This window comes from Pristis pectinata, chromosome 33 (assembly GCF_009764475.1).
Source record: "Pristis pectinata isolate sPriPec2 chromosome 33, sPriPec2.1.pri, whole genome shotgun sequence".
NCBI classification, from domain to species: domain Eukaryota; kingdom Metazoa; phylum Chordata; class Chondrichthyes; order Rhinopristiformes; family Pristidae; genus Pristis; species Pristis pectinata.
Genome location: NC_067437.1, coordinates 2,793,703 through 3,082,060, shown reverse-complemented (window position 1 = coordinate 3,082,060; position 288,358 = coordinate 2,793,703). Strand labels below are relative to the sequence as shown.

At 46.0% G+C, this 288,358-nt stretch overlaps 4 protein-coding genes across 6 annotated transcripts; all 4 read left to right on the top strand.

Moving 5' to 3' along the window:
* Nucleotides 1-1,097: 1,097 nt before the first annotated feature.
* LOC127585557 (transcription factor Spi-B-like) lies at nt 1,098-27,936 on the top strand. Its single transcript, XM_052043117.1, has 6 exons — nt 1,098-1,187; nt 13,662-13,686; nt 17,740-17,833; nt 19,619-19,815; nt 21,298-21,460; nt 25,440-27,936. The coding sequence occupies exons 1-6, from the start codon at nt 1,165-1,167 to the stop codon at nt 25,757-25,759; spliced, it is 822 nt and encodes a 273-aa protein (XP_051899077.1). The 5' UTR covers nt 1,098-1,164; the 3' UTR covers nt 25,760-27,936.
* Nucleotides 27,937-57,998: 30,062 nt separating this feature from the next.
* mybpc2a (myosin binding protein Ca) lies at nt 57,999-134,742 on the top strand. Its single transcript, XM_052042949.1, has 30 exons — nt 57,999-58,256; nt 58,344-58,370; nt 60,140-60,175; nt 70,478-70,555; nt 73,029-73,177; nt 75,708-75,825; nt 77,702-77,744; nt 78,969-79,025; nt 81,540-81,709; nt 83,133-83,265; nt 87,703-87,827; nt 93,554-93,659; nt 95,944-96,110; nt 97,673-97,838; nt 99,038-99,144; nt 100,374-100,403; nt 102,462-102,604; nt 105,589-105,748; nt 106,289-106,393; nt 107,651-107,839; nt 109,257-109,391; nt 111,861-112,028; nt 113,562-113,650; nt 115,718-115,913; nt 126,119-126,258; nt 127,051-127,210; nt 128,287-128,423; nt 131,655-131,841; nt 132,532-132,570; nt 134,555-134,742. The coding sequence occupies exons 1-29, from the start codon at nt 58,202-58,204 to the stop codon at nt 132,540-132,542; spliced, it is 3,387 nt and encodes a 1,128-aa protein (XP_051898909.1). The 5' UTR covers nt 57,999-58,201; the 3' UTR covers nt 132,543-132,570; nt 134,555-134,742.
* Nucleotides 134,743-142,424: 7,682 nt separating this feature from the next.
* Nucleotides 142,425-186,981, top strand: emc10 (ER membrane protein complex subunit 10). 3 transcript variants are annotated; one of them, XR_007958523.1, is made up of 8 exons: nt 142,425-142,559; nt 155,201-155,267; nt 155,891-156,003; nt 157,044-157,142; nt 167,789-167,970; nt 169,545-169,638; nt 175,611-175,756; nt 186,694-186,981. XR_007958523.1 is itself a non-coding variant. In XM_052043109.1 (8 exons), exons 1-7 carry the CDS (start codon nt 142,485-142,487, stop codon nt 175,692-175,694), a joined length of 714 nt encoding a protein of 237 aa, XP_051899069.1. In that variant the 5' UTR covers nt 142,425-142,484; the 3' UTR covers nt 175,695-175,704; nt 186,694-186,981. The 3 variants fall into 3 exon arrangements, 2 of the variants coding, with proteins under 2 accessions (XP_051899069.1, XP_051899067.1); XM_052043109.1 differs by having other exon boundaries at nt 175,611-175,704; XM_052043107.1 differs by lacking the exon at nt 175,611-175,756.
* Nucleotides 186,982-229,097: 42,116 nt separating this feature from the next.
* Nucleotides 229,098-257,017, top strand: LOC127585611 (E3 SUMO-protein ligase ZBED1-like). Its single transcript, XM_052043213.1, has 6 exons — nt 229,098-229,191; nt 243,266-243,340; nt 246,067-246,329; nt 247,296-247,360; nt 250,600-250,757; nt 253,743-257,017. The coding sequence occupies exons 2-6, from the start codon at nt 243,292-243,294 to the stop codon at nt 255,785-255,787; spliced, it is 2,580 nt and encodes an 859-aa protein (XP_051899173.1). The 5' UTR covers nt 229,098-229,191; nt 243,266-243,291; the 3' UTR covers nt 255,788-257,017.
* Nucleotides 257,018-288,358: the final 31,341 nt, after the last annotated feature.

The window sequence follows — 288,358 nt, the reverse complement described above, 5'->3', positions numbered from 1 at the left end:
AGTGACCATCGGATTGGAAGTTGAGTTGGGGTGTCACTGGATTGGAGAAAGTCTTGGATTAGAGATTGGTTGGAATTGCTTCCACTGGATTGGAAATTGGATGAAGGGACCTCTTTGGAATAGTTCCCATTGATTTGGGTTTGGGTTTGGGTTTGGGGGTGTAATTCATATGGGAGTGGGCTTGGATTAGAGGTACGTTGAATTAGTGGATCATTGCAACACCGGCTGTTAGATTAAGGGGTTCATTAGATTAATAGTGCACTAAAATAATTCCCATTGCATGAGTGTAATCGTCAGACCGGTGGCTTTGAATTGGGGGAGATCATTGAGTGACGATCAGTGAGACCCGCTTTGGTCGATGCCTTTATTTATCCACTAGAATATGCAGAGCAGCTGACACCGGACACGATATCCCATCAACTATAGCTCGCAGCAGATCCAAGAGTCCTTTCTTGGCAATGGCCTGGGACCAAATGTAGTGAGAGTGAGTGTGTTGGCCCTGGGCAATGTTATTGTACTGCGGGCCCAGTAGGAACTGTCCTAGAATGATAACCCAGAGCTAAAATGGAGGGTCCACGTTTAGTCTATTTCAGAGGGAGCTCCTGCAAATACGCGATTTGCAACGGGTCTGTAGGTTCGGGGTTGGCGTGGGGTCCCCAGTGGTCTAGTATTAGCAGCGGACGGAAGCAGAGGTTCAGAGTTGCAGAGGGTTGCCCGTGATACATTGGTGGGATCAGGAAACAGTAACTTATTGTCTCTCTGCTGGGATCGGAGGCGAAATCTCTCCGCTGATTTTCATATTGTTCCCTTATTGGACGCTCAGGTTGGATTACAAATATGTCTCCTCAAAAACTTTGCTTTAAATGCTTGTGGCGCTTTTTAAACTATCCTGTACAAGGGAAGTGTTATTGACGCATTTTCGGTGAAATAAAATGTTTTTGCTCTGTGCTCTACCACCAAACTCGCGCAGCCAAAAAATATTCGCATACAAGATCTAAACAACTCCCAGAAATGTTGATTGTGCAATATAAGGGGGTTTTTGCAGTCAGATCATCAGGCTCCTCCCACTTCGTAATTCAGATTTTTAAAAGCTTGCACCGACACGAGTCAGTTCTTAAAAGAGACAGGACCGGAGTCTGGGTTCACACCTCTTCTGAATTCATCATGCATACTCTGGAAACACCGCAGTAAGTCATCACAAAAGTAGCTCCTGAGATATTACTAGTGCGCTCGCTGCCAGCACAGCGGGGGATAAAAAGTGTATACTTTAAGAAAAGTCCTTAAAGACTTGACTGATTATGTAACGTGACAATGAAACCCCCTTTGGGTTTGTTTGAGTCGCCCTTTCCCCTTTCACCCAAGATACTTGATAGTTTGTAAACTCTTTTTGGTACAAACACTTCTATTTTGGGGATTAGATGAGGCTGACATTTAATTTTGATGGTGTGAATAAAAGGATAGTTTTGTTGTAAAGGAAACGAATCGATTTAAGCTATGACAATCTGGATTGTTTTAAAGCAATTGACGTTAAGCACAAACGTTTTGAAAAACTTTTGACAGACTGTGCAATGAAGTTGCTTCTTCTTGTGAATGTGTGTGTGATATTGGCTTCTTGGCTGTCGTGTTTGGAGTTTAAAAGTCATCCCAAATCAGGATTCTAATGTGTAAAATGTGTCAGTGTCATGGATATTCTTTGAGCTACCGTTTTGTGACATTTTGAATTGTACTGAAAAGCTGATTTAAAAAAACACAGTAGTTAATCTGAAATATTGTTTATTTAAAACACAAACATTCACAAAAGTTAATAATTGGGACAAGCGACCACATTTGTAACAAGGTTAGAATAGGGGTTGTAGTAAAGGCTGCCTGGAAACTAAAAAAAATGCTTTTGTTCATGTGCACTGCAATGCTGGTAACACATGTAATAATGTAAAACTTCCAATAACCTCAGGAGTTGCTTCAGAGAAGGGGAAAGTTGTTGGCATCTGATACCAGCAACTTTCCACTGTAACAGCAACGAGAATGACCAGTTATTCAGCTTCTGGCTGATGTGTGTCGAACTGGAAATGTTGGCTGCTGCACTGGAGCAGATTTCTGCTCTCTAAAAATGTTATTTATTATTGATGCCTGCTAATATAAATAGACAGCTTATTTGCATATTCTTTTGTCTTTTGTGGCAACGGCTGTTTTACAACACTTCTCATTCACAAATGAAGTTGTGCTGTTTTTCCCTCTGTCTGACAGAAGACAGCTCCATTATTTGTTTGCTTTCCTCGATGTTTTAGAAAATATTGTCTAAACTTTCTGCTTAAAATGAGTGTCGTTCCTCCGATAATTAAATGGAGGAGCATACCACCTAGTGTGGCTCTGATGCTTGGAGATCACTCTGTGTCTGGTTTAATGCCTTTGAATTGATCCCAGTGGCCCAGAGAGCTCCGATGCTCTCCAAAACGTTGACCAATGGAAAGTGCTTATGAACTGATGGAAGGAATGCAGCTTTGCTCCATTGAGACTCAAGACCAAGAGTGTGGAGCAAAATTTGGTTGGAGTAGTTTCTGATGCGATGTTACGTGAGTGGGTGTCTACAAACAGGGAGGGGGGGGGGAGATCTTGTGAGGTGGGGAATCAAAACGCTGCAGATGTTGGGACTCTGAAATAAAAACGCAGGAAACACTTAGCAGGTCAGGCAGCATCTGTGGAGAGAGAAACAGGTCAGACCTCAGGTCTAGGGCTCTTGACCAGAAGGGTTCCAGACCTGAAACATTAATTGATGGTATTGGGGGAACTGTTTAACAGGGCGGCTGAGGTTTCATTTTTAAGCTACCTGTTCCGGTCCTTAATTAAGACTCCAAAATGCATTGGCAGAAATGTAACCCAAAAATAAGAGTTGTTTACAAAGCAGCAGCCTCCATTTATAGAGTGTCCCTTTATAATCTCAAGACATCTTAATGCACTTCACAGCCAAAAATATAGTCCAGTTGTAAGAAACACAGCAGTTAACTTGTGCCCAACAAACTTCTACAACCAGCTGTATAACAACAGCATCTGTTTTTTTTTAACTGTTGATGCAGTGCAGTTGGACTCGTACAGATGCTACCGTTTCTTCCCAATGGTTTGTGAATACCAGACTGGTAATTCCTCCTAACGAAAGTTGGAATATTTCAGTAACAGAAATAACACTTGTGGTTAGATCTGTTGTATACCCTTCAAAGGTCCAGTACAAATTATTTTGTCCTCTGCATACTGAGGTTATTCAAATTTTATTTTTCATGTCTTATCTTCAACAAATCATTGGCCTCTCCCTGTCTCTGAAACAATATGCAACTCTTTCAATGTTCAGCCAGCTCTGGTTTCCTGTGTAGGCTCACCTTCCTTTGCCCCACCATTGACGGCAGTGCCCTCAACCATGGAACTGCCTCCCTAATCCTTTCCATTTCTCTACCTATTCTCTTCTATAATGTTCTCCCAAACCTACTTCTTATCCAATTTTCCAATCGTTGGCTCTAACCTCTCCTTGTGGCTAATAGAACAGTACAGCACTGGACAGGCCATTCGGCCCACAAAGTTGTGCCGATCTTGATGCCAGTTTATACTAAATATCCTCCTCCTGTGTATCATCCACATCCCTCCATTCCCTTCATATTCATGTGTCTGTCTAAACTCCATCAAGCTGTCTGCATCCCCTGCTACCCCTGGTAACCCCTGTCTGCTTCCCCTGCTACCCCTGGTAACCCCTGTCTGCTTCCCCTACTACCCCATTCCAGGCACCTACCACTCTCTGCATCATTTTGTTAGTGACGCTCCTATGAAAATGTTGGGACATTGATATTACAAATGGTATACAAATGCAGGTTGTTGTTGTAGTATATCCCATTGACTTTCAATACTACCAGCGATATGTTTGTTCCCAGTCCTTGAATGGGAGAGAACAACGGATGTCTCCAAATGCAGTCCACGATCAGCTGTGTTAAAAGACCAATAGCACAACCGAATCAGCTTTATTTCATATAACTCCAGGGGTTACTGTTATGAAGGAGAATTTGGGACAAGCCTAGGGACTTCCTTAATTGATCCTCCTTTGTTTAATTCCCCTTCTTCACCTCACCTCACCTAACCTCAAAATGTACGCTGGCCAGAAGAATCAGCAACTTCCCCCCACACGTCTGACAATAATAACTCCGACTGGCCACAAGGAGCCATCCGAGAGCAGAGTAGCTCCTCTCAGGAAGGCTCTTGGCCTTTCTCAATGTCTTGGAGCAATTCGGGCAAAGTCTTCCTTCCCTAAGTTCCTTAGCAATGCATATTGGAGTTCCAAGGTACCAGCTGAAGCCTTCCTTTGAAGACTGCCTCTCAGAGGTATGCATTGGCATTGGCTCATTTGGTAGAATCTGTTCCACATTGACATTTACCATACATCGTGGGATTATCCCCTACTGTGGGATTATACCGTACCTTGGCAGGCAGCAGAAGGAAGATGCTCATCAAGTGGAAAGTGAAAACAGACAATTGATGAAACTTCTCCTATTTTGGCTTCTGCAGTGCAGTGTCACACAGTGCACATTGCGCGTGTTGCCATCCCAATGCAATGTCACTTCTCTAAATAAACCACCCTTGAAAGTCAGAATTAGTCAACATTGCAAGCAATGTGAAACTGAGTCCCAGAAAACAACTGCCATTTGTCTGATCTGTGTTCCAGTCTCCTCCTGCAGTGGTATTTTCCAGCACTATTGCATCTTAGACTGTAGTCCCTCACAATGAAAGGCCTCATTGTGGGATTTGCCATCAAACCCAGGCAAGAGGAAGACGACCTTCTTGGGAGATCTAGGGCTGGACAATTGACCCTGCCAACCCTCTTAGGGCAAGTACTAGTGAAGAACTGGGGCCAATCAAGTGAGTGGGATGTTGACTTGTATTTTTAAAATCAACACATTCTACCACGTGGCTTTTTAAAAATAATTTGTGGTGTGACAAGGCAAATGTGTGGAGGAGAGGGCTCTAGGTAACAGGGAGATGAAATCTGACCAATAACTGGAGTTAACCAAGTGAAGAGGGTGAGACAGAAATGGTATTGGGTGGGGCTGATGATCACACTGAGCCTTAAGTGAAACTGAGATGCAGGAACTGTCTTGGAGGCAAATAAGAATGCAGTGGATGCTTAGAGCTGCCACTGTAAGGAGGAATGTTAGTTTAAGTACCTTGTTTTCATCCATTGCTATCATAAAACGACCAGCTAACTATCTTCGATCAACAGCATATCAGTTGAAGTTTTCAGTCAGAGACTAGCACCTCCAACGCTGCACTGAACTGTCAGCTAAGATTGTGTGGTTAAACATCGAGCTTTCTGATATGGAGTCACGAGCAAGGCGCTTGAAAGAGTGATGCACACCTCTGTGGTAACGCGCTGAGCACAGATAGGAGGTTCAATAGTGGCCGGTCGATGAAAACTAAAGCAACTGAGGTGCTGGAAAATTCAAGTAGTTTCTCTTTTCACAGATGCCACCTGAGCTGCTGAGTTTTCCCAGCACTTTGTCTCAGTAGTGGTCAGATTATGGCAGATCCTCACATTCTGATGTTCCTTTTGGTCTGTCCTTCGGATTGGAACATTTTATCATTAATTAACTGAGTGCTGAGGTAGAGTTGATCACATGAATAGGCTTAGGTTTAGATTTAAATTCAGAGCAGGTTAGGATGTCAGATCTCCTTCCCTGAAGGACAGTAGTGAACCAGATGTTTTGTTTTTACAACAATCCAGTGGTTTTAGTTGCCATTATTTCAGTTTAAATTCCCCAACTGCTGTGGTGGGATTTGAACCCACGTCTCTGGAGTCAGCTCCAGGTTTCCAGGTCAGTTCAGTAACTTATCCACTAAGCTACTGCAGTTTATTGTAGCAGGAGGGATGCTACCATTGGCTCTTGCAGTGACAGCCCATGTTCAAACAGCATCTTTACTGCAGCAAAAATATCCTCGGGCTCTTGACCAGACACAATATCAAATAAGTTGTGGCAGGGAGATGGTCGGGGAGATGACTGAGAACTAAAGGAAGGAGAAATTGTGGATTTACTGGAATAAAACAACCCTGGATGCTGGAAATGTAACACAAAAACAGGGAATGCTGCAAGCACTCAGTGGGGACAGACCCAAAACGTTACAATTCATGGAGTTATACAGCATGGAAACAGGTCCTTCGGCCCAACTCGTCCATGCTGACCAAGATGTCTACCTGAGCTAGTCCCATTTGCCTGTGTTTGCACCATTTCCCTCTGAAACCTTTCCTATCGATGTACCTGTGCAAATACCTTTTAAACGTTGTAATTGTACCCACCCCTACCAGTTCCTCTGGCAGCTCGTTCTGTATACTGACCACCCTCTGTGGAAAAAGTTACTGCTCAGGTCCCTTTTAAATCTTTCCCCTCTCACCCTCCAGTCTTAGACTCCCCTCCCCTGGGACAAAGACTGTGATCACCCACCTTATCTACGCGCCCCCCCCCCCCCCATGATGTTATACACCTCTATAAGGTCACCCCTCAGTCTTCTTCGCTCCAGGGAAAACAGTCCCAGCCTGTCCAGCCTCTCCTTATAACTCAAGCCCTCCAGTCCCAGTAACATCCTCAGGAACGTTTCTCTCTGCTGCTGCTTGATCTGCCTCCAGTATGCATCGCTGCTCAGAACATCATTCCTCTTGCTAGGAATCCCTGTAGGTGTGAGAGAGCACCTGGGACATGAGACTCCCCTCCAGTCCCACTGGAAACAACCACTTGCTCCTGTCTGTGTCGGTGGACGTTAGCTGCTGAGGTGCTCCAGTGAACCAGATGTTTTGTTCTTACAACAATCCAATGGTTTTATAGTCGCCATTAAATTCCCCAGCTGCTGTGGTGGGATTTGAACCCACAGCTCTGGAGTGACATTGCATCTGTAATGACCTTCACCTGCCTGTGGAGCCATTACAGCTTGATTCAAGCGGGAGAGGAATAATCCTTTTATATTGTCCAGCTGATGTGACAGAGGTGCCAGTGATGTTCACGACTCTATAGGTCTTCTCGGGGCTATGACCAGAGATCTACAGGGCAGATGTTGTTCGTTTGACCCCTTGTTCCCAGGCTAGTTTCTTCCCAGCTCTTGTTCCTTAACTGCCTGGTTACAGCATGTAAAGCACTCACCACAGGTACTTGGGAGTGGGATTCAGCTTTCTACCTCCAGCATCCCCTGGGGCTTTGGTTCAGCTTCGTCTGCCACCCTTTGTGTGAAGTATCTCCTCGATTCTCCAACCCACTAACAATTGACATAAACCTACTCCTCCTCGTTGACTCTCTGCTTGACAAAGAGACTTTTTTTGAAGGAGAGTTGAAGGCCTGTTTGTGTTCCACACAGAACAGTACAACACAGGAACAGGCCCTTCGGCCCACAATGTCTGTGCCGTACATGATGCCAAATTAAACTAAATCTCTTCTGCCTGCACGTGATCCATATCCCTCCATCCCTGGTTCATGTGTCTACCTCGCACTCTCTTAAACACCTCTATCGTATCTGCTTCCACCACCACCCCTGGCAGCCTGTTCCAAGTACTCACCACTCTGTGTAATTACTTTCCCCGCACATCTCTTTTAAACTACCCCCCCCCACCCCCTCCGCACCTTAAATGCATGTCCTCTTGTGCTTAACGTTTCTACCCTGGGGAAAAGATTCTGACTGTTTATCTATGCGCCTCATAATTTTATAAACCTCAGTCAGGTCTCCCCTCAGCCTTCGCCGCTCCTGAGAAAACAACAACAACAAGCTAGTGGTTATACTCCTTACAGCTCATACCCTCTAATCCAGGCAGCATCCTGGTGAACATCTTCTGCACCCTTTGCACAGTCTCCACATCCTTCCTGTAATGGGGTGACCAAACCTGTGCACAATTTTTCTTCCAGATTTTGCTATTTTTCAACCCTTGGGGCTATACACAGGGTTAACTCCCCCTGCCCTATCTCACCCCGTGGTGTTAGATTCCCTATGTTGCTAGTCTCAGTGGCAAGCAGACCATGTTTCTCCCAACTAGAGTATCATCTTTCCCATTGAGATTGGTGGTGCCAGGATTGCAGTGTCAACGTTTGTCATGTCCAGTGTGAAACTTGTTCCTTGCCCCACACTGGGATCCTGCAACCATTTTGAGAGGGAGGGACCAGTTTATCATGGATGGGTGCTGAGCTAACAAACACTGAGGCCCCACCACCAGAGGGTTGTGGGGATCAGCCAAAATCCTTTCAAACATGATCCCGAGTCCATGGCTTCACAACAGGCAGAAGCTGACTTCTCAAGGCAATCTCTTTGTTCTGATGACCTGTGCTTATTTTTGTGGCTTGGTGACTTGCACAAGTGGAGATGTTCTGTAATGTGATCCTGAGTCACTCAAGTGTCTTGCAACTATTGGTCAAGAACCCTTCCTGTTGTGGGAAGGATACACGGTGGTAAGTGGGGATGGCCAACACTTTGACTTTTGTCTCCACCCTGTTTTTTTTTGCTTCTCCAGTACCTTAATATAGGATAAGCCTAAACTGTCTAACTAATATAAAGCAGCGTAGTCAGTGTAGTGAGTTCTACTTTCCACCATGCTCTGGGTAAAGAAATTTAAATTCAATTTTCTGTTGGATTTATTTGTGAGATAACATTTCTATAATACTGGTTGCAGTGCCTGAGCAAAGAAAGAGGCCATTCAGCCCAATATATCCATGATAGTGTTTGATCCACTCCTTATCACTTAACCCTTTCAAACACCACCTTCCTTTATATGTATCTAACTTCCCCTTGATGTTAACCTCAACCAGTTTCATTTGCAATTTTCATATCCTTGAATCTTCTGCCGGATTTTCTTTATTTGTTGCCCCTTGTTTAAGTCTCTCTCCTAAGCGGGCACATCTTAACTACACTTGTTCTGTGGATCGACTATTATCTCCTTTGCCAGCTTTATCTAGAATCGGGGGATGCTGCCTGTCAAATGTATACCATCCTTGTAAATGGAGGGACATGGTACCAGGGTTGATGGAGATATGATGCAAACCATCCTTGTTCATAGCCCAGGACTGCAAGAAACTGCAGAGAGTTGTAGACACAGCCCAGAGCATCACTGACACCAGCCTCCCCTCCTTGGACTTTGTCTTTACCTCTCATTGTCTTGGTGAAGCAGCCAGCATAATCAAAGACCCCACCCACCCAGGACATTCTCTCTTCTCTCCTCTTCCATTGGGTAGAAGATGCAGGAGCCTGAGGGCACGTACCACCAGACTTAAGGAGAACTTCTACCCCACTGTGATAAGACTATTGAACGGTTCCCTTATACGATGAGATGGACTCTGACCTCACGATCTACCTTGTGACCTTGCACCTTATTGCACTGCACTTTCTCTGTAGCTGTGACACTTTACTCTGTACTGTTATTGTTTTTACCTGTACTACATCAATGCACTCTGTCTTAACTCAGTGTAACTGCACTATGTAATGAATTGACCTGTACAATCGGTATGCAAAGTTTTTCACTGTACCTCGGTACAAGTGACAATAATAAACCAATTCCAATACCAGCCATGGGAACAGGCTTGAGGGATTGAATGAGCTCCCATGCCATGTACCTACAAGGATAGAGATGGTTGTCTTTAAATGAATCAGGTGTCATTTGAGGTTGTGTAGCTTGATCCTATTCATTTTCTTGCACGTTCTCATATTTTAAATGTCATTATGACTTGGAAGGAGGCCACTCAGCCCATCGAGTCTTTGAGGTAAGATGCAGTTTCAAAAGTACAATGAGTGAGAGGAGGAATTATTGGAATGTTTGCTACATGCAAATGTGCTCCCTCAAATATTTCCTGTTCCCAGCTTCCTTGATTCAGGAGGGTAGTGACAGAAGTGGTTTAGCTTCCTTTGCTGTCTATGCTGGAGGTATAAACCGTAGCCCAGACTTGCAAAGTGATCAGCTTTGCACTGGTGGGAGAGAAGGCGGGGGGTGTGGAGAGACCAGAGCAGCTAAGGTTGTTCTCCTCAGCACAGAGAAGGCTATGAGGAGATTGGATGCAGCTGTATAAAAGGGTATTGGTTGGGTAATTAATGAGAATCTGTTCCCTTTGGGAGGAAGTCCCAAATACGCAGACTTCTGACGAATGGTAAAAGAATCTGATGGGAGATGATGAACATCTTTATTTGCCCTGTTTCTATTGTCAGCAATGAGTTGGATTGGGGGTGGGGCGTACGTCATGTAATCAAATACACAATGGCCACCATCATCAATTAATCAGGAACCAGGGCAATAAGCAGATCGATCTAAGCACAACAGAAATTACACCAACTCCTCCCGATCTAAGCAGGTACCTCTGCCAGAAGTGCAGCAGGTTGAGGACAGTTGCACACACATTTCAAGATTCAGTTTCATCTGCCACTGGCTGCGTCTCTGACATGAGGTGTGATTAACAGCAAAATAAACCAATCACGGCCGCTCTGCCTGGAGGGAGCATTTTTCACTGGTATGCAGCTGTTTTTCAGCCCGAGAGTGTGTGAAGAGTAACATCCAAAAGGAAATTGAAAGCTTGAAAGGCAGGGGCAATATGGAAGCTGTCAGGCTAAATGGGGGTAATTGAGTTGCTCTTTCAAAGGACAACATGGATTGAATAAGCTCCTATTCTGCTGGTGGATTTGATTCTATGAATCTGGATTAATAAGTAATCAATCTTCTCATCCTCCACTTCACTCTGCTGAAGGGGTTCATGAGTAGGTGCACGGCCATGGATACTAACTTCCAGCTTTTACAGGTCCTCCCCCAGGTTACGGACCCCTCGTATGTACAAACGAGTCCCTGTAAATATTATTACATTCAAATGAGATCCAGCCTTGGCAACAAAAACCTGTTTACGTCTAACCTCACCACAGTAATCAGACGCCACTGTCACTTAAGAACGCAGACTGCCAGTTTCACCACAGGAGGCCACTTAAGAGAGTTGCTTTGGAAACTGACAAGCAATTGCTTCTATTGATACTTGTGCAACGATACTCTTAAGCACTGTAGTCCACTGATGCTTCCAGTCCATTGAAACTAGCCATTGAGTGTGGGACATCCTGATCCTGTGCCATTGTAGCTAGACAGGGGCAACAATACATAAATATTCATGTGAATTGGCTTTCGTTAACACCATTCGTTGCAATACTGTGGAGGTATGGTTACTGTAGTGAGTGATTTTGTGTATTTTCCGATTTATGGACACAATTGGCTTATGGATGTTTGTAAAAATGTAACCCAGGGACGGCTTGTAGTTGTGAACTTGCACAGGGAAACTGTAACACACCGGATTCCTCGAAGACATCACATGGCCTGGCCAGAGTTAGCGAACTACTTGTTCTCTGGGCATTGATTCTGGAAAGGGATTCTTAGGTAGCAGAGTTGAAATTCAAGAAGGGTTTTGGTGGAGTGGGCAGGGTGAATGGAGTTCCTCTGTGCTTGTAGAATCAGAGGGGAAACAACACGTGTTGTGATAACTGCACTGCAGAGGTTGGTACTGGAGTTCTCTCAAGGTCATGTACTAGTAAAGGCTTCATCTGCAAGTTCACTCTGTGGAAGAGGGATATGCAACTACATTAGACAAGCAGGGACATAGTGCTGTACGGTTCTATCGTTCCATCTGGGTGACTTGGTATCACGTTGACCATTTGGGACTTATCCTGAATGTGATTGGCCTGTAGTGAGCAAATCAGAACAGAGTGTTAGGAATTTTGATTCCTGATGAAGAAATGATGGCCGCTTTGGTGCAGGAGGAACCTGGTATCGGTGCTGCCTCCTGTACTGGACCCTTCCCTGTGACACCCCTTGACAGTGTAAAGTTGTTCAGTACTATTGTAAGGTGTGCAGCAGGTACTGCCGGTGCCTCTCAACTCCAGGGGAATCCCAGGTTCGATCCTGACCTCTGGTGCTGTCTGTGTGGAGTTTGCATGTTCTCCCTGTGACTATGGGTTTCCCTTGGGTGCTCTGGTTTCCTCCCACATCCCAGAGATGTAAATTACCCCTAGGGTAGGAAAGTAGCAAAAGAACCCAGGGGGAGTTAGAGGGCATCTGAGGGCAATGGGAAGTAGATGAGGAGGAGTGAGACTGCTCCCCCTAATTCCCTCTCACTGCAATCCCTCAGACAGGGATTGCTCTGCTGGGAGCTGGCATGGCCTTGATGGGCTGAATGGCTTTGTGTGCTTCCCCCTTTAATGCTGCAATAGGATTTGCTTCAAAAGCTATTTGTGGCAAAGTGGTCCAGAAGTAAAATACTGCAGAAGCCGAAAGTCTGAAATAAAATGGAAAATTCTAGAAGTACTCGGGGGGGCCGTGTGTGAAGGGAGAGGGACACTGGATTAATGAATCGGGTCAGCGAGTTTTCACCAGTCCTGGTGTGGGGATGTTGACCTGAAACAATGACCCTGTTACTCTCCCCTCTGTTGCTGCTTGACCTGCTGAGCATTTCATGTGTGTGTGTGATTTGGATCTGTCATTAAGCCAAGTCCCTCACTGCCCTCCCATGCTTGTCCACTGCCATCTACTCTGTCATGGAGTGATAGGGTGCAGAAACAGGCCCTCCGGCCCTCCTAGCCCGTGCCAAGCTCCCACATTCCCATCAACTCTTTCCCCCCCACTGACCCTACCACTCACCTACACCAGCAGTCACTTGCACCGGCCAATTAACCCACCAACCAACCTCGCCTCTCCTGCAATCTACCCCATCACAGAAACACCCTCTCGTTCTTCCCACCCTGCCCCCTTCCCGTCGTAAAACTTTTGTCTCTGACTGCCCCCCCAGGTTGAGTAGAATTGAAGCATTAACTCTGATTAATTTCACAAAACTAATGCTTGACCTGTTGATGAATTCCAGCAACTTCTGTTTTATGATAATTTTGGAATTTCAGCACCACTTGTTTTGGCTGCTGTTTGTGGAGCTTGCTGTGGCACAACATGGCTGCTAGGTTTCCTCCATTACGGCAGAGAATGGACTTCAGCAGAAGTATTTAATTGGCTGTAACGTATTTTGGGGATGTCCTGCAGGTGGGTGGACTATTTAAAACGCAGAAAATGCTGGAAACACTGCGGCTCAGCTCCTGTGAAAAGAGAGAAAACAGTGTTTTCAGTATTTTTGTTTATGTTTCAGTTGCAGAGTCCCTGTGTTTTTTAAATTTTTCTACTTAAATGCAGAGGGCATTTTAGACAGACACACGAACAGGCAGGGAATGAGAGAAATGGGCCATGTGTAGGCTATGTGCAGTTTAATTGCATCATGGTCAGCACAGACAGTGTGGCTGAAGGGCCTGTTCCTGTGGTGTTCTGTGTTCTACTTGCTTCTTGCATTCGAGCTGGATGAGTGGGAAACCTGAATCTTTGTATTCCTGTCAAAAGTGTAAACCAATATTGGAATGTGTTGTTATGAATGTGCTCAGTCAATGAGGGAATGCACTGTGGAGCCCCTCTCACTGACACCTCCCATCTCCCCCTCAGGGGAGTTGAACTGGTCTTGGAACAGGGTGCTTCCAGAACTGAACTGTTCCACACTTACTGACGTCTCCGTCCCTAAGGATAGTGTCGTCATTGGAGGAGGTTCAGGGGCTGGAATCTCATTCTTTTCTGCTGCTGTTAACGTTCTAATATTCTTTTATTTTTTGTTTGCCTGTAGGATTGAACCGTCACAGATTTCTCTAGTAAGTATGAAACGCTTTATAAAACTTTACTATATATTTTTTGCAAGTGAATGTGTATTTTTGCCCCAAACTGGTTTGATCGACTTCACTGAACCCAGACAGCAATGAATTCTGTGCCACTGGTATACTGTATATGTGAGTGGTACCTCCTGTCGCTCTCTGTGAAATCCTTTGCTTCCTTCATTCCCTCTTTTTGCCCTACGTTCCTTGATCTTTAAAACAGTTACTTGTGGCTGTTAAAAGTGTGTGGTTAAAGGGTGCTGTCATTCTTTTGACCCCAGTCCTACACTATGACCCTTCGTCTATAACCACAACGTATAGGATTTTCCTTCTTGCATCTCTAGGCCTCTATGCGCATTGCCCCAGCATCATTCTTTTTATATATTGGGGGATAGCCTGCAAAATAACCAACAACATACCTGATGAGTAAAAGAATTTGCAGAGAGCCAGGACAGCATTTCATACTTCACAGAAGTGGGCAAACCTGGTAGTTTTTGCACTAAATATCACAGCATCTGTGATGGAGTCAGAGTTTGTGCTGAGCTGATGGAGATTGTTTGCAATGAGTGTCTCTCTGTATTGGCCACTGCAGACAGTGAATGGACTTGGGGCCTGATATACCCATCAATTGATGGTGCGTGTGCAGCTGTTCCAGATGTTTGAACTTCTGCCCATAGGAGTTTACTGTAGACTAAGTGGAATGCAATATGTTTGTGCTGTGGGACATATTCATGGCCTGGTGGCTGTCAGACACAGACAGGAGCCCGCCATTGTTTGAAGGAAGCCAATTCACCTACAGTAAACTGTACTGAAAGTTATTAAAGGAAACCAGGAAATGGCCCAGGCCATCTCATTGGTACATTATTCATCTTACAACATTGTTTTTCAGAGTTCTTTTGCTTTGAGTATTTGTCCGATTTCCTTTAGAGAGTTAACATTGGGGAAGTGAATATTGGATTTCTGGTGTCCCGGAGGTCACTGCCCACCTGCCCCTGGTCTGCTCCAGCGTGGACCCCCAACCCCTGGCCTGGCGCAGAGTGGGGCTCCCCTCGTCGTGCAGGTTGGTTCAAGAACCTGCTGGTTGTAGGAAAGTAGCTGCTCCTGAACTGTGCATGAATACTGTGAAACAGAATTTTTTTTTTATTTATAATGTTGAAAAACACACCTACATGTTAAAATCATTGTAACCAACAAATAATTAACAAAACACATGGAACTCCTGTTCACTGAAGGGTTGGCGGTGCCTGTGCCTGGTTTAACTCCGTGTGGGATGAGCGCTGGGAATCCTTTGCTGTTCGGTCAGACTCCAGGCTGAATCCACTGGAGCAGTGCAAGTGTTGGGCAGAAGCTCCCACTGCCGATTTAGATCTTTGCCAGCACTGGAAACACAGACTCCCGTCTGTCCTGGTGTCATTGTTGGTGTGAGGACATTGGGTGATGTATGAATTGATGAGGCACTGAGTTAATGGTGTCCTAATGCACACACTCCCCTGTGTGTGGGGTTAACTCTTGGGGTGTTGGATGAGGTGCCAGTCAAGTGGACTGCTTTGTCCTAGAGGCGTCGCGTAGCTTGGAAACAGGCCATTCGGCTTACTGAATTGATGCTGACCATGTGAATACATTTAAACTAATCTTACACTGATCCCAATTTATTCTCCCCTCATTCCCATCAACTGCCCCCAGACTCTGCCACTCACCTACACACCAGGGACGATTTACAGCGGCCAATTAATCCATCAACCCGCACGTCTTTGGGATGTGGGGGGAAACCAGAGCACCCAGGGGAAACCCACACGGTCACAGGGAGAACATGCAAACTCCACACAGACAGCGCCCGAGGTCGGGATCGAACCCGGGTCTCTGGAGCTGTGAGGCAGTGGCTTTACCCACTGCGCTGCTGTGCAAATCAATCAAGCTGCTTTGTCCTATTTGCTGTCGAGCTTCTTGAGTTGTCGGAGCAGCACTCACCCAGGCCAAGTGGGGAGTTTTGCTCCATGTGTCAGACTGCAGGACTTCCAGCCTCTGACCTCCCCTGCATCCACGTTATAGTCACAGAGCCATAGAGTCATACAGCATGGAAACAGGCCCTTCGGCCCAACTCGTCCATGCCAACCCAGGTGCCCATCTAAGCCAGTCCCATTTGCCCCCATTTGGCCCTTATCCCACTAAGCCTTTCCTATTCAAAAAAAAAATGAGTCCATGATCTCAAAACTGAAAGAAAAAGTCTCTCATTTCCCCTTCTGGCTCTTTCTCAATGATCTTGTTGATCACTTTTCCTGTGGGCAGCAGACCATGTGATTTTCCGTCAGGAGCGATGATTCAGGCTGAAATCCATTGCTCAATCCACTGCCTTCAAAGGATGGGGGGCAGCGGATTCAGTCGGCGCTGAAAGGCAGTCCCACAGACCTGTGGCGAAAGAGCAGGGGTGTGGGATTAGGGAGAACTTTTGTGACGGGCCTCTCTACGATTGTATCGCTGTATGGGGTCTGTTTGTGAGCTCTTCAGCCAATGTCAACCTGGGCACCAGGTAGTCTCTTAGCCTGGGCTAAATACTTCAGGACCAAGGTAGACAGGAGCCAAACTGCTTGGTTGAATAGGCCGTGAGCTAACGCTCGACACCACAAAGAAGGAGTAAGGTAGGTCACAGCCAGGGAGGGCAGGGCCGACCGTCTATTCAAATTATTTGCACACTTCATTAGGCAATCTCGCCCAACTTCTGTCCCCACTGAGGACACTGGCACCACAGATAAGAGCCAGAAGAGTGTCACGGAGACGCGTAGAGGAAACAGATGGGAGCGTGGGTTTAACCAGCTTCATCACTGTCCACCTGAGCTCGAGTGAGCAGTTGCTGCAGGAGTCGGCAGCCGAGATGTCTGCGTGCTCGAACTCAGAGTGAAACAGTACACCAAAGTCTGTTGGGGAAACATTCAAATCCAATGGCTTTGTGCCAACCTTGTACACAGGAGCTTGAAGCTGAGCAGTGGCTTCGCAAAGGATGCTTGACTTCTTTGTAGTGTTCTTGCCTTACTGCTTGGCGAACCCTCACAGTGCAGTACGCACTGAGTGCTCTACTTCTGAAGGTACTGTCCTTTAGGGGAGGTATTAAACAGAGTCACCCCTGCTGTTGGCACAAAAGTTAAATCCCCTTCTTGCCGTCCCAGCCCGATAGTTTAATGTCAGTCAACAACAGGAAAGCAAATTCTCCAAGCAATTCTTTTACACAGCACACTGGGAGCAGCTTGGCTTCCTATGTAACAGTGGCTGTGATTCAAAAAAAAACTGCTACCATCAGGCAGGAGGTACAGAAGCCTGAAGTCCCACACCACCAGGTTCAGGAACAGCTACTTCCCTTCAACCATCAGGTTCTTGAACCGACCTGCACAACCCTAACCCCACCTCAGCAACGGAACACTACAGACCACCTCTTGCACTGCCGTGGACGTCTCCCGTTGTCTTTTTGTTTTGCACTGTCTTCTTTTTGCAGTCTTTTTTCTCTCTTCACTGTCTTGTATAATGTACGTAGAATTTATGTTCTGTGTGTTGTCTGTATCTACGTGTCTGTGATGCTGCTGCAAGCAAGTTTTCACTGTACCTGTACCTCACCGTACTTGTGCGTATGGCAATAAACTCGACTTGACTGTACTGTGGGATGCACTCATACTGCTGGATAAATGTGTTTGTCGATGCTTCTAGTAAGGAGAATGAAAGGGCACTCTCTAACACATTGAGGGCATTCTAAGAGGGAATATTTAAAGGGGATGTGCGGGGCGAGTTTTTCACACAGTGGTGGGTGCCTGGAACGGGCTGCTGGGGGTGGGGGTGGAAGCAGATACCATAGAGGTGTTCAAGAGCCTTTTAGTTAGACACGTGAACATGCAGGGAATGGAGGGATACGGATTGTGTGCAGGCAGAAGGGATTTAGTTTAATTTGGCATCGTGCTCAGCACAGACATCGTGGGCCGAAGGGCCTGTTCCTGTGCTGTTTCATGTTCTACGTTCACCTGACAATGAAGAGCAAGTCAGTAAACTAACAATTTTGCCTCTTCTCCACAGTACCCCGACACAGTGTCATATGAAACGGATGCATACTGCAAGCACCCACCTGCACTATACTCGTATTATGTGGCTGAACCAGAACAACCCACAGGTGGGTGACTCTTGTCTTGGTTCTGCCTGTACGGGACCCCCATCTGTCCCCATGTTATCTGTCCCTGATCCATGCAGCGTTTACTCTTTCCCCACTTCAGTGAGAAGAACATTTCTGCTTGTTGCTAACGAAATGCTGCAAAATGGGTCGCGCTTGACTGCACCATTGTGTTCTTGCTGTTCCCCCCTGTTTTCAGTCATTCTCCCAAACTTGTTGCTCAATCCGCGATCTTTGTCATAAGGCGGGCAGTGGGATACTGCAGTCTGGATGGGAACAGTCGTCCCACAGCGTTGCTGGAGGGCCAGAGTGACAAAATGGGGCAACGTGTGAATTAAAGGACAATGCACCCACTGTCCTTGTATTTCCTAGATGCCAGATGCTACGGTTATTGAGGAACTCTCCAGCCAGTTTATCCTGTAGGTAGTCCACAATGCAGCCACTGGTGATGGAGGGGTTAATGATTGTGGTGATGGCTGAAGTGCCAATCAAGTGAGCTGGTTTGTCCTGGGGGCTGTTGTTGCTGCACCTGTCCAAGCAAGTGGAGGGTACTCCATCACACTCCTGATTTGTAGGGAATGGGAAGATGAAGGTGGCTGTACAGGTTGATAGGGTGGTGAAGAAGGCGTGTGGCATGCTTGCCTTTATTAGTTGAGGCATTGAGTTCAAGAGTCTGGAAGTTATGTTGCCGCTTTATTAAACTCTGGTTAGGCTGCATCTGGAGTATTGCATTCAGTTCTGGTCACCCCATTACAGGAAGGGTGTGGAGGCTTTGGAGAGGGTGCAGAAGAGGTTCACCAGGATGCTGCCTGGATTAGAGGGCATGTGCTATAAGGAGAGGTTGGACAAACTTGGGTTGTTTTCTCTGGAGCGGTGGAGGCTGAGGGGAAACCTGATAGAAGTTTATAAAATTATGAGAGGCAGAGATAGATAGACAGCAGTTATCTTTTTCCCAGGGTTGAAATGTCTAATACTAGAGGGCGTGCATTTAAGGTGAGAGAGGGAAAGTTCAAAGGAGATGTGCAGGGGCCGGTTTTTTACACAGTGAGTGGTGGGTGCTTGGAATGCGTTGACAGGGGTGGGGGTGGAGGCAGATACGATAATGGTGTTTAAGAGGCTTTTAAAGAGGCACATGAATGTGCAGAGAATGGAGGGATACAGACGTTGTGCAGGCAGAAGGGATTAGTTTATTTAGGTGCCTTTTGCTTAATTAGTTTGACACAACATTGTGGCTGAAGGGCCTATTCCTGTGCTGTAATGTTCTATGTTCCATGAGTCACTTCCTGCAGAAATCTTTGCCTCTGACCTGCCCTGGAGGTCACGGGATGTATTGATAAATTGGTTTATTATTGTCACTTGTACTGAGCTACAGTGGAAAAACTTGTCTTGCAAACTGTTCATACAGATCAATTCATTACACAGTGCATTGAGGTAGTACAGAGTAAAAACAGTAACAGAATGCAGAGTAAAGTGTCACAGGTACAGGGAAGTGCAGTGCAGGCAGTCAATAAGGTGCAAGGTCATAACAAGGTAGATTGTGAGGTTGAGTCCATCTCATCGTTCAAGTCTTACCACCGTGGGGTAGAAGCTGTCCTTAAGTCTGGTGGTACGTGGCCTCAGGCTCCTGTACCCTCTGCCTGATGGGAGAGGAGAGAATGACCCAAGTGGGTGGGGTCTTTGATTATGCCGGCTGCTTCACCCTGCCTGTGAAAGATAATCCACAGATGTAGTAAATCTCCAGAGGTATTGATTGCGACCATCTCTAACGAGCGGCCTCTCTGCATGCAGATCATTACTGGACTGGTTCCGAACACCACACTGTTGGCTACGACCACTTTGACGGAGGGCAGTTCACACAGCTTCAGAATGTGGCGGTCTCTCACCTGCAGAGCCTGTACCCTCAGTTCCCTCTGGAGGTGGTGAGCAACCCTGACCCCCCACTGCCGAACCACAACGCTTGCCCCTTGGAGGAGGAGTACAACCAGGTATGTTGGATTGAGTAGACAAACTTCTGGGATTGCCCTGGTCTCCCACAAGTCGGGGTTAATCTCCAGGACGTTGAGAGGTCCACACAGCTGAAGAAACAATATCAAAGGGCAATCGAATCATTTTCTGTTTTCTACGTGTAAATAATAAGATTTTATGAAGTGGAGGATGGGCCAATGAGAATATGTCTAATGGGGATGGGTGTGTTGTGTGACCAATGTCTGACAGGTAGGGGCGGAGCAGTGAAAGGCCAAAGGTCATGTGGTGATATCTCCAGAGAGACAATAAAGACGGCTGTGGAGGTCAAGTCATTGGGTGTATTTAAGGCAGAGATCGATAGGTTCTTGATTGGTGAGGGGGTTACGGGGAAAAGGCAGGAGAATGAGGTTGAAAAAATTAGCCACAATTGAATGGTGGAGCAGACTCGATGGGCTGAATGGCCTAATTCTGCTCCTATATCTTGTGGTCTAAAGGAGCGATAAAGAGACAGCTTCGTGGAAAATACAGAGAATCGGCTCGGGTAGATTTGAGGGGAAGGTGGGTGTGAGCTGTGTTGGTTTTTTTTCCCTGTTCCCCAGCAGCTCTGGTGCCCTCTTCTCCTGGGACACCAGCCTGTTCTCATCGATGATCTGAGCCTTGTGTAGAATGGAATACAGCAGCATCTAATGGGGAAAGGGGAAATTGCAGGTTTAGGGCATGAGGAAGATGTTCTGGATCTCAGTACCTTCTACAGAACTCTACAGAGTGTCCCATCCTTGATCCTGCCTGCACCCTCTCCCTTGCACCATCCCTGTAACTCTCTCCCTTTCCTTCAAACCCCACTTTCATTCCATTCATCCTTTCTCTCTCCCCTTCTCTTGCCTCTATCTCCCTCTTGTCCCCTCTTTCTCAACCCTTACTTTTGGAATTGGTTTATTATTGTCACTTGTACTGAGGTGCGGTGAAAAACTTATCTTGCATACCGATTGTACAGGTCAGTTCATTACACAGTGCAGTTACATTGAGTTAGTACAGAGTGCATTGAGGTAGTACAGGGTAAAAACAATAACAGTACAGAGTAAAGTGTCACAGCTACAGAGAAAGTGCAGTGCAATAAGGTGCAAGGTCACAACAAGGTAGATGGTGAGGTCAGAGTCTATCTCATTGTATGAGGGAGCCGTTCAATAGTCTTATCACAGTGGGGTAGAAGCTGTCCTTGAGTCTGGTGGGACGTGCCCTCAGGCTCCTGTATCTTCTACCCGATGGAAGAGGAGAGAAGAGAGAATGTCCCAGGTGGGTGGGTCTTTGATTATGCCGGCTGCTTCGCCAAGACACTCCCGCTCACCTCCCACTTTCATTCCATTCTCCCTCACATCCAGTTTCTCTCCCCTCTTTCCCCTATTAAACTTATCCCCTCCATACCACACACCAACATCCCGATAACTTGGAACACTCTCACCATTGAGATTTTACCTTTCCATTTCTTTTCCTCTCCCCTCCAGGTTTTCCCGATACTGTACCCTCCGTACCAGACATCCACTGAAATCTCCAGTCCGTCAGTATCCGAGGACGATGATTACAACCTGGGCAGTCCCGTGCTGGAGGTTTCCGACAGTGAATTTGATGAGAACATCCCTCCCAGGGAATCCTCGACGCACGATGGAGGTCAGTGTCAACCAGTGGAACCGAAACCTTGTGTAAAACTCTGCCAATTCCAACCTCCCATTCTGCATTGCTGGAATGGATTGTGATGTGGTTGGAGCTGTGGGTCCAATTCTGGGAAAGCCCGTCAGTATCTTGGAATGGATGGGGTTTCCTTGGATCGTGTGCGGGATGGGGGAGTTGTTATGTGGAGAGTGGAAAAGCTGGGTGACTTCTCCTTGAACGATGAGAGGAAATCGGTGGTCATGGAGGAACATCGAGGTCACTTCCCTGCAGTACTGTGAGACTTTCAGTGCTACTGAGGGGAGGGAGGTGGGAAGGAAATGTTCACCATCCATGACAGTGGTGTACTTGACAATGAAGATGGTTCTCAGGATTTACAGAGGGATCTCGATCAGCTGGGTAAGTGGGCGTTGAATTGGGATAATTGCGAGGTGTTGTATTTTGGGAAGACAAATCAGGGTAGGACTTTCACAGTGAACGGTAGAGCCCTGGGGAGTGTCGTAGAACAGAGGGACCTAGGAGTACAAGTACATGATTCCCTGATAGTAGCGTCACAGGTAGACAGGGTGGTGAAGAAGGTGTTTGGCATGCTGGCCTTCATCAGTCGGGGCATTGAGTAGAGAAGTCGGGATGTTGTGTTGCAGTTGTAGAACGTGCTGGTGAGGCCGCACTGTGTTCAGTTTTGGTCACCCTGCTATAGGAAAGATGCCATTAAGCTGGAGGGAGTGCAGAGGAGATTTGCGAGATTGTTGCCAGGACTTGAGGGACTGAGTTATGGAGAGAGGTTGAGCAGATTGGGACTTTTTTCATTGGAGCATAGGAGACTGAGGGGTGACCTTATAGAGGTGTATAAAATCATGAGGTGCATAGATAGGGTAAATGCACGCAGTCTTTTTCCCAGGGTTGGGGAATCGAGAACTAGAGGTCATAGGTTTAAGGTGAGAGGGGAGAGATTTAATAGGAACCTGAGGGGCAACTTTTTCACCCAGAGGGTGGTCCGTATATGGAACGAGCTGCCAGAGGAAGTGGTTGAGGCAGGTTCAGTAACAACATTTAAGAGACATTTGTACAGACACATGGATAGGAAAGATTGAGGGAAATGGGCCAAATGCAGGCAAATGGGACTAGCTTAGATGGGCAATCTGGTCGGCATGGACCAGTTGGGCTGAAGGGCCTGTTTCTGTGCTGTATCACTCTATGACAACCATCAAGTGACTGTAGTTAGGTGGGCAGGGTTGAGTTATGGACCCTGATGATCATCTTCCTCCTGGGTTAGTTCCCAGTGAGCACAGGCAAGGAGGAGGAACTGGACAGGACTATTCCTTTGGTTTGAGTATGTGGGTGATGTCAGACCTATTACAGACCCTATTGCCATGCGGTGTCAGGTGTACGATCGGACTCCTTATTTGGCATCATGAGGATGCTAATTGTAAACACAATTTGATATTTTTTCCCCCTCCTTTTCTAGTGACTCAAACTGGCAGCAGTTTCCACCACACACAAGCTCCCTGGGGCTTTGTGTGTGAGTGCGAGTGTGTCAGACCCTCCAGGGGTGTTATTAAAAGAACCCAAACCTTGCGTTCGCCCATAACACGTGCGTAGTTTATGGTCCCACATGGCTGCTTCATCCAACTCGATATCACATTCTCCAACTTTGGGTAACTCGCTTTTTCTGTCTAATTGCATCAGAACTGGCCATTTCTGCCTGTCACAATTTTGTCTTAGTTTTTCCTTTTTTTTGTATACTCTCACCTACTGGGTATGTCTCACAGCCCTGCAGTCACCTTCTCTCTCCCTATCAGAGATATTTCCTTTGTTCTACTGCTCCATCACTGTAGCTGCTGTTACGAGACTCCGAACAGATTTTTTGTCTGATAAAGATGAACTCTTGGTCTTTCAGTCTACCTCGTTGTGTTCCTTGCACTTTATTTGTCTGTCTGCACTGCACTTTCTCTGTAACTGTAACTCTATATTCTGCATTTTGTTTTCCTTTTGTACTACCTCGATGTACTTGTGTATGGAATGATCTGTGTGGATGGCTCGCAAACAGAAGCTTTTCACTGTATCTAGTTTACGTGTGACAATAATAAACCAATTGCCTTCTCTGCAATCTAAAACTACCTTGGTTTCTTTCTTTCCCAGTTCTGATGAAGGGTCCCTGACCTCAAACGTTAGCTGTTTCTCCCTCCATAGACGCTGTCTGACCTGCTGAGTGTTTCCGGCATTTTCAGTTTTCCAGCATCTGCAGTTTTCCGATTTTCCTCCAACCTCGCTGTTGAATGTCCCCGTGGGTGCCAATGACTCTGACCCACATTCTCAGTGTGACTGTGCTGCTTCACATCCTCCACCCACTCGCATGTGGACAGCTCACAGTCAGCAAGGAGTTGCTCTGCCCTGCCACGGCTGGGTTGCCGACCTTTCTAACTTCCGGCACTCTCCGCTGTGGACAGACACGGGCCACTGTGTTCCAGGACTGCCAGTGTGACGTGGTGTCTGAAGAGAGTCATGTCACAGGGTGCAGGTGCTAGCAAAGTTTGTCATTCTGGGTCAGAGTGAAACTACTCTCAATTTTCTTTTTCAAAATGTACACCAAACATTTATATGTCAGTGATTACAGAGTCATTGTGCCTTTTTGAATTCTGTTCAAATCTTTTTCACTTTGTCTTGGGGGTTGGTGTTGGAGTCTCAGACAGAGTACGGAAACATGTTTCCACCTGCTGTCTGCACTGACCACTGATCCCCACTTTTTGCATTAATCCTACCCTAACCCATTTTATTCTCCCCATAATCCGTGACCCCCCTCCAGATTCTACCCCTCACCCACACACTAGGGGCAATAAACATTGGCCAGCTAACTTACCAACACGCACATCTTTGGGATGTGGGAGGAAACCGGAGCACCCGGGGGCAGCCCACGCGGTCACAGGGAGAACGTGCAAACTCCACGCAGACAGTGCCGGAGGTCGGGATCGAACTACGGTTGTAGGAGCTGTGAAGCAGTGGCACTAACCACTGCACCACCAGGCTCCATCTTTGAGTATCGTTGGCCTATTCACCCGTGGAGAACAGATCTCGGCCTGATATACCTGCTCAGCCCCACCGTGAGGTCCTCACTTGCTGTTCCAGAGCACCTCTCCCATTCTACTCTGTTCCTCCTACATCCACCCCAGCTCCTCACCCACCCTGTTTCTCTCCAGTCCTCCACCCACCTATCTCCCCATCACCCACACACACTTCCCACCGGTTCCTCTCTTTCCCCCCCCCCCCCCCCCCACCAACTGTTCCCATCTGCCTCCCCACATTCGCTCCACTTCTTTACACTGCCTACTTCCCCTCTACCTTTCAGTCCAGGTGAAGGGTCTTGACCTGAAACATTGACTGTCCGTTTCTCTCCACAAATGTTGCCTGCCCCAAAGTCGAGTTTATTGTCAAATGCACATGCAATGAAAAACTTACTTGCAGCAGCATCACAGGCACAGAGCATCAGATTATACACAATGTCCACAAGCAAAACATAAATTGTGCAAAAGGATACAAGCAAACAATTGGGAAAAACAAAGTCCATTGTGGTGCAAAGTGGTTCCAGTGTTGCTGCACTGAGGTGGTGATTAGGGTTGTGTCGGTTGGTTCAAGAACAGAATGGTTGAAGGGAAGTAGCTGTTCTTGAACCTGGTGGTGTGGGACTTCAGGCTTCTGTACCTCCTGCCCAATGGCAGCTGCGAGAAGATGGCACGGCCCGGATGGTGGGGATCTTTGATGGATGTTGCCTTCTTGAGGCAGCGCCTCCTGTAGATACTCCCAGTGGTGGGAAGGGATGTGCCCGTGGTGATGACCCACTGAGTTCCTCCAGCATCTCCTGTGTTGCTCCGGATTCCAGCGTCGGCCGTCTCTCGTGTCTCTCCCACCTCTTTATTTCTTGGACTCTGGTTGACATTGAGCCGTCTGTCACCTCTCCCCTCTGTCTCTCCCTCCTGTACAGGTGCCCGGAAGAAGGTACGTCTCTACCAGTTCCTTCTGGAGCTGCTGAAGAGCGGGGACATGAGGGATTGTGTGTGGTGGGTGGACCGGGAGAAGGGCACCTTCCAGTTCTCCTCCAAACACAAAGAGATGCTGGCGCATCGCTGGGGCATGCAGAAGGGCAATCGCAAGAAGATGACCTACCAGAAGATGGCTCGAGCTCTGAGGAACTACGGCAAGACCGGCGAGATTCGCAAGATCAAGAAAAAGCTGACCTACCAGTTCGACGGCACGCTGCTTGGTCAGAAGAAGTCGGAATGTAAAACCAGCTACATGCCCTAAAGCCCCTGGAGGTAGCTGGCTCCCTCGTGAACAGATTCTAAATTTTATTAAGACAGGAAAGCTGGTTTTAACAATGCACTTACTTCCTTGTTTTCTTTTGCGATGTGTTGTTTTGTCTTATGAGAGCGCTGTTGAAATTGTTGGCGTCTCTTTCCCAGCCTCATGTACCAACGTTAACGGGTAGTATTCTGAGTAAAGCTGTGTAGTCACTATGTTCCTCCACATTGTTCAAAAGGTTAAAGATGGTTGATTAGCAAGTTACGAAGCTCCTCTTCTCCCCCAGGGATAGGTGGAGATGTCTTTTGGGGGTGTCCCTGTCTTTAAAGGAACTTGAGATGCAAGTTGCAATGAGAAGTCATCAACCTGAGATATTAATTCTTTCTCTCCAGAGGCCGCCTAGCCCGTTATTTGCAGCATCTTCTGTTTTTATTAGTATAGGAGGGGTTAAGTGGGTTGGGGGGGGCAATGATTATGACCTCAGTGGTAGAGGAAAAACTGGGGAAAATTTGGGGCAAGCTCATCAACCAATGAGAGAAGTTTGGAAGCACTTCCTCCAGAAAAGGATGGTAAAACTGTGACACCCTCCCCACACCGCGCACGCCAAAAGTAGCGGCTGTTAGCTCAATTGACAACTCCCAGTCTGAGATTGAATTGCTGCTTGCCAAAGCTTGTAGGGAATTGAACCTGGGCAGGTGTTTGAAGCTGGCATCCCAATCAGCTGTTTTTTCACTGCAGGGAAGACCAGTTCATCAGAGCAGTCTGGCCCTTTCCTGTTCCGATCTTCTCTCTGATCCTTGCTCAATCTGAATCGCTCCAGGACTAGAGGTTTGTCAGTCTCCTACTGGTAGATAGACAACTTGAACTCCCACCATCGCACCGATGGAGGACACTGCCTGGACAGAAGGCTCAAATCCCTTGTAACTCATCAAAGTGCTGGCTGCTGCTTTAAATAAGCAGATTTTATTTTGAAAGCCATTTATTTGGATTTCATAAAGCCAGTCCACACAGAGTACCTTGGCCCTCTCTCTGACTGATTCCATTGGTCCCATCCCCTGCCCGTCCACCACATGAAACAGGCCTCCAAACTCCCTTTGGTCACAGCCCTATCGAACAACGTCCCATCTGTCCAATTGGGTATCTTGGATCATTGAAGTGAGTGGAGCTTAGCCATGCTGATGCTTGTCAGTGTGACTCATGGGAAACCATTTGAGGGCAAGCCATGTGTTTGGAATGGCTGAGCTACTTGTGAGAACTGGCAGCACTAAACCCATGGCGATGGTGGACTCGCTCGCTATATAGGGCAGACTTAACAGGCTAGTGATATCCTGGGGGCAGTGGTGGGGGTCAAAGAGTGCCCAGGTGTCTGAGACACAAACCCTCAGCCCTTGGAAGGGAGTCGATTGAAGCTGAGCAAGAGTCTCCCAGAATTCTGTTTACACTTTAAAGTTGGCATTGTGTTGTAAGTTAATTGTTAGAGAGAGTCAGTCCGTTCTGAGCCCACATGGTGAGGAATGAGCCAACAGATCTTCTTCCTGGGGGCTCCTGCAGAAAGCATTAAATGGTCAAAAGGACCCGGAGGGTCAGGGTGGAAGTGAAGGAGCAAATCCGTTAAATATCTTTACTGGGAAGCTTGATGTAGCTGTATATATTCATGAAGTGAAGTTGAGGGGAGGTGTGGGTGGGTTTGAAAATGGGTTCTGAGGCATTGAAATTTTGTAAAGAATCTAAGCGGGGGCTGGGTGGGGGGGGGGGTGGGGTCAGCTTTTGATTTTATTTTTGAGCCTTGATTAGCTCTTGCTGTATTGTACAGAAAGTGCTCTGCTTTGAATGGCCAAACTAGTGCCTGACTCTGTAAGAGATCAGTGTGTCCGGCATAGACAGCGGCAGGACATGCTGATTGCCTGATGCTACGTGATGCTTGATGGATGCCCACATACTGAGGTCTGAGGGGCCGCGCTCCTGCTGTAAACAGCCTTGAAGTGGAGGGGGAAGGGACTTGCAGGACCTCAGACAAGGTAGCGGTCGTTATCTCATCCATTCTGTGCTCTGGGCACCACTGCCTGTTGTAAATAAATGTAAATACCACAGGTTTTAGTCCTTTCCTACTAACCGTTCAGTCACATAAGGACTTTGATATATTTGTATGTTTAACAAGATTAAACAGAAAATCTCTCTAATTTTTACAGCTGGGGTCAGTCTCTGTCATTTATTACAGTGGTCAGGACAGAAACAGGCTCTTCTGCTCACTGAGTCTGGCCTGACCGTCAAGCACCCATTCACACCAATCCCATTTCATTCTCCCCACATTTTCATCAATTCCCCCCAGATTCTACCCCTCACCGACACACTGGGGGCAATTTGCAGCAGCCAATTAACCCACCACGTCTTTGGGATGTGGGAGGAAACCGGAGCACCCGGGGGGAGAAACACACGGTCACAGGGAGAACGTGCAAACTCCACACAGACAGTGCCGGAGGTCAGGATCGAACCTGGGTCTCTGGAGCTGTGAGGCAGCAGCTCCTCTAGCGGCAACGCACAGAAAGCTGGAGAAACTCAGCAGGTCTGGCACACGATGTTCATTGTACCTTCAATTCAATACTTATTCTTACAACGTGTCAATGCCGTTCATCATTCCTCCTCAAAGCATGACACAGGGCCCAGCCTCGAGACTGTGCTCGCTCCCCACAGAGCGTTGCATTGTCTGCACTGAGCTTCAGTGCATCCCTCGGCACGTACCCGGGAGTGTGCCAGTTGGCAGGGTTGACTTATGGACGTCTCCTCCCACTGGGAGACCAACAAGTTTCGGGCAGAACAAAGGGTGTCTTTTGCCGAGTTGATGATCTTGCAGCAGCACTTGCTGTCTGTCCCAGTGTGTGTCCCTGGGAACAGCCCGCAGGTCAGAGAGTCCTCTCTTACGCAGCCGCTTGGAGTGAACTCGACAAGGACTTGTACCCTGGTCCAGGCCACCTTGAGACTGCACAGTTCATGAGGAGATGGGTGCTGCAAAGCTACCTTGAGAGCAGCGTGTGGTGGGATCGAGGCTCTGGCTGTGCAAGGGACGGCACTTCCTAACCACTAACTAATCGAAGTCGGTGCTTGTTTAATGCAGTTAAATACATTGGAATGTCCTCCTCTGGGCTGCATGTTGGTGACACTTCTATTTAGATCAAAGACCATAAGATGTAGGAACAAAATTAGGCCATTCGGCCCATCTGTTCTGCCATTTGATCATGGGTGATTTGTTTGCCCCTCTCAACCCTTCTCCCTGTAGCCTTTGACACCCTTACTAATCAGGAACTGATCAACCTCTGCTTTAAATATCCCCAATGACTTGGCCTCCACAGCCCTCTGTGGCAATGAATTCCACAGATTCACCGACCTCTGGCTAAAGAAATTGCTCCTTGTCTCTGTTCGAAAGGGATGTTCTTTTATTCTGAGGCTGTGCCCTCTGGTCCTAGACTCTCCCACTATTTCCTGGCAGCATGGGTGGTTCCCCTGTTAAGCAAGCATGGAGTAACACTCGCCCCTGGAAATGTGAAAGCAAAGGTGATGGAACACTCACTGCCCTGAACCCACTGCCTCTACTCTTCCAGAGAGGAAAAAAATCCAGCATTGTCTGATTTTTATTTCAGATTCTCAGCCTCTGTAGTTTTCTGCCTGACTCGCTGGGATTTTCTGATTTTTGTCCCAGGACAGGGATCACCATAGGGGTCCCTTTCCCACTCCTCTTGTCAACCTGTCCACAAAATGTGGGTCTTGCTGGTAGTGCCTGGCCCATCCCTCAGTACCATTGAACTAAGGTTTGTTGGGCCTTGGTCTTGCATGGAACACAGAACCGTACAGCAGAGGAACAGGCCCTTTGGCCCTCGATGTTGTGCTGGACTAATTAAACTAATGATGCCGAATTAAACTGATCCCTTTTGTCTGCACATGGTCCATATCCCTCCAGTCTCTGCACATTCATGTGCCTATCTAAGAGCCTCTTAAACACCTTTATTGTATCTGCCTCTGCCTCCACCTCCACCCCCACCCCTGGCAGCACATTCCAGGCACCCACCACTCTCTGTGTAAATAAAAAAAACCTGCCCACACATCTCCTTTAAACTTTCCCTGCTCACCTTAAATACATGCCCTCTGGTATTGGACATCTCAACCCTGGGAGGAAGTTACTAGCTGTCTCCTCTATCTACGCCTCTCCTAATGGCTGTCGGCAGCTGAGTGTTGTGACTGGCTCTGTGTCAAACACTTTACGGACGGTTTGGTGTCTCATGCAGAGCAGGGTATTTCCTTGAGAAACTCTGGGATTACAATGGTCCAGTTGTTTCAGGGTCACCACACTATCGGAAGGATACGATGGAGCTGGAGAGCGTGCAGGGGAGATTCCCCAGGCCCTTGCCTGGGATGGACCATTCAGTGATGAGGAGAGACTAGCAAGGCTGGGCCTGTTCTCCCTGGAGCGGAGGAGGTTAAGATGGGTCATGATTGAGGTATATTAAATTATGAGGGGCATAGATAGACTGCAGGAAACCATTCTCCATATCAGAGGTAGATAAAACTAGAGGATGTCAATTTAGGGGAAGAGGGAAGAGATTTAGAGGGGATCTGAGGGGGGGGGGGGGGGGGAATTCTTCGGCCAGAGAATGGTGAGTAGCTGGAACAGACTGCAGAGAGAGTGGTGGAAGCAGAGTCGCTGAGGGTATGTAAGAAGTGTCGAGCCAAGCACTGGAATTGCCCAGGTATGGAAGGCTGTGGGTTCAGTGCTGGAAGATGGAATTAATGCAGATGGGTTGCGACTGGTCAGCATAGATATGGTGGGCCAAATGGCCTGTTTCCATGTTGTATGACTCTGCCTTTACTGACGTTACAGATTTTATTTCATTAATGAACTTGAATGTGACCACAGTGGGTTCAAACTTGCATCTCCCAGTCAGTCCAGTGACTCTTTCACCAGCCCAACACTCCTGGCCTCACTGTTCCACCCAGGGCTCTGCCCTCAGATGTGGACACCGTCCCCAGGGCCTGAACTGCAGACACCATCAGCGACGCAGCTTCCCGTTCACGTTAATGCAGGTGGTAACCCACAGAGGTATGCAGGCGACTTTCTTACTGTATAATTGTCACAGATAAGAGTATTGATCAAACTATTGATTCCAGACAAACCTTGCAGTTTCTTCTGTCTGAGGTTATCAGCACTGACCTCTGTTGGCAGCTGAATGAGGGGCACTTCAGCTCTGGAACGTCACTGAGCAAAATCTTCAGCATGACGCAGGGAACGGATCATTCTTCAAAACGCACTCGACAGTGGCATCTGAACTGGATTACTTAACAGGTAAAGTGTTGACAATGTGCAGGGGAATCTTGATGAATATTGCAAAGTTCACAGGGAACTACCCACATACATTCTTCTGAGGACCTCCTGTAAGTACTGACACGCTCCCTGGGACCCCCTGTAAATACTGACACAATCCCCGGATCCCCCTGTAAACACTGATACACTCCCTGGGACCCCCTGTAAATACTGACACAATCCCCGGGACCCCCTGTAAACACTGACACACTCCCCGGGACCCCTGTAAATACTGACACACTCCCCAGGACCCCCTGTAAACACTGACACACTCCCCGGGACCACCTGTAAACACTGACACACTCCCCAGGACCCCACGTTAATACTGACACACTCTCCAGACCCTCTGTAAATACTGACACACTCCCTGGGACCCCCTGTAAATACTAACATACTCCCCGGATTACCCTGTAAATACTGACACACTCCCCAGGGACCCCTGTAAACACTGACACCCTCCCCGGGACCCCCTGTAAATACAGACACCCTCCCCAGGACCCCCTGTAAATATTGACACACTCCCCGGGGCACCCTGTAAATACCCCAATGGGGAAGCATCCTTTCAGCATCCATCCTGTCAATTCCTGTTAGAAACATATGTTTCAATGTGATCTAAACTCTTATTCTAAACTGCAGTGAGTGAGTCCTGAAGAACCATCTGCTTTTCTCCACGGATGCTGCCTGACCTGCTGAGTTCCTCCAGCATCATCGTGTTTTACATCTAGATTCCAGCATCTGCAGTCCTTTACTTCTCGAGTGTCAGCTTAACCTGTCTTCCCTTGTCAACACCTCCATTCCAGGAATCAACCTTGTGAACCTTGTCTGTACTGTCTCCTATTCTAATACATCCTTCCTAAAATATGAAGAAAATATTATACTAATGGTAGAAGTTGTTTAAAGTTCATCCTTACCTGTAGCCCGTTGATTACCTATAACCATTGGGATACTTTGGTGCCAAAATCATTATTTAGAATCTCCGTCTCGCTTAATTTCCCATTCCCAGCCCCGTCCTCTAAGGGATCAACAATTGCTTCAGCTACTCTTTTTTTATACCCTTAGAATATTTTTCAATCAGTTTTTATATTATTTGCTGGTATATTCTTATGCTCCAACATCTCCCTCTTGAGAATTTTTAATGGTCCTTTGCTGATTTCCAAAATTTCCCAATCCTTTGGTCTACCACCAACCTTGTGTGCTTTTCCTTTCAGTTTGAGGCATGGTTTCTGTGGATGGTGCATCCTTGAGGTAGGGACTTTCGTCGCTGGAATGTGCCTTTGTTGAGATTCTTTAACGATGTGCCACTGCTTTAAAGAGTGCAAAGCAGATTTAGGAGAATGTTGCCAAGACTCGAGGGCCTGAGTTTTAGGGAGAGGCTGGACAGGCTAGGACTTTATTCCTTGGACCGTAGGAGACTGAGGGGTGTATAAAATCATGAGCAGTATAGATAGGGTGAATGGACACAGACTTTTTTTCCCAGGGAAAGGGAACCAAAAGCTAGAGGGCAGAGGTTTAAGGTGAGAAGAGAGAGATTTAAAAAGGACTTGAGGGGCAACTTCACACAGAGAGTAGTGCGTTTATGGAATGAATAGTTGAGGTGGGTACAATAACGGCATTTAAAAGGCACTTAGACAGGTACATGGATAGGAAAGGCTTAGAGGGACATGGGCCAAATGCAGGCAAATTGGCCTAGCTTAGGTGGGCACTATAGTCGGCATGAATGAGTTGGGCTGAAGGGCCTGTTTCCGGCCTGCATGATTCTATGACTTCCTGGTTACCCCTTCAATGGATTTTCCCTGTCGATTTTCACCAACTCTTGTCTTTGTACCCAGGCCAAGGTTTTCCTACAAGACGAACCATCCTCTCCAAAGTCACTCTATCGAGACCCCTCAGGATCTTCTATGATTCAATTAAGTTTCCTTCCCAGTTAATTAATGGTGGATATTAGAAGATATTACAAATGTTGGCACTCTCAGAGGGAGCCCCAGAAGATACTGCAATGTTCCCAGAGATCCACTGTGAATGGCACCGTTCCTGCGCGTGTTGCATCTGGGGGTCTGGAAAGGACGCAGAGGAAGATTTCTCCTGATGGTTAGTGGTGGTTGAATCCGTGCCTACATCATCCATGCCCTTCTGTCTCTTCACTTCCTTCCACCAGAAGATATAGGAGCAGAATTAGGCCATTCGGCCCATTGCATCTGCTCCGCCATTTGATCGTGGCTGATTTATTTTTCAACCCCATTCTCCTGCCTTCTCCCCGTAACCCTTGACCCCCTCACCAATCAAGAACCTATCAATCTCTGCCTTAAATACACCCAATGACTTGTCCTCCACAGCCGTCTGTGGCAACAAATTCCACAGATTCACTGTCCTCTGGCTGAAGAAATTCCTCCTCATCTCAGTTTTAAAGCGATGTCCCTTCATTCTGAGGCTGTGCCCTCGGATCCCAGACTTTCCCACTGATGGAAACATCCTCTCCACATCCGCACTGTCCAGGCCTTTCAGTATCCGGTAGGATTCAATGAGATCCCCCCCCCTCATCCTTCTGGACATCGAGTACAGGCCCAGAGACATCAAACACTCCTCATAGGTTAAGCCTTTCAGCAGCACCCATCCTCTAAATGCCTCACCAACCTTCTCCCTGTCTCCCTTGCCTTCTCCGTGTCTTCCCTACCCTTGCTGTTTTCCCCACCACCCTCTCTCTCTCTCTCTCTCTCTCCCCTCTCTCTCTCTCACCCTTCCTTGTCTCCCCGCCACCTCACCATCTCTACTACCCTCTCTCTATCTACTCTCCCCTGTCCCTCACCCTTCCCTACCTTCCCTTATCACTTAACCATCTCGTCCACCCTCTTCCTCTCTCCTCCTGTCCCCCTCCACCCACCCTCTTCCTTTTCCCCTTTGGAATCCCACTTTTGGAATGCTGGAAAACAGGCATGTGAGGTACAGAAGGAGCCGGAGCCACGGGGAGCGAGGCATGGGAATGAGAAGGGAAGTCAATGGAAATTTTCCTCTCCAATGGAAGACGAGGCAAAGGCTGGGAGCTGTCCATAACGGAGACAGTGGGATCATCTGACGAGCCCAGAGGGAATGCAGAGTGGATGGGCGGCATGGGTGGGTGATATAGCGGGAATGGTGGGGAATATGGTGAATTTGGTGGGGGGTATGGTAGGTTTAGTCAGGGACTGGTGGGGGATAAGGGCAATTGATTGATATTGAATTGCATGCGGAAAGTGTTTCAGTTACACAGGGCAGTGGTGATCGCACATCTAGCGTGCTGTGTACAGTTGTAGTCATAGAGTCATACAGCATGGAAACAGGCCCTTCGGCCTAACTGGTCCATGCTGACCAAGATGCCTCATCCAAACTAATCCCATTTACCAGTGTTTGGCCCATAACCTTCTAAACCTTTCTTATCCATGGACCTGTCCAAATGTCTTTTAAAAGTTGTTACTGAACCTGCCTCAACCACTTCCTCTGGCTGCTCGTTCCACATGGATACCACCCTTTGTGTAAAAAAAGTTGCCCCTCAAGTTTCTTGTAAATCTTCCACCTCTCATCTTAAACCTGTGCCCTCTAGTTCTTGATTCCCCAACCCTGGGAAAAAGTCTGAGTGCATTCACCCTGTCTATGCCCCACAAATAAGGAGGAAGGATGTAAACGAATTGGAGGCAATTCAGAGAAGATTTACCAGGTTAGTACCTGGAATGGTTTAGTCATCTTATAAAGAAAGGCTTGTATCGATCGGAGTTTAGAAAGACTGAGGGCGTCTCGATGGGGAGAATGCGGAGAGGATGTTTCCAATTGTGGAAGAGTCTAGAACCAGGGGTCGCTCTTCAGAAATGAGGGGATGACCTTTTAAGATAAAAATGAGGTGATTTTTTCTCCTCTTACTCCTCCATAAGGAAGGGAGCTCCAAAGATTCACGAGCCCCTGACAGTTACTTTCACTAACTTTTACCTACAGTGAAGGCAGGTCTGTTGCAATGAATTCAGCAGGGGGCAATATTGCACAGGGTTTGGTACTGGATAGTAATTGGTAACGCGTCAATGGGATTTCATGAGTAAATCAGGAGATAGTCAAAACCCTTCATCTGGTACCTCCAACCCAGATGAAGGGTCTCGACCTGAAACGTCGACCGTCCATTTCCCTCCAAAGATGCTGCCCGACCCGCTGAGTTCCTCCAGCGTTTGTGTGTTGCTCTAGATTGCAGCAGTCTCCTGTGTCTCCATTAAAGTTTCAGTGACCTGACATCTCTGAATTATGGCAAATATAAGACAATGAAGGAAGCCATTCTGGCAGGTAAAGATCTCCTCAGCCTAGCCTACCTTCCTGCACTGGGTCCACATCAAGCACCGTTTACATTTGACGAGGCTTTAACCTCTCTCACCCCTTCAATGTGTGTCGTTGGAACTGAACCAGGCAAACTGTGGGAATTCTACCTTCCCCCTGTCCTGTGCCTTGTAGGTGATGCAAAGGCTTTGGGGGTCAGGAGATGAGACTCTGACCTGTTCTAATGAATTGTTGTGAAGCGGCATGTGTTCTTGGATTCTCAGACAAGTTGTACTCAGAAAGGTTCCACAAATGACAACATCCCCAAGTTAATCTATTCTTGGAGCTGTTAGTTGAGGGAGGAATGTTGGCCAGGACATCAGGAAAATCTATAGCGTGGATCATAGTTTTCCGCCTAATCCGGGGTAGACAAGATAAGCTGTGGAGTCATGAGGCTGCAACTTTCTGAGTCGGAGCAGCTGCCTGACTGAAGCAGGTTAAAGCAAATGATCAGCAAGAAGATTTTCCCTTTCAGCTTCCTCTGCTCACGTCTCACGAGTAATTCCCATCGGCAGATGCTCCAGTCAGTGGTGCCAGACTGTTTGGCTGCAGAAGACATCACACCTCCGAGAACTAGGACTCAACACTTCCCTCTGTAACTGGATCCTTGACTTTCTAACAAACAGATCGCAATCAGTGAGGATAGGCAGCAATACCTCCGGCACGATTATTGTCAACACAGGTGCACCTCAAGGCTGTGTCCTCAGCCCTCTATTCTACTCCCTATACACTCATGACTGTGTGGCCAGATTCTACTCTAACTCCATCTACAAGTTTGCAGATGATACCACCATTGTAGGCCGTATCTCAAACAGCGATGAATTGGAGTACAGGAAGGAGATAGAGAGCTTAGTGGAATGGTGTCATGACAACAACCTTTCCCGCAATGTCAACAAAGCTAAAGAGCTGGTCATGGACTTCAGGAAAGGGGGCGGCGTACATACATCTGTCTACATCAATGGTGCTGAGGTCGAGAGGGTTGACAGCTTCAAGTTCCTGGGAGTGAACATCACCAACAACTTGTCCTGGACAAACCACGTGGATGCCATGGCCAAGAAAGCTCACCAGCACCTCTACTTCCTCAGGACGCTAAAGAAATTTGGTTTGTCCCCTTTGACTCTCACCAACTTTTACTGTTGCACCATAGAAAGCATCCTATCTGGATGTATCATGGCTTGGCACGGCAACTGCTCTGCCCAGGATTGCAAGAAGTTGCAGAGAGTTGTGGACACAGCCCAATGCATTACGGACACCATTCTCCTCTCCTTGGACTCTGTCTTTACCTCTCGTTGTCTTGGTGTAGCAGCCAGCATAATCAAAGACCCCACCCACCTGGGACATTCCCTCTTCTCTCCTCTTCCATTGGGTAGAAGATACAGGAGCCTGAGGGCACGTACCACCAGACTCAAGGACAGCTTCTACCCCACTGTGATAAGACTATTGAACAGTTCCCTTATACAATGAGATGGACTATGACCTATGACCTCATTAAGGGATTGGACAAGATAGAGACAGGAAATATGTTCCAGATGTTGGGGAAGTCCAGGACCAGGGGGCATGATTTAAGAATAAGGGCTAGGCCATTTAGGACAGAGGTGAGGAAAAACTTCTTCTCCCAGAGGGTTGTGAATTTGTGGAATGCACTGCCTCAGAGGGCAGTGGAGGCCAATTCTCTGGGCACTTTCAAGAAGGAGCTAGATAGGTTTCTTATAGATAGGGGAATCAAGGGATATGGGGACAAGGCAGGAACAGGATATTGATTGTTGAGGATCAGCCATGATCTCAAAATGGCGGTGCAGACTCGAAGGGTCGAATGGTCTACTTCTGCTCCTATTGTCTATTGACCTCACGATCTACCTTGTTGTGACCTTGCACCTTATTGCACTGCACTTTCTCTGTAGCTGTGACACTTTACTCTGTACTGTTATTATTTTTACCTGTACTACATCAATGCACTCTGTACTAACTTGATGTAACTGCACTGTGTAATGAATTGACCTGTAAGATCGGTTTGTAAGACAAGTTTTTCACTGTACCTCGGTACAAGTGACAATAATAAACCAATACCAATACCCAACTCTCAATCCCAATTTAACACAAGCTCATACATGGCCCTACACATATACACATGTGCTCACCATAGTACAGGAGTACATGCACACACTCATTCACATGTATGCACAACAGGCTTGTGTGCTGACATAAACACACAAACTTCTCCAGGACACACACACATTGTCTTGCATGTACATGGACTTATTTACAAACACTGACTTCCACATACACCCAAAAATAAGCAGGCTCCTCAACTCACACACACACACACACACACACACACACACACACACACACACACACACACACACACACACACACACACACACACACACACACACACACACACACACACAATACACTCTGCACGAGGAAGGCATGTCAGCTTTTCTACTTTCTTTGGAGGTTAAGGAGGTTCAGCTTGTCACCGAACGCTCTGACAAACTTCTACACCTGTACTGTTGAAAATATCCTGACTGGTTGCATCATGGTTTGGGACGGCAATTCAAATGCACAGGAACGTAAGAAGCTGCAGAGAGAAGTGGACTCAGCCCAACACATCACGGGCACATCCCTCCCCACCACCGGTGGTATCTACAGGAGGTGCTGCCTCAAGAAGGCAAGGTCAAAGTCGAGTTTATTGTCAGATGCACAAGTCCATGTGTGCACAGGTGCAGTGAAAAACTTACTTGCAGCAGCATCACAGGCACAGAGCATCATATAAGCAGCATTCACAAGAAAAACATAAATTATACACAATGTTTACAAGAAAGAACACAATTACAAGAACACAATTAGAACAAAAAAAAACAAAGTCCACTTTAGGGCAAAGTGTCAAAGTGGTCCCAGTGTTGCTGTACTGAGGTAGTGATTAGGGTTGTGCCAGTTGATTCAAGAACTGAATGGTTGAAGGGAAGTAGCTCTTCCTGGACCTAGTGGTGTGGGACTTTCAGGCTTCTGTACCTACTGCCCGATGGGAGCTGCAAGATGATGGCATGGCCCGGATGGTGGAGATCTTTGATGATGGATGTTGCCTTTTTAAGGCAGCGCCTCCTGTAGATACTCCTGGTGGTGGGGAGGGATGTGTCTGTGATGTGGACAGCTACTTCCCTTCAACCATTTGGTTGAACCATTTGGACCCTAATCACTACCTCAGTAATAGCAACACCAGGACCACTTTGACCACTTGGCACAATGATGGACTTTGTCTTTTGTTCTAATTATGTCCTTTCTTGTGTAATTTTGTATAATTTATGTTTAATTCATGTGTTTCTTGTGAATGTTGTGTCTCTAATGCTATGTGCCTGTGATGCTGATGCAAGTAAGTTTTTCATTGCACCTGTGCACACATGTACCTGTGAATCTGACAATAAACTTGACTTGATACTCACGCTGCACAAACACACGTGCATGTGCGTGCGCGCGCGCGCGCACACACACACACACACACACACACACACACACACACACACACACACACACACACACACACACACACACACACACACACACACACACTTCCCTAATGGGAGCTGCTCTGCTGAGTAATTTTCCTTCCCTTTCTCTTCTCCTCAGCCACCTGTTAACCATGTGAACATGCTCCTGTTTACATCAACGGCACTGACGTCGAGAGGGTTGAGACCTTCAAGTTCCTGGAGTAAGCATCACCAATAGTCTGTCCTGGTCCAACCATGTAGACGCCACGGCCAAGAAAGCTCACCAGCACCTCTACTTCCTCAGGAAGCTAAAGAAATTCGGCATGTCCCCTTTGACCCTCACCAATTTTTATCAATGCACCATAGAAAGCATCCTCTCTGGATGCATCATGACTTGGTACAGCAACTGCTCTGTCTGAGGCTGCAAGAAACTGCGGAGAGTTGTGGACACAGCTCAGCACATCACAGAAACCAGCCTCCCCTCCATGGACTCTGTCTATACTTCTTGCTGCCTCAGTAAAGCAGCCAACATAATCAAAGACCCCTCCCACTCTGGACATTCTCTCTTCTCCCCCCTCCCACCAGGCAGAAGATACAAAAGCCTGAAAGCACGTACCACCAGGCTCAAGGACAGCTTCTGTCTCACATAACAGTGAGGGGACCGTCCCAATTAGGGGACCGTTCAATAGTCTTATAACAATTGAACGGTCCCCTAATATGATAAGAAGAACTCTTGACCTCACTATCTACCTCATTATGTCCTTGCACCTTATTGTCTGCCTGCGCTGCACTTTCTCTGTACCTGTAACACTTTATTCTGCATTCTGTTATTGCTTTTCCCTTGTACTACCTCAATGTACTGATGTGATGAAATGGTCTGTGAGGACAGTTTGCAAAACAAAGTCATTCACTGTACCTCGGTACATGTGACAATAATAAACCAATTTACTTTACCAAATTAACACAGCACAGGTTGGGAGTGAACAGTTGCCACTATGGGCAGTTACTCATTAGGCCAAAGAGTGGCACTGTCGCTCTCTGCTCCACACTGGGGACGGTCTGTGCGATTGCCTGAGATCAGCAGCCTGCCGGTTGCACAGGGTTGAAGGAAGACTTTCTCTCAGCACAGACAGAACTGCGCGTCCAAATCCTCAACATGTGTTCCCAGCAGGCACTCTGCATTACCGAGCATGCATCGCTGTCGGAAGCAATATAAACAAAAAGCGGCTGCAAGGAAACGTTATGTTAAGCAGGAGTTGTGTTTCCAGAGGTTTTTCAGTACTGTACCTGGAAGGGCAGTGCTCAGCTAAACATACCCTGGCTGTCAATCACACTGTGGTGTTATAGTGAACTATAACAGGCTCAGTCAGAAATCTCGGGAAGGCTACAGCCTCCTTCCTCGATTCTTAAAAGGGAATTTTTTTCTGGAAAATATTCCATTGAACAAAGTTTTGTAAATTTGGGTGAAATTTGTTGCAGTCACATGTGTAGAGTGGGGAGTTACTGCAAAAATGTGTAAATCAGAGGCACGTATCACAGACGGTGTTATAACGAAAGTTCATAAATTGAACATTCGGAAATCAAGGAATTACTGAATTGGTCTTGGGCTGGACAGATGTCCATCAGAATGACACTGGAGCTAAAAGCAGTAAGTTATGAGGACAGATTGCATAATGTAAGCCAGTGTCCCCTGAGTGTAGAAGGTTAAGGGATGATCTCATTATGGGGTTTGATATGATTAAAGGATTTAATAGGACGGATATAGAGAAATGATATCCTTAATACTGGAGAACTTCAAACAGGATGTTCTGGGATAACGCCAGGAGACAGCACTACCACAGCTGTGCAGATCTTTCCCAGTGGGATGGAAGCGTTGGAATCAATTGAAAATGTCAGCACTCTGGTGTATAGATAAGTGATAGGTAGGGCATTAGGCATTGCTGTATTATTGTCACATGTACCAAGATACAGTGAAAGAGTTTTTATTTACGTGCCAGCCAGGCAGTAAAAAGAAAACAGAATGTAATATATAGTTAGGATTCAAAGACAGTGAAATGGGTTAAATCCAGTTAAATCCTCATTTAAGTCCCTCTCTGGATATTGGATTTTAGTTTATTATTGTCACAGGTACCGAGATACAGTGAAAAAGTCTGCGTGCCATCCAGACAGATCATTCCATACGTAGGTACACCGATGTAGTAAAAAGAAAACAGAATGCAGAATTCAGTGTTACAGTTACAGAGAAAGTGCAGTGCAGGTAGACAAATAAAGTGCAAGAGCCATGATGAGGTAGATCGGGAGTTCAAGAGCCCACCTTTTAGCATGTGAGAGGTCTGTTCAAGTGTCTGATAATAGCTGTCCTTGAGCCTGGTGGTGCATGTTCTCAGGCTTTTGTATCTTCTGCCCAATGGGAGAGGGGAGAAGAGAGAATGACTGGGGTGGGAGGGGTCCTGGATTACGTTGGCTGCTTTCCCGAGGCAGTGAGTCCATGGAGGGGAGGCTGATTTATGTGATGGACGGGGCTGCATCCACAACTCTCTGCAGTTTCTTGTGCTCTTGGGCAGAGCAGTTGCTGTACCAAGCCGTGATGCATCTGGATAGGATGCTTTCTATGATGCATCTGAAAAAAATTAGTGAGGGAACATGGAACAATTAAAAATAGGTAAGAGTCGTCTGTGGAACTATTGCATGTGTCAGCAGTTAGGTGATGGTGGTTAAATTGCCTGTGAGTAACAGGATGGCTGAGCTGTTGATTGTGGACTTGGGGTCACTTCCATTGTTGGCACTGGGGGATTTAAATTCAAATGATTGTAAAGCACCAGGGGTGTCATTTTGTTGTAAAAGATACTTATGAGTTTTTGGGAAGGAAATTGTTCCCACCCAGTCTGGCCTTGTGACTCCAGACCCACCAACACGGTCGATTCTCAACTGCCCACTGTGGTGGCTCTGCAAGTTCAAGGGAACTAGGGATGGACCATAAATTGCTGTCAGTGCCCAGGGAATCATAAACCATGATCTAATTGAAGGCTGGGACGGGCTGCCCTACACGGGATTCGTTTTCCTATTCTTGGTCATTCTCATTCTAAGTCATTTACAACAACTTGTGTTTATATAGCACCTTTAATGACTCAAGACGTGAGAGGAGATAAATAGAAGCAGAGACATGAGGAGATGCGAGGATGGATTGCCAAGGACAGAGGCTTTGAATAACACATTAGAGGGGGAAGATAGACAGCAACATATTTATGCATTGTGATGTTTTGTTCTCTTTCCTGAAATACGGTTCTCATTGAAGCCCAGGAAAACACCGCTCAGATAGTTTGGGTAAAATAATTCCTTTCAGACGTGGACTCAAGGGAAAACGTTCTTCCCACTCCATCCTCATTACCCCCTCCCTGTTTCTGGCCCTATCTCCCTTGGTAAGTATCAGTCTCCAAGCTGTGGGTTTAGCTCCCATTACTGAGTCAAAGTTAGGTTATTGTCATGCACAGGTGCAATGAAAAATTTGCAGCAGCATCACAGGCACGTAGCATCAGAGGCACACCATTCACAAGATAAACATAAATTAAACATAAATTATACAAGAAAGAACACAATTAGAACAAAAAAATGTCCATTGTAGTGCAAAGTGATCAAAGGGGTCATCTGTCGCTGAACTGTAGTGATTAGGGTTGTGCCGGTTGGTTCAAGAACCGAATGGTTGAAGGGAAGTAGCTGTTCCTGAACCTGGTGGTGTGGGAGCTCAGGCTTCTGTACCTCCTGCCTGATGGGAGCCGTGAGGAGACAGCACGGCCCGGATGGTGGGGATCTTTGGTGACGGATGTTGCCTTCTTGAGGCAGCTCTCCTGTAGATACTCCCGACGGTGGGGAGGGATGTGTCCATGATGTATTGGGCTGAGTCCTGAGCACCAAAGGTTGACACTGAATGCAGTACAGTGGGAGCTCTGCATTGTTGGTAGTGCTGTCTTTCAGATGAGATGTAAAATTAAGATCGTATCCACTCTTTCTGGTGGACACAAGGATCACAAGGCCTTCTCCTGAAGAATAACAGACTACCTCTGCAATCCTGGACAATATTATTAGAAAATAACTTTACCTGGAGAGCAACACAACTGTTGTTTGTGTGCCTGCAAAATGCGGCAGTGTTTCCTACATTCCGTTAGTGACGATACTTTGGAACACAAGGAACAGAAGGTAGGCCATTCGGCCCCTCCTGCCTGTTCTGCCATTCAATAAGATGTTTTACCTCTGTCACAGTAGCTCCATATTCCTTATTTCCCTTAACACCTGAAAATCTATTGATTGGAAAAACTCAGTGACCAAGTCTCCATAGCCCTCTTGGGCAAAAAACTTCAAAGGTTCAGTCAGAACACAGAACAGTACAGCACAGGAACAGGCCCTTCAGCCCACCATGTCTGTGCCGACCATGAGGCCAATTTAAACTAATCCCATTTGCCTGCACATGGTCTGTATCCCTCCATTCCCTGCACATCCATGTGCCTATCCAAAAGTCTCTTAAACAACTCTATTGTATCTGCCTCCACCACCACCCCTGGCAGCCCATTCCAGGCTTCTGTCGTGCTCTGTGTAAAAAAAAACTTACCTCAAATCTCCTTTAAACATTTCTCCTCTCACCTTAAACCTACGCCCTCTAGTATTTGACATGTCCACCCTGGGAAAAAGACTCTCTCTACCCTATCTGGGCCTCTCATAATTTTATAAACTTCTATCAGGTCTCCCCTCAGCCTCCGACGCTCCAGAGAAAACAACCCAAGTTTGTCCAACCTCTCCTTGTAGCTAATACTCTCTAATCCAGGCAGCATCCTGATGAACCTCCTCTGCACCCTCTCCAAAGCCTCCATTTCCTTCCCGTAATGGGGCAACCAGAACTGCACACAATACTCCAAATCAGTGCCAGCAACCCGGGTTCAATTCCAGCCGCTGTCTGTAAGGAGTTTGTACATTCTCCATGTCTGTGTGGGTTTCCTTCGGGTGCTCCAGTTTCCTCCCACATTCCAAAGACGTACGGGTTAGGAAGTTGCGGGCATGCTATGTTGGCGCCGGAAGCGTGGCGACACTTGCGGGCTGCCCCCAGAACACTACGCAAAAGATGCATTTCACTGTGTGTTTTGATGTACATGTGACTAATAAAGGTATCTAAAAAAAAGTGGCCTAACCAAAGATTTTTACAGCTGCAACATAACTTCCCGACTTTTATACTTAACAGTCCAACCGCTGAAGTCAAGTATACAGCACGCCTTCTTACCACCCTATCTACCGTTGATACTTTCAGGGAGCTGTGGACTTGCACCCCGAGATCCCTCTGGACATCAGTGCTTGCAAGAATCCCGGCATTTACTGTATACTTACATTTGACCTTCCAAAGTGCAACACCTCACACTTGTCTGACTAAACTCCATCTGCCATTTCTCTGCCCATATTTCTAATTGATCTCTATCCTGCTGGGTCCTTTGACGACCTTCCTCACAGTCCTTAGCTCTGCCATTTTTTGTGTCATCTGCAAACTCACTAATCAGCTCACTGACACTTTCATCCAGATCATTTGTATGCATCACAAATAACAGAGGTCCCAGCACTGATCCCTGCACAACGCCAGTGGTCACAGACCTCCAGCCAGAATAACACCGCTTCATCACCACCCGATGTGAAGAAATTGCTTCTCATCCTGAACAGCCAACCCATTTTGAGACGTGACCCCAAGTTCTACACACCCCAGACAGGGGAAACATCAACTCCAAATCTACAACGTAAAGCCCTTTAAGAATTTTGTACCTTCCAACGAGATCACCATTCTAAACTCAGTCTGTTTAATGTCTCCTCACAGGACAAATTCACCAACCCAGGAATCAATCTGGTGAACCCTTCTCTCTGCTGTACGTACGTCAGCCCAAGGTAGGGAGACCAGAGCTGAACACCATATTCCAAATGCAGTCTCATCGCGGGCCTACGTAACTGGAGCAAGTCATTCCTACCCTTGTAATTGGTCATTGGTTTATTATTGTCACGTGTACCGAGGTACAGTGAAAAACTTTGTTTTGCATGCCGTCCATACAGATCATTTCATCACATCAGTGCACTGAGGCAGCACAAGGGAAAACAATAACAGAATGCAGAGTAAAGTGTTATTCTCTGTATCTCCCTCCGTCCATCTATCACTCCCTTTTTCATTAACTCTTCCTTCCCTTGGGGCCCATTCACCACCTCCCTCCACCACTGTTCCCCATTATCATTTATCTGCCCCTCCCCACCTCTCTCTCCCTGTCCCTCCTTCCCACTCTTCCCACCTTTCCCCTCACCTTCCCTCCCCCTCACCTTCCCTCCTATCCCTCCCCCTCACACCCATCTTCCCTCCATCCCTCTCCTCCCTTCTCCCCCTCTCCCCTTCCCCTTCTCCCCCTCCCATCCTCTCCCTCCCCTCCTTCCCCCTCCTCCCTCCCCTCTCCCCTTCCCTCTCCCCTCCCCCTCCCTCCCCCTCCCCCTCCCTCTCCCTCCTCCTCCCCCTCCCTCTCCCTCTCCCCCTCCCCTCCCTCTCCCTCCCTCTCCCCTCCCCCTCCCCCCTCTCCCTCCCCTCCCCCTCCCCCCTCTCCCCTCCCCCCCCTCTCCCCTCCCCCTCCCCCCTCTCCCCTCCCCCCCCTCTCCCCTCCCCCTCCCTCCCCTCTCCCTCCCCCTCCCCCCCTCCCCCCCTCTCCCCTCCCCCCCTCTCCCCTCCCCCTCCCCCCCTCTCCCCTCCCCCCCCTCCCCTCCCCCCCTCTCCCCTCCCCCTCCCTCCCCCCCTCTCCCCTCCCCCCCTCCCCCTCCCTCCCTCTCCCCCTCCCCCTCCCCTCCCTCTCCCCCTCCCCCTCCCCTCCTCTCCCCTCCCCTCCCTCCCTCTCCCCCTCCCCTCCCCTCCCTCTCCCCCTCCCCCTCCCCTCCGCCTCAGCCTCCCCCTCCCCTCCCCTCCCTCTCAACCTCTCCGCCTCAGCCTCCCCCTCCCCTCCCCTCCCTCTCCACCCCTCCGCCTCAGCCTCCCTCTCCCCTCCCTCTCCCCTCCCTCTCCCCTCCCAGTCCCAGTCCCAGTCCCAGTCCCAGTCCCCTTGGCGCTGATCCCGGACCCTGGCACCGTTCCCGGGAGACTGCCCTGTGCCCGCACCCCGGGGTGGGATCAGGTAGCCGGAGCCTCTCTCTGGGCTGCAGCCGCCTTATGTGCCGGCGCCTCAGTCCGAGCCGATCGCGCAGTGGGAGCGGGAGCCTCGGGAGGGAGCGATGCCGGAGCCCAAGAAACCAGGTAGGATCCGCTCTTCCCGGGGACAACAGCCGCCCGCAATATTAAACCCCTGGTGTTAACGATGCAGCTTAAAGGAAACCCGGAGGTTATTTTGAGCCGTTTGGGCTACTTTACTCACCCCAGGAATTCTGATTTACACCGAGCATAAATTAAACATTTGGGGCAATGTAAATTCGTTTTACTTTGTCCAGGGAATAAAATTATTTTTAGGAAATTTTGCATTTTATCAGTTTCAAGCATAATTATGGCGTTAACATTGACAGCTGTAGGTGGGGAACCCGGGCGGGCGTGTAGTTTGCATTTGGCCCGAAGGGGTGGAGGGGAATATTGGGCGCAGTTTGCGCCGCTGATTCGGCTGGGAGTAGGGTCGTTGGTAACTTGTTGAAAGGGTGAACAGTGGAGGGTGGGAAGCGGTGATCTGCAGCGCAGCGCCGGGCGAGGGGCAGTTTCTGCGCCATCTGGGCGGGTGGCTCCCCTGAAAATGCTGGAAACACCCGGCTGGTCAGTCAGTGCCTGTGGAGGGAGACCCGCTTCTCATTTCTGTTCCTGGTCAGAACTGGAGCAGAGAGAAACAAACCAGTTTTCTCTCTCTCTCGTTCTCAGCCCTGTTTCTCTCTCCATAGACGCTGCCCGACCAGCTGAGTGTTGTCTGGTTTTATTTCAGATTTCCAGCGGCTACGCTTATTTTGATTTTCAAGTCGTTCTCTTCTGCACTGTCTCATTGGATGGACCTGGCTGCAGAGTATTTCTATGCCGCTGGCCAGTCCTTTAAAAACAACAATTTGTGGACAATTGCTAAGCAAGAGCATAATTTAAGGCCCCCTTGTGTTGATGGAGGCGGTAGTTGAGAACTCCATGGGGAGTGTGTGAGGATTGGTTGGGATTTTGGATTTTGAAGAGTTAGCTTTTCTTTTTTAAAATTACTCGTCGTGTTGCGGAGCCCGTGTTTATCTCGGTCCCCGTTGCCCGTGGACTGCTGGTGAAGTGGACAGGTGTTTAACGTCGATCTTGGTCATTAACTGACTTCCCTTGAATAAGTCTTTGGGGGGTGCAGGTACTCCCCCAGAGCTGCAGCGCAACCTGTTGGATAAGACGCTCAGTGTTGGCCCCAGAGGTTCTTAAAGAGGAAAATAGCTCGTCAACACATTGAGGAGTGGAGCCCCGGCATGTTAGGGGTGTCAACAACCTCAGCACCAAAGAACTTTGCCATCAGTGGAATACTTTCTGATGTGTGGTCTGGTGTGATAAATAAGGATACAGTCGCCCCTCAGGGCTTCCTTCCTGATTCCCTCTCCCATCTACCCACCAGCTGAATGAGAAGGTTCCCTAATTTGACCTCCTCTCTCACTTCTGGGGCACGTTTCTACTGGCCGTGCTAATAATACAACAGAAATCATTTTGCAAGCTCAGTAGGACCCTTGTGTCAGTGGGGACATGGATCGGGAGAGTCTGGGGCTGAGGGGGAGGATCTGGACAGGACTCTGCCTGACCTGCTGAGTTCCTCCAGCACCTTATGTGTGTTGCTCCAGATTCCAGCATCTGCAGAATTTGTGTGTGTCTCAGATGTGGATCAGCACTGTCCCGCAAACGTCAAGGTGTGACCTGCTTTCCATCTTCTCTTGGACTCTGTTGACACCATCCCCACTCCGGCCCTGAAGTTGCCCCTCCCTGTGGAACAGCAGGGTGTAGAAGCAAATTCTTGGTCACATACATGCACCATATAGTTTCAGCAGACGCGGATGGTCCAACATATCACACATCAGCAACTGGCCGTCAAACAACAGGTTTCACCTTCGCACTTTGTGTCAGCTGTTGAACTTTTGCCTTTTATGGTGTGACCTTTCAGATTTCCCGACAGCTCCCCCAGTCCCACATACTGACCCTGTGTAGGTGAACAGAGTAACTAACCCTGGGGGCCTTGCCAATGGCTATTACTGGCCCAGTATGTGGTCATTATTCACTGTGCTTTCTGAGTTGCAATAGTTGGGCGCAGTTCTGGTCGCCCCAATATGGAAAGGGCGTGGAGGCTTTGGAGAGGGTGCAGAAGAGGTTCACCAGAACGCTGCCTGGATTAGAGGGTGTGAGCTTGTAAGGAGAGGTTGGACAAACTTGGGTTGTTTTCTCTGGAGTGTCAGAGGCTGAGGGGAGACCAGATAGAAGTTTATAAAATTATGAGGGGCATAGATAGGGTAGACAGTCAGAACCTTTTTCCCCAGGGTAGAAATGTCAAATACTAGAGGACATGCATTTAAGGTGAGAGGAGGAAAGTTTAAAGGAGATGTACAGGGCAGGTTTTTTTTTACAGAGGGTGGTGGGTGCCTGGAACGGGCTGCCAGGGGTGGTGGTGGAGGCAGATACGATAGTGGCGTTTAACAGGCTATTAGACAGACACATGAATGTGCAGGGAGTGGAGGGATGTGGATCATGTGCAGGCAGAAGAGATCTAGTTTAATTCGGCATCGTGTCTAGCACAGACATGGTGGGCTGAAGAGCCTGTTCCTGCGCTGTGCTGTTCTGTGTTCTGATGTAGCAGTGATGACAGATGGCTGTGAGGTACCCTGCGAGGTGAAAGGCGCTATGTAAGTGCAAGGATTTCTTGCACACAGCTCAGCAGTTTCCCTTTTATTTAAGCCCGTGCACTGAGTATCTGACAGAAAACGGAGGTGTTACTGCAGCACGTCAGCCGCACATTGGATCCCCTTCTGAAGGAAACACCTTGGTTCACCCCTTTAGTCTGGGGAACCTGAACTACTCCCCCTTCTTCCCCCAGCCTCCCCACGGAGGGTCTGCAAGGGGTTAACGTGGGCAGCAAGCTATCAGGACGAGTGGGCTGAAAATAACGCCTGGTGTGGAAGGTGTCTTCAAACTGCTTTCTGGCTATTTTGAAACCCTTGTAGCAGCGTGTTGGGTTTCCAGACCGAGGGGTGTTTGCAGACTTCTGCAGGGTCTAGTTTCATTTTATTGAGTGCTTCTGAACCCAACAGAGGGGAGGGGAGGGGCGGGAGGGGAGGGCAAGCAGTCTTTGCCTTTCTGTTAAAGGACCGACCAGAGAGAGCGTTCCCGCTGCACTCAACACAGCAGCTCAGTGGTGACCACTGTTGCTGGAAAATAAACTAACTCACAAGACTCAAGTTAAAACCCATCAATGCACACGGCTCATGAAACATCTAAATGCTCATCTGTTTTGCCTTTCTCCATTTCATTGAAAATTCTTTTTGGACAGTTCTAATGCAGCACTTTACACCCGCCCTGCCCTCTCTCTGCCTTCTGCTCATTCTCTTTGCCTGTCCTTGTCACTCTGTCTGACGGTCTCAGGAATGCCTTTTCCCATCTCTACCTGTGTGTAAACTTCCTGTTTACTGCTGTTTGAGTCTCTGTTTCTCTCTGTTCGTCTTTCTGCCGACCCCCTTTACTCTCTGTTTCTATGCCCTCTCTGCTGCTTACTCTATTCCCTTCTGTCTTTATGTGATGCTTCCTGCCTCTGTCTGCCTCTCTCCCTCTCTCCCTCTGTCTGCCTCTACATCTGTCTGTGTGTCTCTCCCCCTCTGTCTGCCTCTCTCTCTCCCCCCTCTCTCTCCCCCTGTCTGCCCATCTCTCTCTCTCCCCCCCACCTATTTGTTTGTCTTTCTTTGTCTGTCTGCCCTTTTTGTCTGTGCCTCTCCCTCTCTGTCTGACTGTATCTCTCTGAATGTCTCTGTCTGTACCTCTCTCCCTATCTCCCCCTCTGCCTCTCACTGTGCCTCTTTCTACCATTCACCAGTCTCTATCTCTGTTTTGCTTTGCCATTCTGGTTCTCATTTTAATCTTAATTTACAGATTGTTATTTTTCCATTGGGAGGAGTTGTCAATAAAAGAAAACCTTTCGTCTACACGGGTCCTTCTGATGTCTGCAAGGGTTGCCAAAATGTTTTACAGCCAGTGAAGTAAATGTGAAGTGTAGGGATGGAGGAACGTAATGAATTTACAAAATCCCACAAACAGCAATGTCCTGACGACCAGCTAATCTGTTTTCAGCCAGATAATGCAGGTTGCTGGGTTAATTGCCCCTTATGTAGGTTCTGGTGGTAGAATTGATGGAATGTGGGTGGTAGATTTTAGGGAAAATTAGTGGAGGAATGTGATTGCTTTGTGAGCTGGCATAGACCGAATGGGCAGAATTGCCTCATTCTATGTTGTAAAGAACTATGGAATATTGGGCAGGCCTCCCCAACTCTTTCTCGGATAGTGCCAAAGATTTTTCTATATATTTCGAGGAGAGAGACAGGTGCAGTTTCTATTGATGCTGCACTCCCTCAGTAGAATATGACTCGATAGAGGTGTACAAGATGATAAGAGGCATAGATCGAGTGGACAGTCAGAGACTTTTTCCCAGGGTGACAATGGCTAACATGAGGGGGCATGATTTTAAGGTGATTGGAGGAAGGTATAAGGGGGATGTTAGGGGTAAGTTTTTTACACAGAGAGTGGTGGGTGTGTGGAACGCACTGCTGGCAGAAGTTGTGGGGGCAGATACATTAGGGGCACTTAAGAGACTCTTAGATAGCCACATGAATGATAGAGAAAGAGGGGGCTATGTGGGAGGGAAGGGTTAGATAGATCTTAGAGTAGGATAAAATGTCAACCCAACATTGTGGGCCGAAGGGCCTGTACTGTGCTGTAGTGTTCTATGTTCTAATACCAGCCTCGGACACTGGCTCCGTCCTCTGCTGGGACTTGAGCCCACACTTTGTCCCACAGTGAGATTGCCACTGTTAAGAGTTGATGTAGGTGGGAACATTCCTGTTTTCCTCTGCAGCATTGGAAGCTGAGGGGAGACCTGATAGAAGTTTATATGATTACGAGAGGCATGGATGGAGCAGACAGCCGGTATCTTTTCCCACGGTTGAAATGGCTTAACACTAGAGGGTATGCATTTAAGGTGAGAGGGGTAAGTTTTAAAGGAGATGTGTGGGGTGAGATGAGTAAAAAAAAAATGCTGGTCTGAACCTGAAAAATGAGATAAAAAGAAAAGACGGAAGCTCAGCCAAAAGACTTCGTAGCATCTTTCGTGTCTTCCTTGATAGCTCTCACCAAACTATGGCTGGAGGTTATGCTACAGATTTGGAAGCCTCTCACTTGGCGAGGATACATTGACTCTGGACAGAGTCGAGCGCAGTTTTTCCAGAATGATAATTTGATCCCAAGGTGTAAACTGCAAGAAATTTCACAAACCAGGATTTCATTCCCTGAGTTTGGAGGATAAGGAATGATTTGTCATAAACCTATACAGCGTGGAAACAGGCCCTTCAGCCCAACTCGTCCATGCCGACCAAGGTGCCTACCTGATTTGGGTTATATCCCTCTAAACCTTTCCTGGCCATGAAATTTGTTTGAAACACTCCGGATATTTAGTGGGACTGATAAGGTAGAAACTATTCCCACTGGGCAGTGTTTCTGGACTAGGGGCAGAGTCTAATCACCAGAACTGGGTCCTTCAGGAGTGCGGACGGGAGCCATGTGTGCACACACGAGGTGCTTGAAGTTTGGAACTCTTTCCCACAAATGGGAATTGGTGTTCGATCAACAGTCAAAGGAGATACTGAGGGATAGAGGTCCGCTTGAGAATAAAATTAAATCCTGGCTAGAAGTACGGCCCAATCTTGACAGTGACCAATCTGTAACCAACCGAACCACGGTCAATCCCAACCTGATCTGACCCAACCATGGCCAATCACAACCCAACCCAACGCTGAATTACAGCCAATCCCAATCCAACCATGGCCAATCCCAGCCCAACCCAACCCTGAATTACAGCCAATCCCAACCCAACCATGGCCAATCCCAGCCCAGCCCAACCCAACCCTGAACTACAGCCAATCCCAACCCAACCATGGCCAATCACAACCCAACCCAACGCTGAATTACAGCCAATTCCAACCCAACCATGGCCAATCTCAGCCCAACCCAACCCTGAATTACAGCCAATCCCAACCCAACCATGGCCAATTCAAACCCAACCCAACCCTGGTTACAGCCAATCCCATCCTAACCGAACCATGGCCAATCCCAAACCGACCTCACCCAACCATGGCCAATCCTAGCAGACCTGAGCCTGACTTGCCCAAACCAACATGCCCTTTGCTATAAACATAACAATTTCAAACATGCTTTTGAACTGTTTGGTGTTGAAGAGAGGACACAAAGCAAATCTTCCTCACCTCAATAAAGTACTGAGCATGGGGACATCTCAATGGACACCCAATCCTGATGGTTTAGAGGGATATAATCCAATCCTGATGTAAAATAGTTGGGTGTCTCATGCTGGGCTATGTTAAGGCATGTGCAGGAAAGATGGGGAGAGGATTTAGTTCATAAATCAACCAATTTCTTATTCAAGTGTAGTGCAGGTTAAAGGGGCTGGATGGCCTTTTTCAGTGTGCCACATGAGCTATAACCCAAGTGACAGGTTCAAATGGGCTTGCAGGGATTGGGGAGAAGCAGGTGTCTGCTGATATCCTTTCTTGGTGAGGTTTTGGGACCCTGTAATATTTCAAAAACCTGTAGGAAAATGTCTTTTCTTTTGCAAGCTCCCCCTTGATTTTAAGATCTTTGTGTTCCCCAATTAAGAGTCCCTAATTATGGAATATGTGAAAGGTTCGCTACAATTCAAACTCACTTGTTCTATAATTAACACTCATTGCTATCACTGGCTGCAATCACATTGCCATCTGGTTGGGACTGATCAGAAGTTTCCAGAAATGTTAACCGGACACCGGGAGATGCCTTGTTCCAAACAGCCTCTCACTTCTATACTTCCTTTCCTTGTTTTAACCAATCAGCTGTTGAGGGGTTTTAATAACTCTTTGCAGAACATGAGGCAGACTGCAGGGCCTGGAGATGTGCTGGGAGAGAGAGAGAGGCAGGGAGTATCTGGAGTGCACTGCCTGAGGGGGAGGTGGAATATGTGGCGCAGCGGAAAGAGCAACTGCCTCACAGCTCCAGCGACCCGGGTTCAATCCCAACCTCCAGCCCTGTCTGTGTGGAGTTTGCACGCTCTCCCTGTGACCGCGTCGGCTTCCCTGGGTGCACCCATTTCCTTCCACGTCCCAAAGGCGTGAGGGCTGGTGGGTTAATTGGCTGCTTTAAGTTGCCCCTAGTGTGTGGGTGAGGGGTAGGCTCTGGGGGAGAGTTGATGGGAGTGTGGGGAGAATAAAAGGGGATTAGTGCAAATGAGTGTCTGATGGTGGGCACAGACTCAGGGAGCCGAAGGACCTGTTTTTGTGCTGTATGACTCTATGCCTCCCAGAACCTTTCATTGGACGTAGACTTGTTCAGGCTGGGACTGTTTTCTTTGGAGTGTAGGAGGCCGTGGGATGACCTTATAATAAAATAATGAGGGGTACAGATAGGGTGAATGTGCACAGTCTTTGTCCAAGGGTAGGGAAATCTAAAACTAGAGGGCGGAGGTTTAAGGTGAGAGAGGAAAGGTTTAAAAGAGACCTGAGGGGCAACTTTTTCACACAAGAGAGTGGGGTGTATGTGGAACGAGCTGCCAGAGGAAGTCGTAGAGGGGGGTATAATTAGAACATTTAAACAACATTTGAACATGTACATGGATTTGGAGAGGTCTAGAGGGATATGGGCCAAGCACAAGAAAATGGGACTAGCTCAGGTTGGCAACTTGGTCGGCATGGATGAGTTGGGCCGAAGGGCCTGTTTCCATGCTGTATATGACGAGGTGAAGTGTCACTCACAAAGCCGTTGGTGGGTAAGTGGGGGGGCTGCCGAAAAGCCAGGGGCGAGGACTAAATTAGACAGCTCGCTCGAAAGGCTAGCACAGACAGAATGGGCCAAGTGGCCACCTTCTGTGTATGATGATTTAATGATTCTAATTTGGGCTTGGATCAGGTACACATGGAATTTCAGACCATCTTGTGCTTGGGGCTTAAATCCCTCTCCAATGGAGGTGCGTTAGTGCTGATGTTCGGGGTCAGGCTGAGAACCCCGAAACCGCCGGTGTGTTACTGGTGCTGTCCTGCGCTCTGAGTTACAAGAGAGAAAAATTACCACATACCCAAATTGCTGCCATCTGTTCTTCCCTTGGCTTGCCTTTTGATTGGTGTGGATCGTGACTTAAATAAGGATGTACTTTGCAGATAGAGTTTGAAGGAGAACATAAATCACAGGAACTGTGCTCCTTGGTAGCCTGCAGTCGGCAGCCAAACTCTGCTTCTGCTCCGTGTCTAGGTCAGTGCAATAAAGCCTCAGTTACGTCTGAAACCTGAGCTGGGCATGTGGTGACAGGAGAGAGAGAGAGTGGGGGAGAGGGAGGGAGGGGATGGGGGAGAGAGAGAAATGGCTGGGCAGACTGACCTCAGCTTTACCCAGTACAAGTCCAGAGGGCCAAGCAGTCAATGGTCTCTGATGCCACACGTGCACCAGTGCAGTGAATGCAAAGGGAGATCCCACACACATCAATAACTTGTTAATGAGCTTGTAGTTTGGTTGACTGAGCACTGGCCAGGTGAATCCCTTGCTCTTCTTCAGATTCAGTTTAGTTTATTGACTTATACACCAGGAGTGCAATGGAATTCCTTGCTGGCGTGAAGCTCACAGAATAAACAGTGTAGATGGTAATAATAAATACAACAATAAATACGGCAACGTTCACAAAAACAACACCGATGGAGCAAAGGTAGTAGTGCAAACTGAAGTAGTGCAGACGGAAATGTATTGGTTTATTATTGTCACTTGTACCGAGGTACAGTGAAAAACTTGTCTTGCATACCGATGGTACAGATCAATTCATTACACAGTGCATTGAGGTAGTACAGGGTAAAGACAATAACAGAACAAACTGTCACAGCTACAGAGGAAGTGCAGTGCAGGTAGACAATAAGGTGCAAGGTCACAACAAGGTAGATTGTGAGGTCAAGAGTCCATGAAAGTGACAATACCACAGGTGAGTTTATATGAAGGACCTCAGTCCTTGATTTGAATCTAAGGTGGTTGCTCTAACAGTTCAGAGGCAGGGGACTTGGTAGGGAATGACTCACCTCCCGACACCCTAAAGACTTCCCATCATCTACAACTAACACGTGATGGGACATACTTTACTTACCCGCAAACGACTTAAAAAGCTCGACGTCATACAGGACGAATCAGTCCACTTGACTGGCTCCCTGTTCACCATCCTAAACATGTCCCTCATCTGCTGGACATGTACAGTTCCTCTCCCAGCTCACTCCTACCACACCTCCCAGACCCACGATTGCTCCCACCGTGAAGGACAAGGCAGCAGGGACGTGGAACTCCACCACCCGCAGGCTCCCCTCCAAGTCGCGCACCACCCTGACTTGGAAATATACGGCCACAGTCTGTCATTGTTGCTGGGTCTAATGCCTGGAACTCCCTCCCCAGCAGCACCTTCACCAAAAGTGGCTCACCCTCCCCTTCTTGAGGGTGGTTAGGGATGAATAATAAATGCTGGCCTTGCCAGTGACACCCAACACCTGAAAGATTAATAAAAAAATCTGGACGTTGGACAATCGATAGCAAATGTATTAGTTAACCTGGGGCTCGCTCTAATATTGGCCAAGGGTCTTCCTCATTGCTGACCAATAATCGGGCAGGGGTGTCCCTCAGCTCTACCTGATGTCAGTAGGGGCACTCCCTCAGTGGTGCCAGGGAAAGGGAGCCAAAAACTAGAAGGTATAAGTTTAAGGTGAGAGGTGAAAGATTTAAAAGAGACCTGAGGAGCAATGTCTTCACCCAGAGGGTGGTGAGTATATGGAACGAGCTGCCAGAGGAAGTGGTTGAGGCAGGTACATTAACAACATTTAAAGTACACTTGGACAGGTACATGGATAGGAAAGGTTTAGAGGGATATGGGCCAAACGTGGGCAAACTGGACTAGTTCATCTGGGCATCTTGGTCAGCATGGACGAATTGGACCGAAGGGCCTGTTTCCGTGCTGTATGACTCTATGATTCTGATGCCTGAGGCCAGAATTCAACCAATAACACTACAAACTCATCAACCAGTTATCAACGTCATTGATGTGTATGGGATCTCCCTTTGTACTCACTGCAATGGTGCACATGTGGCATTAGACTCAGTTCTGCTGTGGTATCAGCCTTGGGGGCTCCCTCATTGCTGTCTGGATGTCTGCGCCAGGTGCTCTCTCGGTGTTGTCCTAATGCTCCCTCAGCACTGCCCTAACGCTCCCTCAGCACTGCCCTGACGTCCTGGCACTCCCACAACTTTGCCAGTTAGTTATGCATTGTTAAAGTTGATACATCTTTCAGGATCTGGGCCTCGCTGGAGATGGCATTTTTTTTGTCCATCCCAAATTTCCCTCAAGAAGTCTGTGGTGACAATGTGTCCCACCAGACTGTCTCAGAGTCAAGTAGGCTGGGTCTGGACTCCCACCAAGGCCAGACCAGGTAAGGACAGAACATGTATTGGTTTATTATTGTCACTTGTACCGAGGTACAGTGAAAAACTTATTTTGCATACCAATCGTACAGGTCAATTCATTACACAGTGCAGTTACATTGGGTTAGTACAGAGTGCATTGTAGTACAGGTAAAAACAATAACAGTACAGAGTAAAGTGTCACAGCTACAGAGAAAGTGCAGTGCAATGAGGTGCAAGGTCACAACAAGGTAGATCAGGAGGTCGTAGTCCATCTCATTGTTTAAGGGAACCGTTCAATAGTCTTATCACAGTGAGGTAGAAGCTGTCCTTAAGCCTGGTGGTACGTGCTCTCAGGCTCCTGTATCTGCCACCTGACGGAAAAGGAGAGAAGAGAGAATGATCCGGGTGGGTGGGGTCTTTGATTATGCTGGCCGCTTCACCAAAGCAGCGAGAGGTATAGACAGAGTCCAAGGAGGGGAGGCTGGTGTCCGTGACGCGCTGGGCTGTGTTCACAACTCTCTGCAGTTTCTTGCGATCTCGGGCAGAGCAGTTGCCGTCCCAAGTCGTGATGCATCCAGATAGAATGCTTTCTATGGTGCATCGGGAGAAGTTGGCGAGTGATGTCTCCTGAAGACTGCAGTGAACCAGATGGATTTTAATCACAAGGCGATAGTTTTTGTGGTCTTCATTGCTAATGATTGGAAGCAACGCACAGTAAGCTGGAGGAACTCAGCGGGTCAGGCAGCATTGATGGAGGGAAATGGACAGTCGACATTTTGGGGCAAGACCCTTCATCTGGACGGGAAAGAAAGAGGGAAGATTATAGTCAGTATAAAAAGGTGGGAAGGGTTGGGGCAAGAGCTGGCAGGTGATCGGTGGATCCAGGTGAGAGGGTGACGGGTAGATGGGAGGGGGAGGGCGGGAGATGTAAGAAGCTGGGAGGTGACGGGTGGAAGAGGCAAAGGGCTGAAGAAGATGGAATCTGGTAGGAGAGGACAGTCGACCATGGGATAAAGGGAAGGAGCTGGGAAACCAGAGGGAGGAGGTGTGGGTGATGGGCAGGTCGTGCGAGTGGGGGAGGAGATAGAGAAGAGGTGATGGGGCAGGTAGGATATGGGAAAACAAAGTGGGGGGAACAGAGGGAAAGGCTTATCAGAAGTTAGGGAAATCAGAGCAATGCAGAATATCATGTTACAGTAACAGAGAAGGTGCAGTGCAGGCAGACAAATGAAGTGCAAGGGCCACGACGAGGTACATCGGGAGATGAAGAGTTCGTCTTTACTGTATGATGCTCCTCTCCCACTTTCGTCTTATCCTGCCCGCCCCGTCTCTCCGTCTCTCCTCCCACTGACGAGTTCCCCGACCTTTCCTTCTCCCTTCAACCAGCCAGCTTCACCAAGACGCCCCAGAGCCAGACGGGAGCGCCGGGAGGGAAGGCGGAGTTTGTGGTGGAGGTGGACAAGCCCAACGTGAAGGTGAAATGGCAGAAAGGTGGGAAGGACCTTGTCGCCGGCCCCAAGTACACTATCAAGGCAGAGGGCAAGAAGCACACGCTGGTCATTAATGACCTGAACAAGCAGGACGACTCGGTGTACATGGCAGTGGTGGGTGCTGCCAAGGAGAAGTTTGAGCTCCAAGTGAAGGAACCCGGTTTGTAAAAGTTCTGATGCAAATCTCTGCCCCGGGTTCACCAGAGCTGAGTATTGCCTATTCATTAATCATGTTTTTCCATTGCAGAGAAGACAGAGGCTAAAGCAGCCCCTGGTAAGAACTTTGTTTTTCTTGTCTGTTTTGTTTTATTGAAACAAAGCACTTTATTGCTGGTCATTCTCTAGGTAGAGGTTTTGAGATTGCTTTGGATACGAGGGGGACATTGATTTATCTGCTTTGGGAATGGTCAGAAAAGATCTGAAATTGGAATTGTTTTATTATTGTCACATGTACAGTGAAGAGCTTTTGTTTGCGTGCCATCCAGAGAGATTATTCCACACATAAGTACATCGAGGTAATAAAAGGGAAAACAGAATGTAGAATATAGTGTTGCAGTTACAGAGAAAGTGCAGTGCAGGTAGACTAAGAAGTAAATTGGGAGATCAGGAGTTCATCTTTTACTATATGAGAAGTTCGTTCAAGAATCTGATATCAGTGGGATAGAAGCTGTCTTTGAGCTTGGTGGCACACGTTCTCAAGCTTTTGTTTCTTCTGCCTGATAGAAGGGGGCGAAAGGGAGAATGTCCAAAGTGGGAGGGGTCCTCGATTATGTTGGCTGCTTTCCCGAGGCAGCGGGAAGTGTAGACAGAAATGTTTATGCAGATGATGCTAAATCTTTGGAATTCTGCACCTTGAATTGCTGAGCTGTTGTGCACTTCCAAGGTTGATGTGGCCATAATTTTGGGATGATGGAATGTTTTGGTCAATGGGGAGAATAGATGAGGCACAGGAATAGCCAAGATCTCAGTTCTGACAGAGAAGGCTCCTACGTTAGCATACGAACGTAGGTATCCTCAAAGATGATACCTACGTTCTTATGCTAACTCACTGAAAAATATTAACATACTGACAGAGATCCCTCACACTTCCCAAGGTCCCCATCTCACCAGTGTGGAGTTGGAGTGGGTCTGTTGAAGCAGGAATGCTTTGAGCATGTTCAACAACAGGGTTATTGGTTATTAGATCAGCAAATTAAAGAACCACCTGGAATATTGAGGAAAACTGACCCAAGTACATCCTGGGATTTATTGAGACCAGTGTAACCTTAATATGGATTTTTTAAAGAATGGGAAAATAATGGGGAAGATAGACCAGTGATAATTTTAAGGATGTTTAAAAGACAGGATTTTCCAGAGCTCTCTAGAATTAGGAAACATGCCTTTAGCAATAGTTCTCCATTCTAACACTTCATGATTTCTGAAGAATAACCACGGGCTTGTCAATTAAACATATGTTTCACCTCAAGGCACAGGGTAACCGAACACTTGGGACAAATGTCTGTTATCTAGGAAATTGGCATGGATTTTTTCCCCCAAGGTGGCCGCTTACTGCCTAGGGCAGTGTCTACAGATTCTTCCTTCAAGGAGTTCCTGTGGGCATTTGTTACAGTTCTGGCATGGTCACCGTGTGAATACTTTCCAGCCTTCTGACCAATCGCTGGTGTGTATGGGGGAGAGGTGGGGGGCGGGCGCGGGCGGCAATGAATGAAGGCCGCAATAACCAAGACTCTGCCGCCTTTCAAGGTTGAAAGTCCAGCTGCAGTTACACTCCTGGCTTTTGGATAATGGTTTCTTGGGAAGATTCTGGTGTGTGACTGGTAGCCGGGGAATACCAGGTCCCCTCGGAGAAGGGAGAAAATTGATGAACTGGTTAGAACAAAGACACTTATAATTCAATTAATTTTCCTCTTCTACTTTCAACAAATGAAATCAACCCCTCACTTTCCCCCTCAGGATGGATGATGAAGTTGTTTAGTACCTGTGATATTTCTTGAACTTTTATTAATTTCTTGATTGTTATTAATGTTTTCCTTTGTTTTAAAGCTGCAGTGGAGCAATCTGCTGAACTCCCTGAAGACGGTAAGAATTTGGATTCATTTTGCCTTTCGAGTACAAGAGCAGAGAATCATGCAGCAAAGAGGCAGGCCAATCTGCCCATCATGTCCATGTTGGTCCTTTGAAGCATCTAACCAATTCATCTCCACTCGGTCACACTTTCCTCTGCAGCCAATCCACTTTCAAATATGTATCCATTTGACCTTTGCAAGTACCTGCTGACTTGTACCTTGAAGCAGCTATCCGTTGTGCAAATGGTCCGCATCTCTGCCGTGTGATTCTCTGATGACACCCCAACATTGAGGGAACGGGCGGGAAGAGCTATAGAATTGATGACATAGCTACATCTGCAAGGTTCCCTTGTTGGATTTTTACACTGAGTGCAATTGGAAAGTCTTCTGAGCTCCCGTGTACAACTGCGTAAGTACGAGTACTGGTCACTATTGTTCTGTTGCTGGAGGTTGGGTTTTCTTGTGACTGATGTGCCAGAGATGAGTCCAAGTGGCGGGTGATGTGCTAGCATGTGTTTGGTGTTGGCACAAAGGAGGATGTAGAACATAGAACAGTGCAGGAACAGGACCTTCAGCCCACAATACGGTGCTGAACCTATTAAATTAATGACCCCCAATTACACTAATCCCTTCTGTTTACACAATGTCCGTATCCCTCCATTCTCTGTACATTCATGTGCCTGTAAACAGCCTCTTAATCGCCTCTGAAATGTCTGCCTCCACCACCACCCCTGGCAATGCAATCCAGGCACCCACCACTCTCTGCGTTTAAAAAGAAACTTAACCCGTGCATTTCCTTTGAACTCTCCCCCTCTCACCTCAAATGCATGTCCTCTGGTGTTAGACATTTCGACCCTGGAAAATTCTACTCAACTCGATGCCTCTCATAATTTTAAAAACTTCTAACCTTTCTCCCCTCAGCCTCTGCCGCTCCAGAGAAAACAACCCAAGTTTGTCCAACCTCTCCTTATAGCTCGTACCCTCTAATCCAGGCAGCCTCCCGATGAACCTCTTCTGCACCCTTTTCACAGCCGCCACGTCCTTCCTGTGATGGATTTCTCCCCCAACGTTGACTTCGTATTTCAGGTTGTCTGTTGGGAGAGATGAGTGATAGTTGGCTTATCCAACACCCTCACCCCCAAAGTCAAAATTAGCCCCACAGGGTCCTGTTGTTGAGTCTGTACCTTTTAGTGAAGTGACATACAGTGTGCAGAGAATATGGGAGAGCTCTGAAAGATGTGAACATTTCATTGAGGTCCTTTAAGACTACACACACGTGTGCAGTGATACACACGTGATTTGCACCAATGTCGTACCTATTAGCATGTACTGCACTACTTTCACCTTTAAATGATAAAAGAGTGAAACTAGCTTAACTAGTGTACCCTGTAGTGGAATGAGACTTCGATCTATGGCTCAGACAAAAATCAGAACTTTGTTGTGAGATTTGATCTGGTGTCCATGACCTCTCTCATTGATTTACTGATTTCTTAACTTCTCTGTATGAGACCAGATGACAAGGAGATGTGAAGCTACACTTGATCCCATTTCATTCACAAATTAAGTTGAAATGGCTGAAATTGCAGACTAATTTCTGATGTATTCTCCAAAGGATCTGAGGTCTTCTGTAGTGCGCTTGGTGGTGATGTGTGACCCCACACATTTTACCTCTGTCCTCTTTGAAAGGTGGTCGACCAACGTGGACTCCCTGGAATGTGCTGGTGGGACAATTCTATACACAACGATGCCCTCAGTGGTTGTGATCTCCAGTCTGGGCGGACTGTCTACCTGCTGGCTAACCCTTTGAAATCCTTGTCTATTCCAGGACGATAGACCAAGGCATGAGCTATTGCTTTCAAACAAACAATCCTCAGATAATCTGACTGATATTCCTCCATTATTCTGCTTCATAGTTCTTTGGGTTTAAGCACTGATTTAAAGACAACCTGTAACATCCATTATGAGAAGACGTTTTAGTCTCATCCAATCATATGTCAAGAAGAGTTCTGCTGCTCAAAATAGAGTCATTTGGCATGGAAACAGGCCCTTCAGCCCGGAAACAGGCCCTTCAGCCCAACTGGTCCATGCTGACCAAGATGCCCATCCAAGTTAGTCCTATATCCTTCAAAACCTTTCCAAGTGTCTTTTTAAAGTACACTTGTGTTAATACTTGATCTTGCTGATCAACTTCACTGTCTCTGGAACCACCACAGTGAAATCAACCCCTCCTCACTGTAGGGTGTATACTGTATTCTTTGTGTATCTGTAGCAACACTTAGTACTGCAGTGTCCATTGTGTATCCACTGTGCTCTTCTGTTTGGATGCTTGACATTCAACATTGCGATTCTATTGGAACAGGATGGGGCTATCACTGCTGCCTTAGCTGTAAGAATAGCTAACAAGGGTTTATATTTGGAGACCAAAGTGAATGGTCTGCTTAACAATAAATGATGGAACCTTGTGACCCTGATTACAACTGCCAATTCTGACAATGGGTCTTCAACCTGAAACGTTCGCTGTTCCTCCCTTCACAGATGCTGCCTGACCTGCTGTGTGTTTCTGGCACTGTCTGATTTTATTTCAGATTTCCAGTGTTTTATTTTCATGCTGGTTAATGCCTCCTTTTCTAAATGAGGGTAGGTCATGTTGCTCTTTATTAATGTGTGTGATGGAAAGGCCATGGGCTTTCTTGGCTGTTATCCAGAACAAGTCTTGGTGTGTATGGGGGCTGCAGTGTGCCAGGAGGGACTCCCTACTGAGACTTCTCTTGCACAGGTTGACCTCCTGCTGTTCCTCTCCCTACCCCAATGGTTCTCTGCCAGTTACTGCTGTGCACCCGAACGAAACAGGACTTCATCTTGGACGGTGACTGGGAAAGTTTGAAGTTCACTAGCACTTGCAGGATTTCTAACCTTGACAGCAGCCTCAACCTTCTCCCTGACAGTCATAGATGGTTTGTGTCCACCCCCAGGCTCAAAGCAACCACTTCTTTCTGTACAAAGGCACATTCACTGGCTGGAGCACAATGTTCTGCTCACAACACCTCCTTCAGGAATCGTCCTTCTACACCTCCTTCAGGGATTGTCCTTCTACACAACTGTTGTGATTCAAACACATCTTGGTTGCCCAGAACATGTTGGACTTCCTGTCGCATTTTATCCTTGGTGGACTGAAATATATTGTATGATGACCTTACACCATAATACAGCGTGGTGCATGAATGAAACTCCTTGTGGTGCTTATTGTTAGATAAGTTGGGCTTTCTTAATCCATGGACATGTGCATACTAGTCCAGCAAGTAAGCAGTCTGACCAGAACTTGGTGAAGACCTTGGTTGCTGCCAGTTCAGCAGACAGATTCTGTGACAAGTTGATCATCTGTAGCTCATTTCCTTATAACCACCACACAGTCAGCTGGTCCTGTCTGGTTTGAGCACCATAATTGGGGTGTCACCCGATCACCCGCAGTTTGGACCAACATACATGTTACTGGAGTATATTCAGCTCCTCCTCTACGTGGGTCTTGCTATGGATCGACTGGTTGTCTGGCCTAAGGCTCTGTGTCCTTTGACGCTGGGTTATGAATCTCTGAACACGTCTGCGAATCAGGATTATCCAGACATGGCTTCAAGGTGCTCACACTAAGTACCTTTTTCCAATCCACCTTGAATCCCTGGGGCTGCTCATTTCCGAGCAGTGTGGTTTCTTTTCGAGCACTGCGGTTTCCCGAGCGGGCTGTTTGTGTACTGGAACTGGAAGCTTCACTTCGTGGCCATTCTGAGAAACTTCAGGTTGTACCTGAGCTGTGGTTTCCAGTAGACCACCAGAATATGCCTTCAGATTCACTGTTTAGTGTACACACCACTGCTCACAGTCAAGCAGTTAGCAGCTGCCCTGATGTTCTTGTTGCTACACCAACCATTAACTTTCACTCTAATTCTAAAATTGCTGCATTCCCATGGATGCTGCTGGTGACAGGTACACTGGTCATCACTGTCAATGTTACACCAGCCTCCTCGGTGGCTCCTGTTCCCAGTGTTTTCCTTGCACTGACTTTATTCTTGCCTTGCACACAGAGACAATGTGTACTTCCGTTCTTCAATGAAAGAATTTCGTTACCCTAAATGGCGATGAGTGACCGCCACTGGACTGGTAACAGCTCTTCCAATGTTCTCACTTCTTGTGTTGAATTTGTTTCAATGGCCTGGACTTGGTCTCAGGGCTCCCGTCTTTGTTTCTGCCTTTTTAGAACATAGAATATAGAACAGTACAGCATGGAAACAGGCCCTTCGGCCCAACTGGTCCATGCTGACCAAGATGCCCATCTAATCTGGTCCCAATTGCCTGCATTTGGCCCATATCCCTCTCAACCTTTCCTATCCAAGTACCTGTCCAAATGAGCTCTTGAGCTCTTAATATCGACTGATGCCAAATTAAACTAATTCCTTCTGCCTGCACATGATCCACACCCTTCCATTTTCTGCAAATTCATGTGTCTAACAACCTCTTAAACACCTCTATTGTATCTGTTTCCACCACTCCCCCACCCCCGCAGCCCGTTCCGGAGACATCGACACCGTTATAACACTGCTCATAACTTTGTGGCATTAGCACTGAGATTATGCACCAGTCGAAATCCTTTGGCATTTTAAAAACCATCTCCACTGACCTTACACGTGCTGAAATGTTAAATCTTGAATATTCAACAATTTAGGTTGTATTTGCTTATCTGTTAAACCACACATGGTCCTGTCCTCGAATGGGCAGTGTGGCGGTGTGGAGACAGATCCTTCAACAAGTGTGTAATCACTAATGATCCTACTTGGCTTCCCTTCCTGAATTTCTGCCACTTCCAAGGGTTCTGAATCTAAAGTGATTTTGCAGTCTCTCCATCACCTCATTAAATGAAATCTCTTACCTCCCAGAGATCTTCTACATGACATATGTATTCGAGTCAGTCTCCATTAGTCAGATTGTTACCCTCACTACTGGCTTCATTATGAACAGGCATTATTTAAGATAAGGTCTTTATTAGTCACATGTACATCGAAACACAGTGAAATGCATCTTTTGTGTAGAGTGTTCTGTGGGCAGCCCGCAAGTGTCGCCACGCTTCCGGCACCAACATAGCATGCCCACAACTTCCTAACCCATATGTCTTTGGAATGTGGGAGGAAACCGGAGCACCCGGAGGAAACCCACGCAGACACGGGGAGAACGTACAAACTCCTTACAGACAGTGGCGGGAATTGAACCCGGGTCGCTGGCTCTGTAATAGCGTTACGCTAATCGCTACACTACCGTGCCTGCCCACACACTACCGTGCCTGTCCTCCGTCCTCAATTTTAACGACGCTGTCTGCCACGAGAAACATCTCTGGCTGCTCGACATTAAATCTGAAAGGGTGCCGCACTTTATCATAGACACCAAGGCTCCTGGAGAGAGACTCGGTGTCTATGATAAGGGGGTCTGTGTCGCTTTGATGGTTACAACTTGACTATCCTACACCCTATTTTTTAATTCGCCTTTGCTTGAGTCTACATTCAAGTTCCATCACTTGCTGTCCGTACGTTGAAGTTAGTCTGGGTCACCCCAGCATCATACAGCTGTTTGGCGTCTTCATTAGCTCGGGTTACTTCTGCAGTCCTTCCTCGTCGCTAGTGTGGTGAATGTATCCTGGGTAAAGTCACATGCAAAGTGTGCAGAGTAATTCAGGTGATGCCTGGGGTGGTCACAAAAGCATCACACAAGGTGCTAGGAGGAACTCTGGGTCGGGCAGCATCCGTGGAGGGAAATGGACAGTGAACGTTTCAGGTCGAGACCCTTCACCTGGACTGAAAGATGAAGAGGAGATGGTCAGTCTAAGGAGGTGGAGGGAAGGGGTGGATCCAGGTGAGGGGGGGGGGGGTGGTAACAGGCAGGTGGGGAGGGGAGAGTGAGAATAGCGACAGACGCGGGGAGGTGATAGGTGGAGGTGACAGAGAGTCTGATGGGGGAGGAAGGTGGAGCCTGGAATCAGGGGAGGGAGGTGGGGAGGGCAGATGGGAACAGTGGGGGGGGGGGGGAGGGGGACCAGTGGGAGGGGTGTGTGGTGTGCTGGGCAGGACGGAGTGGTTGGAGGAGGGAGAAGAAACGGTGACGGGGGGGGCTGGGGGTGGGTGCGGGAGGAACTGGGGAGATCAGGAGAGAGAAAAGGGACGGGGGGGGAGCAGTTCACTGGAAGTCGGAGAATTCAATGTTCATGCCGTCGGGTTGAAGACTACCCAGGGACAACATGAGGTGCTGTTCCTCTAGTTTGAGTCTAGCCTCTCCCTGGCAGTGGAGGAGGCTGAGGACAGATACGTTGGTGTGGGAATTAAAATGGCTGGCGACTGGGAGCTCCAGAATAAGATGATGGGTCTTCTTGACCCGAAACGCGGACTGTCCATTTCCCTCCATAGATGCTGCCTGATCTGCTGAGTTCCTCCAGCATTTTGTGTGTTGCTCCAGAATAAAGCATGCCTGCTCTATTCTAGAGGCTGCGCACAGTGACACATACATGATCAAATACTTCATGCAGTGACACCACACTTGCTTGTATATACCTGACAAATTTGGCATGCTTACTTTGGTTCCCAGCGCTGTGTGGGATGTGCTGGACCGGGAAAGGTTTTTCCAGTCAGTACCTACCGAGGCAGGGTGAGCTTTCTGTGCCCAGAACAAGCACTTAGTTATTTAACAGCACGCAGTCAATTTACTCGGAAAACAGAGACTGCTTAAAGAATTTGGGGAACAGCCATGACAAAATCTGCAGCAGCTTCTCCCAATACTAGCATGTACTTTCGAGAGGACGTGGAGGATATCTACATACAGTTGATGCGCATAAAATCAATCTCAGTCGCTGGCATTTGATTTGAGGATTTTTGCTTTTTCAAAAATAAGGTGGTACTTTTTAAGTTCAAGTTTATTGTCATGGACATACATGGGTATAAATGCCATGAAAATTAACTTTGTGGAGTAGCAGCTTAGTACATTACACACATCACAAACATAAGTTACATAAATTTAAATCAACCTACGTAGCCTACTCGACGAAATAAGCCTAATGACATTAGCACAAGATTGAGAGAGATAAAAAGAAATATAGTCTGAAGTAGTTGGAGGGTTTTCAGGTTGGTTCAAGAACCTGATCCAACCTGCAAAACCCTAATGGGTTTTAAACAAATTTTAAAATGAAGTGGGTGAGAACTGGCAGATTTTTTGGCTTCCAAAGATGTAACGTTTTACTTTCCCCTGTTTTCCCCCAATGCCACAGCAACGTTACACTGAAGGCATTTACCTTTGAAAGGCCAAGTCAATGCAATCTCCTGGCAGTCTAGTGAATAGATTTTGCTGTGAATTAAGGTGTAGGGAGAGGTATTTAAAATCTGACCCAAGTGTTCAGGTCTCTCATACAATTACAATTACTCTGTTATCGGTCTCCTTCCAAGCATAATAAAGAATCTCTGAGTAGATTTGAGCATAAGACTGGTTACACTTCAGATTCACCACATAATAGGAGGGAATTCATATCAGGACAGTAACATTGCTGCTGCTCATTCTCAGTTCATACTGGAGGGAAGGTATTTGCATAATCTTTCATTTACATTTAAATAGACTTCATCAGCTGTGTAATAACTGGACCAATGTGAAGCTTGCTGGAAGTGTAAAATGGGTAGGAGAGGGCTGGAATACTCTGCACTTCTCTGCTTCAGTCCGGGTCGTGGAATCATACAGCATGGAAGTAGTCCGACTGGTCCACGCCGACCAAGACGTCCATCCCAGCTCATCCCATTTGCCCGCATTTGGCCCATATCCCTCTGAGCCTTCCCCATCCATGGACCTGTTCAAGTGTCTTTTAAATGTTGTTATTGTACCTGCCTCAACCTCTGGCGTCTTGTTCCAGATCCAGACCACCCTCTGGGTGAAGAAGTTGCCCCTCAGGTCCCTTTTAAATTTCTCCCCTCTCACTTTTAAGCTTCTGCCCTCTAGGTTTTGATTCCTGTTCCCTGGGAGAAAGACTGTCTGCATTCAGCCTATCTATGCCCTCATGATTGTATACACCTCTATAAGATCACCCCTCAGTCTCCTGTGCTCCAAGGAATAAAGTCCCAGCCTGTCCAACCTCTCCCTATAATTCAGGCCCTCGAGTCCTGGCAACATCCTCGTAAATCTTCTCTGCGCTCTTTCCAGCTTACTGATATCATTCCTATTACAGGATGACCAAACTGTGCACAATACTTCAGGTGCGACCTCACCAATGTCTTCTACAGCTGCAACATAATGTCCCAACTCCTAAACTCAGTGCCCTGACTGATGAAGTCTAGTATGCCAAACATCTTCCTCATCATCCTACCAACTGTACCTGTAACCTTCAGGGAACCGTGTACTTGTACTCCAAGGTCCCTCTATTCCACGACACTCCCCAGGGCCCTACCGTTCACTGTGAAAGTCCTACCCTGGTTTGAGAAGCTTGATACAATCCAGGACAAAGCTGTGGACATGCTCCAGACATTCACACCCTGTGACTACCAGTGCACCGTGACTGCAGTGTGTGCCGTCTGCAACATGCACTGCAGTTACTGATGGAGGTCCCTCTGACAGTCAAACCTTTGGTCTCCACCATCAAGAAAGACGAGGGCAGCAGGCACTTGGGAACATCACCACGTGAAGGTTCCCCTCCAAGTTCTAAGATCGCAGGCACGGTAGTGTAGCGGTTAGCGTAACGCTATTACAGCGCCAGCGACCCGGGTTCAATTCCAGCCACTGACTGTAAGGAGTTTGTACGTTCTCCCTGTGTCTGTGTGGGTTTCCTCCGGGTGCTCCGGTTTCCTCCCACATTCCAAAGATGTACGGGTTAGGAAGTTGTGGGCGTGCTATGTTGGCGCCGGAAGCGTGGCGACACTTGCGGGCTGCCCCCAGAACACTCTACGCAAAAGATGCATTTCACTATGTGTTTCGACCTACGTGTGACTAATGAAGATATCGTTTCTTAAACCCTGGAAACTGCTCACCCATAGCACTGTGGGAGCACCTTTACCACAGGGACTGTAGGGGGTCAAGGAGGTGGCACGTCAACACCTTCTCGAGAAGGATTCAGGATGAGGAGTAAACGCTGGCTTCATGAGTGACACCTTCAATCTCTAAATCTGTAAATAAGATCCTGCGAGTTTGATCCAGGCGAGCTTGAGCTGGGCAGTAGGATCAGCATCTTGAACCTTGAGATCTGATGGGAGAATTCTTTGGCTTGGATTGTGCAGGGGAATGTGGGCAGGACCCTGTGTTTTTGGGAATTCTGTGTCACAGCAGAAGTTGCTGGCAGCAGTTTGTGGCACTTTTCAGGAATGCACTCCTCATGGAGCCCAGAGGCAGAGCTGAGAATGGTGGAGAATTCCCAGCATGTCGTGTCCTCCTGAGGGCTGGCAATGATGGGCTTCACCCACTGCACAAATCAAAGTTTTGTGAACATTCTCCAGCATCCAGGAATATTTAAAGCTATTAGAAATTGGCATATTAACAAAAAAATAATTTCTTTTACCGACACACCTAAAAACTTCAAAAAATATTTAAATAAGCGAAAACAGTTTAAAAAATTGTAACCTAACCTGGTATTCCCCAAGTCATGCATTCATTTCTTACAGAACCAGTCCCTTCAGCCCCCAAAGTTCCTGATGACTATTTGCACCAATCCCACACTAATCCCATTTTATTCTCCCCACATTCCCATTAACTCCCCCACACACCAGGGGTAATTTACAGCAGCCAATGAACGCAACAACCAGCATGACTTTGGGATGTGGGCGGAAACTGGAGCACCCGGGGGAAACCCACACGGTCACAGGGAGAACGTGCAAACTCCACACAGACAGCGCCAGAGGTCAGGATCGAACCTGGGTGTCTGGCGCTGTGAGGCAGCAGCTCTACCAGCTGTGTCATTCAGTATTTGACATTTAACTCAATTAACATTTTTTTGTCCACTAATCGGTGAACAGATTGTTGACCACAAAAACGCAGAAGCTGTATCTTGTTCTGTTATCTAAACCTATGATACCTTCCCAACATTACCTCAGATGGCTTTACCCCCTATCTTTGATCTTCCTGTTCTGTGGCTTAACCCAGGAGAGAACAAACAGCTCCACAGTTTTGCTGCCATTACTTATCGACATTGATCTGTATTTTATTTTAAACAATGTGTTGTGACTTTCTGAGTGTTCGTTCAGTGGGCTGGGTACATAGATACTGATGTGTGACTCCCAAAATTAATTCTGAAGCGCTTGAAATATTTTGTTCTTCACAGATACGGCCCCTGACCAGTCCCACCAACAGCTTACCGGCCTCTTCATTGTAAAACCTGAAACAAAAAATGTGTATGCTGGTGAGTCTGCCTAGAAAGTTGAACGACTCGTGGGGTTAGAGGTGAGCCTATGCAGGTAGCTCAAAGGATAGAGTGGGGGTGCGTTACTTACCTCTGGTGAATGGGGAATCCGTGGTGACATACACAGCACCTTAAACTTACAGTCAAGGTCACTCAGGAAAGTCGAGAAGAACTTTCTCACTCAAAATAATGGTGATCACTTCCTCTGAAAACTGCATGATATGGGTCAAGGTTTGATTGATATATATTTTTAATAGTTGAGAGTTCAAGGTGGGAAAAGTTGGATTAGCATCCAGTAACTCGACCATTGATTCAGAGATACGAGTACAAATCCTACTAAAACAGTTAGGAAATTAAATACATTGGGATTTTGTTAATGAAAAAACTACATTGATTGTTATATGCAAAACCATCTGGGCCCCCTTGATGAAAGGAAGTCATTGGTCCTTACTTGGACTCACTTGTGTGTGGCTCCCGAACTACCAACCTGATTGGCTTTAAATACCTCCTGAGTTCAGGGGCATTGAGGGATGAATAATAAATGTTTGTATTGCCAGTGACATTCATATCTTGGGAATGAATATTAAAAAGAATGGAGATGAGGTGAAAATTAGCCATGATCTCGTTGAACAGTGGGGCAGTGTTGACATTTGGACTGGCCCGGTCATATTCCATTTCAGTCCAGTGAAGATTAGTAAAGAAGAGAGATTGGAACATGGCCTTTTTGTAATTAGTTTGGATTGGAGGAGATTCCAGGCACAGGCAAGAGTGGGAACATAGAGGGATTAGAAGACTGGACAGGACTGAGTGAATGTCAGGAAGTAAGAGAGCATAGGTCAGTGAGACTGATCCTTGGTGAGGTGGAGTGTAGAACTGAGGCACCGCTGTCAATTGGTGAATGATTTACGTCTCAGCTTTGGAGACACAAGAGAGACGGCAGATACTGGAATCTGGAGCAACACACCAGATGCTGGAGGAACTCAGCGGGTCAGGCAGCATCTGTGGAGGGAAATGGACAGTCAATGTTTTGGGTTGAAACTCTTCATCTGGACTCACGTCTCCGATGAGGGCCTCATCGGTCCAGGTGAAGGGTGTCAACCCAAAACGTTGTCTGCCATTCCCCTCCACGGATGCCGCCTGACCCACTGAGTTCCCTCCAGTGTTTTGTGTGTTTCTACGTCTTAGCTTTGTTTGAAATTTTAATGGTAGAGACAAAGTACAATCACTCACAGCTTGCACAGCGTACTACTTGTTAAGACATTGGATGGCCAGGCTGGTGGTAGTCAGCGTTCTCGGAGTCCTAGACTTAGGGCAGCTCCTCACCGGTGTTGGGCCTGAGTTCTTGTGTTGTCCTAGGTTTCAGTAGAGGGTTAAATCTTGTCTCCAGGACCCATCTCCCTCCTTTTTTTTCCGTTCTGTGGTCGGTCTTTTCCACATCAACAGTCTAGTTGAGGTCTGGCCATCTTTGTCCCACTCCTGCTGGACTATTGGTTGCTACAACAAAGGTTTCTGTTTACCTTTTCACCAGTGAGGGGCACTGAGCCATTCAGGTTTAGATGATCGATGGCTCCTGACATCACCAAGCCTGGACGATGAGCTCATACATAGACCTCATTCTCCTTGTGAGTCTGGTGGTGTCATGACCAAACCTCATCACTTTTATCTCTATCTTGGCCAAAACCTCTGGTTATCTCTGTTACCATGGAAAAAGCCCAACGAACTAATGAGGCCTCGAGTACTACCAGAGATGTCTGCAGAGCAGGCATGGAATCTGTTATCTTTTCACAGTTCCATTATCAGCTTGTACTCCCTCAACATTCACAGACCATGAACCAACTCCTGTGTGTGGAGCCACATCCAGATGTCCACTGGGGCTGAACATACCGTCCACTCTACTCTTCCGTGTTGGCTGTCTGAACCCCGTGACCTCTGTAGGAAGATAAATGAATGTTGGAACAGGGAAGTCTGGACATGACAGAGGCATAGATGAGAACATTGGCTTGGAGCTGGGATGGGGGCAGGGGGAGGGTGTAGGCAATATAATGGAGCTGGAACGGAGCAGGATTTGATGAAGAGTTTTGATGATGAGGTCACTTAAGAAGCTGAGGTTGAGACAGTAAAACTCTGAATCCCTAAAAAGGCCCTCAAACCCCACACACTTACTAATTGGCAAGTTCTCGAGGGTACAGAATGTGAGAGGAGTTATTGAGTCGCCCAGCATGGAAATAGGCCATTCGGCCCACCATGTCCATGCCAACCCTTGGGCACTCACTTGCATTAATCCCATCTTCTTAACTGTCATCAGTGACTCTGCTTCCACCACTCTCTCAGGCAGTGTGTTCCAGGTACTCTCCGCTCTCTGGGTGAAAGAGGTCCCCCTCAGATCTCTAAATCTCTTTCCCCCTTCCCCTAAATGCCAAGCGGTGCTGACAGGAGCAGTGTAGACTGAGGCACTCTTGTCTTCGATCGACAGGTGAAGCCATCACTTTCTTGGCCAAGGTTGACGCGTCCAAACTTGAGAAGAAGCCGGCCATCAAGTGGTTTAAGGGCAAGTGGTTGGACCTGAAGAGCAAAGCTGGAACGGTCTACCAGTTCAGGGAGGAATTTGACAGCAAGTCAAAGGTGAGACTGTGTCTCTGCACGGAATGAACTGGCTCAAGGCCACCTGCTGATGGTTGAAATTTGCAGCGTAAGAAAAAGTGCTTTGTCCTTTAGTGTCTGTGTCGCTCTCTTCCGACATATGGGGTTGGTCTTTCTGGAGATTAACATTGGCCCACTGAGGATGGAAGAATAAGGACTAATCTCATTGAAGGATGTAATTCTGGGAAGGATTGACTGAGTCGATGCCGAGACACTGTCTCTTTGCGTGGGAGAAGTTGGAACCAGAGGGAACAGTCTCAGAAGGAAGGGTCAGCCCTTTGGGACTGAGATGAGGAGAAACTTCTTCACGCAAAGGATTGTAGTTCCTGTCTCAGAGGGCTGTGGGTGCTCAGTTGTTGAGTATCTTCAGGGCTGGGATGGGTTGTCTTTGAACACTTGGGGAAGTGAGGGACATAAGGACTAGTCAAGAAAGTGGACGAGGTCCAGGGCTAGCCATGGGCAGGATCAATGGGCTGAATGGTCTACTCTTGCTTTTGTTTCTCATGTTCCTCCTAGATCGAGGCAAATTGAGAAGTTTTTGGAAAACTGGAAATTTTGATCCAAACATCTTGCTCAGTTGGAACTTGTGAATCAAAGAGAAGGGCACTCTTTTGTATAGCACATTTTCTTTTACCTCTTATTAATATCTCAGAGCTATTTTCAACCGATGAGATACTTTGAGGTTTAGCTAATGTGAAGCACAGCTAAGTTGTGCATGCAAGATCCCTCAGACAGCAATAAGTGATTAATTGGTTTTCAAGTGATGGGCTGTGTTGTTGGTGGAGCTCCCCAGTGCTTTTGTTATATTGGTACCATGGAACTCTTACACCCACGTGAGAGGGCAATCAGGCCTTGGTTTACCAGTTTATCGGGCAGATCACAGCTCCTCCAGTGTGGCATTAATCTGGTAAAGTACCAGCCTGCACTTCGTGCTGGCGTCCCTGTCTCAGCGTTCTCACCCACTGATCTATTTTTGAGGCAGTAGTGTCTCATGGGAGTCAGTGTACACGTCCTTACATCATTGGGTACACCACTGTAGCTGGGGATGTTGGTTAAGGAGTGTGGCTTGAGAAAGTATGTGGCTACGGTTTCCAACTCTCACAAGACCAGGCTTGGCTGTGCAATGGACCCATCGTTCTGTCCAATGTTGGCCTGTCAATCATCCCAGAACATAATTTCTGCAGTCTTCAGCAGCCGTGCTCTGGAATCCTCTCCCTAAACCTCTCTCCTTCCTTAATTCAAGGTCAAAGTCAAAGTCGAGTTTATTGTCATATGCACAAGTACATGTACTTGTTTTTGTAAACCAGGGGTCGCGAGTACATGAATGATAGAGAACTCAGGAGCTATGTGGGAGGGAAGGGTTAGATAGATCTTAGAGCAGGATAAGATGTCGGCACAACATCATGGGCCGAAGGGCCTGTACTGTGCTGTAGCTCTGTACTGTGCTATGTTCCATGTATGCACAGGTATAACGAAAAACTTATTTGCAGCAGCATCACAGGCACAGGGCATCAGAGAAGCAGCATTCACAAGAAAAACATAAATTAAACGTAAATTATACCAATTTTTACAAGAAAGAACACAATTAGAACAAAAAAAAACAAAGTCCATTTTAGTGCAAAGTGATGAAAGTTGTCATCGTGTTGCCGAACTGCAGTGATTAGGGTTGTGTCAGTTGGTTCAAGAACCGAATGGTTGAAGGGAAGTAGCTGTTCCTGAACCTGGTGGTGTGGGACTTCAGGCTTCTGTACCTCCTGCCCGATGGTAGCCGCGAGAAGATGGCATGGCCCAGATGGTGGGGATCTTTGATGATGGATGTTGCCTTACTGAGACAGTGCCTCCTGTAGCTACTCCCGGTGGTGGGGAGGGATGTGCCTGTGATGTATTGGGCTGAGTCCACTACTCTCTGCAGCTTCTTACGTTCCTGTACATTCGAATTGCCGTCCCAGACCGTGATACAACCGTCCAGACACTTTCAACAATACACCTGTCAAAGTTTGTTAGAGTGTTCGGTAAAAGCCAATTTTCCTTAACCTCCCAAGAAAGTAAAGATGCCGACATGCCTTTCTTGTGATTGCATCTAAGTGCTAGGCCCAGGACAGGTCATCCAATATGTTAAAGCCTAGGAATTTAAAGCTGCTGACCGTCTCCGCTGCTGATCCAACGTAGACTGGCACACGTTCACCCTCCTTCCCCTTCCTGAAGTCACCAATCAGCTCTTCGTTGGCCAGGCTTTTGACCACCTGACCTACTGTCCCATTTGCCGCCCGGTGTTAAATTTACTCTGATCAATACTTTATTTCTGGTCGAGGGATCTGCTCTGCCTCTTGACTGGTCCCAGTGGGATGTTTTGCCACATTAATGTAAGCCCACAGAAATAAGTTGTCCTTCCTCGTGAGGTTCTGGGCGCCGGGTGGTGATGGGAGGGTTGGCAGGAGACCCCAGCACGAGGGCCACTCAGGAGGAGGATGTGTCGCTTGGTAAGGTACAGGTTATAATTCCGTCTCTACAGGTGTACACCTATGAGATGAAGATAGCTAAAGCTGACAAGATCGCTGCAGGTGCTTACAGGTGTGAGGTGACCTCAAAAGACCAGTTCGATAGTGCAGCCTTTGAGCTGAACGTTGAAGGTAAGAAACAATTTTCGGGAGATGATCCTGATGTTTCCCTTGGTCTGTGGTGGGGAGGGGTGTCAGCTGGTGGAAGATACCTGGGCCTTTTCCAGGACCCCAGCACTGGTGGTGGTGGTCATCCCTCAATCTGACCCAACCATTGTCTCTATGTGAGCATCCCACACCCCGTGTCTGTCTGTCTGTCTGTCTCCCCCCCCTCATATTCTCTCTGTCTGTCTGTCTCTCTCATATTCTCATTCTCTCTCCCCCCTCACATATTCTGTTTATCTCTCTTTTCCACTCTTGTTTTAGTTCCCCCTGTGTGTGTGTCTCTCCCTCTCTCTCTCCGTCTTTCTTGCCCTGTGTCTGCCTGTCTTGTGTCTTTTTCTCCTTCTGTCTGTCTCTCTCTTTCTCCCTCTCTGTCGCTCTCTCTCCCCCCTACCACCCTCACTCTTTCTGTGTCTCTTTACCTTATTCCCTGCCTATACCTCAGGACCTGATCTGACCCTGAATTTGAAAACCTCCTGCCCCACTCCACCTGACCCAGCCCAGACCCGACACATATTGTTGGCTCCTGTTGGGTTTGGGTCAGAGAGCGTCCAGTGTGACCCAGCTGGTGCCAACCTGTGTCACCTTGTGCTTATCTCCTGATAGGTCGGTGGTGGTTTGAATTTCAACACGTTTGAAGTGATGGTAACACATCAGTCAGCAGTGAGAGATCTCCCAGTCGCCAGCCATTTTAATTCCCCTCCCCATTCCCACAACGACCTGTCTGTCCCTGGCCTCTCCCACTGCCAGGATGAGGCCAAACGCAAATCAGAGGAACAGCGCCTTGTGTTCCCCCCGGGGAGTCTACAACCCGATGCATGAACACTGAGTCCTCCAGCTTCCGGTAACCTGCTCCCCCCCCCCCCCCCCCCCCCAAGTCCCTTTTCTGACACCCACCCCAGCTCCCAGCACCCTGTCTCTTTCCCCTCCCCCACCCACTCTATCTGCCCGCCACCCACACACCCCTCCCACTGGGTCCCCTCCCCCACAGCTCCCATCTGCCCTACCGTCACCTCCACCTATCACCTCCCGGCCTCTGTCACTGTTCCCACTCTCCCCTCCTCCATCTGCCTATCACCCCCCCTCACCTGGATCCACCATCACCTGTCAGCTCTAGCCCCACCCCTTCCCTTCACCTCTTCATACTAGCTACCTCCCCTCTACTCCTTGTCCAGGTGAAGGGTCTCGACCCGAAACGTCGACTGTCCATTTCCCTCCACAGATGCTGCCCGACCTGCTGAGTTCCTCCAGCAGATTATTTGTTGCTCCAGATTCCAGCATCTGCTGTCTCTTGCGTCTCCAGCAGTGAGAGTTCGTGCTTAGTCAGCGCTTCTCCCTGGTCGATGAGACGTCGTGATCTCCCCTTCTTTAGGTTTATAGAGATGATGAAGAAACCATTCAATGATCCTGCCCTTTGAATCCACCCCCAGCCCTTACTGAAACTTTCCCAAACACTCTTCTCCATCCATCTCTTGGGGAATCCATTTCTGACCAGCCTTTGCACAAAGGAAGTCTCATAACAAATCTAAAATTAGCTTTCGGTCACTTAGACACCGACCTAATCCGACAGTTTAAGTTAAAGCAGCATTTGGATTTGGCTGTTATCTTTTCAACTTGTGTTCAATCTCCAGACTAAAATCTGCTGCTTCCCCCATGACTTGGATCTCTAAAACATTTTATTACCAGTGACGTCATTTTGAGCTTCTTCTAAACCCATATATAGCCACTGCCCTCTGTGATTTCTTCCAAGATACAATTAATTTCAAACCCGCCCTTTATAAATCCATGTTGCCTGCCCCTGGCTCGTCAGTGCTGTCTCTCTAAGCTGTCACTGATCTCTTCACAGTTGCAGAGACTGCCGGTAATCTCCTGACAGCATTCAAGCGGACGTGAGTAATCTTTCTGCTCTCCACTTTTTATCCAACCCTCGTCGGTTTACGGTAAGATGGGTGGCTCCTTTCTCAAAAGGACACGAGTTAGGTGGCCATGACAATCTCACAGCCTTGTGCCTCTTGTACCTGATACCAGCTGGTTAGATCTGAATTAGGAGTAGGACACTCAACTCCCTTAACCTGCTCCACCATTTATTAAGATCATGGAAGATCTGATTTAAGTCAAGTCAAGTTTCTTGTCCTGTGCACAAGTATGGTGAGGTACAGGTACAATGAAAAACTCGCTTGCAGCAGCATCACAGGCACGTAGGTACAGACAACACACAGAACATAAATTATACAAGACAGTGGAAAAAAAGTGTGTAAAATATTAGTGCAAAAACACAATCAGTGACAAGTCCCTGGTAGTGCAAGAGGTGGTCAGTAGTGTTACGTTGCTGAGGTAGGGTTAGGGTTGTGCAGGTCGGTTCAGGAGCCTGATATTTGAAGGGAAGTAGCTGTTCCTGAACGTGGTGGTGTGGGACTTCAGGCTTCTGTACCTCCAGCCCGATGGTAGCAGCGAGAAGATGGCATGACCTGGATGGTGGGGATCCCTGATGATAGATGCCGCCTTCTTGAGGCAACACCTCCTGTAGATGCTGTCAGTGGTGGGGAGGGCTGTGCCCGTGATGGACCAGGCGGTGCCCACTCCTCTCTGCCCCCAGCAAGCTTCTCTCCCTGTGCTTATCAGCCACCTGTTCACCTCTGCCCTGAGAATGTTCAAAGACTCTTGCTTCCCCCGCTCTTTGAGGACGGGAGTCACAGAAAGATGCAGCACAGAAACAGGCCCATTGGCCCACCGAGTCCCTGCTGACCATTAACTTCTCCTCTGCACTCATCCTACATTCACCCCATTTTTTATTCTCCCCACATTCTCTGTAAGTCTTTAAACTCTCTCCCCTAGAGGGCTGCAGATGTTTAGTCACTGAGCATATACAAGGCTGGCATCGATCTTTGGAGTCACGGGGAATGTGATCAGGTGGGCCCGGGGTCCTACAGAGTGTAGCAGCAGGTCTGTGGGGCCGAATGGCCAGCAGCTGTTTCCGTTGTTTTATGCTCCAGTTTAAGAAGGAATCGGCACCTTTGGAAGAGGATGGGGAACATTGGAGAGACAGCAGAACTGGTGGGGCGACCAAGGAAGGTGTTGACTGTTGATTAAACCTTTGCTCCTTTTACTTGCAGAGGGGAGGCCAGAGAGGACGCAGGTGAGCTGGACTTCAGTGGACTTCTAAAGAAAAGGTAGGTGGAAGAACTGAGTGACGCGCAGACACTTTTAGTACACTCACCACGTCTCAATGTCACCCCTCTCGTCCTTCCCAAAGGAGCTGATCATAGATCGAAGCGGACAGTTTGATAGAGCACTGCAGAGCCAGTGGTACCCTCTTTGTGGGTGCATGCACACTTATCAGGACAGATAAGGAGGACACTTGGACCATCATGCCAGCTCCCAACAGAGCCATCTGTCCATTTCCCCTCTCAGTCATAGAGTCACACAGCACAGAACAGGCTCTTTGGTCCAACTCGTCCATGCGGACCAGGATGCCCATCTGAGCTAGTCCCATTTGCCTGTGTCTGACCCACATCCCTCAAACAGAAAACACAGAACAGTACAACAGAGGAACAGGCGCTTTGGCCCTCGATGTTCTGCTTATTAAACTGATCCCTTCTGCCTGCACATGATCCATATCCCTCTATTCTCTGCACATTCATGTGTCTAAGAGCCTCCTAAACGCCTCGATCGTATCTGCCTCCACCACCACCCCTGGCAGCCCATTCTAGGCACCCACTGCTCCCTGTGTAGAAAAACCTTTCCCTTCACATCTCCTTTGAACTTTCCCCCTTTCACCTTAAATACATGCCCTCTAGTATTAGACATTTCGACCCTTGGAAAAAGATACTGGCTGTCTACTCTATCTATGCCTCTCAGAAACTTATAAACTTCTGTCAGGTCTCCCCTCAGCCTCTGTCTGTCCTGTCTTTGGTACTTGTCAATATGCCTTTTAAATATTGTTAAACTACCTGCCTCAACCACTTCCCCTGGCAGGTCATTCTGACCACCCCCAGTGTGAAAAAGTTGTCCCTCAGGTTCCTAAATCTCTCCCCGTCACAAACCTGTGCCCTCTAGTTCTTGATTCCCCAACCCTGGGAAAAGCGTGAAGTGAAAAGAATCCTTGCAGCTCTGCAGCCCATTCTCCCTCACGTGCCTGCCAAGTCCTTCCAATTTCACAGAAGAACCTGGCGTTGTGTTCAGCACAGACACTGTGGGCCGAAGGGCCTGTTCCTGTGCTGTTCAATATTCTAATTATCAAACGCAATTTAACACTGAGCCAAATAAAGAGACGTTAGCCCAGATGACCAAAAACTTGTCTGGGTGAAGAGGGGTTTGTGGAGAAAGAACATGCAGCCTCCACACGGACAGCACCGGAGGTCAGGACTGAACTGGAGATGTAGGACAGCTGCACTACCCGCTGTGCCACTGTTAAGCTCAGTCCCCACCTCTTGTGAAAGACTCCAGAGACATTAGTCGCCCTGCCCCTGCAAGGGTGGATGTGCTGGTTGGTTTTCTGGGATCTTGCTGGGCACAGGTTGGTGGCTCTTTTGGCTTCTACATTTCTGCACTTGAAAAGTGGTTGAGTTGGGTCGAATCTTCTATCAAAGCTCCCAGCTGTAAGACTGAACATTAGATAGGATAGGTAAGATATCTTTATTAGTCACATGTACATCGAAACACACAGTGAAATACATCTTTTGCGTAGAGTGTTCTGGGGGCAGCCCGCAAGTGTCGCCACGCTTCCAGCGCCAACATAGCATGCCCGCAACTTCCTAACCCGTACGTCTTCGGAATGTGGGAGGAAACCGGAGCACCCGGAGGAAACCCACGCAGACACGGGGAGAACGTACAAACTCCTTACAGACAGTGGCGGGAATTGAACCCGGATCACTGGCGCTGTAATAGCATTACGCTAACTGCTACACTACTGTGTCTGCCCGTTATTCTGATTGCTTTCAGTTTTATGTTCAACATGTCATTCTGGACAGGTGTCCAGGGACACAGTAGTAGGACCAAGTTATGGCCATTGGCCCTTTGACAATATAAAATAAAACCATTTGACCAAATCACTCTGACAATGCAAATAATATAATTGTGAGATAATTTAATTACCTGAATTTAAATACTATTTTCCCTTGTCCTACTTCATTGCACTGATGTGATGATATGATCTGTATGCAAAACAAATTTTTCACTGTACCTCGGTACATGTGACCAATAATAAACCAAATTACCAATTTATTGTGTTAAATTGGGTTTGATAATGCTTCTGTAAAGCACTTTGACATATGCTACCTTTTTTTTGAAAGGTGCTATATAAAGGCAACACGTTGTTGTGTATATTGTGCAATTTCTCTTTGTGTGTATGTGTGTGTGTGTGTGTGTGAGAGAGGGGAAACAGGATGCTGGAGGAGCTCAGTGGGTTGCGCAGCATCTGTGGAGGGAATTGGACAGTCGACGTTTCGGGTCAAGACCCTTCACCTGGAGTGACTGAAACATCAACTGTCCAATTCCCTCCACAGATGCTGCGCGACCCACTGAGCTCCTCCGGTGTTTTGCTTTATGCTCCAGATTCCAGTGTCTGCGGCCTCTTCTGGTTACAGAGAGGGGGAGAGGGGGGGAGGGAGACGGGGAGACAGGGAGACGGGGAGAGAGGGAGAGGGATTGATTTACTTCACCAGCTTTTGTTACTTTTAAACCAGAGAGGTCAAAGTTGAGGCACCTCCAGCAGAAGAAGTGGATGTTTGGGAAATCCTGAAAAATGCCAAGCCCTGTGACTATGAGAAAATCGCCTTCCAGTACGGTATCACTGACCTCCGGGGCATGTTGAAGAGGCTGAAGAAGAAGAAGAAGGTGGAGAAGAAGAGTGACTGTGAGTGAATCGTCACCTGGGACAGGGCAGGTGGGAGCTTATCGTCAGGGGCACACACACTGACACACACACACACACACACACACACACACACAGATACACACACACACACACACACTGATACACACACTGACACACACACACACACACTGATACACACACACACACATTCTACACACACATACACACTATCTATACACACAGACTAATACACACACATTCAACACACACACACATTCTACACACTAATACACACACACACTGTACACACACATTCTACACACATTCTACACACACACACTCTACACACACACTAATACACAATCCATACACACACACTAATACATACACACATTCTACACACATGCACTATATAGATATATATATAAAATATATATACACACACTACACACAGACATTCTACACACTCTATACACACATACTCTAATATGTACACACTAATACACGCACATTCTATACACAAACACACACACTCTACACACACTCTACACACACACTACACACAAACCTTCGAATGCAGATACTTTAATTCACAAATTCTAATATATGCAGATACTCTAACACATAAGCACACACTAATATCTACACAGACTCTAATATATGTATACAGATGTATACGATCTAACACACACACGCACATGCTCGCGCGCGCACACACACACGCATACAACCCTGCACGTCATGTTCCAATATACACAAACACACTTTACAATGAAAGCTGGGTGTGGTGATACCATTAATCCCGGACAGAATGGAGATGATTGATGAATTTCCTCCTGGAAATACATCTGCAAATTGTTCTGCTATAAATGACTGGGTTGAAAAGTCAAGACTGATCTCTCAGACCCCCTGTGGGCGTGGATCTGATGCTTCCTCTTATCTCCAGTGTAAAGGATGCCTCTCAGGGTATCACACCCAGTAACTGTGTGATATCCACGGGCAAATGTGATCTGGTTCTCCCTCCGAACCAGAGGATGCTGTTTTGTGTCCATACTGTCCACACACACACTTGCATTTTCCCAGGGAAGGGGAACTAAAAACTAGGGGGCACAGGTTTAAGGTGAGAGGGGTAAGATTTAAAAGGGACCTGAGGGGCAACTTTTTCGAGCAGAGAGTGGTGAGTATATGGAACGAGCTGCCAGAGGAAGTGGTCGAGGCAGGTTACAATTACAGCATTTAAACAACATTTAGATAAGTACATGAATAGGAAAGGTTTAGAGGGATATGGGCCAAATGTGGGCAAGTGGGACTAGCTTGATGGGCACCTTGGTCAGCATGGACAAGTTGGGCTGAAGGGCCTGTTTCCAGCTGTATGGCTCTTTGACACTGCACAGACCAAAATAATGATTTTCCACTTAAGGGTGTGTTTATGTTCTTTTCCTCTTTCATTGACATTGCTCAGCTTTTGCTAAAAGGCTGGAGAGTGCTTACCAGGTGGACAAAGGTGGCAAGATCCGAATGATGGTGGAAATGGCAGGACCCAACATGGAGGCGAAGTGGTTGAAGAATGGGAAGGAAATTAGGCCAAGTGGCAGGTGTGTTGGCACGGTAACGTTCTTTGACATGGTTACCTGAGGTGATAAACCAAATCCCAGTTAGTGGCTTGGACGTCTTATCCGAATTCTAACTCTATTTCTGATGGAGCATCTGCTGGAGGAACTCGGCAGGTCAGGCAGCATCGGTGGAGGGAAATAAACAGTTGACATTTGGGGATGGGACCCTACGTCTGGGCGTTTCATCCTGAAACGTCGACTGTCCAGTTCTCTTCACAGATGCTGCCTGACCTGCTGAGTTCCTCCAGCATCTTGTTGGTTTCTTCAGATTCCAACATCTGCAGTCTCTTGTGTCTCCTGATTTGTGGCCATTTTTGTTTTTTACACTTGGGATTTGTGATTTTTTAGATTCATCAGGAAACTGTTTCACCTTCATTGTGAAGGGCAGTCGAGTGATTGCAGTTTCAGAGCCCAGTCAGCAGCCTAACCCTTCCTACACCTGGGAAACAGGAGACTGGAGATGTTGGAATCTGGAGCAACACACAATCTGCTGGAGGAACTCAGCAGGTCAAGCAGCATCTGTGGGGGGGAAAACGAAATGTCGACTGATGCAGGGTTTTGACCTGAAACGTATTGTCTAGTGTGCCTTCACTCATGAGTTAGAGTACTGTATCCAGTTCTGGTGGCCTCATTATAGGAAGGATGTGGAAGCCTTGGAAAGGGTGCAGAGGAGATTTACCAGGATGCTGCCTGGTTTAGAGAGTATGCATTATGAGGAAGGATTAAGGGAGCTGGGGCTTTACACTTTGGAAAGAAGGATGAGAGGAGACACGATAGAGGTGTACAAAATATTAAGAGGAATAGGTAGAGTGGACAGCCAGCGCCTCTTTCCCAGGGCACCAATGCTCAATACAAGAGGGCATGGCTTTAAAGTAATGGGTGGGAAGTTCAAGGGAGATATCAGGGAGGTTTTTTACCCAGCGGGTGGTTGGGGCATGGAATGTGCTGCCCTGGGCGGTGGTGGAGGCAGGTACATTGGTCAAATTCAAGACATTACTAGATAAGCATATGGAGGAATTTAAAATAGAGGGATTTGTGGGAGGAAAGTGTTAGATAGTCTTAGGCGAGGTTTATAGGTCGGCACAACATTGTGGGCCGAAGGGCCTGTATTCTGCTGTGCTGTTCTGTGAGTTGTCAGGGTACCTGCACTTGATGTAAGTTCATGCTCACTAATTTCACATCAAGTCATTCACTCCAGACTCCTGATGCTCTGGGAGTCAGCTGGTGTGGAAACGCATCTCGGAATTTGGCACAAATGTGTTCAAGAGCCTGATGATATTCCGAGTTATAGAGCATGGAGGCAGCCCCCTTGGCCCAACTCATCCATGTCGACCAGGGTATCCATCCAAGCTACTCCCACTTGCCTGAATTTGGCCCATATCCCTTTATACCTTTGCCAAGCACACACCTGTCCCACCTCTACAGCTCCCTCTGGCAGCTCGTTCCACATCCCTACCACCCTCTGTGTGGAAAAAGTTGCCCCTCAGGTCCCTTCTAAATCTGTGTCCTCTAGTTTTAGACTCCCCTATCCTGGGGAAAAGCCTGTGTGCATTCGTCTGTCTATGCCCCTCATGATTTGATACACCTCAACTGCCTACACTCCAGGGAAAACAGTCTCAGCCTATCCAGCCTCTTATAACGCAAGCCCTCCGGACCCAGTAACATCCTCGTGAATCTGTTCTGCACCCTTTCCAGTGATGACATCCTTCCCGTAGCTGGTCAACCAGAACCGCGCACGATACTCCGAGTGCAGTCTCACCAACGTCTTGTACAGTTGTAACGTGATGTCCCAACTCGTGTACTCCGTGCTCCGTCTGATGAAGGCCAGCGTGCCAGCCACCATATTCACCCCCCTGTCCACCCGTGTCACCACTTCCAGGGATAGGGAACTATGTACCTATACCTCTAGGTCTGCCTGTTCTCCGCTCTCCAGGGCCCTACCATTTACTGTGTAAGGCTCTCCCTCCACTGTTCCCATCTGCCCACCCACCCCCCTTCCATGCTTCACCCTCCTCTCCTATGACATTACAACATCCGTAGCCCTTTGTTACCTCCACATCACCTCCCAACCTCTGTTGCCATTCCCACTCTCCCCTCTACCATCTGCCTATCACCCCCCCCTCACCTGGATCCACCTATCGCCTGCCAGTTCTTACCCCCCCCCCCTTCCCCCCACCTCTTTACACCGGCTATCTCCTCTCTATCTTTCAAGCCAGATGAATGGTCTCGAGCCGAGACGTCGACTGTCCATTCCCCCCCCACGGATGCTGCCTGACCCGCTGAGCAGCACCTGCCGTCTCTTCTGTCTCCAGCCGTTTGCTGCTCCAACTTCAGCTCCACTGCAATTGGATATTGAGCTGGGTGGGAGGTACCACACCACCCATTTTGTGCGGACCACCAAGGCTGAATACCATGCAGCCTGTGACTACGCCATTGGTGGTGGATGGATGGATGCTTCTGCTGGGGGCTTTGTCGATGGAGGCTCAGCCATGGTCCTCCGGTGCCCCCGGTGATGGTTTTCCTGAACGCGGATCCGTTGGCTGCGATCGTCACGATTTGGTTACGTTTCTTCCCTGGTTGACTTTGCTCATCTCCTCCTGTAGCTCGAGATGTGTGGGCGCCCATTGCTGGCACTCGTGTTGAGCAGTGAGCGAAGGAGCTTTGAGCTGATGAGGGTCTTCTTGTTGAGCCCACTCGTTTGGCGTAAGGTGGGAGAAGTGGAAGCCACAGTGGGTCCCGCTGCCCAGTGAGACAGCTCTGCCAGTCAGTAGGACCTCTACTCATTCTGTGCCTCATCCCACAGTCCTGTTCTATCCCCTTAGTGCCCAAACATCTACCCGTCCCTGGCAGAATGGCCACTGCTGCTTGAGTTATAGAAATCTGAAGATTTCTAAACTCTGACTAAAGCAACGTCCCATCTCACACCTAAGTGGCTGATCCCTTTCCCCCTTGTCCTGGGACATTACCCTGGTTCTAGTCTCTCCAAGCAGGGAAGCATCTCCCAGCTCCAACCCTATCAATCCCTATCAAGACCTTGCTGGTCTTAATATGATCACCTCCTTCTCCTGAACTCACAATAATTGTAGACCAATCTTCTGGTTATTAACACAATCCACTTTCTACATAGGGTCTTGCATATTATTAATCTTGTGTATCTGTGACCCCACTGAACCACAACCCTTCTAGTTCTCCACCATATCCCAGTCCATGTCCCTGTCCAAGTGTCTTTTCAATGTTGTTAATGTACCTGTCTCAACCACTTCCTCTGGCAGCTTGTCCCATATACTCACCACACTGCCCCTCAGGTCCCCCATATGTCCTGTAGTTCTCCACCACCCGAGGTCTTTAATCGCTCCACCACTGGGTACAGTATTTCCAGCTATCAAGGTCCTATGCTTCAGAATTTCCTCCATCTCTGCTCCTTCACCCTGCCAAGCTTCAGGTTACCTGCTATCAAGGCTCCCATGGTGATGCATTGTCAGCTTTTGTTTGGCCGTGTTGCTGTGAAGCACCTTGTGGGGTTTTACTGCTTTAAAGGTGCTACGTAAATGCAGCTTTCTTTTTGTTGAAGAGCATTATTTCTTATTGCAATTCTCACCTCTGACCTGGAACAGCCCCATGAGTGGACCTGCCTCCTTAGTATAATTATTCCATTGTCAGCAGTCAGAGAGTCACACAGCACAGAAACAGGCCCTTCGGCCCAACTGGTCCTTGCCGACCAAGATGCCCATCTAAGTTAGTCCCATTTGGCCCATATCCCTCTAAACTTTTCCTATCCGTGTACCTGTCCAAATGCCTTTTAAATGTTGTTAATGTACCTGCCTCAACCACTTCCACTGGCAGCTCGTTCCACATACTCACCACCCTCTGGGTGAGGAAGTTCCCCCTCAGATCCCCTTTAAATCTCTCCCCTCTCACCCTAAACCTGTGCCCTCTAGTTCTTGATTCCTCAACCCCAGGATATAGACTGTGCATTCAGTTTAGTGATCCTTCTCTCTCACTTCTCACCTTTGAGATGAAGGGAGGCCATTCACCCATCGAGTCTGTGGCTTCTCAAAGCAATCCCATCAGTCCCATTCCCCCCATTATTTCCATGTAATCCATTCCCTCTCACAACTCCACCCAGATTCTACCCCTCACCCACACATTAGGGGCAATTTACAGCCAATTAACCCACCAACCCGCACATCGTTGAGATGTGGGAGGAAACCGGAGCATCCAGGGGGGGAAACCCATGTGGTCACAGGGAGAACGTGCAAACTCCACGCGGACAGTGCCGGTGATCGGGATCGAACCTGAGTCGTTCTGAGGCAGTGGCTCTACCTGTTGTGTCACTGAGCCATCCAGTCCAGGCATGGTCTTTTTTTCTCCCATTCAGTTTATACTCTTCCTCACTGGCTCTTTTCCCTTCGTCGACAGGTACATCTTTGAGGTTATCGGGCTGAAGAGGGTTCTGACCATCAAGAACTGCACCTTGGCTGACGACGCAGAGTATGAGTGTATCATCGGAGAGGACAAATGTACTGCTGACCTCTTCGTAAGGGGTTAGTCTGCCTCATCATAACCTCTAGTAGCAGGGTGTCGGGGACACGGGAGCAGTGAGCAAGTGGAACTGGTACCTTTACACTGCAACAATTCCCCCTATTTCCACACAACAATCGGAGAGCTGAGGACACCAGCAATAGCACCGGGAGTCTCCCATCCCACCCAGGCTTTAGAGGGGTTGGGCTGGTGGGTTCTGGGGAGGTAATTGGTTTATTATTGTCCCATGTACTGAGATACAGTGAAAAGCTTTGTTTGCATTCTGCCTATACAGATCATTCCGTACATGAGTACATTGAGGTAGTACAAAAGGAAGAGCAATAACAGAATGCAGATGATAAACACGATGATGCTGGAGGAGCTCAGCAGGCCAGGCAGCATCCGTGGAGAAAAGCAGGCGGTCAACGTTTCGGGTCAGGACCCTTCTTCAGGACTGAAGATAGGAAAAGGGGAAGCCCAATATATAGGAGGGGAAAGCAGAGCAGCGATAGGTGGACAAAAGAGGGGAGGCGGGGTGGGCACAGGGTGGTGACGGGCAGATGCAGGTAAGAGATGGTGATGGGCAGGTGCGGAGGAGGAGGGGAGAGCAGATCCACTGGGGGATGGATCAAAGGTAAGGAGGACGAAAGGGGGGTAGAAAAAAGAGAGAGAGGCTGGGAAAGGGAGGAAAAGAAGAGACATGGTTGGGGGTGGGTGTGGGGAGGGAATGTGGGGATTAATTAAAGTGGAGAATTCAATGTTCCTGCCGTCAGGCTGCAAGGTTCCAAGATGGAAAATGAGATGCTGTTCCTCCAGTTTGCAATTTCCTCCAACCTTTCCTTATAGCAGTGCAGGGGGGCAAATAAAGTGCAAGGGCCACAATGAGGTAGATTGGGAGATCAAGAGTTCATCCTTTAGCGTTTGAGAGGTCTGTTCAAGAGTCTGATAACAGGCAGGTTAGAAGTTGCCCTTGAACTTGGTGGAATGTGTTCACAAGCATTGGTATCTTCTTCCCAATGGGAGGGGGGAGAAGAGAGAATGACCAGGGTGGGAGGGGTCCTTGATTATGTCGGCTGCTTCCCCAAGGCAGCGGGAAGTGTAGATGGACTCTGTGGAGGGGAGGCTGGTTTTTGTGTTGGAGATTGGTCACTCCAAGTGGTCAGAAGATCGCCAGACCTGTAAGCAGACTTAAGGGAACATTGTTGGTAACTCTTGCAGTTGTAGAATTGAGATTTAAAAGAGTAGAATGGTTATAATAAATGCAATCTGCTGAGAGCCACCACACTCTGCCATCTTTGTGGGGAACTTAAGGAGAAAGGACAAACCGATAGAGACACGGGCAATGAGTGTGTCAGGAAGGGACAGAGCACACAGTGAGTAAATGTGCCCCCAATTAGTGACAGAGCAGGAAATAATTAGTAAAGGAACAAAACTGAAAGCTCCTTATGAGGATGCATTTGTATTGAGGTCATGGTGGGTGCACTAATGGCACAAATAGAAATTGATGGATTTGATCAAATGAATGCTACAGAGACGTGGTTGCAAAGCGACCAGGATTGGCAATTAAATATTAGAAGAGAAGGGCAAAATGGGAATGGAAGCGGGGTAGCCCCGAGGCTAAGGAATGGGATGGAGGCAGTGGACCTCAGCTGAGGAAACCAAAAAATAGATGTAATGGTGAAGGGACCGAGGGTGATGGGGAGCAGGTGGTAAATTGGATGGTCGGACGTGATTGTATTGAATGGTGGAGCAGGTTCGAAGGGCCGAATGGCCCAATGTGCTCCTGTTTTAGATCTTTTGAGAATGAGTTTGGTGGGGCTGAGAAAGGGTAAAGTGCAGAAACCACCAGCAGGAGTTGTCTGTCGGTTTCTGCCGGTGGTGGTGATGTAAGGCATTGTATAAATCTGGGAAATTAGAGGTGAATATATCCAGGGTACCTTAATAATTGTGGCAGTCATTAATTTACATACAGACTGAGTAAAGTGAGTGATAGCATGGAGTGTGTAAGGAATAGTTTTCTGCATCGGTGTCTTGAGGAGCCAGTCAGGGAACATGCTATTTTGGACCTAATATTGTGTAATTGATAATCTTGAAGTTGAGGTGCCTTTAGAGAGTTAGTGGTCATAATGCAATAGAATTTTATATGAAAGCTGGAAGTGTTTCAGTTCAAACTGAGACTAGAGAATTAATCTGATCAAAGTAAACCACTGAGGCATAAAGTGTGAGTTGACAGGGATGGGGAGGGAACCTATATCGAGATGTGTGGCAGTTAGCTACACACATGAAATGCTGCAGGAACTCAGCAGGTCAGGTAGATTCTACGGAGGGAATTCATCTCCCTCCATACACGCTGACTGACCCGCTGAGTTCCTCCAGCACTTTGTGTGTGTTGCTCCAGATTTCCAGCATCTGCAGTCTCTCTTGTGTCTCCGTTGTGGCGGTTAGCAAGCAGTGGGTATATACATAGAACAATACAGCACAGAGCAGGCCCTTCGGCCCACAATGTTGTGCCGACATAGCTATTCCCTCCTACCTACAGAATGCTCATATCCATTTTCCTCTCATTCATGTGCCCATCCAACCCCCTTTTAAAAGCCCCCAATGAATTTGCCTCCACCACCCTATCAGGCAACGCATTCTAGACATCCACCACTCTCAGTAAAAAAACATACCTCTCACATCTCCTCTGAACCTACCCCCTCTCAGCTTAAATGCACGCCCTCTGGTATTGGATCGCTCAATAATGGAAAAAAGATATTGCTTGTCCACTGTATCTATGCCCCTCATAATTTTATCTACTTCCAACAGATCACCCCTCAGCCTCCGCCTCTCCAGAGAAAAGGGCCCAAGTTTGTCCAACCTCTCCTGATAGCACACGCCCTCTAATCCAGGCAGCATCCTAGTAAACCTCCTCTGCACCCTCTCTAAAGCCTCGACATCCTTCCTATACTGAGGTGACCAGAACTGCACGCAGTATTCTAAATGCAGCCTAACCAGAGTTTTATAGAGATGCGTCATAACTTCTTGACTCCTATACTCAATACCCCGATTAATGAAGCAGCATTCCATAAGCCTTCTTAACCACCTTATCTACCTGTGTAGCCACTTTCAGTGAGCCATGCATTTGCACCCCAAGGTCTCTGTTCTTCAACACTGTTAAGGGTCTTGCCCTTAAGAGTGTACCGCCTCTTGACATTAGTCCCACCAAGGTGCAACACCTCACATTTATCCAGGTTAAACTCCATCTGCCGTCTCTCTGCCCACATCTGCAGCTGATCTATATCACGCTGTATCCGTCGCCAGTCTTTTACTCTATTCACTACTCTGCCAATCTTGGTATCATCTGCAAACTTACTAACCCACCCATCAACATACTCATCGAGGTCTTTTATGTACATCACAAACAGCAGAGGTCCCAGCACAGATCACTGCGGAACACCACTACTCACAGCCTCCAGCCTGAATAAGTCCCTTCAACCACCACCCTTTGTCTTCTATGGTACATTCTATTTAAAGAACTAATGCATAAATAACCCAACTGGATAAAAATAAATCAACAGAAGTTGTCCAGTTGTAACTATCAAGAAAAGTTAAACACATTTGTGGATTATGAAGTTGACAATAAGAGCAGGAGGTCTGAGGTCTGGGAGTTTGAGGTCTCTCAGTGCGGCACAGTAGCACCACTAGAGGAGCCGCTGCCTCACAGCTCCAGAGACCCAGGTTCAATCCTGACCTCCGGTGCTGATCTTTTGAGTTTGCATGTTCCCATTGTGGGTTTCCACTCAAAGGCGTGTGGGTTGGTGGGTTAATTGGCCGCTGTGAATTGTCTCTACGTGTGGGTGAGGGGTAGAATCTGGGGGGAGTTGATGGGAATGTGGGGAGAAGTTATACAGGGGAATAAAGAAATGGCAAAGAAATTAAATAAATATCTTTTGTCTGTCTTCGTAGAAGAAGGCACAGAAAGGTTGCAGCAGATAGACGAAGACAACAGGTTTCGCCCTTGATTAAGATCATAGTTGATTTGATCCTTGGCCACGCCCCTCCCTGTTCTCCCATAACCCTTGACACCACCCCCCAACCACCCAAAAATCTGCCGATCTTTTCCCTGGATATATCCAATGACTCTGTCTGTCCAGGGGAGAGGTTCCAAAGACTCGCCACACTCGGAGAGATTATCTTCCCCCGCTTTCTCTGACAAATGGACCCCTCATTCTAAAACTATGCCCCCTAATTCTACATCCCCCCCCCAACCAGGGGAAACATTCTCAACACTCAGTCAACACCCCTCAGTTCTTGAATTCAAATCTCATGTGCATTTTGACCGTCATCCTTGGCAGTCTTGTGTATTTACTCTACACTTCCCTCCCTAAGTATCCCCATCTCTCTCTCAACCTCTAAGGTGCTCCTTATAACCTGCCTGACTCATTGTACTCACTCCTTGAGCAGCACAGTGTCATATTTTGATAATCAGACCTGATTGCAAGTCCCTTGTGATGTTTAACTACCTTAAAAGGGCTGTATAAGTGAAGTTGCAGCGGTTTTAAACTGGATTCTAAACGAGGCATGTTGCCAGAAGTGGGATTTGAATTCACTTCCACCTGACACCAATGAGGATGCTAATTTCGTCCTGGTCTTTTATCATCTCAAAAATCTGCTTTATTTGTGACATATACAATAAACACAATCAGTGTGCACCTTTTCCAACATTCATTATATCATCAGTTCAATATAATCTCCTACAATCTGTCAACACCACTCCTTAAGGTGGTAAATTGGTTTATTATTGTCACATGTACCGAGGTACAGTGAAAAACTTTGTTTTGCATACTGTCGATACAGATCATTTCATCACATCAGTACATTGAGGCAGTACAGGGGAAAAGCAATAACAGAATGCAGAATAAAGTGTTATAGTTACAGAGAAAGTGCAGTGCAGGCAGACAGTAAAGTTCTTGTTTGGTAAGGGGGTTAGGGATTACGGGTAAAGGGCAGGAGAATGGGGTTGAAAAAATATCAGCCATGATTGAATGGCGGAGTAGACTCGATGGGCCAAATGGCCTAATTCTGCTCCTATGTCTTATGGTCTTATTCACTGGGTCACACATGAACCAGACAGCAGACTTCATGCAATGTAATGTGTTGGGTTTTATCACATTCATATGGTGAGTGATATAAATTTCTGTTTCAGATTTATTGAATTAACTGAATCAAGTTTCTCAGGCTGGGGTTGGGGGGTTTTATTGAAATGTAACAAAAACTCTTATGGGGCTCAACCAATAAATGTGAGGTGGATGTTGTCCCTGGCTGGGGTGTCTAGAGCCAGGATCACCATCTGAAAATAAGGGATTAGCTTTTCAGGACAGAGATGGGAAGAAATCTCTTCACTCAGAAGATGGTGAATGTTTGCCTGTGCTTAGGCTCCACATTAACTCCCTCAGGGAGGAGAACATCACCCACTGAATCTTTATTCTGATTCCTAAGATTGGGATTGGCTACAGAAGGTTCAATGCAATTCTTATTTAAAACTGCCCCTTGTCCACCTTGAGCTACAAAGATTTCAGCCTCCATAGCCTCTTGTGTCTCCAGTGTCCACCTTGGGGTTCTGGGCACTGATCTAAGAGGTTGTTGATATGCTTTCTAAAAGAAAGAAAGTTTCCCTTGCTGCTTAGTTTGGTTCTTCAGCTCCCAGTATCAGAAGCTGAGATCTCAGCCTCCTCTGTAAAGGTTGATCTACCTGTCTCTCTCTCAGAACCTCCTGTTGTCATCACTGTGCCCCTGGATGACCAGCACGTATTTGTTGATGACCGGGTTGAGTTTGACTGTGAGGTCTCGGAGGAGGGAGCGGTGGTTGTCTGGTAAGGAAGTTTTCCATCTGTCTACTTGTCATCCTGGTGGGACGGTGGGTTGGTGGGAGGAGAGGTGTGGGAGGGGTCACTGTGTCAGGGTATGCAGCATCCTCTGTGAATTCTGTCCCATGTGGAGACACTAGAAGGGCTGGGACTGCACAGGGAAAGTCATGGGGCGATTGAGCAGAAGTGTTTCAAGGAAGGGGAAGTTTTCATGACCAGAAGGGACAGTAACCACAGGGACACAGATTAAGTGCATAGAATTACTATAGCCACTGGAAATTGTACCTGATAATGACACACAAGGAGATTGTTCAGCCTGATGTTCAGTACAGAAGCTCCCTGGGTCAGGAATGACCTGACAAGGAAATCTGTCTTTATTGAAATTCTCCCATACATTTTCAAAGCATTTTTCAAACCGGTAATAATAATAAAATGTTTCATGGTATTCATTCATGACCAGATATAGTACGTACTGCATTAGTCAAAGTCCAGTTTATTGTCATATGCACAGGTGCAATGAAAAACTTACCTACAGCAGCATCACAGGCACAGATCATCAGAGATACAACATTCGCAAGAAAAACATAAACTAAGCATAAATTATACAAAATTATTAATGACAAAGTTAATAACATAATATAGTTTAATTATGGGTAGTGTTAGGGTGATTATTTTTCAATGAAATGAAGAATTATAGCAAGTGTACAATAGAGCGATACGTTATGGGTTGCTGTGGAAAATGAACGTTCCTGACTTATGGAGAGATCGGCTTATGGACGGTTCTCAGGAACAGAACCTTCACGTAAGCCGGGACTGCCTGCACAGACCTGGCGGGCCGAAGGGCCTGTTTCCGTGCCTTACTACACAACGTTGCTTCCATCAGCCTCGACCCCACTTTTCTTGTTCCCCTCGGCCCCTGGAACCCATTCTCTCTCACGTTCCCGTCAACTCCCACCCATCACTTGCTCGTAACCAGTCCCGGCAACAACTGGATTGGTCCCCTCTGCACCCTCTTCACCACAACCGTGTCTTCCCAGTAATGTGGTGATGGAGGGAGCTCTGCAGGGTGAGGTTGGAGATAAATACCTGGAAGTTTAATCGCACTAGGCTCTTTATCTCAGCGCAATGCAATGTAAAATAGATGTGTTTTGTATAGTGAAACACGCCAAGGATCATTTTCAGGGCATTTCACACCTTTTTGAAAATTCAGCCAAGCATGGGGATCTGAGGGTGGACTTTTCACACACAGAGCAACTGGTACCTGGAACGAGCCTCGGAGGCAGGAACAGTAACAACATTTAAGAGGCATCTGGACAGGTACTTGAATTAGCAGGGTATCGACAGATGTGGGATTAGTGCAGGCAAGTGGGATTCATATAGATAGGCATGATAGTCGGCATAGACACAGTGGGCCAAAGGGCCTGTTTCTATGCTGTACAACTCTGTGACTCTGTGTCCGGTCATGAGATGCCTTCCTGTCCCAACATAATTTCTGTGGCAGAGGCAATGGGGAAATATATTTCCCTGTACAATCCTCCTCTTGTGGAAATCTGCAAAGTGATTGAAATGATTACTGTTCAGTATTTGTGGCCTTATTCTGTACAATGTATTGTTACATAACTCACTTGAATCAGGGATATCAAGGAAATATCTGCTAACTGTGACAGTCAGCTCCCAGCTGAACCTGAAGATTGGTGCAGGCAATGTTGCAATAGTTAATCACATGACGTGGTTTCATTGTAGTAGTGACCTCTCCATCCTTAAGTTATTAGTTGTGCTTAGCAGTATATATAAACCACAAACTAGTATATGAGTATTACAATTGCTTAAATCCTTCTCCTGCCATTAAATAAGCTTCCCCTCCTCCAATCAATGGGAAATCTACCTCATTCACCCCAAACTGCCCTCCCCAGTCAGTCTCCAGGCCTCTGGTCATCCAGTGGCCAGTGTGATTCCCCCTCTCCCTGCCCCTCCCAGCTCCACAGGAAGAGTCCTGGGACATCCCAGATCCATCATTGCACCTTCCGAACTGGCCTTGGGAGAGGAAGGCTGGGGAACGCTATTCCTGAATGTAGGAATGTGGAATGCCTGGTAACTGAAGTCCAAAGTTGAACCATCTTCGTGGGAGTTTGACACCAAGCTACGAGAAGACATTCGGGCAAGCTATTGGCCAAAGGGAATGGGAAGCAGTTTGGGAGGGAGTTCCTGATCTGGGATGTGTTGTGAGGAGCACAAAGCCCTTTGAAAGCCCCTAACTCTCCTCCTTTCTTGCTTTGGTCACTTTTCGTAGGTCAAAGGATGGAACCGATCTGACTCGGGATGATGCCCTGAGATTCCGCATCAAAAAGGATGGGAAGAAGCATTTCTTGATCATCAACGAGGCCACCAAAAACGATTCCGGACGCTACAAGATCAAGACCAACGGGGGTGAATCGGAAGCTGACCTGATTGTGGAAGGTATTGGAAAATGAAAGGGGAGGGCCCCAGGGAAGGGAGACTCGTGCACTTCCTGCATTCACCTGATCCCCTTCCGCTGGCTCCTTCATTTAATGGGTCTGGGACTGCAGACTCAGAAACACCTTTCTTCTTGAGCTGGTGAAGTGGGGATTTGCAGAAGGTTCAAAATTATGAGGAGGTTTTGTTAGCGCAGCTGAGGATATAGTTTCCATTGGCACCACAATTGTGAACAAGAGCACAGCTGAGAGTACTGATAACTCTGTGGATCCAATAGCCTACATATAAATAACCCTATAGCCTTGATTAGATTCTAGCTTGTAACTTACTCCCAGGCACTTGTTCTTAGTATTAACCACCTGAGATCCTCCATTAGAATCCAGCCTGTAACTCATTCCCAAGCACTTAATGGTAGTATTAATCATTTGAACCCTTTGGACAGATTCCAGTTTGTAACTCACTTCCAAGCACCTGTTATTAGTATTAACCATCTGAACCTCCTAGTTAGATTCCAGTCTGTAACTCACTCCTAGTCACTTCTTCTCAATATTAACTACCCCAACCCCTTAGTATTAACCTTTTGAACCCCTGGATCACATTCCATAAGATATCTTTCTTAGTCACATGTACATCAAAGCACACAGTGAAATGCATCTTTTTTGTGTAGAATGTTCCGGGGGCAGCCCGCAAGTGTCACCACACTTCCGGCGCCAACATAACATGCCCACAACTTCCTAACCTTTATGTCTTTAGAATGTGGGAGGAAACCGGAGCACCTGGAGGAAATCCACGCAGACACGGAGAACGTACAAACTCCTTATAGACAGCGGCCGGAATTGAACCCGGGTCGCTGGCGCTGTAAAGCACGGTACTAACCGCTACACTACTGTGCCTGTTTGTAATTAACTCCCAGGTATCAATTATTTTATGTTTAACCACAACCAAAATCTAATTCAAAATTAGATCATGTTCTAGGTATATAATCCATGCTCTGGGATCTGATAGTCTGTATATAAACCACCCTCACTGAGCTCCTTTACTGGTTCCAGCCCGCAACTCCCTGTTACCACCAGGTCCAACAGCAGCAGTGGGAGATGACACCATCTCCTGTATGGGCTAATTGGTAGCTGGAACGCAGGGGTGCAGCTGGTAGAGCTGCTGCCTCGCAGTGCCAGAGACCCGGGTTCGATCCCAACCTCCGGTGCTGTCTGTGTGGAGTTTGCACGTTCTCCCTGTGACCATGTGGGTTTCCCCCGGGTGCTCCAGTTTCCTCCCACATCCCTAAAACTTGCAGGGTTTGTGGTTTAATTGGGCGCTGTAAATCGCCCCCAGTGTGTGGGTGAGGGGTGGAATCTGGGGAGAATGTGAGGAGAATAAAATGGGATTAATGTATAATTAGTGTAAATGGGTGGTGATAGTGCTGACTTGATGGGCCGAAGGGCCTGTTTCTGCACTGTATGTCTTTACAACCTTCTCCACGTCCCTCGACAGGACGAATAAATGTAACTACTGTTTATAGAGGCCAGTAGGTGGAGTGAGCCAACGTGCTTTTGTCTGTGTTCTAGACAAGGTTCTGGAGGTGCTGCAGAGTTTTGCTGATCTCACACTGAAGGCCCAGGAACAGGCAATCTTCAAGTGTGAGGTGTCTGATGAGAAGGTCACAGGCAAGTGGCTGAAGAATGGGATGGAGATAATTCCCAGTAAACGCATCCATATCACTCATGTAGGCAGGTAAGTTCTTCCAGCAGCGACGATTCTCTGGACTCTCTGGACTCCATTGACTGTTGATTTGGTCAAGGGTTCAAATCCCAACGTGGTAGCTGGGGACTTCTAAAAATCCAAATCATTAAAATAAGTAAAAGGAAGCAGATATGATAGAGGTGTTTAAGAGGCCTTTAGACAGACACATGGATATGCAGGGAGTGGAGGGATGTGGATCATGTGCAGGCAGAAGGGATTTAATTTAATTCGGCCTCATGTTTGGCACAGACATGGTGGGCTGAAGGGCCTGTTCCTGTGCTGTAAATTGGTTTATTATTGTCTCATATACCGAGGTACAGTGAAAAACTTTGTTTTGCATGCCATCCATGTAGATCATTTCATCACATCAGTACATCAAGGTAGTAGAAGGGAAAAGAAATGACAGAATGCAGAATAAAGTGTTACATTTACAGAGAAAGTGCAGTGCAGGCAGACAATAAGGTGCAAGGGCCATGTTGAGGTAGATTGTGAGGTCAAGAGTCCATCTTATCGTACCAGGGAACCATTTAATAGTCTTATAACAGCAGGATAGAAACTGTCCTTTAGCCTTGTAGTACGTGCTTTCAGGCTTTTGTATCTTCTGCCCGATGGGAGAGGGGAGAACAGAGAATGTTCGGGGTGAGTGGAGTCTTTGATTACGTTTGCTGCTTTACCGATGCAGCGGCAAGTGTAGACAGAGTCCATGGAGGGGAGTCTGGTTTCCGTGATGTGCTGAGCTGTGTCCACAGCTTTCTGTAATTTCTTGTGGTCACAGGCAGAGCAGTTGCCGTACCAAGCTGTGATACATCCGGATAGGATGCTTTCTTTGGTGCATGGATAAAAATTGGTAAGGGTCAACAGGGACATGCTGAATTTCTGTTGCCTCCTGAGGAAGTAGAGGTGAACTTTCTTGGCCATGGTGTCCAAGTGGTTGGACCTGGACAGGATGTTGGTGTTGTTTACTCCCAGGAACTTGAAGCTCTCAACCCTCTCGACTTCAGCACCGTTGATCTGTGTACTGAAATATGTTCTATGTTCTAAATTTGAAATTTAAGCAACAGTGGCAGTAATGGGTGATCCTGAAAGAAATGGATTGTCAAAGAAAATTCATCTGGTCCTGTGTGGCTTTATCACCAACTTGATCTCAGGGACCATGTTGCTCACCTGACTTGGACTTTTTCCTTCCCCAGGATTCATAAACTGGTCATTGATAATGTCACTCCGGACGATGAAGCCGATTACACCTTTATTCCAAATGGCTACGCTCTCTCTATTTCTGCCAAGCTTAACTTCTTGGGTAGGTATCAGCAGGTCACTTCCACAATTTCCATTCTCCACATTAATTCATGTAGCCCGTGTGGGATTGTAATTGGGTGTATCTAATGTCCACAGGACTGTAATTGGATATTTATAGAATGTAATAGGCTGTAATTGAGTATATGCAGAGTATCTTGGGGCTGTAATTAGGTATTTGTACAAGACTGTAATAAGATGTATGAGGATTGTACGGGGCTTTAATTAGGTATGTGTGGAACGTTCAGGATTGTAATTTGATATTTACAGAATGTGATGGTCTGTAATTGAGTATATGCAGTCTATACAGGTCTGTGATTGGATTTTTGTAGAATTTACAGAGCTGTAATTGGATATATGAAGAATGGTCAAGGCTGTAATTGGGTATGTCTGGGGATACAGGACAGGTATATGAAGAATGTATAGGACTGTAATTGGGCATATGTACCGTGTTCATGACTCTGAGGATATTTGTAGAGATGTAATTGGGCTAAGTTCGAGGAGTATAGTGTTGCCATTAATCACAAGCCAACAAGTTTTAGAATTTTTAGTCTTCCTCTAAAGGCTTTGGCAGAATACTCCACTCCAGGCCCACAGTATATTTTGATGAATATCATCATTTATTCCAGAAAGTTGGAGTATTAAGAGGGAATGTTTTGCAACAGCATTCCCACATTTAGAGGACTGTGTGGGGCATCTTGGAAAGGAGAGGTAGTTAGCTGCAGTCTTATCAGAGCGCCACAGCTTGGATTATAGGATGAGAGTACAAGTTAGGATAGTTAAAATACTAATCTAATGATCAAGTTGACTGTGGTGTGGAAGGTCAAGGGGTGACCTTTTTAACTTCAGTAGATGCTTGAAAGGAATTGATAGACAAGATATAGAGAAATGTTTCCAGTTATTGCAGGAATCAAAGACAATGGGACAAATTCTTACAATAAAATCCAGGCCTTTTGGGAAACACTGCTTCATGCAAAAGCTGGTAGCTTTGGAACATTGTCCCAAAGAATGCACAAGGTGGCAGCCCAATTCTAATTTGGGATTGATAGAAATTTATTAGCGAGGGGTCTAAAGCTGAGGTGAGTAGATGGAGTTAGGCCCAGATCATCAATCTCATTCAGTGATAGTACAGGCTTAGTGGACCGAATGGCCTCATCCTCTCCTGATGTTCCTAGTAATAGAACTCGTTACTTCCACTATCTGACCATTTTGTTTACTCTCTCTGTCTTCCAGAGGTTAAGATTGACTACGTCCCTCGACAAGGTAAGATTTGAATATTTGTATTAAACCTTGCGCTGAAATCCCTTGTTTTAATTTTGTGTTTGCATTTTTAACTTGAGATACGAGCAAATTATTGTATGTGGTGTAACAAGACCTCGGTTCTGTGTGTCTGTTACGTTTCTGTTGTTCACCTCCTGATGGTGTCTGTCTCCTGTCTACCATTCACCTTCCCTCGTGTTCTTACCTGCACCTCCTCGTCCTCCCTCCCACCTTCACTGTTACCCACAGCTTTCTCCTTCTATCTACTTATCCTTTTATCACACTGGAGAAATCATGTTTTCTCTCATTTTCACCTCTCTCTCTCTCTCCTTTTCTCTTAATATAGTACAGAAACAGTCTCTTTGGACCATCCCCTCTCCCCCTTCTCTCTCTTCCCCCCTCTCCCTCTCCCCCCTCTCTCCCTCCCCCCTCCCCCCTCTCTCTCCCCCTCTCTCTCCCCCCTCCCCCCTCTCTCCCCCCTCCCCCCCTCTCTCCCCCCTCCCGCCTCTCTCTCTCCCCCTCTCTCTCTCCCCCTCTCCCCCCTCTCCCCTCTCTCCCCTCTCCCCCTCTCCCCTCTCCCCCTCCCCCCTCCCCCCTCCCCCTCTCCCCCTCTCCCCCCTCTCCCCCCTCTCCCCCCTCCCCCCCTCCCCCCTCCCCCCCTCTCCCCCCCTCCCCCCCCCTCCCCCCCCTCCCCCTCCCCCCTCTCCCCCCTCTCCCCCCCTCTCCCCCCCTCTCCCCCCCTCTCCCCCCCTCTCTCCCCCTCTCTCTCCCCCTCTCTCTCCCCCTCTCTCTCCCCCTCTCTCTCCCCCTCTCTCTCCCCCTCTCTCCCCCTCCCCCCCTCCCCCCCTCCCCCCCTCTCTCTCCCCTCTCTCTCTCCCCTCTCTCTCCCCTCTCCCCTCTCTCTCCCCTCTCTCTCTCTCGCTCTCCCCCTCCCCTCTCTCCCCCTCCACTCTCCCCCATCTCTCTCCCCCTCTCTCTCTCCCCTTCCTCCCCCTCTCTCTCTCCCCCTCTCTCTCTCCCCCTCTCTCTCTCCCCCTCTCTCTCTCCCCCCCTCTCTCCCCCCCTCTCTCCCCCCCTCTCTCCCCCCCTCTCTCCCCCCTCTCTCTCCCCCCCTCTCTCTCCCCCCCTCTCTCTCCCCCCCTCTCTCTCCCCCCCTCTCTCTCCCCCCCTCTCTCTCCCCCCCTCTCTCTCCCCCCCTCTCTCTCTCCCCCCCCTCTCTCTCCCCCCTCTCTCTCCCCCCTCTCTCCCCCCCCCTCTCCCCCCCCTCTCCCCCCCCCCTCTGCCCCCCCTCTCCCCCCCCCCTCCCCCCCCCTCTCCCCCCCCTCTCCCCCCCCTCTCCCCCCCCCCTCTCTCCCCCCCCTCTCTCCCCCCCCTCTCCCCCCCCCCTCTCCCCCCCCCTCTCCCCCCCCTCTCTCCCCCCCCCTCTCTCCCCCCCCCTCTCTCCCCCCCCCTCTCTCCCCCCCCTCTCTCCCCCCCCTCTCCCCCCCCCTCTCCCCCCCCCCCTCTCCCCCCTCTCTCCCCCCCCTCTCTCCCCCCCCCGCTCTCTCCCCCCTCTCTCTCCCCCCTCTCTCTCTCCCCCCTCTCTCTCTCCCCCCTCTCTCTCTCCCCCCTCTCTCTCTCCCCCTCTCTCTCTCCCCCCTCTCTCTCTCCCCCTCTCTCTCTCCCCCTCTCTCTCTCCCCCTCTCTCTCTCCCCCCCTCTCTCTCTCCCTCTCTCCCCTCTCTCTCTCCCCTCTCTCTCTCTGTCTCTCCCCCCTCTTTCCCCTCGCTTTCTCTCTCTCTCCCTTCCACTTTATGCTTTTGCTGCCTTCAGAGGGTAGCTCTGTTGCTCTTTCTCTCTTTAATGGACATTTATTCTTCTTCCCTCTCTCACTTCTTACTTTCTCCTCCTCACAGAGTTGCAGAGCAACAGGCCCTTTGGCCCATCTTGTCCTTGCTGACCATCAAGCTCCCACTTACACTGACCCCATTTTGCTCTCCCCTCCCCTTTGAGAGCATGCCCTTCTTCTCTCTCACCCTCTCTCTTTCTGTCGGCTTTTAAACTTATTTTCTGTTCAACACAGAACCTCCCAAGATCCACCTTGACTGCACCGGCAGCGTGGTTTCCCAGAACACCATTGTTGTGGTGGCAGGTAACAAGCTGAGGCTGGATGTTGATGTCAGTGGTGAACCTCCTCCGGTGGTTTCCTGGTTCAAGGCTGACCAGGTAGGCTGCCCCTCCGTTCTTGTTCCTTTGAGGTTTTTCTTGTGTCAGTTGACCTGCCTTGCTTGTCATTAGTGTCAGAGAGTCATAGCACAATTCAGCACGGATACAGGAGTCCATGCCGACCACGGTTCCCACCCAGCTAGTCCCAATTTCCTGCGTTTGGCCTATATCCCTCCAAGCCCTGCCCCTCCATGTACCTATCCAAGTGCTTCTTAAATGATCCTGTTGTACCTGCCTCACCCACTTCCTCTGGCAGCTCGTTCCATATACTCACCACCCTCTGTGTGAAAAAGTTGCCCCTCAGGTCCCTTTTAAATCTTTCCCCTCTCACCCTAAACCTTTGCCCCCTAGTTTTGGACTCCCCTACCCTGGGGAAAAGACTATTACCGTCCACCTCGGATGTGTTTTTTGATTGTTGAGATCTTCCTGCAGATGGCTTCCCTGAAATAATAAAAGGGACCTTTCTTTATGTCTTAGGATATCCCAAAAAGTCTCACAGAAATGTAGTCAATAACGTAAATGGAGAATTGTGGAAACACTTAGCAGGTCAGGCAGCATTTGCGGAGAGAGAGAAACAGAACATTTCTGGTTAATTTATGTTTTTCTTGTGAATGCTGCTTATCTGATGCTCTGTGCCTGTGATGCTGCTGCAGGTAAGTTTTTCATTGCACCTGTGCACACATGGACTTGTGCATCTGACAATAAACTTGACTTTGAGAGTTAACATTTTATGTTGAAGATGAAAGGTCATTGACCTGAAACATCAACCCTGTTTCTCCCTCCACAGACACTGCCTGGCCTGCTGAGTGTTTCCAGCATTTTCTGTTTTTATTTCCAGCATCTGCAATGTTTTGCGTTATTGAGTGCAGTCTCTGTTCCAATGCAGACAGGGTGCCTACAGCAATTGTCTACAAATGACAATGAGACAAATGATAACTGTCTAGAAATTGGATAGTGCAGCACTACGTTCTTGTACACTCTGAGATCAAATGCGAACTAAAATGTAGCAAGAAGTAGGGGAACTTCCTGCCATTTTCCTTTTTGTGTTTCTAAGGTACCAATGTAGAGAGCCTGGACATGCATACGGATGTAACCTGGATAACACTAATGTCATTTACATTTACATACATGTAGCCTGCATTGTCTGTGGGCAACTCTCATGTTGTCTGTGACATCTACTTCATTGCAACAAAACAAAGCTGCATGACAAGATCCCTACCCTGGGAACACAAGAAATTCTGTAGATGTTGGAATCTGGAGCAACACGCTCAAAATGCTGGGTCTTGACCCAAAATGTTGACTGTTTATTTCCCTCCAATAGATGCTGCCTGACCTGCTGAGTTCCTCCAGCATTTTGTGTGTGTTGCTCAAGATCCCGACCTCAATAGGTCACTTGTATGTGATTCCAGTTGTCCAGCTCTTCCCCTGAATCTTTACATCCACCTGGATTCATGCCTCATCCAAAAGACAGCGTTGCCAACAATGCAACACTCTCTCAGTCATAGTCATAGAGTTATTCAGCACAGAAACAGGCCCTTCAGCCCAACTCATCCATGCTGACCAAGGTGCCTTCCTAAGCTAGTCCCACTTGCCTGCATTTGGCCAATATCCCTCTGAGCCCTTCCTATCCATGGACCTGTCCAAATGTCTTTTAAATGTTGTCATTGTACCCCCCTCTGCCACTACCTCTGGCAGCTCGTTCCATGCGCCCACGACCCTCTGTGTGAAAAACTTGCCCCTCAGGTCCCCTTCAAACCTTTCCTCTTTCATCTTAAACCTACACCCTTTAGTTTAGACTCCCCTAACCTGGGAAAAAGACGGTGAGCACCCCCCTTATCCATGCGCCTCATGGGAAAGTAGTCCCAGCCTATCCAGTCGCTTTATAACTCAAACCCTCCAGTCCCGGCAACATCCTGGTGAATCTCTCTCCAGCTTAATCACATCCTTTCTGATGAACCAAATTTTGTGCGCAGGATTCTGAAGAGGGACTGAAAGAATGACCTCGTGGAATTGCTGCCAGATGAGTCACAGCTGGGACACAGCTTCTCCGGAGTGGATCAGGGCTCATACTGCTCCCGGGTCTCCGGAGGGCCCTGTTTGTCACTCCCGAGGGACCACTTTCCATCTTGGAACCAAGATGATGTCACTGGGAATTACCCTGGGATTCTCCTGACTGATGTGTAGCTGCATTAGCTGATTGGGGGATCTCCAAGCACACATTGCAAGTGGAACTTCCCTCAAAGTTTATTATGTGTAGCAAGGGAAAAAAATCTTCCTCTCCAGACAACCTAACTCAGTTGAGTGATAGAAACTGAATATTTCTACTAATGCTATCTGTACTCATGGCTGGCAAGAGAGGTTCAATTTGCTATTGGAGTAGAACCTCATAAAACATTACCAATAAGAAGAGCAAAGCAGAGATTTGGAAGGATTTGCAAAGAGAGAGGGGAATTTAAGAGAAAATTAACAAGAGACATTGGGTTAGATGTGCACCCAGCCCCCATCTGTCACGTACCCCCATCAGGATCCCCGTAGCCACACCAACATTCTGCTGCCGACACTCAGGGGGTCTCGCTGATGGGACGGGACGGGACGGGTGGTCCCATCAGCGATCCCACCATTGGCTGCTTTGCTGAGGCAGTGGGAAGTATAGTCAGAGTCCATGGAGGGGAGGCTGGTTTCTGTGGTGGGCTGGGACTTCCTCTGATCTTTATAATTGCGGTGAGTGACCCTACCCAGATTCAGAAACAGCTTCTTCCCCTCTGCCATCAGATTTCTGAACGGTCCCTGAACCCATGAACACCACCTCGTTATTCCTTTCTTTTTTGCACGACTTATTTATTTTGTAATTTAGAGTAACTTTCTGTCGTTGCTCTGTACTGCTGCCGCAGAACAACACATTTCACGTCATATAGGTCAATGGTGATAAACCTGATTCTGTACCAAACCTCTTCCTCATTGTCGCTCTTTACTTTTGTCCCCAGGAATTCACGCAAACTGAGGGCCGTTGTCGTATTGAGACTAAGGAGACCCACAGCAGCTTTGTCCTGGAGGGAGCTATGAGAGAGGACGAGGCAAAGTACAACATTTTGGTCAAGAACCCAGCAGGCGAAGATAAAGCTGTCATCTTCATCAAAGTTGTTGGTACGTCTTGCTGCTGGGGGTGGGGGGGGGGGGTGGGCGTGGTGGATTCGGTTCAGAGAAAAGATGTACAGTCTGTTCGGGAAATGGGGGGTGAATTGGCCAGCAAAGCAAACCATTTCTGATTTGGTAAATAGGTTTATTTTTGATTTTTTTGGGGGATGATCATTTTGAAAAGGAAATTGAGATACCTGGAAGGTTTTCCACTCATAAAGAATTATTAATTACTGCCACAGTTGACGAATTTGCGTCGTTGGCAGTGTCTGAGTTTACATCATGATCCCAACCCCCTCTGCATCTTTTCCTGTGTCTGGCTTAGAACTTGTATGTGACTGTTAAAATATAAATGGTAACTATTTTTAATATAAAAATATAATGACAGTTACAGAGTCAAAGTTTAATTGGTCGTTAACAGGGCTTTGAAATTTAGGCTAGTGGAACCCAGTAATTTTGGCCCATATATTTTCTGCTCAGTTGTGATGTGGGGCTATTACTTTCCATTGGTGAGCGAGCAGCCTTCACCATTATACCTTTGTGTTGTAGATGTCCCCGATCCTCCTGAAAACGTCAAGATCACTGGCATTGGAGATGACTGGTGCACGGCAGCATGGGACGTTCCGAAGTTTGACGGTGGCCAGCCCATTACAGGTATGGATGTGGCCCAGGTTCCTGCCACTTAAAATAGGAATCAGAAAATTTGTAGAGAACGCCTCCTTGCCATAAAGGCAGTGGATTAGTAAACTTGGATGAACAAAGCCATAGGGTGTCTCCCAGCACTGGAAAAATTAGCTGAGGGGATAAAACACCATTTTTGCAATGATTACTGGTGTAGACGTGCAGATCGATGACAAGAAAACTATCTCTGCAATCAAATGTTGAACCAGCCTGGAAGTTCACCAGAGTGATCCATAAGTAAATTGAACCCTATAGAAGTGTGTAAGGTTATGAGAGGCATGGATAAGGTGGATGGTAATAGTCTTTTTCCCAGGGTGGGGCAGTCCAAAACTAGGGAGCATGCACTTAGGGTGAGAGGGGAAAGATTTAAAAGGGACCCGAGGGGCAACTTTTTCACACAGAGGGTGGTGAGTATATGGAACGAGCTGCCAGAGGCAGTGGGTGAGGCAGGTACAACAGTGTCATTTAAGAAGCACTTGGATAGGTACATGGAGGGGAGGGGCTTGGAGGGATATGGGCCAAATGCAGGAAATTGGGATTACCTGCGTGGGCACCGTGGTCAGCATAGACTGGTGGGGCCGAAGGGCTTGTATCCATGCTGTGTTACTCTATGAGTCTAAAAAGTCCATTCAGCCCATTGAGTCTCTGCTACCAACCCTATCCTCCACCACCCCCACCTCCCATCTATTTCCCAGCAGCCTTCTAGAGTCATACAGCGGGGAAATAGCATTTTTGCCATGGTCCACATCGACCATCAACCACCCATTTACATTGGTCCCATTTTATTCTCCCCACATACCCATCCAGATGCCCCCCAGATTCTACCCCTCACCTACACACCAGGGGAAATTTACAGTGACCAATTAACCCACCAACCCGCACGTCTCTGGAATGTGAGAGGAAACCCACATGGTCCCAGGGAGAACATTCAAACTCCACTCACTGTGGCTTAGGTCAGGATTGGACCCAGGTCTCTGGAAGTCTGAGACAGTGGCAGTAACTGCTGCGCCACTGTGTTCTAGTCTTTACCATAGCGTAACCCATGTCACGTCTTATTGGAGTCCTCCTATTCCACATTAGTCAGAGGAAGATTCCTGTTATGGGTTCGGAGAGAGTCTGGGCGATTTTGTGAGGGAGGGAGGCTCCAGCGAGGGGTCTGTCTCATTGTATTACAGGGAGAGGCTCCACAGCACTGGACTCAAGGAGACATTTCTTTTCTTCCTCCTGCAGGTTACTTACTGGAAAGGAAAAAGAAAACCAGCACAAGATGGATGAAGCTGAACTTTGAGCCCTTACAAGAGAGGAGCTTCACAGCCACCCGGATGATAGAGGGTTGTCTTTATGAGATGCGAGTGTTTGCTGTCAATGGGATCGGTACCTCCCCGCCAAGCGTTTCCTCAAGGCCATTCATGCCCCTTGGTAAGTGAAGGGACGGAGTCTCGGTGGCAATTGGCAGTGTCTGATGCGGACAATCAACCATCTGCTGGAGGAACTCCATGGGGCAGGCAGCATCTGTGAGGGGAAACGGACAGTCGACGTTTAGGGTCGAGACCCTTCATCTGGACCGGAAGTCCACATGAAGGGTCTTGACCTGAAACGTTGACTGTCCATCTCCCCCCCCAGATACTGCCTGACCCACTGAGTTCCTCCAGCATCTTGTGTGCAATAAGTTGTATTGAGTCAAGAAGCCCTGATACAGGGTTTCGACCCGAAACGCTGACAGTTCCTTCCCCCCACAGATGCTGCCTGACCCGTTGAGTTCCTCCAGCATCTTGTGTGTTGCTCCAGATCCCAGCATCTGCCATCTCTTTTGTCTCCATTTTGCTTGAGCAACTCAGCGGCTCGAGCAGCATCTCGAGGTTGGTGGGGTAGAGGAATTGTTGACGTTTCGGGTCAAAATCCTGCATCAGGGCATGTTTGCTGCTCTGGATTCCCACGCCTGCGGTCTCTTGTGTCTGCACTTGATGGTAAAGTTGAATTTGTCATTTGATCCATGTTGTTTAGGAAGAACTTCTGTTCTGGAGGAGTTTGTGCATCATGGGTTTGGGCGTTGTTGGCACCAAGTCAGTCAGGGTATTGAGTACAGGAGTTGGGACGTTATATTGCAGTTGTATAATTCGTTGGTGAGGCTGCACTTGTAGTACTGTGTACAGTTCTGGTCACCCTGTTATAGGAGAGACGTGGTTAAACTGGAAAGAGCGCAGAAAAGATTTACGACGATGTTGCCAGGACTAGAGGGACTGAGTTACAGGGAGAGGTTGGCCAGGCTAGGTCTTTATTCCTTGGAGCGTTGGAGAATGAGGGGCAACATTATAGAAATGTTTAAAATTATGAGAGGCACAGATAAGGTGGACGGTAACAGTCTTTCCCCCAGGGTAGGGGAGTCCAAAACTAGGGGGCATAGGTTTAGGGTGAGAGGGGCAAGATTTAAAAGGGACCTGAGGGGCAACTTCTTCACACAGAGGGTGGTGAGTGTATGGAACGAGCTGCCAGAGGAAGTGGGTGAGGCAGGTACAACAGGATCATTTAAGAAGCACTTGGATAGGTAAATGGAGGGGCAGGGCTTGGAGGGATATGGGCCGAAAGCAGGAAGTTGGGACTAGCAGGGTGGGCACCGTGGTTGGCATGGACTGGTTGGGCCGAAGGGCCTGAGTCCGTGCTGTATTGCTCTTTCTTTTTCAATCTTTTTATTAATTTTCAAATTAATACAGATTAATACATATAACATTGGTAATTATACACGTAATAGCTGTATTGCTCTATGACTCTATGACTCTGTCCCGTGGGACAATGCCTGTACTGAATCTTGCACTAAGTATCTGTTTTCCATCTCCAGGCACCACCAGTGAGCCAACACACTTGACGGTTGATGATGTGACTGACACCACCACCACCCTGAGGTGGAGAACACCGGAGAAGGTCGGCCCTGGTGGATTGGACGGATACCTGATTGAATATGCAAAGGAAGGCTGTAAGTGCCAGGCCATTAATTGGTTCCATTATAGCTGAACTCTTGAGACGAATTCATCCTTGAGAACATGAAGAGAAGACGTACCACCAGCGTTCAGCTTATATTCCACTGTTATCAGACTCTTGAACGGACCTCTTGTACGCTAAAAGATGAATCCTTGATCTCCCAATCTACACTTTATTTGTCTCCCCTCACAGCACTTTCTCTGTAACTGTAACACTATACTCTGCATTCTGTTTTCTTTTTACTACCTCGATGTACATGTATGGAATGATCTGTCTAGATGGCAAGCAAGGAAAAGGTTTTCACCGTATCTCGGTACATGTGACAGTAATAAACTAACATCAAATACCCAGAGAGGAACTGAAATGAGGATTTAATTGGATTTAACTCTTGCATCCCATTTCACTATCTCTGAATCCTAACTTGGTAAATTGGTTTGTTATTGTCATGTGTACTGAGGTACGATGAAAAACTTTGTTTTGCACGCCATCCAGACACATCATCTCATCACTCCAGTACATCGAGGTAGTAGAAGGGAAAAGCAATAACAGAATGCAGAATATAGTGTTGCAGTTACAGAGAAAGTGGAGTGCAGGTAGACAGTAATTCTTAGAGTCATAGAATTTAGATTTAGAAGAGTAGAATGATTAAATCGAGGTAATGAGCAGATCCGCAGAGAGCAGCTTGCAACGAATCGCCGTGCTCCAGTGCCAACATACATCACTAATTGACCCGAGCAAATGCTCAGACCAGCAGCACTGTTAGCTTCCCTCGCCAGGCAGTACCTTCTGCTGCTCAGTGGTGTAGCCCAGTGATCACGAAGGAGATCTTTACACAGAGGTTGTGGAGTGTGGACGATGAGATCTGCTCTGGGGGTGGTTGGGTGGAAGTCACTGCATCTCTCAAGGGTACCTGGATCAGTGTTGGCAAAAGACAGAGACTGAGGCTGTGAACAATGCCCTGAGCTCTCCAGTTCACTTGTGGGTTTCTCAACTGAAGAGCTGATAGAACTGTGATGTGCTGAATAACCTGTTTGCTTCAGGAAGCAGCAGGAGCAGATGATGGGTCAGATAGAAGGAGGTCCTGAAATACTTTAAAATAATGAGATTATATTATTGTTTTGTTTTACTGAACTAGAACGTTACCACTGCTTGCATCTTGTAGCATGTGGCTGATGAAGCAAAGAGACACCTTTCAGGCTCCCAAGCGCATTGCTCTGCATCTAGCACCCAGCTGAGTTCTAACCACTTAAGGGAAGCCCCTGTTGCATCTTGTAGGTGCTCCTCAGTTTCAAGTTCAAGGGCCTGGAAAATACAACATAACAACAGCAGTGACTCCTGAGTCATAGAGTCATACAGCACAGAAACAGGCCCACTGACTCACTTACACCAAACCATTTTATTCTCCCCACATTGCCATCAGCTCCCCCCAGCTTCCACCCCTCACCCACATGCTGGGGCAATTTACAGCGGCCAATTAACATACCAGCTTGCACATCTTTGTGATCGAACATAGAACATAAAACAGTACAGCACAGGAACAGGCCCTTCAGCCCACAATGTCTGTGCCGAACACAATACCAAATTAAACTAATGCTTTCTGCCTGCACGTGATCCACGTCCCTCCATTCTCTGCATGTTTATGTGTCTAACAGCCTCTTGAATGCCACTATCATATCTGCTTCCACCCCCACCCCTGGCAGCCCGTTCCAAGCACCCACCACTCTCTGTGTAAAACAAAATTTGCCCCACACATCTCCTTTAGACTTTCCCCCTCTCACCTTATGCTACGCCCTCTATTATTTGACATTTCTACCCTGGGACAAAGACTCTATGACTGTCTACCCTATCTATGCCTCTCACAATTTTATAAACTGCTATCAGTTCCATAAACTTCTAGCAGGGATGTGGGAGGAAGATGGAGCACGGGGGGGAATCCCACACGGTCACAGGGAGAACATGCAAACTCCACACAGACAGTGCCCAAGGTCAGGATTGAACCTGGGTCTCTGGAATGTGAGGTATCAAGATTGGTGCCAGACGAGGGGTGGGCAGCATTTGTGTTCTGATCTCTCTCTCTCTTGCTCTCGCTCACACACACACACACACACACACACACACACACACACACACACACACACACACACACACACACACACACACACACACACACACACACACACACACACACACACTCTCCTTCTGACAACAGACCAGACCCCAGGGAGACTTTGAGCCACTGGTGTGCGCAGACTTGAGGTCCCGGGCAGAGCGGTTGTCAAACCAAGCCATGATGCATCCAGATAGGATGCTTTCTATGGTGCATCAATAAAATGATTGTTATACTTATTATTATGATGTACACTGTTTATTCTGTGAGCTTCATGCAAACAAGGAGTTTCATTGCACCCTTGTGTATGACAATAAACTAATGGATTTTCATCATGGACCCTCTGCTTCCCTGCAGCTGATGTGTGGATTGCCGCCAACACTGAACTGGTGGAGCGTCTGGGGTTCACAGTCAAGAACCTTCCTACAGGGGAGAAGATTAACTTCCGTGTGCGAGCTGTGAATATTGCCGGCAAGAGCCCACCTGCTGTGCTTAGTCAGCCGGTCACCATCCGTGAGATTGTCCGTAAGTGGAACTTGCAGGTTGCAACCAAAACCAGGCTGCATAAAATTAGTGCACAAGTGGTGGGTCACCTCCCAACCCAGGCCGAACTGTGTGTCCTGGGACGGAGTTTGTGCTTATTGCCCTAACCCTCTGAGGTGGTGGAGGTTGTCGTCTGGGAGCTATTGCAGTCGCTCAGTCCCTGGTACACAGTGCGGCTGTGGGAGTGGACATGGTGTAGGGTGTAGGCTGTTCCTGTGTTGTACTGTCCCACTTGCCTGTGTTTGGCCCATATCCGTCTAAACCTTTCCTATCCGTGTACCTGTCCAAGTAGCTTTTCAGTGTTGTTAATGTACCTGCCTCACCCACTTCCTCTGGCAGCTTGTTTCACATACGGACCACTCTCTGGGTGGAAAAAGTTGCCCCTCAGGTTCCTATTAAATCTTTCCCCTCTCAGCTTAAACCCATGTCCTCTAGTTCTTGATTCCCCAACCCTGGGAAAAGGACTGTGCACATTCACCCTATCGATGCCCCTCATGCTTTTACACACCTCTATAAGATCACTCATTCTCCTACACTCCAATGAAAAAAGTCCCATCCTGTTCAACGTCTCTCTATAACTCAGTCCCTCGAGTCCCAGCAACATCCTCGTAAATCTCCTCTGCACTCTTTCCAGCTTTATGGTATCCTTCCTACAGCAGGGTGACCAAAACTGAACGCAATATTCCAAATGCGGCCTCACCAAGAGAGGACCGTATGTGGAGAAGTTGAGGCTAATAGCATTGGTGCCTTTGAGGGTGGGTTAGATATGGACGTGGAGAAAGGAATAGGGTGGAGTTAGGTGAAGAGTAGTGGGAGGAACATAAACCCTAGCATAGACCACTTGGGCTGAATGGCCAGTTTTAGAGCTGTCGTTTCTTTTAACATTAAATATAAATGCGAGACTTCTTTCTTTATATGGTCCAACCATGTTCTCAGATCCAATGCCCTTCAGTGAAACGCTTTATTAATGTAGTCACAGTTGTAATGTTGGAAGTGTTTGTGCACAGTAAGATCCCACAAACAATAGTGAGACGCTAAACAGATAATTTGTTTCAGTGGCATTGATGGAGGGATAAATACTGGCTGAGTACCAGGGATAACTTCCCTGCTCTGATTTGAAACCTTTCACATACCCCTGAAAGAGCCTCAGTCTAATGTCTCATCTGCAGGCTGGTACCTCAGGCAGTGTGGCTCTCCCTCAGTACTGCAGTGGGAGTGTCTGGTCGGATTCTCGTCCTGCAGTAGGGCTTGAACTCACAGCCTTCTGTGAGAGTGCTAAACCACTGATCCCTGACTGGAAATGATTGGTATGACAGAGTAGGAGACAAAATAAAGACCAAGTAATGAAGAGGAAACTGTGTCAGAGAGACTCTGTCAGGCAGTAAAGAGGAGGAATCTTAGCTATGCTTGAATCTTGAGAGTTCTGTACAACCACTAGCAGTTTGGTCATCTGGACTGAGTTGCTGCTTGTCAGAGTTTCTGATTTTTCCCATTGGTTTTTGTTTGGCCATGTAGAACACCCGAAGATCTGGCTGCCACGAAAACTGAGGCATACGTACATTAAGAGAGTTGGTCAGCAAATAAATATTATGATCCCATTCCAGGTGAGTAATTACTCTGTGTGTGTGTGTGTGTGTGTGTGTGTGTGTGTGTGTGTGTGTGTGTGTGTGTGTGTGTGTGTGTGTGTGTGTCCACAATTTAATCAGGAACAGGCCCTTCTGGCCCACGATGTTGTGCCAAACTAATTAAACTAGTAATTAAATCTCTAACTGAATTAATCCCTTCTGCCTACACAATGTCCACATCCCTCCATTCTCTGCACATCCATGTACCTGTCTAAGAGCCTCTTAAACACCTCCATCGTATCTGCCTCCACCACCACCCCTGGCAGCACATTCCAGACACCTACCCCTCTCTGTGTAGAAAAAACCTGCCCCGCACATCTCCTTTGAACTTATCTCCTCTCATCTTAAATGCATGCCCTCTGGACATTTCGACCCTTGGAAAGAGATACTGGCTATCTATCTATTGCCTCTCATAATCTTATAAACTTCCCCTCAGCCTCCACAGTTCCAGAGAAAACAACCCAAGTTTGTCCAACCTCTCTTTATAGCTCATAGTCTGTAATCCAGGTAGCATCCAGGTAAACCTCTTCTGAACCCTCTCCAAAGCCTCCACATCCTTCCTGTAAGGGGGAGACTAGAAATGAATGCAATACTCCAGGTGCAGCCTAACTAGAGTTTTATAAAGCTGCAACATAACTTCACGATTCTTGAACTCAATGCCTTGACTAATAAAGACAAAGGGATTAGTTATATAAAGCAATTCCAGGAATAAAATAATCCTGGTTACATACAGCAGTGTGATTATGGTTGAGATAATCATCTCCACTTAGACTGGTAGTCATTAAATACAGTCAACATATTGTCCAAGTGCTCTCCCTTGAGGAAAGTATCCCATTACATGGAGCCTTGTTGAGATCAAACCTGGAGAACTGTGTACACTTGTGGTCTCCTCACCTCAAGATGGAGATATCTGCCACAGAGGAAGTGGACCAAAGATTCACCAGACCAGCTTCTGGGATGACAGGTCTGACATGTGAGGACTGAATAGGCAAGGCCTCTTTTTAGAGTTTGGAAGAATCTGTGGTGATCTCATTGAACCGTACAATGTTGCTAGCAGGCTGAACAGGTAGATACAGTAGGGATGTTTCCCCGAGGAGCACAGAACGAGGGGTCACAGTTTCAAAATAAGGAGTGGGCCATTTAAGACTGAAATGGGGAGAAATTTCTTCAGGCAGTTGGTGGGTGAACCTTTGGAGCTCCTGTTTGTGCGCTGTGGAGGTTGATTGAATGCTAATGTCAAAATCAATCAACAGTCAATGATTGCAAAAGTGAGATTGATAATTGAATATTGAGGAATTAATGGAAAGGAGGAAAGGGACAGTAAGCAACATTACACTAGAAGATTGGCCATGACCTCACTGAGTAGGGAGCAGGCTTGAGGGGTCAAACAATCTCCTCCAGCTCCTGTTTCTTAAGGTTTCATGTTATTCCAGTTGGGTGAGCTGCTGGACTTAACAGTGCCAACTTAACCCAGCCTGAGTTGATGCAGGAGCTGATGGGGCAAAAAGCTAAGTGATAATCGGTTTATTACTGTCACATGTACCGAAATGTAGTGAAAAGTGTTGTTTTACATGCCATTCATACAGATCATTTCAAATATATGTACATTGAGGTAGTACAAAGGAAAAGCAATAACAATGCAGAATATAGTACTGCAGTTGCAGAGGAAATGCAGTGCAGGTAGACAATAAGGTGCAAGGGCCACGACGAGGTAGGTTGAGAGATTAAGAGTTCACTGTTATTGTACAAGAGTCTGATAACAGTGGGATAGAAGCTGTCCTTGAGCCTGGTGGTACGTGTTCTCGAGCTTTTGTATCTTCTGCCTGGTGGGAGTGGGGAGGAGAGAGAATGTCTGGGGTGGGAAGGGTCTTTGATTATGTTGGCTGCTTTCCAGAGGAAGTGTAGACAGAGTCAGTGAAGGGGAGGCTGGTTTTCGTGATGGACTGTGTGAGGGAAACAAAATATTTCCCAATTAGTTGAGCTCATTCATAATCGCACTTGGCCGCCTGAGTTCAACTGATCTGCTTGAACCTTGAACCTCCTCAGGGGAAGCCGCGACCTCTGGTCACATGGTTGAAGGATGGGAAGCCCCTGGATACCAGCCAGGCCAGTATCCGCAACAGCGAAGTGGACACGATTCTCTTCATCCGACGCGCAGAGCGCAGCCACTCCGGGACGTACGAGCTCAGCGTTCAAATTGAAAACCTGATCGACAAGGTGACCATCAAAATTCGGGTTGTTGGTAAGTAGCACTAACTGGGCAAGGCTTTTAATCATGGAATGCAATGGTAACTTCCCAGCTTTAATGGTGGGAGGACTTGCGCTGAAAGACCCTTCAGCAGGTTGGATTCTGGACACAAACAAGTGACGGGAAGGGGGTAGATCAGTCTGTCCGCCACCAAACCAGAGCGGCTGAAACTTCCTGACTAGCTACCTCACGCAGAGAATTAAATTCTTTGTTATTTTATTATTTGTTGATCTCAATAGAATATGGGAATTGGGGGCAAGGGCAGCTTTAATTGCCCAACACTGAAAGTGGTGCTGTGTTGTCGTCTTGAACGTCTGCAGACTTTTTTGTGGAACTGTTCCCACAGTGATGTTGGTAAGATAAGATATCTTTATTAGTCACTTGTACATCGAAACACACAGTGAAATACATCTTTTGCATAGAGCGTTCTGGGGGCAGCACACAAGTGTCGCCACATTTCTGGCGCCAACATAGCACGCCCACAACTTCCTAACCCGTACGTCTTTGGAATATGGGAGGAAACCGGAGCACCCGGAAAAAACCCACGCAGACACGGGGAGAACGTACAAACTCCTTACAGACAGCGGCCGGAATTTAACCCGGGTCGCTGGCGCTGTAATAGTGTTATGCTAACCGCTACACTACCGTGCCTGCCCAGGATTCCAGGATTTAAATTCAAGTTTATTATCACAGGCATACATACCCAGGGTATAAGTGCCATGAAAATTAGCTCTTTGCAGCAGCAACACAGTTAAGTACAAACATTACAAACATAAGTTAAATTAACATAAGTTATACATAATTTACATGACAAAACGAGAGAGAGAGCAAAAATATATAGTGCAAGGTAGAATTAGGGTTTTTCAGGTCAGTTCAAGAACCTGAGGGCAGTGGGGAAGAAGCTGTTGTTGAACCTTGAGGTGTGGAGTCTTCAGGCTCCTGTACCTCCTGCCTGGTGGCAGCATCGAGAAGAGGGCATGGTCCGGATGGTGGGGGTCCCTGATGATAGATGTCACCTTCCTGAGACATCGCCTCCTGTAGATGTCCTCAATGGTGGGAAGAGCTGTACCGGTGACGGAACTGGCTGAGTCCCACTGCTCTCTGCAGCCTCTTGCGTTCCTGTGCATTGGAGCCTCCGTACCAGCGCGTGATGCAACCAGTCTGAATGCTTTCCATTATACATCTGTAGAAGTTTGTCTGAGTCTTCGATGACATGCCGAATCTCCTTAAACTTCTAAGAATGTAGAGATTGAGACCCCAAGACTACGAAGGAATGGTGATGTATTTGTATCCAAGTTGTGGTTTTGGAGGGCAACATGCAGGTGGCAGTGCTCCTCTGTTCATCACACTTGAGTTCATCCAACATGGTCCCAGAACACCATGGCAGCTTCTAAGCAGGTCACCCAACACTGTAATGTTGCGGTTAGGGTTATTGTGGCCTTTCCTGCAGCATTGGTGTTGGAGGCTGGTATGATAATCCAAGACCTTTGCTGGTAGGTCAGGAGATGGTGGATGGAGACACAGGAGACGGCAGACACTGGAATCTAGAGCAACACACAATCTGCTGGAGGAACTCAGAGTGTTGAGCAGCATCTGTGGGGAAAGGAATTGCCGATGTTTTGGGTTGAAACCCTGCGTCACTTTGAGTCCTGATGCAGGTTTTTGACCTGAAACACTGACATTTCTCTCCCCGCGCCCCCCCCCCCCAACAGACGCTGCCTGTCCCACTGAGTTCCTCCAGCAGATTGTGTGTTGCTCCAGATTCCAGCATCTGCCGTCTCCTGTGTCTCCACTCATGGGCAAGGTTGGACCCAACTCCACACAGTTAGTTAATCTGAGATAAATGCAATATATTTCTATTGTGCCTTTAACACTGAAGCATCTAGGATTGTTTTTCATGGACATATTCAGAAAAAATTAAGTCTAAACCACATAAAAATATAAGAACCAGGAGCAGGAGGTACCACTGGCCCCATTCACCTGCTCAGCAATTTAGTAAGAACATGGCAGATCCAACTCTGGTCCCAACACCACTTCCCACCCTCTCCCAACCCCACAAGTTCAAGTACCTGTCACCTTGACTTTATTCAGTAATTCCCCCTCCACGGCTTCCTGGCGTAGAGAGTTCCAAAGAACTCTGACCCTCTGATCCATCTTCACATCCATATGACATGGGTGACTCTCTCTGGAAACTTTGGCCCTAGTTCTAGATCCCTCCCACCAGGGGAACACTACCCAGCATCCACCCTGTCAGTCCACCTCTTATGTGTTTCAATAAGGTCACCTCTCATTCTTTGAAACTCCATTGAGTAGAGGCCCACCCCGCTCATCGTTCCGTCATACAACAAACCTTCTCATCCCAGGAATCAGCTGCGTGATGCTCCTTTGCACTGCTTCCGATGCAAACATATCCTTCCTTAAATATGGGGGAAATAAACTGTTCCCAGTGCTCCTGGTGCAGTCTCACCAGTGCTGCATAAAGGCTACATTAAGTCTCCTTACTCTTCCGCTCCATACCATTTGCATTGAAGGCCAACGTTCCGTTAATCTTCCCAATTTCTAATAACCTGTTCAGTGGGGAGAGCAAAACCTTGGTGAATGAGGTGTTAAGGAAGGGGGAAGGAGGTGGACTGGGAGCCCAGGAATGGACAGAGAGAATTCCAGATGTTGGGACCTTGGATAATTAGCTATGGCCTCCATTAATGGAGGGGTCATGGAACATAGAACAGTACAGCACAGTCGGACCATGATGTCTGTGCTGACAACGGTGCCAAATTAAACTAAACCTATCTGCCCGCCCATGATCCATATCCCTCTATTCCCCACACATTCACGCATCTGTCTAAATGCATCTTAAACACCACCATTGTATCTGCTTCCGAACTCGAAGTGATCAAGGGTCTAAGATTGGGGGAGTGGGATCTCTGGGATCAGCAGGGAAAGAGGAGATTACAGAGTGTGGGCATGGAGGGGTCTAAAACTGGCACGAGAACTTTAAACATGCAATGTTCCCTGTTGGGGAGACATTGTAAGCTGGTGAGAATGGAGAGATGTTTGAAGAGGGAGAGATGTTTGAAGAGGGAGAGCTGAGGAACCGTGTGAAGAGCCTGTTGGGGCGCTCTAGGATGACCCTCCTTCCTACTTGGAGAAGTTGCAGTTATCCCTCACCTGTCAACCTCTCCGATTCATTGTGGCTGAGACGGGAACTTGGTGCATAAGGGGATCTAGAGGTGCTGACCGGGATCAAACCTTTGAGCTGCTTTTAAAAAAGGACTTGTACTATAGTGAACTTGGCAGTGTTGTTCTCAACTCTGTCTGTCCCAATAAAGGTGAAATGTTCCAGAACTACATAAGCCTGTTGTGGCTGTAAGGCCAGCCTGTTGCATGAGAAAACTTGGCCTTGTGTAAAGGACACAAAGACTCTTTAATTGAAAGGGTGAAGACAGAGAGTTGGAGCCAGGAGATATTTGTTTACATGAAGTAATTGAATGCGGATCTCCAGATTGATTAAGGACAGCTAGACCCAAAGGGAGGGATCAAATGTAGGGAGTTATGATCAAATAAAATTGGAGCTATTTATGTCTGACAACACACTCAAGACTCAAGGCCACATAACCCACGGCTTGTGTAAAGCTGACATCATTTACATTTCTCACTGCCACGTTTCCTGATGCAGATCTGCGCCAAAGCTCCCCGCACTCAACACTTGTGAAGGACACCTTTGCATCCCTCACTGAGTGACAACTTGTATGTATATAGGACCTTTGCCATAGTCAGCACCCCAAGGTGCGAGAGAGGCAATTAGGTAAAAATAGCCACCGAACTGAAGATGGGAATATTAGGACAACTGACCAAAAGGTGGATTTTAAGGAATGACTTGGAGGAGGAGGTGGAAAGCTGGAGAGATTTAGGGAGAGATTTCCAGAGTTTAGGGCTCGGACAGCTGAAGGTGGGGTGGCCAACAGTGAGACAAAGAGAAACTTGGAAGTGCAAGATCATTAGGATCAGGATGTTTCTTTGATATTTAATGAATGGATATTTAAAATCCAAGATAAGATTCTGTCTCTGGAGCAGAAACTGTTTGATGCACAATGCACCTGCTAAACTCGTACGCTGCCCGTCTCCAGAAATGGTGCTGCCTCCCCCGAGAGAGTGCGGCTGATGCCAGGCTTCTGATGTTCTTTCCGACAAGATCACGTTACAGAAACCTGTCAGTAATTCCACTCCATCCCTGTGCACCGAGCCCAATGTGTAAAATTCGGCGTACGAGACCAGTGAAGGGACCCCTCCTCCCTTCCCCTAGAAGGAAATTTGAGAGCAATTTAAAGGTCTTGTAAAGGCCATGTCCCAACGTCTGATAGCCCCTGTAAAATGTGACCTGCAGGATATCCAAACACAAAAGGTCAAGTTCATAAAAGGCCAGAGAGTGATTTATTGGCACAGCAAATGAGAGGGATTGGATGACTGCTTGGGTTACACTCACTTGCCATTAGGAAGTTCCTTTCCTATCCAGCAGGTGTTGGAGGTGGATGCTTGAGTTTTCTTGCAAGACAGTAAAACTCTGATGACTCAGCATCCTGTCTTGATCCAACCACGTAGACGCCACGACCAAGAAAGCTCACTAGCGCCTCTACTTCCTCAGGAGGCTAAAGAAATTTGGCATGTCCCCTTTGGCCCTCACCAGCTTTTACAGATGCGCCATAGAAAGCATCCTATCTGGATATATCACGGCTTGGTACGGCAACTGCTCTGCCCGAGACCACAAGGAACTGCAGAGAGTTGTGGACACGGTTCACCACATCGCGGAAACCAGCCTCCCCTCCATGGACTCTCTACACTTCTCACTGCCCCAGTGAAGCAGCCAACATAATCAAAGACCCCACCAACGTGGACATTCTCTCTTCTCTCCCTCCCATCGGGCAGAAGGTACAAAAGCCTGAGGGCACGTACCACCAGGCTCAAGGACAGCTTCTACCTCACTGTGATAAGACTATTGAAGGGTTCCCTTATACGATAAAATGGACTCTTGACATCACAATCTACCTCATTATAGCCTTACACCTCATTGTCTGCCTGCACTGCACTTTTCCTGTAACTGTAACACTTTATTCTGCATTCTGTTTTGTTTTCCCTTGTACTACCTCAATGCAGAATAAAGTTTTGGCACAGACTAGAAGGGCTGAATGGCCTGTTTTCTGTGCAGTAGTGTTCTATGGTTCTATAGTTCTATGCACCAATGTAATGAAATGATCTGTATGGATGGCATGCAAAATAAAGTGTTTCACTGCACCTCGGTGCTTGTTACAATAATAAACCAATTTACCAATCCTCAGGTGGTACTGGACCAGCAGACTATTGGATTTTACTCCTATCAGTACCCAAACATACTTCAACTTTTTTCACGTGTTACATAGGTAGTATAACAAACATTCCAGCGAACCCAGTGAGTTTAAAGGGAACAGGAAATATACAATTGGTATTGTTATTGGTTTACTATTGTCACATGTACCGAGCTGGAGTGAAAAAGTATTTTGTGTGCCATCCAGACAGATCATTCCATACATCAGTACATTGAGGTGATAAAAGATAGACAGCCAATATTGTTTTCCCAGAGTCGAAATGTCTAATCTTTATAAAACTGGTTAGGCTGCAACTGGAGTATTGCACTCAGTTCTGGTCGCCCCATTACAGGAAAGACGTGGAGGCTTTGGAGAGGGTGCAGAAGAGGTTCACCAGGATGCTGCCTGGATTAGAGGGTATGAGCTATAAGGAGAGGTTGGACAGACTTGGGTTGTTTTCTCTGGAGTGGTGGAGACTGAGGGGAGACCTGATAGAAGTTTATAAGAGGCATAGATAGAGTAGACAGCAGTATCATTTCTCGCAGCATTGAAATGTCAAATGCCAGAGGGCATGCGTTTACGGTGATGGGGGAAAGTTCAAAGGAAATGTGCGGGGCAGGTTTTTTACACAGAGTGGTGGGTGCCTGGAATGTGCTGCCAGGGGTGGTGGTGGAGGCAGATATGATGGAGGCGTTTAAGAGGCTCTTAGACAGACACATGAATGTGTAGAGAATGGAGGGATATGGATCATGTGCAGGCAGAAGGGATTCATTTAATTAGGCATCATTAGCTTAATTAGTTCAGCACAACATGGTGTGCTAAAGGGCCTGTTCCTGTGCCGTACTGTTCTCGGTTCAATATAAAAAGAAAACAGAGTTACAGTTACAGAGAAAGTGCAGTGCAGGTAGGCAAAGTGCTGGGGCCACAATAAGGTAGCCTGGGAGATCAAGAGTTCAACTTTTGCATACTCAAGGTCTGATCAAGTGCTTCAGATGCTGGCTCCAGCCACCAACACTCCCACATTCCTGACCCTGGTGTTCCAGACCTCACACCAGGCTCACAGTCCCGACTTCGGACCCCCAGCTCTGGCTGCACATCCTGCTCCCACTTGGGACCCCAGCTCACATTCCAAACTATTGAGTGACCAGATGCAGGACTATCAGGATTTCCAAACAGCTGGGTGCTGGGTCATTGGAATTTTATTCTACCAGGTCCCAAATTTTCCACTTTAAGTTCCTTGTAGTAGGAGGGACATATACAGTATAAATAGCACCTTGAAAATTAGTCTAAACACTTGAAAACCAATGAATTACTTTGCGAGTGAAAACAAAGAATGCTGCGACCACTCAACAGGGCATACTGTCTGACCTGTTGCCTGTCTCCCGTATTTTCTATTTTCATTTCAGATTAGTTGTGGCCACCTCACTATAGGAAGGATGTGATAGCACTAGAGAGGGTGCAGAGGAGGTTTACCAGGATGTTGGAGACACAGGAGACTGCAGGTGCTGGAACCTGGAGCAATAAACAATCTGCTGGGGAGGAAAACTTCTTCAAGTTCAGAACTTCACAGTCCTGATGCAGGTTTTTGAACTGAAACATCGGCAATTCCTTTCCTCTCACAGATGCTGCTTGACCCACTGAGTTCCTCCAGCAGATTGTTTGCTTGCCCAGATGTTGCCTGGCATGGAGTGTTTCAGTGATGAGGAGAGACCGGAGAGGCTGGGTCTGTTCTCCCTGGAGCGGGGGGGGGGTTAAGACTGAGGTATATAAAATTATGAGGGGTATAGATAGGGTCGACTGGAGAAATCTTTCCCCCATATCAGAGGTAGATAACACTAGAGGACATGGATTTAGGGAAAGTGTGAAGAGATTCAGAGGGGATCTGAGGGGGATCTTCTTCACCCAGAGAGTGGGGAGTACCTGGAACACACTGCCTGAGAGAGTGGTGGAAGCAGGGTCACTGACAGTACTTAAGAGGTGTTGAGACAAGCACTGGAGTCACCCAGGTACGGAAGGCTGTGGGCCAAGTGCTGGGACATGGGATTAATGCAGACAGGTGCCCATGAATGCAGTGGGCCGAATGGCCTTTGTCCCTCCTGGGTGACTTGGTGATCGGGTTCCAGAATATGCAGGGTTTGTTTTGACTTCCAAAGCAATTGTTGGAAAAAGTAGAGCTGCTGTTAGAACGTCCGAAACATGGCAACTGATTTGTGCACAGCAAGATCCCACAGGCCACAAAATAGTTCTGATAAATTATCGTAATTAAATAAGTGCTGCAAAATCTATTTTAACGAAGGAGCGAAAGAGAAGGTGGACACAAGGGATTCTGCAGATGCTGGAATCTAGAGCAACACACACAGAATGCTGGAGGAACTCAGCAGGTCAGGCAGCATCTATGGAGGGAAATAAACCTGAAATGTCAACTGTTCACTTCCCTCCACAGATGCTGTCTGACCTGCTGAGTTCCTCCAGCATTTTGTGTGTGTTGAAAGAGAAGGTAGAGCCATTACCCAGGTAGAGCCGTGACCCTGACATCGGTAGTCGGGAAAATGCTGGAACCTTTCTTAAAAGGTTGACGTGAAGGTACTCAGAAATAATTGAGCAGGGTCACCATGTGCTCGTGAAGAGGAAATGATGTCTCACTAATCTATTAGAACTCTGGTGTTGTATCTAGAAGGGTAGATGAGGGGGAGCTAGTGGATGTGATATATTTAGGTTTTCAGAGATAAGGTCCCACACAAGAGGTTGGTGAATAAGGTTAGATAGAGTGGAACTGGTGTGCAGTAAAACTCTAATTGTCTGGAATCTGATTGTTCAGAAATCCTAACAGCGTAGTATCTGGTTCACTTAGTTCAGAGTCTGAGCCAGGGGTCCAGAGTGCAAGTAAGAGTGTGTAACTGGAGTCAGGGTTCTAGAGAGGGACCAGGACTAGGTGGGAGATGGATAGCTCTGGAGTCAGGCAAGGCTGCCCTCTGTCCCGTCTTGTGTGTGTGTTGTATCGAATCTTCTGCCAAATCCATCAGGAAGGGCGCGGACATGAGGGATGACAATGTCAGGTGGTGGGGCCACTCAGATCAAAGCCTTCCTGTACATGGATGACAACACCATCTTCTGCAACCAGTTTGAACTGACCTCAGGGGCCAGAGTGAAGTGCAGGAAGAGCAAGGCCGTGCCCTTTGGTTACTGGCCCAGCCAATCCTGTTTCCTTTACCGTCAGGTCCGACCACCTGAAGGGAACAGAGGAGCCAGGGAACAGAGGAGCCAGGGCACGTGGCAAAGACCATCTGGTGTGTCACGGTCCAACGGAAGATTGGAATGTGGGACTGGTGCACTGCTCGATGGCGGGCAAGAACCTGGTCATCAGGTGTGAGTTGTTCTCCGTGTTGCTGAATGTGGCGCAGGTGTGGCCTGTACCCAGCTCTTCCGCCGTGGCAGTCTCACAAACCACGATGGATCCTGTGGGGTGGTTCCCTGAGCAAACTGTCCAAACCACCTGGCAGAATGCTTCATTGCCACAACGCACCAATAAGCACCAAGACCTTGCTGGGCTGGCGGTGAGAGGGACCCTCCCAGTCAGATCCTTCCTGCACAGTCGGAGTCTCACTCCCAATACACACAGCCCTCGGGATGGCTGTGATGAGGATGAGACAGTTGCTTACCTCTGTGGACTGTGCGTATGCAAAGAATGTTTGAAAAAGGATACAACAGTCCTTGTCTGGGTACATCCCCAGCAGCTGCGTGACAGAGTACTCTCTGATCTACGGGCTGTTTCCGAGGACACACACCGAGACAGGCATCAAGTGCTGCTGGAAGATCATCAACTCGGCCAGAGATGCTCTTTGGTCTGCCTGAAGGTTGCTGGTCTTCCAGTGTAAGGAGGTGTCTGTAAGGGAATGCTGCTGACTGGCACATTCCAGGCTGCAGGAGTATGGGAAAGTTCACACTGAAGGCTCACGACTTTGTTTGGAAGGACTGTAATCTAAGGTCCTGCTGCTACTGGGGACTTAGGGGCTGGGTCCTGTGTAACAGCCCCGCAAACACTTTGACCGTGTATTGTTTAAAGAGGCTGTAGGAGTGGTACTGGATGACAGTATGACTGTAAATAAAGCTATGCATTTGTTGTGTTCCTTGTACTTTTTTTTAGGAATAAAATTTATTTTTGAAATAAACAATAGTTGCACATGTTGGCTATTCTCCATTGGCTGAAGAACTTGGTAATTGGTTTGTTATTGTTACTTGTACTGAGATACAGTGAAAAGCCTTGTTTGCACGCCATGCAGACAGATCACTCCATTCATAAGTACACCGAGGTACTAAAAAGAAAAACAGAATGCAGAATTTACTGTTACAATGCAGTGCAGGTGGACAAATAATGTTCAAGGGTCACGATGAGGTAGATTAGGAGATCAAGAGTTCATCCTTAGTGTAGGGGAGACCGTTCAACTTGAATTTATATTGTTCTTTCATGACCCTTGGCTTTTAAGCTGTTGTTCTTCATCAGCAGCATACTGAAGAGAGTTATGGTAGAACATGGAACAAACTCCCACTAACAGCGATTTGATAATCACCGTGTTTGGCGGCTGTAGTTCAACGCTGAGTGTTGGCCAAGACATCAAGGGAATCATTCTCCACCTTTACTGTCTGCTTGAGAGGGCAGAGGGGGGCTGGTTTTAAGGTTTTTAAGATAGTACAGCTTCAGTTACGTGCTCAATCCACAAACGTTTCATTCTGAGGTAAGAGTAGCACCCCCTGGGACTTTTGGTTTCAGTTTCCTGCTGCTGAAAAAATATACTTGGCTGATTTCATTCCTGGAAGCAAACTGCTTTTTCCTTGAATTCTCTTTTGTCTAAATTATTTCAGAGAAGCCCGGACCTCCGGAGTCCCTGAAGATCACAGATGTCTGGGGATTCAATGCTGCCATAGAGTGGAAACCACCAAAGGATGATGGCAACACTGAAATCATTGGCTACACCATTCAGAAAGCCGACAAGAGAACCATGGTGAGTGCGGGCTGTTGGCTGGCAAATGGGACTAGCTTGGATGGGCATCCTTTACGGCATGAACCAGCTGGGCCGAAGGGCCTGTTTCTGTGCTGTATGAGTCTATAACTAATTGCTAAGTTGATAAATTGGTTGATTATTGACACATGTACCAAATGCAGAATAAAGTGTCACAGCTACAGAGAAAGTGCAATGCAGGTAGACAATAAGGGGCAAGGCCATAACGAGGTAGATTGTGAGGTCAAGAGTCCATCTTATTGTATTAGGGGACTCTTATATCAGTGGGGTAGAAGCTATCCTTGAGCTTGGTGATACGTGCTTTCAGGCTTTTGTATCTTCTGCCTGATCGGAGGGGGGAGAAGGGAGAATGTCTGGGGTGGGAGGGGTCTTTGATTATGTTGGCTGCTTTACTGAGGCAGTGGGAAGTGTAGACAAGAGTCCATGGAAGGGAGGCTGGTTCCTGTGATGTGCTGAGCTGAGCTCTATAAGTACATCGAGGTAGTACAAAAGGAAAAGCAATAACAGAATGCAGAATATAGTGTAACAGTTCCAGAGAAAGTGCAGTGCAGGTAGACAATAAGGTGCAAGGGCCATGACGAGGTAAATTGGGAGATCAAGTGTTCATCTTTATTGTACAAGAGATCCGTTTAAGAGTTAAGAAGGAGAACATTTGAACACTGAGGGGTTTATATCATTTGAGGAGAAACCTGAGTAGATTTTGAACATCATTTCATGTGTGCCTGTGCTAAGATTTGATCAAATAGTAAAAATATTACCACCCTTTGCATTTAGGAATGGTTCACAGTGTACGAGCACAACCGTAAAACAAGTTGCACTATCTCTGATCTCATCATGGGCAACGAGTACTACTTCCGTGTCTTCAGTGAGAACATCTGTGGCCTGAGTGATAGCCCCAGGGTATCCAAGGACACAGCCTTCATCCAGAAAGAAAGTAAGTGTCAGGATTGTCGCTCTGGTGGCAGATTGTTGGAGTGTCACCCAGATACCACGGTGATTGAATGTACTGTGTGACATGGGATGGCTGTGAACTGCCTCACAATACTTTTCTTTCCATGGACTAACCCAGCACAATCCACCATGGACTAATATGCCATCTTTTGTCTTTGGTTGTAGTTCAAGTCCCACTCTAGGATCTGAGCAAATAATCTTAGTGGCTGCCTCAGTGCAGTATTGGAGAGGTACATCACCAGCAGACATGCCATTTCAGGCAGAAACCTGAGGACTTATCTGCCTTAACCCCACAAGATATTGTTCAAGTAGAAGTTGACAACCTTCCTGATGTCTTGACCCTCATTGATCCTCTGATCAACGCCACCAATAGATTAGATGGCCTCATTACTGCTTGTAGGAATGTACTGACTAACAGTTGGTCAGCTTGCTTTCTGCCAGTGAACTGACACATTCCATCCGCTCCTTGTGCAGTACATAACGCACTCCCAGCTCAGGTGTGGCACAGGTTAGAGGTTAACCTCCATGTTCTGTCCTCCAATACCTCACAATGCTTTTCCTTCCAGGGACTAACCCAACACAATCCACCTTGGGCTAATGTGCCAGCTTTTGACTTTGGTTGTGGGTTCAAGCCGCACTCTTGGACCTGTGTTCTGTCCTCAGATAACGCACATATTTCCCAAAGCTCGATTTGCCTTTAGGATATGGCTTGATCTCAAAAGCCCCTGAATGTGTCACTACCTCCCCTTTCACCCTTTAAGAATCCAATATGCAAACTGAATTCAGGATGAGATGAGATATTTGATTCTGATTAATCAAGATTCACATCATTTGAAACCAGTACAATATTTTGGAAGGGTGTTTATGTTATTTGATTGTTTCCAAAGTTTGTAGTCTAAAATGATGTACCATCTTGCTAAATCACAATATGGTAAGTTTGCACGCACTTCCAGAGCTGTGGCAAGCACACAGTGATCTTACAAGCAAGTGGAAGAATACTAAACAGCATTGAAAAAAATGTCAAGGTGGATCCTAATTCTTCCCTATTTTTTGACACAGGCAAGAACTATGTGCGACCCCTGTACAAGGAGCATGATTTTAGCCATGCACCAAAGTTTACCCAGCCTCTGTTGAATCGATCTGTTATAGCAGGTTACACCACAAAGCTGAGCTGTTCTGTTCGAGGCTTTCCTAAAGTGAGTATCTTATTTAGGATGGTTTGTTCTAGCAACACCACCTTGGCAATATTCCAGAGAGGCATGTTTAATGGACGGACTCCTCGCTGAGTCATGGTGTAAAGTGTTGTGTTGGAACAAAGCACGTTCCCGTTCATTCCTATTATGTGGAGGTCATATGGAGGGAATTCCTTCCTGTATTTTTCTTGCATTCAGAGGATGTGGGTGGGCTTGGAAAGGCCAGCATTGAATGCCTATTCTTTGGAAGATTAGTGGTGAGTCACCCTCTTCAACTGCAGAGGCGTTCTGGTGAAGCTGTTCTTATATAGCTGTTGCGGAGGGGTTCCAGGACCTCGCAATGAAAAACGGAACGGAGGTGTACTTCCAGGACAATGCACGACTTGGAAGGGAATCTATCTGCAGGTTGATTTGGTATCTGACATTTCCACTGTATAGAATTCCAGAGGACCAAATTACTTCAACGGTAGTTGCATTGTGAAAGCCCCAATACTCATCCATGTAGCAACATATAAGATCCCTTCACTTATCAATCTGCTCTAAGCTTGCAGGAAAGTTCCCGCTCTGCATTGACGACTTCCGCCTTTGTTTGTCTATGTTCTCCCTCTCTAACTGCTCCCATTCACTCATTGACCAGATGACCTTGTTTACAGTATATCCCCATGGTCACCCCAGTTTTACCCCATCAGGGACATTCCCCTCCCTGCCAACCATAATGAGCTTCCTTTATCTCCTTCCCAGATCTGACGAAGGGTCTTTGACCTGAAACCTTGATTCTGTTTTCTCTCCCACAGAGTATTCCCTGCCTGACCTGCTGAGTATTTCCAGCATTTTCTTTTTTTTATTCTATATTTCCGGCATCTGCAGCTTGTTTTGATTTGCCTTGCCTTGCCCCCGATGGTACCTTTCCCCTTCCCCTTTTGCCCAAAGTACATGAGAGGTAGGAGCGTTAAACTGAGGCTCAGGCAGTGTCCCGACAGCGGGTGTGATTGTGGAGGAAGCTGGAGATTCCTTTATCATAAAGTGTGCACGTGAATCTTGGAAGCAGATGTATTTACAGTAAAGCTCCAATAATCCGGCGCCTGATTGTTCGGAAATCCTGGCAGTCCACCACCTGGTTCACTTGTTAGTCCGGAATGGGAGCCCAGGCTTTGAAGTGCAAGCAAGTTTGCAGCCAGAACCAGGGGTTCAGAGTCCAGCTGGTGATGGGGTCTGGGTGGTGGGTGAGGCAAGAGGACAGAGCTGGTGCTGGGGTCTGGACGGTGGGTGAGGCGAGAGGACAGAGCTGGTGCTGGGGTCTGGGCGGTGGGCGAGGTGAGAGGACAGAGCTGGTGCTGGGGTCTGGACGGTGGGCGAGGTGAGAGGACAGAGCTGGTGCTGGGGTCTGGAACATGCGAGGGTTTGTGGCAGAGCTGGAGTCTGAAGTGCTTGTAAATCTCCTGCTCCTTTAAACTCACCAGATTCTCTGGAAAGTGTGTTAAACTGCCGTGTAACATGTAACAAAATAGAAAAGTGTGTTGGGGTATTAATAACAGTAATATCCAACAGGAAGATCTGCAGACCAGTACCACCAACGTCCCAAGGACCCTGAGTTAATGGAGATTTACTGATGAGAGCTCTTTCATTGTTTTGGAAGAATTGCCTCCAGTTCCAGTCAGGCAAAAACTTCATTAAACACAGGGTCCAGCCCTTTGCTGCTTGCTTTTCCTGCATTACTCTTTGCCTTGGTTCCTCTAAGCACGTTGGCAAGGGGACGTGTACATGTGCTGTCTGTGTCAGCTGAGGACAGCAGCCAAGACACTTCCATCACAAGACTCTCAGCCACATTGCCCACAAATGCTACAGGTGTAGGGTTGAGTTTGCTCCATTCTTGGGCCAGAGACGGCCTTGGCAAGGTCACACATGTTGCCTCATCAAGCTCATTCTGGTTCTGACTTGTTAAGCCATTTTATACAATGTTAAAAGTCAACTTGTAGCGTAAGCCCGATGCCTGGCTCTCTTCCCTTCCCCGAAGGACAGCAATGAACTGGGTGTTATTTTATTATTAATATAAATACCCTGGTGAATTTCATGGTCATTTTCGAGTACTACAGATTTGTCGCGGTGGCTTTGAACCCTTGTTACCTGAGTAGTGGATTGGATCACCCATCTTAAAAGGGATTAGGTTGGTTTACAACATTTCCACCACTAGTTTGGTGTCCAAGTTCTGCAAGTTGCCATGCTGGCACTGGAACCGGTTTCCACGAACTTCCTGGTCCTGGCACACAACCATGGGCCTTCTGTTATTTGGTATCCATGTCCAGGGACTTCACTAGAACTCTGACTGGAAATTCACACCCTGTGGCTCTACAGGAGGCAGGGTGTGACACACCGGCTCGACAATATATATTGGGTTTAGTGTTACTCTTTACTCTCCCTCTCTGTTATTCCATTATTGTTACTTTAGCATTTCTTTGTGCACCTCCTCGTACTGCACTACAGTCTCTGCCCCATTCTGCTGCTCTGCACTCATCGCCGTAGTTATTATTGAATTTATTATTACCATATACACTGTTTACTCTGTGAGCTTCACACCAGCAAGACATTTTATTGCAACCTGGTGTACATGAGAATAAACTGATCTGACCAACCAAAGTGGTTGGGGTGGTGGGGCTGCTGGTAAGGCTGTTGCCTCAGCACCAGTGACCCAGGTTCAATCCTGATCTCTGGTGCTGTGTGTGTGGAGTCTTCACCTTTTCCCTGTGACTGTGTGAGTTTCTCCTGGGCTCTCTGGTTTTCCCCCACATCCCAGCTACAAGGTTGGTAGGTCCATTGGCCGCTGTAGTTTGCTCCCCTAGTGTGTAGGTGGGTGGTAGAAATATGGGGAATGGGCCAGGATAGAGTCAATGGGCCACATGGCCTCCTTCTACACCATAATGAAACATGAAATGAAGCCTCTTCCTGTATCCAGTTTTACCCCGTTGTCTGTCCATCTGTGGAATAGATAAGCAGGTACCAGGGGTTGGCGTATTTGGGAAAATTAGAGCAGATGAATTGAGGATAAAACAGTGGGCCAGGGACAGAAGGGATTCAGGATTGGCCGGGAAATGTTTGGGTGGTGCTGAGGTTGTGGAAGGAGCTCAGTTGTCGGTGTGTTTACTTCTTCACGCCCTGCATTGCTGCCCAGTCCTGCAGTTCTTCATTGTGCTTCCCAGGCTTCACAACAATAAATGCAACTCATTTTCCTAAATGCAGCCAAAGATTATCTGGATGAAGAACAAGATGGAAATCGGAGATGACCCAAAATTCCTGATGAAACACAACCAGGGTGTCCTGACTCTGCAGATCCGCAAACCCAGCACTTTTGATGGCGGAAATTATACTTGCAAGGCTATCAACGACCTGGGTGAAGATGAGGTGGAATGCAAGCTGGAAGTGAGAGGTACACACAGTTTTCTTTGTTTCTGCTCTGTGTTAGCTGCATTTGGTAAATCTAGTGTCCGGGAAATGTATATCCTGAGGGATTAAGGCAGAATGGTCCCATTGACAGCATTTACAGGAGGTGCTGCCTCAAGAAGGCGGCATCTACCATCGGGGATCCCCACCATCCAAGCCATGCCCTCTTCTTACTGCTACCATCGGGCAGGAGGTACAGAAGCCTCAAGTCCCACACCACCAGGTTCAGGAACAGCTACTTCCCTTCAACCATCAGGTTCTTGAACCGATCTGCACAACCCTAACCCCACCTCAGCAACGGAACACTACAGACCACCTCTTGCACTGCCGTGGAGATTGTTCCTTTGTTTTGTTTTTGCACTGAAGTCTTGCTTTTGCACAGTCTTTTTTTTTAATCTGTGCGTCGTCTGTACGTACGTGCCTGCGATGCTGTTGCAAGTAAGTTTTTCATTGTACCTGGACCTCACCGTACCTATGCACATGACAATAAACTCGACATGACTTGATAATGTGAGAGTCCGTTGATAAATGCTGGTATGCTGCATGTTTGAAGAATGGGCAAGGTAATAGGATGAAAGCCTTGTAATGAAGTCTGCACCCCTGGGACAGGACAGAAGTTCACAGTGACCAAAAACATTTTGAATAAATATGTTTCCTGTTTCTCTTTCTCTTACAGTTCCTCAGTAAGGCGCTTTCGATGCAATGCAGCAGCTTGGTAAGTGGAGATTTTATGACCCAATCACTTATAATCACCTTTTCTTACGCCTTTAAGAAAATAGTTTATATGTTAACACTATCGACCAGATGCTAATCACAGGCCTGGTCTTTCAGTTGATTGACGATGGTCACATGCTAGGTTGGCTGGAGAGAGTGCAGAGGAGATTTACCGGGATGTCACCTGGACTGGAGGACTTTAGTTTCGGGGAGAGGTTGGATAGGCTGGGCCTGTTTTTCCTGAAGCAAAGGAGGCTGAGGAGTGATCTGATAGAAGTATGTAAGATTATGAGAGGTGTAGATAAAGTAGATTGTCAAAATCTTTGTCCCGGGGTAGAGGTATCACAAACAAGAGGGTGTAGGTTTAAAGTGAGAGGTAGGATACTTCGAGGGGATCTGAAGGATGTGTTTTTCTCGCAGAGTGGTTAATATCTGGAATGTCCTGCCAGAAGAGATGGTAGAATCAAATACAATGACCATGCTTAAAAGGCATTTAGATAGACACTTAAATGGGCAAGACATAGAAGAATATGGTCCCAATGCAGGCAAATGGGATTACTGCAGATGGGTTAAAAAGTCAGCATGGATGTAGTAGGCTGAAGGGTCTGTTTTGAACAAGTCTATGATTCTAAGAAAACAGTTTACAAGTCAACACCGAGGAGATTTCTTAACAATTATAAAACAGTCATCTATCTTTTTCACCTCTCTTGGTATGTCCATCACAGATCTACATGATCTGACTTCAGAGCTGCTGTGTTATAAACAGTGAGTTCTAAGTCAATTAGTGACCTGTCTCTTCCCTGTGTTGAGCAGTGGTTGCCATCTTTGGAAAGCCAGGCCTGCTTTTCTTAGGCTCTTGACTCAGCCAGCATTGGTAGAGGCAGAAGTTTTATAGACTGATTCCTCCCCTGGCAGTGCAAAGCTAATTAATCCTCTTGGACAGGTTACAGTCAGAAACACACAAAGTGCTGGAGGAAATCAGCGGGTCAGGCAGCATTGATGGAGGGAAATGGACAGTCATCATTTTGGGTCAAGACCCCATCTGGACTGAAAGATAGAAGGGAGATGGCTGGTATAAAGTGGTGGATTGAAGAGGTGGGGCAGGAGCTGGCAGGTGACGGGCGGATCCAGGTGAGAGGGGTGATAGGCAGCTGGAGGTGGGGGAGAGTGGGAATGGTGACAGAGGCCGGGAGGTGATAGGTGGAGGTGACAGAGGGCTGCCATGGTGGAATCTGATAGGAGAAGAAGGTGGAGCCTGGAACCAGGGGAGGGAGGTGAGGAGGGCAGATGGGAACAGTGGGGAAGGGGATCCAGTAGGAGGAGTGTGTGGGTGATGGGCAGTTGGAGAGGGTGGGGAGGGGAAAGAGACATGGTGATACACGGGCTGGTGGATCAGGAGGAGAGGGATAAGGGACAGAGGGGAAGCAGTTACCAGAAGCTGGAGAATTCATTGTTCATGTTGTCACATTGTAGGCACCCCAGGTGGAATATGAGGTGCTGTTCCTCTCGGTACAGGCAGCCCTGGTACTGGGATAACAACTCTTGTTACACAGGGGTGAGCTAAGTCTGAATATAAGCATAATCACATATCCTGGAGACAGAAGAGACTGCAGATGCTGGAATCTGGAGCAACACACAAAGTGCTGGAGGAACTCAGCGGGTCGGGCAGCATCTGTGGAGGGAAATGGACAGCCGATGTTTCAGGTCGAGACCCTTCACCTGGACTGAAAGATAGAGGGGAGAGAGTCAGTACAAAAAGGTGAAGAGAAGGAGTGGAGCAAGAGCCTGTTCAGGTGAATGGTCTTGACCCAAAATGTCGACTGTCCATTCCCCTCCATAGATGCTGCCTGACCCGCTGAGTTCCTCCAGCACTTTGTGTGTAATAAGGTGTATTGCTGGAAAAAGTACATTTTTTAACAATTATAAGGAATATGTGTTTCCTGTCACGCTGCATCCGATCTGACCTTTCACTTTATGACCCACAGGCGGCTTCAGTTCAGTTTCTGAATGCATGGCAACGGTCTTCTTGTGGCAGCAAAGGATTATGGGAGCGATGACAACCTTTCCCCTGAGATGGACGCGGCAACTCTCACCTGTGTAACGATGAAAGCACAATGCTGTTTCATGTCACCCATATATATTTTTAGGGAAAATAAAATAATTACCCAATGACATTGTTGGTTCTTTCTGTCCCAGAAAATACAGTAATTGAGCATGTATTGTAGCTGTCTGGGAGTGAGGCAATTCTATTAATGTCATAGAGCAATACAGTGCGGATACAGGCCCTTCGGCCCAACCAGTCCATGCTGACCATTGTGCCCAATTAGCTAGTCCCAACTTCCTGTGTTTGGCCCATATCCCTCCAAGCCCCGCCCCTCCATGTACCTATCCAAGTGCTTCTTAAATGAAACTATTGTACCTGCCTCACCCACCTTTTTTTTTAGAACAAGCAGCCAGAGGAATGTCAGTTCAGTTCCATCTGGGTACCTGTTACTTCTTACGTGGGGATTTGTTGGCAGGTACTTCCCCGGCTCTTTTGAAGGGCCCATTTATGAGCCATTTGCTCCAGCAACATAACTGGGAGATATCTGGGGACGAAGGGATGTGGGGCAAAGGGAGAGGTGGGAATCTGAGAGAAGTTGAGTTTATTGTCAGATGCACAAGTCCATGTGTGCACAGGGGCAATGAAAAACTCACTTGCAGCAGCATCACAGGTACATAGCACCAGATACACAACATTCACAAGAAAAACATAAACATAAATTATAAAAAATTATTCAAGAAAGAGCACAATTAGAACATTAAAAAAGTCCATTGTAGTGCAAAGTGGTCACAGTGTTGCTGAACTGAGGCAGTGATTAGGGTTGTACAGGTTGGGTCAAGAACTGAGTGGTTGCAGAGAAGTAGCTGTTCCTGAACCTGGTGATGTGGGACTTCAGGCTTCTGTACCTCCTGCCCGATGGGAGCTGTGAGAAGATGGCACGGCCCAGATGGTGGGGATCTTTGATGATGGATGTTGCCTTCTTGAGGCAGCCCTCCTGTAGATACTTCCGGTGGTGGGGAGGGATGTGCCTGTGATGTATTGGGCAGAGTCCACTACTCTCTGCAGCTTCTTAAGTTCCTGCGCATTCGAATTGCTGTACCAGACCGTGATGCAACCAGTCAGGATACTTTCAACAGTATATCTGTAGAAGATTGTTAGAGTGTTCAGTGACATGCCCAACCTCCCTAATACCACTCACTGCTTCTTATAAAGGTCCAAGTTGAGATTATTGTCACATGCACAAGTACATGTATGCACAGGTGCAACAGCATCACAGGCACATAGCTCCAGGGAAAACAAATCCAGCCTATCCACTCTCTCCCAATGCAGGCAGCAGCCTGGTGAATCTCCTCTGCACCCTCTCCAGCGCAGTCACATCCTTCCTATCGTGTGGTGACCAGAACTGCACATAATATTCCAGGGTGGGCCGAATCTCAAATAACGATGAGACAGAATACAGGAAGGAGATAGAGAACCTGGTTACGTGGTGTGATGACAACAACTTTTCCCTCAATGTCAGCAAAACAAAAGAGCTGGGCATTGACTTCAGGAAGGGGGGCGGTGCACTCGCTCCCGTTAACATCAACGGTGCTGAGGTTGAGAGCTTCAAGTTCCTAGGAATGAACCAATAGCCTGCCCTGGTCCAACCATGTAGACACTATGGTGAAGAAAGCTCACCAGTGCCTCTACTTCCTCAGGAGGCTAAAGAAATTCAGGCATGTCCCTGTTGACCCTCACCAGTTTTTATAGATGCACTATAGAAAGCATCCCGTCCAAATGCATCCTGGCTTGGTATGGCAACTGCTCTGCCCCTGACCGCAAGAAACTGCAGAGAGTTCTGGACACAGCTCAGCACATCATGGAAACAAGCCTCCCCTCCATGGACTCTGTCTACACTTCTCACTGCCTTAGTAAAGCAGCCAACATAATCAAAGACACCACCCACCCTGGACATTCTCTCTTCTCCCCTCTCCCATTGGGCAGAAGATACAAAAACCTGAAAGCATGTAGCACCAGGCTCAAGAAAAGCTTCTATCCTGCTGTTATAAGACTATTGAACGGTCACCTAACGATAACATGGATTCTTGACCTCATAATCTACCTCGTCATGGCCTTGCACCTAAATGTCTACCTGCGCTGCACTTTCTCTGTAACCGTAACACTTTATTCTGCATTCTGTTATTGTTTTCCCTTGCACCACCTCAATGCACTGTTGTAATGAAATGATCCATATGGACGGCATGCAAAACAAAGTTTTTCACTGTACCTCAGTACATGTGACAATAATAAACCAATCTGCCAATTTACATGATGTTCCAGCCCTTGCATTCTCTGCCAATGCAAAAATATTGTCATTTAGTTCAGAGAAATAACACAGAAGATTTAAAACCATGTTGAAATGCCTGGCACGATTAGTAACAAAAGAGATGGAATTAATTGTATGGATATATTTAACATTCATACCTCGGTAGTCAGGAGGGAAGATGTTGGCCTACATGGATGCTCTTTTGCAAAGAACTTGTGTGGTTATTGACTAATGGGTGGATTTAGCGCAGCTCTGATGCTTTCGTTACCGGAAAAGCTTGCCAACAATCATTATTACTCAAACAAAGAGCCAAGGTGAGGCAGCTACCCCAGTCATTGGCAACTACAGTGGTAAGGGAAAGTAGGAAATGGAATTGGTTTATTATTGTCACATGTACTGAGGTACAGTGAAAAGCTTTTTTTTTGCATGTCATCTGGATAGATCATGCCATTGTTAAGCGCATTGAGGTAGTAAAAAGGAAAACAGAATATACAATATGGTGCTACCATTACAGAGAAAATGCAGTGCAGATAGATGCAAGGGCCATAACGAGGTGGATTGTGAGATCAAGAGTTCACCCTTTGGCACATGAGACGTCCATTCAAGAGTCTGATAACAGCAGGATAGAAGCTGTCCTTGAGCCTGGTGGTACGTGTTCTCAAGCTTTTGTATATTCTCTCTGAAGAAGAGAGAATGTCCGGGGTGGGAGGGGTCCTTGATTGTGTTGGCTGCTTTCCCAAGGCAGTGGGAAGTGTAGACGGAGTCAGTGGAGGGTTTTTGTGATAGATTGCACTGCATTCACAACTCTCTGCAATTTCTTGCAGTCTCGGGCAGAGCAGTTGCCATCACAAGCTGTGATGCATCCAGAGAGGATGGTTTCTATGGTGCATCTGTAAAAATTGGTGAGAGTCATCGGGGAAGAATCTCAAACCCATGACCTCCTTCAGCTAGAAAGACAAGAGCCATTGGCACAGGGAGGTGCCACTTCCCACAGATTTGTGTTGTGCATCATCCTGAATTGGAAATCAATTGGCATTCCTTCAGGATGGCTAGGCTAAATTCCTGAAACTCCCAATGGTACAATGGGAATGCATAGACTTCAGGCTATTCAACACTCCAAGAGAATCGGCAGAAAGACAAAGGAGATGGGTTATCACTGTTAATCGAGGAAAGTACCAGTGCAGTGATACGGATGCAGCAGTTCAAAATGAAATCGGTTTGGGAAGAAATAAGGAATAGCAGAGGCAAGAGGATATGGGTGGGAGTGTGCTACAGGCCTTCAAAGTGTTGCGTCATGATAGGACACTGCATAAATGGGGAAAAACCATCGGTGTATAAGGAGGGAATTACAAATTCTGCTCTATTTTATATGCACATTGATCGGACTAATCAAATGGTAGAGTGGAAGGAGAATTTGTGGAGTCGGTCTGGGATTGTTTTTTGGAGCAATACATTAAGGAAATTAACCAGGAACAGGTTATTTTAGATTTGGTCATGTATAATGAGGTAGAATTAATAAGAGATCTTGTAGTTAAGATTCTCTTGGGCATAGTGACTGCAACATGGTGGAATTCTAGATACAGTTTGAGGGGATGGTCCATAACAACACCTGGAGGCCCAGTTTTGAGCTGCCAGATCTATCCTAAGATTAACCCATTGAGCCATAGGTTCGTACAGCACAGAAACAGGCCCCTCAGCGCCATTTCCATGGTGACCATCAGGTATCTATCTATACTAATCAAGTTCCCATCTATACGAGTATGTTAGCAGGGCCACACAGTACGATGGTGGTTGCCCTTGGTGTGAAGTCAGAACTTTGTTTCCATGCGGACTGTACAGTGATAACTTCTACCACTGCTATCGTGGACAGATGCGTCAGTCACAGGTATGTCAATGAGGGTGGGATCAAGTCGGTTTGCCCTCTTGTTGGTTCATTCACTACCTGCTGCAGACCCAGTCCAGCAGCTCTGTCCTTCAGGACTTGGCCAGCTCAGTCAGTGTTGATGCTACCCACCCACTCCTGGTGGTAGGCATTGAAGCCCTCCATCCAGAGTACATTCTGTGCCCTTGCTACTCTCAGTTTTTCTTCTAAGTGTTGCTCAGTGTTGAGGAGCACTGATTCATCGGCCAAGGGAGGATGGTAGCTGGTAATCAGGAGGAGGTTTCCTTGCCCATGTTTGACCATGGGGCTTGGTGTCCATGTTGAGAAATGGAAGGACTACTCCTTCCCAACTGAATACTGGTGTGAAGGAGTTTGTCCCACCGGTGGGATAAGGCAGTCCCAGGAATTGCGATGGAGTTTGGCAAATTGCTTGTCATGCGTTGGATCTGTGAGTATGGCCTTGCTTTGCTAGTCTGTGGGACCACTCTCCCAATTTGGATGTCAGTCCCCAGATGTCTGTGAGGAGCATTTTGCAAGGATAACTGGGCTGGGACTACTCCTATACCAGTCTTCCAGCACAAGGGGTGTCCAGAACTGAATCTTGCGGTCTGGCATATTCCAAGGTCCAGGACGAATGCTTCGGAACTCACTGAAGCAGTCACTATATGGGCAAAGATCTTTGACCTGAAACAATATCTTTCCCTCTCCAAAGATGCTGCTTGACCTGCTAGATAGTTTAGTTATTTTCGGTTTTATTTAGGGTTTTGCTTTTGAATTTCCACCAATTCTGATCATCTCCAAATTAAATTGTCTGCTGTTATCTGTTCGATGTTGAGCTTTAAGCTGACAATATTGAAAAGAGAGGCAGTTGTTTGTTTTAAACATGTCCATCTTGCACTTCATCAGAGATGCCAAGGTAGTTTCACAAGACATTATAGCTCTGTGTTCAGTTTTACTTTTCTTTACCAAGAAAAAACATTTGTCTGTGCCAGCACTACTGTGTGAAAGTACTAAACACATGTCTGACAAGTTGCAGAACAGAAATTAGTAGTCAAATAGTAAAAATAAGTTTCATTTGAGAAATATCAAACCAGAAGTCTTCTGAATATTATGTCATGCTTTCACTATGCATTCGCAGAATTTCACTGGTCTGAAGGGGATAATAATGTCTTTTAGGAGCTTTCAGATGATTTCCATTCTTTTGGAATATTAAATAATCTGTGCTGCTTCTTTCAAAATTAATCATGATTTGGCATCTTTTTCAGAAAATAATGAGCGGCTGCAATAGCGATCGTTTGGTATAATTACTGATGAACTAGTACACTGTGAAACCAATGAGTAGGTTCCATTTTTCTGAATGGTTTGAAGGATTTCCCACATCCATTTCAATTTCTGTAAATGCAAGAACACCTGCTTTTATGAAATCACTGAGAAATATCTTGAAAGATCTGCTTCCTTCCACTCTTTTTTTCCATCTATCAAAGTTATACAACTTTCCATTGACAGACACAATGCAATGCTCACAAGTTGGCTTTGGCGAGATCCTAAATCATACATGGCTTATCACTGAGCACTGGGCAGACCAAAATATGTTGCATCCTCTACCTTCTGCTGCATTTGTGGATCACAGATATTATAGCGTAAAGACTCTATGAGAATTGGAATAACATTTTGGAAAATGCTCTAACCTCGTTCCAAGTATTTGTTTTGAAGCTGCACTCTTCACCTTTTGTTCTCTGTTTCATGCTCAACTTGTTCCCCCTCTCTCATGTCTACTTTGTATTTTCTTTAATAAGAACAGAGAATGCTGGGAACATATCAGTCAGCATCTGTGGAAAGCCAAGTTGACATTTCAACTCTGACAACCTTTGGTTCTGATGAAGCGTCGAAGCTGAAACATTCATTTTGTTTCTCCCTCCACAGATGCTGAATGACCTTCTGAGTGTTTCCAGCATTTTCTATTTTTATTTCCAAGCATCTAATTTTTGTTTTTATCTGTGCTTCTGAAATCTCTGGACTTTGAGGCGATTTCGGTTGGTCCTGAGATTGTTATCCCCACAATACCAGGAGGGCTCAGGTCAAACGCTTTGGTTGAATAATGCAATTGGTGACATATGTGGGAACTCCATATGTCCCCAAGCCTGACGATGAGAGTTTATGCAGACATTTCATAAATTGTTAATGATCTGGGGGCATACATGGACAGTTTACAGGTGTGTTAATACCTACACTTGCACAAGTGTTGTTATGTTTGTTTTGTCATGTGTTATGTATAATTTATGTTAATTTAAGTTTATGTTAACTTATGTCTGTCATGTGTGTAATGTACTGTGTTGCTGCTGCAAAAAGCTAATTTTCATCGCCTTTATACCCTGCATATGTGTGTCCATGACAATGAACTTGAAGTAGCAGTCTCCATCTGGGCTGTTCTTCCTGAATATGATGAAAGATGTCATCAAAGACGCCGATAAACTTCTAAGATGGACGGTGTAAAGCATTCTGACTAGTTGCGTCATGGCCTGGTGTGGAAACTCCACTGCACGGGAACGCAAGAGGCTGCAGAGAGTGAAGGTTCTCGACCTTAAACGTTGGCTGTCCATTTCCCTCCACAGATGCTGCCTGACCCACTGAGTTCCTCCAGCGCCTCTCGTGTTGCTCCAGATTACAGAATGTACAGTCTCTTGTATCTTTATCTACAAGTGGCGATGTCTCAGGAAGGTGACACCCATCATCAAGAACTCCCACCACCTGGGCCCTGCCTGCTTCTCGATGCTGCCATCAGGCAGGAGGTACAGGAGCCTGAAGACCCACACCTCAAGGTTCAACAACATGTTCTTCCCCACTGCCATCTGGTTCTTGAACCCACCTGAAAAACCCTAATTCTACCTCGGACTCTATTTCCCTCAACTTGCATTAATATTGTTAGTTTTGTTTATTGTGTCATGTAAGTTATGTATAATTTATGTTAATTTAAGCGTATGTAATTTATGTTTGTCATGTTTGTAATATAGAAGACTGCAGAAGACTAATTTTCATGGCATTTATACCTTGAGTATGTATGCCCATGACAATAAACTTAAACTTGCCATCTTCTCGCAGCTCCCATCAGGCAGGAGGTACAGGAGTCTGAAGTCCCACACCACCAGGTTCAAGAACAGCTACTTCCACTCGGTTCTTGAAGCAGCCAGCACAACCCTAATGACTACAATTTAGCAACACGATGACCACTTTACACTAAAATGGATTTTTGTGTTTTTTTGTTTTAATTTTGGTCTTTCTTGTAAAAATTATTTATGGTTTTCTTGTGAATGCTGCTTACCTGATGCTCTGTGCCTGAGATGCTGCTGCAGGTAAGTTTTTCATTGCACCTGTGCACACATGGACTTGTGCATCTGACAATAAACTCCTTTGACTTTGAATCTGACATCAAACAGCACTTTTAAACTTAGAGTTGGAGGTGGAGAGGATAATAGGAGGTGAGATGTGTATATTCTCATCAAGAAAGCCTGAATAGGTCGACCCAGGCTATAGCACATTAAACATATCCTCCTCCAGCTCCCTTGGAGACGGTCCTCCTGTATCCCGACATGCTACAGCATCAGTCCTCCTGCCCAACGGCTGCAGTCCGCCAGTATCCCGTGCTGCCGTGGGGTTGTAGTTTCCCGCCCCTTTGTAGTCCCGGCGATGGAGCGGCCGGGTGTCCGGGGCGGCCTCCTGCTGCTGGCGCTGCTCGGCACCGGGCTCTGCAACACCCGGCGGGTGAGTGAGGGTCGCCCGGCCCTGGGGGCGGAGGCAAGGCTGGCGGGACGGGGGCCCGGGGCCGGGGTGGGGGCCGGGCCCGGGGCCGGGGTGGGGGCCGGGCCGGGTCGGGGTCGGTGGGCCGGAGGCTGGGGGTCGAGGCCCGTAAAGAGCCGGCAGTCGGCACAGGCTCCAGCCACGGACAAAGGCGCGGGGCAGCCTCTGTCCCCGGTACCGTGCTCCCCATGCGGGAGAAGCCCCTTTGCCCTCCCGGGGCTTTGACGGGCTCAAGTGAGTTTATCGGCACATCCAGAAGTCCCTGTGTGCCCGGGTGCGGTGAGAAACTCACCTGCAGCAGCACCACAGGCACAGAGCACCAGACGTGCAACAGGCGCAAGAAAACCATAAATTATACACAATTAGAACAAAATAAAACCCAAAGTCCATTGTAGTGCGAAGTGTTGCTTTACTGAGGTAGCGATTGGGGCTGGGCTGGTTGATTCAAGAAGTTGAAGTAGATTCACCGTGTCAACAAAGAGTTGGAATATTATTGTCACGTGTAATGAGCTACAGTGAAAAGCTTTTGTGTGTCATCCAGGCAGATCATTCTATGCGTAATTGCATTGAGGTAGTAAAAGGAAAACAGAATATAGATGGGAGGGCAAGTTGAAGATGGGGACTGCTTCTGCCACTGGTCATTCTGGGGCTATTAACAAGTCTGGATTGGATATAGCTATGGGGTTATTTGCTCTAGCTGCTTTTCTTTCTTTTGCTGTCATTGCTTCTCTATGGTTACTAGGTTAACCTATTAATAGGTTGATCTCGATAGGTTAATTTTTTGACCCATCAACTCTGCCAGCTCTCAGAGCAATCTGTTTCCTCACTGATTTTCCTTGTACCATAGAACAGTACAGCACAATACAGGCCCTTCGGCCCACCATGTTGTGCCAACCTTCAAACCACACCTAAGACTATCTAACCCCTTCCTCCCACATATCCCTCTATTTTAAATTTCTCCATATACTTATCTAACAATCTCTTAAAGTTGACCAACGTATCAGCCTCCACCACCACCCCAGGCAGCGCATTCCATGCCCCAACCACTCTGGGTAAAAAACCTCCCTCTGACATCTCCCTTGAACTTCCCACCCATTACCTTAAAGCCATGCCCTCTTGTATTGAGCATTTTGCCCTGGGAAAGAGACGGTGGCTGTCCACTCTATCTATTCCTCTTAATATTTTGTATATTTCTATCATGTCTCCCCTCATCCTCCTCGCCAATGAGTAAAGCCCTAGCTCCTTTAGTCTCTCCTCATAATCCATACTCCCTAATCCAGGCAGCATCCTGGTAAATCTCCTCTGCACCCTTTCCAACACCACCACATCCTTCCTATAATGAGGCGACCAGAACTGGACACAGTACTGTAAGTGTGGTCTAACCAGAGTTTTGTAAAGCTGCATCATTACTTTGCGGCTCCTTATAGCTAATACTCTCAAATCCAGGCCACATCCTGGTGAACCTCTTCTGCACCCCTTCCAAAGCCTCCAGGTCCTTTCTTTAATGTGGCGACCAGAACTGCACACAGTCCGCCTACCGCCATAACAGGTCTATAGTGGACGCCATCTCCCTGGCCCTACACTCAGCTCTGGAGCATCTGGGCAGTGAAGACACCTATGTTAGACTATTGTTTATTGACTACAGCTCCACCTTCAATACTATAATTCCAAGCAAACTCATCACCGAACTCCGAGACCTGGGACTCAGTACCTCCCTCTGTAACTGGATCTTTGACTTTCTGACCAACAGACCGCAATCAGTGAGGATAGGCAGCAATACCTCCAGCAGGATTATTTTCAACACTGGTGCCCCACAAGGCTGCATCCTCAGCCCTCTACTCTGCTCCCGACACACACATAACTGCGTGGCCAGATTCTGCTCCAACTCCATCTACAAGTTTGCAGATGATACCACCATATAGTGGGCCGTATCTCTAATAATGATGAGTCGGAGTACAGGAAAGAGATAGTGAGCTTAGTGACATGGTATCATGACAACAACCTTTCCCTCAATGTCAGCAAAACAAAAGAGCTGGTCATTGACTTCAGGAAAGGGGGTGGTGTACATACACCTGTCTACATCAATGGTGCTGAGGTCGAGAGGGTTGAGAGCTTCTAGGAGTGAACATCACCAATAGCCTGTCCTGGTCCAATCACATAGATGCTATGGCCAAGAAAGCTCACCAGCACTTCTACTTCCTCAGGAGGCTAAAGAAACTTGGCATGTCCCCTTTGACACTAACCAACTTTTATCAATGCACCATAGAAAGCATCCTTTCTGGATGCATTACAGCTTGGTATGGTAACTGCTCTGCCCAGGACCGCAAGAAACTGCAGAGTTGTGGACACAGCCCAGTGCATCACAGAAACCAGCCTCCCCTCTGTGGACTCTGCCTGTACCTCTCACTGCCTTGGTGAAGCAGCCAGCATAATCAAAGACCACACCACCTGGGTCATTCTCTCTTCTCGCCTCTCCCATCAGGCAGAAGATACAGGAGCCTGGGGGCACATACCACCAGGTTCAAGGACAACTTCTATCCTATGGTGATAAGACTACTGAACGGTTCCCTATCACGAGATGGACTCCTGACCTCACAATCTACCTTGTTTGACCTTGCACCTTATTGTCTACCTGCAGTGCACTTCCCTGTAGCTGTAACACTTTACTCTGTATTCTCTTATTGTTTTTACCCTGTACTACCTCAATGCACTGTGTACTAACTCAGTGTATCTGCACTGTGTAATGAATTGACCTGTTCGAACGGTATGCAAGACAAATTTTTCACTGTACCTTGGTACAAGAGACAATAATAAACCAATACTGATACTCCGAGTCTAGCCTAGACAAAGTTTTATACAACTACAGCATAATTTCCCGACTTTTATACTCAACATCCTGACTGATGATGGCAAGTATGCTGTATGCCAGCTTTACCACCCTATCTATTTGTATTGCCGCTTTCAGGGAGCTGTGGACTTGCACCCCAAGATCCCTTTGTACATCAATGCTCAGAGTCCTGCCCTTTACTGTATAATTCCCTCATATATTTGACCTCCCAAAGTGCAACACCTCACACTTGTCCAGATTAAACTCCATCTGCTGTTTCTCTACCCACATTTTCAACAAGTCTGTATCTTGCTGAATCCTGTGATAACTTTCTTCACTATTCACAACTCTGCTAATTTTTGTATTGTCTGCAAACTTGCTAATCAGCCCACTTACATTTTCATTCAAATTCGTAGCACTAATCCTTGCAGAACACCATTGGTCACAGACGTCCATTCATAATAACACCCTTCCACCACTACCCTCTGCTTATGGTCAAACCAATTTTGAACCCAATCGACCAAGTCTCCATGGATCCCATGTGCCTTAATCTTCTGGATCAGCCTACCATGAGGGACCTTTTTGAAAGCTTTACTAATGTCCATAGATATGACATCCACTGCCCTGCCCTCATCAATCATCTTTGTCACCTCTTCAAAATAATTCAATCATGTTTGTAAGATGTAACCTCCCACCCCCCACAAAGCCATGCTGACTATCCCTAATGTTTAAGCTTTTCCAGATGCAAGTAGATCCTATCCCTAAGAATCTTCAATAATTTCCCTACCACTGATGTAAGGCTCATGAGCCAATAATTTCCTCGTTTGTCTGTGTTTCCCTTCGTAAACAGAGGAACAACATTGGCTACTCTCCAGTCCTCTGGAACTTCACCTGTAACTAAAGGGGATACAAAGAGGCCCCAGAAATCTCCTCTCTTGCCTCTCTCAATAACCTGGGATGGATCCCATCAGGCCCTGGGGTTTATCCACCTTGATGTCCTTCAAGAGACTCAACACCATCACCTTCTTGATGTCAATATGCCATAGAATATCAGCATACCCCTCCAAGATCTCCTTCGTGAATACTAGTGCAAAGTGCTCGTTTAGTACCTCACCCACTTCCTCTGGCTCCAGGCAAAAATTCCCTCCTTTGTCCTTGAGTGGTCCTACCCTCTCCCTAGTTACCCTCGTGTTTTTAATGTATGTATAAAATGGCTTGGGATTTTCCTTAATCCTTCTCACCAAGAACATTTCATTGACCCTCTATGCCCTCCTGATTCCATGTTTAGGTTCTCTCCAGCTGATATATTTCTCAAAGGCCCTGTCTGATTTCAGCTTCCTAAACCTTACAGATGCTTTCTTCTTGTAACAGCCCTCATCATCCAGGGTTCCTGAACCTTGCCGTCTTTGTCTGTCTTCCTTGCAGCTACATGTTGGTCCTGAATTCTGACCAGCTGGCCTTTAAGTGACTCCCACAAGTCACATGTGGACTTGCCCAATAACAGCTGCTTGCAATCTACTCTCCCCAACTCTTGCCTAATACTTTTGTAATCAGCCTTTCCCCAGTTTAGCACTTCCCCCAAAGTGCAGTACCAGATAGTTATGGAGTTATGATCACTGTTCCCAAAATGCTCTCCCACTGAAACACTGATCACGTGGCCAGGCTCCCCATTACAAAGTCTAGTATGGCCCCCATCCCTAGTTTGACTATCTGCACAAAGTGTTAAGAAGCCTCCTGTATGCATCCTGCAAATTCTAATCTATCTAAGCCTCTGGCACTAAGGGAGTCCCAGTCAATATTGGAGAAAATAAAGTCACCCACTACAACTACCCTGTTGCTTTTACATCTTTCTATAATCTGCTGATGTATCTGTTCTTCTGTCTCCCACTGGCTTCTGGGAGGCCTATAGTATTTTTATTTCAAAAATAAACTTTATTCATAATAAAAAAAATACATACAAAAGAAGAAACAGTGCAAAACTTTTACATTCATGGTCAATACATTTTTTAAAACCATTGCGTAACCATAAACCATTAAAACCATAGCACCATTGCTACTTATGTGGCCCCCTGGGGTGATACACCCTTTCAATGTTTGAGAGGCTTTCCCATCTGACCCAGCTCCTCCATGTGTGGAAACAGAAGGAGTCTAGACCGTGGCCCTTCCCCGAGAGCCTTAGCATTAGCTGCGCTGAGCTTCAGTGTGTCCCTTGGCACGTACTCCTGCAGCCTGGACTGTGCTGGTTGGCAGCATTCCCTTATGGATATCTTGCTGGAAGACCAACGAGTTTAGGGCAGACCAAAGGGCATTCTTTCACCAAGTTGACCTTCGAGTAGAACTTGATGTTTGTCTCGGTGTGTGCCCCTGGGAACAGCCCATAAATCAGCTGTGACATAGCTGCTGGGGATGAACCAAAACAAGGACCCTTGCATCCTTCTCTGCACCCTCTTAGCAAATCCACAGTCTTAGAGGTACGTTGGAGATGATATTTTGTCTGGACAGGAAAGATCTGACTGTGGGGGCCCCTCTCACCACTAGCCAAGTGAGGTCTTGGTGCTTGTTGGTGAGTACTGAATAACCCCATTATAGTGATTGCGCCTCTAGTTCCTGAGCTCTACCCACATTGCCTTACTGGATGAATCCTCCAGGATGTTCCCTCTAATTGCTGCTGTGACATTCTCCTGGATCGGTAGTGGAAATCCATTTGAGTCTAGCATTGTTTGTGAAGGTGCCAAGGCAGAGGAGATTTACTAGAATGATATTAAAGATGCAGATCCATGTTAGAGTACCATAGCTTGTTCTTAAAGAAGGTTAATGGGTAATTTAACATGCTCTAAAGCTTGAAAGGTTTTGATAGGGTAAATAAGAAGAAATTATTTCCATTTGCTGACGGGTCAATATCTGTGGACATCGATTAAAAGTAATTGGAAATGGAAAATAAACTAGAGGCAAGATGAGAGCTTTTTTCACACACCCATCTGTAGCATTGTTATTACCCAGAATTTATTGGCTTAAGTTGGATGGAAGGAGCTTCAGCACTATCCTTCAAAAAATGATTGTTTAAGGGGAAGAATTCTGCTGGTATTTTAAAGAAAATTGACAGCTCTTTCAAAGATCTGACGTGGTCAGGGTGTGTTGAATGGATGCCCCCTATGTTGTATTGTTCTTTGATTCTATTTAATCATATAGATTTGCATAAAATATACAAAATAGCTCCTGAGAAGTCTAGATTATCGGGGAGTGACCTTGCTCAGTGCAGCTTGTCATTCAGGGACTTTCACATGGTGGTTAAGTGTTATTGGTATGTCATAGTAGCAAGATCATTACTGTCTAAATATTATTCTTGATTTAAGTTTGTCTGCTTTCTTACGAGGGCATTTTTAAAAAGAAAACTAAGGTGTTAAGTTGAAATAGTTGGGGAATAGATCTTTTGATTGAACTAAAATTGTTTTTTTTGTTTATGATTTCACATTCTTATTTTGTTGGACAGCCAGAATTAGTGGAAGGGTTTGCACGCAGATAAACAGCATGCCCCAGGCACAGGCAGAACACTGCAGATCTTGGAGATGTGAAACAAAGCAGGAAATACAGTGTGGATGGGGTAACGTTAGTGCAGCAGGGATCAGAGTTAACTTTCAGCCTGATGACATTTTATTGGAATTTTGTTTCTTGTCAAATATGATGCCTAATCTGCTTAGTGTTTCGAGCATTTTCTGTTTTTGTCCCAATGCCATAACTATTTGCTTTCTACTGAATCACTTTGCTATATCAATGAGTTGCAAGTGCAGTACAGCCCATCTGTGGCAAAAGGACATTTATTGCCTAAAGCACCTCTTACGTCTGAGTGAAAGTTACAAAAACAAAGCTTCTTAGGGAATGTTCAGTACAATATTGGCTTTTGTAATCGGTGGAAATCGGTAGTTCAAGTACACCTTGAATTATTCACAAACTGAAAGCTCCCCCAATCTTCCTGATGTGTAAAAGTTAATAACTTATATGGTGCATCAGCACTTCAGATTACTTTTAACTTTCATCTTTGGATTTTTGATTTAGGTGCTTGCTAATTCTGAGTGAATTATGTGTCAGTGACAGCAGAGATAGGAGTGGGAGAAGATGATATGAGTATTGCTTGAAATGTATGCTTGATCGCTTTACATGTCACACTGGAACAGGAATTTTGAAACTTTACCACATTTATTTTTAATATTTTATATACATTTTAAATTTGCTTTCATTAAAAATCATCTGATATGGTCTTGATTTGTACCTCTGTTTGATTAAATGGCTGTTTAATTACTTAACCCAGAAAAGTTGTAAGTGTCAAACCTTTGGTTGATGCAGCCAATTGAGAACTTTCTCATCTCAGGCCAAGATTCAAATCCATTCAGCCTTGGAGATAGCATTCAGTAGCTAATGGAGAGATGAAAGATATTTCATTAGTACTATTGGGGCATAAGTGTTATGTTGAATTAAAGTAAAGGCATATTGGTGGCACTGAAATGAAATAAAATTCAAAGCAGAGAAATGGACTTTGGTTATCTGAATTTTCAGTATGATAGGGACTGTCCCTGCATCCTGATGCCTAATGTTTGAGAGTACTTACTAATTTTAGAGAAAAACTTCTACTAGTCATGGGGTCATAGAGCCCAGTACTGCTCATAGAGCTCACAGCTTGAATTGTCTTTTGAAAGATTCACTCAGAAGTTAAAGTTTGGATGTTAGTTTCTGGGAATATATATTAATGTTATATATAGAACTGTTAGGCATAGAGAAACTCTTCCAAATCGGTTCAGACAGTTACTTGAACCTCAGCCTAACAAGACCATTGCCTGCATGCACTATTGAATTTTTTAATTATTTGCCCTCCAGCTGTTTTGGATATGGGTGAAATGAAAATTTGCGTTAAATTTGTGCAATTGTGAGAGTGCCTTCACAAAATAAGGCGGCAATGGGTTAAGAAGTAGCTCACCACGAGTTTCCCCAGGGCAATTAGGAATGAACAATACATGACAGCCTTGCCAGTGAATCCCACATTGTGATAAATGAATAAATCAAAACAATTGTACTGACTTAAGGCAGCCCAAATTATTGCAACCTTTAAATGTAATCATCAGATCCTCATCTTAAGACAACCGTGTGTAAACCTCCTGTACTACATTAGACCTTGAGAATGTCACTTTTTCTTTTTTTTCCCCTCATTACCGTAATTGAGGTATGGTGATCTCTGAGGTAGAATACATAACTGGAGCTATCTGAAATAATTTTGTCACAGATTACAAGAAGTGCTTAAGAATAAGGCATAAATAAAATTAAGTGTTACATTTGCTTCCAGAAAAACTGCACATTTCTGCCTTAGCTGTAGTATAATGTATACTTTGTGCAGTCACCCTGTGATTTACCACACACTATTATCCAATAAATCTGCATTAATGACAGATATAATCTCTTCGAGAGAGTACTGTTCTGTACTGTTGAGATTTTGGTATATCTGGAAATGGGCAGAATTTTTCCAACTTTGACTCATTCCAGAAACATTTCTCTTGAAGGAAAGGTAACTTTGAATATAAAGTGCATACTATTTGATGTGTTTGTAAGTGTGAATAGTTGCTCGAAGCTGACTTTTAATTTGAGAGATGATTGCTCACAATGAGTAATCACTTCTGGTATAAAGCTGCTTTAGCATGTTGCTAGTAAACCGCACAGAGATAATTGTTCTTGGGCATTGCTTTTTAATGTTGGTGCTGATATACTTACTGCATAACCTTTTTAATTCATCACCATCAGTTACTCCCATCAGGGACGACTGGTTGACTGGCAGTTCAAATGCATTTATTGAAATAAGTACCCATAAACTATTGCACTGGACCATTGCATTCATGCTGAAAACCCTGCATCACTGATAGTGCTAATAATTGCAGCTCTTCTTCTGGCTAGAGATCCATCTTTAAAGTTCTTTTATTCGGCAGAGGAGTTATCTTGGTGCCAGCTCTGGCTTAGTAATAGCCGCCTTCCCTCCAACTCTCAATGTTATGGATTCAAGTTCAGTAGACTTGAGTCCAAAATCTAGAATGATACTCCATTGCAAAACTGAGAATGATGGACTATCTGAGGTTAAGTTTGCTGAACTGAATGGACTTAAAAGGTCCGGTGACATTATTTTGAGAAGGAACTGGAGAGTTTTCCTTGGTGTCCTAGCAATATTTCTCTCTCAACCGGTAGCACTAAAAAAAATCTTACTTGGTCATTGCCATTGGTGGGATCTTGTCCATAGGTTAGATGCCAAATTTCCTGCATGATAACTGTATTTCATGGGTATTTAATTGGTGTAAAGTACGGGTATCCTGAAGTGACTTAACATGTCTCTGTCAATGAGGTATGAGGTGGGTTTGTTTTGCCTAATTACTATGGCACTGCGGGTCTTCTGTCCTAATTTCTTCGTCAATGTGTTTCCACGTTAAAAGGAAAAGAATACATCTATTATAACTGTGCAAGAGTGGCACAGGAGTTTTATCAATTCTGCCCTTGAGCATCCTCCACTCGGACTGAAATAATGGGAGAGAAATTCATCTTTGTTGTTAATGCTAAACTAGTATTAGTGTATTGACTGTGGATGCGCTAGAGGATTGAAAAATTGCTAAAATGGTGCTGCTGTTTAAAAAAAGGATAGACTGAGTCAGCCTGACATCCGCAGACAGCAAACTGTTGGAATAATTTTGGAGAATAGCATAATCTATATAAAAGGATAATCAGTATGGATTCGATAAGGGAAGGTTCTAATGATTGAGTTTTTTGATGAGGTAATAAGGACAATTGATAAGGGAAGTGTCTTTGATACATGGATTTCAGCAAGGCATCTGACTAATGGCAGGTTGATCAGGAATGTGAAAACTCATGAGCTCTAGCAGAAAGTGGCAAATTGGATTAAAATTGGCACAGTTCAAGAGAATAATGAGTAGTAGTAAAAGGGGGATTTTATGACTAGATGCAGTGGGGTTCTGTGGGATTTGGTGGCATCCTGTGTTCTTTTGAGATGTATATTTGACAATTGTACTAAAATTGGTATTGTGATTGATTGTTAGAGAGAAAACTAATGTGTAGAAAAGTATCAATGAACTGGAGAAGTATGTTTAAAAAAAATGGCAAATGAAATTTAGTCTGGGGAGTGTGAGGTAATGCATCTCGGAGGGCAAACCTGGTCAAGGATTATATATTAAAGAAAGGATACTAAGAACAGGATTTATGCTTGCTTGCAAAGTCAGGGACTTATTGGGAGGAGGCAGCATGATTTTGTGAAGGGGAGGTTCTAATGATTGAGTTTTTTGAGGAGTTAACTAAGAAAATTGATGAAGGCAGAGCAGTAGATGTGGTTTACATGGACCTTAGTAAGGCATTTGACATGGTCCTGCATGTTAGACTGGTCCAGAAAGTTAATGCACAAGCGGTTTGAAACATTGCCAAACTGGATCCAAAGTCGGCTGTGTGGTGATAGGAGGCAGATGGTCATGGTGGATGAGTAAGTGATCAGTAACTGAGGGACATAGAAAACCAAATTAAGTTAAACCTGACTGGCAGTCTAACAAATGGTGTACCACAGGGATCAGTCCTGGGACCTTTTGTTGTTTGTAATATGTATAAATGTCTTGGATAAGAATGTAGGGGCATAATGAGTAAATTTAAGATGACACGAAAATTGGTGAAGTTGTAGCTAATGAAGAAGGTTAGTTAAGGATGCAGTGAGACATGGATCAGCTGAAAAGTTGGGTGGAGCAGTTGCAAGCAGAAGTTATCCAGACAAGTGTGAGGCAATTCACTAGGGAGGTCAAATTCTGGTAGGATATATAGAATAAATGGCAGGAACCTTGGGAGCATTGATGTACAGAGACACCTTGGGGTGCAAATCCATAGCTCCCTGAAAGTAGTGACACAGATGGATCAGGTAGTGAAGAAGGCAATTGGTATGTTTGTCTTCATAGGTTGAGGAATTGAGTATAGGAGTTGGGGCCTCGTGTTGCAGTGGTACAAAACATTGTTTAGGCTGTGTTTGGAGTATTGTGTAGAGTTTTGGTCATCACACCACAGGAAGGATGAGCTAGCAATAGAGAGTGTAGAACCAGGATGTTGCCTGGAATGGAGGGCGGTGTTTATAAGGAGAGATTGGAAAGGCTGGTCCTATTTTCACTGGAACATATGAGGCTGAGGGGTAACCTTATAGGGGTTTATAAAATTGTGAGGGGGATATATAGTCAGAATCTTTATCGCAGGGAAGGAGAGTCTAGAACTAGAGGATACAGGCTTAAGGTGAGAGGGGAGACATTTAAAGATCTGAGGAGTAAGTTTTTCACACAGAGAAATCTAGAAGGAGCTCTCAGTGGAGGCAGATGCAACTACAACATTTAAAAGGTGTTTGGGCATGTATTTGAATAGGAAAGATGTAGACGGGCACGAGTCCAATACGGGCAATGGGATTAGCGTAGATAGGCTTCAAGGTTGGCATGGTCATGGTGGGCTGAAAGGGCTCACTTCTGTGGTGTACACTGCTAAGATTCTATGAACTCTGGATGAGCAGATAAACTTTGGGAGTGCATGCCCACTGACCTTGAAGGTGATAGTTCACGTTAAAAAGTTGTTTACAAAGGGATACTTGCCCTTCTCCCAGCTTTTATATTCTGTACCTCATTTAAATGTTAAAACCGTGTATAACACCAGTAAGAATGATGTGATAGCACTCAGACAGAATATGGAGGAGTTTTGGATGAACGTTGCTCATACTTGGAGCATTATAACTGAGGCAGGTTCACAAGCTCGGAGTTTCCTTTGCGGAGGAAACTGAGGGTGTATGAAATTATGAGAGGCCTAGACAGGTGGAGCATTGTGAACATTTCCTTGACAGTAATCAATAACTAGGGAAAGTAGTTTTAACTTAATTAGTAGAAGGCTGAGAAGGGAGTGAAGAAGAAACTGTTTTTACCCAATGTGTAGTAGGCATTGGCATTCGACCGAAAGGGTGGCTGAAGTGTAACTCCTCGGTATATTTAAAGTATTTGAACAGCAGTAAAGTTGTGTACTGTGAAGTCAGGATAGGCCAAATGCTCATCTACTCTGTAAATTTCTGTAATTCTGTGAACCCTTTGCATTCACATCTGTAAAGTCAGTTTCATTGGAGTCAGTGCAACTGAATGTATGGGGGTGAGTACAACTGGTAACCAGTTCTTTTACAGACATACTTTGGTTGGTAGATCAGAGACTAGTTTTTATTCTCTCTCCCTCCCTCCAAAGATCTCAACTTGATGTTTCATAGTCTTTGGCTTTTCCCAATTAAAAATAAGTAATTAAAATATGAAATATTTTGGATTGCATGTATTTTCCTATAGAGTAGTCCTTTCAATTAAAAAAATCTGCCTGAGATGTATCTTTTCTCAGTGCTTGGAGAGAAACTAGAATAGAATGAAGCAATTTCCAAAAGCCCAGAATTTTGCAAATTTTGTTTTATTTTCTAGTCATAATGTTAAAACGTAGGATTGTTGCCATTTGATGCTTACTGACACTTATTTATCACTTTTTAAAACTTTGTCCACTGAGATTATAAAGCAACTAAGTTCACTCAGATTTAATTTATCATGCATTTTTAGAAACTGCTCCTGGAGCTGTCTGGCTACTTTGACTCTTACCTGATCTGGTGGCTCCTAATGCTGTTGCTGGATACACAGAGGGGGAATAATCTGTTCTTCAGTCCTGCAGCAGTGCACACACACACTAATTTATTTTCCTTTTCTTTCAGCCTGGAGATGTTCTGGATTCTGAAATTGCAGGAGTGTCTGTACCACTTGAACACTCATTTGAATTTGGTAAGTTTACCAAGAAGATGAGAATTAATCTTCAGTTATGAATATGGGGTCAAGGTTGTTACAATATGGGGTTAAGATCATTACAGTGGGTACCCTTATCTCTTGGCAGCTTCATGCACTAAAAGCTGCTGCATCAAACATTTCCTGTGATTGAAGATGCAATAAGCAGGGAACACAGACTTAAGATTATTGGCAAAAGAACCAGAGGCAACATGAAGAGAAAACATAATTTGGCAGTTGGTTAGGCTTTGGCAGTATTGCCTGATGGATGAGATTCACTAATTACCATGAAAAGAAATTGGATAAGTATGTGAATGAGAAATAATTTGTCAAGATTTGGATAAGTGCATGCAATTGGACTAACAACTGCTTTTCAAAAGAGTTGGTATGGTCTTGTGGCATGCAGCAAGCAGCCTCCTATTACCGTGCTGTGATTGCATTAGTGGGTTGTTATGGGTGAACTGACCTCAGTTGAGAGAGCAGCAATTAGATGGAGAAAGTTTCAGCCAACATTGTTACTTGGTACCCAAGAGCAATATTCTGAACTCGTGCTTCATGAAATACAGAAACCCTTAGTTTTATAGCCCATCACAGAACAATAAAGGATTGTTTTATCATTGTAGATGACAGTGTGCACTATAAAAAAAGGGGTACGTTGTTATGGAGACCAGGCCGTGAAAACGCCCTTACTCTAACTCAGATGCAACTGACAGAGGATGAAAGGGTCAAACTCAGAGTAAGTAATAATATGTTCTTGGATTTCTCAAGGAGAAGTAGTTTCAAATTATCAAATATGAATTTTGTTTTCTTTAGCCTTAACTCTCTTTATTTTCACTATAAATTGGTGATCAGCTTTTAAACAAAAAGCATTATTGCAATCTTTAGCTGGTAAGTTAACATGTTGCTGTCGGGTCACTACCTGGGGCAAGTAGATTAAATGAGCCCAAAGATCGCTTAACAACATTATTATTGAGTTATTTTTGTTGATAATTGTTTCCTGCTTTATTAAAATATAAGATCAATGAAGACGCACAGAAAATTATTTTGCTCTCCACGTTTACTTCTCAGTATGTTTAGTAGTGATTTCATGAGTGTTTTACTCAGAAATTGGTTTCTGAACACAATGAATGTTTTAAAAACTATTGTTATGATAAATTTTGTCTGCATTTACAAAGCTCTGCACCTTCCAGTAATTATCCACCTTTGGCCTTCCAAGTTCACGTTCAAAAAGTACAGGTGTTTGTAGGTTTGGTTTTGGTACTGATGGTAGTAAGAAGAGAACAACTTAAGCATATTGCATTTTTGCTTAATGTTAGTGTAACCTCAAATTCACTGGAAGGACAAGCGTACCTCGATATTGTCCTTTACCAGTATTGAGTCACTAGTTAATCTCAGTGAGCTACATTGTGCCGGCCATGTTGTTTACACACCTAAAGCCAGACTCTCAAAACAGATCCTCTATTTCAAACTTTGTAGTGGGAGGTGATTACCAGGTAGACAGGGAGAAAGATTCAACATTATGCTCAGGGCTTCTTTGAAGAACACCTCCAATGACTCCTGGGGATCTCTGGCCCATGACTGCCCAAAGTGGAGAAGGAGCATTTGGGAAGTATTGAAAGCCTGACCACTCTGCATAAGGAAAACACAAAAGCCCTGTGAGAACAGTGGAAGGAGCGCACCACCTACCCAAGCTACCCATCTGCCCAAATGTATCTTCATTTATCAATATTTTTCTTGGATATTCATAACCTTTTGTGTCTTTTTTCATTCCCACAGGATATGGCTGGTACAGACGGGTTGTACCGAATTAGAATCCCAAGGAAACTGGGCAGTGAGAGCTCTACTTTGGATTATGTATCATCCTTTGTTCGAGTAGTAAGTATCAGAAAAATTGCATGAGCTGTAACTTGACCAAAGAGTGTTTGCAGAATTTTTGAGAATATTGAAATAAATCTTCAAGCCATGTTGTGAGCTTGTGCCTTAAGCTTATTTCAGAAAAAATTTACATTATAGACGGCATTTCACTGAAGCTCCCATCGCCCACTGCTTTAACTTGAGCACTATAATACAGGGAAGCATTTGACTAATTGTCATTACGCTGAGCACATTTTGTATCAGTCCTAAAAGAATTATTTTAGCTGGTGGAAGATGGTGGAACAAAGGCAGTATATGGAACATGGAAAGACAGGACGTGGTCACAGCAACTGTGATCTACTTGAATAATTCGAGTGACTGGTTGGACTACTTCTGTTGCTGTGTTCTAGGTATTGGGTGTCTTTGACTCAAGTTGACTCAACAATGGTGAAATTTTATTGCACCACTTCAGCAGGCTCAGTGTATGACCATTTCTTTTAAAAAAAATATAACTTCTCTTTTTAGTTTGAATCTATTGAGTTAGATATGTGATTGCTGAATAAAGTGGACGGCTGTGCAATGATAGACTTTATTGCTGACCACTCTTTGCTGATATGGCTTTGGTAATGGCATTCCTTCATGGGGCCTTCACACATGCACCAAATCACAGACCAGGGGTCGTCCTCTCATACGGATGTAACAAGCAAATGGGTCAACAAACAATCTGCTGGAGGAACTCTGCGGGTTGAGAAGCATCTGTTAGGGGGATAGGAATCGTCAGAGTTTCGGGTTTACAGTCCTGCTGCAGGGTTTTGACTCGAAATATCAGCAATTCCTCCCACCCACTCCCCCAATGACACTGCTTGCTCTGCTGATTGTTGCTCCAGATTCCAGCATCTGCAATCTCTCGTGTCTCACTAAATGGGTCTTGCAATTTTGCAGAACTTGACTGAGAATATTTATGCCATAATAACTAGTAATGTATTTGCATCTGCGTATTGGTAAACCAGTCCACCCCTTTTAATTGGAGAGTTAGTGGGCAATGTATAAGAACACTGAAGTTAGAAGTAGGAGTAGTCATTCAGCCCCTTGACTGATCTTGTACTTCAGTGCCACTTTCCATGCAAATACCATACACATTGATTCCCATAATATCTAAAAGAAAGCTTATTGATGGTCTGTCACAAACATGCAGTTTATTAATCTCTGTTTTGGTCATGCCTATGGGCAGGAATGTTGTTCCTCAGTAAAGCAAATAAGATCCTGGGGTTAGTGACGAGACGCGAGTACAAAAGCTGGGAAGTTCAACCTGTACCAGATGATGGTTAGGTCACAAGTGGAACATTGCGCCCATATCTGGTTGCCTCACATTAGGAAGGATGTGTATGTTCTCGACGCCCAGAGGGGTCTGCTGGATGAGTGATGGGGCACTTCGATTATAATATTAGATTGGGGAAGCTGGTGTTGTTCTCCTTGGAGCAAGAAGTTTGACAGGAGATTTGATAGAGATGTGTAAGATTTTGGTGGAATAAATGCAAGGACATTGTTTCCATTAGCAGGTGGTTCAAGGATGAGGGGCACAGATTTCAATTTTCAGGCAAGATATACAAGGGGCAATGTGTCAGAAAACTTTTTTACTCAAAATAGTTAAGATCAAGAATTTGCTGCTTGCAAGCTGGAAACGATCTGTGGCTTCAAAAGAGAATTGGCTTGGCACCTGAGGGAATAATTTGCAGGGCTCTTGTTGACAGAGCAAGGAATGGGATATATAGGATTTCTCAGTGGGAGCCAGCAAAGACTCAATTGGCCAAATGGCCCCCTTCCACACTGAAATAAGTCAGTGATCAATGAGGATCTGCTCCACAATGGCCGTGTTACCATGCATGTGATATTGTTGAAATTGAGTGAGGTGAAGTCTCTTCGGTAAATTATTCCCAGCAATGTTTTTCTGGAGTTTTGAGATGCGTAAAAGTGCTGTTTTCAGTTAAGTTTCTCAATGCCTTCCTTTATTATTAGAACCAGTATTGCTTTGTGTAAATCGCAGTAGGGCATATCTGTGTCCCATTACCATATATGTGCTACCACTTGCATCAAGTTTAGTTTTGATGCCAGTGGATGCAACAAATTTGGAGAGTGCAGGAATGGAAAAGATTCACAGCTGGCACTAAACCATATTAGTGGTGAGTGATTTGACGATGGGGCCTTCTTTAGCCAATGTTCGTGTCTAACACACATAGCTCATAGTTCTTATCCCTGAAATTATTGGCAAGAACTTGCAAATGTTTACCAGTTTAAGTGACAAAAGGATTTTCAATACTCCACACAACAGTAAAAGGCCAGCAAACTACAGAATAGTTGCATCAGTTTCATTTGGATCCAGTTAATTCTTGTCCAGGAAATATAAGAAATTTCAGTTTCATTAGCCACTTAATTTGCCTTTGAACCAAGAGGTAACTTAGACATCACAACTTAAAATGCATATCAGAAATGTTAGACATGTAGCTTCGTCAAAATAAATCAATTGGCACCAAGACCTGAAGTGTCATAAATGGTTTATTCTGTGTCCTGCATATCCCTACAGCTTGTTTTACTTGTGTAACACAGATAGATTTTTCTTAAAATATTTATCTCCTGTACACTGCTGGCAATGAGTGAGAGCTTCTGTGTCATTAACAGCATATCTCGGTCCAGGTTAGGCCACGTGTGTGAACAGGTCACATTGGCAGTGAATCCTAAAAAATGAGACAAAGCTCATAAGGGAAAATCGTTGAGAATGACAAGTGGGTCCAGAATTTGATAGGTGATGAGATTGTTTAAGTATAGAGCATAATGGCGAGGCTAAATGTGCGATGAGAAAGGTCTGTGATGAAGTAGGTGAACGAGTAGTTGGGCACAAAATGTAACAGCAGTAACTTCTGTATTTGAATTTTAGAAGCCATGAAATTTATTTGTTTATTATGTTTGTAAGGTTATATATTAGTCATCTCATTGGATGACTTTCTATATTTCAGCAATTATATAAAAACATTTTAATTATATTGAACAGTCAAAGTCAAGTTTATTGTCATATACACAAGTACATGTATGCACAGATGCAATGAAAAACTTACTTGCAGCAGCATCACAGGCACAGAGCATCAGGGCATAAATTAAACATGCTATTCTCATAGTGTAGATATTTAAAGGCTAAACAGCACCCAAAATGTTTAATTGTATGAATAATTATTTTGTTTTATATTGGAAATCAACACATAAACAGTGGCAGTGAATATTGTGAACCAGTTCGGCAGGTTATTCTTTGTCAGTGCAGAGAAGGATTAGTATCTAAGTTCTGTACTGTCTATTTGCATCTCCAGTTGGGGTTTCTGGACAGCAGTTTTGAGTGGTTATCCAGGCTAATTTTTTTTTAATCCATTTCCCTCTCTAGCTCAGTTATAACTTTACCTTTTCCTGTGTACCATGTCACCAAATTCACAAATCTGGAAGAAAAAGAAAATGCCACTTGGTCCAACTATGAGCTATTCTAGGAGTTTTTAATCTTTACCCACTCAAATATTATCCTCCCCTCCCTGCTGAGGTACAGATCAATGTGGGTTTTTTAAAATATCCTTTTAAATCATTATCAGATGAAAAAATTGGTGACTTGTTTAAATTGGCAACTTGTATAAATTGGCAACCATAATGAGTTTATTTCATAAAGGTCCATTTTACAAAAAAAATATGCCCGGATGTTAATCAGCAGTGTTCTTTTGCTCTTATGGCATCACCCTGTGGCCTTGTGAGTAAATTCAAGTGCAGGATCAGGCAACAAAAATCGTGGCTTCTCTTTTTTTGCTAGTTAGCCATTCTTGATGTGCCCTAGTCAACAATGGCTAACTAGCAAAAAAAAAGAGAAGCCAAGTTCAGCCATTGAAAGTTGCCATATCCTTGAGTTTAATAAAGGAAGTATATTGAGAAATAAAAATTCCATTAGAAAAGTAATAGATCCAAGATTAGCTAAGAAGGTTAAGGATATTAAATTTAAAGCAGAGGCTTGTAATGTTGATGGGGGTAAAATAAAAAAAAGGCAAAGGATTAGGAGAGTTGTAAATAGCAATGATCAACCACCAAAAAATGATGGAGAAGGTAGATTATAGAAGTAAAGTAGCAAGCAGTATTAAAGAGTTTCTACAGTTATGTAGAAAGGAAGAGAATAATAAACATGAACTGTGTGTCTTATGGAGAAAAAGATGGATGATATCATTGCACAGTATAATGAAACAGAGGCATTAAGTATTTTCCATCTTCACTGTAGAGGACCTAATAACTGAAGCAGCAATAAAGGAAAAACAAGAGTATGATGATATTGAGGAACAGGATAATTAATATCAGTAAAGAAACCTGAAAAATCCCCTGGACCTAATGGCCTAAAATGGTTCTACTAAAGGTAGCTGCAGGGGTAGTGGATGTGTAAGTGATGATCTTGAAAAATTCCTTGGACTCTCTCCAGTAATTCCAGCAGATTAGAAAATATGTGTCACATTGCCATTTGAGAAAGGAGGGAGAGGCAAACTAGGCACCTATAGATCAATTAGCCTGACATTGGTGGATGCATTGTTAAGGCTGTAGTGACAGACCACCGGAAACTTATAATATAACTAGATGGAGTCAGCAATATTTTATTAAGGGAACATCATGTTTGACAAATGTAACAATCAGGATATATAAAAGGGAATGAGTGGATGTAGTATATCTGGATTTTAAAAGGCATTTGATAAGGTACTAAATAAAATGCTATATGAAATAAGGGCCCATATTAACATGGATGGAGGATTGGTTAAAGGATAGACAACAGTAGCAATTCCTGTCTTTTTTTTGGTCGACAGACTGTTACTGGTGGTGGGCTGCCAACTAAGCCCCTCTTGGTTTAATCAGCTGCTGCCTGAGATCACAGGTAAAGTCATTCAGTGGTGTCTGACGATGGGGAATCTCATCTGTTACTTGTGAAGTTTCAAATCAGAAACCAAGGATAATACATCTCAGTGAATATGTACTGACTAACTTAAAATTTCTCACTGAGAAATTAAGGTGAAGAATCAACAGCAGATTTAAAAATTGAACAGATGAGACAAACTGAAACACCAGTTGAGTTTTAAGAGCCTCAGTATTGAGCCTCTCTGACGACTTAGTTGATAAAGGCACCAATCTGTGTGCTCCTTTATTTCAGCACAATAAATTCCCCTTTTACCTATAAATTGGGGTAGAATGAAAGATTAGCTAGGATTTCTACTTCTGATCACGGCTTTGTGCCCCTTACAGGGAAATGTTTGTGTACGAAACAGCTGAAGCAGTTCAGATGTGATGGTAATGGCCCAGAAAGTCTGAAAATCTTTGCTGTGGGATATATTGAGGATAGTCATGTTGCAAAGCAACAACAGAAGGAGCCTGTTGACTGTAGCACAAGGCGTTCAGGTGCAAGGGGGCGAAAATGAACGAATAAGCTTCTGTACACCAAAAGTGGAGATGAATTAGTAGCTTTATTTTTCCCTTGAAGTGTCATTTGAGTGCCTTTTAAAGCATGTAGTCTTATTCTGCAAACCATTGCTCTCAGCAGTTTTGTATGTTTCTGCTCTGAATTTGATGGAGTACCAGTAACTAAGATTCCGTCCCATTCTCCCAGTGCAGACCAGCAGAGCAGTGCCAGATGAAAAATCTATTATTTCAACTGGTTGCTTCTTTATGCATCAAAGTCTAAGAAAGACCTCTATCAATTTTGTCTCCAGTGCCACTCATGATCGCTATCTAGTGGTTGCTTGTGGAAAGAGCAAGTTTGTGGACATCAGCTGATAGGATCTTGCTCTGTGTGGATCACTGGTGGAGTAACCTGCTGACAACTGGTTTCTGGGCTCCTTTTGGCAGCAGTAACTTGGATGGGGCACTGGAGAGCTTTTGTGTCTGCCTGCGTGATTGATTCTTGAAAAGAGCTGAAGGTGCGGAAATGAATAATGGGACTGCCTTACGTATAAAATATTAGTCAGACCTCAGCCGGAGTCCTGCGTGCAGTTATGGTCACCACACTATAGGAAAGATGTGAGAGAGGGTGCAGAGGATGTTCACCAGGATGTTACCTGGGATGAAGCACGTCAGTTCTGAGGAAAAACTGGAGAGGCTGGGTCTGTTTTCCTTGGAGCAGAGGAGTTTAAGAGGGGACGTGATTGAGGTGTAGAAAATTATGAGGAGTATCAGTAACGTAGCAGTTAGCGTAACGCTTTACAGCGCCAGCGAGCCGGGTTCAATTCCCGCCACTGTTTGTACGTTCTCCTCGTGTCTGTGTGGGTTTCCTCCGGGTGCTCCGGTTTCCCCCCACTTTCCAAAGACGTACAGGTTAGGAAGTTGTAGGCATGCTATGTTGGCGCTGGAAGCGTGGCGACACTTGCGGGCTGCCCCCAGGATGCTCTACGTAAAAGATGCATTTCACTGTGTGTTTCGATGTACATGTGACTAATAAAGATATCTTATCTATAGACAGACAGACTGCAGGAAACCTTTCCTCATGTCAGAGGTAGATAAAACTAGAAGATGTAAATTAAGGGTAATGGGTGGAGATTTAGAGGGGATCTGAGTGGGACCACCTTCACCCAGGGCGTGGTGAGTACCTGGAACACACTGCCTGATAAGAGTGGTGGAAGCAGAGCCGCTGACAGTGTTCAAGAAACATCTATATGAGCACTTGAATTGCCTGGGTATAGAAGGCCATGGGCCAAGTGCTGGAAGATGGGATTAATATGGTTGGGTGCCCACTGCAGCATGGATGTGGTGGGCTGAATGGCTTGTTTCCATGTTCTGACTCTGACTTGGAGCATACGTGAGCTGCAGTGATGCAATGACAGATGAATTGTGTCTGAAGTCTGATATATCGGGACACATTTTGCAAAGGTGTTATTTGATTAGAGCAGCATGTTTCCCCTGCCCCACTAGGGTGATGTAATTGTATTTCTGTTTACCAACCAGATATATTTAACCCACCACGTGTTTCACAAACTGCATCTTGTATTTTCTTACTATGTATCATTTCCACACTGCCATATTAGTAGTGAAGATGTTGCACTGTATATTGACAGCAATCTAAATTAAAACCAGATACTGGAGCTGCTCTTGCAGTCTTTACTGGATGCCATCACCTTATTCTGATGTGGTCACCTTCTCTGCTGGAGATCAGGTTGCTGGTCTTTTCGTTTCTACAGAAAATATGTTCCTGGCATGACCCACATCTTGGAATCAACTCCATACTTGGTCCTTTGCCATTGTTCCTTCTTTACAGTGCTGACAGTTTTATATATGGTGTATTGGACTATGCTCAATAGATTTTTAGATATCTAGGGATCTGGGGTTAATTCAGGAAAGCAGGATTGAAGTACAAGATCAGTCATGATCTTATTAAAGAGAGGAGCACGCACGTGAAGCCTCCTGGCCTACCCTGCTACTTTTGTTCTTGGACAACGGATTGTTTGGGTTAAAGTGTAGCTAAGACAGAGGTTCACTGAACTCTGCTGAGTTAATTATTCTGTACCATTGTAGCGCTTGAGGCCTCACCATCACTATAAGTACTTTTGAAAGCGAGAATGAAGAAAATTAACCTAGTCACAATGAGCTGACTTATAAAAGTACTTGCGTATGTGAACTCCAGGCTTGGATGTAATGCCCAAGATGGATGGATAAGCTGACAGTAGCACTTGGGGCTTGCATATTGGCCTTGTAGCTGAAATTTTGGCGTGGGGGCATTAAATCGATTGTAATGTGCTTTTTAGGAGTGATGGGGTGTAGACTGGAGGAACTGTAAAGCTCTTAACCAGAAATACTGAGCTATCATGATTAGATGTCCTCATTTTAAATGATGTCCATGTACATGTGGTGCTCTTCAAAGGCCATGGAAGTGATACTGGAATGCCCGACCTGCGCTTTTATTGCTTTAATAGGACGCTCAAAGCAGCCACACAGGTTGACTCTGTGGTTAAGAAGGCATACAGTGTATTGTTCTTCATCAATAGTGGAATTGAATTTAGGAGCCGAGAGGTAATGTTGCAGCTATATAGGACCCTGGTCAGACCCCACTTGGAGTACTGTGCTCAGTTCTGGTCACCTCACTACAGGAAGGATGTAGAAGCCATAGAAAGGGTGCAGAAGAGATTTACAAGGACGTTGCCTGGATGGGGGAGCATGCCTTATGAAAACAGGTTGAATGAACTCGGCCTTTTCTCCTTGGAGTGATGGAGGATGAGAGGTGACCTGATAGAGGTGTATAAGATGATGAGAGGCCTTGATCGTGTGGATAGTCAGAGGCTTTTTCCCAGGGCTGAAATGATTGCCACAAGAGGACACAGGTTTAAGGTGCTAAGGAGTAGGTACAGAGGAGATGTCAGGGGTAAGTTTTTTACTCAGAGACTGGTGAGTGCGTGGAATGGGCTGCCAGCAACTGTGGTGGAGGCGGATACGATAGGGTCTTTTAAGAGACTTTTGGATAGGTACATGGAGCTGAGAAAAATACAAGGCCTGTAGTGTGCTGTAGGTTTTTTATGTTTCTAATATTGATCAGTTTCATTATGTGTTAGAGGCCAGAAGAAGTTCCCTCTATACTGACTCAGAAGTCTGCTTTAGACCTAGGTACTCAGTCGTTGCAGCATTAAAGTATTACATCTGATAAACTTTCTGCCTGCCTGATATTAATGCCCTCTAGTGCATCATTTGGCAATGACTTTTCTATCTTGTGTTGCAGTTCAATCTTCCTATTTGCATTAAAGATTTGCTGTTGTAGACAGACCTCTAAGCTGAATGATACATCGTGGTCTTTGTTAATATTTACCTGATATTGCTGAAATACATCATGTAAAGTGGTTCTCCCAGACGTGGCTGCTAGGTCTGACAGCTGCTTCATCAGTGTTTCTCAATCTCTGGCACTCTCTTCCTGTCTGTGCTGCTGACAGGAGCTGTGTCTGGAAAATGCTGTTTGATAAAATCTACCCCTGCCTCTCAATTTCCTCTCATTCCTCACTGGCGCTCACCAACATAACTCCTATCTCTTCCAACATCCATATAATCTCCCAGCACCAAACGTAGGCACAAAATTCTACAACTGCTTTTATATTGTGTCTGTTCAAAAGTTCCAGAGAAATTGTGTTGAATGTCCTCACCATGATCATTTACCACATGTACATATATGGTGGCTATGTGTATTTAATATGTGCACATTAACTCCTGTTCCTGCTAATTCAAAGATAATTTTATGAATTAAATAAAAGATTGATGGTTAGAATTAAGCAGGTTTTATAAAACGGTGCAAGAGCAGGACTGTAATTTATTCTCTTTGTCTTTCTCATCTTGTGGAATAGCAGACTACATAAAGAAAATGATTAATATACTGTGCTGATCTGAAAACATCTGTGAGAGACTCATTAGATTAGAGATTAGTACTTTGGGTGTGAAGCCTTCATAACTTTGGTGCCCTCGTAACAAAACCTTCATAACAAAGGGTGACGACTTGAATCATTAATTCATCTGCTCTTTCCACAGATCCTGCAAAGGTTCTGTTTCAGATTTCCAGCAGAGTTGTGCCTTTCATTATGTGCAAATATGATCACAATTATGAATGTGAACTAGAACATATCATTAATATTTCTACCAAGCATATCAAAATACAATTTATTCCATCATTGCTAATTAGTGGCCCTCATAATATTTTATGGGATAAAGGAATGCGTCCTTAGACAGATCTGCTAACTCCTCCTTTATGGTTGCATGAGCAATCCACACTACAGTGTGACTGATGAAATGCACAGATAATATTTTTAAAATACTATTTTTGTTTTAAAATGGCATGAGCCTGGTTGCCTGGTAGCTGCTAACAGATTGGGAGCAAGTTAGATTCTGTTCCTACTCGCTGAATGCCAGTTTATGTTACCTTACTGTGGAGGATAAAACTGGATTCTTTTAGCAGATAAAATTAGACCTTGTGTTCGATCATTTGTTGGTCCTGGAGATCCCTGGAATGTCCCAGCCCCAGAGAGTAAACTTCTTGTGATTGATTATTGTGGAGAAGTCTGCAAAATTAGATTACTCAGATGAAAAAGTAAGGCTCAGAGGGCCTAATGATTAGAAATACTGTTAGGTATAGCACTGAGGTATATGCACCAGAAGATTCAAGTTTCAGTGTCTAGTCTGTAGTATGTTAATCTCGATTGTAGCAACTTTTTGGCCCCCTGGTTATGGGAAAGAAAACTGAATAAGCCAAGGCTTCTGGTTCCTATTGATCACTTACTGCCCTAGTTCCTGCCGAAATATGTGACTGCGTGCATACCAACTGAGGGCGTCCGTGCGGATTTGTGCACAGATCAGCCATTTGATAGAGGTGACAAAGGGCTGGAGACAGTTTCAAAATGACAAGTGGTAGCGACATATATCTGTGGGTGAGGGTGGGATCAAGAATAACGGGCAATAAAAGGTACTGAAAAACCCCAAGGTGGTTCTTGTCTTAATTCAAACATACAGCTTCATAGTTACACATGTAAGGTGCTTTTGTGGAAGGTTTATGTTCTGTACAAACCGTTACATAACGTTTTTATTATTCAGTTTTATTATTCAACTTATTGCTCAGTTGCTTATGCTGTGTCTTCATTTTAATTTTCTTTCTTTAGTGCTCTCTGGTTGAGTCTCACCTCTCTGATGTGATCACTGTTAACACAGATGTGTCTGGCAATATAATCGGTGTTTCCATAGTAACTGTCCCTGGGTCCTGCAATGGAGCGGAGGTGGAAGATGTGGATTTAGAAGTATTTAACACAACTGTACACCTCATGCAACCAGTACTGGCGTCTGCGTGAGTATTCTTTTGTGTGTTACGTCTTTGTGCTTATCTTCCTTGTGACGATTCAAATAAATTGTTTAAAAGGGTGATTGCTTCAGTTGTCTGGTGATTTAAAAAAATTGAAAATATAGAAGGTAAGAGTGATCAGGGTTAGCAGATTAAACTTGTTCACACAATAAAATTCATGGGATGTGAATTTGGAAAAAAAATACAAGTCATTTCTGGTGGAAAGTGGATATTCTTGGACAAGAGAATTGATGGAGAGGCTGTGAGCAGGTAGGTAAGCATTGTTGAGTTGGACTGAGGAGGACGTGTACTGTAAATGAGCTTGCTATCCTAAAGTACACACTCCAGCAGGACTTTTTCCCAAATCAACATGGGGGATGGATTTTTTTTAAAATTAATTCTAGAGAGGGTACAGAGAGGGCCCAGTGCCACAGCAGATATATTAATTCTCACAGTTCCAGCAGCCTGGGTTCAGTTTTGACTTGGGTTGCTGTCTGTGTGGATTTTGCAGGTTCTCCCTGTAACCATGAGAGTTTCCCTGAGATGCTCTGGTTTCTTTCCATACCCCAAAAATGTGCTGGTAGGTTAAATGGCTGCTCTAAGACCAGTGGCAGGAAAATCAGGTGTAGTTATAGAGTCACAGAGACAGCATGGAAACAGGCCCTTTGGCCCACCGAGTCTGTGCTAACCATCAACCACCATTTGCACTAGTCCTACATTAATCCTAGAGAGGATAGATTATTGGGAACTAAGTGGTGAACCGATAAGAGTGCTCTGGGATCTGGCATGGATTCAATGTGGTGATTGGCTTCCTACGTCACAAGATATGAAACTAATTGATGTTGCCTGGGCTGGAGAATCTTAGCAATGAAGAAAGATTGGCTAGTTGGGTTATTTCCTATCTTTTTGTTTGGAGGAAGCTAAAGAAAGATTTAATTGAGGCACTTAAAATTTACTAAGGGCATAGAGTAGATGGCAAGGACATTCAACAAGATCAGTCAGTAGACTGAGGCCAGAGATTTAAAATAATTACTTGAATCATTAGAGAAATATGAAGAAGAGAACAATTTTGATTTGAGTTTAAGGCTCAGGGTGATAGAGATAAAAATCTTTACAGTATTTAAAAACTATTTGGCTATGCTGTTGGATTGCTAAAATCTACAAATCTGCTGGAATATAAGGTTAAGCTGATAGCTGTTCTGCTACCACAGATAATGGGCAGAATATCCTCTAGTGCAGTAAATATCTTTGATCCTTTCTATAGCGCAAAGGTTGCTGAGGTCACGCAACAACAGTCAGACATCCCAGTTGACATTGACTAATTTGGCATGGCAGTCTCTAATCTTGGAGATTTCCAGTGTATGCAGCTCATTTATACATGAACCAACTCTGTTACTTGGATGGAAGAGTTAAAGTTGAAAGAATAGTTTTGTGAAATAACAGGACAATGGGACACCATAACAATGTTCTCTTTTGTTGGCCACAATCTTAATTGATCACCTTTCATAGCCTGTAAGGTATTAGGATGGATCAGCTTGCCTTCCTGCCAAGCTTTAAGTGTACATACTCTTTTGTTGTAGGCCAGAGACTGCAGCATTTATCGAGCGGCTGGAACATGAACAGGCTCAGAAGGCAAAGAACCCGCAGGAGCAGAAGTCATTCATCGCAAAATATGTAAGTTGTTCCTTTAGAGAAAAAAGATAAACTGGTGTGTATATATTGTGGTGAAATGAAACATCTTAATTTTGCAGAATTACGGCACCTTTCCTCTGCAACAAAATTCTAGCAAGGTATTACAAATTAATATACTATATGAGAGCTGCATATTCATGTTTGATATTTACTATCTAACAAGGTTTGATATCATGTAAATATGCACAGAGTGTGAATTAGTCTATGAACTGGTGGTGAAATAAAGACCAGCATCTACTTTTTTCCAAATTGTACTCTATTAGTCCTGCCATAAAACACACCACAATCACATATTTTAAAAAAAAGCTAACATTTCACTTGATCCCATGATTGATTAATGCTGTATGACATTATTCTGTATCATATACAGTAGAAAGTTCCTGACTCCAGAGGCTTGATTAGGCTTTGGATTTTGGCTGTGGACTTGCAGGGGCTTGGTTGTGGATATGTTCATGGTCAAATAGTTACAAATACTCGCATGCAGGATTGGATGCCTGGACAAGGTACCTGAGGAATAAATATTCTAACAATTTTGCTGGATTGTGGTACTCTGTCTGTTACCTCGCCTAACCAAGGTCAATTGACACCTGTAAGTTAGAGACGGAGAGAACAGTAGAGGAATTGAAGTATAAGGGAAAAAATCCTTTTGCCACACCCATCCCACCTCTGAAATAAGTAGTATCTGCATACTTTATAAATAGCGAAGGCTGCTAACAACACTTTTGATGACACTGATACATCTCTTAAGGTGTTACTACCACAATATGTTACTGCCATTTGTGATAAGATATTTAATTGCATTTCATGATGTTATGCACTCAAAGTGTAACAGTTTAGAGTCCAGTAGGTAGATAAGATTGCAGATAATTGGAAAATGGAGAAAGTAAATTGTGAATAAAAATGAGGAAACTTGTCCAAGAATCTGGAGTCAACATGAGTGGGAGGGAATATTTAACTGAATTTTTTTTTTGCTGAATCCTCTCTTCACTACTTAGTGCTGATTGCAGTGAAAATCACTCTAAACAAGTTCATTGCTAATGTGGTCAGATGTAGATAGATAGACCTATCTTCTATCGTTACTGCTGGAAACCTCTTCTGACTGTCTGGAAGTTGGCAGTTGTCCAGGAGGCTAACACTAGAAGCTTGATGGAAATCTGTCTCCATCTGGAGTCCTATACTTCGCTGCTTTCAGCAATTGGTCATATTTCTAGGTTGGTGCTCTTGTTGAAGTGACCACCACTACATTTGGATATTAATGTCTGAAATAAATGAAAGATTTAGTAGCATCACTTAAATTCTTAAATACTAGGTTTGAATTCTTGTATTAATTGTAGATTCTTGATTTTCTATTCCCTTTGTTCCTCAAGTGCTAGGGTACAGTTCTGCAGGTGTCAGCATTTCTTTAATGCATTGTCCAAGCAGTCATTCATCAAATATTTTTCTTGTTGGTTAGAAAAAATTTGATGATAGAAGTTGTGACCTGATGAATATGAAAGCCTTATTGGAATGGGAGCATGCTTGCTGAGAGCATCACTGGTGAATCTCATTCTGAATTCTCTCTGCTTCCCACCCAGCAACATATTTCATCATTTGTCACTGGATAACTCTTGCTTTTTCTATTGCTCCTTAATCTGGAGATGGCTATTTCTAATTGAACATTTAAAAGCAGGACATGCTGGAAACTCTCAGCAGATCAGGCAGTATCTGTGGTGGGAGAAACATGGTTAATGCATCAGAACAGTTCTGATGAAGGGTCTTCAACCTAAAACATTAACTCTGTTTCTCTCTGCACAGATGCTGTCTGACTGCTGAGTATTTCCTGTTTGTATTTTAGATTTCCAGCATCTAGTTTTTGATTTCCATTTGTTTAATTGTACTTTTACACATTGATTGCCAATAAACTTGGCACATGCTGAACCAAACTTGAGATCTTCTGAACACTGAGACTCAGTAAGCTTAATTGTTGTGGTCTATCAAGTCACGTAACACAATGTTTATGTATATATTGAAAAGCTATATTTTAAACATTCTGATTTGAAGAATCGACGATCGCATCTGGTTCATTGGTGGGGGTGCTACTGTTTTGTCACTTAGGGGATGCTATAAGGGGAGATCCTGAGGCTAAGCTTCCCTGCACTACCCTGTTGCGTTACTTCTGACAGCGTTAGGGACAAGTTATTTGCCTATGGAGAGCAGGTTTTGCTCTGATAAAGTGGGTTAATGATTTGCCACAATTGCCACTCAAATGGTCTTCCATAGATGCAAGCAGCTCTCCAATACTGTACCAAACTAGCCACCTTTTGCATGTGAGCTCAGACAATGAGCCCAAGAAAATCAGACAGAACTAATTTTGGGCCCCTGATCAGCAGCCTGGGCTCAAATGGGAAAGTTGGAGGAGTCGATTTTGGACCTGAAGCCTCCTCGAAATGCAGGTGGTGTTTCAGATGAAGGGTTTGATGCAGGGATTTGGATTGACTTGTTCCCTGAATCCATGATCTTTGTTTCATGTGGGTTTGGCTAGGAAGGTCGCAGCAGCAAGGGTTTTGAGAACGCTGTCATGGTGAGATTGTCCTTGAGGCCAGTGACGGTTATGAGGTTTGAAGCAGTGTTGATTATGATGAGTACTTGATTTTGGCTTGCATAAGTTTTCCTAAAGATAGTTGGGATTGGAAGCAGGCATTGTGTCCCTTTTCAATGCTGCTTAATATATAGATGAAAGGTGCTTGTTTAACAAGCTGCTATCCAACGTGAAATAATGCAAACAGTGGGTGTGCATACATTTTACATGCCATTTTGGTTCTCATTATCTGTAGCATTAAAACAGGGGCACACCTTATCATAGTTTCTTTCTTGTATATTGGCAGGTTATTCAAACCAACATACTAGATATGTGCACATGTTTACCCACAAGAATCGTTTGGTTCTGGCCAGGGCCAGGGACCCTGGTCAGTAGCAATGCCCCAGTTGCAGCCTTAAGCAATTGACAGCATTGATTGTGTTTCAGCCTGGACCTTCATGGTTTTGTACACATTACTTATTTGACAAACTTAGCAATAGGAGAAGCAGAATCCTGATGTTTTAATGAGGGATTCCAAGGAGGCTCTGAATGAAATCCTTCAACACAAATAAACAAATTCACTGCAGAAAATCCTTAAAGAGTTGTCAGCAGGGAAGACTCATTGATTTCACTGTACTCTGAGTTGTTTCAAACTGCTGACTACTGCAGTGAAAGTGACCTGACCTGCTCACCAGAAACTAATGTATTCACTTGGTGGCGGGATTAAATGGAGCACAAACAGTGGCTGAGAATATGTTCCAAGCTATAATACATTTAAGGGTATGAATAACGCGTTAAACCACAGTGGTGAAGTTCATTAAGTTTTAGGAATCCTATTCTTCTGAGACTGTTGTAGTTCTGATCACATTGTCATGCATTATTTATTTTTATAACATTTAGTTTTAATCTTTTATCCTTTTGGGGTTTTTATATTGGAGGTTTTCTTATCTTCGGTAATTTTTCTGATTAAATATTAGATAGAGAATTATTTTGCTTGTCCATTTGCTTCTAAGGATTCTATTCATTCTCTATAACTGTCAGCCCATTTGCTCTTGATTGGGTGAACATTGGATCTGCATCCAAGAATGCTCTTCCAATGCCATTTGGCATATTAATGGTTTGGACTGGGGCCATGAGGAAAGGGCACTCAGGCTGATTTTCTTCTGTCATCCCACCCAAGGGTGATGAGGTTATTTCACTCCCAGTGTCCTAACTAAGGAATCCCCAAAGTCAGCACAGACATATTTTTTGGGTCTGTACAGTTCAGTGCTGTGCTGAGAGGTTCTTCAACAAGCTAAGCTATATCTATTTGGTCGAAGCATAACAATGTTTCGACCAAAGTTTAAAGGAAACATCTGATCAGAGACTTTTGTTTACTGAGGTGTTGGAAGAAGCTGAAGTTTGTTAGCCAATATGAAAATATCCAGGAATCATGCCATGATCTCTCTAGTCGACAGTAGTTCCTTTCTAAAAACTTACCTTGCACTGTTAATATAAAGCTTATTGTCACTTAATTGTGGATTGAAGAAAGATCACATTATTTACTAACTGAAATTTATTTTTCAGAGTAAAAAAAATTGTTTCTGTTCAGTGCCAGAATTCCTAGGAGGTTCAGAATTACTACATACCATAAAGTGTGAGTGGAATAGAACACTCTCACTTGTGAAGTTGCTGTAGGCTCATCCCTCTCTAACAGGAGCCCCCTTCTGACACTGTCACTACTAACACCAGATCTTCTGTATCCTTCCTTCAGCCCAGCACGTTAGCTGGACTTCATTTCTTGCTTCCTCATCTTACTCTTTTCAAGAAAAAAAAATTCAAATTTATTGGGATATCTTTTATCACAATGCATTCTGCTGAGGCTAAAGTAGGTAATTTAAAAACTGAAACCTTAAATAGCGTGGTAGACGCTTATCTTTCTCAACATACTGAAGCCAGTGTGATGTTAATGTGAGCTATTCCCCAAGTAGAAGCTGTAGTCTTGTGTTCTGTCCTTGCAGAGACTTCCCAGCCCTTCAGGCCTTCGATCATGCACACTTGATTTTGTATCTTTCCAAACCAGTCAAGGAAGTAGTATTATCAATCCACAGATTCTAACTTATCTCTAGAAATTATGTAAGAACCATACTAGACAGCTCAAGCTTCTATGCACTTACAGCAGCAAATAGCCTGATGTTTTGAAATGCACTGCTCAAAGTGGCAGCAATTGAAGTGATAACCTCTTAATGGCAGTCAGTAACATGTTCTAACAATTCCTTTCAGTTCTGTTTAACTTTGGTGACAATGCTTTGTGACTTGATCTCGTCTTCATTCTACGTGTAAATACAATGCTTGGGTTTTCTCTGAAATGCATGCAAATTTTAAATGGGAAAGTAACATTTTGAAATGGTTCAATAATTGGAAAAGAGGAATGTCAATAACCATAAAAGTAAACTTTGCCAAAAATTATGGAAGACATGAATAATATGGAAAGAAAGCTAGATTAATTGTTGATATTCACTTCCATATTGTCCTGCAGCACAGAAGTTACAACTAGTGATGCTGTGTGAATATTTAACATGCTCCCTACTGAATTCCTGTCTTGCTACATTAAGCATGATGTTAATCTTGTCGAGGGTGAAATCGTAGCTATCCTGACTGGTTTGGGGGTTGAATTTGTGTATATTACAGTCATGGTTTTTTTCAGTGGTGTGATGGCATATGTCAATCCATGTCTATCTGCTGTGATCGAATCTCATGACTTGAAAAGTGATAATGGAATTTATTTCACTACCTGAACGAGAACTATTGCAGTTTGTGCATATTGTGCAGTATACTTTTTTTTACAGGCTTTTTTTTTACAGAGATGCTTCTTAAAACAGCATCTACAAATAAATAATCAGTAATTCAATAACGCTTCCTGGGATAGACAATCCACCTGAATACTGTTTGGTAAATCCAGTAGCAAAATATGTTTCTGATACTTTTGGGTGAGCCCTATGGATGGGTTTGACTGTGTATTCTAGGAAGTCATCCTACCAACAGCCATTGCCTAGGTGCCCGTGTGTGTGCAGGGTACCTGATGGTGACTCTAATGCATTTTAGCAATTCAAAGACTTTTGGTAAGGTATAGAATGGACAGGCTTTTGTGCAATGGTGTGGATAACTTTTGCGCATGAGTTTCACACAGGCCATCTGCGTTTATGGATGTATTGTGATCTGCAAAATGTACAAAGGAATGGCTTGAAATGTTCTCGAGTTTGCACACACTACCGGTGGAGAAGGAAGAAAACCATCCATAAAAGCTGCCTATTGTAAACCAACACGTTGATGTTGCTTCACTATTACCTAATCTTTTGTGCCGTTTGTATTTGTGAATTTGATGAGCTGGTCTTTCTTTCTGTTTTCTTTTATGCAGTGGCATTTAATTCTGGGCGGGGCCATCTTTCTCATGGTTACAAATACCGTCAAAGCGCCTCGAGAACTAGGAATACAAGCATGACGTCTGCAAAGTAATGGTGGTTCCCAGTTGTCTTCAGGAGATTGTGTGCAGTGGCAAGCAAGGTGCTATTCACTTTTTTATGAAGGTCAAATGATTATTTCCCTTATACCAAATGTCTGGACCTTGTCTTTTGATTCTCAACAATCTGTAGCTGTGGGCCAGCAAACTTTATTTTCAGAGAGATGAAATGTGAAGTGGCTAAAAGTCTTGTCTAGACACCTGTTTGCAATCTGTAGCCAATGATTTTTCAACAGATCCTGTCATTAAGAAATCCTTTTGCTTGCTGGATATCAGCTGGCGCATCATGGATACTCGTATCTCTGCACCATAACATGACAGGCCCAAGAGGTTGTTCTTCTGAAAGTAATAGTCTAAATTTTAAAAAATTTTCTAAGTGTTCAAGGCCCACCCGGCATACAGCTTCCGGTGTGGAGCTTGCTGAATGATCTCTTCGATATAGCTTTGTATAAAGCCATTAGCTTAAGAAGTGTTCAACTTCCCCTCTCTGAAAACCAAGACCATTAGGTCTGGAGCCCCAGTCAAGTGATGTGGCTGGGTGCTCATTTCCTTTTTTGTTTTTCTGATAATTTCAGTGCTTTACGTGATGGAATTTGTAAAATCCCAAATATCATTTGACCTTGAATCATTTGTTTGACACTAGCACACTTCTATTATTTTTCTTGTTGGAATTGCTTCCAGTGTGACACATGGCTACCCCAATGCATGAAATTTGTACCCCTTCATTCATTGGCTCATGGTGACTTTACTCCGTTGGTCACATTTCGGCTGAACAGTGACAGTTTGCAGACACCCTTAAAGGTAACTGTTGCTGCTGAGAGTCAGTTAATCCTTTACGAGTGAGAGCTACTGTTGTAGTTCAGGTGGCTGCCGTAACAGGGCTGGTGGGATTGCAGTTGGCTACAAATTTATGACACAAACCTGACACAAATTGGGTTGTTGGAAAGTTCCTGAGGCCCTGATTTGTTTATAATTGGAGAAGGATCAAATTCACAAATATTTATTAGTGTAAGGAATTAGAATTCTATCAGCATTGGAAATTCTGGGGAAGTTGTGACCTTTTGAGAATGGAGAAAGTTCCATCACCTGAGACACTTGTGTCAGCACTTATAAGCAACCATTTTTAAGCAGCATTGATCTGCTTTTATTTTTCTTTCTTCTGCCGGCTAACATCTCAAAGTACTCGTGCTACAGGATGGACAACTGGCCTCGTCACCTTTGGGCAGCTTGCTTTTTTAAATGAACAATCTGAAGCACTCTCCCAGTGGTATAATAGGTAACCTGACCTAATCGAAAGATCTGGGGTTCAGTCCTTGGACCATGCTAAGTTAGGGTTTCTTAGCAGCTACTCTCCTTCTCTGGAACAAATCAGTCATGGTTCCTGCTTATTATTCCATCACTGCTAGAGAAAAATGGTCTGGTGAGAAGCAGTGGAAGGAGAGTTTGGAGTTGTGCGATGCATGAAGAATGGTCTCGAGCGAGATACAAGTGGGGATTTGTGCCCATGTGCCACTGGGGTGTCTTCTATCATGTTACGTTATGATGTAGAGTTATGGAGGGGATGAAGCAGTGTTGATTCCTAGCTTGGGTAATATGATTCCACAGAGCTAGAATCATCCCAGATATCCTGCACACCATCAAACTTCAGAAGCAGCAAACAACCCCCCAGAGGAACTCGCAGTGGGTCGAGCAGCATCTGTGGGGGCAGTGGAAGGAATTGCCGATGTTTCAGGTTGAAACCCTGCATTGGGTCTAAGTGGAGAGGAGAGATAGCCAGTATGGAGAAGGGGAGGGGTGAGATGGAGATCGGGGTGTGGGGGGGGTGAAGGATTGAAGAATGAGTGGCAGATTGAGCTAGTTGGGGGGCAGGGGTGGGTGGAGATGGGGGCAGATTAAAAAAGGGGACAGATGGAGCCAGGTTAGGAGGGGGTTGGGTGAAAGTGGAGATTGCTAGGAGGGTAATAAGCAGGAATACAAAGGTTACCAGTGCTGGAATCTGATAAGGAAGGAAGGTAATAATGAAAAGTATTAGAGGAGAGGTGAAAGGCAGATGGAACCAGGACCAGATTTGGTGTGGGGTGGGGAGGGAGAGAGCCAGTGCGTGAAATGTATGGGTATTAGGTTGATGGAACCAAGAGGGAGAGGGGGACGAAAGACGAAACTGGGTTATGGGAAAGGGAACAAAAATAGAGGGAGCAGTGGTGGATGGGAAGCGGAGAGAGAGGGGTGGAGGGGGAAACGCACCTTGTGGGTTTGGGTCAAAGAATAGAGAAATGAGCATAGTGCACTGAGCATCATAATTGGGTTGGAATTTGCTGCTAAAGTGTGGAAGACTTGGGGAGACCGATTTTAGCTCTTGAAATTTAAGTGCTTTTGCTCAAAGTACTTTTCTGGTTAACATTGCAGAAGAAAATCTCAATGAAAAGAAAATTGTTGCTCAAACATGTTAACTTCTTAATCTCCTCAGCAAAGTCATCAGGTTAATGCTTACTCCCTGTAGTAATCTGTAGAAAATACTGGTTCAATCACAACTGGAGTATTGTGTCTAGCTTCGGGTGTCGCACACTTTCAAGAGGTGAAGGCTTTGGAGGGGGTGCAGAAAAGATTTACCTAAATTATTTGAGGGCTGGAACTCTAGTTACGTGGATGGACTAGAAAACCTGGGGTTGTCCTCCAGAGAAGGTTACAAGGAGATCTGGTTGAGGGCTAAATGTGATGGGTTTGGATAAGACTAGAGAGAGTCTGGTTAATATTGGTGGAAGGGTTAAGAACTAGGGATAGTGGGAATTGGCAAAGAACCAAAAATGACGAGAGAAATTGTCTTTTAATACAGTGGATGGTTAGGGTCTGGAATGAGCTGCTGGAGGTAATGAAGGTGGATGCAACTGTAGTGTGCAAAAGAAGCCTGGAGAAGTACCTGAAAAAAGAGAACATGAAAGCCGGGAGAGGGGGAAGGAGTGTGGGACTCCCAGATTGACCTTGCATTGAGCCAGTATAGACTCTGGTCAATGGCATCCTTTCTGCCGAAATCGTTGTGTGACTTTTTTTTCTGGATTCAATTTGTGTTTCCTCCAAAGTTTCAGCCCTGGGATACAGGGTATCACTGGCATTTGTTGCCTGTTTTGATCATCTTGACTGATGTTTTGCGCTTTATTACAACTGAGTATTTCTCTAGGTCTTTTACAGCGGTCAGCTTTATATTTATTTTTCTTATTAAACTGAATTTTTATGGATAGCCACTTAAGATTTCACCAGCCTGAGAATGTTGAGCTCTTGTGTGTTAGTCAGTGATGAGCAACCTTCTCACTTGTCTTTTGTCATAAAGTGAAGGCTACCAGATACTGTAGTAACGTCGACCTGCTGGTTGGATATCAATAAGCTGGGGGAAATGTTGCATTTATATTTAATACACACTTCAATGTGTTTGATTTGTGGCTTTTCTCACCTTGCTGGTGCTGAGGAAGATTAAGAATTCTTATCTAACCTATTCCCAGGAAGGAATAATACAGATTTTCGATAGTACACTCTGAAGGCATGGAGCTGCAGAGTATCCGATTTTTTTTTTATTTTTCTCTTGTTGAATATCTGAATCAAAACATTTGAATCCCTGTGGGGTGGGGGGGTGGGTGGTGTTACAGATCAGGAATAAAAGCAAAGCTGCCTGATTGGCTTGTGTAGCTCTGAGCGAAACAGTGGCAGTTCCAGGCTGGAATCCTCGTCTTTGCTGAGTTAACGGATCTTGGCCGAGATGGCATTTGGAAATGCTACAACTGGCTTCATTGCCTTTGGGTTCAGGATGAGGAAATGAGCAATCCCACTGCTGATTCCTATCCTCACATATTTAGCATTCCTCCCAGGATGGAACAGTCTGTCAGCACTCGATGTGACAATCAGCTTTCTAACTGAGCTGGTAGAGGCCAGCTGCCCCCTGTGGAACTATCTGCCCCCAGCAAGAATTGGTGCCATCAGGGGAGGAAAAAAACAAGAAAATCAGCAATCAAAAATAAGTGGTCTGTCTAAAAACTAATGACATGCAGCAATGCTACAATAAAGAATGATCTTGGCTGACATTGCCAGAAGTATATGAGATTCATTACTCTCCTGAGGAAAGGCGTGGGTAACTCTTGATTCAGAAGCCTTTAAAATATGATTATTTTGAAATTTAGTTTTTAGATGAAAAAAATATTGTCAGGATGCATGTGTTTAAAAAGTCACTGATTTTTCTTGCACTATTGTAACCCTTAGTTATAGGGAGGGTAAACTGTGGCATATATATTGAGAAAGAAAGATTTGAATTCGTACAGCACCTTTTATGACCTCAGGGAATCCCAAAGCATTTCACAGACAATACAGCAGTTAATTTTTTTTTGCAGTCATTTTATTTGGTGTAATTCACTAATGTAGAGAAGTAACAATCAAAGTTTACCAAGAAAGGTTCTGCACACAGTAATGTTGGAAATTGCCAGGTAGTTGCTTTTGGCAGTTTTATTAGAGTGACACTAGAAATGCCTGCAGTTTGCATAATAACATGGGGTCTTTTGTATTCTTTTGAGGGAATTGGGCTTAACATCTCAGCTAAGAGATGGCATTCTCAGCGTGAAGAAGCTACCCCTGATGTTCCTTTTAAATCTCTCACCTCTGATCTTAAACCTACAGTATGTCCTCTTGCTTTTAGCACCCCCTCCCTGGGAAAAAGACTATGTGCTTTCACCCTGTCTATGCCCCTCATGATCTTGTATACCTCTGTTGGGTCACCCCTCAATCTTCTACGTTCCAGGGAATAAAGTCCTAGTCTACTCAGCCTCTCCTTGTAACTCAGGCCCCTCAAGTCCAGGCGACATTCTGGTAAATCTTCTCTGCAATCTTTCTAGTTTAATGGCATCTTTCCTATAACAGGGTGACCAAAACCTTTTAATGTTTAATTTATATTTTTCTTGTGAATGTTGCTGATATGATGCTCTGTGCCTGTGATGCTGCTGCAAGTGAGTTTTTCATTGCACCCGTGCACACATGGACTTGTGCATCTGACAATAAACTCAGCTTTGACTTTGAAAACTGTACACAGTGCTCCAAGAGCAGCTTCACAACGTTTTGTACAACTGGAACATAACCTCCCAACTTCTATACTCAGTGCCCTGACTGATGAAGGCCAGTGTGCCAAATGCCTTCTTCACCACCCTACCTACCCACTTTCAGTGAACTGTGCACTTGCACTCCTAGATCCCTCTGTTCCATAACACTCTGCTGCTTGAGTGCGGCATGAGTTGCTGCTGACGACCTAGAGACTGACACACTCAGAAGTTCTTTTGAGTTTCAAGTCATGACTGGTTTTACTTGCCTGTTAGAGCGATAAGCAAACATTTCATTTTTATCACCCCCTCCTATTAAAGATGGGCTCTGGATTCCTCTACAAGTGTGCACATTAGCAACTAAATGGCTAAATATTGGGAATCATTGTTTGGCCCCTGGGCAGTGATTCAGACTGTACCTAGCTCTGGATGGGGAGGCCAATCTCCTGCCCTTGTCTATCTTTCACTCTGTAGTACCCTGGCTGTTTACTTCACACTTCTTAAACTGACAGGAGCTGAGGCTAATCATAGTGACCTGCTGGAGACAGTAGGCTCCCCACAGGCCAGGGATGTTACTGGTGATTATGTCTCGGTGAAGTACATTCACCACCTAGGCCATTGTAGAACTGTGGGAATCAGGTGTTTGAGCAGTGGGGAGCTGACTTAAAAATAACTTCCTGAAAGCAATTGCAATTGTGTAGACTTTTAGAAATTAAATATTGCTGATGTTTAACCTTGTAGTGATCCATCTCAAGCTCTGAACACTGTTGGAGTTATAGAGTAATACAGCATGGAAGTGGGCCCTTTGGCCCAACTTCTCCATGCTGACCATGGTGTCCACCAACCTAGTCCCATTTGCCCATGCTTGGCCCATATCCCTCTAAACCCCTCCTGTCCATGTACTTATTCAAATGTCTTGTAAATGTTGTTATTCTTTAGAAATCCTGATGATCTGAATTTTTTTAAATATCATTACCCCTTTTAAACATCATTGATCATTGTCTCCACAGAATGGTATTCAAAACTGGCTCCATTGCACAACTAGAGGTGGGGACAAACGGGATTGGTCAACTTGCTGGATTTCAGTCAAGTTGATTTTGACCTGTTGATCCCAACAATATTTCAGTTAAAAACCCAGAAATAAGTTCTGGGGGGCTGTGTCCGCTGTATTGTTAAATCATTGAGACTAGAAGGTACCATGTTTGATTTCTGGTCTGTATTCCTCTGCAGCTGGGCATTTCCATTGGCTTCTCTGCCTCTGGACCAAGGTACAGAGATGATCATCCATAATTTCTGCTGCTTGTTTTTTATTTGAAAAATAACTTTATTCATCAAAAATAATACAAGAAATAAATAACAGTGCATGGCTTTCTTTACATCTGTACTGCTGTCCAGTCTGGATATTCATCATATTGTCCAGTCTGTTACATTCTGTGTATAAAGTGCCAGTGCCACTCATGGCCATAACAATGTACCCTTGAAGTGTTTGCGGGCATGTTACATGGGAGCCAGTCCCTCGGTTCCCAGTGGCAGCAGGACCATGGATTACAGTCCTTCCCCACAATGCATCGGCTGCACTGAGTTTCAGTGCGTCCCTCAACATGTACTCCTGCAGCCCAGACTCTTGTCAGTCGGCAGCATTCCCTTATGGACATCTCATTGTACTGGAAGACCAACGATTATCTCATTCCCATTGCAGCCACCTGGAGGGCAGTGTGCATTGGGAGTGAGACTCTGATTGTGCAGGAGGTGTGTGATGGTGGGGGTCCCTCTGACTGCCAGCCAAGCCAAGTCTTGAAAGTGTGTCTTTCACAGAGTTGGTGATCTTAAAGCAGCAGCAGATGTTTGTCTCAGTGTGTGTCCCTGCGAGGTCTTGATTGGTGCTTGTTGGTGAAGTCTGGTGATGAGGAATTCTCACAAATAGTTACGCCCGTCTGCTTGGGGAACCACCTCACAGGATCCATTGTGTCCTTCTCCTACAGGGTCTACAGGACGTTCCCTGCTGACCACTGTCTGATGGACTTGTGGTCAAAGGTGTTTTTCTGCAGGAACTTTCCCACGAAGAATGGGTAGCACGGCAACGTCCAACTGAATGGAACATTTCATGGGAACAGGGCCAGTTCCTTCCTCCGCGACACCAGGGACAGATAGACCCTCAGCCTGTCATGGCTCTTGGGCCACACACAAAAGCAGCCACCAGCACGAGGATGATGTTGGGTACGCCTTTTCCTGCGTTCTCTGGAGACATGCATCGCCACCCGTCGGACGCACTCCATTCCATCTTGGATCCCCAGATGAAGCGGAAGATGGTTTGGGTGACTGCCACAGCAGAAGAGTGGGGTACAGGCCACACCTGCCACAGGGAGAGCACCTCACACCTGATGACCAGGTTTGGGCCCACCATTGAGAGGTGCATTGGTTCCAATTTTTGTTGGACTTCCTCTATCCTCCCCTGGCAAATTTTTGCCGCATGCCCCAGATCCCCAGCACCTTCAGGTATAATCAGACCTGACGGTGAAGAGAACAGAGGATCAGTCAGGCCATTTGCCAAAGAGCATGGCCTCGCTCTCCCTGCGGTTGACTCTGGCCCCTGGAGGCCAGCTCGCACTGGTGGCAGATGCTGATCAATCTGCAGAACGAATGTGGACCCAATTAGAAGATCATCTACATACAATGAGGCTTTGATGTGAGTGCCCCTACTGCCTGGCATTGTAACCCCTCTTAATACCTGTGTTTTTCCTAACGGATTCAACAAAGCTTTGCTAACTGGCTACTATTTGCTGAAAGCTATTTGTATGGATATTAATTAAAAAAACAGGGTGGAGTCCAACTGTAACATTCCTCATGGTCAAGGAAACTGTTGATAGTGTCAACATTCATTTGGTAAATGGCCACCAAGGTGCTTTAGGAGAGATGGTGAAGGGATATATTTTGATTATAACAGCCTTGTGTTCCTTTCTTTCCTCTTTAAAAGTCGTTGGGCGCACCAGATTACGGAGTTCTGAGGGTTACATTGGTGGATTGTCTCCCTGCGGAAATGAACAGGGTCACTGGCAACCTTGCTCTGGGGTGGCTGACTACTGACAGATCTTGAAATGGTGAAAGTAGAGAGAGGCTCATATGGGCACTGTTCAACTTGGGACTGACTTTGTTTTGGAAATGGGTTAAAGAATCAAGAAGTCACCAACACAGGTCACCTTGATGTAGGAAAAAGAATATTGATTTTTTTCTGAAAATTACTTGATAGAAAAAGATGGATGGGATTTGAAAGCTGAGGAAGGTCTTTAGTCCTCCAAGGATTTGGGATGGGTTCTGTTATTTGTTAACAATGTCATAAGTATGCTGCCATTTATTCTGGGGATTCTGTCCATGTGAATTTTTTAAATAACCTCTGAAATGCTGCATGTGGAGGAAAGCCACAAGAGTCGCAATTGGTTGGCTAACCTGAATCAGGAGACCGGTTGGTGTTTGATGTGTCTGGATTTTCTAAATATTAAAAACTTGGTAATTGGTTTATTATTGTCTCATGTACCCAGATACAGTGAAAAGCTTTTGTCTGCATGCCGTCCAGACAGATCATTCCTTACATAAGTACATTGAGGTAGTAAAAGAAAAGGGAAAAAACAATGCAGAATATAGTGTTACAGTTACAAAGAAAGTGCAGTGCAGGTAGACAAGCAAGGTGCAAGGCTATGATGAGGTAGACTGAGACATCAAGAGTTCGTCCTTATTGTACAAGAAGTCCATTCAAGAGTCTTACAACAATGTCCTTGAGCCTGGTGGTACATGTTGTCAATCTTTTATATCTTCTGCCCAATGGAAGGGGGGTGCAGGGGGAGGAGAGAATGACTGGGGTGGGAGGGGTCCTTAATTATGTTGGCTGCTTTCCCGAGGTAGCGAGAATTGTAGACAGTGGAGGGGAGGTTTTAGTGATGGACTGGGCTGCATTTACATGAAATTTCTTGTGGTATTGGGCAGAGCAGTTGCTGTACCAAGCTGTGATAGGATGCTTTTTATGGTTCTGAACTTTAACATTAACATGTTGCATGTATTAACTTTAAATGTTCTTCCTCTTGTGTGTTTTAAAAACTCTTGTCTTCCAGTAACGCCTGGTGACGGTGTCAATGCTATAGGTTGAAATTTATTGGCAGTTCCCATGCAATAAGGGAAAATCAAATGGCTTCTTGCGATAATGAATTATTTGAAGGCCTCTTGTCATCAGGCCACCTTTATAAAACTAAAAGCAAAGTCTTACAAAGAATTATGCTGTGCTCACTCGTGATTGCCTCTCTAGAAGCACTGGCACGAAATCTTTCTCCAGCAGTACTGGTTAATGAGCCTGACTGATGCTGAATTGAATTTATATCCAACTGACACTTGAAACATCATCCTTGGGTCATTGACTTTGTCATTTCTGATATAAAACAGCTGATTACTATTGTCAAGCTCAGTAATATATTCGACTAATAGCTTTGATGATGTTGTCAGTACTTATGCACAAAATGAGCTAAGTAAGATGGGATTTTGGTGGTTTTTAAAGGTTATAAACTTCCAGTGGAAGCTCACCTCATGGTAAACACACAGTGTGGTGGTGAGCTGTACAGACCAGGGATCCCATGTTATAAACTCAGGTCCGTGATGGCACAACGCTTAGCTCTGCAGTTGTTCACCGTGAGGAAAGGGGAAGGAAATTATCTGGGGTTCTTGCTATAAATTGCCATCTGATAATTCCTGCTTACAGAGCATGTGGTGCAGGTAAACTTAGACTTTGTTGTGACAATCTCTAGAAACAATTAGGTTCCCAATATCTGTGGGGGAGGGAGGGTATTAGATTGTGATGCTTAGAGGAAATCTGTTGCCCATCACCCACACACTCCTCCCTCCGGTTCCCCTCCCCACCTCCCTCCCTATATTCCATGCTCCACTGTCCTCACCTATCAGATTCCATCTTCTTCAGTCCTTTGTCACTTCTACCTGTCACCTCCCAGCTTCTTACACCCACTCACCCCTCCCTCACCTGCCTATCACTGCCCCTCACCTGGATCCACCTATCACCCTCCAGCTTTTGCTCCACCCCTTCCTCCCCCACCTTTTATACCGGCTATCTCTCCTCTTTCCAGTCCTGATGAAGGGTCTCGACCCGAAACATCAACTGTTCATTTCCCTCCATAGATGCTGCCTGACCCGCTGAGTTCCTCCGGCACTTTGTGTGTTGCTCCACATTCCAGCATCTGCAGTCTCTTGTGTCTCTAGATATATTGGATGTTGGTAAGGATCATCGCCAGATGTAATGTAACCAGCTGGAACGCAGATCAGTCTTCCTTCCGAGGTGTGGTCTTTTCATCTGACTTTTTTTTCCTTTTTAATGCAGTGTGAATGTAGATGACAACAGTCGGGAGCTGGAACAGTGCCTGTATCGTCCAGGCTCTTCCTCTCAGAATGCCCGGGGTTCCACTGGTTCTTGCGGAACAGCAGCACCATGGCATTAGCATGTTAAGAGTGGGAGAGAAGCCTCGTTTAAATCATTTATAACTGGGAGCTGCAGCAGCTTTCTGTTCAGTCACAAATACCATGCCTGCAATTTTCAAGGGACAGTAGAGGTGGGAAGTCCTTTTCAGAATTGCATATTTCTAGTGATACCTGGATGTGCAGATTCCTTGATCAGTGGCAGGGATTACAGAGATGCACCTTGACTTTGTACATGCTTTCTCTCCTACCGTGGTTTTAAACCAAATCCCTAACATAAAATGAACAGCATTTCACTCTAGGTACAGGAGCAATCCTCAGACAGACCCTGTGCTCATTATTTTACTATTGAGTCATCTGTCTCTCACTCACTGAAAAGATGTGATATTTCTGCATAATTTGCTGAGTCTGAAGATGACCTGCTTTCTCTGTCTTTCCTTTCACAGTGGATGTATATCGTTCCCATTGTGATTTTCCTGATGATGTCAGGAGCACAGGATCCCAATGGAGGGAGTAGTGGAGGTGGCTCAGGTGGAGGTGGGAGGTGATAAATGCAGCATCCGAAGATCGACGCTTTCCTAGTGCTGGGACACGAGAAGTGCAGCATGTTGTAAATACAAGTTATTCGCTGGACACAGATATTCTCAGGACATGGGAAATGTAAAACTGGCATCAACATGAGTAACTGAGGTATAATAACATTGTTGATTTAAAATAAAGTAAATTGTCACTGGTTTGTGATCCTTTATTTCAGAACTCGCTTCCAGCCACTAGTTGCTGCCACTGCAGTTTAAACAAGGTCAGAAAAAGATAATGGGTTCAAGATGAACCTGTGTACTCACTTGTGTTGATTCTCAGATATAAAGATTTAAAATCCCAAGTATTCATGCAATACCTGGTAGCAAGAGGTGTTTGTACGGACTAACTCAGAAGTGACTGTGTTGAGCTAATGGAAATCGTCTATGGGATGTGATTATTGTAAATTTATTCTGTCAGCCTCTCCAATATACCTTTCTCGTATCTGTTATGAACAATGTATGGCAACTAGGTCAGCCTGAAGTCCGAGATACCATTGGAGTTCTGAATGAACAAGCTGATTATCGGAATTGGAGTCAGATCCTCCCACAGTCCCATAACCACACCTTCAGATTAGATACCAGCTCTGGTGTGGGTCTGGATTGGAAAGGCAAGGGGAGAAATCAGTTAAAATATTCACACCTTGTGACCCTGGTGAAACTGACTATGCATGAATGTTCCCATCATTGGCCTTTGGTAATTGGCTTATTAATGTCATGTAAACTGAGATGCAGTGAAAAAATTTGGTTTGCATGCCAATCATACAGATCATTTCACCTCATCAGTACATTGAGGTAGTACAAAGTGAAAAGCAATAACAGAATTCAGAATATGGTGTTACAGTTACAGAGAAAATGCAGTGCAGGTAGGCAATAAGGTGCAAGGTAGATGGTGAGGTCAAGAGTTCATCTTTATTGTACAAGAGGTCCGTTCAAGAGTCTTATAGCAGTGGGATAGAAGCTGTCTTTGAGCCTAGAGGTTGGTGCCGGTTTTCAAGCTTTTGTATCTTAAGCCCCATGGAAGGCGGGAGAAGAGAGAATGACCAGGGTGGGAGGGGTCTTTGATTATGTTGGCCGCCTTCCCAAGGCAGAGGGGAGTATAGACATAGAGTCCATGGAGGCTGGTTTTCATGATGGACTGAGCTGTGTCCCCAACTCTCTGCAATTTCTTGCAGTCTTGGGCAGAGCAGTTGCAAAATCAAGCTGTGATGCATCCGGATAAAAATTAGTGAGGGTCAACAGGGACGTGCTGAATTTCCTTAGCCTTCTGAGAAAGTAGATACGCTGGTGGGCTTTCTTGGCCGTAGCGTCTATGTGGTTGGACCAGGACAAGCTATTAGTGATGTTTACACCCAGGTACTTAACCATTACTGGACAAATTGTATGTCCTGCTCTTCAAAATGCAAAACTTATTATCAATCCTTTTTACCTGCCACCCTGCCTTGAGATGATTGAATGGAATTGGATTAAATGTTTCTCAGTTCCTGAGAGAATTCAACATCTAAGGAAAGTACAATTTGGAGAGCTGAGGTAAATGACGCTAATTTTCAAGTGATTTGCATGCAGGATTCCATTTGAGCTGCTGGAGGGCTTGTAAGTGTCTTCTGCTGCACTGTGGTTGGAAATATTTGTCCTTTTAAAGGTGTTGGGGATACTGTTCCATAGCAACTGGAAGCTTCTGTTTTTTGCCACAAGCAGTTGCTGTGTGTGAGTAAGCCTGTCGGCAGTATCCAGTTGCATCACAACTGAGCCCCCCCTTTAGCTAACATCCATGCATACTCCCTTTCATCTACTTTCTCCCCTTCCCCCACAATTATCTAACCTGAGGTACAATGACAGAGACCTCTGTTGTCATCCCACTGAAGTCAGACAAGAGATATAAAGGAACCATCCACATCAATTGTTCAAGCGTCCACGGTGGATTTGGTCTGGTAAGGAGTTCTGGAGGTGTGTAACTGTGCCTTGTTTAACTATTTCCCCCCAAAAAAGTCAATGACTTTTATTCGATAGTAAATTTGAATGAAATGGAAAGACCAACTGGTTAATGGTTTATTATCGTCACATGTACCGAGACACAAGGAAAAGCTTTGCATGCCATCCATACAGATCATTCCATACATAAGTACATTGAGGTATTACAAAAAGGGAAGTAGTGTTACAGAGAAAGTGCAGTGCAGATAGACAATAAGGTGCAAGGGCCATGAAGCGGTAGACTGAGAGATCAAGAGTTCATCTTTATCAGACAAGAGGTCCATTCAAGAGTCTTATAACAGCAGGATAGAAGCTGTCCTTGAGCCTGGTGGTATGTGTTTTCAGGCTTTTGTATCTTCTGCCTGATGGGAGGGGGGAGAAGAGAGAATGACCGGGGACAGAGGGGTCCTTGATTATGTTGGCTGCCTTCCCAAGGCAGTGGGAAGTGTAGACAGAGTCTGAGGAGGGGACGCTGTGATAGACTGATGCAATGAAGTAGCGTTTTTATGGTGTAGACTTAGCACAATCACTCATTAATTTCAGTGATAACACCCTTGGATAATCCACATTCTCATCAAGGCTTCATGGTAATAATTTATCTTTAAGCATATGAGATACTAGCTATGAGGAAATAAGCACTTCTGATAATTTCCATTAACATTCTGTGCCATTTGTATATGGTTTCCTGTTTTGACCCAGTGATGAGTTTTAGACAACTAGCTTTTCTAACCCTTGAACTGTTCTAGCTTGGGGGCTAATGAAAAGCTAAAATTCCCAAGTGTGATTCTGAATAAACCACAAAGGCCAGGAGTACCACTGATTTATTCTTAATCACCCCTGGGCCAAACTGAATAATCCAGTCTCAGTGAGATAATATTTGGTATTAAAACTAGCCTTGGTACTTCTGGATTATTTGCAATCATAGCAACGATCAGGTTTCCCAGTTTTGGTTGGTATTTGCAACATAACTGCAGAATTGGTGAAACATTTGGGATGTTCAATATTATGATGGATCTTGATTAAGTGGGGAGAAACTATTTCTACTGACGAGAGGAGACGGATTTAAGGTAATCAGGGAAAACCCAAGGGGAGAAAAGAAACTTCCTTTTACATAGCAAACGATGATGCTCTGGAATGCATTAGCCGAAAGGGAACAGATTCAGCAGTAACCTTTGAAAGAGAATTGGACGTACACTGGGAAAAAAAGATTTGGAGAGAAATAATTTGCATGCCTTTGGGAAAGAGCTGTGGTGTGGGCCAAGTGGATTCCTGTACTGCATGATTCTCTGAATTCTGGAGTCAGGGTCCAACTTGAGGCTGGGTTTATATTACAGTGTTGTAATACTGGCACCAGCTCTGGTGTTTGGTGTGTGAAGGAAAGTGGATTTGTACTGCCCTAAAAGTGGTTGTGAAGATTCAGTCACCCATGCAGAATACTGTGCAGATGGCCATCAGCTGAGAAGAGGATTGAGATCAGCTGTGATCTTTGTGCATAGCCTTTTGACATCCAGTGTCTAAAGTTACACAGAATAGCCATGTGAGTAGAAGATTAGAGAGCAGCTGGTGCATCTGGAACTGAGCCTTAGCAGTATCTTGGCTGTGGAGGGGTCCACAGAAAACTCCAGAGAAAGCTCAGACTGATTAACCCAAAACAGAAAAACAGAGTAATTTTTAAATGTGTATGTGCATGTACACAAGCCATTGGAAGCAAACATATAGGCAAACAAACAATTAGAAAGGCAAATGGTATGTTAACTATTATTACTGGAGTCATAGAGCAATACAGCATGGATAGAGGCCCTTCAGCCCAACCAGTCCATGCCGACCACAGTGCCAACCCAGCTAGTCCCAGTTTCCTGCCTTTGGCCCATATCCCTCCAAGCCCCGCCCCTCCATTTACCTATCCAAATGCTTCTTAAATGATACTGTTGTACCTGCCTCACCCACTTCCTCTGGCAGCTTGTTCCATGTACTCACCACCCTCTGCGTGAAGAAGTTGCCTCTCAGATCCTTTTTAGACCTTTCCGCTCTCACCCTAAATCTATGCCCCCTAGTTTTAGACTCCCCTACCCTGGGGAAAAGACTTGCCATCCACCCTATCTATGCCCACCTTATCTATGAGGTGGGCTCTGAGGATTTTAATATAGGAGTAAAGAAGTCTTAACACAGTTGTATAAGGCCTTAGTGTGTATTGTGCACCTTCTGGTGATCTTGCCTCAAAAAGGTTATACTTGGCCAAAGAGGGAATGGCCAAAGAGCGAAGATTCACTGGACTGGTTCCAGGGATGCTGGGTTTGCAATATGCGGAGAGATTGAGTAGAATAGGCTGATATTCCATTGAGTCTAGAAGAATGAGAGGAAATCTCATTGAAACTTACAAAATTCTTACAAGGCTTGACAGGAGGGATAGAGGGAAGATGTTTCCCCTGGCTGAACGGTCTGGAACCAGGAGTAAATATCTCTGAACAAGGGTAGGTTGTTTTGGACTGAGATGAGAAGTTTCTTCAGTCAGACAGTGATGAACCATTGGACTTCTTGTTGGAAAGCAAGAGTGATTTTTGGATATTCTGTGAAATGAGGGATGTAGGGATAGTGCGGGGAAATGGTACGGAGGTGACAGATCAGCCATGATCTTGACGAAGGGCGAAATGACCTATTCTTGCTCCGATTTCTTGTCATCTTACGCTACCCACACTATAAGCGAAAGTTGAAGCAATGCAGTCGTTCCTTGATTTATAGAAGGTTTGTGTTCCTGGAAAACATTTTAAGTGAACTTACATAAATTGAAGAAAGATGGATGAAATGCCTTATGAATATTTGGGTAGTTTATTTCTCTGGATGGAGAGTAGTATTCTGTTCTTCATAGAGAAAAATGAATTTGTTCATTGAAGACATTTACCCCCAAGAGTCAAGGGCATTATAGTGAAAAATTGTAAATCAAGGAATGAATTTGTTCATTGAAAAGATGTTTGCCTCAAAGAATCAATGACATAGTGAAAAATTATAAATTGAATGTTTGTAAATCAAGGAATATATGTAGGTGTTTCCTAGTTACTGTTGTGCCCCATCTCCCTCACTGCCAATCTTCATCCAAAGAAAAATCCCAGTGTGAATCAGCCGTGCTATTGCTGCTTCTGCATCAGAAAGTTGTCTCAGTGAAAAACTGTTTGGCGTTACATCCACTCAGATAATTTCATTACACAGTTGATCGAGGTAATACAAAGGAAAAGAATAACAGAATGCAGAATATAGTTACAGTTGCAGAGAAAGTGCAGTGCAGGTAGACAATAAAGTGCAAGGGCCACAGTGAGGCGTCTTATAACAGCAGGATAGAAGCTATAATAATATGACACTGAGGGAATGTCACACTATTAAAAGTTTTTCAGTTAAGTCATTAACTGAGGTCCCATCTCCTCTCTTGCAGATGGGAAAAATTCCTGAAGCCGTTTGGTGTGGAGGCATTCTGTCTGGTCTCCATCCAGTGTTTATCTCTTGACCAATATCACTTAAAATGTAAAACAGATTATCTGGTCATCTATTGACCACATTACAACTTTGGCTGCACATCAAGGAGAAAGTACTTAACTAGTTGTAACATCCTAAGATTGTGATGGGTACCATTTAAGTTCTTGCTTCAGATTTTCTTACAATAATGTTCCCCTACTTTAAGCAAGGATGGCAATCCCTCTGGGCTAGTGCACCTAAAAAGTGCAAGCAAATGAGCACTTTTTTGGCTAACCCACTGAATGAGTGACATCTCTGGCAATCAAACCGTACAGCTGCACTGTGTGCAAAGGTTCCCTCGTGGCTTCTGTCGTCTTTCTCGGTTAGTTGAATATTTTTCTTGGAGCGAGCTGCGTAAAATGGAGACGGATAATCCCTTCTCCCAGACAATGGCTTGTGGGTTTCGCCTGGTCAGTTTTCTGTTTCGATTTAATTAATTAAAACAAAAGCAGTGCAGATGAAAATGTCATGCTTTATTCCCAGACCCATGTAATCAGGGATTTCCATTGTCAATTAGGCTCAATATCTAGCCCCTTGAATTTCTATGTTGCTTCATTAGCAAAAAGGGCACAGTGGAAGAGGTGATGGAGGCAGACTAAATGCTTCCATATTTCACCTGAAGATTCTTATCTTCCTTGAATTTGGAAGGTGTATTTGTTATGCTAATAGATAACCTTAACCACATTGTGCTAATCATAATTTGCAGATAGATACAAATTTGAATTTGCCTTCATTTTCCCTGTAATTTAGAAGTCCTGTACTGCTGAAACTAGACTGGTATATTCATCCTTTCAAAGAGGGGAAGTGCCGATAAAAGTATGGTACATCCATTGTTAAGTATTTTCTGTTACAATAGGGTAAGGTATTCCGTGACAAAGATGATCTCCAGGATGAATGGACCATTGGATTTACTGAGTACGTCGTGTGTGTTCATCAAAGTGGAGAATCTCTCTGCTTTTATAAACCAGGTCAGATTATGCTAGGTACAGTGCAAAGTTTCCTATTTTGGCCTAGTCTGTATTATAATGGCATAGAAGGAGGTAATTTTGTCTGTCAGGTCCGTAGTGTCTCCTGGGGGAACAATCCCATTAGCCCCGTTTTCCCCCCACCACCTTATTTCCTTGTACCCCTGCAACTAATTCTCTCTTGCATGCCATTCAACCCGTTATTTTTGCCATTAACCTACACTAATTTACAGCAACCAGTTAATATTCCAGCACGACTCTGGGATGTGGGAGGAAACTGGAGCAAACCCACACGGTCGCGGAGAGAATGTGCAAATTCCATCCTGACCCACGGCCCCACCACAACATTTTTGAACCATTTGTGCTGTCATTTCATAATGTGTGGCTGTGATTTTTCAAGACCTTGAGTGCTTTGACTCAACAGCAGGCAGTGTTTTTTGGCTGAAAATTCCTTTGCCAAATCCTACTCCAGTCATTTTCCATATGGTGTTACTGTATTCTTGGGCTAAGGTTCCTCAGCCTCACACGAGTGGGCACTTTCAAACAGAATGTGGTGGCAACATTCCGCTCTTATTGGGGCACAAAGCTGATTTGATGTCTTCTATATTAGCGGCCTGATTTCCCCCAAGGTATGGAAAGGGAAGAAGATAAGAGGCTTGCGTTTCCATGGTATCTTTCGGGGCACCTCAAATATCCATAAAGTCCTTCTGAACTGTTGGCATTGCTGAAAAGTAGTAAATGTGGGCTAAGGAAATTCAGCGTGTTCCCGATGACTTGTACCAATTTTTATTTTTTTATTCAATAGTAAATCTGCATGAAATGGAAAAATCAGCTGGTTAATGGTTTATTTATTGTTACATGTACTGCGACACAAGGAAAAGCTTTGCATGCCATCCATATATCATTCCATTCATAAGTATATCGAGGTATTACAAAAAGGAAAAAAACCAATACAGAATAGTGTTACATTATAGAGAGAGTGCAGCGCAGGTAGACAATAAGGTGCAAAGGCCATGACGAGGTAGACTGAGAGATCAAGAATTCATCTTTATCAGACAAGAGGTCCATTCAAGAGTCTTATAACAGAGGGATAGAAGCTGTCCTTGAGCCTGGTGGTATGTGCTTTCAGGCTTTTGTATCTTCTGCCTGATGTGAGGTGGGTGAAGAGAGAATGTCCTGGGTGGGTGGGGTCTTTGACTATGTTGGCTGCTTCACCGAGGCAGTGAGAGGTATAGGCAGAGTCCATGGAGGGACAATAATAAAGCAATACCAATCACTTTTACACAGCAAGATTTCACAAACCACATTGTCCCTGGTTAAGTAAGTTAGTATGAAGTTGGCAGATGGAGTACAGCGAGGGAAAATGAGGTTATCCACTTCGAAAGAAACAATGGAAAAGCAAGTTATTATTAAAGTGGAGTGAGACTTCAAATGTTGCAGTACAAGAGGATCTGGGGGCTGTAGTACATGAAACGCACAAGGTTGGCATATGGGTACATCGAGTAATCAGGCTAAACTGTCCTTTTATTGCAAGAAGTATCAGGGAAATTTTGATGCAACTGCTGGGTTCCAGGAGAGTAATCATCGTAAGCACTACATAAAGCTTTTCCATATTTCCGGAGAGATGTGAGCATTGGAGGTAGTGCAGAGAATGTACATTAGGTTGACTTTTGGGATGAAAAGGTAAGGGAGTTTGAACAGTGTTTTTAAATTTCAAAAATAAACTTTATTCTTAATAAAATATGACATACAAAAGAATAAACAGCACAAAACTCTTTACATTCTTGGTGTAATTTGGTCAATACATTCAGTAGTGACAGCACGTCATTTTGTCTTTTTACAGGACACCATTGCCACTGGTGTGGCCCCCTAGGGTGATACACCCTTCCGTTGTTTGAGGGGCTTCCTCACCCAACTTGGCCCCTCAACATCCAGCAGCGGAAGGAGCCGAGACTGTGGTCCTTCCCCACAGGGTCGGCTGAATTCCCTCACGGACCTCTCACTGTGCTGGAAGACCAAGTTTCGGGCAGACCAAAAGGCGTCTTTCACACATTTGATGACCATCCAGCAGCACTTGATGTCTGTCTCAGTGTGTGACCCTGGGAACAGCCCATTGATCAGAGAGTCCTCTGTTGCACAGCTGCTGGGGATGGACCAAGACAAGGATCCTTTCATCCTTCTCCACACCCTCTTAGCAAATCCACAGTCTGCAAAGAGGTGGGTGACTGTCTCCTCCTCACCGCAGTCCCGAGGGCAGCGTGTGTTGGGAGTGAGGTTCCGACCATACAGGAAGAATCTGAATGGGAGGGCTGGTTTAGAAGAATGAGAGGTGATCTTAATTGAAACTTCTTAAGATTCTGAGGGGAATTACCAGGGTGATTACTGAGAAGATATTTCTTCTAGTAGGGGTGTGTAGAACTAGGGGGGTGCATAGTTTCGGAATGAGTGATTACCCATTGGAGACAGATGAGAGGAATTTCTTCCCTTGGGGTCAGGGTCAGGATTCTTTGGAATTCCCTACCATAGAAACCTGTGGAGATGGTCATTGAACGTAACTAGAGGGCATGAATTTAAGGTGAGAGGGGGTTAAGTTGAATCACAGAGAGTGGTGGGTGCCTGGAATGTGTTGCTGGGGGGGGGGGTGGGGGGGGGGAGGGGAGGCAACTACAATAGAGGCACTTGAGGCTCTTGGACAGGCACGTGGATGTGCTGAGAACGGAGGGAGATGGACATTGTGTTGGTAGAAGGGATTAGTTTAGTTGGTTTTTAATTACTAGCTAATTAGTTTGGCACAACACGGTGGGCCGAAGGTCCTGTTCCTGTGCTGTACCGTTCTGTGTTCTATAATCAAAGGTGAGATTGACCAACATTTGAATTACAAGGGAGTTTAGGGGCAAAGGGAGAGCGCGAGAAAATGGCGCAGAGCCCAAGATTGGGTCAGCCATGATCTTGGTGAATAGTGGTGCAGGATCGAAGACTGATTGTCCTACTCCTGTTTCTTTTAATGACATCAGTTGAGCAATATACTCAGCAAGTCACCGAGGATGCTCCATTCTCCAGTTGTCCTTTACATGCACCTAAGGGAATTCTAACCTATCTGAGCATTGGCACCTCTGACAGTGCAGCACTCCTTCAGAACTGCACTGGAATGTTAGAATTTTGTGCTGTTGAATTCTTGAACATTTAACCTTCTGACTCAGATGCGAGTGCTTCTCAATGAGCCATGACTGATACCGGGGTGTGTAGAAGGTTTGATCTGCCTGTGGCCATTTACCGTCATATCTCCTCTCCCACTCACCACACTTGAATATTATTCTCAGTGTGTCTTGGAGGGATGGTCTGGTCTTCAGTTTCCATCCAGAAAATAGGGGAGCCACTTAACGATCAGGATCTGGATCCCAGCCTGAGGCTAATTGTAGAGGTCCCTTTTATATAATTAAAGGCTGCCAGCTAATGAAGTGGAAAGTACTTTGTGGCATTTAACAGGTTATTTAGGTTATTGGGAGTAATGTAACTCTTTGGCCTTAAGCTGAATTATTTTGAGACTTCAATGCATTCTGCACATATCTGAAATTATCTTACTTACTATATTTGCCCTGAAATTTGCTGTAACATCATTAAGTGCAGTTTTCTAATACTAATCCCATTATGTCATGCCTGATCCCTGTCCTGCATCAATCCTCAAGTTTCAGCAACAGACTTCCTATATTTAGATATGCTCAATCAGGAGGTAGTGTGCCAGTGAGAGAGAGAGTGAGGGTTCATGTTCTGTGGGGCTGTTCGGGGAGTTGTGTGGTGGGAGTAAGAGGGCATGTGGTATAGAGGAGAAAGTGAGTGAACTACTTCATGGTGCCCAATGGCCTTGCAAATTGGCTGGTGAGTCCAGAGCAGAGATGGCTCACTATTGGGCTCGTGGTCCTGCTGTTAGATGACTTTTCTGATTTCCCAAGAAACAGATAGTCTGGGAGCGGGAGGGAAGAAGGAGAGAAAGGCTTGCAATCATGACCTCGGGACAATATTCTTAATAGCTAGCAACACACAACGCATTGGTGGAACTCTGCAGGTCAGGCAGCATCTACCAAGGGAAATGGACAGTTGATGTTTTGGGTCGAGACTCTTCATCTGGACTAAAAGGTAGGACTTCATCTCCCCTATATCTTTCACTCCAGATGAAGGGTCTCGACCATTTCCCTCCGCAGATGCTGCCTGACCCGTTGAGTTCCTCCAGCACCTTGTATGTTGCTCCAGATTGCCGCATCTGCGGTCTCTCTTGTGTCTCCATTGTATCGTAATTAAGGAACTATGGCAGTGAATGGTAATGAGATTTGTTTCAGAGATTTGCAAGATGATTTGTTTCAGTTATGTTGATTTATGGGATAACTATTTGCCAACTTTGAGAGCCCCCAGATATTTGAAATAACACCATGACACTTCTAGCGTCTCTTTGAAAGAACATCTCTTCAACACTGAAGGATTCCCTTGCCCTGAAATATCAGGCAAGACGATATGATACTATCACCAAGCTATCATTGATACTCAATGTGACCTTAAGGACAGAACACCTGTACAGCCATTGTATTTGAAGCTGTCTGCTGAGTTTCTGACTCAACATCTGTTCTGAGTTTACTGGTCAACATTGTCCTTCTACCCTGTCTTGGGAAGGTCTGTGATTAGAACTGAAATTTGCAACTCCTAAAGAGCCCGTATGTATGGCTGTGAATCATTGCTATAAAATAAGGTGCAATATCAAGCACGCACCAGAAGTTCCATCACATTCCTAAATTCACAAAGCAATCTGATTATAATGGGGTTTGGCAGGGAGAGTTGGTAATAGTGGTTTTGGGGGTGCAGGTTAGGGGTACAGTCGGAATAGTGTTGGATATCCCTCTGCAACTGGATCCTTGACTTCCTGACCAACAGACCGCAATCAGTGAGGATAGGCAGCAACACCTCCACCATGATTATCCTCAACACTGATGCCCCACAAGGCTGGGTCCTCAGCCCTCTACTCCCTATACACTCACAACTACATGGCCAGATTCTGCTCTAACTCCATCTACAAGTTTGCAGATGACACCACCATCTGAAATGGGCCGAATCTCAAATAACGATGAGTCAGAGTACAGGAAGGAGATAGAGAGCTTAGTGACATGGTGTCATGACAACAACCTTTCCCTCAATTTCAGCAAAACAAAGGAGCTGGTCATTGACTTCAGGAAATGAGGGGTGGGGGCAGTACACATGCTCCTGTCCACATCAACGGTGCTGAGGTCGAGAAGGTTGACAGCTTCAAATTCCTGGGAGTGAACATCACCAATAGCCTGTCCTGGTCCAACCACGTAGATGCCACAGCCAAGAAAGCTCACCAGCACCTCTACTTCCTCAGGAGGCTACAGAAATTTGACAGGTCCTCATCGACCTGCACCAATTTTTATCGATGTACCATAGAAAGCATCCTACCCAGCTTGGTTTGGCAACTGCTCTGCCTGTGACCGCAAGAAACTGCAGAGAGTTGTGGACACAGCCCAGCGCATCACAGAAACTGCCTCCCCTCCATGGACTCTGTCTATACCTCTTGCTGCCTCGGTAAAGTAGCCAACATAATCAAGGACCCCTCCCACCCCGGACATTCACTCTTCTCTCCCCCCCCAATCCCCCCCAATCGGGCAGAAGATACAAAAGCCTGAAAGCACATGCCAGCAGGCTCAAGGACAGCTTCTATCCCACAGTTATAAGACTATTGAACTCTTGACCTCACAATCTACCTTGTTATGGCCTTGCACCTTATTGTCAGCCTGCACTGAACTTTCTCTGTAACTTTAACACTTTATTCTACATTCTGTTATTGTTTTCCTTTGTACTGCCTCAATGTACTAATGTGATGAAATGATCTGTACAAATGGCATGCAAAACAAAGTTTTTCACTGTACCTTGGTACATGTGACAATAATAAACCAATTTACCAATTTATAGGGTTCCCAGCACACAAGATCCAGCAACAGTACAATGAAATTTCCCAGGGTTGAAATGTCTAATACTAGAGGTCATGCATTTGTGAGAGGGGGAAAGTTTTTAACACAGAAGGTGACGGGTGCTTGGAATGCACTGCCAGGGGTGTGGTGGAGGCAGATATGATAGAGACATTTAAGAAGCTCTTAGATAGGCACATGAATGTGCAGGGAGTGGAGGGATATAGACCATGTGCAGGCAGAAGGGATTAGTTTAGTTAGGTGTTATTAGCTTAATAAGTTTGACACAACATAGTGGGGCCAAAGGCTTGTTCCTGTGCTCTGTTCTATGTTCTCAGTGATGAATTAGCAAACAGTGATTAAGTAGTTTGTCAGTGAATGTTACAACTGTTTTGTTAATCTAGACAGTGGAGATGAAGAGGTGCAGGAGAAAGCTGCCTCTATTTTATGTGGGTTTGATAATTTACTCCTTATGTATATAACCATATGAGTGAAGGTTTCTGTGTTTCAGTACAGAATAAACTCCTTCTCCAAGATGGTTTTTATAGCTAGTGTTCAGTGCAGCCTGCCATATTAAAGGACAAATGTTCACTAGCAGAGAATTTCGCACTGGCGAACAGGGTCTGTCTACCTGTTAGGTGATAGATGAGTTGTTGTTTATCCATGGTGAGCAGAGCTACCATTATTAACCAGAAATCATGGGAATACCCTTGAAAAGTTAATCTGTCTTTCCTCATGTTGTTTGTCATGTCTTTTCTGGATTTCCAGCTGTACAGTTTTTCTCACTGAGTTCAATTAATATCCTTTAAATCAGAAACCTTATGGCACTTCAACACATGTTACAAGTGGTTCCATACATGAATTGGACATCAAACTGGGGCTTTGTCTATCAGATGTGAAAGGGTCATGATATCACACTTTACTCTGTACTGTTATTGTTTTTACCTGTACTACATCAATGCACTCTGTACTAACTCAATGTAACTGCACTGTGTAATGAATTGACCTGTACGATCAGTTTGTAAGACAAGCTTTTAACTGTACCTCGGTACAAGTGACAATAATAAACCAATACCAATACCAATACAAGAGACTGCAGATGCTGGAATCTGGAGCAACACACAATCTGCTGGAGGAACTCTGGGTCAAGCAGCATCTGTGGGGGGAAATGGACAGTTGATGTTTCGGGTTGATACTCTTCATCTGGACTCTGGAGGGAAATGGAGAGTCAAAGTTTCAGGCTGAGATCCAACACCTGGAGTTCCTCCAGTACTTTGTGTGATATCATGGCATCCAAGCCAATATTGTACACCAACTGACATTTACGTAAGACATCTATTGCTTGTTAATGGGGTGTTGCTGGGAGAACATTGGTTTCTGAGTGATTGGATTTCAAAGGCAGCTCTTTGGTTTCAAAGCATTTTGAGGTGTTCTGAAGACAGAGTAAGGCATTAGACAAATGTGACTTTTGGGACAAGAGGGCACGACTTTAGGATTGAAGGGCGCCCATTCAGAACAGAGATGCGGAGAAATTTCTTTAGCCAGAGAGTGGTGAATCTGTGGAATTTGTTGCCACGGGCGGCTGTTGAGGCAAAGTCATTGGGTGTATTTAAGGCAGAGATTGATAGGTATCTGAGTAGCCAGGGCATCAAAGGTTATGGTGAGGGGGGGGGGGGGAGTGAGGCTAAATGGGAGAATGGATCAGCTCTTGATAGAATGGCGGAGCAGACTCGATGGGCTGAATGGCCGACTTCTGCTCCTTTGTCTTATGGTCTTGTTTTAAGTTCTGCTGTGAGATATGAGATTTGTGCTCACTATGGGACACCAGGCTCTGTTTTTACATTGCCTGTACCTTGCGGATTTTAAGGTCCTGGAAATGCAACTTAGATGAATTCGGGCCAAAATGATATTAACCTCCCATAAGGGTTCCATAATGCAGTGAATAAAAAAACAGAGTCTGACTAAGATGATCTGAATCTGAGCCACATCATCAGATTAATGAAGAGAGAATGATGAAACCGGCTAGTCTCTCCACTTAGTAAGTCAAGAGGCATGTTTGTATTGTGTCTGCCAGCTTCACTAACCAGTCCATTGAACCTGAAGAACGGTGAGCCTTGTCACCAGGTCATTTCTTATATACTTCCAATTTGCTTTGAGATAAATTGCACTTAGACGCTTCTTCTGTGAGGCTCTTAATCTGCTACCTCAAATTGCTTCTGTTAATGGCATCGGTGTCAGACGTGCACAAGGACACAAAACTGTCATCCTTCCAGCTCTCCGCTGTTGAACATTTTCTCGCCTCACCGTTGTTGGCTGTACCCTGGCTATTAACCCCATCTTCTTGAATTTCCTTCAGCACCCACCATTCCTGCCTGTCTTCCTATCTCCTATTTACGGGCTTTTAAAGAACAGTTTAGTCGCACATGATCTTTTTTTCTTGGAGACACAGGAGACTGCAGATGCTGGAATCTGGAGCAACACACAATCTGCTGGAGGAACTCAGCGGGTCGAGCAGCATCTGTGGGGGGGAAGGAACTGTCAGCGTTTCAGGTCGAAACCCTGCATCAGGACTTCATCTAGACTCAATCTGCCTCTCCATTGCAGCAGTCCTGCACCGTGGGCCTTGATCTTCACCTGAGATTTTTCAACGACAGAAAATTTCACACAGCAAAGGAGCTGAAGGAACAGTTGACCCTTCATCGGGACTGGAAAGACATAGGGGAGATAGCCGATATAAAAAGGTGGGGGGGAAGGGGTGGAGCAAGAGCTGGCAGGTGATGGGTGGATCCAGGTGGTGGGGGGGGGGGGGCGAGAAGCAGATAAGGGCGCGGGAGAGTGGGAAAGAGATAAGAAGCTGGGAGATGATTGGTGGAAGGGCTGAAGAAGATGGAATTTGATAGGAGAGGACAGTGGAGCATGGAATAAAGGGAAGGAGGTGGGGAGGGGAACCAGTGGGTGAGGGGCAGATGGACAGGGTGGGGGAGGGAAAAGAGACAGGGCGATGGGGGCTGGTGGGATCAGGAAGAAAGGGATGGGACAGGGGAGGGGTTACCGAAAGTTAGAAAAATAGATGTTGATGTCGACAGGTTGGAGACTCCCAAGGTGGAATGTGAGGTGCTGTTCCTCTAGTCTACGTCTAGCCTCGACTTGGCAATGGAGGAGGCCGTGGACAGACGTGTCAGTGTGGGAATGGGAAGTGGAGTTAAACAGGCTGACCACCGGGACCTCCTGGCAGGTATGGTGGACGAAGCGAAGGTCCTCAACGAAGTGATCCCCCAATCTGCATCGGGTCTCACATTTCACACGGCAGACTTGCTGACTTACATCTGGCACAGTTGTAGTGAAATATCGCAACTACTTGTTCTGAACTCCCAGCAAATAATTGTGCATTTGAAGTGCAGGTGGGAAGTTCACACAAAGTGTGCCTGAAAGATCAGAACTTGTTACTTGCTTGAGCATGTAACATTTCCAGCGCTGAACTTAATTGGCTCATCCTTGACAAGTTCCTTTCTTAGCTCCATGTGGTGGCTCCAAAGGTATGACGTTTTAAAATACAGAGATCAACAAACAGTGCAGCCTGACATTCACAACTCTTCTAGCAGGAGGTTTAACAGTCTATTTATGAGGATTAGAGATGACTTTACATACCCTTCTGAATGAAACATAGCTGCTCGGTTTAAGATGCTTTGATGGTAGACTCCATGAGGGGGTCCATGTTGCAGTTTCAGTGAAGAAAAAGCATTGCTCAGTGCTACTGTCACAGACTGCAGATGAAACTGGATGCACATACCTGAGCTAATTCTACACTCCTTACTGTTGTGACCTTCACCTCCCCTGTGTAGGTTTTTAATTAGCATGGATTAATTTCATGACTAATTCAAAGTTGTTTAAATGATTGATGTGGGAGAGAATGTCCAAGTGTTCTGATATTTAGCTCTTAGGCAACTAAATATCTTCAATAGCCTTGGCCATGTTTGTCATCCAATATTCTTGACAGCAAATGCTCTTTGATGGTGCACCCTTATATTTAAGTGCCAATGCAGGAAGGAAATAGAAACTTGGATCTGCACCTTTAATGTCCTTTCTTCCCGATCTTTTTTATCTCCTCTCCTAAAAAATGTTTGCATTTCTATAGTGCCTTCAGGACGTCCTTCTCTAATTGAGTCCCAGGAACAATGAGGCCCCCACCAGGGTTCCACAACCATGTGATTATGACCAGATGATTTGTTAATGTTGACTGAGGGATCAAGATCAGCCATAGGATATGACAGGTAATTCTACACTGGACACAACCCTCCCCACCATAGAGGGCATCTTCAAGAGGCGGTTCCTCAAGAAGGCGGCATCCATCACTAAGGACCCTCTCCATCCAGGATATGCCCTGTCCTCATTACTACCATTGGGGAGGAGGTACAGGAGCCTGAAGACCCACACTCGACGATTCAAAAACAGCTTCTTCCCCTCTGCCATCAGATATCTGAACAGTCCATACCCCACCCCTTCCCTCCAGCTCCTTATCCCAGCTTCTAACATCATTCTCCCCTCTATCTTTCAGTCCAGATAAAGGGTCTTGACCTGAAATATCGACTGTCCATTTCCTTCCACAGATGCTGCCCAACCCGCTGAGATCCTCCAGCATCTGGTGTGTTGCTCCAGATTCTAGCATCTGCCGTCTCTCATGTTCCTTTGCATGGAGGTTTGATCAAAATGAACCTCTGCACAGCACTGGTACCTTGGCCCCTTCCGGCACTTTTTCACAGACAGCAGACAGATAACGCACTGCTGGATGGCAGTCAGAAACAGCAACTCTGGGTGATTCATTACTTCCTCCCCATCTTCTTCCCCTCCGCCATCAGATCTCCGAACGGTCCATGAACCCATGAACACTACCTTGTTATCCCTTTCGTTTGCACTATTTGTTTATTTTGTAATTTACAGTAATTTTATGCCTTGCACTGTACGGCTGCCGCAAAACAACAAATTTCACGTCATGTAAGTCAGTGATAATAATTCTGATTCTGATTCTGATCTGCTTGGGGAACACATGTGACGGTTCACCATCTGGCTGAGATCACTGAGTTGAGTGAGCTGGTGGTAGATGTAGATTTTCTCCTGGAGTAACCTTATTCTTTCTGCATGAATGATAAAGTAGGTTACCTTTCCTCACCACTCCCCCTCCATTTCCAACCCCTCTCCCCACTCCCCTATTTTAACTGTGGGCTAACCAGATAACATGAGGAGGGTGACAACATTGAACAGGAGAAGAAAATGGGCAAAAAAGAAACAACTGAAGGAATTCAGAAGTTGTAATACGTAAGGAGAAGCATTTTTTTGAAAAATTCAGATTTCAGTTTTACAATTGTTTCAAAATCCTTTTCTTTTGGTTTTTCACCGTGTTGCTCTGCACCCCTCTCTACTGAAACCAACAGCCCTTTCAGAATCGAAGACACAAAAAATTCTGCAGATGCTGGAATCTGGAGCAATACACAAAAAGTGCTGGAGGAACTCAGCAGGTCAGGCAGCATCCAGGGAGGGAAATGAACAGTCGACGTTTCGGCCCGAGACCCTTCAGAATTGACGGTTAGGTACATGGAGGGGAGGGGCCTGGAGGGATATGGGTCAAATGCAGCAAACTGGGACTAGCTGGGTGGATGATATGGCCGGCACGGACTGGTTGGGCCGAAGGGCCTGTATCCGTGCTGTATTGCTCTACGACGCTATGACTGCTGTCCCAATCTGTCCTACTTCCCAAACACCAGCTAACTGAGAACTTCATGACCAAGAGTTTTGTACAATACCCTGGACCCATAAACCCCAGGCTTGGCCAATGCATCCAGTGTCCAGTGCTTTAGCAGCTCATAGAGTCATAGACAGATAGTTATACAGCACGGAAACAGGCCCTTTGGCCCAACTGGTCCGTGCCAACAAAGACGCCCCATCCTAAGCTAGTCCCATTTGCCTGCATTTGGTCCAACCTATTGACGTACCTGTCCAAGTGTCTTTTAAAAGTTATGAATGTACCTGCCTCAACCACTTCCTCTGGCAGCTCGTTCCACGTACACACCACCCTCTGTGTAAAAAAAAAGTTGCCCTTCAAGTTCTTATTAAATCTTTCCCCCCTCGCACTTTATGCCCTCTAGTTCGTGATTCCCCAGCCTGGAAAAAGACTGAGTGCATTCACCCTATCAATGCCCCTCATGATTTTATACACCTTCAAATACACCAATGTTTCCTGATCCTTTTACAACCAGCCTGACTATCTGAAAATTGCTCGTATGGCCATCCTACACTTGTCTTTCTGTGTGTTATGTACTGTTGGAGACACAGATGCTGGAACCTGGTGCAACGAACAATCTGCTGGAGGAGCTCAGTGGGTCGAGCAGCATCTGTGGGGGGGAAGGAATTGCCGATGTTTCGGGTCGGAACCCTGCTTCAGGATGCTTTTTCCTCCCACAGATGCTGCTCGACCTGCTGAGTCCTTCCAGCAGATTTCTTTGTTGCTATTGTTTGCGTTCTCTCCCCTGCACCCCTCTGCTCCTTCTTCCAGGCCGTGCCCCTCTGGCCCAACCAGAAACACTTTCCCTTGCGACCTGTCTTGTTATGTAGCTGGCAGCGCAAAGACAGTGGGAACAGCTTTACCAGAATCAGGTCGGTTCTCAGTTTACAGATCAGGATGACACACGCTGTCTCATGCAGAATTCAAGAGGCGTCTTTCATGACAGCTTCAAGTCCCAAAGTGCTTTACGGCCAATGCAGTGCCTTTAAAGTGCAATGGGGGGAATGGTCACGGCCAACTTACGCACAGTGAGTCCCCTCAAAACTGATGTGATAATGACCGTTTTAGTGACTTTGGCTGAGCGACACGCACGCACGCACGCACCACCCACAGGATCCCTCCTCCTATATCTGGTTCTGATTCCATCTGCCACACACCTCTCCCCTAATGGTTCCCGTCCTCACCTCTTTTACATCTCAGGGTCCAGCACTGGGAGCGCTTTGTGTTCCTGCCTCTCTCCCTCCCGCAGTTCTCCACCTCCACCCCCCCTCCCCCCACCTCACTCCATCTGCCTCTTTCCACGAATATTTCCTCCCTCTGTCTGCCTCCATCTATCATGCTCCTGCCACTGTCTCCCAACCCCACCCCCATCCCCTCCCCTACCCACCTGTCACCTTACACCCCTCCTCAGACCACCAATCACTTCAGACTCCTGTCTCACCACTGCCCCTCCTCCTCTTTACACTGGCCGTCTCTCCTCTCCGCTCTCAGTCCTGATGGCAGGGTCCCGACCCAAAATGTCCATAGTTCCTTCCCCCCCACAGATGCTGCTCGACCCGCTGAGTTCCTCCAGCAGACCGTGTGTTGCTCCAGATTCCAGCGTCTGCAGTCTCCTGTGTCTCCAAAGATGTATTCGTTGTACCAGGGTTTTTTTGAACTTGGACAAAGTTTCAGCTTCTCGGCTGTGGTCCTGCACACCAGGCAACACGACATTCCTTGGGGAATGGATTAAAGTGCCAGCCTAGTGTAGGGATTCCAGCTTGGAAAGGGATCGAACCCAGAACATTCTGACTCTGGAGGACGTGACTGATCTGTGGCAGACGCCTAAAGTTACAGCAGAAGACAAATTGCTGGAGGAACTCAGCGGGTCAGGCAGCGTCTGTGGGGGAAACGGGCAAGTGGATGTTTCAGGTGGAGATCCTTCATCTGGACTGGAAGGGTCTACACCTGAAATGTCGACTGTCCATTTTCCCCCCTCCACAGATGCTGCCTGACCTGCTGAGTTCCTCCAGCATCTTGTTTTTTTTTGCTCCAGATCCCAGCGTGTGGAGTTTCTTGTGTCTTCACCTAAAGTTACAGGTAAAGGCAGTTTGAGAGTGCAAATGGCCACCTTTTCCTCCTGATCCTTGAATGCTAAACTGACAGGCACCTCATAGGATCTGAGGTCAAGTCTGTTACTGCTACAGATACGAGTTCCATCACTTCGAACAGAATTGTGTTTATACATTGCATGACCTCAATACCTGATAGAAAGTGCCTCAGCATCTGTCAGGAATTGGTTTGTCTCTGTCTGCTGTGAATGTTTGGGGCTTGATCACTGCCTGAAGGCGACTTGAGCTCCTAACCAGTGCATTCGAATTCTGATAAACACAAAACTAATTTGTTGACGTGTTTTATGGCTGGATAAGGTTTGCTGCAAATGGCAGATTAAAACTAGTCTGTTGCCAAATCTCTGACCCATAGCTCATCGCTTCAATCTGAGCGGAGATGGAAAATACAGAAGAGATTGGTACAAATAGAGATTGATTTATAAAATGTAAAGTCCAGGTGACATTTCCCAGTGCAGCAACTATATTTACTGAACCAATGATTTAAAAAATAATCATTGTCATTTTACAGTTGTGGCTGCAATTCGATGCAATGGCAGTAATTGGGGCGAGCTTATAAACTGAAGGGATCCCACGTAAGAGCCAATGGAACTGCTTTATGACGTCAGTAAATGAGGGAGAGGATGTTAAGATTTGATACTATGGCTGTGATTAAGGTTGGAGTCTGGGACCTTTTACATTCATCCTAGGAGGGCTTGGTTTATCTTCTCACTTAAAGGACAGCACCTTTGTTATTGCAGCCTTGATTCTGGATTCATATCTGGGATCGATACTGAACTATTGGACAGTGGGAGAGTGTTTAATCCATTGGAATTCCATACAGTTGTTAATACAAAGGAACTTGCATTTATGTGGTACCTTGCACCATCCCAGCATACCTAAAGTACCACTGGAGGTGTCATCATTGTTGTAATGTTGGAAACGGGACACCCAATTTGTGTACAGCAACCTCCCACAAACAGCAAAGTGACAATGACCGGATTGTTTCTTTCAATGATCTTGGGCGAGGCATTGGCCAGAGTTATCAGAGAACGCTCCCTTCTCTTTTGAGTTGGTGTCATGTGAAATTTTGCATCTTCTGGGGATTTGGAAGAGGTCCTGTTGTTTGCCATCTCCTCTGAAAGACGTACAAGACGTTGGTGAGGTCGCATGTGGGATACTCTGTTCAGTTTTTGTCACCCGGCTATAGGGAAGATGCCATGAAGCTGGAAAGAGTGCAGAGGAGATTCATGAGGATGTTGCTGGGATTTGAGGGACTTGAGAGTTATGGAGAGAGGTTGAGCAGGCTGGGACTTTATTCATTGGAGTGTAGGAGAATGAGGGATGATCTTATAGAGGTGTATGAAATCATGAGGGGCATAGATAGGGTGAATGCACTCAGTCTTTTTGCCACGGTTGGGGAATCAAGAACTTGAGGGCATAGGTTTAGGTGAGAGGGGAGAGATTTAATAGGAACCCGAGGGGCAACTTTTTCACCCTGAGGGTGGTCCTGAAGAATGTCTTAAAGGTGGAGAGAGCCAGAAAGGTTAAGGGAGGAGAGGGAGATGGAAGACCAAAGAATACCTCCAGGAATATCGGCCACATCAGTCGTGGAGATTTCCTTCTCTCGATCATTGGTGAACCAGCTGGGGATTTAGGACTATCTGGTGGTCACATTGGTACTGTTAGAAAGCTATAACTGTCATCATTTATTTAAGTGAACAATTGCTGGGGTGGTATTTGGATTATGGGAACCTTGTGACTGCCAGTGGAGCTGGCTCATTAGAAACACAGCCATTCAACCATTTAAAGCCTCTTCAGGTTATGGCAGACCTGACTCCTGCGTCCTATCTCTTGGGGTCACCGATCTGCACACAGTAAAGGGTGAAATATATGGGTCCAAAGGTTGTCAAATGGCTTGTTAGAGCACACATTGTTAGCATTTCCATGTTCCACAGCACTGTGATGTGACTTTAGGACAGAGAACACAGAACAGTACAGCACAGGAACAGGCCCTTCGGCCCACAGTGTCTATGCCAAACACAATGCCAAATTAAACTAAATCTCTTCTGCCTGCACATGACCCACATCCCTCCATTTGCTGCAAATTCATGTGTCTGTCTAACAGCCTCTTAAACACCACTATCGTATCTGCCTCCACTACCACCCCTGGCAGCACATTCCAGGCACCCACCACTCTCTGTGTAAAAGAACTTACCCCACACATCTCCTTTAAACTTTCCCCTCTCACCTTAAACCACGTCCTCTAGTATTTGACAATTTTACCCTGGGAAAGAGATTCTGACTGACTATCTATGCCTCTCATTATTTTATAAACTTCTATCAGGTCTCCCCTCAGCCCCCGCCGCTCCAGAGTTTGTCCAACCTCTCCTTATAGCTCATGCCCTCTAATCCAGGCAGCATCTTGGTGAACCTCTTCTGCACCCTCTCCAAAGCCTCCACATCCTTCCTATAACGGGGTGACCAGAATTGAACACAATATTCAGTGCGGCCTGACCACAGTTTTATACAGCTGCATCATGACTTCCTGACTCTTGTACTCAACGCCCTGACCAATGAATGCAAGCATGCCGTATGCCTTCTTTACCACCCAATCTACTTGCGTGGCCACTTTCAGGGACCTATGGACTTGGACCCCAAGATCCCTCTGTACATCAGTGCTGTTAACTGTATACTTTCCCGTTATGTTTGACCTCCCAAAGTGCGACACCTCTTTGTTAGGGCACACATTGTCAGTATTCCCATGTTCCAGTGTGCTGTGATGAGACTTTAGAACAGAGAACACAGAACAGTACAGCACAGGAACAGGCTCTTCGGCCCACAATGTCTGTGCTGACCACGATGCAAAGTCAGAGACCTAATGAAGTCAGAGGCTTTGCTGTGACTTTTCCAAAGTGTGTTCATGTTGCCATTCTAACGATTCCCAATCAGTCCTCCAGAGATGTGATAGTGCCTTGGAGACGTGAAGATATCTTATTTTAAATAATTTTAGAGTCTGACACAGTCCCTTGCATCATCTCTTTGAACAGAAGTCATTAATGCAGTGGAATAATGTGGGCATCTTACATATGCAGAAATCTTTGAAGCTAGCCATCACCAGGAGATGAGTCACAGGTTCGAATCTTTGTCACTGTCACCTTGCCAAAGCCTGACCAAACAACTTGACCAGCGATGCCGGTAATACCAACAGCCTCACACCTCTGACCCACTAAACCCTTTAATACATACCAGGAATACATCGAAGAGGAGAATTCTGTTTGTTGTTACAGGAGCTGGCTCTTAACATCAGGTCTTGATTAGCAGCACTTTACAATTAAATTATCATGGACTGGGAGCTAGCTCCAATATTTCTGCACGTGGTAGGGGTTCACGTTGGTACTGAGGGTCTGATAAATCGTTGGAGGCGTCTTTTGTAGATGAGGCATTGAACCAAGTTTTGACTTGCCCGTTTGTGTGGATGTGAAAGTACCCTGTATTTTGGCATTGGAATGAGAGTCTGGAGCTCCCTCGTCATTACTATAACAGACTAGGTCAAAAATAACACATAAAAAATGCTGGAGGAACTCAGCAGGTCAGGTAGCATCAATGGAGAGAAATGGATGGTCAGAATTTTGGGTTGTAAAACATTTTAGGTGGTAAAGGACATGTATAGCATGCCTGTCTTCATAGAACATAGAACAGTACAGCACAGGAACAGGCCCTTTGGCCCACAATATTGTGCTGAACTAATTAAGCTAGTAATCAAATGCCCAACTAAACTAACCCCTTCTGCCTACACAATGTCCATATCCTTCCATTCTCTGCACATTCACGTGCCTAAGAGCCTCTTAAGCCTCCTCAACCCAAAATGTTGCTTTCGCTGCCGAGTATTTTCTGCATCTGTAGTTATTTGGTTTTGAACTACCTTTTTTGAAGACTGATACTAATTATTAGTTACAGATAATGCCAATTGAGTGCTAAGTAGAGAAACAAAGGACTGCAGATGCTGGAATCTAGATGAAAAACACAACGATGCTGGAGGAACTCAGCAGGCCAGGCAGCATCCGTGGAGAAAAGCAGGCGGTCAACGTTTCGGGTCAGGACCCTTCTTCAGGACTGAAGATAGGAAAAGGGGAAGCCCAATAGGAGGGAAAAGCAGAGCAGTGATAGGTGGACAAAAGAGGGGAAGTGGGGTGGGCACAGGGTGGTGACGGGCAGATGCAGGTAAGAGATGGTGATGGGCAGGTGCGGGGGAGGAGGGGAGAGCAGATCCACCGGGGATGGGTCAAAGGTAAGGAGAGAGAGGGGAAAAATGGGGGAGAAAAAAGTGTGAGGCTAGGAAAGGGAAGAAGAGATGAAGCATGGTGGGGGGGGGTGGTGGGGGGTGGTAGTGGGGGGTGGTGGAGGGTGGTGGTGGGGGGTGGTGGTGGTGGGGTGTGGTGGTGGGGTGTGGTGGTGGGGGTGGGGGTGGGGGGTGGTGGTGGTGGTGGCGGGGTGGTGGGGGGTGGTAGTGGGGGGTGGTAGTGGGGTGTGGTGGAGGGTGGTGGTGGGGTGTGGTGGTGGGGGGTGGTGGTGGCGGGGGTGGGGAAGAAGGGTGAGGATTACCTAAAGTGGGAGAATTCAATGTTCCTGCCGTTAGGCTGCAAGGTTCCAAGACGGAAAATGAGGTGCTGTTCCTTCAGTTTGCGCTTGGAATTCTCCTGGCAGTGGAGGAGGCCGAGGACTGATGTAGAATTGCAGACATTTTGAGAAATTCTGGTTGTAAATGGCTACATGTTTCATTTGGGAACGTTCCAGTTTAGAACATAGAACGTAGGGGTGTTGAGTGCAGGAGTAAGGAAGTCAGGCTGCAGTTGTATAAATCTTTAGTCAGACCACACTTGGAGGATTGTGTGCAGTTCTGGTCACCCCCATTGTAGGAAGGATGTGGAGACTGGAGAGCGTGCAGAAGAGGTTCACCAGGATGCTGGCTGGATTAGAGGGTATGAGCTATAAGGAAAGGTTGGAAAAGTTTAGCTTGTTCTCCCTACTTTCCACTCCAGGACATCCGAGATGTCCAACTTCTTTACTAACCATGGCTTCCCTCCTACTGTAGTCGAGAGAGCTCGCACCTGTATCCCTCCCATTTCCCGCACCTCTGCTCCCATCCCCACCCCTCCCAGACCCAACAGGGACAGGGTCCCCCTTGTCCTCACATTTCATCCCACCAGTTTATGTATCCAACACATCATTCTCCGCCACTTCCACCATCTCCAACGGGACCCCACCACCAAGCGTATCTTTCCCTCCCTACCCCTTTCTGCCTTTCGCAGAGTTCGCTCTCTCCACAAATCCCTAGTTCACTCCTCCCTCTCCACCCATCCCGCTCCCACCCTGGGGACTTTCCACTGCCCCCGCCATAGGTGCAACACCTGCCCCTACACCACCTCCATCACCTCCATCCAGGGATCCAAACAGTCCTTTCAGGTGAGACAGAGATTCACCTGCACCTCCCTTAATATCATCTACTGCCTTCGGTGCTCCGAGTGTGACCTCCTCTACATTGGTGAGACCAAACGCAGACTAGGTGACCGTTTAGCAGAACATCTGCACTCTGTCCGTAACTGCGATCTGTATCTCCCCATTGCCAGTCACTTCAACTCCCCCTCCCACACTATCACTGATATCTCAGTCCTCGGACTCCTCCACTGCCAGGAGAATTCCAAGCGCAAACTGGAGGAATAGCACCTCATTTTCCGTCTTGGAACCTTGCAGCCTAACGGCAAGAACATTGAATTCTCCCACTTTAGGTAATCCCCACCCCCCTTCCCCACCCCGAACCGAAAACGTTGGCCGCCTGCTTTTCTCCACTGATGCTGCCTGGCCTGCTGAGTTCCTCCAGCATCATCGTGTTTTTCATCTGGATTCCAGCATCTGCAGTCCTTGTTTCTCTGGTGCAAACTGAAGCAGTGGAAAAGAAATACTCGAGTGTCAATAATGGAATTAATAATGGAGATATAATCAAGATATTCTGCAGTTAATCAACTGTCACATCCTTTGAGGAGCTCATCCCACAATGGACTGATCAGTGCACTGTGCTCTAAGGTTCCATGGTCCTGCACAATATTAATGATTGCACGTCAGCCATATTTCATTGGCTGTGAAGCAAGTTAGGGCAGTCTGAGGTTGTGAATTGTACGTGTTGTTTAAGGGAGAAATATTGGACACCCAGTGAAGTCCATCTGACAGTGATGAATGGAAGTAAAGCAGGAATTATCTTCACTTGCACCAAGTTCTCCTCCCTGGCCTATACTTAGTCATAGAGTCATACAGCATGGAAACAGGCCCTTCGGCCCAACTTGTTCGTGCTGACTGTGTCGCCCAGCGAGCTAGTCCCATCTGCCTGCGTTTGGCACACATCCCTCTAAACATGGACTTATCCAGATGGCTTTTAATCATTGCTGATGTGCCCGCCTCAGCCACTATTTCTGGCAGCTCATTCCAAATACACACCACCCTTTGCGTGGAGAAACTGCCCCTGATGTGCCTTTTAAATCTCTCGCCTCTAATCTTAAACCCATGCCCTCTTGTTTTTATCAACCCCTCCCTGGGAAAAAGACGATGTGCTTTCACCCTGCCTATACCCCCCATGACCTTATGTACATCTATCGGGTCACCCCTCAATCTCCTACGTTCCAGGGAATAAAGTCCTAGTCTACTCAGCCTCTCCTTGTAACTCAGGCCCCCAAGTCCAGGCAACATCCTGGTAAATCTTCACTGCTCTCTTTCTAGTTTAATGGCATCTTCCCTACAATATGGTGACCAAAACCGTTACACAACACTCCGAGTGCGGCCTCACCCATGTCATATATAACTGCAACATAACTTCCCAACTCCTACACTCAGTGACCTGACCAATGAAGGCCAGCGTGCCAAATGCCTTCTTCACCACCCTGTCTAACCTGTCATAACACTTTCAGCAAACTATGCGCTTGCACTCTGAGGTCCCTCTGTTCCATAACACTCTCCAGGGCCTGACCATCTGGTCTAGATTCAGCAGTCCCTTTACAAATTCTGACCTTTTGATTTAAATCTGGCCATGGACTCGCTACCCCCCATCTCTAACCTCCTTTAGTTCCAGCCTCTTATCCATGTTTGTATCCATGAGTGTTGTAGAACAGAGGGACCTAGGAGTACAAGTACATGGTTCCCTGAAAGTGGTGTCACAGGTAGACAGGGTGGTGAAGAAGGTGTTTGGCACGCTGGCCTTCATCAGTCGGGGCACTGAGTACAGGAGTTGTTAAGTTGCAGTTGTACAAGATGTTGGTGAGGCCACATTTGGAATATTGTGTTCAGTTTTGGTCACCCTGCTGTAGGAACGATGCCATTAAGCTGGAGAGAGTGCAGAGGAGATTTACGAGGATGTTGCCAGGACTTGAGGGACTGAGTTATGGAGAGAGGTTGAGCAGGTTGGGACTTTTTTCACTGGAGCGTAGGAGAATGAGGGGTGATCTTATAGAGGTGTATAAAATCATGAGGGGCATAGATAGGCTCAATGCACACAGTCTTTTCCCCAGGGTTGGGGAATCAAGAACCAGAGGGCACTAGTTTAAGGTGAGAGGGGAGAGATTTAATAGGAACCTGAGGAGCAAGTTTTTCACCTAGATGGTGGTCAGTATATGGAATGAGCTGCCAGAGGAAGTGGTGAGGCAGGTACATTAACAACATTTAAAAGGCACTTGGACAGGTACATGGATAGGAAAGGTTTAGATGGATATCGGCCAAATGTAGGCAAGTAGGACTAGCTTGATTGGGAATCTTGGTCGGCATAGACCAGTTGGGCCGAAGGGCCTATCTCTGTGCTGTATGACTCTATGACTATGATTCCTTTGCCACTGTATTAGCAGCTGTGCTGTCAGCTGCCTCGGTTGAAGCTCAGGAATTCCTTCATAATCCTTGCTGCCTCTCCATTCCTCACGTTCTGTGTAGTAAACACATATTGTATCCCTCAGAAGCATGTGGACTGTGGTTTGTAAATCAACATTGTAAACCACAGATTTGAGTCTTAAAGTATAATTAAGAATCAGAGCTCTGGGGAAAGCATGTTGTAAGGAGATCCTTGCATCTTGTTATATCTTCTTTCTGCATAGAGCACTACTGAGTGCTGTAATACCGTAAGTGTAAAAACATAGAGCAAATCTCCGATAATCCTCAATCCAACAATTCTGGCTGCTGGATCCTGGATACACAAAACTCCTGGAGACACAGGAGAATGCAGGTGTTGGAATCTGGAGCAACAAACAATCTGCTGGGGGAACTCAGCGGGTTGAGCAGCATCGGTGGGAGGGAGGGAATTGTCGACGTTTCGGGTCGAGACCCTGCATTAGGACTGAGAGCGGAGAGGAGAGATGGCCGGTGTAAAGTGGGGAAGGGGAGTGGTGAGACAGGAGTCCGAGGTGATTGGTGGACTGAGGAGGGTGAAAGGTGACGGGCAGGTAGGGGAGGGGAGGGGAGCGGGGTTGGGAGACAGTGGCAGGTGAATGATAGATGGATCCAGACAGAGAGAGAGAGAGGGAACATAAATGGAGAGGCAGATGGACCGAGGTGGCGGAAGGGGAGGGCGGAGGTGGGGGGAGGGGAGTGTGCAGGTGGAGGGGAGGGGAGGGCAGAGGTGGGGGGGAGGGGAGGGGAGGGGAGGGGAGCGGGGTTGGGAGACAGTTGCAGGTGAATGATAGATGGATCCAGACAGAGAGAGAGAGAGGGAACATAAATGGAGAGGCAGATGGACCGAGGTGGCGGAAGGGGAGGGCGGAGGTGGGGGGAGGGGAGTGTGCAGGTGGAGGGGAGGGGAGGGGAGGGGAGGGCGGAGGTGGGGGGGAGGGGAGGGGAGGGGAGGGGAGGGGAGGGCGGAGGTGGAGACAGCTGCCGGAGTGAGAGAGACAGGAGCACCAAGTGCTCCCAGAGCTGGACCCTGATGAGTAAAGGAGGGGAAAGAAATTGTCAAAGTTTCTTTGGGAGGGAACCCTGCATCAGGACCCACAGATGCTGCTCGACCTACTGACTTCCTCCAGCAGATTTTTTGTTGCATTTGGAAATCCCGTTAGTTGGGATCTGGCCCTCCAGCTGATGGCTGCCGTGCTCCCTGCTCACCAGAGCCTCGGTTCCTGTGCTCCCTTGCTGACCTGCTGGGGACCTGGTTCCTCTCCTTAAACCTCCCTGGTTCATTGGGCAATGTACCATAATACCGTGTAACATTATTTAGAAAAAAGCAAATTAAAATATTGTGTTGGGATATTGACATCGAATAACATCTAACAGTCGGAAAATCTGCAGCACCAAAGTCCCGAGCATGCTTGGATTATCAGAGTTTTATTAAGCTTCTCGTAGAGTCATACAGCACGTAAACAGGCCCTTCAGCCCAACTCATCCATACCGACTGAGATACCCATCCAAGCTTGTGTCATTTGCCAGTGTTTGGCCTGTATCCTGCCAAACCTTCCCTATCCATGGACCTGTCCAAGTGTCTTTTAAAAGTTGTTATTGTACCTCCTCAATCACTTCCTCTGGCAGTTCATTCCACATACTGTATATACCACCCTCTGGGTGAAAAAGTTGTCCCTCAAGTTTGTATTAAATCTCTTCCCTCTCAGGATTTCCCAACCCTGGGAGAAAGACTGAGTGCATTCACCCTGTCTATGCTCCTCATGATTTTATACACCTCTATAAGATCACCTCTCAGTCTCCTGCATTCCAAGGAATAAAGTCCTAGCCTGCCCAACCTCTCCCTGTAACTCAGTCCCTCAAGTCCTGGCAACATCCTTGTAAATCTTTTCCAGTTTAATAACATCTTTCCTATAGCAGGGTGACCAAAACTGAACACAATACTCCAAGTGCGGCTTCACCAGCATCCTGTACAAATCCTATACTCAGTGCCCTGACTGATGAAGGCCAACATACCAAAAGCCTTCTTCACCACCCTGTCTACATCTGACTCCACTTTCAGTGAACCATGTACCTGAGCTCCAACACTCTGTTCTACAACACTCCCCAGGGCCCTACTGTTCACTGTGAAGGTCCTACCTGGCTTTGGCTTTCCAAAATGTAACATCTCGCATTTACCTGGATTCAACTCCATTTGCCTCGGCCCACTTACTCAGCTGATCAAGATCCCCCTGTAATTTTTGATAACCTTCTTCACTGTGCACTATATCACCTGTTTTAGTGTCATCTGCAAACTTACTAACCATGCCTTGTGCATCCTTATCCAAGGGCGACTGGTGATAACACTTTCACTTAGTGATGACATCTCCTTGTTTCAAAAACAAGATTCAGACGTTGTCATGCCCACACTAAAGGAAATCTTGCTGAGAATCTCTCATTAAAAGGGGCCCTTGTTGTGAGATTCTCTTGTTAAAATTGAGACTGTCTTGTTAAAGTTGTTCCTGGTTGTGAAACTGTCTTGTTAAAAGCAGCCCTGGTAGCAAGGCTCCCCATATAGATGGATTGTGAGCAGGAATTGAAGCAATTTTAAATACACAATCCATGCAAGCTACCAAAAACTAAACTAAACCCAACTTTAAATGTCGGAGGAGATTCACCAAGCACACAAGCACCACTGTGTGTGTGAGCTTAGGTTAGGATAATATTAATGGATCAGAAGTGTGTCTCAGCATCTTCTCTCTGAGATACAAGGAAGTGGGCAATAATATAACTGAACAAGGGACTCTAAATGTCTCTTACTGAAGATTTCTTCCACAGAGGCAGACAGATTCTCTGCATCTTTCCACAAGGTAAAACACGATTGCATCAACAAATAGAGAGGATAGTCACATGATTCTACATGTAAAGTGGAACTGCTTTAAAGACGAAAGACTATTCACAACCAATATTAAAAATGACTTTCTTGTTACAGGGAGAACATTTGTCCCCACTCGCTTGTCCCTTTACTAATTCATATTTGCATCTTTCCATCCTCAAACTGTTCCCTCAATCTTCAGAAAGATAAGATATCTTTATTAGTTATATGTACATCGAAACACACAGTGAAATGCGTCTTTTGTGTAGAGTGTTCTGGGGGCAGCCCGCAAGTGTCACCACACTTCCGGCGCCAACATAATATGGTTGCCTTTCTCACCTGTTCTGCAACCATGTTACGCTGAAAAGGTTCAACTTCCTTTGCTTTCGTATTCTTAGTGGGATCTTTCTGTGCAGCTAAAGGGCACCAACGGTTTCTCTTCGAACAGTAGTAACCCTGATGCAAGCCAATTCATTGTATCTGCAGGGGCCAGTGATTAGGCTCGGCATAATCAGTTCCTTTCTCTCCCACCTTCCCGAACCTTCCTGGAACCCCCAACCCTCCCCACCCTCCTACCTCGATGAGACACTTGCTCAGATTCCCCAGTTGCATTCACAATCACAGCACGAGTCGGAGTGCAACACGCACTTGGAGGGAAAGGGGGAATTAAGGTGTGACAGCAGAATATAGCTGGCACGAATTATCCGTGACCTAGGGGTATAATTACCATCATCATTTTTTTGTTTACTGGCCTTGCTTTCGGGCGATAGGTTGGCCAAGGTTGTTTCGTGAAAACCCTACCGGTTGTTAGGACAAAATATCAAAACAAAGCAAGTGCAGCGGGAGTTGAAAGACTCTCTTTGTTCTTGCTGTCTGTTCGACCAGTTTCATCTGTCACTGGAGAGGCCACAAACATTAGTTCACTGCAAATCGTGTTCTATAACTTGCTCAGAATCAACGCAAAGCACTGCTTCGTGCGTCAACTGCCGGCTTGTTACTTAACCCCATGGTGACTTCTGTAGAAGAAGGCAATTTCCTCGAGAAAATTCAATTTGCATTTCTTTTTAATCACCTGCCCGCCCTGATCCACGATCTGGAGCAGAATTGGCCACAAAGAGAGTGGATGCAAAGGCGAATGACTGACAGTCAGGGAGAACCTTGGGTACCTGGTGTTTGACACGCTGGCCTTCATCGGTCAGGGCATTGAGTATAGAAGTTGGGAGGTCGTGGTGCGGTTGTACAGGACACTGGTGAGACTGCACAGAGTATTGTGTTCAGTTTTGGTCACCCTGCTATAGGAAAGATGCTGTTAAGCTGGAAAGAGTACAGAAAAGGTTTACAAGGGTGTTGCCAGGACTTGAGGGACTGAGTTATAGGGAGAGGTGGGACAGGCTGGGACTTTATTCCTTGGAGTGTAGGAGATCTTACAGAGGTTTATAAAATCATGAGGGGCATAGATAGGGTGAATGGTCACCATCTTTTACCCAGGGTTGGGGAATCAAGAACTAGAGGGCATAGGTTTAAGGTGAGGGGGGAAAGATTTAATAAGGATCTGAGGGGCAACTTCTTCACACAGAGTGTGGTGGGTGTGTGGAAAGAGCTGCCAGAGGAAGTGGTTGAGACAGGTACAATAACAACATTTAAAAGGCCCTTGGACAGGTCCATGGGTAGGAAAGGTTTAGAGGGATATGGGCCAAACGCGGGCAAGCGGGACCAGCTTAGGTGGGCAACTCGGTCAGTGTGGACCAGTTGGGACGAAGGGCCTGTCTACGTGCAGTAGGACTCAATGACTCTAGGAGTGTGTCTCCCTGCTCTGCACAACGTATGGCTGGAACTTTCTTGCAAAACACCAGCTGTGGGAACAGCACCAGGAAATCCATAGCCTTTGGCTGCTGCCAACCCTCACTCTGCCCTCCTTCAGTCCCTCCCCTCATGCTGACCGGCTGTGTGACTCTGGTCACACCTGTTGCAAGCCAGGAATCCCTCTGCTCCCTGCAATAACTTGCCCTCAAGCTGCCCTCTCCAGTCTAGTATTACCTCGGGCTCCATCATTCACTCACTACCTTGCAGTGACACCACCCGGTCGCATGGATCACCCCCTCCCTGTGTGCTGGGGCCAGAGGCTTGCTCTGTGAATTAAGCAGTCCACTGATCCACAGGCTGCATCTCAAGTCCGGCTTATTGCCATGTGCACAAGTACGGTGAGGTACAGGTACAATGAAAAACTCGCTTGCAGCGGCATCACAGGCACGTAGTTACAGACAACACACAGGACATAAAATATGCATAAATTATACAAGACATTGAAGAGAGAGAGAAAAGAAATGTGCATAAACAAGACAGTGTAAGAAAAAAGACACAATCAGGGACAAGTCCATGGTAGTGTGAGAGGTATAAATGCCATCTGGGGTCAGCATCAGCTGAGCTCCAAGCTCCAGCAAACCCAGGAGGTGGAAGCGCACTGCTGTAAGGTAGTTCCACCAAATTTGGTATGAAGTTAGTGGATGGAAAATCAGGTGGACTTCACTGAAAACTTCAAGGAAAGCTAGTGGTAGGACATTCTAAAGGGACCAGTTGGTTACTGATTCACTGCTATTATCTGTCACCAGCTCTGTCATCCCATAAAATGCTGGACAACTACATCAACAGTGATTGCACAGGAACCCAGATAAGACTACACAGAGGAGAGATAGGATGTTATAGTGACAAGGGAAAGATTCTAGGCTGCTTCTGTTTTCTTTGGAACATCAAAGGTTAAGGGGAGATTCAGTGAACTGAAATGTGTCCTAAAGACTCTAGATGGACCTTTTGCTCTCAGCAGAAAGGTTAGTAACCAGCAGGATTCAAAGTCCTTGGTAGAAGTATTGGAGGGTAGAGTCCCAGAGAGGGACTCGCTGTCTGAAAGGACAGCGGAGGCAGTAAACCACATGCAAAATGTACCTGGGAATGTGAGTGAATCCCACCCTGGACATTCTCTCTTCTCCCCTGTTCCATCAGGCAGACGATACTAAAGCTTGAAAACTCGTACTACCAGGCCCAAGGACAGTTTCTATCCCACTGTTATCAGACTCTTGCACGGACCTCTTGTATGATAAAGATGGACTCTTGAGCTCTCAATCTACCTCATCGTGGCCCTACACACTTTATTTGTCTACCTGCACTGCACTTTCTCTGCAACTGTAACACTATATTCTGCATTCTGTTTTTCTTTTTACTACCTTGATGTACTTATGTGTTGGATGATCTGTCTGGAAGGCACGCAAACAAAGATTTTCACTGCATCTCAGTACATATGACAATAATAAACCAATTACCAATTGCCATAACCCTCAGGGCTATGGACCAAGGGAGCAGCCACCATGGATGGTGCTGTTTGATGTGCTATTGTCTAATAATTCCTGTGGATACTTACCTTCGAAGATGTTGTGTTCGGTGGAAATATAAGGTCTGTTCATTCCCAGTGAGTTGCTGTTCATTCATAGTTGAAGGCGATGAGGAGCGAATGGAAGGGTGAGTTCTGAATCACAGCCTCCAGGAAACACATCAGGGGATCTGGGTACTATGGGTCTGGGCGACATTATCAGTGCTGTGGAGAAGACAAAGCAGGTAAGGCGAGCGATTTCCTCTCCGACCTCTAATTTTCAGGACATTGGATCAGAGTGGGAGTTGGTGGGGTGAAGTTAAGTTTGTCCTTTGGAGGACTGGAGCCTGAGGGTGGTTGTCAAGGGGCTGGGCTCTGGTAGGACTGAAGAGCATGGGGGATGGTGTTCAGCCATTGAAGGGTTGGGGGGATGCGAGGGGTAGGTATCAGAGGCCATGGGGGGGATGGGGGATTAGGGTGGGGAGGCTTCAACCATCAGGGCCTGGGTAAGGTGGTTTCATCCAGCTGAAGATTGTATACCAGAGAAGGGAAGGCCGAGAGGGTGGAGGTGGGGATAATGCACAGAGACTCAGGGACAGTGCCAACTGGGGAATCAGAACTTTGGTGATTAGACGGGTGGTGAACGGGTGATCAGATTGGAGGGGGTGAAGATATGATAATGCGACATGGAGGAGCCCAGAGGATAGAAAGGACCCAGCTTAATAGAGTGGCACTGCACTGTTAAACCCAGCTGTTCTGGGAGTGACCAATGATGGAGAACATGGTCCAATTTCACTGGAAGTTCTCCAATATTACCTGCCACACGGTGACTTCTGGTTGAATTTCCAAGCGTTGTTAATGGTTGTTAATCGTTTTTCTCTCCGGGAGAAGTGCGTTTTGACTCTCAAAGTTTTGAAGTTGGGCATCCAGTGACCAAAGTCCTCAGCCCCTCTACAGCTGTGACGCCAATGAAGTGCCATATTTTTCAAGATGGAAAGAATGTAAAAATGTAAAAAGCAGAAGCAGGAGTAGACCCGTCATGCTTGCTCTGCTGTTCAATAAAATCACAGCCGATCTTACACCTCTGCACCAGTTTCTGCACTAATCTCAGTCCCTTAGTATTCCAAAAGTCTATCGATTTATAAAAACAGGCCCTGGTCCATGCTGACTAAGATGCCCCATCCAAGCTGGTCCCATTTGCCCGTGTTTGGTCCATATCTCTCTCAGCGTTTCCAATCCATGTACCTGTACAACTGCCTTTTAAATGTTGTTATTGTACCTGCCTCACCCATTTGCTCTGGCAGGATGTTCATCTTTGTAAACTCAGCGACTTGAGTCTCCACAGATACTTGAGCTAAGGATTCCAAAGATTTGTCAGCACCTGGGTGAAGACACTTCCTATCACTTCAGTCCTGAAAGACTGTGATTCCTGTGATTCCTGCTTTCCCCTGGTAGGTCATCCCCTCCAACAGTATCCAAAGCGGTATACCTGTTATTGAGGGGAATGGCCACAGGGGTACTCTGCACTACCTGCCTATTCCCTTCCCCTCTCCTGACAGTCACCCAGCTCCCTGCCTCCTGCAGCTTCGGTGTGGCTACCTCCCTGTAGCTTTTATCCATCACCTCCTCATTCTCCTGTAGGAGCCGAAGGTCATCCAGCTGCAGCTCCAGTTCCTGAACACGGTCTGTAAGGAGCTGCCGCTGGATGACCTTTAATCAAAATAATTTTGGTATTTTCATGCACATATCGGGGAAAAGAAAATGGTTTGGTGAATTTGAATCAGGCTTATCTTGGAGTCATACAGTACAGGAACAGGCCCTTCAGCCCACAGTGTCTGTTCTGACCATCAAGCACCCATTTACACCAATCCTACACTGATCCCATTTTATTCTCCCCACATTCCCATCAACTCCCCCCAGATTCTACCCCTCACCTACAGCAGGGGCAATTTACAGTGGCCAATTAACCTACCAACCTGCATGTCTTTGGGATATGGGAGGAATCCCAAGGGAAACCCACTTGGTCACAGGGAGAATGTGCAAACTCCACACAGACATCGCTGGAGGTCAGGTTAAACCCGGGTGTCTGGAGCTGTGAGACACTGGCTTTACCAGCTGCACCACTGTACCGCCCCAAGTACATTCACAGGAGGGATCCATAATTCTGACCATTGTATTACAACTGACCTATGTTGTCAGTTTGCCTGACATGGCTCTGGAACAGCAGTTGATTTCGCAAAGGATGGCACTGCATTTTCTTATTCAGACAAGCCTGTCCATTAAAAATATGTATTTCTTAGGCAAATGTTTAGATTTCAGTGATGTTCCTAATGCATCAATTTTCCTCAAGGATTTTTAAAAGAACTGTATTTACATAGACTTTGGGAGATAGGATAGTGCCAGAATGATATCAGCTCTCCAAGGGTTAAGTTACTCAGAGAGATTAGTTAAACGAGCCTTGTATTCACAGAATTTAGAAGCTTAAGCAGTGATTCATTCAAAGGTTTTCAAGATATTACTGGCACTGGTAGAATGAGGAAAACTCTTTCTGCTTATTGAAGACTTTAAGAAGAGGTGGCATGGTTAGAACCTCAAGCCAGACATTGCAGGAGTGGATGTAGGAAACACATCTACCTGCCGAGGGAGGTTGGAATTGAGAATCCTTCTGCAAATGGCAATTAATTCTTTGCCAATTGTTAACCTAAAACCAGAGACAGAAGTTTATGAACCAGAAGTATTATAGTCATTGGGAAAAGGAAGGTATGTGGAGTCTTGAGGGGTTAATTCCCCTAGTGGTTCCACATTCCTATCCCGAAGTACTTGAAGTGTGGTCACTGAAGGAAGTTCAGCTACCAAGCTGTACAGAGCAAGTTTCCCAAATAACAGCGTGAACACAGGAAGGTTTTTAAGTGATGCTGGTGAAGGGCTAAGTATCAGCCAGGACACCAGGAAGAACTCTCCATGATCTTCATCAAAATGGGAATGGTACACATCCATTGAGAGGACAGACAGGGTCTTGGTTTAACGTTCATCTGAAACAGGGTAATTCTGACAGTCAAAACTACCTGCTTGTTTGAACAACAACGTTTGTCGAAACGAAATACCTGTTATATTGACTGCCGTCATATTGTTGCTGTAGTCGTCCAGTTTGTGGTGACATTCCTCCTTCTTCGGTAGCCCCACTTTGTACAGGACAGTGATCCAGGAGCTCAACAGGACAAAAGCCGCAGACTTATAACATCACCAGTGAAAACACAGCCCAGGTGCTGGACTGCAAGGTCTGACTCTTGGACGAGGATCTTCAACAACCATGAGAGTGTCTTTATTGAACGAGTGAACAGGATTGTCTGTGTGTGTGTGTGTGTGTGTGTGTGTGTGTGTGTGTGTGTGTGTGTGTGTGTGTGTGTGTGTGTGTGTGTGTGTGCCCATGTGTGTGTGTGTGCATGTGCTTGCATGTGCGTATGTGTGTGCAGCTCTGTGGGTATGAGTACGAGACACACACACTGCACTTTGATTTTTTCCTGCCTGTGTTCCTGTTTGGTGGCACTGGGTGGACCATTGCCAGCTCTTGTGCACAAAGAACAAGTTTAACCTCCCTCGCATTCCTGTGATGGTGGTGTGATGCCAGACACGTGGGTCCCTTGTGCAAGGCCTGGGGAAGGCCTGTGGTGCATTCCTGCAAATGAGTCCATAAGACTATAAGACAAAGGAGCAGAAGTCGGCCATTCAGCCCATCGAGTCTGCTCCGCCATTCTATCAAGAGCTGATCCATTCTCCCATTTAGCCCCACTCCCCCACCTTCTCACCATAACCTTTGATGCCCTGGCTACTCAGATACCTATCAATCTCTGCCTTAAACACACCCAATGACTTTGCCTCCACAGCCACTCGTGGCAACAAATTCCACAGATTCACCACTCTCTGGCTAAAGAAATTTCTCCACATCTCTGTTCTGAATGGGCGCCCTTCAATCCTGAGTCCCTGCTCTAGGAGGAATTTTGGGGGACACATTGTGAAGGGGGGATAATGTGTGCTTTTCCTTTGGAATGTTGGAAAGTTTCCAACCTTTGGGTGTGTGGGAACAATTTTGTGGATGGACAGTAGAGTTGCATCTGCTGACAAAACAATGCATGAATTGGCTTGGCAGAATCAAACACTGAACATCCATTTACTTCTTCATCTTCTTAGTAAGTCTCTCGAGATGGAGGATGAGTTGGCTCCAGCCCAGTTCTGCGCATCCTGTTGAGGCGAGGCCAATGATGTCGGTGGATCTGACCGTGACTGCCTTCGACACGAAGAGGAAGTCTATCTGGGACCGTACTGAGCCGTCCGGTCTCGACCAAGTGTGTTGCAGCTGTGCTCCACCTGTAGGGGTGCTGAAGGCGTTGTACAACTTTGCATCCAGAGCCTGGAGGTGCTATCCAGTCTGCTGTTGGCACTGCCGGGTTGTCCAGCAGCATCGATGATGCAGTTGAAGTCACCAGACAGAACGACTGCCTGGGACATTGCCAGCAACGGTGGGAGCTGTCAGCTGCTCGCTCCTCACAGGCGAGGAGTACACATTGATTAGCGGCGCGGAGTGTTATGGTACATTATGTCTGCCACGAGGAGATGCCCACCAACCACCTCTTTGACTGGTGATTGAGAAGTTGACCCCCCCCCCCCCCAACTGCAGCAGAATCCTCAAGCTGGAAATGGTGGAGCAGTTAGTTTGAAGTTCAGGGATCACAAATACGGTCCATTATCAATCAGCCTGAGCCCTCATGTTCACAGCTTGGTGAACTGCCGCACTGTTTTCGGGCTCAGTTACTGGGAATGGTCTCCCCCTAGGTGTGGGTTCCCTTGTGGCGATGCTGGTGGTGTCACTGGGGGACATCTGTCTGTGATCCTGTTCCGGCCTCTGACTGTTCTGTACCCTCCATCTCACAGTGCTGGGGTACGTTAGACACTGTGCTGCTCCCAGTCTCCCAGAGCAGGGGTCCGTTGGACACTATGCTACTCCCGGTCACCTGAGGGTGCTGAGGATCTGGTTTGGAGGGGCCGAGGCATGTAACAAGAATTGGTTGGAGCAGATTGGGAAGGTCAAACAAAAACTGGGTTAAAAAAATTGGGTCACAAAAACGGTGCTCTCTGTCAATAACTTGGTCATCAGGTGTGATGTGCTCTCAGGGCTGCTGTACTTGGTGCAGGTGTGGCCCATCCTGCGCTCCTCTGCCTTGATAGTCACTTGGGCCCTCCAGTTTATCTGCGGCTCCAAGATGGAGCAAGTCTTATGTCACGATGCACAAGTCCCGAGAATGAGGGTAAAAGTATACCCAATGTTGCCCTCATCCTGATGACCACCTTCTTAAGAACATAAGAAATAGGAGCAGGAGGAGGCCATCTGGCCCGTCGAGCCTGCTCCACCATTCAATAAGATCATGGCTGATCTGGCCGTGGACTCAGATCCACCTACCTGCCTTTCCCCCATAGCCCTTAATTCCCCTACGATGCAAGCATCTATCTAACTGTGTCCTAAATATCTTCAACGAGGTGGCCGCTACTGCTTCCCTGGGCAGATAGTTCTACAGATTCACTACTCTCTGGGAAAAGGAGTTTCTCCTCATCTCCATCCTAAATCTATTCCCCCGAATCTTGAGGCTACCATGGAAACAACCTTCCTGCCTCGATCTTATCTATCCCTTTCATAATTTTATGTTTCTATAAGATCCCCTCTCGTTCTTCTGAATTCCAGAGAGTATAGTCCCAGGCAACTCAATCTCTCCTCATTGGCTAACCCCCGATCTCTGAAATCAACCTGGTGAACCTCCTCCTCACTGCCTCCAAAGCCAGTATAGCTTTTCTCAAGTAAGGAGACCAGAACTGCACACAGTACTCCAGGTGCAGCCTCCCCAGTACCCTGTACAGTTGCAGAATAACCTCCCTGCTCTTAAATTCAATCCCTCTAGCAATGAAGGCCAACATTCTACTTACCTTTGTGTGTGGCTGCATCAGGCTGTGTGCAGATCCAAAGTACGTGGGCACCAAGTGCCACTATGTGCTGAGGTTCTACCTGACCCGGTGTTGTGGAAGATAGGCCTGGCCCTGTTGCCACGCAACATCCCTGTCAGATGCCGCACTACCTGTCCTTCGTGGAAGAGTTCTTCCAGACAAGCACCTTTGGCCACGTCCATCAGGCTGTGGTCAGCACGGAATGTCCTGCAGACAATATGGGGCAGGGACTCTATGGAGACTGTGGGGTAGTTCCCTCAGCAAACTGTCCAAAACATCTGGCAGATTGCTTCATTGCCAAAACCAACAAACACCAAGACCTCACTTGGCTGGTGGTGAGAGGGGTGCTCACAGTCAGATCCTTCCCGTACAGACAAAATATCATCCCCAACGTACGCTGCCCTCGGGACAGCTGTGGTGGGAGGAGACAGTCACCCTCTTTGCAGACTATGGATTTCTAAGAAGTTGTGGAGAAGGATTCAAGGGTCCGTGTCCTGATCCATCCCCAGCAGCTGCATAACAGAGGACTCTCTGATCTATGGGCTGTTCCCAGAGACACACACCCAGACAGACATCATGTTCTAAGGTCATCAACTCCATGAAGGACGTCCTTTGGTCTGCCCGAAACTTGTTGGTCTCCCAGCTCTGCGAGATGTCCATAAGGGAATGCTGCCGACGGGCACATTCCAGGCTGCGGGAGTACGTGCTGAGGGACGCACTGAAGCTCAGTGCAGCCAATGCTAAGGATCTGTGGGGAACGACTGCAGTCTGGGCTCCTTCCGCTACCGCACACGGAGGGGCTGAGTCGGGTGGGGAAGCCCCCCAAACACTGAAATGGTGCATCACTTATCACATAAGTGGTAATGGTGCTATGGCTTTTAAAAAATAAACACTATAGGTATTGGAATTGGTTTATTATTGTCACTTGTACTGAGGTACAGTGAAAAACTTGTCTTGCAAACTGATTGTACAGGTCAATTCATTACACAATGCAGTTACATTGAGTTAGTACAGAGTGCATTGATGTAGCACAGGTAACAACGGTAACAGTACAGAGTAAAGTGTCACAGCTACAGAGAAAGTGCAGTGCAATAAGGTGCAAGGTCACAACGAGGTAGATCATGAGGTCAGAGTCCATCTCATTGTATAAGGGAACCGTTCAATAGTCTTATCACAGTGGGGTAGAAGCTGTCCTTAAGTCTGGTGGGACGTGCCCTCAGGCTCCTGTATCTTCTACCCGATGGAAGAGGAGAGAAGAGAGAATGTCCCGGGTGGGTGTAATGACCACAAATGTAAAAGTTTTGCACTATTCTTCTTTAGTAGATATACTTTCATTAAGAATGAAGTTTAATTTTGAGATAAAGATTAGAAACAGAGCAGAGCCAGAGTCAGGACCAGGACCTGTGGAAGTGGCGGGACACCAGGCTCAGGCAGAACTTCCAATTGCAGCAAGTTGTGTCCATGTGGAGGTGGTAGCCAGGTGCCACCCTCCAGGTACCCCCTCTTTAGGTTAGGGTGACTGGAGGGCCACCCCTTTGGTTCTCAGTCCTGGGATGGGAAGCTGGGACTTTCTTTCTTGCCTCAGCCATTTCGATGCGATTTCCGGTCTCGAATCGATTCTTTTTTTGCTCTTCCGGTTTTCCTTCTCGCCCTCCCCGACCGGCCGCTGGCACTCCCGCCAATCAGCGGCCGCGGACGGGAGGCTGCGCGCCGCCACTGGCGGTGGAGCCGTCAGTCATCCCGACCCGGAGGCGGGCCCTCATCGACCGGGGCTCCGCTTGGATAGCCCTCACGCCAATCAACATGCAGCAACCAATGGGGTTGGCGGGACTCGGGTGGGCGGGTCTGGTATCGACTCCGACTTTGAGGAGAAAAAACCGATATTCAAATATCAAGAAATAAAAAAATAATTAAGTTGGAGTCAATGTAAACCGGGAAACCGGAGAATCCTTCCTCCATTCGATTTATCAGGTAAAATAGCAGCCAATGCTAATTCGATTATAATCGGAATTATTATAATAATCGGACCGATATCGTGAGAGGGGGAAAAAAATGTCGATTAATCGGACTAATCGATATGGAGCCGATACCAGGTGTGGGGGCGGGAACTGGGCGATTTTTATTCACCCAGAGGTGCAGGACACCAAGTTGGAGGTGCTTCAAATCGATTAGTCGCGATTGTTTTCCCGATAAACAGTCTCGACTGTGGAGCTAAAACTCTTCAAAACATAAAAACAAAATCGGCGTCAAATTATAATTCCCGGCGTTTAGCTGTGTAAAAATCACCTCGATTTTGGGAATAATCGAACTAATCGATTGGGTGGGGGAGGGGCTGGTTAACCAGAGGTTGGGGTGTTGTGTGGGGACGTTGCCAGGAGTGTAAAATAAAATAATAAATACAAATTAGGAGATGTAATTGTCGATTAGATTGATGTTGTGCCCAAATTTGTTGTAATTCAATTATTTGGGTGGTTTATTGTAGTAGCTAAAGTTTATTAAAGGTGACCTGAGTGGTGGAAGTGAGATTTGAACCTGCGACCACTCCCTCTCCCTTTATTTCCTGTTAATATCTCACACTGGAAGGACAGCCCATTGAGCTTTGTAGAATAAATTCACCACATGCTGGATTAAAGGTCCTTACAGTTGAAAGAGGGGTTTAACTATTCTACAGAAATATAGTGAGAGTGAGGGTTTGGGGAAAAATGTTCTTCCTCACCTCTGTTGGTTGCCCTCGTTCTCGGTCCCTCCTCCAGGCAGGCACTACCTCGCTTGCTAACCCTCAAGTTAGTTGGGAAAGCCTCCAATGCTGTGAAGCTTTCTCTGGCTGACATCAGGGCAACAGTTATATATCCAGTTTAAGGTTTGGTCAACTGGTCAAGTGTCCTTGGTGAAAGGGAATGGAACCCCGCAGTGTCAAATTTCTGTAGAGGATAGAGTGTTGTTATGTGCTCCGCTCTTTAATGAGGTTTGCTGTGCATCATTGATGCTTCAAGCGATTGAAGCATCAATGCCGAGTTTGGATCTCATTTAAAGCCCTTAAAGTTCTTTGTGGAAGGAACTTTAAAAAATTTGATGTTACTTCCAGATGGTGGTTTCATTTCATGCTTTCCTCCTAGCTGGGGCATTGTCATACCTTACAAGGGTTTGTACTTGTGGGTACTAAGGTTTCTGGAATATCAAGTGATGATTTGGGAGGTTCTTTAGATCTCTTTAGAGCTTTATGAGGAGGAGGAAGATCTGAATCAGATTTATTATCACTGACTCATTAACGTGAAATTGGTCGTTTTGCAGCAGCAGTACAGTGCAAAGCAGAAAGTTACCATAAATTACAAAAGTAAATAAATAGTGCAAAAAAAAGGAATAACGAGGTAGTGTTCATGGGTTCATGGACCGTTCGGAAAGGTGATGGCAGAGGCGAAGAAGCTGTCCTGAATCATTGAGTGTGGGTCTTGAGGCTCCTGTACCTCCTCCCCGATGGTAGTAACGAGAAGAGGGCATGTCCTGGATGCTGAGGTCCTCAGTGATGGATGCCGCCAACTGAGGCACTGCCTCTTGAAGATGTCCTTGATGGTGGGGAGGGTTGTGCCTGTGATGCAGTTGGCTGAGTCTGCAACCCTCTGCAGTGTCTTGCGATCCTGTGCATATGGACGTGTAAGCCAGTGTTGATAATCTTGCAGGTGACCTCTCAGTGTGGAGAAGAAACATTGGCCAGCATTGAATTAGTGTAGATTTTAGGGTTGTGGTAATGCCATGCATTGCAACATTAACCACACATCCACACAATTGGTATGAGTGCGAGCATCTCAGACAGATGAATAGTAGCAAATTGTTGAGAAGACAAGTACAATAGCAAAGGTACAGAGTTCTGCAGTGGCACCCTGTCTTGTCCTCCCTGGTGTCCACCCCACTCTGAGTCTTTTCAGCATACAGGTGAAGGAACAGGTAGGTCCTGACATTGGCACAGGTGATAGTCTTGGAACCAACATGGATAGTACTTTGAGACTAATTTTAAGGCACACGTTCTCAAAAGAATTTAAGTGATTTTTTTTATATATAAATTATTCTAAGTAATTACATGTCTAGTACTTTATGAATAACAGAGCCAGCAGGCACCACTTCCTACGAAGGATTTATTAGCCTTGGATTTACCTGCATTGCATGGGTTGAGATATGAATCATGGAATTGTAAAAGCACAGAAGGAGGATATTCGGCCCATTGAATCCGTGCCAGCCCTTTGTACAGTGACCCAGTCAGTTCCTTTCCCAGTTGTCCTGAAAATTACTTTTCCACAGATGCTTATCCAATTCATTATTGAAATTGGAGAGGGATTATAGAAACTCGGTGTTTTCCTTGGAACTTGGGCATTTAAAAGGTGATCTGATTAAAGTTTTCAAGATATCGCAGGGAGGTTTTAGATAGAAAGTTTTTGGTTGGAGGGTCTACGACTAGGAAGCATGATCTAAAAATCAACGAGAGCAAGAAAATGCAGATGCGAAACATCTGAAATAAAAACCGAAAATGCTGAGAATAGTCAGCAGGCCAGGAGGGATCAGTGGAGAGAGAAACAGGATTAATGTTTTAGTCCAGTGACCTTTCATTAGCCCTAGAAAAGTGAGGAAACACATTTTAGGTTGCAGAGAGAGAGGGAGTGGTGGGGAGAATCAGGTTTACCAGGTGATAGACTTTCTTTTCGTGCCATTTCAGGGAATGAAATGAAAGCTTGTTAATCACAACTGATCTGTTTGGGCAAGTGTAAATAGAGGACAATGAGAAAGGGCAATAGAGAAAGATACACTACACCTATGAGATGCAGGAGAGTCATAGACTCATACAGTCACACAGTCATAAAGTCATAGAGCCATACAGTCACACAATCATACAATGTCATAGAGCCATACAGTCATAGAGCCATACAGTCACACAATCATACAATGTCATAGTCATACAGCCAGTCATAAAATCACAGAGTCAAGGAGTTATGGATTCATACAGTCAGTCATAGAGTCACACAGTCATATAGAGCCATGCAGTCACAAAGTCATACAACCTTACAATCAGTCATAAAATCACAGAGTCAAACAGTCACACAGTCAAACAGTCAGACAACACAGAAACAGGCCCTTCGATCCATCATGTTCAAGTTGATCATCAAACATCTAATGATACCAACCCCATTTACCACTACTTGGTCCGTAGCCTTCTAAGCCTTGGCGATTTAAGTGATGGTCCTTAAATGTTGTGAGAGGGCCTGTCTCTATAATCCTCTCAGGCAGGTGTTCCAGATTCCATCCATGCTCCAGGTGAAAAAGTTCTTCCTCAGATCTCCTCTAAACCTCTTACCCTTGCCCTAAACCTATGTCTTCTGGCTTTAGATACCTCTGCTGTGGGCAAAAGTTTCCTACTATCTACTTCATCTAAGCCCTTCATTATTTTGTACACCTCTATCTGGTCCACCTCAGCCTCCTCTGCTCCAAGGAAAACATACCCAGTCTATTCAGTCTCTCCGTACAACTGAAATGCTTCATCCAGGCAACATCCTGGTGAATGTGCTTTGCACCCTCTCCAGTGCAACCACACCCTTTCTGTGGTGTGGTGACCAGAACTGTACACACAACTCCATTTTTATGAAGTTGTAGCATAACCTCCCTGCTCTTATATTCTATGCTTCGGCTAATGAAGGGAAGAATCCTGTACACCTTCTTCACTACATCCTCTGTCTGTGCTGCCACCTTCAGGGATCCTTGGACTTGTACACTGAGCTTCCTCTGTTTCTCAGAACTCCTTAGGGTCCTGTGCAAAGTACGTCACCTCGCACTTATCAGGATTAAATTCCACCTGCCATTGCTCTGTCTGTCCTACCAACTGATCAATATCATTCTGTACCCTACGGCTGTTCTCCTCACTGTCAATGACCTCATCAATCTTGTGTCATCTGCAGACTCCTTAATCATACCTTCAACATTGACAGACAAATCGTTAATGTATATAACAAAGGGTCCCAGCACCAATCCCAGCGGTACACTGCTGGTTACAGACTCCCAATCCAAAATCAACCCTTCATTGTTATTCCTGCCTCTGATTATCAAGCCAATTTTGGATCCAATTTGCCAACCTGACCAGAAACCCAATGCTTTTAATCTTCTGGACCAGTCTCCCATGTGGGACCTCGTCAAAGACTTTACTGACATCCATAAGGGCTGCATCAACTGTACTACCCTCATCAATACATTTCATTAGCTCTTCAAAAAATTCAATCAAATTGGGAGACAGGGTTTCCCCCTAACAAACCTATGCTGACTGTCTTTGAAGAATCCCAGCCTTTCCAAGTGTGGACCAATCCTGTTCCTCAGAATTTGTTCCAATAACTTCCCTACCAGTGACATTAGGAACACAAGGCTGTTTATCCCTGCTGCCCTTCTTGAATAAGTTGCTGCCTTCCAGCCATCTGGCACCTTACCTGTGGCCAGCGAAGATTTAATTATCTACATCAGGGCCCCAACAATCTCCTCCCATATCCCCATTTCAGCTTGGGATATTACCTCTTCAGGCTCCTGAGATTTATCCACCATCAGCGCCGCTAATATATCTAATGCTGCCTTTTTAATGATAACCTCTCCTATAATTTCATCATCCCACTCTCCGAATCTTCTAACTACAACGTCCTTCTTCTGAGTAAGTACAAGTGCGAAGTGTTCATTTATGCCCTGTGGCTCCATACATTGTTTGCCATTTTGTTCTGGTTGCATCACGGTCCAGGACGGCAATTCAAATGTGCAGCAGCATAAGAAGCTGCAGAGAGTAGTGGACTCAGCCCAATACATCACGGGCACATCCCTCCCCACCATCGGTGGTATCTACAGGAGGTGCTGCCTCAAGAAGGCAACATCCATCATCAAAGATCCCCACCACCCGGGCCGTGCCATCTTCTCACAGCTACTATCGGGCAGGAGATACAGAAGCCTGAAGTCTCACACCACCAGGTTCAGGAACAGCTAATTCCCTTCAACCATTCGGTTCTTGAACCAACTTGCACAACCCTAATCACTATCTCAGTATAGCAACACTATGACCACTTTGATCACTGTACTGCAATGGACTTTTTTTTGGTACTAATTGTGTTCTTTCTTGTAAAAATTGTGTATAATTTGTGCTTTTCTTGTGAATGCTGCTTATCTGATGCTATGTGCCTGTGATGCTGTAGCATACATGTACATAGAAGATAGAACATAGAACAGTACCACACAGGAACAGGCCTTTCAGCCCACAACGATGTGCTGAACTAATTAAATTAGAAATTAAATGCCCAACTAAACTAATCCCTTCACCCTACACAATGTCCATATCCCTCTATTTCCTGCACATTCATGTGCCTATCTAATAGCCTCTTGAATGCCTCTATCGTATCTGCCTCCATCCCCACCCCTGGCAGCACATTCCAGGCACCCACCATTCACTGTGTAAAAAGACTTGCCCTGCACATCTCCTTTGAACTTACCATCTCTCACAAATGCACACCATTAAATATTTGACTTTTCTACTCAGGGTAGGCGGTCAGAATCTTTGTCCCAATCTGGGTCTCTCATAATTTTATAAACTTCTATCAGGTCTCCCCTCAGCCTCCAAATGGCCAGGGAAAACAAGCCAAGCTTGTCCAACCTCTTATAGCTCATACCCTCTAATTCAGGCAGCATCCTGGTAAACCTCTCCTGCACCGTCTCCAAAGCCTCCACATCCTTATCTGTAATGGGGCGACCAGAATTGAATGCAGTACACCAGATGCAGCCCAGCTAGAGTGTTATAAAGCTGCAGCATAACTTCCTGACTCTTGAACTTAGTTCCCCGACTCATAAGGGCAAGCATGCCATGTGCCTTCTTTACTACCCTATCAACCTGTGTTGCCACTTTCAGGGAGTCATAGAGTCATAGAGTACTACAGCATGGAAACAGGACCTTTGGCCCATCTAGTCCATGCCGACCTAATCTTCTGCCTAGTCCCATCTACGCGCACCCGGGCCATATCCCTCCAATCCCCTCCCATCCATGTACTTATCCAATCTTCTCTTAAATGTTACAATTGAACCCGCATCTACCACTTCCACTGGCAGCCTGTTCCACACCCATACAACCCTCTGAGTGAAGAAGTTTGCCCTCAGATTCCCCCATATATATTTCACCTTTCACCCTAAACCTATGTCCTCTAGTTCTAGTCTCACCCAACCTTTGAGAAAAAAACCTGCATGCATTCACCCAATCTATACCCCTCATAATTTTGTATATCTCCATAAGATCTCCCCTCATTCTCCTGCCTCCGGGGAATAAATTTAACTTTTCTCTATAACTCAGGTCCTCAAGTCCCAGCAACATCCTTGTAAATTTTCTCTACACTCTTTCAAGCTTATTGATATCTTTCCTGTAGGCAGGTGACCAGAACTGAGGAAGTGTGGACTTGGATCCCAAGATCTCTCTGCACATCAACACTGTTAAGGGTCTCGCCATTAACAGTGTACTGTCCCTTTACATTTGATCTCCCAAAGTGCAACAATTCACATTTACACAGAACAGAACAACACAGGAACAGCCTTCGGCCCAACATGTCTGTTCCGAGCACCATGCCAAATTAAACTAAATCCCTTCTACCTGCACACGGTCTGTATCCCTCCATTTGTCTATCCAACAGCTTCTTAAATGCCACTGTCGTATCTGCCTCCACCACTCCCCCCAGGCAGACGGTTCCAGGCACCCACCACTCTCTGTGTAAAAAAAACTTATCCCGCACATCTCCTTTAAACTTTCCCTCTCTCGCCTTAAATGCGTCCCCTTGAATATTTGACGTTTCCACCCTGGGAAAAAGATTCTGTCTACCCTTTCTGTGCCTCACCATGAAACAAGCTTCTGTCAGGTCTCCTCTCAGCCTCTGACACTCCAGAGAAAATAACCCAAGTTTGTCCAACCTCTCCTTATTGCTCATGCCCTCTAATCCAGGCAGCTTCCTGGTGAACCTCTTCTGCACCCTCTCCAGAGCCTCCACACCCTTCCTGTGATGGGGCAACCAGAACTGCACACAATACTCCAAGTGCGGCCTAACCAGTTTTATATAGCTGCAACGTGACTACCTTGCTCTTATACTCGGTGTCCCGACCAATGAAGGCAAGCGTGCTGTGCACCTTCTTTCTACACTATCCACTGGTGTGGCCGCTTGCAGGAAGCTGGGGGCATTTATGTGGAGCCTGGACAGGGGGAAGAGAGAGTGATCCGGACAGGAGGAGGCTGGAGAGCAGAGGAGGTGCCCGCACGCAGGGGTATACTATGCATTCCTATGGAAGGGTAGGAAATCCCCATCAACAAGAGCACAAGTGGAGGAACACAGAGGGTCAGGCAGGAGCAATGTAGGGAAATGGACAGCTGACATTTTGGGTCGAGACCCTTCATCTGGACCTGGTCCAGATGCTGCCGGACCCGCTGAGTTCCTCCAGCAGATTGTTTGTCGCTCCAGATTCCAGTACCTGCAGTCCAGCCGGCAGACATTTGTACAGGTTAAGCTCCATTTGCCATTTCTCTGCCCACATCTACAACTGATCTCTATCCTGCTGTATCCTTTGGCAGTTTTCTACGCTATCCACAACACCACCAACATATGTATGCAAACTTACTAACCCACCCACCTATGTTTTCAATCAGGTCATTTATCTATATCACAAACAGCAGAGGTCTCAGTACAGATCTCTGTGGAACACCACTAGTCACAGATCTCCAGCCAGAATAAGTCCCATCGACCACTACCCTCTGTCTTCTATGGGCAAGCTCGATTTGAATCCAAGCGGCCAATTCATTGTGGATCCCGTGCATCTTAATTTGTTATTGGTATTGGTTTTGGTTTATTATTGTCACTTGTACCGAGGTACAGTGAGAAGCTTGTCTTACAAACCGATCGTACAGGTCAATTCATTACACAGTGCAGTTACACTGAGTCAGTACAGAGTGCATTGATGTAGTACAGGTAAAAACAATAACAGTACAGAGTAAAGTGGAGCCTCCCATGAGGGACTTTGTCAAAAGCCTTACTAAAATCCATGTAGACAACATCCACAGATCTATCTTTTTCAATCATCTTCGTCACCTCCTCGAAAAACTCAATCAAATTAGTAAGATGCAACTTGCCCCACACAAAGGCATGCTGATTGTCCCTAATTAGGGCATGGTTTTCCAAATGCTCATAAATCCTATCCCAAAGAATCCTCTCCTGTAACTTCCCTACCACTGACGTGAGACTCACCGGTCTATAGTTTCCAGGATTATCCCTATTTCCCTTCTTGAATAATGGAACAACATTAGCTACTTGCCAGTCCTCCGGGACCTCGCCTGTGGCTAGACAGGACACGAAGATATTGGTCAAGGCCCTAGCAATCTCATCTCTTGCCTCTCTCAATAACCGGGGTATATTCCATCAGGCCCTGGGGAGTTATCCACCCTAATGTTCTTTAAGAGACCCAACACTACCTCCTCCGTTACCTCAAAATACCCCAGCATATTAGCATGCTCCACACTGATCTCTCTATCTTCCACGTCCTTCTTCTTGGTAACTACTGATACAAAGTACTCATTTAGGACTTCTCCCACACCTTCTGCCTCCAAGCACATTCCCTCCTTTATCCTTAAGTTATTCTGCCCACTCCCTTGTTAATGCCCTTGATGTATGTATAGAATGCCTTGGGATTCTCTTTAATCCTACTTGCCGAGGACTTTTCATGGCACCTCCTGGCTCTCCTAATTCCCTTCTTGAGTTCTTTTCTAGCTTCTTTATAATCCTTAAGGGCTCTGTTTGATTTTAGCTTCCTAAACCTTACATACACTTCCTTTTTCTTCTTGACTAAATTCACCACCTCTCTTGTCATCCAAGGTTCTCTTCCCCTGCCGTCCTTGTCCTTCCTTCTTACTGGAACATCCCTGTCCTGTACTCTGTGCAGTTGGTCTTTAAACACCCTCCATGTGTCAGATGTGGTTCTGCCCAGAAACAGCTGTTCCCAATTAACTCTCCCTAGTTCCTGCCTAATGCCCTCATAATTTGCCCTGCTCCAATTTAAAAAGGTAACACTAATGATTGATCCGCACATGAATGTAAAGGTTTACACTGTTTTATTGTTGTATATAGTTTGTTTTTTATGATGAATAAAATTTATTTTGGAATAAGAAAATTTAAACTCTGCCGCAAGGGCCATACTTATTCTTATCTTTCGCTGTCTTATAACTTAAGGAGTTTTGGTCACTGTTCCCTAACTGTTCTCCCACTGAAAGGTCAGTCACCTGGCTAGGCTCGTTACCCAACACCAGGTCTAGTATGGCCCCTCCTCTTGTTGGACTTTCCACATGGTGATTTAAGAAACCCTCCTGGATGCACCTCACAAATCCTGACCCGTCTAAACCTCTTGCACTGAGGAGGTCCCCGTCCATATTAGGGAAGTTGAAGGCATCCACTACAACAACCCTGTTGTCTTTACACCTTCTCCTAATCTGCCTGCATATCTGCTCAGTGTCCCGGTGGCTATTGGGGGGTTTGTAGTATAATCCCATCAGAGTGACTGCACCTTTCTTACTTTTGAGTTCTACCCATATGGTGGGTTATTGTTGCTTCTCATGCTCCCTGCTGTTAGTAGTCCAATTTCTGATTGGTTCTTCCTGTGGGCTATTTCTTCCTTTTGTTGGATTTTTTTGTACATTCTGCAGGCATAATTTGTTACTTCTCTGAATATTTAATTTGATGCATTTAGGTGCAAGTGGGGGAAAAGCTATGGTGAGATTTTGCCGATGCAGGTGTGTGCAAGATACAAAGCACTACAATATGGGACACAGCACAGTACAGCACAGGGACAGGCTCTTCGGCCCACACTGTTTTGTTAAACTAGTGACATCTAATCTCTTCTATCTGCGCATGGTCCATGTCCCTCCATTCTCTATCTAACAGCTTCTTAAACACCACTATCGCATCTGCTTTCACCACTACCACTGGCAGCCCGTTCCAGGCACCCACCTCTCTGTGTGAAAAAAAAACCTACCCCGCACATCTCCTTTAAACTCTCCCCCTCTCACCTTAAATGCACGCCATCTAGATTTTGACATTTCTACTCTGGGAAAAAGATTCTGTCTACCCTATCTATGCCTCTCATAATTTTATAAACTTCTCAGGTCTCCCATCCACCTCTGCCACTCCAGAGAAAACAACCCTAGTTTATCCAACCTCTCCTTATAGCACCTGCTCTCTAACTCGGGCAGTATCCTGGTGAACCTCTTCTGCACCCCAGCCAAAGCCTCCACACCCTTCCTGTAATGGGGCAACCAGAACTGAATGCAATACTCCAGATGCAGCCAAACTAGAGTTTTATAAAACTGCAACATAACTTCCTGACTCTTGAACTCAATGCATTGACTAATAAAGCATCAGAACCAGAATCAGAATCAGATTTATTATCACTGACAAATGATGTGAAATTTGTTGTTTTGCGGCAGCAGTACAGTGCAAAGGCATAAAAATCTATAAATTACAAAATAAATAGATAGTGCAAAATGCTGGGAATATGTAGGAGTTCAGGCAGCAGTTGCAGATTGTACACTCAGAAACAGGCTCTTCAGCCCACCATGTCCTCGCCAACCGTTAACTATCCATCTATTCTCATCTCATTTACCAGCTCTTGGTCTGCAGCCTCCTTTACCCCAGTGAGTGTGGAGACAGAATCAGTTAATGTTTCAGGTCAACACACAAAAAGCTGGAGGAACTCAGCGGGTCAGGCAGCATCTATGGAGAGAAATGGGCAGTCAACGTTTCGGGTCGAGTCCCTTCATCTGGACTGAACTCTCGAGGGGAGACAGCCAGTATAAAGAGGTAGAGAGAAGGGGTGGAGCTGGCAGGTGATGGGTGGATCCGGATAAGGGGGGGGGGGGGGGGGGGGGGATGATAGGCAGATGGGGAAGGGGAGAGTGGAAATAGTGACACGAGGCTGGGAGGTGATAGGGCTGCAGATGGTGGGATCTAGTGTGAAAGGAAGGAGCATGGAATTCAAGTGAGGGAGGTGGGGAGGGCAGCTGGGAGCAGTGGGGGAGGGCATCCAGTGGGAGGGGTGCGTGTGGGTGACGGGCAGATGGACTGGGTGGAGGGGGGGAAAGAAACAGGGTGACGGGGGCTGGGGTGGGTGCGGGAGGAACTGGGTAGATCAGGAGGGGAGAGAAAAGGGACAGAGGGGGAGCAGGTTACCAGAAGTTGGAGAATTCAATGTTCATGCTGTTGGGTCGTAGACTCTCCCGGCGAACACAAAGTGCTGTTCCTCTAGTTTGTGTTTAGTCTCACCCTGGCTGTGGAGGAGACTGAGGATAGTCGTGTTGGTGTGAGAATGGGGAGGAGAGTTAAAATGGCTGGCAAATGGGAGCTCCGAAGGGCTACGGCAGACAGAGCACAGGTGCTTGGTGATGTGTTGTCCAGTTTGCATCTTAGGTTGATCATCTTTCATCAGAAGTGGAAGAAGTTAGAGTTAAAAGATACTTAAAGATGTAGAAAATGGGAGGGGGAAGGAAGTACACAAAGAATCAGATTTATTATCACTGACATATGACGTGAAATGTGTTGTTTTGCGGCAGCAGTACAGTGCAAAGTCATAAAATCTATATGTTACAAAATAAATAAATAGTGCAAAACAAAAGGAATAACGAGGGAGTGTTCATGGGTTCATGGACCGTTCAGAAATCTGATGGCGGAGGGGAAGAAGCTGTTCCTGAATCGTTGAGTGTGGGTCTTCAGGCTCCTGTACCTCCCCCATGATGGTAGTAACGAGAAGAGGGCATGTTCCGGGTGGTGAGGGTCCTTAATGATGGATGCTGCCTTCTTGAGGCATCGCCTCTTGAAGATGTCCTCGATGGTGGGGAGGGTTGTGCCCGTGATGGAACTGGCTGAGTCTACAACCCTCTGCAGCCTCTTGCGATCCTGTGCATTGGAGGCTCAGTACCAGCCTGTGATGCAACCAGTCAGAATGCTCTTCATCTATAGAAATTTGTAAGAGTCTTTGGTGACACACCAAATCTCCTCAAACTCCGAATGAAGTAGAGCTGCTGGTGTGCCTTCTTCGTGATTCCATCAATGTGTTGGGCCCAGGATAGATCCTCCAAGATGTTGACGTCCAGGAAATTGAAGCTGCTCACCCTTTTCACCGCTGACCCCTCAATGAGGACTGGTGTGTGTTCTCCCAACTTTCCCTTCGTTCCACAATCAGTTGCTTGGTCTCGCTGACATTGAGTGCGAGGTAAATTCGGGGAGCTAAACAGATCTACAGTGTAAGAATAAACTTAATCTCAGAAGCAATAACCAAATATTAAAGCAGTTCACCAGCATTTCAACCAAGTTAATAATCCCCATACAAGTTGACTCCATCTAATAGAATAAAATTGGATTATTTAGGATTAATGTAAATGGGTTCTCAATGGTTGGTGCGGACTGTTTCTGTGGTGTATGACTCTCTGACGCTAACGTGACTGAACATTATAGAATATAGAACATAGCACAGTACAGCACGGGACAGGCCATTCGGCCCACAATGTTGTGCCGATCTTGATGCCAATTTATTCTAAATGCCCTCTTCCTGTGTATCATCCCTATCCCCCCATTCCCTTCATATTCATGTGTCTATCTAAAAGCCTCTTAAACTCCACCAGACTGCCTGCTTCCACTCCGACCCCTGGTGACCCATTCCAGGCCCCTACCACCCTCTGTGTAAAAAACTTGCCCTTCATGTCACCTTTAAACTTCCCCCCTCTAACCTTAAAAGTATGTCCTCTGGTATTTGACATTTCTACCCTAGGGAAAAGATTCTGACTGTCTACCCTATCTATGCCTCTCATAATTTTAACAACCTCTACGAGGTCTCCCCTCAGCCTCCGATGCTCTAGGGAGAACAACCCAAGTTTGTCCAACCTTGCGGGCTGCCCTCAGAACACTCTATGCAAAAGGTGCATTTCGCTGTGTGTTTCGATGTACATGTGACTAATAAAGATAGCTTTCCTTATAGCTCATACCCTCTAATCCAGGCAGCATCCTGGTGAACTTCTTCTGCACCATCTCCATAGCCTCCACATCCTTCCTGTAATGGGGCAACCAGAACTACACACAATACTCCAAGTGTGGTCTGACTAAAGTTTTATACAGCTGCAGCAAGACTTCCTTACTCTTATATTCAACAGCCCTACCAGTGAAGGCAAGCATTCCATACACCTCTTTTACCATCTTATCCACTTGCATAGCCACTTTCAATGAACTATGGACTTGGACCCCAAGATCCCTGTGTACGTCAATGCTATTAATGGGCCTACACTATTATAAATGTCAATAAAATCCCAAAAATTGTCCAGTGAATAAAGTACTTTTTTTTGAATGGTACTTACTTTTATGATGTAGAAAAGATAGCAGCCAGTTTGCACCAGGTGGTAATGGTGTGGTAACCATATTATCTATTATTTTCAGTAATCTCAACCAAGGGATCAGTCATGGCCTAAACATTGAGGGTAAAGTTCCCTGCGCTTCCCCACGTAATGTCACATCTGCCTGAGAGAGCAGGCAGGGCCTCAGTTTAATGTCTCAAGTGTGGAACAGCATCTCCAAATGTGCTCGGTGGGCCCCTCGGGGGGTTGCGTGTGTCGTGGATGACACCAATACGATTTTGATATGGAGTATTGAGTGGTGCGGCAGTGCGCGTAATGACGTGTGTGTGTTTTTGCGGGTGTTAGTTTATGGTAATCTCTGAAGTTCTGTAGTTGACTAGCTGATCCTTTCTGTGTTGGATGTATATATTTGATATTTGTAGTCTTCTGTAGTGCTTTTAGTTAATAAAAGTTTTATACAAAAAAAACCAGCACCTCCAATGGTGTGGCACTCCCTCAGCACAGTGCTGGAGCATCAGCCTAGGTTTTGTGCTCAAGTCTCTGTAAGGGGAACTAAACCCACAACCTTGAACTATTTGCTGATTTCAGGAAAGAATCACTCTCATTATTTTGGCATAATCTGTGTTTCAGCTGGTGGGATCACGTGTTGGAGGGAGATGCAGGTCGGTGAAGAGGCTTGCGCCCAGCTTGAGGATGGACTGCTCTGTAAGTCTTTGCAACCTCTGCTTAATATTACGGAACAAAATCAGAAGATGCTGGAAACATTCAGCAGGTTAGGCAGCATGTGTGAAGAGAAAAAGTTAACATTGCAGGTCAAAGACTCTTCATCAGGACTGGGAAAGAGAGAAAAGCAAGTTAGAGAAGGTGGGAGATGGGATAAAGAGAATATCTATGAGTGAGGAAATGTTATGAGACATTTATCCATTAGACGATCTGTTCCCCGCAGAAGAAGCTGCATTGGAATTCAGTTGGCAACCCATCCTTGTTCATTTAGCAATATAAAGGCAACTGATTATGGTGGAGCTCTGTTAAAGTTCCCAATTTCCCAACCAGAACTTTCACACAACTGAGCGTTGGTTAGGGACAACTCTGAGCTCCTGTTTGATTTAACCCAGTCTCATGGTGATGAGTCAGTAGGTGAATGATACATCTTCTCTTGGTGTTAACAGAGGGTGTGGTTGAATCTGCACATTTGGAAGGAGGGGACAAGGAGATATTAATTATATGGTTGAAATATTTCTGGAGTTTCTGATAAACTTTACGGACAAATAAGTTTTCTTTCTGAATTCCCTGGCCAGTTCCACACTGAATGTTCAGCTCTTAATTTAGTGTGAAGTCCCATTGAGTACGAAGGAAGAACGACAGGTTTTCAGTTATATAGGACCTTTCACATCCCTTTCAGGATCTTCCAAAGCATGACTGTCAATCTGTACACCGCAAGCTCCTACACAGCAGTGATAATGGCCAGATAATCCAGCTGAGTAATGTCAAGCAACAGATTAATGTTGCTCTCTTCTGAAGTAATGGTAGGGGATCTGTTGTCCAGTGCAAGTCGGGCCACAGTTTGACATCACATCTGAAAGATTCTGACTGTGCAGCATTCCACCCACAGTGCTGCACTGAAGTGCCAGCCTCAAGGGTTGTGCTCAGACCCCAAGGTTCAGTCCCTGCTCTGTGCTGACTTCAGCTGTTACTCCAGCCTCTCCATCTCTGATGTGAGGTCCCCCCCCCCCCCAACTTCTTTCTTCCCACCATTGATAGCTGTGCTCCACCAACCAAGGAACTTCCTCCCCATTCTGCCACCCCAGTGTCTGCATTCTCCAGTATCATCAACACCTTCCTTATAGCCTACCTCTTTGATAAAAAATTTAGTCATGGTCCTAATGTCCTTGTTTTTGAGTTGTCTGTGAGTGCTTTGTGAAGTCCCCTGGAACATTCCTCAATATCAGAGGAGTTTTAGTAATGCAGGTTGCATTACTGACCCCATGTCTTCCTTGCCTTGTGTGGAAGAGATCCGTATCCTCACACTTTGTAATAATGTTGCTTTAAGGTGAAGGGCCAAGCCTTGTCATCCTTGATTCAGTCGATAACAATGTTGTGTATCCTTTCCAGCCCAGAGATTTAACCCAAAAGCACTTCTCTGATGTACTGTTGAGATGCCGTCATTTACAAAAGATGTTAAATCGAGATCCCGTTCCACTCTTTCATGTAGGTGTTGAAGATCCCATGATATTACTTTGAAGAACATCGGGGGAATTAGCCTCAGTCTCTTGGCCAATATTTCTCCCTCAATCAAAGGGATTATCAGATTGTGATCACAGTGACATTTTTGGGAGCCTTCTGTGTATGAAGTGGCTGCTGCATTTTCTACGTTCTATCAGACCATGCATCTGCAAAGGTGGTCTGGGAAAGGGTGCAAAGATCCTTGTCACCGTTCATCCCGAGCAGCTGCATAACAGAGGACTCTCTGATCTACGGGCTTTTCCCAGGGATGCATACCAAAACAAACATCAACTGCTGCTGGAAGATCATCAAGTCAGTGAAAGGTATACTTTGGTCTGCCCAAAACTTGTTGGTCTTCCAGTGTAAGTTAGTGTTGCCGACTGGCACATTCCAGGGTGCAGGAGCATGTGCTGAGGGACACACTGAAGCTCGGTGCAACCTAAGGTAAGACTTTGTGGGGAAGAATTGCAGTCTAAGGTCCTGCCATCACTGGGCATTGAGGGATGGGTCCTGCTTAACAGCCCCTCAGCACTTGTTGGGTGAATCTATTATCAGAGGTCCCCACTGTCCGGGCCATGCCATCTTCTCGCAGCTACCATCAGGCAGGAGGTACAGAAGCCTGGTGTCCCACACCACCAGGTTCAAGAACAGCTACTTCCCTTCAACCACTTGGTTCTGGAACCAACCTGCACAACCCTAATTATTACCTCAGTATAGCAACACTATGACCACTTTGACCACCATGCACTACAATGGACTTTGGTTCTTTTTTGTGTTCTGATTGTGTTCTTTCTTGTATAATTTTGTATGATTTATCTTTAATTTCTGTTTTTCTTGTAAATGTTGTGTCTCTGATGCTACCTGCCTGTGATGCTACTGCAAGTAAGTTTTTCGTTGCACCCATGCACACATGGACTTGTGCACATGGCAATAAAATTGAGTTTGACTTTGACTTTGTGCAAAGAGGTTACATGAATGGTATTGGTGCTTTGTAAATAGAATGTATTAACTTGATGACACTATGAATGTAAACAGTTTGTATTGTAATTCCTGTATATGTTTTTTATGATGTTTATATTTGTAAAAAAAATTAGAATGTAGCCCAGCAGTTGTGAGGTGAAGTCCTGATGGCAGATGGGTGCAAGCTCGTCTTTTGAAAATTGAAATCCCGAGCCTTGGAACCGACTCCACCTTTCTGCTTTTTACAGTTTGCGAGGAATGCCGGCTCTATTTTCGAGATTCCTGCCCACACCACGGAGCGCCAACGTTTGTGTCGGACAGGATGGTACCGGAACGGATGCCCTCCCGGGCGCTGCTCACCCTGCCGGAGGGCCTGGCCATCAAAGAACGGCCTCAGGGGGGCCTCGGAGTTTGGTGCACACTTCCCGCCATCCTGCGGGGATGTATATTCGGGCCGTTCGATGGGGACATCCTGACGGACAAGAACGATTGCACTGTGTACTCTTGGGCTGTAAGAACTTGGTTCCTTCTGAACTCTTGGCTAGTGATCCACAGAACAGAACGACACAGGTCCATGCTGGCTCTTTGAATAAACTTTCCCATTAATCCCATTCCCTCGATGATTTCTTATAAACATTTCCTTTTCACTCACTTACCCAGTTTCCTCTCAGGCAACCACTTGTGATCATGATAACTGCGCGTGAAAATATTTCTTCTCTTCTCCCTGCTTCTCCTTGTTCCCTTTGCCAATTAAACTAAACCTTTGTTCTCTAGTTACTCCTGTCACTGAAAAGCTTTAATCTCTTAAGATCCTTCATAATTCTGATCACCTTATTAAACGGCCATTTAACCTACTCTGCTCTGAAAAGAGAACAACACCAGACTCTTTAGCCTTTGCTCATTACCCAAACCTTTCATCTCCAGTATGGATCTAGTTGATCTATTTTATGCCCTGTCTGTGACCTTTAGAACTTTCCTTTCATGTAGGGTCTGCTGGGGTATGAAATTAAAACCCAACCCAAACCTGACCGAAGTTCGAAGACATAAAATTGTTTCCACACCTATGTGGACCTTATGCAGGTGAATGGGATTGGTGTAGATAGGTACAATGGATAGCATGGACAGGTGGGCTGAAGAGCCTGTTTCTGTGACTCCTACTTGACCATTGCCGAAGATATAACAAGCTGAAATTTTCTATTGATCTGCTTGAGGACGAGCAGCAAATATTGATCAGGAACAGAGGACATGTAGAGTAACATTGAACAAATCATCCTGACAAAAACCGTACTGTGTCCCAACCTGACCTGATCCCAAATGTTTTATTAGAATATACACCCCACATCCGAACTGAACCCATCATGTACTTCAGTCCCATCAGGTTTGGGTCAGGTAGCTAAGCTCTATTCCCATGTGTCAACTCTAGCCTTCCAGAAAGATAACAGGAAATATCTTCACCTGAAATTTTATTCTCTTGCAGTTACGAGAAAATGGAACCTATTATTATGTGGATGCTACTGATGAGTCAAAGGCCAACTGGATGAGGTATTGTAGGGGGGAACGGATTGGACAACGCACATTTAGTCCAGAATTTAAATCTACCTGCTTATATTCTGTATTAAGTTTTAGTTCTGAGCGACCATCTGCCAATTTGTAGATGTCAAATGTCACGCATCACTTGCTTGAAGTCTTTCTTTTGTCAAAAATCCAAAGCAATCAAGTCTGTCATTTCATTCTGGGTTCTGAGCTGAAGCCATTAATTTATATGCAATTCACTGATCATTTCTTTCTTGCTGGGAGTTTCTGAGCTGCTGTAGTTTTTGGAATCCCCCAAAGACTGATGGAACAATTTCCTTAATGAGAGAAGCCAGGTTAGCCTGCTTCAAAATGCCCTTGACCAAAACCCATGGGAGTCCAAGTGTTGAAATCCCACCATGATGTGCTATGAAATTGAACATGCCTTTGTATCCCTAGACACAAGTATATCAAGCTCTCCTTGACCAGTTGTCCTCCCACACCCATTTCCAAACCATGTTTGTACAGAAGTTTGCTGCCTGTATCCAAGCCAAGTCTTACAGCCCCTGTGCTCACCAGCCTACCTTCGCTTGTGTTCCATTTTAAATTCTCACTTTGGTTTTCAAATCCTTGCATGCCTCACCCCTCTCTATCTCTGAACTTGCTCTGTAATTCTTGAAGACCTCTTAAAAGTTTATAAGATTATGAGAGGCATAGATGGAGTAGATGGTTAGAATCCTTTTCCGAGGGTAGAAATGTCAAGTACTAGAGGGCATGCTTTTAAGGTGAGAGGGGGAAAGGTTAAAGGAGATGTGTGCGGCAAGTTTTTCACACAGAGAGTGGTGGTGCCTGGAACGGGCTGTGGGTGGTGGCGGTGGAAGCAGATACGATTGTGGCATTTAAGAGGCTGCTCGGTAGCTACATGAATATGCAGGGAATGGACAGATATGGACCATGCGCAGGCAGAAGAGATTTAGTTTAATTTGGCATCATGCTCAGCGCAGACATTGTGGGCCGAAGGGCCTGTTCCTGTGCTGTACTATGCTCTATCTCTCCATGCTCCTCCTTTTCTGGCCTCTCATACAAGCCAGTGTTAAACATTATAAATAAAAGCAGAAAATGCTGGCAACCCTCAGCAGGTCAGGCAGCATCTGTGGAAAGAGAAATAGTTGACCTGTCAGGTCTGGGAACATTATGCCTCTTTGTCTGTGTTGCTAATGAAGAGGTTGCCGGATATGCCCAGGAGGCCAGACTATGTGGAAAGGATAAGAAGAACTGTCAAAATGATAACAGATAGAAATGGCCAGTTCTGGTACAAACAGAAAGAAAGAGCAAGTTACCTAAAGTTGGAGAAAAGTATGTGTTACATACTATAACGCCGCTGTCATTAAACAAGGAATTCTCCAGTGTAATGCAGCAGTACTGAAGGGAGCCCTGCTGTTTAATAAGTACGTCTCTCAAAACGTGACTTTACTTTTTTGTGTTATCTTCGTAGTGAGTTACGATTTAGTTTTTGAAGAAAGTCTCATTTTAGGACATGCTTTCAGAATTGGCAACACTTAACAGTCCATGTTTGAACTCACATATATTTAGCCATGAATTTATTGACTGAGGGAGCAGGGTCAAGGAGCCTTCTCGCCCAATTCCTGTTCCTATTCTTTGCGTTCTTATGATAGGGTCTTTGCTGGACCTGTCGATAGCACTGATGGTCAGGAGGAATCTTCCACCCTTTGTAGAAAACTTATTATAATTTATTTTTCTTTCTCTTTTATGACAAAGGAGGAGGCCATTTGGCACATTAAGTCTATATCGGGTCTCGGATCCATCCCACCAGTCCCATTCCCGCTTATTTCCCTGTAACTAATTCTCTTTCACATGTCCATCAATCCCTAATTTTTCTGTCACCTACTAACACTTAGGGGGACTCTATAGTGTTTAGTTAACCCACACATCTTTGGGATGTGGGAGGAAACCGGAGCACCCAGAGGAAACCCACGCAGTCACAAAGAGAACGTGCAAGCTCCACACAGACAGCACCTGAGGTCAGAATCGAACCCAGGTCCCAGGAGTTGAGAGGTAGCAGCACTACCTGCAGCGCCACATTCAGTCATCGCTCATAATATACAAGTTAAGCTCTGTGACAAATCACTTCATTCACAAATGGAGCTGACTGCACCAATATTTCACTGTGTATTCTGGTTCACTGAATTATAATTTAATTTGGTAATTTTTTTTGACAAGTCAATTATTTTGGAGTGAGAGATGACTGGCCTGATACTTTAATGTTACAGCGTGCTTTGATTTTTGTTTTAGAGTTGGCAATACTGCATTCAGGTTTGTAGGGTTGGCATGAATGTAGAACTTCTTGCAGAAGATTATCCAAAAGTATGTCACAGATCTGTAATTTACACTCTCTGGACATCGATAATTAATTACTGTCTGTAACCCCTTGCTCCCTATTACCATTCCTTTTTTGCCATCCTTGTGTCAACTTTTTCACTGTAAATTCCTGTGCCCACATTTAAGTTGTCAAGTCATTCCTGAGGTCGTTGCAACTTAGATGTTGTAGTAACCCTTCTCCACTCCACTTTGTAATTAGCTCGCTCTCTGTGCATTGCTAACACTAAATGTCAATGTAAACATGTCACGCTGTTTGGACTCTCTCACCAGTGGTGTCACTTCAGTTATGCCTCTTCGAGAAACTCCAAATAACTGCAGACACAGACGTAGATGCTGGAATCTGGAGCAACAAGCAAGATGCTGGAGGAACTCATTAGACTGAGCAGCATCTGTGGAGGAAAAAGGACAGTTAACGCTCGCGTCCAAACCCTGCATCAACCTGAAATGTCAACTGTCCGTTTGCCTCCACAGATGTTCCCTGACCTGCTGAGTTCGTTCAGCATTTTGCTTGTAACTCCAAATAACTGTCTGGACTTGTAAGAAATTTTGCTAATTAAATATCCAGCAAATCACAGTGCTAACTAAAAGTAAAGTTGACTTTATGACTTTAAAATGGGACTGAGTTACTTGTGCACATTTTGTGCATATTATCCCTGCCTTCCGACACTGAGCCTCAGCTCTTTGTAAATCTTGGATTCATGATGTTAAAAAAAGCAATGTTGAATTGGCTGCATTTACATACATCTGTTTAAAGTTAATGGGGATGGAAAATCAAAGCCTACTTGTTTTGTCCTCTTTGCTGTGTGTTCGTATTTTAAATTGAGCTGAGGAAAATGATTTGCAATCAAGATCCTGTTTTTGCCTCATAGATACGTGGCTTGTGCTTCAAGCGAAGAGGAGCACAATCTGACTGTCTTCCAGTACCGCAGTAAGATCTACTACCGGGTGTGCCAGGTAATCGAGGCTGGAGCAGAGCTCCTGGTGTGGATCGGAGAAGAATATGCCAGGACACTTGGGCTGAAACTGGGTAAGGATTTTAAGGCGTGTCTGCAGTGATGAAACACTAAGGTAGCAAGATCGGTGAAGAAGTTTACACTTCTGGATGAGTTAACAGATTGTGTCACTTCTTTTGTCACACTGTCACACAAAGTTGTTTGCCACATTCTCCATTTGAAGAGGGTTTGACTCACCTCTACACGTTACATCTCAGCCTCCTTGTGAAAGGAGAAGGTGTCTCTACTCAGCAAACCACAGAGGTTTTCTTTCCTATGGAACATAGAACACTACAGCACAGTACAGGCCCTTCAGCCCACAATGTTGTGCCAACATTTTATCCTGCTCTAAGATCTATCTAACCCTTCCCTCCCACATAGCCCCCCATTTTTCTATCATTCCTGTGGCTATCTAAGAGTCTCTTAACTGTCCCTAATCTATCTGCCCCCACAACCTCTGCCAGCAGTACATTCCACGCACCCACCCCTCTGTATAAAAAACTTACCTCTGACATCCCCCTTATACCTTCCTCCAATCACCTTAAAATTATGTTCCCTAATGTTAGCCATTGTCGCCCTGGGAAAAAGTCTCTGACTGTCCACTCGATCTATGCCTCTTATCATCTTGTACACCTCTATCAATTCATCTCTCATCCTCCTTCTCTCCAAAGAGAAAAGCCCCAGCTCACTCAACCTATCCTCATAAGACATGCTCTCCAATCCAGGCAATATCCTGGTAAATCTCCTCTGCACCCTCTCTAAAGCTTCCACATCCTTTCTATAATGAAGCAACCAGAACTGAACACAATACTCCAAGTGTGGTCTGACCAGAGTTCTATAGAGCTGCAACATCATCTCGTGGCTCTTGAACTCAATACCCCGACTAATGAAGGCCGACTAATATAGTGGTGACACATACTACATCACAAGGTTGTGGGCTGAAGTACCATCCTGGTGATTTGAACACACGGACCTAGGGTGATGTTCCATCCCAGTGGTGGGGGAACGATGTTCAGTTTTTAAGATGAGACATTAAACCCAGGCCCCATATGCTGTCTAACTGGACATAAATGGTCTCGAGAGACTCATGTGAAGAAGAGCAGGAGAATTTCCTTGGAGTCTGGTCATTGTCCCTCTACCAACATCAGAATAACAAGTTACTTTTGTCATTATCACATTGCTGTCTGTGGGAGCACACTGTGCATAATTTACCAGCTGTGTTTTCTTTAGAACAGCACTATTAAAAGAAAATTGGCCATAATGTGTTTTGTGACGTTCTGAAAGGGAAGCAAAGGTGCCATCTAAACTGCAAACCTTTCTTGCTTTCTCTTTCTCTTTTTAGAACATAGAGCAGTACAGCACAGGCCCTTCGGCCTACAACGTTGTGCCAAACTAATTAAGCTAATGGCACCTAATCCCTTCTGCCTACACAATGTCCACATCCCTCCATTCTCTGCACATTCATGTGCCTATCTAAGAGTCTCTTAAACCCCTCTATTGTATCTGCCTCCACCACCACCCCTGGCGGCATATTCCAGGCACCCACCGCTCTCTGTGTAAAAAAAACTTGCCCTGCACATCTCCTTTGAACTTTCCCCCTCTCACCCTAAGTGCATGCTCTCTAATATTAGACATTTCAACCCTGGGAAAAACATACTGGCTGTCTGCTCTATCTTTAACTACCTCGATGTACTAACATATGGAATGATCTGCCTGGGTGGCACACAAAACACTTTTTCATTCCATCCGGTACACGTGACAATAATAAACCAATACCAATAGCATATTTCCTGTTTCCTTTAAACTCACTAGATTCACTGGAAGATTTACTATATCACTGTGTTAAGTGTAAAAACATAAATGCACGCCCTCTTGTATTAGACATTTCCACCCTGGGAAAAGGGCACCGGCTGTCTACTCTATCAATGCCTCTCATAATTTTATAAACCTCTGTCAGGTCTCCCTTCAGCCTCCAACGCTCCAGAGAAAACAACCCAAGTTTGTCCAGCCTCTCCACAAAGCACATGTCCTCTTTTCTTCCTCTCTCCCTTTTTTTCTTTCTTTCAAGTGTTGCCCTGAATTTAGCAGTTAGCAGCCGAGGAAAATATGAAGAAATCAATGCTCACTGGGAGCTTAAACTAGAGGAACCAGTGTATCTGTGGTCTTGTGAATAACCTGTAGTGCTTGTCAAAATCAGCGAGACTTTGTAGCTCCCAACACATCCCCACGCTTTTCAGACTGTAACATTCCTGATCTATATGGTGACATAATGTTTACTGTATTCGCAATCCTGATGCTTGGGTTAAAGATTCAGAGACATAAGTTTGAAACATACCCTGGCAGATTGGGAAAGTAAGTTAATTTTAATGAAATAAAACTAGCCTAAAAGACTGTAAAAAGTCAGTAACGATGGCCAGGAAGCCATTGGGCAGTTGTACAAACACAACTGGTTTATCACCCAATCAGTTAATGTCATAGAGTCATACAGCACGAAAACAGGCCCTTCCGCCCAACTGGTCCATGCTGACTAAGACCTAAGCGAGATCTATTTGCCCGTGTTTGGCCCATATCCCTCTAAACCTTTCCCATCCATGTACCTGTCCAAGTGCCTTCTAAATGTTGTTAATGTACCTGCCTCAACCACTCCCTCTGGCAGCTCGTTCCATATACTGACCACCCTCTGGGTGAAGAAGTTGCCCCTCAGGTTCCTATTAAATCTCTCCCCTCTCACCTAAACCTATGGCCTTTAGATCTTGATTTCTCAAACCTGGGAAAAAAACTGTGGGCATTCACCCTATCTATGCCCCTCATAATTCCATACACATTTTATGTCGTGTAAGGAAGGAATTCTGTTGTCCTGAACCCTCTGACCCATTTTGTGCCATTGTGGTTGAATCTGAACTGCAGTTAAGAGAGTAAGAACTGGCAGCTGGAGGTGTCTCCAAATGCTACCAATGATCCTATTGAATCAGTGACGCAGTTGGTAGGCGGAAACCTGATGCTATTTTTCTTTTTATTAGGTGAACATTTTAAGTACGAGTTTGGCGAGAAAGAGTTGTTGATGAAGTTATTTCAGGATCTCCAAACCAAAGTTCCCAAGGAGCTATCAGGCCACGCTAACCCCCACGACCAGCATAACTGCAGGGACTTGGTAGCTTCCATCATCCAAGCCCACAAGGCTAGCCTCCAGGCTAGCAGCATCTGCCACGTGAACAGGGAGGGCCCGGGAGGCTTGCTGGAAGGCACGCAGAACCTGGTGAGCCTGGGGCGAGCGCAGAGCCGCTATTGGACCTTCTTCGGTTTCCAGGGAGACGCCTTGGGCCGCATCCTGGACAAGACCAAGATCATCTGTAAGCTGTGCGGGGTCCGGTTGTCCTACAGCGGCAACACCACCAACCTGAGGCAGCACCTGATCTACAAGCACAGGCATGAGTACAACGAGCTGGTGGGAGCTACCTCTGCACCGCCGAAGGGGACGGAGCCGTACCCGCAGGACTTCCTGCCCAGGACCACCGTGGCGGCGGCGGCCCCCATTGGGAGAACCACCAGGGCGATCTCGGAGTTCATTGTGACTGACCTGCTGCCCCTGAAGACCATTGAGGGGGAGGGCTTTGTCCGGATGATGAGTGTGCTGGAGCCCACCTACAAGATCCCCAGTGTGGCCTTCTTTGCTCAGGCAGTGCTCCAGGACATGCACACTCAGGCCAAGCTGAGGCTGATGGACTCCCTGAAGCAGCAGCAGCACTGTGCCATCAGCATCGACCTCTGGAAGCACGAGCACAGCCGCTCCTACGTCACGGTCACCGCCCACCACGTGGACGGCACTTTTGACTTCAAGCACTGGGTGCTCTCCACCCGTCCCGTCGCTGAGGAAGCCACGGTGGAGAACGTCAGGGCCGCCCTGTCGGATATTGCCAGCGAGTGGGGCATCAGAGAGCGTGCCTGGTTCTCCGTCATGGCCGGTGATGTGGACGTCAGGGTGGCTGCCTCCAAGCTGGGCTGGAAGACCCTGCCCTGCATCGGACACGCGCTGCAGAACTGTGTCGAGGCGGCCCTGCAGCAGCCCTGCATCCTCCGTGTGCTGACCCGCTGCAAGCGGCTGGTGGAGAGCGTGTCCACCAACCCAGCGCTGAGTGACAAGCTGGGCTTCGGCAAGCCCTTCCTCAGATTCCAGTCCAGGGCATTCCCCAGCGGCAGCACCGAGTGGTACAGCACCTACGGGGTGCTGCAGAGTCTGCAGGACCACCGCCTGTCTCTGGACAGCCTGAGTGAGAGCCAGGGCCAGGGTCTGAGGCCGGATGACTGGCAGGTGGTGCAAGACATCGTGGACATCCTGAAGCCCCTGGCCATCGCCACATCCACCTTTGCCAAGGAGCGCTTCTCCAGCCTGTCGCTGGTCAAGCCCGTGGTCACCAGCCTGGTCCACAAGCACCTGGCGGCCAGCGAGAGCGACTCTGAGCTGGCCCGGGAAGTGAAGCAGGCCATCCGTGCTGACCTTGACCGGTGGTACTCTGACCCGCAGGTCAACCAGGTCCTCAACCTGGCCTGCGCGCTGGACCCCCGCTTCCGGGGCTTGGACTTCCTCGGCCAGGCAGAGAGGGTGGAGACCCTTCACGCCCTTGGGCGTGAGGCAGCACAGCTGGCCCACCGCCAGCCCCGGCTGGGAGCCCGCCTCGGCCCCGAGGGTTCTGCCTCCGGGCCCGCCCCGCCCAAGAAGGCGCGGCCCGACACAGGCATCGAGTTCCTCCTGGGCGACCTGTGCAGCGTGAGGAGTGCCTCGGGCAACTCGGTCAGCCAGCAGGCTGAGCAGGAGATCGCCAGCTTCCAGACGGCTGAGGCTTCCTCCCTCTGCCAGGACCCCCTGCAGTGGTGGAAGACCCACCACACCCAGTACCCGCTGCTCGCCACCGCTGCCCGCAAGCTGTTGGCCGTGCCGGCTACCGTGGTGCCCGGCAGCTGGATCTTCACCGAAGCCGGACAGGGCATTTATAGCAAGCGTTCAGCCCTTGCCCCGGAACACGTGGACATGCTGGTGTTCATGCACGGAAATCACAAAGCTGCTTAGACCTCAGGGAGAAGTACGTCACTGGCTGTGCTTCCTCGGCGGGCGGGGGGAGGGGTCTCTGCCGGTTGGGTCCAGGTGGTTGGAGGCAGTGTTGGAGAAGCGCTCTCCATCTTCGCCTGCTGCACAGCTGAGAATGCGACACCAGGACTGCGCAGTTCCAGCCATCCCAGACCAACTTGCCGGTCTGTCACGTGGCTCTTGGTCTGTACCAGCGGCAGTGGCTCCAACTGCGTTCAGTCTGTCTGCCAGCCTGCATTGGTTCGCCCGAGTGCTGCATGTAGTCCTGCGTTTCCCCATGCACATCAGTATCCAGGTCTTCACGCAGCTCGTAAACTGTTCTATCCGTAATGTCATGGAGAATTACAGCATGGAAACAGGCCCTTCAGCCCACCGTGTCTGTGCCAACCATCAACTGCCCATTTACACTATCCAATGTTATCCTACAATCCACAATCCATGGGAAATTCCCTTGGTTTTTCCTAATCCATTTGACCTGTGCAAACCATCCTGCGTTTCCTAATCCAGTACATCAATGCTGTCTGTCCTGATTTTCCCAATCCAGTCCAGCAATGCTGTCTGTCCTGCATTTCCTAATCAACTACATCAATGTTGTCTGTCCTGCATTTTCTAGTCCAGTACAGCAATGCTGTCCTATGTTTTCTAATCCAGTGCAGCGACGCTGTCTGTCCAGTGTGTCCTAATCCAGTACAACAACAGTCTGTCCAGCGTTTCCAATCCAGTGCAGCAAGAGCAACGCTGTCTGCCCTGTGCTTCCACATCCAGTGCATCGATACATGTTGCATTACTTCATCTTTTCCCACTGTTCCTCCTGTGTTCCCTCACCATTAATACCAGGGCAGGGCTGTTGACATTCTTTCCTGCCTTGTCGATTTTGAAGTGGGCCGGACATCATCACAAGTGGGACAGTTTAATAAATGAGCCACACTGCCTGGAGGTCACGGTCTCTCTGCCTCTGAAGATCCCGCCACAGGGCTGCTAATCATGTCTGTCGCTTGGCTCAGTAACTGAACCTGGCATTTAATTTATTGTATTTATTTATTTATATTACTGATTAAATGTATTTATGTACAGCAGATTGAACTCAGAAACACATTGATAAGTCAGCCCAGGACAAAGGGTCAGTGCAGAAACAGCACACAGCGTTTAACAATGTGAACTGTGTAAGCACTGTCAGAAATAAAAATGCAGAGAGATATTCAACAAGCTTAATGGAATGTAAGTCTTTATAACTGGAGGGCTGGAAAATAAAGGGAAGGAGTTATTGATGTAAAGTTAGACTGTGCCTTGTGCACGAGTTCAGCAGAACTCCCAACGGATATGTTGGAGACACAAGAGACTACAGATGCTGGAATCTGGAGCAACACACAAGAAGCTAGAGGAACTCAGCGGGTCAGGCAGCATCTGTGGGGGGAAATGGACAGTCGACGTTTTGGGTCGAGACTCTTCACCTGGACTGGAGAAGGAGTTGAGGAGAAGTGCCAGAGCAGGTTTGGAACAAAGACTGCTTCACATAGCCAATGAAAAGGTCGCATAGCTAGGGCCCAATCCACACAATGGATCCTGTGTGTGTTAGGTGCCTGGATACACAGTGTGGAGAAAGGTTACTAGCACTGACGATTGACAATGCAGTAACTAAGTCCTTCAGGACGGAGCTCTTCGATGGGACATTATATGAGTGCTTCCCTTTGCAACTAATGCATTCATGTTAACTGAACAGGTGCTTCTTGACAGGGACAGGGTTAGGCTTGGCACTGTAACAGAATGCAGGGTGCTTACACAAAATTCTGACCCAGAATGAGATAATTGGCACAGATGTCAGTCCCAGGCACTGCCTCTCCTCTGTCCCGGAAAGGCGCAGCTGAAGCAGCTTCTAGACCATTGAAGCGTTTGCTTTGTGGAAACACAGATGCATGCCCCATAAAACTGGGGGCTGGTACTGTCGATCCATGAGGCTTGACAGGGCAGGATCTGTGGTGACTGCAGGAGAAGTGGCTAAGGGCCAATTCTGGGATTAAAGTGGTGATTATTGAAGGAAACTGTGGTGTTCTGGATTTCCAGCTGCCTGCACTTACTGCATGAATGTTGGTGGCATTTAACCTGGAGTGGAAGGTTGTGGCAATTATCTCATTCTGGGTCAGAATGTTGTAGAAGCAGTCTGCTTTCTGTTGCAGTGCCAAGCTTAACCCTGTCCAGTTCAGGTAACATGAATGCATTTGTTGCAAAGGTATACACTCACGTAATGTCCCCTCAAAGAGTTCTGTTCTGGAGGACTTAATTACATGCATTGTCTGTGGTCATTGCTGGTTAGATGTGAAGTCATATTCCCTCTCGTGAAACACTTCCCTGTGCAGGTTGAGCAGAGTGCATTTCTCTAAGGGAAAGAGATAAGATTTTTTTATTAGTCACATGTACATCGAAACGCACAGTGAAATGCATCTTTTGCATAGAGTGTTCTGGGGGCAGCCCCCAAGTGTCGCCACGCTTCCGGTGCCAACATAGCACGTCCACAACTTCCTAACCCGTATGTCTTTCGAACGTGGGAGGAAACCCACGCAGTCACGGGGAGAACGTACAAACTCCTAACAGACAGCAGCCGGAATTGAACCCGGGTCGCTGGTGCTGTAATAGCGTTACACTAACCACTACAGAACTGCCTTTCTGTAGCACCCATCACAACCTTTGGTCATCCTGCAACCTGAGCTTTGCTGCCAGTAATCCACCTTGGAAGGATGGTGGCTGCCTTGATGTAGAAACACATCAACCGACCTGAACACAACAAGATCTCAAAATGATATCGATCTCACAGTCTGCTTCAATAATTTAGATCTCTGGAAGATTCCTGATTGTACAGTAATGGATCAATCTTGGATTTTAAACTGCCAAATGTTTTTTGCCTAACCTTTTTTATTTCCTTGGAATGCGGTTTCTCAGGAATTGAGGCAGTCTCTGTCAAGTTTCTCAACAATTCAGATTTGGGAGTCCTTCAACTTGACCTTTGTCCAAGTCAAGTTGAGTTTATCGTCATGTGCACCAGTATGGTGAGGTACAGGTAGTGAAAAACTTGCAGCAGCATCACAAGCAGGTAGGTACAGAATATAAATTATACCTAAATTATACAAGACAGTGAAGAGAGAGAGAGAAAAAGTGTGCAAAACAATGCCTTGGTGCAAAAATAGTTACACAATCAGACAAGTCCTGGTAGTGCAAGAGGTGGTCCATAGTGTTCTGTTGCTGAGGTAGGGTTACGGTTGTGCAAGTCGGTTCAAGAACCTCTTACCCAACTACTCAACCCCGACCATGAGACCTAATCTCTGTGGGTTGTGGGTTTTGGGTTTTGGTCAGGTTGGGCAAGAAATGAATTGTGTTCTTGTGCTCAGCCCAGCTTGGGTCAGAGCAGGCCAGATCACTGCACTGTACTGGAATGCACTAACCACATTTGAGCAAGTCTTCATCCTGCCTGCAGTGAAGGGTGGGAGAGCATGTGTTTCATACCAGGCATATGGACTACAGCATTTAGGGCAATGGTTAGGTCAGGTGTGGATAGGGTTGGGTTTGAATTAATCCTGGTCAGGTCAGGTACTCATACCTGAGCATTTTTCCATTCCCATCACACCAGCCAGTTCCTACCTAAAAGTGGATATTGGGATCCAATTTACCTCAATGTCAGTTTTAAAAGCGGGCTGCTACCTGTATCAGTTAGGAGCTTGATCGTTCAGAGGTAGACTCATCAGCTGTGGCTCAGTGTGTGATGTAATCACTTCTCGAGTCTGAAGATTCTAAGTTCAAGTCCCACTCCAGAGCTTAAGCACAAAAATCCAGTAGAGGTGCAGTATTTTCACAAGACTTTGAACAAAGCACGTCGATCTGCCTTGTGGTAAGGTGTCATGGTGTTATTTTTGGAGAGGTGGGACTTCTGAGCAATCCCTCACCCAGCATTAATAAAATAGATTAGTCATTACCAAGATGCTTGTTGTGGGATTGTGCTGTTTAAAAATTGGCTCCTGTGTTTCCTCCATTTCAACAGGAACTACATTTCACTTCAAACCTGTAAAGCACATTGGGATGTTTGAGAGGGGGTGTGTGAATGTTGGCTGACGTTGTGGTATGTTTCAATGATTTGCACATTTCCCTTGTCAGTTACATTTAAACAGAACAGTTAGAGGCATAGATAAGGTGGACAGTCACAGTATTTTCCCCAGGGTAGGGGACTCCAAAACTAGGGGGCATATATTTAGGGTGAGAGGGGAAGGATTTAAAAGGATCCTGAGGAGCAACTTTTTCATGCAGAGGGTGGTGAGTATATGGAACAAGCTGCCAGAGGAAGTGGGTGAGGCAGGTACAATAGTATCATTTAAGAGGCACTTGGATAGGTACATGGAGGGTCAGGGCGTGGAGGGATATGGGACAAATATATTCACATGATATATGACATCTTTTATTTTTGAGAACAATTAGTGTAGAATTTATTGAGTTGAATGGAATTGAATGTGCTGGGATAGCTGGTATCAGTGCTGACGACCAGATGTGAATTTCCATTACATTGCAGGTTTGAACCTGAGAGATTGCAGAAATCAGCTGCTGTGGTGGGGAGGGCTAAAGTTACAGGGGTCATGGTGTCAGTGGGGAGTGTGGTGTCAGGGTCCCAGTGACGGTGGGGAGTGTGGTGTCAGGGTCCTGGTGACGTTGGGAAGTGTGGTGTAGGGGTCCCGGTGTCAGTGGGGAGTGTGGTGTCAGGGTCCCGGTGACGGTGGGGAGTGTGGTGTTAGGGTCCTGGTGTCAGTGGGGAGTGTGGTGTAGGGGTCCTGGTGTCAGTGGGGTGTGTGGTGTAGGGGTCCCGGTGTTGGTGGGGAGTGTGGTGTAGGGGTCCCAGTGTTGGTGGGGAGTGTGGTGTAGGGGTCCCGGTGTTGGTGGGCAGTGTGGTGTTGGGGGTCCTGATGAGTCACAATCAGAATCAGATTTATTATCACTGACATGTGATGTGAAATTTGTTGTTTTGCGGCAGCAGTACAGTGCAGAGATGTAAAATTACTGCAAGTTGCAAAATTAAATAGTGCAAAAGAGGAATAATGAGGTAGTGTTCACAGGTTCATGGACCGTTCAGAAATCTGACGGCAGAGGGGAAGAAGCTGTTCCTGAATCGTTGAGTGTGGGTCTTCAGAGTCTTGTACCTGCTCCCTGATCGTAGTAACGTGAAGAGGGCATGTCCTGGGTGGTGAAGGTCCTTAATGGCGGATGTTGCCTTCTTGAGGCACCACCTCTTGAAGATGTCCTCGATGGGGGGGAGGGTTGTGCCCGTCATGGAGCTGGCTGAGTCTATAACCCTCTGCAGCCTCTTGCAATCCTGTGTATTGGAGCCTCCATACCAGGCAGTGATGCAACCTGTCAGAATGCTCTCCACCATACATCTGTAGAAATTTGCAAGAGTCTTTGGTGACCTACCCTATCTCCTGGTGCAGGGGTCCCAGTGAGCTGGTAGAGAGTGTGGTGTAAGGGTCCTGGTGAGTCGGTAGAGAACGCAGTGCAGGGGTCCCGGTGTGTTAAAGGAATCCCGGCAGACATCACCTGGTGAACCAGCCGCTGAGCCATTGTGATTTCCAAAGAGTTGGGGTACCGGATTGTCGGAGATTTATATGTAACTGTAAACTGCTGTTGTCACTCCCTGGATCAGCAGTGAACTGGAAACATTCAATATCTGAGGCAAAGGGGAGGATTCCTGATGTTTTTTCAAGTTGAACTTCAGCTGTTTATGGTTTTCAGATTACATTCTTTTCCTGCACATACTTTATTTGTAGCTTTTTCCCCCTTTAATGTTGTCCTCAGATAGATTCCCAAACGTGGCAGGGAAGTTCAGTGGTTGATCCAGAATTTTGTATTTGTTCTGTCCTGTTTACCTTTTATTTCAGAATCTGAGAATAGATTCACTCTCAGCTCCCAGAGGAGAGGCTGTAGTCAAATAATTTCTTAAAAACAGCCCTAACTTTTAATTAAATAAAAGCAAAAAGGCTGCATTTGTTGTAAACTTGAAATAGAGAATAACACTGAATATATTCAGAAGTTTAGGTAGAAAGGGAGGGAGAATGTTTCAGGTTTATGGCTTCTCATCAGAGGCAGAGGAGATTTAATAGTTTATAAGGCACCTGATCATAAGACCTTTCCTTTTTCTCCCTGCTCCCTGCTCATTCTACCCTGTTACCTGGACCTGTGTTTACTTACAGACCGATAGATCCCTTTTACCAATTCCCTTTTGCTGCCTCTCTTTGGTTCTATCACTGATAGAACTGGTTCTGACTTCTCTCCAACCACTGGCACACCACAGCCATCAAAATAAAAACTCTGTAGATGCTGGAAATCCAAAATAGATATTTAGATAGATATTTATTTATTAATCACATGTACATCGAAACACACAGTGAAATGCCTCTTTTTGTATTACTGAGAGTGTGCTGGGGCAGCCACTTTTCCAGCGCCAACATAGCATGCCCATAGCTCCTAACCCGTACGTCTTTGGAATGTGGGAGGAAACCAGAGAACCAGGAGGAAACCCACGCAGACACAGGGAGAGCAATTGCATTGGAGTAGAACTCAGAAGCAGTTCACGTGCCTTCAGCTGAAAGCTTCATTCCTGGTTTCTCCAGGTGATTACACAATAACTGAATCCTCACACCCAACACCTTTTATCTATATCTCACCTTTAGCATAGCAACAACGTCCCAAGGCTTTACACAGGACAGCTGGGGCCAAGTCGCATGGAAACTTTTAAACAACAGCTTAATCAGAAGTAGTTTTATTTAGGAATGCCTTAAAGGAGACACTTGAGACAATTTTAGAGTTAAGGATCTTGACAGCTGAAGGCAGGTCTGCTGGTGGTGGAGAAATTAACACTGGGGATAACCATTTGGTACAGGTACAGGAACTTAAGTTGCGAGCCTTTGCAAAATAGAAAGAAAAAGTGCTGGAAGGTGGTGAAACCAGAGGAGATGCGACCACCCATCCTTTCACCTCTTCCCTCCACACCATCCAGGGGCCCAAATGATCTTTCCAGGTGAAGCAGTGATTCACTTGCACCTCTTCTGGTCTGGTGTACAGCACTCGGTGTTCACAGTGTGGTCTCCTCTATGACGGACAAACCAAACACTGATTGGGTGATTATTTTGCAGAGCTCCTGTGTTCAGTCTGCAGGGGTGATCCTGAGATTCCTGGTGCCTGTTCACCATCCCACTCCCACTCTGACCTTTCTGTCTGAGGCCTTCTGCACTCTTACAGCACTTCTTTTTCCACATGAGCGCATTGCAGTCTTCTGTGCCCAATACTGAATTCTACAACTTCAGATAACTTGCTTCTTCTCTCTGTATTAGAATTGGCCTTTTCCACTGTAAGTTGCTCATGTGTGATATTGTCCTAGTTTTTCCCTCTCCATTAGCGCAGCCTGAGCTGCTGGGTACATCCCAGAGCCCTGCATTTACCCTTTGTAACATCATCCTCCAACTTCCCTCATTAACCCATTGACTGGATGACCTCTGCAATTTATCCCCCTGGCAACCCTGGCCTCACCCTGTCACAGATGTTTCCTTTGCCTTATCTATTCCTCCTTCCAACTTCTCTACAACTTAAACCAAACTTGTTTTCCTGTCTGACAAAAGGTCATCAACCTGAAACGTTACCTGTGTTTTTCTCGCTCCACATATGCTGCCTGACCTGCTGAGCATTTGCACAATTTTTGGTTTTTGTTTAGGGTGATCGTGTATACCAGCTACAAAATGAACAGCAACACCTTGTTACTACTTCCAAGCCCTCTTCCAACTCCCTTCATCATGTTGGAAATCTGAAGTAAAAGATGAAAGACCACTGACCTGAAATATTGATCCTGGTTTTCCCTCTGTGGATGCTGACTGGTTCAGTGAGTATTTCTAGCATTATTTTAAATCTCAGATTTCCACCATGTGCACTCCTATCCTTTCCAACTTGGTAGCTGTCAGCACAGACCTACTAATTCTGCACTGGTTGTAGCCCTGGGTCTAATTTCTGGATTACACTGCCCATCAGTGCTGTGGGACTTCACAGACTGCAGTGGTTCAAAGACAAAAATTGGCCCTACACTTCAAGGGCAATTAGGAAAAGGGCAATAGATATCGGTTTGCCCATGATGCTCAACTCTTGTGAATGAATTAAAACAAAGAGGCTGTCGGGTAATCTTTCCCTGCCACGGGACCCCTTTGTCCATATTAATAGGGTTGTATAATCTGAAACACTGGACACTGTGAGGAGTCGCTTTCAAAATGGTAACAGCCCCACTGCTGCTATAAACAGGCTACTTAAGTGATTGACCCCAATTTGGGGGCAACAATCCCCCGACAAAGGAACTCAAAATCTCCTCGATGACTTTTAATGAGCCTCTGAGGTGGTCTAAGTTTTGTCAAACCATTAGCAATTGAAGAGGAGGACAGAATAGTCTGATCTTCACAGGAAAACCTGGTTTAAGCGACAACCAATCTCCTTATCGATGCTGGATCCTAAGTTGCAATGATAAAATCTTACACTGCCGGAATAAAACTGAGCTGATACCTCAGGTGAGTTAATTTCTATTCGTAGTTAGAATTATTAATTGTATTTTTCCTATGATTCAGTATAATACACCTCATGCAGATTTTATATAATCTATTAAAAAGGATTATCGTACAAGGTCTTCGTTTCCAGTAATTGACATAATCCATGTGTTATAACTGTGCTTTAATAAGCAAACACATAATTTAATGTACCAACTCTGATTCTTAGCTGTATTTAGTTGAAGCTCATCTCCTGTTCTGCCCAGTTGTACGTGTCCTGAGTGAAATACACAGGCTAGTTTCAACCCAGTTACGAAACCATGCTCCAAAAGCAAAATATTGCAGATGCTGGAAATCTGAAATAAAAGCTCACCGACCTGAAATGTTGACCCTGGCTCTTTCTCCAAGAATGTTGCCTGTCTTGCTGAGTATTTCCAGCATTTTCTATTTTTTATATGTCAGATTTTATTATCGGATATGCCATTAAGCTGGAAAGAGTGCGGAGAAATTTACAAGGATGTTGCAGGGACTCAAGGGACTGAGTTGTAGGGAGAGGTTGGGACTTCTTTCATTGGAGCGTAGGAGAATGAGGGGTGATTTTATAGAGGTGTATAAAATCATGAGGGGCATAGATAGGGTGAATGCACTCAGTCTTTTTCCCAGGGTTGGGGAATCAAGAACTAGAAGACATAGGTTTAAGGTGAGAGGGGAGAGATTTAATAGGAACCTGAGGGGCAACTTTTTCACCCAGAAGGTGGTGGATATGTGGAACAAGCTGCCAGAAGAAGTGGTTGAGGCAGGTACATTAACAACATTTAAAAGGCACTTGGACAGGTACACGGATAGGAAAGGTTTAGAGGGATATGGGCCAAACATGGGCAAATGGGACTGGCTTAATGGAAGTTTGGTTGGCATGGACCAAATGGGCCAAAGGGCCTGCTTCCGTGCAGTATGGCTCTATAATGGTCTGATAATATAACTCTATAATATAACAGTCAGGATCTTTTGCCCAGGGTAGAAATGTCAAATACTGAAGAGTATAGTTTTAAGGTGAGAGGGGGAAATTTTAAGGAGATGTGTGGGGTTAGTTTTTTTTACGTGAGAGTGGCGGGTGCCTGGAATGGGCTGGCAGGGAACTCGCACAGACATGATGGACAGAATAGTCACATTCCAGCCGGCCATATGTTCCCTGTTCCCAGTTCCCAAATATAGAACAGTACAGCACAGGAACAGGCCCTTCGGCCCATGATGTTGTACTAAACTAATCAAACTAATGACACCTAATCCCTTCTGCCTGCACATGGTCCGTATCCCTCCATTCCCTGCACATCCATGTGCCTATCCAAAAGTCTCTTAAACACCTCTATCGTATCTGCCTCCACCACCACCCCTGGCAGCCCGTTCCAGGCACCCACCACTCTCTGTGTAAAAAAAAACTTTCCCCTCTCACCTTAAATATATGCCCTCTGGTATTAGACATTTCAACCCTGGGGAAGAGGGTACCGGCTGTCGACTCTATCTGTGCCTCTCATAATCTTATAAACTTCTACCAGGCCTCCCCTCAGCCTCCAAAGCTCCAGAGAAAACAACCCAAGTTTGTCCCACCTCTCTGAGGAATTCGAAGAGGAATCACCTATCACCTGAGTTGCCCCTTCTAACTTGCCCCCAATGTTCTGAACTGTAGATTTCATCAGTTGGATGTGGGGTTGAGTCTAAATGGAATGTGTGAGACATGATCTCAACTGCAGATGGTGGGGAGAAGGAGTAACAAGCTTACTCATTAACCACTGGGTGTTCTGTGAGCCCAGGGCAAGGGGGAAGTCCTTCAAAAGTCCACCTTCTGATTCCTTGGCTGTTTGGAGACCAAAACTGCCTGACTAACTGCAACAAAAATACCATTGCAATCAGCAATGTTTGTGCTTTGATCTATTATTCATGCTCACTGTCTCTGTGGAACTTGGATTCATTTAAAAAAAAATCTTTTTCATCCTATTGTACATAACCTGGCACTTACTGATATTTTGCTTGACATGGAGTTTTGATGTGTTGGTGGAGACAAAGTAGACGATGGCAGTACCTCTTCCAGGAAGCCTTGAGTTTGCTGGTCCTACAACCTTCTCCCACCACCTACCTGGCCCTCAAGATAATCTGATACACAAGTATATGAGACTAGGAGGGGCAAAGGGTAGATGGTCAAAATCTTTTTCCCATGGTAGGGTTATCAATAACAAGAGAGGGCGTGGGTTTAAGGTGAGAGTTTTAAAGGGGATTTGAGGGTTTTCCCAGAGTGTGGTTTATATCTGGAATGTGCTGCCAGAGGAGGAGGTGGAACCAGACACAATGTTTTAGGCACTTTTAGATAGGTACTTAAATAGACAAGGTGTAGAAGGATACTCAATGCAGGCAAATGGGATGGTGGGGCAGGCACGGTAGTGTAGTGGTTAGCTTAATGCTTTACAGTGCCAGTGACCCGGGTTCAATTCCCGCCGCTGTCTTTAAGGAGTTTGTACGTTCTCCCTGTGTTTGTGTGGGTTTCCTCTGAGTGCTCTGGTTTCCTCCCACATTCCAAAGATGTACGGGTTAGGAAGTTGTGGGCATGCTATGTTGGTGCTGGAAGTGTGGCGACACTTGCGGGCTGACCCCGGAACACTCTATGCAAAAGGTGCATTTCACTGTATGTTTTGATGTGCATGTGACTGATAAAGATATCTTATTTGGGCAAAAAGGTCAGTATGGACATGATGGGCCAAAGGGCCTGTTTCTGTGCTGTATGATTCTATAACTCTATCTATTCCCCCTCCCTTCACTCTTCACCCTTCAATTTCCAGAGCTTTAATGAAGTTGCGTGGGTGCAGGGTATTCAGTTCTGGGACATAGGCCACTCTGTAGAGCATCACAATCGCCATTCATGTGCACCCTTCACATCTTCTCCCTGCACCCCTCCCCACTGATAAATAGAGAGAGGTTGGGAAGGCGAGGAGTGTAGGAGAAGGAGGAGGAACCTTACAGAGGTGTATAAAATTACGAGGGGCATAGATAGGGTGAATGTGTACAGTTTTTTCCCAGGCTTGGGGACTCAAGAACTAGAGGGCACAGGTTTAAGGTGAGAGGGGAGAGATTTAATAGGAACATGAGGGGCAACTTCTTCACCCAGAACGTGGTGTGTATACAAATGAGACATTCGAAAGGCACTTGGACAAGTGCATGGATGGCAGAGGTTTAGAGGAATATGGGCCAAATGCGGACAAATGGGAATCTCAGTCAGCATGGACCAGTTGGACAGAAGTGCTGTATGACTCTAACTCTATGACTCTCACTGTATCTTGGTGCGTGTGACAATAATAAACCAGTTCCAATTCCAATTCCTACCAGTGCCACATGTGCAGAGAAGCCAGCATTAGCAACTTTAGGGATAAGAGAGGAAAAAACATTGAAGGAAAGGTGTCCAGACTCACTGGGAGGTGGGGCCCACTTGGAAACTGATTAATTGGCCATAAGGTGGCTGGTCCGACTGCTTGGCCTGCAACAAAAAACAGTCCCAAAGGCAACGTCTGGCCGGCATTGTAGCTGCCATAGATCAGAAGGAAGAGAAGCAGGTCGAGCTCATTTGGCCTTCTCCACCATTCAATAAGATCATGACTGATCTTTCCTGAGTTCACCTCAGCTCCCTCGATTCCTTTACATCGAAAGATCTATCAGTTTCTGCCTCAAACTTCCAAGATGCACCACCCTCTGGGTAAAAAAAATTGTCTCAGCTGTGTCCTGAATGGCTGACCCTTTATTTTGTGTTATAGACATCTCAGCCAGAGGAAATATTAAGCCTTGTAAGAATTTTGTCCACGTCAATGAGGTCACCTCTCATTCTTCTAAGTTCTGGAGCTGATGGTCTGCTTAAACATTTTTATGTTTCAAAAATAAACTTTATTCATAATAAAATATATATACAAAAAGAAAAACACAATGCAAAACCTTTTACATTCTTAGAGTCATTTGATCAATACATTCAGTTGTGTTAATAGTTTTGTTTTAAACCATAGCACCATTGTCACCCATGAGGCCTGCTCGGTGATGCACCCTTTCATTGTTTGAGGGGCTTTCCCACCTGACCCAGCCCCTCAGTGTCTGGTAGCGGAAGGGGCCCAGACTGTGGTCCTTCCCCACAGAGCCTTTGCGTTGGCTGCACCCTGCTTTAGTGTGTCCCTTAGCACGTACTCCTGCACCCTGCAATGTGCCAGCCGGCAGCATTCCCCTACGGACATCTCGCAGTGCTGGAAGACCAACAAGTTTCGGGCAGACCAAAGAGCGTCTTTCACCGATTTGATGATCTTCCAGCGGCACTTGGTGTGTCTTGGTGTGTGTCCCCGGGAACAGCCCGCAGATCAGAGAGTCCGCTGTCATGCAGCTGCTGGGGATGAACCGGGACACGGACCCTCGCATCCGTCTCCACACCCTGTCAGCAAATCCACAGTCTGCAAAGAGGTGGGTGACTGTCTCCTCACCACCACAGCCATCCTGAGGGTAGCGTGCGTTGGGGATGATGTTTGGACCATGCAGGAAGGATCTGACTGTGAGGTCCCCTCTCACCACTAGCCAAGTGAGGTCTTGGTGCTTGTCAGCAGCTTTAAATTTCTGGACATTAACACATCAGATGACCTGTCCTGGGCCCAGCACATAGATGCAATCACATGGAAAGCGCGCTGGCATCTTTACTTCCTTAGGAGGTTCAGGAGGCTCGGCTTGTCACCGAACACTCTAATAAACTTCTGCAGATGTGCTGTTGTAAGTATCCCGAATGGTTGCATCACGGTCTGGGATGGCAATTCGAATGTGCAGGAACGTAAGAAGCTGCAGAGAGTAGTGGACTCTGCCCAATACATCACGGGCACATCCCTCCCCACCATCGGGAGTATCTACAGGAGGTGCTGCCTCAAGAAGGCAACATCTGTCATCAAAGATCCCCACCATCCAGGCCGTGCCATCTTCACACATCTACCATCGGGCAGGAGGTACAGAAGCTTGAAGTCCCACACAACCAGGTTCAGGAACAGCTACTTCCCTTCAACTATTTGGTCCTTGAACCAACCGGCACAACCCTAATCACTACAGTTTAGCAACACTGTGACCACTTTGATCATTTTGTACTAAAATAGACTTTGTTTTTTTTGTTCTAATTTTGTTCTTTCTTGTAAAAATTGTGTTTATTTATGTTTAATTTATGGTTTCTTGTGAGTGCTTCTTCTCTGATGTTCTGTGCCTGTGATGCTGCTGCAAGTAAGTTTTTCATTGCACCTGTGCACACATGGACTTGTGCATCTGACAATAAACTCGACTTTGACTGTTGGTGAGTGTTGACAATGAGGCAATCTCTTGTTGTACAGCAAACCCAGTAGTCCAGGAATCAATCTGCTTAAACTTTGCTGCATTCGCTCGATCCAAAGTTTGTCCTTCCTTGGGTAGGGAGACCAGAACTGTATGCAATACTCCGGATGAAGTCTCTGGAGTTCATGAGGCATTGAGTTGATCTTCAGCTGTGTGCCAACAGAGGGCGTCGTTAACAGACTCCCAGGCTGGAGTCCCCGGAGAGCTTTGGGAATTAATATCGTGTGAATCTGACATTAGGTCTGCCCCTCTCTCTCCAGTTAGCTGACATCAGCAGCAGCAGCTTCTGGCAGGAAAAAAATGGGATTGGAATATTCCAAAATATATTTAAAAGAAAGAGAAATGTGCCAAGCTAACTGTCCGAAGAGAGGAAATTAAGATTTAGGACCCAACCTGTAAAACAGTGTCAAATGATGGAAATCTTAAATATAACGGGAAAGGTTGGTGTGCAGAACTTAGCTGCTGTGCTTGCTGTTTTACAGGAATGGCTACGTTTCAAAAATACTTCTTTGGCTGGAAGATGCTTTGAGCTACCTTGAGGTCATGATGGGTGCTCTATAAATAATTATGTACAAATGTTGTGAGGTGCAGTAGCCTCATGGTTAAACCACTGGACCAGCAGCCAGAGTTCTGGACCATTGATGCAGAGAAGGGAGTTCGAATCCCACCACAGCAGCTGAAAAATTGGAATCCACGTCTTTAACTAAATCTGGAATTGTTTTCAAAATACACTTGTCTTTGTAACAGTAACCAGATTGTCACAGAAAACCCATCTGCCTCAGTAATGTCCTCAGGGAGGACAATCTGCCATCCTTACCCAAAGGGGCAATTGGGGATGAACTGGCACAGCGGGTAGAGCCGCTGCCTTACAGTGCCAGAGACCCGGGTTCAATCCTGACCTCCGGTGCTGTCTGTGTGGAGTTTGCATGTTCCCCCTGCCTCTGCGTGGGTTTCCCCCAAAGATTCGCAGGTCGGTGGGTTAATTGGCCGCTGTGAATTGCCACTAGTATGTGGGTGAGGGTAGAATCTGGGGGTTGTTGATGGGAATGTGGGGAGATGACTGGGATGAAGATAAATGGGTGGTTGATGGTCGCTGTGGCCTTGGTGGACGGAAGGGCCAGTCCCTGGCCTGGATGTGACCATCAGACCAGAAGATATAGGAGCAAAATTAGGCCATTCGGCCCATCGTGTCTGCTCCACCATTCAATTGTGGCTGATTATTTTTTCAGCTCCATTCTCCTGCCTTCTCCCCATAACCCTCAACCCCCTCACCGATCAAGAACCTGTCAATCTCTGCCTTAAGTACACCGAATAACTTGGCCTCCACAGCCGTCTGTGGCAACGAATCCCACAGATTCACCACCCTCTGGCTGAAGAAATTCCTCGTCTTCTCAGTTCTAAAGGGACGTCCCTTTATCCTGAGGCTGTGCCCTCGGATCCTGGGCTGTCCCACTGATGGAAACATCCTCTCCACGTCCGCTCTATCCAGGCCTTTCAGTATTCGGTAGGATTCACTGAGATCCCCCCTCATCCTTCTGAACTCCATCGAGTACAGGCCCAGAGACATCAAACGTTAAGACTCTGTGATTATCAGCGTTCTCATTCCATGATGGAATAAATAAAAGGTAAAGGCAAGCCTTTGTTTCTTCCCTCTCAGGCACTAGATTAGCGGGTGATAGTGGTGATCTTAGCAGAATAGGGAGCAGAACATTTGTCCCATTGCTTTATGTGGAACGTAGTGCAACGTTATAGTTCACCTACAGGAGAAGTAAATTGGTTTATTATTGTCACATGTACTGAAATACAGTGAAGAACCTGCCTTGCATCCCGTTCATGCAGATAAAATCATTTCAACAGTGCATTGAGGTAATACAAGGTAAGACAATAATAGAATGCAGAATAAACTGTTACAGTTACAGAGAAAGTGCAGTGCAGGCAGACAATAAGGTGCAATCATAAAGAGGTAGATACTGAGGCCAAGAGCCACCTTATGGTACTGGGGACATTTCAATAGTCTTACAGCAGCAGAATAGAAGCTGTCCTTTGAGCCTGGTGGTACGTGCTTTGAGGCTTTTGTATCTCCTACCCAATGGGAGGGGGGAGAAGAGAGAATGTCTGGGGTGGGTGGGGTTTTTGATTATGTTGGCTGCTTTACCAAGGCAGTGAGAAGTGTAAACAGAGTCCATGAAGGGGAGGCTGGTTTCCATGATGTGCTGAGCTGTGTCGACAACTTGCTGCTGTTTCTTGTGGTCTTGGACAGAGCAGTTGCCATACTAAGCTGTAACGTATCCAGATAGGATGCTTTCTATGGTGCATCAATAAAAATTGGTGAGAGTCAAAGGGGACATGCCAAATTTCTTTCACTTCCTGAGGAAATAGAGGCGCTGGTGAGCTTTCTTGGCCATAGTATTTACGTGGTTGGACCAGGACAGGCTTTGGTGATGTTTATTGCTTTGAACTTGAAGTTCTCAACCCTGTCTTTGGATCTTACCATGCCAGCTTTAAGTTACGTTCATTAAATTTACTTTTTATTTATTCCAGGAAGTAGATTCTCTCAATTCTAGATGGCCAATGAAGGGTCTTGACCCTAAATGTCGACTATCCATTTCCCTCCACAGATGCTACCTGACCTGCTGAGTTCCTCCAGTGCCTTTTGTGTTGCTCCAGGTTCCAGCATCTACTGTCTCTTGTGTCTCCAATGATTGTGATCTGCCTGAAAGGGAGCTTGATTGTAACTTGTAACCCCTGACAGGGTGAATGTGGAGAGGATATTTTCCTCATGTGGGCGAGTCTAGAATTCACTGTCTGTAAGGGCAGTGGAAGGAGATTCAATATTGGCTTCCAAAGAAATGGAATGAATAAAAAAAGGGGGAAAGGTCACAGGACTTGTAAGCTGGCGAATGTGCTTGTTCTCACAAAAAGCTAGCATGGGCTCAATGGGATGAACAGCCTCTTTCTGTGCTGTAACACATCTGCGGTGGGAGCAGATAAAATGTAAGTCCATTATTACTCTCTCTACACCCATGACTGTGTGGCTAAGCACAACTCAAACGCCATCGCTAAATTCGCCGATGACACCACTGTTGTGGTGACATCTCGGCTGGCAGAGGGATGGGAACCAGTGTTAGGTCAGATGGAGTAAAGGTAGATGCAATGTGTAGAGGGACTGTGAGGAAGGATAGGCAGTAGATAAGGCATAAACACAGTCATTTGGATGGGTTGAAATGTGTTTAATGCGAGAAGTATCAAGGATAAGGGTGACAAACTTAGAGTGTGGATCAGTACATGGAATTACGATGTTGTGGCCATTACAGAGACTTGTAGTCAGAAACAGGAAAGGAGCGATCACTCTACTGGGAGTATTCTACAGGTCCCCCAATAGTCACCGGGACACTGAGGAGCAGATGAGTAGGCAGATTTTGGAAAGGTGCAAAAATAACAGGGTTGTTGTCATAGGTGACTTCAACTTCCCTAATATTAATTGGCACCTCCTTAGTGCAAAAGGTTTAGACGGGACAGAATTTGTTAGGTGTGTCCAGGAAGGATTCCTGACACAGTATGTAGACAGGCTGACTAGAAGAGAGGCCGTACTGGATCTAGTACTAGGCAATGAACCTGGTCAGGTGACAGACCTCTCAGTGGGTGAGCATTTTGGGGATAGTGACCACAACTCCCTGATCTTTATCATAGCCATGGATAAGGACGGGAGCAGATGATATGGGAATGTTTTTAATTGGGGGTGGGCTAATTACGATGGTATTAGGCAGGATCTTGGGAGCATACATTGGGAACATGGAAATGCACAGAAGAAATGTGGAGGTTGTTTAGGGACCACTTGCATGGGGTTCTGGATAGGTCCGTCCCACTGAGACAGGGAAAGGTTGGGAGCATGAAGGAACCATGGTTAACAAGAGAGGTGAAATGTTTAGTCAAGAGGAAGAAGGAAGCATACTTAAGGTTTAGGAAGCAAAAATCAGGCAGGGCTCTTGAGAATTATAAGGTAGCCAGGAAGGAGCTTCAGAAGGGACTCAGCAGAGCTAGAAGGGGACATTAGAAGGCCTTGGTGAGTGAGATTAAGGAAAATCCCAAGGCATTCTATGCATGTGTGAAGAACAGGAGGATGACTGGAGTGAGGGTAGGACTGCTCACGGATAAAGGGGGAAACATATGCATGGAGGTGGAGGAGGTAGCGAATTTATCCTTAACGAATATTTTGCTTCAGTGTTCATCAGGGAGTGGGACTTTGATCAATGTGAGGTCAGTGTAGACAGGCTAATGTGCTGGAGCATGTTGAGGTTAAGAAAGAGTTAGTGTTGGAGCTTCTGAAAAACATTAGGATAGATAAGTCCCCGGGGCAGGACGGGATATCCCCCAGTTTACTATGGGAAGCAAGACAAGAGATTACTGGGGCATTGATGATGATATTTGCGTCTTCCCTGGCCATGGGAGTGGTGCCAGAGGACTGGAGGAAGGCAAATGTGGTTCGGTTGTTCAAGAAAGGTAGTAAGGATAATCCTGGGAATTATAGACCAGTGAGTCTTATGTCAGAGGCGGGTAAACTATTGGAGAAGATTCTTAGGGACAGGATTTATGAACATTTGGAGAAGCATAGTCTTATTAGAGATAGTCAGCATGACTTTGTGAGGGGCAGGTCATGCCTCACGAGCCTAATTGAGTTTTTCAAGGAGGTGACAATACAAATTGATGAAGGTAAAGCAGTGGATGTGGTATATATGGACTTTAGTAAAGTGTTTGACAAGGTTCCCCATGTAGGCTCATCCAGAAAGTCATGAGGCATGGGATCCATGGAGACTTGGCTGCATGGATTCAGAATTGGTTTGCCCCCAGAATACAGAGGGTGGTAGTAGATGGAGAGTATTCTGCCTGGAGGTCGGTGACTAGTGGTGTTCCACAGGGATCTGTTCTGGGACTCCTGCTCTTTGTGACTTGGATGAGGAAGTGGGGGGATGGGTTGGTAAGTTTGCAGATGACAGGAAGGTTGGAGGTGTTGTGGATAGTGTGGAAGGTTGTCGTAGGTTACAATGGGATATAGACAGGATGCAGAGTTGGGCAGAGAAATGGCAGATGGAGTTCAATCCCGAAAAATGTGAAGTGATACACTTTGGAAGATTGAACTTGAAGGCAGAGTACAGGGTTAATGGCAGGATTCTTAGCAGTGTGGAGGAACAGAGGATCTTGCGGTCCAAGTACATAGATCCTTCAAAGTTGCCACGCAAGTTGATAGGGTGGTTAAGAAGGCGTATGTTGTGCTGGCCTTTATTAGTCAGGGGATTGAATTCAAGAGCCAGCGGGTAATGTTGCAGCTCTGCGAAACTCTGGTTAGATCACACTTAGAGTACTGTGTTCAGTTCTGGTCTCCTCATTATAGGAAGGATGTAGAAGCTTTAGAAAGGGTGCAGAGGAGATTTACCAGGATGCTGCCTGGATTGGAGAACATCTTATGAGGAAAGGTTGAGTGAGTTAGGGCTTTTCTCTTTGGAGTGATGGAGGCTGAGAGGTGACTTGATAGAGGTGTATAAGATTATGAGAGGGATAGATAGAGTGGACAGCCAGCACCTTTTCACCAGAGTGGCAATGGCCAATACCAGAGGACATAGTTTAAAGTGAGTGGAGGAAAGTTTAGGGGAGATGTCAGAGGTAGGTCAGAGAGTGGTGGGTGCCTGGAATATTCCCACTGTTGATACAGTGGGAATACTTAACAGAGATAGGCACATGGATGTAAGAAAAATGGAGGGTTATTGGCTGTGTAGGAGGGAAGGGTTAGATTGATTGTGGGGTAGGTTTATATAGGTCGGCACAACATCGTGGGCCAAAGGGCCCGTACTGTGCTTTACTGTTCTATGAGTTTTTCTGAGAGTTGTTGGCAGGACCTCAGAGGAGGCATACAGGAGTGACAGATCGGCTGGTTGAGTGGTGTTGCAACAACAACCTCACACTCAATGTCAGCAAGGCCAAGGAACTGATTGTGGACTTCAGGAAGGCGACGTCAGGAGAACACACACCAGTCCTCATTGAGGGGTCAGTGGTGGAAAGGGTGAGAAGCTTCAAGTTCCTGGGTGTGAACATCTCAGAGGATCTATCCTGGAACCGACACATTGATGCAATCACAAAGAAGGTGCGCCAATGTCTCTATTTTGTTAGGAGTTTGAGGAGATTCGGTATGAGACCAAAAAGTCTTACAAATTTCTATAGATGTATGGTGGAGAACATTCTGACTGGTATTGGAAGCTCTAATGCACAGGATCGCAAGAGGGTTGTAGACTCAGCCAGCTCCATCATAGGCACAACCCTCCCCACCATCAAGGACATCTTCAAGAGGCAGTTCCTCAAGAAGGTAGCGTCCATCACTAAGGACCCTCAGCACCTGGGACATGCTCTCTTCTCGTTACTACCATCAGGGAGGAGGTACAGGAGCCTGAAGACCCACACTCAACGATTCAGAAACACCTTCTTCCTCTCCGCCGTCAGATTTCTGAATGGACCAGGAACTGATGAACACTACCTCGTTATTCCTTTCTTTGCACTGTTTATTTATTTTTGTAATTTATAGTAATTTTATGTCTTTGCACTGTACTGCTGCCGCAAAACAACACATCAAAAGTTCACTTCGTACGAGCCAGTGATAAAAATTCTGATTCTGAACTTTAAGGAGTGTGCACCAATTTAAGGGGACCTGATACAACAGAAGAAGAAGTAACATAAGGAACAGGAAACCACACTTATTTTGAGAGAAAATGCATCATCCCTCTTGAAGATAAGGAAGATGAACATTGGCTCGAATCAGGATGGATTATGCTGGCAAAAGAGTTTTGCTGCTTTTGTTGATGCCAGTATTTAAATAGACGACATCGACTTTATTCTGTCATATATACCCTGAAAGACTTCTAAGGTATTTATATGAAAGATAATATAACCGAAATTTCAAGCATCAGTTTTAGTATTTACATAAAAGCTCTGTCATCTAGACAGATGAGCAGATAAATATTGTAGGTGTCTCATGCAATATTAAATACGGAGTAGAATGGGGAGAGCTAGCCCCTGGAGCAGTGGGGGAGAGGGAGAGGCATTCTCCAGGAAGGTTTTAGGATTGCAGGTGGATGTTTAGAAGGAGATGTTTAAACATGAAGAGCAAAAAAGTGAGGTGCATTGACATCCTTCAGAGACACCAGAGATTGCAGATGCTGGAATCTGGAGCAATACACAACCTGCTGGGCTAGCAGGGTTTCGACCCAAACGTTGACAATTCCCTCCCCCCACAGATGCTGCTCGACCTGCTGAGTCCCTCCAGCAGATTGTTTGTTAATTCATCCCTCAACCTTTGTTTACGGTATACTGCTGTACCAAAATCACTGGCTGTACTTACTTGCAATGGAGGCATCATTTCAATTTGTTCAGTAGGTTAACTGGCCACTATAAATTGCCCCTAGTACGTAGATGAGGGATAGAAACTGGGAGGAGTTGATGGGAATGTGGGGAGAATAAAATGGGTTTACTGTAGGATTGGTGTAAGTGGGTTGGCATAGACTTGATGGGCTGAAAGGCCTGCTTCCATGCTGTATCCCTATGACTCCATGACCCAGAAGACCTGCTTGGCTGCAGGGAGGTTTGGGATACCCCACGGATGTGTAAAGCACCCTAAACATTAATCCCCCTCAGCAGTCGTACACAGTGGCTGCAGCGCACATTCACAAAAGGAAATTTATGATCAATCTCCCTGACACCACACAACGAAAGCCTTCACTGCCCTCCTCAGTCTGGTGAGGAGGACATGGGTGAGATTAGACTCCGGTCCACTGATCACACCACTAAATTAATTTGCAAGTCCACAGCCTGGACATTCAGCAGTGCAGCAGACGTTGCTCTAGTGATGGGTGATTGAATCAAGAATCAGACTTATTATCACTGACATATGTCGTGAAATTTGTTGCTTTGCGGCAGCAGTACAGTGCAAGACATAAAGACATAGAAATTACTATAAGTTACAAAAATAAATAAATAGTGCAAAAGAGGAACAACGAGGGAGTGTTCAATGGGTTCATGGACCATTCAGAAATCGGATGGCGGAGGGGAAGAAGCTGTTCCTGAAACATTGAGTGTGGGTCTTCAGGCTCCTGTACCTCCTCCCTGATGGTAGTAACGAGAAGAGGGCATGTCCTGGATGGTGAGGGTCCTTAATGATGGATGCCACCTTCTTGAGGCACTGCTTCTTGAAGACGTCCTTAATGGTGGATGGCAGATTGCTGAGGTAGGTTTAGGGTTGTGCAGGTCGGTTCAAGAACCTGATGGTTGAAGGGAAATAGCTGTTCCTGAAGCTGGTGGTGTGAGACTTCAGGCTTCTGTACCTCCTGCCTGATGGTATCAGCAAGGGCACTGATGCATGTTGTCTGCCCAAGTGCTGTCCCTTTGGCCAAACAATAGTGAGTTACAGCAGCTGGTTGCTATCTTCTTGTACAAGAAATGGAGGGCGATAATTTGCTGTGTTGTATATTTTGCCAAGAAACTTCATACCCGAGGATGAAGATGCCTTTTTTGCCTTTGCATCCTCTAGGCTGGTGAATCTCTGGGACTCTTTACCCCGGAGGATTATGGAGGCTATACCATTGTGAGTATTTAAAGAAGAAGTAGACAAATTTTGAAAGATCAGGGGATTGAGGCTCTGGGGAACTGGCACAGAGAAGGAGATGAAGTCTGGGGCAGATCAGCCATGATCATATTGAATGGTAGAACAGGCTTGAGGGGCCAAGTGGCCTACTCCTACTCTTATTATATTCTAACGTTGTTATATCATTCCAGTGCCAGCTAAGCCTCACTAGATAACCCTCTCACCTCAGAGACCGAAGACTGGTGCTTCAAGTCCCACTCCTGAGGTTTGAGCTCAGGCCCAAGGCCGACACTCCAGTGCGGTGCTGAGGAGACGTTACCTTCAATAGACCACTACCCTGCACGTTCATTCAGGTGGGCAGATCTCCTGTAGTCTTCGAAAGACAGTAGTTGTCACTAAAAGAGAGTTTCTGATTTGTTTATAGAGGCTTGCTCTGTGCAAATTGGCTGTCTGTTCCCATTTAGAGTCATAGAGTAATATAACACAGAAACAGACCCTTCAGTCCACCTTGTCCATGCTAACCATCAGGTACCTACCTATACTAATACCATTTGCCAGCATTTGGTCTGCACCTGTCTACACCTCGGTGACTCAAGTGCTCGTCTAGATACGTCTTAAATGTTTTGAGAGTCTCTGTCTCCACCACCCCCTCAGACAGTGCGTTCCAAACTCTTCTGAAAGTCATATCAAAAAGTGCTTCAAAGTCAAAGTTGAGTTTATTGTCATCTGCACAAATCCATGTGTGCACAGGTGCAATGACAAACTTACCTGCAGCAGCATCACAGGCACAGAGCATCAGGTAAGCAGCATTCACAAGAAAAACATAAACTAAACATAAATTAAACATTGCCATTCATTGACAGTCAGTGAGGTGAGAAGCTTTTCTGTTATTCCTCAACTGTATTGTTGGTGCTGTTTGGTCAGGATCCTTTGCAGAGTGTGGGAATGTTTGTGAATGAACCAATGGGGAGGTATTAACCAATGGAGGTAATAGATTAGAACATAGAACATAGAACAGTACAGCACTGGACAGGTCATTCAGCCCACGATGTTATGCTGACCCTGAAGCCAATTTATACTAAATGTCCTCCTCCTGTGTATCATCCACATCCCTCCATTCCCTTCATATTCATGTGTCTATCTAAAAGCCTCAAACTCCACCAAACTGCCTGCTTCCATTACTACCCCTGGTAACCCATTCCAGGCACCCACCGCTCTCTGTGTAGAAAAAAACTTGCCCCTCACGTCGCCTTTAAACTTCCCCCCCTCTAATCTTAAAAGCACATCCTCTGGTGTTTGACATTTCTGCCCTGGGGAACAGATTCTGACTGTCTACCCTATCTATGCCTCTCATAATTTTAACAACCGCTATCAGGTCTCCCCTCAGCCTCTGAAGCTCTAGGGAGAGCAGCCCAAGTTTGTTCAACGTTTCCTTATCGCCCATACCCTCGAATCCAGGCAGCATCCTGGTGAACCTCTTCTGCACCCTCTTCAGAGTCTCGATAATGGGGGCAACCAAAAAAGCACACAATGCTCCAGGTGCAGTCTGACAGCGATGAAGGCAGCTGGGTATTAAGACCCCACTTCCTATTGAATGTACCATCTCCTGTTTGTGTTGAACCAAATACTGGCCCTTTCTACAAGTTTATTCACATGCTCCTGTAACATGTCACAATCCATATCAATATCAATTAGCTCCCCCCACCTCCTTCTCCTGTTTCCTATCATCAACACATTTATTAATTGTGCTTTTGATTGCAGAATCTAAATCATTAATGGAAACCGTGAACAACAGTGGCCCCAACACAACTATCCATCTTCTTCCATTGCCGGTAATTACCCTCCAATCCCACTCTCTGCCCTCTGTGTAGTATCAACTTGCAGTCTTTTCCACTGCTTGTCTCCCACTGCAAATTCTCCAGCGTTCAGTTGTCTGTGACGGGGCACCTTATAGAAGGCCTCTTGAAGATCTAGATAAATTACCATCTTCCTTTATACCATTTGCGACCATAAGCCCATAAGACATAGGAGCAGAATTAGGACATTTAGCCTATCGAGTCTACTCCGCCATTCAGTCATGGCTGATTTTTTTCAACCTCATTCTTCCACCTTCTCCCTGTAACCCTTAACCCCCTCACCAATCAAGAACCTATTAACCTCTGCCTTAAATACACCCAATGACTTGGCCTCCACAGCCATCTGTGGCAATGAATTCCACAGATTCACCACCCTCTGGCTGAAGAAATTCCTCCTCATCTCAAATCCCTTAAAGGGAGGTCTCTTTATTCTGAGGCCGTGCCCTCTGGTCCTAGACTATCCTGATAATGGAAACATCCTCTCCACGTCCACTCTATCCAGGCCTTGCAGTATCAGGTAGGTTTCAATGAGATCCCCCCTCATCCTTCTGAACTCCATTGAGTACAGGCCCAGAGACATCAAAGACTCCTCATAGGTTAAGCCTTTCATTCCCAGGATCATTCTTGTGAACGTCCTCTGGACCCTCTCCAGGGCCAGCACATCTTTCCCGAGATATGGGGCTCAAAATTGCTCACAATGCTCCAAATGTGGCCTGACCAACACCTTATAAAGCCTCAGCATTACATCCTTGCTTTTATATTCTAGTCCTCTTGAAATGAATGCTAACATTGCATTTGCCTTCCTTACTACCGACTCAACCTGCAAGTCGAAGGGAGTCCTGAACTAGGACTCCCAAGTCCATTTGTACCTCTGATTTTTTGAAAAAAATTTATTTACAGCGTGGTAACAGGCTCTTCCGGCCCAACGAGTCCGCACCGCCCATTTTAAACCCATATTAACCTACCCGCATGTCTTTAGGATGTGGGATGAAACCGATCAGTGCACACCTTCATTGTACCATCAGTTTAATACAATCTCTTAAATTGCATCAGCACCATTCATGTTTCTTCGATAAACAATGCACCTGTGAAGTGTTTGGGAAGCTGTTACCCAGGGCCCAGCCCCTCAGTATCTGATGTTGGAAGGAGCCCAGGCCGTGGTCCTTCCCCACAGAGCCTTTGCATTGGCTGCACCGAGCTTCAGTGTGTCCCTCAGCACGGACTCCTGCAGCCTGGAATGTGCCAGTCGGCAGCTTTCCCTTACGGACATCTCCTTACACTGGAAGCCCAACAAGTTTCGGGCAGAAAAAGTGTGTCTCACCGAGTTGGTGATCTTCCAGCAGCACTTGATGTCTGTCTCGGTGTGAGTCCCCGGGAGCAGCCCGTAGTAGATCAGAGAGTCCTTTGTTACGCAGCTGATGGGGATAAACCAAGACAAGGACCCTTGCATCCTTTTCTAGACCTTGGCAAACGCACAGTCTACAGAGAGGTGAGCGATGTCTCATCTGAACTGTGGCTGTCTTAAGATCAGGTAAGATTTCTTTATTAGTCACACGTACATCGAAACACACAGTGAAATGCATCTTTTGCATAGAGTGTTCTGGGGGCAGCCCGCAAGTGTCACCACGCTTCCGGCGCCAACATAGCATGTCCACAACTTCCTAACCCATACGTCTTTGGAACGTGGGAGGAAACCAGAGCACCCGGAGGAAACCCACGCAGACACGGGGAGAATGTACAAACTCCTTACAGACAGCGGTCGTAATTGAACCCGGGTCGCTGGTGCTGTAATAGCGTTACACTAACCGCTACACTACCATGCTGTGTGTTGGGAGTGAGATTCTGATTGTACAGGAAGGATCTGTCGTGGAGGACCCCTCTCACTGCCAGTCATGCGAGGTCTCAGTTCTTGTTGGTGAGCCACAGTGTCCTTCTCCCACAATGCCTGCAGGACGTTCTGTGTCTGATGGACTTGTGGACAAAGGTGTTCAAAAAATTCAGTATCGTTGGACAAGCAAGATTTTCCCTGTGAAAACCATCCTCTTCTTAAGTTGGGATACCATTATTTTTACTACCACTGACAGTAAGCTGACTGGGCTATAATTCCCTGGACATGTTTTATCCTCTTTCTTGAATATAACTCCCTTATCTTTATCCTTCTTCTTATTTTTAATTACCCTGTCCTTTCTCGAATGAATCATTTTATATGTAGAGCAATGGCTCTGCCATCTCCACCCTGGATTCTTTTAAAATGCGAGGATGCAATCCAACTGGATCAGGGATTTTATTTACAGTGTCCCCTTTTCCTATTTTAAATTCACATCTCATTTCTCACCTCATCATCCAACATCTCATCCACTTCCCTGGTAAACACCAAAGTGGAATAATTGGAGACACAGGAGACGTCAGATGCTGGAACCTGGAGCAACGAACAATCTGCTGGAAGAACTCAGTGGGTCGAGCAGCATCTGTGGGGGGAAGGGAATTGTTGACGATGCAGGGTTTCGACCCGAAACGTCGACAATTCCTTTCCTCCCACAGACGTTGCTCGACCTGCTGAGTTCTACCAGCAGATTATTTGTTGGAGTAATTGGTATTGGTTTATTAGTTTATTATTATCACATGTACCGAGATACAGTGAAAAGCTTTTTGTTACGTGTGTCATCCAGACAGATCGTGCCGTACATAATTACATCGAGGTAGTGGAAAGAAAACAGAATGCAGAATATAGTGTTACAGTTACAGAGAAAGGTAGACCAATAAAGTGCAAAGGCTACGATGAGGTAGATTGGGAGATCAAGAGTTCATCTTTTAGCATATAGGAGGTCTGTTCAAGAGTCTGATAACAGCCTTGGGTTATATGGGACAGCGAGGAATGTTGTTTAAAATCAATAATTTGGGAAGCATTAGAATAATTGGTAGATCAAGAGTTCATCCTTTGGTGTATTAAAGGTCTGTTCAAGAGTCTGGGAAAGGCCTGAAGGTGGATAAACCACCTGTACCAGATGGACTACATCCCAGAGTTCTGAAAGAGGTAGCTGAAGAGATTCTTTCAAGAATCACTGGAATCAGAGAGGGTCCCAGAGGACTGGAAAATTGCAAATGTGACACCACTGTTTAAGAAGGAAGGGAGGCAAAAGACAGGAAGTTACAGGCTGGTTACCCTAACCCAGAGGTTGGTAAGATTTTAGAATCTATTATTAAGGATAAAATTTCAGAGTACTTGGAAGTATATGATAAAATAGGACAAAGTTAGCATGGTTTCATTAAGGGGACAAATTTGCCCGACAAATTTGTTAGAATTCTTTGAGGAAGTAACACAGGTTAGACAAAGGAGAGTTGGTGGACCTTATTTACTTGGATTTTCAGAAAGCCTTTGACAAGGTGCCACACACAAGGCTGCTAAACGAGCTCATGGTGTTAGAGGCAAGTAACTAGCATGGATAGGAGATTGGCTGACTGACAGAAGTCAGAGAGTGGGGATAAGGGGGTCCTTTTCAGGATGGCTGCTGGTGACTAGTGGTGTTCCACAGGGGTCAGCGTTGGGACCACAACTTTTCACTTTATACATTAACAATCTGGATGAAGGAACTGATGGCTTTGTGGCCAAGTTTGCAGACGACACCAAGATAGGTGGAAGGACAGGTAGTGTCACAGAGGCAGGGAGTCTGCAGAAGGACTCGGACAGGTTGGGAGAGTTGGCAAGGAAGTGGCAGATGGAATACAACATAGGGAAGTACAAGGTTATGCACTTTGGTAGGAAGAATAAAAGTGCAGACTATCTTCTATATGGTGAGAAAATTCAGAAATCAGAGGAGCAAAGGGACTTGGGAGTCCTAATGCAGGATTCCCTAAAGGTTAACTTGCAGGTTGCGTCAGTAGTGAGGAAGGCAAATGCAATGTTAGCATTCATTTCAAGAGGACTAGAACTTAAAAGCAAGGATGTAATGCTAAGGCTTTATTAGGCATTGGTCAGACAGCATTTTTAATATTATGAGCAATTTTGTGCCCGTATCTAAGGAAAGATGTGCTGGTCCTGGAGAAGGTCCAGAGGAGGTTCACAAGAATGATCCCAGGAATGAAAGGGTTAACATTTGATGTCTCTGGGCCTGTACTCAATGGAGGTCAGAAGGATGAGGGGATATCTCATTGAAACCTACCGGATACTGAAAGGCCTGGATAGACTGGATGTGGAGAAGATGTTTCCATCAGTGGGAGAGTCCAGGATCTGAGGGCACAGCCTCAGAATAAAGGGATGTCCCTTTAGAACTGAGATGAGGAGGAATTTCTTCAGCCAGAGGGTGGTGAGTCTGTTGCCACAGACGGCTGTGGAGGCCAAGTCATTGGGTGTATTTAAGGCAGAGATTGGTAGGTTCTTGATTGGTGAGGGGGTTACAGGGAGAAGGCGGGACAATGGAGTTGAAAAAATCAGCCATGATTGAATGGCGGAGCAGACTCGATGGGCCAAGTGGCCTAATTCTGCTCCTACTGTACGTGTTGTCTTAAAACAGCCTTGGGTTATGTGGGACATCTAGGAATGTTGTTTAAAATTAATAACTTGGGAAGCATTAGAATAATTGGGCAATGAAGAGTTCAAGAGTTCATCCTTGGTGTATTAGAGGTGCATTGAACATGGGGTAGAAGCTGTCCTTGAGTCCGGTGGTCTGTGCTGGTAATGGTGGTGTAGTGGTTGAAACATTTCTGCTCTCTCCCCACAGTTTCCTGTGGTGATGAAGGATTATTCCCATTTCCATGAAAGATCCTCGCTAGCCACTGACAATCCACAGAAGTGGCAGAATCTCTCAGGAACATCACATTGCTGGTTCCTGCTTCTGCCATCAACCAACCCTGGGCCATTTTTCACCCCATGATACATAAACATCATTGTCATTGCGTGAAATGGTGATAAATCTCTCGATGATGTTTTAAACTTTGATGTTGAAGGCTGACATATATAATATAAATTTATGGTGTTCATCAGTCTTGCTTCACTTTACCATATGGTCTTCAGTCAGACAGAGATGGGACTGAAGATTACAAGATTAGCTGGCAGTGATTTACAACTGGGGGTCTATAGGAGCTTCTTCTCGCAGAGAGTTGTGGATCTCAGGAATTCTGTAACCCAGAGGGGTTGTGGAGGCTGGATCACTGGGGGTATTTAAAGATGAAGGAGATGAAATGTTTGAAAGGTCAGAAAATTTCAGGGTAATAGGGAACAGGTGCAGAAGAGCAGTCAGAGGCCAGCATAGGTCAGCCACCATCGTATTGAATGGCAGGACAGGCTTGAGGGGCCGAGTGGCCTACTCTTGTTCCTGTTTTCTTATGAAGCTGGTTAGGAAATTAAGGACAGAGTCATACAGCTCCCGGAGTCTGTTCCTCTAACCCTGGCCTTGGTTCTGTAACCCTGAACACTCATGCCTTGCAATTTGTTATCCATCTCAGTCTTGGCATTTTCTGTGTGTGTGTGTGTGTGTGTGTGTGTGTGTGTGTGTGTGTGTGTGTGTGTGTGTGTGTGTGTGTGTGTGTGTGTGTGGTGGGAGTGTGTGTGTGGAGTGAGGGGGGGTGTTGGGGTGGGGGTGGAGTGGTGAGAAGGGGCAGAATTCCAGGTTTCCAGAGCCTCTGCGTGTAGGAGTGTTTCCGGATGTTCCCAAATGGAGCATACATCTTGTTCAGGATGTGTCCTGGCAGAGGACAGAGTGTTCCTCAGTCCAGCCTTGCAGGTCCCTTCCAACAAGTCCCCTTACCTCCAATGCTCAGTATAAGTCACATATTCTGTCTTTTTAACCTAGTCCTTTAGGTTCCTGTATTATTTTTGTGATCCAATTATGTTGCTTAGTAATAACAACATATAACTAACTCTTAATCTGTTCAGTTTAACTTTTTGTGAATATTGCAGATTCCAATGGAGGACAAGAATTTCAACACAGCAAAAGGTGCAGTTAGTAGTGCTGCTGCCTCACAGCACCAAAGACCCAGGTTCAATCCTGACCTTGAGTGCTGTCTGTGTGGAGCTTGCACATTCTCCCTGTGACTGTGTGAGTTTCCCCTGGGTGCTCTGGTTTCCTCCCACGCTCCAAAGATGTGCTAATTATTACGTTATTTGGCCACTGTGAAACATAGAACATAGAACAGTACAGCACAGGAACAGGCCCTTCAGCCCACAATGTTGTGCTGAAATAATTGAGCTAATGAGACCTAATTAAACCAATCCCTTTGCCTACATAATGTCCATATCTCTTCATTCTCTGCACATTAATGTGCCTGAGCCTGTTAAATGCCTCTATGATATCTGCCTCCACCACCAGCCCTGGCAGCCCGTTCCAGGCACCCACCACTCTCTGTGTAAAAAACTTGCTCCACACATCTCCTTTGAACTTTCCCCTCTCACCTTAACTGCATGCCCTCTGGTATTTAGACATTTTGTTCCTAGGAAAAAGATACCAGCTGTCTACTCTATCTATGCCTCTCATAATTTTATAAATTTCTGTCAGATCTCCACTCAGCCTCCGCCACTTCAGAGAAAACAACCCTAGTATATCCAACCTCTCCTTATAGCACCTGCCCTCTAATCCAGGCAGCATCCTGGTGAAACTCTTCTGCACCCCCTCCAAAGCCTCCACACCCTGATGCCGACTCGAACAGGTCATCTACGCTGATCAATCTGAAGACAGCGACATTGTCCATGTACAGGGAGTGCCTGCACTGCCTGATATCATCACCCATCCCCATACCCATTGTGCCAAACTAATTAAACTAGTAACTAAACTAATCCCTTCTGCCTGCACAATGTCCACATCCCTCCATTCTCTGCACATTCATGTGCCTATCTGAGAGCCTCTTAAATGCCTCCTCCATCGTATCTGCCTCCACCACCACCCCTGGCAGCCCGTTCCAGACACCCACCACTCACTGCATAAAACACTTGCCCCGGATGTCTCCTTTGAACTTACCCCCTCTCACCTTAAATGCATGCCCTCTAGTATTAGAGGTTTCTGCCCTGGGAGAAAGATTCTGACTGTCTGCCTCTCATAATCTCGTAAACTCCTATCAGGTCTCCCCTCAGCCTCTGCCGCTAATGGGGAAGCTGTTTCCCACCCATTGATTTGGACTGCACTACTGATGTCTGTGTAGAGCATTTGGTTCGGATTCCTGATTCCCTCCTCAGAGACCATTTTGGAGAGCACGTCCATCATGTGCGAGTGTGATATCCTGTCAAAGACCTTCTCCTGGTGCAGGCAGGTGTTCACCGCTCTGCCCTACATGTAGGTGATGGTATCCCTGAGCAGTGCACGTCTGTCAGAGGTTGCCTTGCCGGGTACAGCACAGGTTTGGTTCCGGTGGATCACCTGTCCCAGGACAAGATAGGGGACCACACAGAAGGTATAACACAGGCCACTGGGCCCAACACCCCACCCCAACCACTTGTCCCTACTTCAAACTGAACATTTCCTTCTGTAAATCAACCTTTTGTGCTTTCCTGAATTGATTAATTATTCAAACCGTATGCAAATGAGGGGAAAGCTCACCTCCGTGTAATCAACAATCCCCAAAACCTACAAGTCAGGCAAAATAAAACATTCCTGTGCCTGATATCCGAATATCATTATTTTACAATTGTAATTAATCCCTGCCCTGGCTCATCAACGCTAATTAATTCTCCTGCTCTCTCAGCGCTGATGAGCCAGAGTTTAAAGGCTATTTTTGAAATGGCTTTTCTGATGTGGCTCTTTCCAACCAACCTGAGCATGTCAGATCCTGTGAGAAATTTAACCAGACCGTGATATGAGTATCAGACAGAGAGAGAGAGAGAGAGAGAGAGGGAAAGAGAGAGGGAGGAAGAGATATTAAGGGATGCCTCAAAGGTTCCTGGGTCTCAGGCAGTTTCCTTATACAAGCTGACCCCTAATGGACACCCCCTACATGTGAACGAGCTCTCATAATATTATTAAATTCAAAAGTCCGATGTACACTTGTTCCTACGAACAGCAGGTTTAGTTTCCTCTCTCCCCCCACTTTTAGTAATTGTTCTTTCCTACCAGTTTATGATACGATTCATTACAACACTGTGGAGGTGTTGTTACTCTATTGAGCGATTTTAGCATATTTTCCGACTTACGGACAAAATTGACAAGAAAATGGAAGTTGTTCA

Excerpts from the sequence above, each read along its gene's own strand:
- LOC127585557 (XM_052043117.1), top strand. The coding sequence starts at position 1,165 with ATGCATACTCTGGAAACACCGCA. Across the intron at positions 1,188-13,661 it reads CATACTCTGGAAACACCGCA|GATTGAACCGTCACAGATTT; the intron begins GTAAGTCATCAC and ends GTTTGCCTGTAG. Across the intron at positions 17,834-19,618 it reads TGAACCAGAACAACCCACAG|ATCATTACTGGACTGGTTCC; the intron begins GTGGGTGACTCT and ends CTCTGCATGCAG.
- mybpc2a (XM_052042949.1), top strand. The coding sequence starts at position 58,202 with ATGGCAGTGGTGGGTGCTGCCAAGGAGAAGTTTGAGCTCCAAGTGAAG. Across the intron at positions 77,745-78,968 it reads CTGACAGCATTCAAGCGGAC|AGGGGAGGCCAGAGAGGACG; the intron begins GTGAGTAATCTT and ends TTTTACTTGCAG. Across the intron at positions 113,651-115,717 it reads ATATTATGATCCCATTCCAG|GGGAAGCCGCGACCTCTGGT; the intron begins GTGAGTAATTAC and ends GAACCTCCTCAG.
- emc10 (XM_052043107.1), top strand. The coding sequence starts at position 142,485 with ATGGAGCGGCCGGGTGTCCGGGGCGGCCTCCTGCTGCTGGCGCTGCTC. Across the intron at positions 156,004-157,043 it reads ATGAAAGGGTCAAACTCAGA|GATATGGCTGGTACAGACGG; the intron begins GTAAGTAATAAT and ends TCATTCCCACAG. Across the intron at positions 169,639-186,693 it reads AGTCATTCATCGCAAAATAT|TGGATGTATATCGTTCCCAT; the intron begins GTAAGTTGTTCC and ends TTCCTTTCACAG.
- LOC127585611 (XM_052043213.1), top strand. The coding sequence starts at position 243,292 with ATGCAGGTCGGTGAAGAGGCTTGCGCCCAGCTTGAGGATGGACTGCTC. Across the intron at positions 246,330-247,295 it reads GCACTGTGTACTCTTGGGCT|TTACGAGAAAATGGAACCTA; the intron begins GTAAGAACTTGG and ends ATTCTCTTGCAG. Across the intron at positions 247,361-250,599 it reads TCAAAGGCCAACTGGATGAG|ATACGTGGCTTGTGCTTCAA; the intron begins GTATTGTAGGGG and ends TTTGCCTCATAG.